At 34.3% G+C, this 288,358-nt stretch overlaps 2 protein-coding genes and 1 pseudogene across 5 annotated transcripts; 1 reads left to right on the top strand and 2 right to left on the bottom strand.

Annotated features, from left to right (window-relative positions):
* Positions 1-598: 598 nt before the first annotated feature.
* On the bottom strand, positions 599-216,271 carry LOC146998825 (uncharacterized). Of its 4 annotated transcripts, none has more exons than XR_015039745.1 (3): positions 215,557-216,271; positions 201,374-201,410; positions 599-5,476 (listed from the first exon to the last, which is right to left on the bottom strand). XR_015039745.1 is itself a non-coding variant. In XM_085811708.1 (2 exons), the coding sequence occupies exon 1, from the start codon at positions 11,152-11,154 to the stop codon at positions 10,195-10,197; it is 960 nt and encodes a 319-aa protein (XP_085667834.1). In that variant the 5' UTR covers positions 11,155-11,448; the 3' UTR covers positions 599-5,476; positions 10,163-10,194. The 4 variants fall into 4 exon arrangements, 1 of the variants encoding a protein (XP_085667834.1); XR_015039744.1 differs by lacking the exon at positions 599-5,476 and adding an exon at positions 188,778-189,218; XM_085811708.1 differs by lacking the exons at positions 201,374-201,410; positions 215,557-216,271 and adding an exon at positions 10,163-11,448.
* A 28,639-nt stretch (positions 216,272-244,910) lies between these two features.
* LOC146998826 (U2 spliceosomal RNA) lies at positions 244,911-245,090 on the bottom strand (annotated as a pseudogene).
* A 20,856-nt stretch (positions 245,091-265,946) lies between these two features.
* LOC146998827 (uncharacterized) lies at positions 265,947-281,333 on the top strand. Its single transcript, XM_085811709.1, has 2 exons — positions 265,947-270,369; positions 280,684-281,333. Exon 1 carries the CDS (start codon positions 266,956-266,958, stop codon positions 269,416-269,418), a length of 2,463 nt encoding a protein of 820 aa, XP_085667835.1. The 5' UTR covers positions 265,947-266,955; the 3' UTR covers positions 269,419-270,369; positions 280,684-281,333.
* Positions 281,334-288,358: the final 7,025 nt, after the last annotated feature.

Below are 288,358 nucleotides of genomic sequence, written 5' to 3' on the forward strand. Positions count from 1 at the left end.
GCTATATGTACTTTAACGTACAAAGAACGTTATAGAATAATACGTTATAGAAAGAACGTTATAGAATAATACGTTATAGAACGTTGTAGAAAGAACGTTATAGAATAGTGTTATCAATGGTTATTTAAACCAAACTGCTGTGCGTTTTTAAGGCCGAGCGGTAGCTTTCTAATTAACACGCTGAGTTCGGCGCCGAATTTGCTGTCCTTTCCGTTCAGCCGGCAGCGAGCTAAGCCTTAAAGCTAAGCCGTGTTTTTGTTTAGAATGTTTCAATACATTTCATTAATGCTAAATTTGATCACATTTCATTGAGACTATATTTATTTTTTAACTTATACTGTCGGTTCCGTGGAACGACGCCAGGCAAACGAAAATTCCAGTGCCGGTTCCCAGGGACCGACGCCGGCCACACGGAAAGTTCACTGTCAATCCCCAGAGACCGGCGCCGCGCTCAACGTGTTAAGAAAGTTTCGGGCCGGTAAGTAAATATGTATTTAATTCAAATATATGAATTGATATGTAATCTATATATATGATTGATTGTATTTGAGTTCCATTTCGAATACTCAAAACTTAAACACAAAGAACTAGAGGCAGCAGATACATAAATCAGTTTATTGAACGCAATTTAACAGAATCGTTACAGGTGATGAGATGTGGGTAGCTCACTTCACCACAGAAAACAGCAACTCACAATTGATTGGCGTCACAGGGATCCACGCGCCGGACGATCCTCAGTCTATGCACGGAAATTGAAGTCCACGGTATTCTGGGATAGTAAAGGCATTCTGCTCATTGACGAATTGGCGAGTGGTGCTCCGGTGAAAGCTGATCTTTATTGCGCTTTACTAGAGAACATCTGAAGAGCCATTCAGAACAAATGGTTTGGGATGCTCAGTGCTGGTGTTGTGGTGTCCTACGACAACATCGGACGCATACGGGGAATTCCACAAAATATATGTTGCAGACGTTTCGCTGGGAGATGTCTGACCATCCATTCTATGGCTTCGATCTTGCTGTTAAGTACTTCCACGTGTTATTGCACCTGAAGACGTTCTTGTCTGGGCACACTTTCCTACAGGTGAAATGTTGCAGACAAATGTGACGGGCTGCCTTTCTTCCCAGGCGACAGACTTCTATGACACTCTAATGGAAATAGGTAACCGACGCTATGACAATTGGTATAGTTCCGATGTTTCTTATGCTGAGAAGTAGCAGAAATATAGCTGTATCTTTTGCAATAGGTTTTTCCAGGTAATAAGACTTTGTTTTTTATGGTTTACGGCAAAGTAATTTTTCGGACGACCCTCTTATTGTTTAAATAATCATTATCAAATGAATATACCTTCATCTAAATCAATATCTAACTCATTGAAATCATCATATATATAAATTTCCTTCTAAATCCAATCAACTTCATCTGCTAATCTAAGACATCTAACTAAGCATAACTACCCAAAACACATCTTCATGTTAAACCATCATATATATATATATTATCATCATCATCGTCATTGAAAATATCGCCAAATTAAGATAAATCATTATAGCTCAAATCAACTAAATAAAAAGCAGTATCATTTGATCATCGTCTTTATCACCTCAAACTTCTAAATCACCATCAAAATTGTTATCTGAATAACCAAGAAAGAAATTATAAAATTATCACCAGATAATTCAAAACCATCATTTAAATAATCATCATCATCGAAATCATACCTTCAGTTTAAACCGTCGTATATGTCATCATCACCATTATCATCGTCGAGATAGATAAATCATAATCTTCCAGATCATCTAAATAGAAAGCAATATCAACCAAATCATCATCTTCTTCATCCTCATTTAATCATCGTCTTTATTGTCTAACTCCTCTAAAGTATTATATAAATCACTCTCACATCATGTATAAAATCGTCATCAGTCAAAACTATGTCACCATCAAATTCATCTAAATATTTATTATCACTTAATACACATCGTCATTTTAACCATCATGTATATCGCGTCACCATGATCATCGTCAGAATAAGATAAACCATCATCACCCAAATCACAGCAGTCATTCTAAACCATCCTATGTATCATCTTCATCATCATCATTGAAGTCGTCGTCAGAATAAAAAAACTTCACCTAGATACAAAGCCCGATCACCTAAAGTTTTATTATCATCCTACTCAATTATTCATACTCTTCATCACTAAACCATATACTCACGACCACCTAAATAAAAAATCAGCAGCAGTTAATCTAAATTGTCGTCCTCAAAATTCCAGTTAAATTATTCAAATCATCGTCGTTTAAATCATGACTTTTTAGTGTTTCGCTAGTGTGCCGTCAAATAGAGCCAGTTTCATTCAGGTACAGACAGAAGGATATCATTGGAAGTTCACTATCGTTGGTTCAGGTGTAGTAACCAACCGCCCTCAGGAGATGCCAGAGGCTTGGGTACGTAGCCGAAACCTATGCCATCTTAGATAACGTGACACTCGGAAGTGACGTAAGAGTTTGAATAACGTAATGTTTCAAAAAGTTTGGTTTTTGTGACAACGAAAATATTTTTTAAAGTTTCATTTCTTCCGGAAACGACGAATTGTTTTCTTTTTTTTTTAGGCAACGGCCTCTTGAACCCCTTGAAATCTTGTTTGTAATGACATTAAAAATTTCCCTTTTATCATTAAATCTGTATTTGTTTTTAATTGAGCATCTCATTATTTACTGTTTGTTCATTTTGCATAATTTTAATATAATAATAATAAGCCAAATGCAAAATGTTAATCGTTAAAGAGAAATGCGACCAGAGATATAAAATTAAAAATTAAAAGACAAAGAATTAAATTTATATATCAAGTTTTACCAGAATAGAAAAAAAAGAGAAAGGACTTTAAAGAATAGAATAGTTGAAGGGGTGATGAAAGCCAAAACATTTCATAAAATGAGGATTTCTGATATTTGCATTTTCAAATTCTCTACAATTTTAGCTTTCTTAAAACACCGTTCTTTAATCTCTATGAAAATTAGGACTGTACAAAATCTAGCTTTAATTTGTCATTGAATACTTTGATAATTGAGAATTTTTACATAAAATCGCGTTTTCCCCCCGAACGTGATTTTTTATACTCGATGTAGTACCTGTTCTCAAGAACTACTGCTCACAGGTATCTGAAATTTTTATACCTTATTTACTACGCTTCCAAATATTTGCCGAAAAGAGCTTTTGATTATAATCAGTGCTAAATTTTACTATGCGTAACAAAATATACTGTAAAATACTCTAAAATTTAAAATGATAAAAAAGCTCTTTTCAGTATATTCAGCTAGGTATTGTGATGTTACTTCCCTTAGCGAAAGACGTTTCCAGAACATTTTATCCGCGAGGGGCGAAAGACGGTTAAAGGAAGGGACGTAGTTACGCCGGAAAACAGAGTGGAGGCAAGCTGGTGGGAAGAATACGAGACTTGTGACTTTTGCGGTTGGACCGGCAGTCATGCCGTGTGCAAAGAGATAACTTAAGCTAAATGTATAGTAGTGGTATTTGTTTTATTGTGTATTGTTTAATAAATTAGTGGATAAAATTTCAAAGCTGATGGAGATTATTTTCCTATTATGGCGAGTGCATGAGAAATGACCGAACCCGCCTCGGACTTGAAACGGCGCGAGGTGCAAATCGGCGCAGTCGATAGGATAAGATTGTGAAAAAGGAAATCACTAAATAGTGAAAATAATAAATAAATATGGTTGTAAAAAGTTACTGAAAGTTATAAAATGAAATTCGGTGATAGTTCACGAATGGATCTACGATGAGAGAAGATTTTTATGACGAAAGAAAATGGCGCGTTTAGGGCCATGTGTGCGAATAAATTCATCCGATTTGTGAAAGCGTGATGTGCTAAAAAGTTAACAGCCAGTGAGTGGTAAAATGGGATCATCAGTGTTCATCATCCTAGTGAAATCATGAAAAGTTAAATCAGGGATAATGTGAATTACCGTGTTGTAATCATGTCAAGTTACGTGCCACTGCAGTGTGCTCATGATTAAAGTTATCAGCGTCAAGTTGTGCTCTTCGTTCGATATTTTCACTATCGGGATCAAAGGTAAGTCCTTCTTAATTTATATATTAACCATATTAACTTAGAAAATTATAATTGTTTTTATGTCTGTTAATAACATGATTCGAATGTCAGGCGTTAAAACCAGTAGACACCGAGAAAGTATATTTTATATGGAAATGAGAAATTAAGGTTCTTATTTTTATCAAGATATAGGAGATTCTTAGAGCAAGGGAAACGATTATTGAAACATTTGAAAATAATGAAAGGAGTTATGTTTGACCCACCATCGAAAGCTGAGAAATGGCTGTTCTTTTTACATCATGATGAAGTGATTCTTAATCTCTATAAAATATCTGAAGAAGGGAAAATTATTTTGCAGAGTTTAAAAACAAAAGTTAAAAGTTTGATCGCGACTCTCGATGAAATGGATTGATATAACAATATTATGATTAAAGACACCGTATTAAAAGAATTCGAGATTCCTCGGAAAAACCGATCGAGGCAGGCTGGTGGCGTGAATACGAGACTTGGTACTTTAGCGATTGGACCGGCAGCCATGCCGTGTGGAAAGAGATTACTTAAAACATGTTTTGCGCGCCTTATATTATGTATATAGTTGAGATTACTTAAAACATGTTTTGCACGCCTTATATTATGTATATAATTAAATGTATACTATACTAGTGATATTTGTTTTATTGTATATTGTGTACCGTTATGTGTAATAAATTAGAGGATAAAATTTCAAAGATAGAGATTATTTTCCTACTATGGCGAGCGCATAGACGAACCTGCCTCGTGCTTGTAAGAGCGCGAGGTGATAGATGTACTTTAATTACGTAAAAACCTTCAAGCCTGTAAGAACAGCAGATTTTCAGAAAAGGTAATCCAAAAATTGCCAATTCAACATTGTTGCTATAGGGTTTCCAACACCCCTTAATGAAAAGGAGTAAACTATTTTTTGAAAAAATGGCATTTATGGAAATACAAAAAAGAAATATGTTTAGCTTATAAGAGTATATAATATTTCTGTAAAATAAATAAAGTGAGAATTTAAAAGCAATTTTTTAAAATAAAAAACCAAAAGGAAATATTTATAGTTTTTAAAATCAGTATTACTTTTGTAAAATGAAAGAACTTAAAATCTTTTTAAAGTAAAAATAGCGAAAAGAAAAATTTAAATTAAAGTTTCACGTTATTAAACTAAATATTGAAGAAAGAAACATTTTTGACACGAGAAAGGGAAAATAAAAGAATTTAAAAGTCAAAATTGCATTTACACAAGTTGCAACTTTGATAGAGATTCGCGTTCCTTTAAGCCTCGGGCGTCTTCCTATGACGGTCGGTTACTATTAAGCTTGTTATTGTAAACTGGCTATTCAAATTACAGTCGGTATGCGCAAAGGGGGCCTGAATCTTCATCCTGAAAAATAAACAAAATTATTGTTACACATCACATAAAAATATCAGTTAAAATGATATTTCAATTCTGAGTCACAAGCATGAGAATATTTGAGAAGGTTACATGGCATACGCAAATAACCAAAATGAAAGGTACTCGAAACGCATGTCTGTGCACTGTCTGCAAAAGTTCAGACCGGATCTTGGTCGTTTGTGGTAGGCATTGACTTGCAAGTACAAATGTGTTTTGAAAAACGTAAATGTTTGCGCTTTGGTACTTTTAAATTTAAAGTCATTTGTTTTGTAAAAATTACGAAGCCTAGCTCTTCATATGTTTCTCCGACACTCATAATTTTATGAGGAAAAAGTTTGCACTCGTTATGAAATAATTTTGAACATAAGTATCTCCGTCTGATTTCGATTGACATCAGTCAATTGTTTTGTGATTTATTTCTTATAACCAAAAGGAAAGTTTCCGAAATGAAGTCTAGGTATTGGAGGAAAGAATAATTAGTAAAATGTAGAAAACTGATACTTTTATTTTCAGCTTTTTTGAAATGAACTCATTATGCAGCGTGCCAAAAAAATTAAAAAGACTTCTCTCAAAATTTAATTTTCAATGTTCTATTTTGGAAATGAAAATACCAATTAACAATAGACAGAACTCGTCCTTGACTTTGTAAATTATTCTAGAAATCCTTGACTTCCTATAGCTGGTAAAAACCTGAAATCTCTTACTAAATTTGGCATGGAATATGCCAGTAAATTTCAAACGTAAAAATGTGCGCCATTTGTTTTTACATAAAATTTCTCATATAAATAATTCTTGGATTAGACTTTTTTTGAAAAGTATCTTGACCCAAAACGTTTAAACTGTTTTCTTAAAACTTTCGTTTGCTATTGAAAATTTTATAAATATAACTAGACTGAGTTTTGAATAAATGAAATTACAACCCATAAGCACCTTGTTGGAACATTTTGTATAAGAAAACGTAATCGCATATAAATCAAGTTCTTATATCGCTTAATTACAATGCATCAGGTCTTTAGTAAATAAAGAAAGCAATAAAATACACATGGTGGTTTGGCAATACCAAAAACATCATATCTCGCAACAGCTCTTCTTGATTATTTCATACCTTAGGAAACACGAGCAAATATGTCAATTGCGGAAACATTGCAGTTTGGCAAGCGATAAGGTGGTGCGCAGGAGAAATGATTATCGGGGAAAATATTTCTGCAAGGTAGGAGGTGATTTGTATTCATTCTGGATGTGGAAGAGAATGTTATTCTAGGACTTCGAGAAATAAGGAACATCATTTGGATAAGAGTGCACTTTCGACCAAAGTGAATTTGCGGAATTAGGAGTCATGTTTCTTCTTTCTGTAGTCATTTGAAGCCGTGGTTCTGATGTCAACATCAAAGACTTAACGATATCACATTTGCTTTTAGTGAAGTGTAGTTCATCCAGTGCTTTCTTCACCAGTAGTTATGGCTTTCGCCGAACGAAACAAACACTATGCAAGTTTCAAATGTTAAGTCATTCAGTTTGCGAAAGAAAATGGAAATCATGCAGGATGGTTTTCGTGAATGCTTCGTACACGAGTGGAAGAGGCATGAAATTTTACAATGATTATTGCGCCAAAGAATAAATGTGTATTGCATAAAGAAGTAATGAAATAGCTTACCGTCGGCGAAAGTGTTGGAAACTGCATTGTAGAAAATCCCCATCATCACTAGAATGGATTAATTGTAACAAGAAACAGCGTACGTTTCTTTGCCTTAAAAATAGAAAAAACGAGTGCAAATGGAAGTGAAAACTCTAAAGCAAACTGAGGTTGTGTATTCGATTTACTTCACGGAATAATTCAGTTCTCCGAGAAAAAGAGATAAAATTTTTTCAAAGGCTTCGAAAATATAGAGATAAAACTTTGATGAGTTTTTAAAAATATGTTAAACTTTATTTACTATCACGTGTTGCAAATATCGATGTCATTCCTGAAGTTTTGATATAGTAGGAGATAAAGAAACAATGATATGAAAGAAAAATAACGGTTAACATAAAATCAATAGGCCAACGAGAAATCTCACCTCACCGTACTGATCTCCTGCTTAGCCGACCGTACGAAATTAAAAGCTCATCGATATCTTGAAAAGAAAGACTTTGCTGAAGTGCAGTTTCCCGAAAGTGTTTTCATCCGTATTCACGAGAAATGATCGGCGGAGAAAAATGTTGTGAAACTGTGGATAAGAAATATTTGGCAAAAGCTTCCTTTTGCCTCAGATAATCAAGAAAGTCTAATACTTTGGGACATGTTCATCCTCCATCTAACGGATAGCACAAATATGTTGTTGAAAGAGTGTTACACAGATATGACAGTTTATCCAAGCGGATTATTGCCATTAGTTCATATATTAGACATATATGTCAATAAATCATCGATAGAATATTTTAAACGTTAGTGGAATACTCGAACAAAAGTGAAGGTGAAAAAACTAATTACAAATGGAGACCAAATACGTCATGTCAGTGCATAAATAGTGTGTCAGTAGATAATAAAATCACGGAATAAAATTAAACCCGTTTAATTTATGTGGTATATCTGACGGTCTAGATGCAACGAAAGATGATTATTTATGTGTGGATCAGAGTAAAAGTTACGGCAAAACTGAAACAGAATTCGATGATGTGCTTGAAGTTATAGATTGAGACGTATATGAGGAACTTGGATCTGTCTATGCAAGTATGGATCAGAGGTGAAGGTGAAAATGAAACAGAATCCGATAACGAAAATTTTTAAGTACATAAACTATGTTATTTCTCTTAAATAAAAAGCATTTAATTACACGCAGAAATCTAATTTTATCTAATTCTAATCACTTTTTCCATATTTCTAAACATAACATTTTTATAGCTGGCGTACAGCGCGTACCCATAAATTTCAATCTTGCATTTTCTTTTAAAAGTGCGCCTTATACGCCTGAATATACTATAGCAAACATAGCTGAAACTTAAGTGATAGAGATATTTACATGCTTGCTGAAGCATTATATTCTGTTTTTTTTCCCTTCTATTAGTGTATAAATGTTTTCAAAATTTCGATGTTACGTTTTTCAATCTTTGTGTTTAGAAAAGGGATAAAGAATTCAAACTTTTATCTCCGAAAACAAAATTCTAAATCAGATTTCTAATGAAGAAGTGAAATTCTCTATAGCTTTACTTTCCGGACTAATTAAAATTAAGAAAAAGAAGAGAGAAAAAAAATAACTGATTTGGGTAAGCAGAATATTTAGCCATTCAGTATCTATTGATGGGAATGTATATAACTCTAATGAATAGTACAGAAATAAGATAAATTTACGTTTCAGTTTGTAGGCCTTACATTTCAAAATGGTTTTAATACAGCTTAAAGAGCATAGCCAAAGATTATGCTCTCAGCCGCTTTTTCAGTAATAACGTCAGAGAATAATTCTTACAGTTACAATGTTTTCAAATAATCCATTCCTTCAAAAGTAATCTATTGTACTAAGATAATGTGTTTTCGAGGGCAGAAAATGAAACAGAACGGCGAGATCCATCAGAGTATGATCCTGTAATGCTTTAACAAATCTTTCGCAGTCTTAAGTAATAGAGAAATGTGGTAGAGCATCATCTTACACTATATTCTTGTATTCATATTATTTGTATTATGTGACTATGTGTCTCTATTCGATGTGTGGGAAAAAAACGTCTCCAACAGGTTTATATATACGATACCATTCAGATAAACGCAAAGGAAACCAACATTTCCATCTAATAATATTCATTTTATTTTAATTATACCATTTTCTAGTTAGATAACCAATTTGTGAGCAAGAATTTGCATCGTAACAGTGAATCATATTGCTGCCAAATTCCAAATATAAAAAACTAAAGCTCACGAATCACAAACCGAGAGTTTCTGTGAGATTTGTGAGGTGCGAAGGAATTTCTATTTTGAAAGAAATCGAAATTGATATAAATTCGCTTTATAACATATTATTCAGTTTATTTATCTAATTATATTATGATTCTGATGTAATGTATACACACATTTTAAAAGTTATTTCTTTCGCTCATTTCAATTTGTAATCTTGAATTTTTACACTGAAAAAATCCTGAGTAGAGACGGAAACTGTGGTATGTCAAACTGAATTTAAACAAGGTGAAAGCAAATGAAAAGCTAATGTACATACTACAATAGCTTTTAATTTGTTTAGAATTACAATCTTAGTAATGCAAATCATGCTGATTAACACATAATTAAAAGTGGATAAACATTCCTTTTTGAACGTTTCTTTGAACCTTGATATAAAGTTCTATGAATATCTGCAGTTGGATAAGACAGCTCAGGGTCAAACAAATTTTAAAATGAAATTTGTATAAATTAATTTCATGAGTTCAATTATGAAAGATATGCCGTGCAATATTTATTTGCACAATTTAAAGCCAGTAGCACAACATAAATTTATTGTTGAAAAATATTGTCATGTGTAAAGCTATGTGTTAAAAAAGTCAATAAACTGTGACTTTCCAGGTAAAACCGGAAGACCTCGCAGCCATGAAAGGCACTGAAAACATAGATCTGAACTACGAAAGAGTGTACTTAGTTGCTGCTAAAATAATACTGGTATCTTAAAGTTAGCATGACTAATTACTAGCTTATAATATATCAGTAGTTACACTTACCGAGCAAAATATTATCAAATGCCGTCCATATACTAAGAACACCATAAAGTTCTTGATAATAAAAATGTTGTTGATAATAAATTTTGGTAAAATGAAGCAGGTATATGATTTATTTGTTCTATTTTTCTTTTCCGGGTCTTGCTTCGTTTGGTTATTAAATCAATCGTTCTACAGTCGGTATCCAGTTCTGGCTCTTTTCGCAGTTCAACCGGTTTCCTTTTCGGGTTTGACAGTTCTTTTCCGGCCGGTTCCAGCTTGTCTTTCAGATTTGGAATCTTTTCCGTTTTTTGCTTCTTTTCCAGGTATTGCGTCTTTTCAGACTCCTCTATATTTTCCATTTCTGGCATCTTTTCCGGCTCTTGCTTCTTTTCCAGTTTTTGCATTTTTTCCAGTTCCTTCTTCATTTTCAGGTCTCTCTTTTTTGGTTTTTGCAATTTTTCCCTCAACTTTTGCCTTTCCAGTTCACTTTTGTGTGCTTGTTTTAGCATCTCTTCAATATGTTTCTCCATTTTCAGTTCTTCTTTCTTTTCTAGTTTTTGTATTCCTTCCCGTATTTTCTTCTTTTTCAGTTCTTCTTTCTTTTCTAGTTTTTGAATCCATTCCAGTAATTGCTTCTTTTCCAGTTCTTTCTTCTTTTCTAGTTTCTGTTGCTTTTCCAGTTTTTGTTTGTTTTTCAGTTCTTCCTTCTTTTCCAGTTTTTGCTTCTTTTTCTGCTCTTGTTTCATTTTCATTTCTTGCTTCTTTTCCAATTTTTGCTTCTTTTTCAGTTCTTGCTTCTGTTCTAATTCTTGTATCTTTTCCTGTTCCTGCTTCTTTTCTAGTTTTTGTATCTCTTCCAGCTTTTGTTTCTTTTTCAGTTCTTGCTTCTTTTCTAGTTTTTGTGTCATTTCCAGTTTTCTCTTGTTTTCGAGTTCTTGCTTCTTTTCCAGTTTCTCCTTCTTTTCCTGTTCTTCCTTTTTATTCAGTTTTTGATTCTTTTCCAGTTTTTGCATATTTTCCGGTTCTCGCTTCTTTTCCAGTTCCTTCTCGTTTTCCAGTTCTTTCTCGTTTTCCAGTTTTTGCTCCTTTTCATGATCACAAGGAGGATTTTCCAATCTACAAAAAAATCGGTATATCTTTATTTCATTAGTAAAATAGTGAAAGTAATGCAATGACGATCACGTTTAACATGTACAACACTTCCATATTTAGATACTATATAACACTTTTGGCTCAGTTTCATAGGGAAAAAACTCCCCGTAGATTATTGCCTGGCAGAATTGTTTTCTACAAAGGGTGAATTTGTTGTTTTCGTTGTTCTGACCTAAAGCCAAGCAGATAAGTTAAAGTATTTTGCGTTATTTGTATGCAATAAGCGGCCTCCATGAATCTCACGTAGAGCGTAATAATTTGCAAAGTTTCAGTGCCTTACTTTTCCTTACTTAATTTTTACATAAGTTGCAATAATAATAACAGAAATAATAAACAGGTGGCTTAAAAACAGAGGGAAACAATGACGAAAATTGCAAAATAGGAGGAAAAAAGGAAACTGAAATGAAAAGGGAAACAACTACAAACAAAGGATGGAAAAAGCATTTTAGAAGATATACACGTAACGTTCTTTCTGAATCAGCCAAACCTGTATTTTAACGAGTCTCTTTGCATCGCTGGCTGCACAGATTTCAAATTTTCTCTCGTTATTCAAAATTCGGATCATATTGCTGGTCTTTTTCGTAGTCCATCAGAGCCGCACTAGGATTTTTGCCACCATTTGTTTCAATTGAAACTTTTATTCTCATTCTTCAGTTGCATTCTTAAAGTTTATTTATTTATACAGGAAGAAAGAAAGAAATCAATCAAATCAAAGTAAATTAGGAAAAGATATACCTGTTTTCTCCTATATTTATTGTTCCCTGTAATTTCTTTTGCCTGTTGCATTAAATTTATTGAAGGAAAATTTACAAAATCATTCAAAATGTATTTCCTAAATCCTTATGCGAATTTAGCCCTTCTGATCATTTCGGCCACACTTTAATGGCTTTTACAATTTGATGTTTGAATATTGACAGCTGCCTATACTGAAATATGCTCTCCATTGTCCTCGAAAAAAGGAAAATTAAAGTTCCAGGTAATTTTGCAATGAAGGACACATATATCTTATTTGAAGGGCAAGAGGAAAAGAAAAATATATTTTCGGATGGGAATATGTAGCATTTTAAACACCGTGTTTGTAAATGTCATCATATAGTAGCAACACTTGAGTCATATGTAATTATACACATATATGAGAGAGACGACGATGACGAAAAATTAAATGGCAAAACATGGCCGAAAACACTTTCCTGGCCGGTGCAAACAACACAAAACACAAGAAAGATCGGACACCAGTTACGCTTAGCACAAGAGAAATTAAAAAGTAGGAACAAAATTAGACACTTATGGACCTCAAAAAAGGTGTTCGAAATTACGACCTGCACCCTGTTACGGGTATCCCATCTCTCGTACATCCAACATGACATGCTCTGGAAAATACCGTGCATCCCCAGGACTTTACCAGCACCTGCCACAATATGTGCCACAAGTTCCTGTTGGACTTCTAACTGGGGTTTCGTGCACTTATGTGTTGAAGTACCCCGAGACGAACTGATAATGCAAGTTAGTTCTCGTGATCTTGCTGAACAATGCACTGGACTATCTCTACCAAACCCATGTTTAGGATACGTTCCGAAGGAACTTTCGAATACTTTCTTTGATGGCGATCCCCTGCTTTTGTTCTTATTTCTTGGTTTCCGCTGCGCTAAGGAAAATAAAAAAATATCTTTACAATGTTCGTACCATATTTTTCTTGTGTTGTCTCTCGTCACTATGGGCCAGGAAAGCGTTTCCGACAATACATTGCAATAAACGATTATATATATATATATATAAACAATATATATACACGAGATATATATATATATATATAATCTTATAAACATATGTTACCGTGAAAGACCGAAATTGGAGAATATCGACATTCACCGGAGCATGTCAACATTCACCAAATACGTCGGTGAAAGATCAAATATTGCATTACATTCTTCTACATTCGGACCCTCACCGGTGTACTTCGATAATCACAGATATGCTCTGGTGTAGATTGAAAAGAGCGGAGTATATGTACACATTGTTATTGCAAAAGGAAGTGTTCCACAAATAAATGCAGTTGTAAAAGCAAGGGCCTCTTGTGCAATTTAAAGTGTTATATATATTATATATATATATATATATATATATGTATATAATCGTATAAAAATATGTTACCTCGAAAGACCGAAATTAAAGAATGTCGACTTTCACCGGAGAATGTTAACATTCACCAAATACGTCGGTGAAAGATCGAATATTGCATTACATTCTTCTACATTCGGACCCTCACCGGTGTATGTCGACAATCACAGATATGCTCTGGTGTAGATTGAAAAGAGAGGAGTATATGTACACACTGTTATTGCAAAAGGAAGTGTTCCGCAAATAAATGCAGTTGTAAAAGCAAGGGCCTCTTGTGCAATTGAAAGTGTCATAACAGTTTAAGTTGTTGCAATAAATAAGATTTGAATCACGTAATTTAGTAAACATAGCTTGAGTAAGCTCCCTGTTCCGAGTCAGGATAGTTCATGTTTCCAAAGCAAGTAAAGAGGAATACAAGTCCTGATAGTGGCGCCCGACGAAGAAGAATAACCATGGCCGAGTTTCAAGAAGAACCTGTGGTGCCTGCAGAAGCGACTCAGAATCCAGAAATGCCAGCTGCCGCCCTGGAAGGATTTGGGTACATCGTACAGACCATGCGCGCATCGATGAAACCAGAAGCAACATTTAATGGAAACTCACCGGTAACCAGTTTTTTGGAAAAATTGGATGACCACTTCATGCTGTATCCAGTCCATGAGTTCCATAAAGTCACCTTAGCTACCAGCGCTTTGAGGGGCCAAGCGCTTAATTGGTTCAAATGTATAGGCAGAAGCCTCTTGGGTCAAGCGGGAAGTCCCACCTATACTTACGAAAATTTTAAGACTGCCTTAGTAAAACCCTTCCCTGTCGTAAGAGATCGTGCAAGTTTAGAAACGGAACTCTTCAGCATATACCAGCAACGAATCGAAAATCTTTCCACCTTTATTTTAAGAAAAATTCACGTCTTTAAACTCTTGTATGGAAACCGTCCGGATCCTGAGATAATTCAAGTGATTTTGCCGAGTTTAGTTCCCCAAGTACAAGACTTTTTTTAATTAAGGAATCCGACTACACTGGAAAAGTTATTTGAGCTAACAATCCAGTTTGAAAATAGAAGAACGGCGGACATCGAATGAAGACGCCAGTTTGAGCAACGAAGCCAATTTGGTGCGCCAAGACCACAGCAAAGGCAAGAACACGGCTACGGAAGCAAATCGAATCAGAGGGCAAGGAAACCTGAGTATCCAAAAACAACCGGCGAACGTCGACAGTTCAATAGTAAGCCAGAAAAAAAGTCTGAAGGCCAGCGGAAAAACAAGGAAGGCATGGAAAGGAAGAAAGAAAATTAAACTAAAACGGATTTCTGCTGACGGGAGGGTGCGGAAATCCGAAGGCCAAGAAAAGCCCTCTTTCTTCAAGTTAAATACAGTTATTGTGAAAATTTTGACTCTTCCAAAGATTGAAGTTAGAGTTTTATAAAAGATTTTGCAGCTATTGTTGAACCATTGTTAAAATTAAAAAGGAAAAAGGCAATTTTCTCGTCCACGGCCGAAGCCAATAGTGCTTTCGAGAAATTAAAGCAAGCATTAACGCAAGCCCCTGTTTTGAAATTTCCTGAAAACGATGAGAATTTAGAAATTTCAGTGGATGCTTCGGATTATGCGCTAGGAGCGGTACTTTCGCAAAATCAGCAGCCCGTGGCATTTTTTAGTAGAACTTTAAATCAAACACAAAAAAATTATTCCGCGACTGAGAGAGAGGCACTTGCAGTTCTGTTAGCAGTGCAAAAGTTCCGAGTCTATTTTCGAAAGGTCCAATAACAGTGTATTCTGATCATGCGGCGGGAACTAGATTGTACTCAGGGAAAAACTTATCCACAAGGTTAATAAAATGGGCACTAAAGTTACAAGAGTATAATCTGGTAATTAAGCACACGCCCCGGAAAGGAAAATATCGTAGCAGATGCCCTATCCAGAATAAAAATAGATGAAGAAGTTAATACTGTAAAGGTGGCAATGCTCACAGCATGTAAGTTACATTCCCGAGAAACTGTGATAACCGAACTGAGTAAGGATCCTGAATTTAAAAATATTTATGATTATTTAAAGGATCCTGAAAATTTTAGCCACCAATATATTGTGGCGATAAGAAATAGGGCGGCCCATTACGAACTAATAGATGGTCTATTATTTTATACAAAAACTACGAATTCCAACAACGAATTTCGACCTGTTATCCCAGCTAGTCTTAGATTAAACGTACTGCAGGAGTTACGACTCCGCTTTAGCTTCTCATGCTGGTATTCGAGAAACCATCCAACGCGTACGCGAAGCAGTTTATTTTCCTGAGCTGCAAAAGTTAACAAGGGCGTATGTCCAGTCCTGCCCAACATGTCAAGCAGTTAATTATATTAATTTCCGCCCGGCCGGGTTTCTAAATAGTATTAAATCGGAATTTCCAAAGGAAATAATTGGCATCGATTTATTGGGCCCTTTCCCAAAAAGTCAGTTAAATAAAAGTGGCTATCACCTTGTTATGGTTGATTATTTTAGTAAGTGGATCGAAATTGTTTCCTTAAAACGAGCCTCCTCGAAATTAGTTACTGATTCTATTTTAAATAAATATATTTTAAAATACGGGGCGCCCCTAAAAGTAATATCGGATAATGGTCCTCAATTTGTAAGTAATATATTTGAAGACATGTGCCAAAAACTGGGCATACGTCATTTAAAAATGGTTCCGTATCGGCCGCAATCAAATATAGCGGAACGGGTCAATAGAAATATAATGAAAATTGTCCGTAGTTATGTTAAAAATTTTCATAAAAGCTGGGTTAACTATGTCAATGAATTAGGTTTCTCCCTTAGGACCGCAAAACATGATACGACGGGCAAAACTCCTGCTGAGTTATTTTTAGGCAGAAAGATTATAACGCCGTCAGATAAATTATTTTATGTTCAACAAAGAGCCCCAGAATTTAAAATGGGCAATATAGAAAAATAAATTAAAAAAGCAAAAAAGAACACTGAAGTAGCACAGAGAAAACAGAAGCTTTATTATGATATGAAACGACGGGGAGTAACTTATAAAGTAGGACATGAAGTGTTAAAAATTAAGCATTCACTTTCTTCAGCACCAGAAGATAAAACTGCTAAATTTTATCCACGATTTGAAGGACCATATGTCATAGAAAAAGTAACTCATGCTTAGTGGTGTTAAAAGCCAGGAATGGTGAAACCTGCACCGCAAACGTAGACCAGATAAAACCATTTTATAATCGTAATAAAATGCCAATATTTCAAGATCTTTTGCAGGATCCGGCACGGCAGGCACAAGCTCCAGAGGTGGAACAACGACAATCCCAAGGGCAAGCCATTAGTAGACAGGAGCAATTGAAAAGAAAGTTCCCCCGTTGGAAAACTGAAGGTAACAAGAAAAAGAAGTCGTTCCACCGACCAGAGAAGAGAGAGCACGACCACCCCCAGAATGAAGAAGGGAGAAGTACGACTAATGCAAAGAAAGCCAGGAGAAATGACAGCAACTATAACACGGCTCCAAAACAGAAGATCTACCCATCGGATAGGAGTCTACGCAGCAAATGTCGACGAATTGATGAAGGAAGACCAGCTGCAGATGCAAAGACGCAAGAAAAATTTGAACAGCCAGCAACGAGATCCAGGCAACAACGAGAGACAGTTGTCCCGGTTCCGCCAAGACCAGCTGCCATCAAACGGCCGTGACCACAGGCAGATGCTAAAGGAAGGGACCGAAGGGCGAACCCGCACAAGAAGGAAGATCAACCAGACCGTAGTCTTCGCTACCTTCCAGGACTGGGCAGAAAAAAGGATGTCTGAATATCACAAAGATAAGTAAAACTTTATGTTACTTTGAAACCGTAAGTTAATTTTTCAATCTTACTGCAAGTGGCAGAATTCAAGAATTTTTACCTCATGTGAGGCCTACCTTTATCGCCAAAAAGGCGAGAAAGGAGTTGTTACCTATTTTGGTATTGTTTTTCAGTTACTCGCGAGTAAAACTAAAATTAATGTATAATAGGAATGTGTAAATACTTGAATATTGAAAAAGCATTGATAATCTTTGAGAAAGGTACCTTAAGAAAATTGTAAAAATTATTGTATAAAATTTTATTTAAAAGATTCTGGCAAGAAAGAAGTTTTAATCTGAAAGACTTTTGAAATGTAGAATTTCAATGCAGAAGAACTGGCACTTGCTTGGAAAAGAATAGAAGTTAACAATGTACTACTAATGTATGTTTTAAAATGCGTAAAATTAACGGCATGTTAATATGTCCTTATATACAATGTGAACTGTTATCTTAAAAGTTAAGAAATATTGTGATATGTTAAAAGTAAAAATATTAGAGTAATGCCAAAAATTTTAACTTATTCGTGTGACTGTAAAAAGAGCAAATTATTGTGAATATGTGATAAAGGTTGAATGAATGTAGTTAGGCTCTCTGACACTACACTTCAGAGTTAGCCACTTTTCAGAATTGTAGCTCAGGGTTTAGAGATGAATATAAGGTGTGTTCTGAGGTTTTGTTATGTTGAATTTTAAGACGTTAGTGCTTTGATTGCAGGCGGTAGTGTTGAACACTTGTACATAGACACGCTCGTGTTTGGTGTTTTTCTTTACAACACAAGTCAGAGAGCACGGGGAGATAATTAAATAACGTCATGAATGAAATAAGAATTTTAAAGGAGAAATATAAATATTCATGTTACTTGCCATTTGATTGTGTAACATTTCATTAAACTAGTTTTCCTTCCATAAGGAACCAGATTTCAACTAAGAAACTCCTGTTTATAGATGCAGTACAGATGAAAATACTTGTCCATAGAGATGATAATGTAAAAACGACTTTTTAATATCTAGTTTCTAGAGAGAAATGTTTGTAAAAGATTGGCCTCGCGTTAGATTCTAGAGCTAAAAGTTTTCAACAAGGTCGTTTTAGACCTCAGTTTCAAACTAATTAACTCTGGCGGATAGTATGTAAGGATCCTAAGTTTTACTAACGTTTTTGATGTCATTTAAAACGCTTAATTACAGGGCCGTAGTATAATACACAACCCCCCAAACCCAGAAGTATAGCGATATACAATAGTGACGTGATCGAAGATTCTTTGGAAATAATCGTTGTCATCGAATGACATGCATATTCTATTTAAGTAATCGTAGTCATCGGCTTTAATATTCTTTGCAAATGATCTTTGTCATCAAATAATCATTGTAAAGAATCATTCTCATCGGATAATCATTGAAAATAATCCTTGTCGTTACATAAAGGGGCATAGTAGCTGATGTATAAAGAATTGTACTCAAATTCTAATCAAAAGAATCGCATATGTATGCAATTTATCATATGATCATTATTTACAGCAATGATTCTTATATGTTTTCGACCTACGGCTCCTAATGACGCCGCGGAAAACTTGCGCAACAGTGACAAAAAGAATATTTAAAAGTACAATAAAAGCTTGAAAGCTAGGGAAAATGTGTGAATTTATTTTCCTTTTATTTAAATGAAGCTTAATGTTTTTAAAGGAAATTGAATATTGTAAACAGGAGTCAGCAGTTTAAATATATGTGGGATTTTGCCTCTTTGTTTTTTTTTTTTTTTTTCTTCGTAACATCATATCCTCCGGAACGGGGGGGGGGGAGATTTGAGTTTAGAAGGAGGTACCCTCGGATTTGAAAAATTCTTGGTAAAACTTTTCGACTATTGTTATCTTCCTACGACTATCACTCGAGATGTTATATAAAATTTCGGAAAGCGCTGGAGATCAAATTGCTTTATTTAGAAAAATGATGGCTCTTCTCACTCTCAAATCGTATTGTTTAAGAGAAATTTTTAAGTTAAAAAAATATGAAATAAATAGTATTGCCAAACTCGAAACTTATTGTTATTATTTACGGTTATATTCTGAGTTGAAGAAAGCACGTGATTCCATATAACGTCACTGTATGTCGAAAAATATTTCGTTAATTTCAGTATTTTAAATGAATAGCTGCTTTTGGCAACTTTTATGTTTCACCTTTAGATACGTGACACGATATGCTATCGCTACGTTAATTCTTTTATTGAGATTTTGCAAATTTGTTATATTAAAATAAATTTAAATCATAACTTCAAATGTATTACCCCAAGTGTCAAAGTTCTTTGTTTCCTGACTTGGCAAGAAAAATTTATTTACGAATAGCTGGTTGCTTGGAAAGAATGAATACATTTTCTTCATAATGAAATGTTTCTATGCATTTTATGCTATTCTAATTTTATTTATAAAAATTTAATTTCTTTTATTGTATAGTTCCTTTCTGAGTAGAAGTTTAAACTTCTGTAGGTATTTAACATATTTTAGATGAATGTTACTTTACTACAGTTACATAATTTTTTTTTCAATTTACTAAAATGTCTGAACGCAAGAAGACAGCACAAATGTTACAGCGAGCTACATAAAAAATGAAGTAAAAAGCACTAGGAGACTCAGCAGGCAAGTAGAAGAAAACTTGCATGCTTCAAAAATGAATGAAGATACAACTAGAAACTCAGCAGGCAAGCATAGTGACAAGAAAGGTTACGCATTCAAGAAACTGAAGAAGAAACGAATAGGAGTTCCAGCAGACAAGCAACAACTCAAGAAACTTCGCTGGCTCAAACTGTATCAGAAACTAGTAGCAGACGCAAAAGACCTTCAGAAAACCAAGAATCACTGCGTGCTCCGGAAAGGTAAGCAGAAGCGAAACGGAGGCCCATTAGGAAAGCGGAACGTCAAAAGAATATGCGCGATGACGGGAAGAAGTCGCAAGTAAACGAAGGATGCAAGACTGTCCGCGTCATCGTCAGATTCGACAGGAAATACCAGAACAGCTCAAGAAGCTGCATAAACAACTCAAGACGCTGCAGATTACGGACAATTTCGGTTCGAAGAGGCAGAGCTCATACGAGGAAACAAGCTTCGCATGAACACATCACGACATACACGTAGTACTCTTCACAATGCAGGAAGTTTACTTTGAGCAACACACTGTATACGTAGAGCTCGTAGACATATATAGTAAAGATTTTGCTTTGTCAACAGCCCCCTAGTAAAATGTATGAAGTTTATATTGACATCTCACAATACCTGAAAGAAATTTTTCTATTTACTTCTTCATTTACTATTTTCTTAAATTTCTTATCAGTAATCCTGTCTATATATTATAGATATCAAAATCAGAAAAAAATTAATTAATTATCTTTAAATGTATCTAAGTAATGAATACTTCGCCCCTGTTCGTACCGAAACAACACGATGTAATTGTAGATACCTAGAAAGTAAAATGTATTCAGCAGGCTGTACAGCAAGCGACACCTATAAATGGTGATAACACAAGAATGTTATATAATGTTATATACTGGCAGAATTTAAAAAAAAGAACATATACATCAGTGTTTTAAAAATACGAATTTTGCATCAAATTGCAAAACAAATATCTTAACTTCTGTCTTTTCATGCATAAGAGTTCAGCATTCGGAAAATTATATTTTCGTAAATGGTTTAGCAAAAATAACGAAAATTATTGCCCTGAGAAATGGATAAGCTTGGTATGAATCCGAATTACGCCAAGACTACCCGTCAATGGTTGTTTTGAACACGCCCTTAATGAATATATATAACCCTTAACAAACGTAAAGTCAGTGAATCTACTATCCGAGTGTGTCTTTATATCTTGAGTATTTAAGAAATGCATTTATCTATCTGGATAAAGCTAACGCTATTGCCTGAATAACAACGTTTATTTAACATTTGATATAACCAACTTCATATATATCTTGAAATAAAACATAAATTTCTTAATAAGATACTAAAAATTGCAGAAAAAATACAAAAATAATGGAATTTCTAATAACACTACAAGTAACATACCGAGGAATAAATTGCGCTGCAAAACTGATGCAATCTACAATATGTAAACCACAAAATGTATGTACCGCTATAGAAATGCAATAGAATGAGAAATGAAACTGTGATGAGATTTATAATGAAAATTTACCATAAACTATTAGTATATGATATAAGTAAATATATACTTTTAATACTATTCATTTAAATATGTTCAAACGTTCATAATATTCATTACTTACAAACGCTTCTTCATCCATCGAAGCATAGCACAAGCCATTCTCAATTCTGTGCTGGTGCACGTCAATAAAATAAGGATAAATCCAAATTTTTACAAAAAATCAATCGCCTTGACTCGTTTCTCAGAAAACGTATGTCTACAAATGCAGTATTAATATATCACATCAATATAATTCGGGATCATAAAATCACCAAACAACGCATTAAACGCAAAAACTCGCATTAAGGCAGAATGAAGAATTTTCACTCTTACAATGACTTTTACAACAATATATAATAGAATCGAATTTCTAAACTAAGTGTTCATTGTTACACCATATTTCATTCTTGGGGAACCTTTCAAGGTTGTTCAGTAATTCTAACTGTTAACTGGTATAAAAAGAATTATGATTTCATATATATGCACAGACTTATATATGTATTATATTAACACGTATCTGTAGTAACATACATCATCTTATATTATATGTATTCGCATAATTCTAAATTAATTATACTAGTCAACATAATTTGTATATTGATAGCAGCACAGTTTTAAAATTATTTATTACTATCTGCTTGCTAACGATTATATAATTAAGTACAGTGGTTCCTCGACAAACGAGTTTAATATGTTTCGTAACCTTGCTCGTATCTCAAAGCAATTTTCCGCATTGAAAGTAATCGAAATGCCATTAATCCGTTCCAGCTCCCAAAACACGACCTCAGCTGTTTTTTTAAGTGTTTTTGAATAAGAAAAATGTAGTTTCTTATTCAAAAACAAGAAGAAACCTTTATTTATAAATAACAAATACATATTCTATAAAAACATAATTAAAAGAAAAAGTGCCTACGGAAGCGCTTAATTTTTGTCACTGGTCTTCGCTCTTTTTGTCATGATCTGCTCATTTTCACCCGCAGATCGTTTAAAAAAACTGTCCAAGGAGGTTTGTTTCTTCCTACCTGTCAAGGTATTGCGTAATCGAGTTAGGCAAGTTTCGTTGAACAACTCCGATTTAGGACTAGTTGCAACTTTTTCGCGGTGATTTTTATCCACGAACTCTACAACTTTATCCCACATTCTCAAGATCTGTTTTATATTTCTTGCAGGGATAACCTCCTCCATCTCTGGCTCCTCTTCAAAACTAATTTTTCGTTGAACCACCGTATGCTGCTGCAAATGCAGATCGTGTAACTCCTCGGTTGTCAGCTCCTGAGACTGTTCCTCTACGAGTTCGTTCACATCTCTCTCCTCCACCTCCAGACTCATGGATTTTCCCAGAGAAACAAGCTCCTCTACCACTGACACTTTCGGTTCCAATCCTTCGAATTCTCTTTCAGCTACAGCCTCAGGCCACAGCTTCTTCCATGCAGACGTTGTAACACCCAGCCAGGCCTGAACAATAATTCTTAGGCACATCACGATGTTAAAGTGGTTTTTCCAGAACTCTCGAATGGTAAGGTTTGTGTTCTCTGTCACCTCAAAGCAGCGGCGAAAAATGTCCTTGGTGTACAAATTCTTAAAATTAGAAATCTCCTGCTGATCCATGGGCTGCAGGATAGGAGTGGTGTTGGGTGGTAGGTAGGGAAATTTTATATACTTGAACTCTTCGAGTAAATCATCTTCGAGATTTGATGGGTGAGTAGGGGCATTGTCGAGGCCAACACCAGAACAGAACACCAGAATTATCCACTCCACAAAGAAGTTCATTCTGTCCCACGCCTTCGGATTTGCCCTCCACATATCTTCTTAAAATTATAACTGGCAGGTTTTCTTTTAAAATATTATATGACTTAAAGCCTCTGGGGTTTTCCGAATGGTATACTAACGGAGGCTTGATTTTACAGTCGCCATTCGCATTGACGCAAATTGCTAGATTTAATCTATCCTTAATGGGTTTGTGACCTGGCATCTTCTCCTCTGCCGTTATGTAAGTTCTATTCGGCATCCTTTTCCAGAAATGCCCTGTCTCGTCACAGTTGAGGACTTGCTGGGGGGATGTATCCTTTGGCTACTATCTGTTCGGAAAACATTTTGATGTAAACATCAGCTGCCTTTACATCCGGATTTGCTGCCTCACCATGCCTGACGACGGAGTGAAGGTCGGTCCTTTCCCTAAAGTTGTCAAACCAGCCCCGACTGGCTTTAAACGGGTCTTCCGATTCCACGTTTGTAGAAGTGTGTGGGATCTTCTTTAGAAAATAACCGTAAATCGCTCGTAAATAACTCGTAATAGTGCCTTCTCACAAAAGATGCTTTGTGTTAAGGTTCCTCCTTGAAGCTGCTTCTCTCTCACTCACACCATCAGTAGTTTCTCCATGTCTTGACGGAGAGAGGTCGGAGCTTAAAAATTATTGTAACGCCCTTAGTTGGCGTTATACTTTAGAACTCCTTTTTTTAATGTGACAATCATTATAAGCCATGTAGATTTTTCCTTGTGGCTTCATTTGTTTTCTCTTCCAAAATTTCGAACGTCCAACAGTTTTGTCAGTTTCGGGCTTTTGGTATGGAGAGTGAGAAAATGAGATAAGACCAGAATGAACTTCAGTTCTGAACTCTGCAGTTCAGCATAGAGTAAGGAGTATTGACAGATTTATGTTCGCTCTTTACCTGCGCTTTTCATCGTATTTTCTTCATCATTCTCAGCACTTTAAAGTGATAACTACTAGCAGTGTTCCTTTATATTTCGTATATTTTTGGAATTATATTTTTTACTCGTACTTTTCGAAAAACTCCAGAATTGTTTAGTGTTTTTTCGGGACAAATAAATTCTAACAAACTACCAGCTCTTCCGCATGCTTTACGAACCTTTATGCCAGGAACAATTTTGGGTGTTAGAAGTAGGACAGAATGCTAGTGACAAGAACAATTGAGGAGCATCTGAGGCAGCTTGTGACAGTCTTTGCTGCATTCCAGGAAGATATAAAAGGAGAGGTTGATTCCTTTACAGAAGAGATAAATGCGTCCAACAAAAGAGAGAAAGGGGAAATAATACCAGTTCAAGGAAAGATGGAATCTATCCAAAATTGATACTTAAGCCTGTCAAGAAAAAATAAAAGACAACAGTAGAAGATTTTCGAGGATTTTGAAAGCAGAAATAACATGGTCGAAAGGAGAGTTAGAGAAACTGGAGAACTTGTTTCTGCTGTCAAACAGCAAATCAAAGAAAGAGTTAATGCTGTCAAACTACAAATCAAAGGAAGAGTTTCTGATGTCGAACAACAAATCGATGACAAAGTCTCTGCTGTTGTCGCCAAAGAATCTGACAGCTTTAACACATTCATAATGACAACTGGAGACGATTGTGATACCTTTAAATAGGTACCTATGTTTTCCGACCCATTTTGTCATGCTTTCCACGTGTGATGGAAAAAACATGTGACATATGTACAAGGCTCAGTTCTGTATAGCTCCAAATGGAAATGGGTAGGATTCCGAAGACAAACCTGTAATTTCGCAGCTTCTCTGAGAATAGAAGAAGACGATATCGGTCCCACTCTTCTAGAAACCCAGAGGCTAGATTTTGATGCTGTACCCGGTACGCGAAAGCTCTACTAAGAAGTGTTTAAAAGACTACAGAAGGCTGCAGTTAATATCTCGACAGCAGAAGCTCAACAAAATAATCCAGAAGCTCGCCATTGTTATGGAAATGCTCTCCCATCTCTCCTTTTTTGACTGCTCAACAGAAATACGTGAAGTACAATCCATGAAATACTTCCTCGGTGGCATACGGGAACCTGAGGTATAGAAACAATTGCGAATAGTGGATCTCAAGGATTTAAAAAATGCCTAGAGTGTACGCCATGAAAAACGTGGCAGTCCTTTCAGAAACTTGCACACACCATTGCCCAATCGGAACTACTCCAACCCAGAAGCTAGTGGACAAGTGACAGCTCGTCCAGGCAGTCTACCCACTTAAGTAAGTGTCTTAAGGCGGAACAGACGTCAGACGAAAGCGACCTTAGTATGCTAGAACTGCAGTGGTGATGAACACTTACGAAAGAACTGCAGAACACATTAGGACACAGAAGATAATGCTGCTAATCAGCAAGAAGTCACGAAAACAAATCGTGGATGTTGAGCGGAATTTGCCAGAGATTGCCAGATATTGAGAAGTCCCACATAAAATCCTTTCAGATTTCGGTTATGGTTGGTGGCAATATTGGACTTCTCAATCATGAGGCATAAAAATAGAGTTCCCTTAGTATAACAATCGATACATGAGTAATTTACCATCATCCAAAACCTCAAGTCGAGATGATAGAACCAGCATGAACAGAACTTTTCCTTCCAGGATTATAGCTGAAAACAGAAATTTCCGGTAAGGCATTATGAAATATGCTAAGAACGTTAAGAGCACGAAATGAGTACTAATAATATGTTCTTTCGTTGAATTATCAAGGCCGTCATTCCTGTGACGGTTGAAACGTAAGTGCCAAAGCTAAAGTCATTGGGGAATGAGAAGTGGTTGCATCACGTTCTCCATTGAACTACGTTAAGGGGTCTCGTACACCTTAAAACCCTCAAAATCTCTGAATATGATCCTGTTGTAAGAATTGGGATAGCATATTTATTTTTAAAGCTATTACTTCCAGTTTTTTACAGCTGACTACATAGCGCAGCTGAATTAGTAAGCAAATAGTTTGTGTTGCCACAAATGTTTTTATAATTTAATCTTCTTTGTGAGGTAATTTTTTATATGTTCACGTAATACTCCCACTTTGCGTGCACAATTTAAAACATTCTGTTATATATTTTAACTTCATAGTTAATATACAGCTTGTATAGCATCTAAAGACTACTGTGAACCAAAAATCTTAAGAAATTTATACAATGCATTTTAATAAAAAATTTTTAATATTTCCATGCGTAAAATTTTTGACTATTAAAATATTCAATATATTTTTTGGTTCAGTTCGATGATAATACTCATATAAAGAAGTCCATTAAATTTAAAGTGTGTACCAAGAACCGTTTTTAAAATATCATGCGCGCAACAGTGAAAATTTATGTTTTGAGATAATCAAGTTTTAATGTAAATATTTATTTTAAATACTTCTCTTGTTATAAAATATATAAAATGCTTATTTTGTGAGAGATATTGTAATATTATATAATTTCCAATAGTTGGTATAAGCATAATTAATGTAAAATAAGCTGCCATCATCAAAGTATAACATATCAACTAAAAATGATTTGAAACTTCTACGCTATCAATAATACAACTAAATTTTTCTTACAAATTGGAACTTACTTATAGGAAAATGTTTCAGGTAAAGTTCTCTGTAATGTATTATTGTATATCAAACATATAAATCATTTAATAGTTCTTCCACAGAGTAACTTTAGCATACTCTAAATGCTATGTATACAACTGGGAAAAAATGCATTTTAAGAAAATCGAGTTTTGATGCAAATATTTCAGTATACAACTTTCTAATAATAAAGTGCATAGTATATTTATTTTCAAAATGATATATTTAAAATGTATAAATCCTAATAAATTGCATAAGCTTTTGTCAATATGAAACACATTAAAATTACCATACTATATAAAATACCATGACAGAATGATAGCCGTGTATTAAAATACGTGTAGCATATTTGAACAAATAATTTATTTTTACATAACCACATCAGTTAAGTACTTTCAAGCATTTAAGCATATGATATGTATCATATTATGCAACATTATTTAAACATAGGTGGGAAAAAAACCTTTAAGACTTATTTGAAATTGTATGCTAAACTGCTACATTCATCGAAGTATAACATATCGACTAAGAATGATAAAACTAAAACTTCCTTACAAATAAGAATTTACTTATAGACAAATGTCTTAGCCAAATGTCTTAGCTCAAGTTCTCTGTAATATATTACTGTATATCAAACATATAAAACATTTAATAGTTCTTCCACAATGTAACTTTAGCATGCTTTAAATGCTATGTATACAACTGCGAAAAACCGTATTTTAAGAAATTTGAGTTTTAATGCCAATACTTCAGTATATAACTTTCTAATAATAAAGTGCATAGTATATTTATTTTCAAAATACATTTAAAAAGTATAAATCCTAATAAATTGCAGAAGCTTTTGTTAGTATGAAACACGTTAAATTTACTTTGCTATATACATTACCATGACAGAGTGATAGCCGTATATTAAAATACATGTAGCATATTTGCACAAAAATTTATTTTTACATAACCACTTTAGTTAAATAAACTCAAGCATTTAAGCATATGATATGTATTATATTGTATAATATACATATTATTTAACATGTGTGAAAAAATCTTTTACGACTTACTTCAAATTGTATGCTAAACTGCTAAAATTTTATTTACAAATTAAAACGCACCAGCACAATAAACATCCCCATCATTTTTATGGAGGCCTGCACTTCTGACATTTTTTGCTGCCTTTCAAGTTTACGCTGTTGTTTTGTTTCTGACAAGCCTTTCTTTTCTGCGTTATCTATTCTCTTGTTATCGATTTGTAAAAATCCTTCAATAGAAAACTTACTTCTAAAAAGCTGTAGCTCATTCATTACAGAATGTCTACCAACAGACCTTTCGTTAAAAGCAATCACTGCTTCATTTCCAGCAATTTGAACTATCCTACTACCAGCACGACATGTCTTTGTACAAAATTTCGAAATTCAGGAATTAAATGATTCATTATTATTTTGTGTTTTGCCGCCAAGGCAACGTCTCAATAACGAAGGTTGTGACAAATCTATAAAAACTGGCTTTATTGCCTCCATTACAGCGACTGGTTCAGAATTTATATGCTTATAATCAGCTTTATTTTGCTTAGCTATATTGTATTTGCACCATGTGGTTTCATTTGTAGGACAAACGTCATGAATCGGCTTTTCATCACTCGATATTTTCTGGTAGTAAATTGCCCAAATGGCTTTTCTGATATCACTAACAGACTCATTATATTCTCTAATCGCATTACCATAATACGAAGTTATTTCATTTATTAACTTATCTGTTAGTCTCCCTTTCCCAGACAGATTTTACCGTCATTTAATTTTACTTTTTTTCTTTCAAGTTTTAATTTGCGTAGCCATATTCCCATTCGTTTTTGAATATGTCCAACACACTCAAATTTTTCTATATTTAATGAACCATATGGTTTGGCGTCAGTTATACCTGCAAATGGTTTTGCATCACCTATGTAAGGATCTTAAGTTTTACTAACGTTTATTTTATTTTAAATCTTTACTATCACTTCTTATTTTCTACTTCCGGCCAGAATTAAAAGCGTTAACTTATTTATGCAAAATTTGTGTAGCGAACGCCGTTACTTAAGATGTGGCTTTTTGCCAAGCGAGAGAGAGGAAGGAGTTAGTCGAAGCAGGCCGCTTACCTTAGAAGTTTTACTCAGTTGCTGGTTGCCTTCCAGGCCAGAGGTTTAATCCTCGTGATAATTTTTAAACGTATATGTAGTGTTAACAGTTCTCTGTACTACATACGGCTTCCTGTTAATATAAGGCTAATCTTCCACGTTTATTATTCCAAAGTTAAGTTAGAGTTTAGTTAAATATTTTTATATTCTTACGTTTAGACCACAAGTAGTGGGTCTTTGTATTCCGAAGTACGGAAATTATTGTAAAGAGAGAAAAATAAAGTGTTTTGTATACCTTTCTTGTGTATCCTGTCTACTTCCCACAGTTATTGAACATAGCTTTAGTAAGCTCTCTGTTCCGAGTCAGGTCCTTGCATATACCCGAAGAAAGTAAGACGGAACATTGAACCTGAGAGTGGCGCCCAACGAAGAAGAATAACCATGGCCGAGTTTCAAGAAGAACCTGTGCTGCCTGCAGAAGCGGCTCAGAATCCAGAAATGCCAGCTGCCGCCCTGGAAAGATTTGGTTACATCGTCCAGACTATGTGCGCTTCGATGAAACCAGAAGCAACATTTAATGGAAACTCACCGGTAACCAGTTTTTTGGAAAAATTGGATGACCACTTCATGCTCTACCCCGTGCACGAATTTCAAAAAGTTACCTTAGCTACCAGCGCTTTGAGGGGCCAAGCGCTTAATTGGTTCAAATGTATAGGCAGAAGTCTCTTGGGTCAAGCAGGAAGTCCCACCTATACTTACGAGAATTTCAAGACTGCCCTAGTAAAAGCCTTCCCTGTCGTAAGGGATCGTGCGAAACTAGAAACGGAACTTTTCAGCATATATCAGCAAAGAATCGAAAATCTCTCAAGCTGTATTTTAAGAAAAATTCACGTCTTCAAAATCTTGTTAGGAAACCGTCCGGATCCTGAGATAATTCAAGTGATTTTGCCGAGGTTACTGCCCCAAGTGCAAGACTTTATTCAATTAAGAAATCCGACTACACTGGAAAAGTTATTTTATGCTAGCAATCCAGTTTGAAAGTAGAAGAACGGCGGACATTGAAAGAAGACGCCATTATCAACAGCGAAACCAATTTGGTGCGCCAAGACTACAGCAAACTGAAGCACACGGCTACGGAAGCAAAGCGAATCAGTGGGCAAGGAAACCCGAGCATTCAAAAACAGCCGGCGAACGTCCACAGTTCAATAGCAATCCAGGAAAAAAGTCTCAAGGCCAGTGGAAAAAGAAGAAAAGCACGGAAATGAAAAATAATTTAAACTAAAACGAATTTCTGCTGACGGGAGGGTGCGGAAATCCGAAGGCCACGAAAACCCCTCTTCCTTCAAGTTAAATACAGTAATGGTGAAAAATTTGACTCTTCCGAAGATTGAAGTGTTGGTGAATAATATCCCAGCCACCGCACTCCTGGATACAGGCGCGCAGTGTTCCTGTGTGGCAGAAGATTTTTTTAGGAAGTATTTTCGTAAATATCGTATATATAATTCGGATAATACGACAGTGTTAGCTGCGCAAGGAGAAAGATGTAAGTGTATAGGTAAATTACCGCTGTATGTCCGTATCAAGGACGAACAAGTAAAGGTTATGTTTTTCATAGTAAAGAATCTGCAAGCACATATTATCTTAGGAATAGATTTTCTTTCAGAGGCACAAGCAACGCTAGATTTTTAAGAAGCGTCCCTTAAGCTGACAATGAAACCAGTTCGTGAAGAAAAGGCTGAACCGCCGATTTTAAACCTTGACCACCTGCCTAATGAAGAGCAACGAAGAATCCGACAAGTGGTAAGTGAATTTGCTTCGTTATTTAGTGATATTCCAGGATTTACTCAGGTTACTAACCATAGTATTGACACCGGAGATTCAATGCCAGTTCGCCACAAAGCATACCGGTATGATAAGAATAAGGAAAAAATTATAGAATGGCATATCACCGATAAGCTACGTAAAAAGATCATAACGCCCATCTCAAGTAGTTATGCTAGCCCGGTGGTTTTATGTAAGAAAAATAATGACTATCCATTGACACATCCAAAAATGTGGAGATTCGCAATTGACTACCGTAAATTAAACTCCATAACTAAATATCCGGTATATCCGTTACCTATTATTGAAGAAATTCTAAGGAACATAACATCCACCAAATATATGACGACTTTAGACTTAACGACTGGTTATTTTCAAATAGGGGTTAGGCCTGAGGACGTGCCTAAGACTGCTTTTATAACCACGTCTGGCACTTATGCATTTCTGCGTATGCCATTTGGCCTTTCAGGGGCACCGGCAACATTTCAGCGATATATGGACATTGTGTTAAGGCCTGTTCATGGAAAGTCCACATTTATCTATTTAGAGGATATCATTATTACTAGTGATAATCTCGACCAACATGTACAGGATTTAAGACAGGTGTTTTCTTTATTAAATGAAGCCGGTCTAAAAGTTAATGTCGAAAAGTGCAAATTTGCAGCCCCTCAATTAAAATATTTAGGTTACAAAATATCTCAGAAAGGAATAGAGACAGACGAATCAAAAATAATCGCTGTACAAAAGTATCCGACTCCAAACACGGCGAAGAAGCTCTCTTCTTTTCTAGGACTTTGTTCATATTATAGGTCCTTTATAAAAGATTTTGCAGCTATTGCTGAACCATTGTTAAAATTAAAAAGGAAAAAGGCGAGATTCTAGTGGACGGCCGAAGCCAATAGTTCTTTCGAAAAATTAAAACAAGCATTAACGCAAGCCCCTCTGTTGAAATTTCCTGAAAAGGATGAGAATTTAGAAATTTCAGCGGATGCTTCGGATTATGCGGTAGGAGCGCTACTTTCGCAAAATCAGCAGCCCGTGGCATTTTTTAGCCGAACTTTAAATCAAACACAAAGAAATTATTCCGCAACCGAGAGAGAGGCACTTGCAGTTCTGTTAGTAGTGCAAAAGTTCCGAGTCTATTTTGGGAAGGCGCCAATAACAGTGTACACTGATCATGCGGCGGTAACTAGATTGTACTCAGGGAAAAACTTATCCCCAAGGTTAATAAGATGGGCACTCAAGCTACAAGAATATAATCTGGTAATCAAGCATACCCCCGGAAAGGAAAATATCGTAGCAGATGCCCTATCCAGAATTAAAATAGATGAAGAAGGTAATACTGTAAAGGTGGCAATGCTCACAACATGTACAATAAATTCCCGAGAAACTGTAATAACCGAACTGGGTAAGGATCCTGAGTTTGGAAGCATTTATGAGTATTTAAAGGATCCTGAAAATTTTAGCCACCAAGATATTGTGGCGATAAGAAGTAGGGCGGCCCATTACGAACTAATAGATGGTCTATTAATTTATACAAAAACTACGAATTCCAACAACGAATTTCGACCTGTTATCCCAGCTAGTCTTAGATTAAATATCCTGTAGGAGCTCCATGACAGCCCTTTAGCTTCTCATGCTGGTATTCGAAAACCTATCCAACGCGTACGCGAGGCAGTCTATTTTCCTGAACTGCAAAAGTTAACAAGGGCGTATGTCCAGTCCTGCCCAACATGTCAAGCAGTTAATTATATTAATTTCCGCCCGGCCGGGTTTCTAAATAGTATTAAATCCGAATTTCCAAATGAAATAATTGGCATCGATTTATTGGGCCCTTTCACAAAAAGTCAGTTAAATAAAAGTCGCTATCTCCTTGTTATGGTTGATCATTTTAGTAAGTGGACCGAAATTGTTCCCTTAAAACGAGCCTCCGCGAAATTAGTTACTGATTCTATTTTAAATAAATATATTTTAAAATACGGAGCGCCCCTAAAAGTTATATAATGGTCCTCAATTTGTAAGTAATGTATTTGAAGACATGTGCCCAAAACTGGTCATATGTCATTTAAAAATGGTCCCGTATCGGCCGCAATCAAATATAGCGGAACGGCTGAATAGAAATATAGTGAAAATTATCCGTAGTTATGTTAACAATTTTCATAAAAGCTGGGATAACTATGTCAATGAATTTGCTTTCGCCCTTAGGACCGCAAAACATGATACAACGGGCAAAACTCCTGCTGAGTTATTTTTAGGCAGAAAGATTATAACGCCGTTAGATAAATTATTTTATGTGCAACAAAGAGCCCCAGAATTTAAAATGGGTGATATAGAAAAACTAATTAAAGAAGCAAAAAAGAATACTGAAGTAGCACAGAGAAAACAAAAGCTGCATTATGACTTGAAACGACGGGGAGTAACTTATAAAGTAGGGGATGAAGTGTTAAAAATTAAGCATTCACTATCTTCAGCACCAGAAGATAAAACTGCCAAAATTTTTCCACGATTTGAAGGACCATATGTCATAGAAAATATAACTCACGCTGTAGTAGTGTTAAAAGCCAGGAATTGTGAAACCTGCTCCGCAAACATTGATCAAATCAAACCCTACTATGATCGTAATAAAATGCAAATAATTACAGATCTTTTGCAGGATCCGGCACGACAGACACGGCGGGCACAAGCTCCAGAGGTGGAACAACGACAAGTACAAGGGCAAGCCATTAAGAGGCAGGAGCAAGTGAAAAGAAAGTTTCCCCGCGGGAAAATTAAAGGTTACAAGAAAAAGAAACCGTTCCACCGTCCAGAAAAGAGAGCTCACGAACACCCCCAGAATGAAGAAGGGAGAAGGACGACGTATGCAAAGAGAGCCAGGAGAAATGACGGCAACTATAATCCGGCTCTAAAACGGAAGATCTACTCATCCGACAGGACTCTCCGCAGCAAATGTCGCCGAACTGCGGAAGGGCCACCAGCGGCGGAGGAAAAGTTACAAGGAAAATTTGAACGGCCAGCAACGAGGTCCAAGCAGGAACGCGAAAGGATTCTCCCGGTTCCGCCAAGACCAGCTGCCATCAAACGGCCAAGACCACAGGCAGCGGCGAAAAGGAAGGTATTCAAGGGTGACCGAACTGGAGAAAAAAGAAAGCTTCTAGAGGAAGGCCCTGAAGGGCGAGCCCGCACAAGAAGGAGGATAAATCAAACGAGAATCTGCGCTACCTTCCAGGACTGGGCTCAGAAAAGAATGTCCGAATATAACAAAGATAAGTAAAATTTTATGTTACTTTGCAAACTTAAGTTAATCTTTCATTCTTACTGCAAGTGGCAGATTTCAAGAAGTTTTACGTCATGCGAGGTCTACCTTTATCGCCAAAAAGGCGAGAAATGAGTTGTTACCGATTTTGGTATTATGTTTTTCAATTACTCGCGCGTAAAACAAAAGTTGATGTATAATAGGAATATGTAAAGACTTAAATATTGTAAAAGTTATTGTATAAATTTTATTTAAAACATCCTGGCAAGAAAGAAGTTTTAGTCTGAAAGACTTTTTGAAATGTAGTATTTCAATGTAGAAGAATTAGCACTTGATTTGAAAAGAATAGAAGTTAACAATGTACTACTAATGTATGTTTTCAAATGCGTAAAATTAACGGCATGTTCATATGTTCTTATATACAATGTGAACTGTTATTTTAAATGTTAAGAAATACCGTGATATGGTAAAAGTGAAAGTAATGTTAAAATGTTTTTTTATTCGTGTGACTGTAAAAAGACCAAATCATGGTGAATATGTGTTAAAGGTTGAATGAATGTAGTTAGGCTCTCTGATGCTACACTTCAGAGTTAGCCACTTTCAGAATAGTACCTCAGGGTTTAGAGTTGAAGTTAGGGTGTGTTATGAGGGCTTGGTATGTTGAATTTTTAACACGTTAGTGTTTTGATTGTAGGAGGAAGTGTTGAACACGTATACATAAACACATTCGTGTTTGGTGTTCTTTTACAACACATGTCAGAGAGCACGGGGAGAGATAATTAAAATAGTCATGAATGAAATAAGAATGTTAAGAGAAATATAAATATGCATGTTACTTGCCATTTCATTGTGTAACATTTCATTAAACTAGTTTTCCTTCCACATCTCTGGAAGGAAACAGATTTGAATAAAAGCTCCTGTTTAGATGCAGTACAGATGAAAAATTGCGTGTCCTTGGAGCTGCTATTGTAAAAACAAATTTCTTTTTTTTTTTTTTTTTTTTTTTTTTTTTTTAATTTCTAGTTTCTAGTGAGAAATGTTTGTAAAAGATTAGCCTCGCGTTAGATTCTAGAGCTAAATGTTTTCAACAAGGTCGTTTTAGACCTCAGTTTAAAACTAATTAACTCTGGCGGGAAGTATGTAAGGATCTTAAGTTTTACTAACGTTTATTTTATTTTAAATCTTTACTATCACTTCTTATTTTCTACTTCCGGCCAGAATTAAAAGCGTTAACTTATTTATGCAAAATTTGTCTGGTGAACGCCAAGTACTTAAGTTGTGGCTTTTTGCCAAGCGAGATAGAGGATGGAGTTAGTTGAAGCAGGCCGCTTACCTTAGAAGTTTTACTCAGTTGCTGGTTGCCTTCCAGGCCAGAGGTTTAATCCTCGTGATAATTTTTAAACGTATTGTAGTGTTAACAGTTCTCTGTACTACATACGGCTTCCTGTTAATATAAGGCCAATCTTCCACGTTTATTATTCCAAAGTTAAGTTAGAGTTTAGTTAAATATTTTTATATTCTTACGTTTAGACCACAAGTAGTGGGTCTTTGCATTCCGAAGTACGGAAATTATTGTAAAGAGAGGAAAACAAAGGGTTTTGTATACCCTTCTTGTGTATCCTGTCTACTTCCCACAGTTATTGAACATAGCTTTAGTAAGCTCTCTGTTCCGAGTCAGGTCCTTGCATGTTCCCGAAAAAAGTAAGACAGAACATTGAACCTGATACCGTCACCAATATAAGAAGTATATTTTACACCTCTTTTTTCCATGGAACATGAAAAATTGTTTATCTTTCCATTCATTTCCATTTTCCCTGAAGAACCAGCATTATTCTCCAAACAGGCCTTGTGTTCACTTACGCCATTTCCTAGAAATGACTCGCAACCTTTGCAATATAAGACAGTATTTCTGTATCGATTACTGTGTTGCTTTCTGACCCTATTATGGAACAGACTCCAACCAAAGACGTATGTCCTCGAGTCTTCCATGTACCGTCTCCACTTACAGTCACATTTAACGACGAATTTGAAAGAACGATGTGCAATCACAGGAGGGAGATCCATAATGCAGCAGAATTTCTCCATAGCAGCTTTCCCTTGACCAAGAGTTCGCATTGCATACGTAAATCTTCTGTTTAGCTCTGATATATTTTTTCGGACACCTATCATATTAGAGTTTCTGAAAGTTCTTTTACATGAACACTTTGAGCATAGTAACTCAAATTTTGAGCTTAAACCATGATGAAATAGTTCACTTAAATGAACATTACAAATTTTACAACATAAATTATTTTCAATAAATTGAAATAGGATATCCAAATGAAATAGTCTATAACCACTAAAATTAGGCTCTAAAGTTATCTTTATCTCTTGGTGGCAAATCAGTGTCACTATTTAATTTTTTAAACGAAGAACTGACACCACACTTCTTATTCATTGTATCGTTATGCTGATTTCCCTGGAACTTTTTTTCTTTGGTCGATGAATATAAGATCTTTTATATTTTACATCTTCCTCACAATTTTCCATAATTATCAGGTGATAAAAATACTAAACAAAAACTGCAATGTTATAATAAAAACACCTTCAAAAAAGTCAAAAGAAATTTAGAAATCGCAAAAGAGCTTGTAAACAATCACGTTTCACGCTAATCCAAAGCTGGAGTAAGATTTCAACACATGCCTATGTTAGATGCCTATGTTAGAATAGTGCTATGTATAAATCTAATATATTCCTAAGTCGCGCTTTCGAGACATGAAAAACGCAGTTTGAATTTTGTCAATCGGGCCAGTAGAACGGGAGATAAAGCACAGTCCTCCCTTTTGTTTTTAGCTTGATAACACATCAGCACTGTTTTTCCACCATCTCAAAATAAATTATGAAGATTTGTGCTTATGCAACTAGTTGAATTTCAACAGAAATACACGTTCATATGAAAACGTTGAAGCTCTTTTAACCCTCTGAGCGTTATGACCGGGTTTAGGCGGTCAAGACGGCCTACCTCGAAAGCGTTACGGACGCTTCTAGGCGGTCACTGGAAAAGTGTTCGAAAGCGTTACTGACGGTTCTAGGCGGTCAGTGATGAAGACCTCGAAAGCGTTATGACCGCTTTAAAGCGGCCGTGCAGATGTCTCCTGCCCTCCTTATTTCTGAAACCCTGGAGATCTCTAAATGACAGTTCTCAGTAGAAGGCAAAGAGGGTTGTCTTTTTCGTTTTAGACCGCTATGTTTAATCGCCAAGAAAACGCTTGAACATGTAATGGTTTATAAACAACAAACAAACGTGGGCATTCTTCGCGAAATGAAAAAGTATCATGTAAGCATGTTTTTTCAATAGTCTCTTTAAACAGATAACATTTTCATAAAATATCCTTTAGTTTTTAAATTGATTGTTCAGAAATATGCGAAATGCTCGTGAATTCAATTAAAAAATAGCATTAGGAAATATTTAAACAAATTTACTTATGGATATATAGATACATAATTAAAACCGACAAGTTATAAGTTTTAATTATTCGAGCGAACGAATAGCGCATTTAATTACTGCATTTAATTTAATACTGCATTTAATATGAGTTATATATAATTACATGTAAAGAATAACATAATTAAGCAATAATTCAAATAAAAATTAGCCATCAACAGTAATTTATAATAAGCGTATTTTGAACGGGTTTATGAAGCATAATCTAATTTTATAGTAAAAATAATAATGGCGAATTATTTATTCATTTTGGAACAATATTCGTCGCTTATACTGGTTTGATGAAGTTCTGTTCAAATTCATTTCAAATATTCCAAATCTTTATATGTACATTGATTTCAATGCGATTTTTATTAGAAAAAAATTCAATTAGTTTGATTTTCTTACATAATTGTAATTACATTGTTCAACGCAAAATAACTACAAGCAGAAAGGCAAAGGTGTGTTAAAATTTCTGTATTTTGCTATATAAATTATTAAAATAACCAACCTACAGCCTAACAACTGAATGTCCGAAATATAACCCGCAACTTTTCTAAAAGTAACAAATTTCAGTTAAAAAAAACCGCAGTTAATAAATAAAACGAAATACTATTAAGAAAAGAAGCACGAAAATTTACTTTTTAGTCCAAAGAGATTTCAGTCCCGAAGGACTATTGCTTTCGTTTTGGCATTTTGCGTCGGACTCATAAACGTCGGTTCACTTTTCAAACTGTTGCCACAAAATGTTAGAGTCCTGCATTATATTTGAAGAAATTAAATAGTGAAAAATCTGCATAAATGATTGTCTATTTCTCGCATTGTGATAAAACAATGGTACATAGAGCCATCGAATTTTGAATGACGAAATCCTACTGCGAATATGAGCATCTGAAATCCCAAATTTGGAATTTGTTTTATTATAGATTTTATATTTTGTAAAACTTTAACGAATTTTTGATTTACAAACTCAATGCTTTAAAAGCGAGAAATGGCAACGTTATATAGAAAAAAAAATACTTTTATCTCCAGCTCGCGAGACTGTGTATATCGGAAATTCTAAAGATATGCTTAATTTAACATTATTTTGCGATATTGCTCTTGAACTGAATTTTATGGTTTAAGTGCAAAGAACACGATATTTAATAAATAAAGGTAACACTCAAAACGTTAAAAAAACGCCCCTTTGGACATAATTTAAAATCTGAAAAATTTCAGATTTTTTTTTTTATTTATTTATGTTTGCTTACTTTATTTTTAGTTGAAAGGGGCAATTTGCCCTGAAGAACTTTTAATTTCGCTTTGGCATTTTTCATTGGAAACTATAAACGGCGGATCACTTTTCCAATTGTTGCCACTAAATTTTATCGCTCTGTATTATACTTAAAGAAATTAAATAATGAAGAATCTGCATGAATGTACGTATGTTTCTCGCATTGTAATAAAACAACGGTACCTAGAGCTATCAAAATTTCAAAAATGGAAGCCCTAATTTGAATTTGAAATTTGTTTTATTATCGATTTCATATTTTATAACACTTCAACGAATTTTTGATTAAAAAACTAAACGATTTCAAAGCAAGTTCCAAAGCGATTTTATCTCCAGCGCGAGAGACTCTAAGATACGCTCATTTTAAAATAATTTTGAGATATTGCTGTTGAACTGAACTTTGTGGTTTGAGTACGTAGAACATGATATTTAATGAGGTAACACACAAAACGTTAAAAACACTCCTTTGGACGCAGTTTAAAATCTGAAACCTTTCATATTTTTATTTATTAGTTCAAAGGGGCTTATTAGTATTTAAAACAATAGTCCTTGAGAGACTATTGTTTTAAATACTAATACTGTTTTCGTTTTTGCGATTTTGCGTTGAATCACTATAAACGGCGAATCACTTTTCAGACTGTTGCCACCAAATGTTAGAGTCCCGCATTACATTTGAAGTAAGTAAATAATGAAAATCTGCGTAAATGTGTGTATATTTCTGGCATTGTGATAAAAAAAAGGTTTGAAAAAAGGCCATCCAAGTTTGAATGCCGTAATCCTCCTACGAATATGGGCATGTGGAAGATCAAATTTTATATTATCTATTTCATATTTTGTGAAACTTTAACGAATTTTTGAGTAACAAACTCAACGATTTCAAAGCAAGCAATAGCAACACTCTACGGGGGTGGAAACCTTTTTATCTCCAGCGCGCGGAATTGTGTACCGGAAATTCTAAATATATGCTCATTTTAAAATTAATTATCGACATTGCTATTGAACTGAATTTTATGGCGTAAGTGCAAAGAACATGATATTTGATAAATAAAGGTACCACACAAAACGTTAAAGAAATGTCTTTTTGGACGTAATTTAAAATCTGAGACCTGTAAGATTTTTTTTTAAAAAATTTTTATTGTTTTTTGAATGCATGTTGTTTGCGAATGACGCAGTAGTCGTGTATAATTTGAATATATAATAATTATTTGTGCTATTTTTTATTTGAAATGCATAGAATTCTCTAAAATAGTAGCATTCTTAGATTGAATATTGTCTAAGCAGGTTCAATGATATTTTAACTTCATTACCATATCAAATACAGTTTCTTTTTAATTTAAAAACTTCGCCAGCGGTCTGAAGCAACTTTTTGAATCATAGGATGAGTTTTACTAAAATTTGTAGTAGTCCGAATTTTTATAAGTATTCAGAGTTACTGAAATAAAAAAAGCTAAACTTTTTAGAATTTTTTTATCAAAGTATTACATCTTAGGCCAGCAAGACCTGATTAGTAAATCTGGGAAAGGATCTATGATTGTTTAGTAAGAAGTAAAAAAAAGTACTCTAGGTCTAAGCAGTAAAAGAAAGCCTGTCCCTCTATCGAAAATTGTCACGTATGTTAGAAAGATTTTGCAAGACATTAATATTTTAGCTCAAACATGATTTTTTCAAAATTTAGTCTCTTGTTTTGGAGATGGTGTTCAAGCATCATAATTTTATTTTCACATGTGCAGAATTTTTATATTTTTTATTGATCGCTGTACTTTTAACTTCCATAGCATAAATTAAAGAAATACACATAGCAACTTCAGCCATAAACAGATGACTTAAGAGAAATTTGTTTTGACATATTATGTGAAAGATTAATAAGTACTATAACACAACAATATTACATGACAGTAATATTAAATGCTTTTGCATTTATGTTACATGACAGTAATTAGAAAACAATAACTGTAGATGCGAAAAAAACCTGTACTTATAAACTTCTGCATTTTTAAAGAAAGTACAAAATAGTTCAGAATAGCAGATGGTTTTCAGATCATTCAGTAAGGTCATCGTAAGTATATTCTCTTCACGTTTCGGAAGAACTGTAGTAGTTCAGATTTGTTGTAAAAGACTAATTACACCCCTGGGGATTGGCGTACTTACGGAACGGAAAAACAAGCTTTGAAACATACTCATACAAAAGTCCTACCTTTTGTTCGACAGATAAATGACAGATGTGATAATTTGAACACATGCTTTCAATCAGTTGTTTCCTTCTAACAAAGCGTCTTGGGCGGCTAGCAGGATCCTAGCAAAGTCTTGTAATAGTCTCTTGTTTTAAATATGCTGTATTCGAACTCAAATTCAAAGACGGGCATTTAAAGATTTTATTAATGCTTTTTTTTTTTTTTTTTTTTTTTTTTTTTTTTTTTTTTTTTACATTCGACGATTCAATATTTGTTTAAAAAATAAACACATAAATAAACTTGCATAGCAGATCAAAATTATGTTGCTGTGGAAATGTTTCATCAACAGTTATTAGTAGTTATAACAGCATAACTAAATAAGCCCATTTTGAAATATGGATGATATTGCATTCATTATTTTTAATCTGAAACAATATCAAGTTGTTATTACTAGGTAAAATGGCTTAAAATAAGCTCACACATTATAAGAAAATTTTTTAAAATGAAAATTGGATTCACTTTCTTTCACATAATTTCTGACCAGTTCTTCCAAAATATTTTAAAGCTTACTTTACTACATAATAGAAATGTCTCCACGTTCGTTGTTTTTAGTTAGTAATTTTAATTGAGGCTGTTATATAAGAAGGCTATTTATCGTTGTTGTGTTATAGTACTTATTTTATTGTATAATGCAAATTTTTATCAATTGGTTAATTTTATAATGTATAGAGGAATTTAAAACAGAACAAAAGTAATTTCCACCGTTATAATATGTCCTTAAATGGTTCCCAATAAAAACATAGTTAACTGAGTAGTATACTACATTATATTAATTAATTTACTAACCAAATAGCAAAAACATTTCAAATTCGAAATCCATCTTTTATCTAAGTACTTTTTGCAAAGTAACAAAAATTCTAATCCCTTTGTAGTTTAAATTAAAGATAAACAAAAAATGTTGTTTTTTCCCCATGAAATGCTAATTTTATATTATTTGATAAAAACTGGGAAGTGCAAAATCAAAATCCTGGCGAAATACATATACTTATGAATGAACACAGCACACAAACATTTCTTCACCCTAAGCACGAACACAAATCATATTTTAAACAGCTTAAAATGAATCTACTTTCAAAGTATTTAATTTGTGATAGATAATGACAGCTGAAAATATTTTCCAATATTACAAGATAAAATGAGGTTATTTCTCAAATAGTTTCACAAATAAACTCACAAAATAAAGAACGCTTTTATAAATTTTTAATTTGCAATACGTTAGATGCTTTATTGAAGAATTTGCAATAATATCGTTCTGATTTTCATTTTATACAAGATTGTCATCATGTTTCACTGATGAGCAACTTGCTAATTATTAGTCCAATGTAGAGTCCTCCTTCTGTTTTCTCATAAAATCGCCTTTGTAAATTTAGAGTTTAATTTAGCAAAACGTTTTCCACCTAAGTGGTAAAATGTCTTCGTAAAGAATTCCCTAAAGAAATCTGCCGTGTATTTATGTTGCATTTAGGGATATTTTCAAAAACACACGCTGCTGATTGTTATTTTTAATAGGTGAACAAAAGAAATATTTTTTTAAGAAAGAATATAACTTAACTGCAAGCTATGTCTTATTCCTAGATAGCGAAACTTGATTACAAACTCAATTTTTAAAATACATTTAATTATCTTTATGCTTTAAAAAATGTCTTGTCTGGTATTTGGCCACCCACTTAACTTACACGTTGACCATTTAAATAGAGCACTACCAAATGGCACATTGAAAATGATCATATTCATCTCAGTGAGATGGATATGATTCTCATATCTTTTCTGTTTCGCATCTCTTTCTCGGAAACAAATCTACCTATGTAGTATATTAATGTATAGGTAGCAGACATTCTGTCACTGTCAGCCGAACGGTAAAGTCGCTGAATAGTCGCAGAATACCGAGTTCTGACTTAAGTTCGATTCTAAGAGACCGGGCTGGCTGCATGGGAGTTTTCATAGTTTTCCGTATATATAACATATATACGAGCAGTTTCTTTAAAAAGTCCTGGGGCCCACCAGCGGCCGAGCGATAAAGTCGCTGAACACTGGTAGTTCGGTCCGAGGTTCGAATCCCGCGAACGGGCTGGCTGCATGGGTGTTTTCGTGGTTTTCATCATGTGTAACGTGTATACGAGCCAGTTTCCCTTAGAAAGTCCTCCACGACGCCATCCCTCCCCTTAGGCAGATAGCCCTCGAGGCTTTGCCGTAATTAAATAACCTAACCTTTAAAAAGTCCTCCACGAAGAGACCCTCCTCTTAGGCAGACAGCTCTAGTATGCTTTGATGTAGTCAAATAAGCCAAAACATTCTGTTGGCAAAAAAGCAAGATTGCATTTATCATGAATAATTTCTAATGCAAAAGTTATACTTGTCACTAAGGAAAGAATTTATTTTTGTGTAAAATTCAGATTGCTTGAATTTTAATAATTCTCAGAAACGAAACACAAATAACAAAAAGCTAAAAAAAATATTCATAATTAATTAGGATATATAAACGATGTAATCATTAAGCATATTTTTAGTAAGAAAGAATATTTTGTAATAAATAATTGAAAAATATATTTAATACTAAAGAATCCTCTATATATCTCTACAAAGTATAAAAATTACAAATATTTTTCAAGGTGCATGTGTATATGTACCTGATAAAAATATTTACATTGTTTATTATTCTAGAGATATTTTTAACCAGGTGCATATTTTCCGTGAGGCATTTTCCGGAGAATTTTTTTTCCCGATATACATTTTCAGGATATTTTCTTGGCATTCGTTTTACTCAAGTGGTTAGATTAAAGTGTTATTTTGTATGCTGTGAAACCTAACTAGAATTTATTTTCATTCCATAGTTGCTTCACATAAATTTTCGATTTTATGTAATATTCAGTTTCATAATTGCACTATCATTTTGAGATTTACTATACTTTTCAGTTTTTTCTATTAAATGTTGTCTACAACTACTTTCAATAAAATACTGATATGATATATAATAGGGAAATATAACATACACGCGCACACATGCTCACAAACTTACATCACCATATGTATACACAGTGTTTTGTATTGTGTGTTTACATATATATATATATATATAGTTTACATATAACAGTTTTAATAATTTTAACAGCAAAACAGTTTTAATAATTCCTACGAAAAGTGTGATAAATTTTCACGAAATAAACTGCTTAAATTTATATATATATATCAAGCAAGGTAGTAATTACAATTTTGAAAAACTAATTTTGGTCTAGAAAACATCTTGTGCAATTTTTGGAGCAACAGCTCTTGGTAACTTTTATGCGAGCTTACTAGATTTATATATATATATATATATATATATATATATATATATATATATATATATATTGCGCTTTCCATAGATTAACATAAATGAAGTTTTTAAAGTCTGAATTTAAATAATGATATTGTGTTTATATGTACTGTAATTACTGATGAAAGGATGTTTCTGAATTTAAGGCCTTAAATTACTAACAGACGGCAAATACACAACTTGAAATCAGAGTCTTTGGAAGAAGCAATAAATTTAGAATTTTCGGCAGCTCCATTTCTCGTCATAGTTAACAAAATGAAAGAACTGAGAAAAATAGATAGCGGATGCTTTTTTGTCCTTGCACAAAGGTAATGGTCTCCCATATAAAGTAGAAAATGTACAAAGGTGGTAAGCTTTTAGTTCAGTAAACTAAAATATACCCCTGGAGGTATATTTACGTTGAAGTCAACTTGGAGATTCCGCTATTAGGTGTTTTCTTTGAAAAGGGTAATATCTTTTTCAGCACATAACCAGAAATAAGAGTTTATGTTTTCATTACTTAATCTTCAAAGCTGTATAATTTGGAGCATCTGCTCGAAAAACTGTTAACTTATTTTTCATCCTTCATGAAAAGAATACACATCTGCGTAAATGTCTTGGAGAAATAATATCGTTAACAATTTTGCTACAAAGAATTTTTTTTTTTTTTTTTTTTGGTTTCTATTAACATCTCGATAATGCACGTAGTATATAAATACTTGCATTGTAACTCATATATAGCTAATTACAAGGAAATTGCATTGTAACTCGAAAATACATTTATTTTCTCAAGAAGCTCCTTTGTCCAAGCTGTTTACTTGTTTTCTACCCCCAAAGTGATTTTATTCTATGAAAGCCGAACTGCCTGATCTCATTCATCAGCCACTTCATCTATTCTGCTGTTGAGTTATGCGATATACATGCATACATACGTCGCGCTAAAACTAGTCATAAGTCCCAAATATAAAATTTCAACATTTTATGTTAAGTTATGCGACATACGTACGTTTAAACGTCATGATGGAACTATTCAAAATGGAAATTTCCTTTGAAATATGAAAATCGAAATGTTTCGCGATTACAATACTTTATTTATTTCTCACAAGTCAAAACGGTGTCATAAATAACTAACTACTAATAAATTTATGGTGCAATCTAAAGAATTATTTAAATCTAACATTTTAAACTGGAATAAACTTATAATATTTGAAAATTAAATACAAACATAATACTAAAATAAGTTGCGAATAATTTGTATTCGAAAAATTGGAACACGAGAGAAAAAAATTCTCACAAAATCCCTTTGTATATTAAAAAATATTTCCTCAGAAAATAAGGATAAAAAAATGCAAGATTAATTTTTCACCATTATCGAAGCAATTCCTTAAAGAAACTGGAAATTTAAAGCATTTTACGTAGTTTCTCTTACTGATGTATATTGACTAACTTTCTGTATTCGGCACATATCTTGATTTTAAGGTACGAGTAATATACAGTAATATGTGTTAGTGTGCAAATTATATAAAGTAGCCAAATAGGAGATAAAATACTATTTTAGCAACCAGTCTCGTGACGAAGATACCATAGGGAGAAAAAATAATTTCACTCGCTAAATTCAACGGAGGGGAGAATTAGCTTAATTATATCCACATGGTAAGGGGGTCCGCTTTTGAAGCAGTTTGAGTAAAAATGCTTGCCGCTTTTGCGACAGACATGGTAACAAAACACGATTATTTTTACGTCGTTTCCTGAAAAAACCCGTAACGCTCGGGGTGTTAAACTTCCGCGGTTAAACATTCCGAGTTTCAATGGTAAATATACTGATTGGCTTAATTTTAAAGATCTGTACATGGCGACAGTTCATACCAATCAGTCATTAGCGAAAATTCAGAAATTCCAATATTTGATAGGACTTTTAAAAGACGAACCAGCTGCTATTATTAAGCATATTCCGATTTCCGAAACTACATACGATGAGGCTTGGGACAAATTGATGAATCGTTATGATAGAAAAAATCAAATTGTAATGTCGCTTGTCAGAACATTTCTTGAGCAACCAAAAATTACTAGCGCTGATTCTGTTAATCTAAGAAAACTATCTGATACATCTGATGAAGTTATCCGTGGATTAAAATCTCTTGGCGAAAAGGCTTCGTCTAGAGATGTTTGGCTAATTTATTTTTTGTTAGAAAAAGTCGATCCAGAAACGCGCCATTTATGGTCACAAAAAAATGGTGAAGAAGAATTTCCTACCTTAGAATGTTTTTTGGAATTCTTAAACTCAAGATGTGTTTCACTTGAAATGTTAAACACTCATAATAATGAAAAGCGAGTATCGCATAAAAATCAGTGCTCTGTTTCGAAGAATGTTTCACATAATAATAAAAATTCTGTTCTAAAATGTCAGCATTGCAATGGTTCTCATTTTTTATCAAAGTGTTATAAATTTAAAGGTGCAGATATTACGACTAGGAAAAATATCATTCGCAAGAATTTATTATGCTTCAATTGTTTCGGAAATCATCAATTAAAATTTTGTTCATCGCAGAATGTGTGTTCTATTTGCAAAGCAAAACACCATACTTTACTGCATGAAGATATTAAAAGTGTTAACGTAGTTGTGTCAAATTCATCTCCATCTGATGAACAAATTTCTAATTCAGACGAACAAAATAATATTTCGAGTTTTTCTATTCAGGGTCAGAGTACTTCATTTTTACCAACGGCGGCAGTAATAATTTACGATTCTGCTGGTCAAGGTCACGAATGTATCATTCTTTTTGACAGTGGAAGTGAAGCTTCTTTTATCAGTGAATCATTTATTCGACAATTAAACATACGCAGACAAAATGCCCGTATTTGCGTAAAGGGACTTGGTGATTCTGAAGCAGCTTTGACTCGTGGTTATGTAAATGTAAAATTGTTTCCCAAATCTGAGTTGAAAAAAAATGGTGTTTTAATACAAGCATATATTCTTAAAAAATTAACTTCGCATTTGCCTTCAGTAAAGATTGATAGCAAGGACCTTGATTATTTGAATTCAATTAATCTTGCAGATCCAAATTTCAGTACGCCCAAACAAATAGACATGATAATTGGAGCTGACTATTTCTTTTCTCTGCTTCAGCCAGGGCAGATTTTTGGCTATAAAAATGTAATTGCGCAAAATACTATTTTTGGTTGGGTTGTATCAGGCAGAATTAAAACAGAAGGCAATACTCCGCATCCCATTAGTGTTAATCGCATTAGTTTACATATTGAGGATAACGTCGATGCAACACTTAAGCGTTTTTGGGAGTTGGAAGAATTAACGTTCCAAAATCAGAAATCAACGATTGAAGAAGAGTTTTGTGAGAAGCATTTTAAAGAAAATTATCGAGTAAACGGAAATGGCAGATTTGTTGTCCGACTGCCCGTTTTCAGTAATGCTGAAGAGTTAGGCGACTCCAAACCTTTGGCTATTTCTCGTCTTCTATCCATGGAAAGAAAATTTGATTTAGATAAAGAACTTGGTAGGCAATAATAGGAGTTCATGCAAGAATACGAAACTTTAAATCATATGGTTCCAGTTGTTGAGAATGAAGAAAATAAGCAAGTATATTATCTACCGCATCATGCTGTTGTTAAACCAAGTAGCTCTACCACTAAACTTCGTGTAGTATTTGACGGTTCATGTAAACCTAAAAATTCAGTTTCTTTGAACTCTGTTTTAGGGGTAGGTGCAACACTACAACGAGATATATTTTCAATATTGCTCAACTTTTGTATACATAAAATAGCTTTTTCTGCTGACATAGAAAAAATGTACCGCCAGATTTTAGTAGATAATGAGGATCAACATTTACAAAGAATTGTTTGGAGAGAATCTATTAATTCAAAAATGCAGACATATAAATTATGTACAGTTAGTTATGGCACTGCATCTGCACCATTTTTAGCAACACGCTGTTTGTGGCAAATTGCTTTGGATGCAGAACAGGATCATCCTCATGTATCCTCCGTTCTTAAAAATGATTTCTATGTAGATGATTGTTTATCTGGAGCAAACAGTTTAGAGGAAGCAGTTGACCTATGCTCTAAGCTTTCACAGCTATTACAGAAACGTGGATTTAATTTAAGGAAATGGAGGTCAAACTGCTCAAAGCTTCTCGAAAATTTATCCATTGATAATCATGAAGAAGATGACCTGGAAGTTCACTCAGATGAATGTGCCAAGGCTTTAGGGCTGTTTTGGAACTCTACAGAAGAAGTATTTTTATTTAACATTTCTATGGATTTTGGGACTGAAATTACTAAAAGAAGGTTCATTTCTCAATCTTCTAAAATCTTTGATCCTCTTGGCTTGCTATCACCATGTACAGTCAAGTTGAAAATGTTTTATCAGCAATTGTGGTTTTTAAAACTTGACTGGGATGCCCCACTGCCTAAAGAATGGGAAGAGAAGTTGCAGCGACTTCAAAAAGATCTTAAGGCTCTCAAAAATGTTAAAATTTCGAGGTGGCTTCAAACTACGTCTAACCACATCTATCTGCATGGTTTTTGTGACGCGTCAGAATCTCCTTACGCTGCTGTTATCTACTGTGTTTAACCAACATCTCACGACAGAAATGAAGTCAATTTGGTGGTTGCTAAAACCAAAGTTGCTCCCATTAAACAAGTGTCCATACCTAGACTGGAACTCCTAGGTGCATTGCTCCTTGCCAGATTAATCAAAGCTGTTCGTAAAGCCTTCTCCACCACTGAAATTTCCTTTCACGCTTGGACTGACTCTAAGGTTGTTCTCTGTTGGTTAGCAGCTCATCCTCTAAAATGGAAGCTTTTTGTGGCAAACAGGACTTCAGAAATATTAGATGCTGTTCCCTATCAACAGTGGAGCTATATTTCGTCGAAACAGAATCCTGCCGATCTTCCTTCTAGAGGAATCGATCCTAAAGTTCTACCGAACATATGCCTATGGTGGCATGGGCCATCATTCTTAGCGTTCGACAGTTCAAAGTGGCCTCTACAATGTTCTGTCAGTAATGAGACTAACAGCGATGCAACTGTCTTAACTGAACAAAGGACAAAATCATTTTTTTGTACAACAGCTTATTTGACTAATGACACTCTGGACAATTTATTTCAGAACTGTTCTTCTTTATCTAAAATAGTTAATGTAATTTCTTTTTGTTTAAGATTTATTTCTAGGTGCAAAGAACGGGTCTTTGGTTCTGAAGATAATAGGTTAAAAAGTCCTGCAGTAGTACCTTCATCTAATGAAAGGCAAGCAGCTATGAAGTTGATCATTAAATGGATCCAGTTTGTGCACTTCCATAAAGATATAAAGGATCTCAAAAATAATTCATCTTTAAGTCCTAAAAGTGTTTTAAGTTCACTTTTTCCTTTTCTAGATGATGATGGTGTTTTACGGGTGGGAGGTAGGCTGCAAAATTCTGACTTGTCATTCAATGCTAAGCATCCCATAATTATACCAGGTCAACACAGGATTGCTTTGTTGCTTGTTAAACAATATCATGTAACTTATATGCATGCAGGGCCCAGTTTACTAGCTAACATTTTAAAGCAAAGCTATTGGATTGTAAATGGTAAGAAACTTATTCAGTCCTTTATCCATAAATGTATTGTTTGTCACAGATATAAATTGTCATCTAATAATCAATTAATGGCAATATTAGAGTTGTTACAGTGAAAACTGTTAATGGTTATTTTAAAATACCCGTAGTAAAACTTTTACCGTTGCCATTGCATCGGGAATGATCTATGTTAATGCAATGGCAAGGGTGGGAGTTAATGTTGGATGCATATTTAATATTTGCTTTTCTTTTTTTTTTTTTTTTTGTATATTTTATTTCCTCACTGCTTAATTTTATGTTATGATTTTTGCAATAATCTTGTTACTGGCAACGTGCTTTATTTTACTATAAAGTTTGTGTGAATTGCAACAGTTGTTCATGTTTATGTTTCAGTAGAATAGCGTTCTTAGCCGCACTGCGCTGCAGGCAATATTTCTCTTAAAGAATTTTATGTTTTAGAATAAGAATAAAGTTTATTATACAAAGCTGATGCTTTTTAGTTCAAGGCAACTAAACGGCAAATCACAATACTACGGGAAAACCCCAGCAGAATTATTTTTAGGACGAAAGTTAATTTCGCCATTAGATAAATTATTCTTTGTACAACAAAGAGAGCAAGAATTTAAACAGAAAGATGTGCAAACACTTATTGACCAGGCGGTTAAAAGATCGGATACGGCAAGAAATAGGCAAAAGTTATACTATGATAGAAAACGCCGTGAAGCAGATTTTAAAGTTGGAGATAAAGTGTTGAAGCGGAAATTTTCTTTATCAAGTGCCCCAGATAATTTTACTGCAAAGTTAGCTCCAAAATTTGAAGGCCCATATGTAATTCAGGAAATCAAGGGAGTCGTATTGTACCTTAAGAACGAGAGAGGGGAAATCTGTAAAGCAAGTCCCGACCAGGTGAAAAATATTATAATCAAAATGATTTTGAAATCCTTAGAAGTTTCTTGCAGGACTCAAGCGTAAATGAAGTAGAAGGTCCAGAAGTAACGTCACCCGTTCCACAACCCAAGAAGCAGAGAACTGAAGAGAAACCTAGCCCTTCTATAAGTCATGCGGCGGTACCGAAAAGAAGAAATGAAAACGTCAGACTCCAGCATTTAAGAAATACAAGAAAGCAAAGCCGCCGCGTAAAGACACTTTGGTAAAGAGGAAAATGCTACTTACAACGTATCGCAGTAGAAATTCTACATCGAGTAGAACGCTTCCAGGGCCAGAGAGTCAGGTGCAAACAAGGCCGCCGTTCCCGAGAACAAAAACACAGCAGGAGGAACGAAAAGACCACCACCAACAGAAGAAATCCAAGCACGATTCCAGACGGGAGGACGCCAAGACCAGCCGTCCAGGGGCAGAACGGAAAAGACAGCAACCCGACGACTACCACTCCAAGAGGCCAGCATGCTCAGGGCAAAAAAGAAGAAGCAACGTGGACGACACTCGAAGGACCCTAAGGAGACGACTGACGTCGATGAAATCTATAACGTGGGAGCAGTTCTGCCAGAAGAGGATGTCGGAGTTACAATCATCGAAAAATCAAAGATAAGTTAAAAATCTTCTATAACATTTTTTTCTTTTGTTATGCGTAAATACAAAGTTCTATGTTTTGACGGAAGTCAATGTGTCTCGGTTGAGATTTAGTTTTCTTTTCTTTATTTAGCTAAGGCAAAAGTATTATTTTCTTTAAGTATAAAATCTAGGAACAAGTAGTTTCTGTTGGTCGAAAGACTAATTCTGTTATTTTAAAGCCAAAATTTGGCCGAAGATAAAAATAACTTCGTATTCTTGTATTAATAACTACTTTAGTTTCAGTGCCTCCAGCTTGGCGAAGAATGAGTAAAGTAAAAATTTATTTTTCTCTTATTCATTTTATGGTAAATTGTAAAAATCATATTTATTAGAATTTTGTAAAAAATACGTAAATGCTTGAAAGTTATGTAAAAGTAGAATTTAGTCTAGAAGCATAAAACTTTAAATGCTAAAAGTAAAGGCTCAATAGCAATGAATTCAAATTTAAGTATTAAACTGTAGATAAAATCATGCTTTAGAGCGAAAGCCTGCATGTCTAAGGATAAATGAGAGGGAAGTTAGAATGAATGTGCTTTGCAGGGTTCTCCACCTAGACTTGAATTTTAAGAATGTTAAAGTAGCTCATCGAGTTGTAGAATGTCGAGTAAGGTGTGTCTATTTGGTCGTTGAATTCTAACAAATCATTGTGGTTAGGAGAAGTGTTGCAATACTAAAACACGAATATTCTCGTTTGACACCACACATGGTGGAGAGCCAGGGTAAAGTTAAATTCATGTTTGAATACTTGAATGTATGTGCATTAAGCAGTAACTAAGGAAAATAAATCGTTCAAAAAATTCTTTTTTTAGTTTCTTATTTTTATTTTACCTCCGGGTCGGCGTAGTTTGCGAGCGTCAAGAGCACGCATTTGTAATTTCTAAAGCTGAATGAAAAGGGATTTAAACCCTTCTCAAGAATTTGTCTACTTTCCAGTTCTTTGCAGTCACCACTATTGTTGCGTGCAGGTAGGAAGCGCGCAACATTACAAGGGATATCATTAATTATACTTTGCATTATCATTAATTATACTTTGCTTTCCAGAATTTTTTTTTTTGTATTCTTTTGTGTTCTTTGTTGCTCATTTCACTGATTTTAAGATACTGAAAAGTTTTGAGTGATTTTTTTGGAAACAAAGTTCTTAACCTCCTTTATACCATTTGAGTTCTTAAGATTTTGCAAAGGGAAGTTGGTTAATTTATTTATTAGGATCATTAATATTTGAATTAAGGGATATTGCTTATTTCATGGTAATTTTGTTATACGTAATAACTTTTTTGATAGTGATTTATAGAATAGTTTAGAGGGTTTCGGCAGTGAAGACGATGGTTATTTATATTTAGATGCAGCGTCTAACAGTTTCTCCCACCTCAGACAAGATCTCAGTCTGTGTGCTTGTTTCCCTCGTTTTGGAAGCATCTTTGATAAGCTGGGTTGGCGCTTTTTGCTTTTTGTACATTTAGAAAACATTATCATATTTATTTTTACAACCATGGGTACAAAGAAGAAGATGATGTCTATTGAATTACAGCGTAAAATCATAGAAAACCATGAGCAAGGAGTGCAAGTAATTGACTTGGCGATGATGTACGGTCGTAGCACATCAATGATATGTACTGTGCTTAAACAAAAGGAGTTGATAAAGGGTATAACGCCATCTAAGGCCGATAAAATAATGTCTAAACTCTGGACCTCTCTCCGTGAATAGATGGAGAAACTACTGATGGGGTGGGTGAGAGAGAAGCAGCTTCAAGGAGGAACCTTAACATAAAGCATCATATGTGAGAAGGCACGAGCAATTTACGGTTATTTGCTAAAGAAGATCCCACACACTTCTAAAAATGAGGAATCGGAAGACTTGTTTAAATCCAGTAGGGCTGGCTTGACATCTTTAGGAAAAGGACCGGCATTCACTCCGTCGTCAGACATGGTGAGGCAGCTGAGGTTTACATCAAAATGTTTTCCGAACTGATACTAGCCAAAGGATACATCCCCCCAGCAAGTCTTCAACTGTGACGAGACAGTGCTTTTCTGGAAAAGGATGGCGAATAGAACTTACATAACGGCAGAGGAGAAGACGATGCCAGGTCTCAAACCCATGAAGGATAGATTAACTCTAGCAATTTGCGCCAATGAGATTGGCGACTGTAAAATCAAGCCTCTGCTAGTATACCATTCGGAAAATCCCAGAGTCTTTAAGTCATATAATATTTCAAAAGAAAATCTGCCAGTTATGTGGAGGACAAATCCGAAGGCGTGGGTCACCAGGAAATTCTTTGCGGAGTGGATAAACCTGGTGTTTGGCCCTTCTGTTAAAAAATACCCACAGAAAAACAACCTACCCATGCAACCCCTTCTCTTCCTCGACAATGCCCCTACTCACCCACCAAATCTCGAAGATGATTTACTCCAAGAGTTCAAGTTTATAAAAGTTCCCTACCTACCACCCAACACCACTCCTATCCTGCAGACCATGGATCAGCAGGTGATTTCTAATTTTAAGAAATTGTACACCAAGCACATTTTTTTGGGCTGCTTTGAGGTGACGGAGAACACAAACCTTACCCTTCGAGAGTTCTGGAAAGGCCACTTTAAGATCGTCATATGCCTAGGAATTATTGATCAGGCCTGGCTGGGTGTTACAACGAGGACCTTAACCTCTGCATGGAAGAAGCTGTGGCCTGAGGCTGTTGCTGAAAGGGCCTTCGAACGATTGGAACCCAAAGTCGCATAGGTAGTGGAGCTTGTTTCTCTGGGAAAATCCATGAGTCTGGAGGTGGATGGGAGAGATATGAACGAACTCGTCGAACAACAGTCTCAGGAGCTGACAACCGATTAGTTACACGATCTGTATTTGCAGCAGCATACGTTGGGTTAACGAAAAATTAGTTTTGAAGAGGAGCTAGAGGTGGACAAGGTTATCCCTACAAGAGATATAAAACAGGTCTTGGGAATGTGGGAGAAAGTTGTAGAGTTCGTGGATAAACATCACCGCGAAAACGTTGCAACTAGTCGTGCATCCTTGACACGGAGGAAGAAACAAACTTCCTTGGAAAGTTTTTTTAAACGATCTGCGGGTGGAAATAAGCAGATCATGACGAAAAAAGCGAAGACCAGTGACAAAAATTAAGCTCTTCCGTAGGCACTTCACTTTTTCTTTTAATTATGTTTTTATAGAATATGTATTTGTTATTTATAAATAAATGTTTCTTCTTGTTTTTGATTCTTATTTAAAAACACTTAAAAAACAACTGAGGTCTTGTTTTGGGATCTGGAACGGATTAATGGCATTTCGATTAATTTCAATGTGGAAAATTGCTTTGAGATACGAGCAATTTGACATACGAGCAAGGTTACGAAACGAATTAAACACGTATGTCGAGGTACCACTGTACGTAATTATCTAATCGTTAGCAAGCAGAGAGTAATAAATAATTTTAAAAGTCTGATGCTATCAATATATAAATTCTGTTGACTAGTATAATTAATTTAGAATTATACGCCTACATATAATAATAGGATGTATGTTACTACAGATACGTATTAATATATACATATATAAGTCTGTGCATATATATGAAATCATAATTCTATTTAAACAAGTAAACAGTTAGAATTACTGAACAACCATGAAAGATTCCCCAAAAAATGAAATATGGTGTAACAATGAACACTTAGTTTAGAAATTAGATTCTATTGTATATTGTTGTAAAAGCCATTGTAAGAGTGAAAATTCTTCATTCTGCCTTAATGCGATTTTTTGCGTTTAATGCGTTGTTTGGAGATTTTATGATCCCGAATTATATTGATGTGATATATTAATACTGCATTTGTAGACATACGTTTTCTGAGAAACGAGTCAAGGCGATTGATTTTTTGTAAAAATTTGGATTTATCCTTATTTTATTGGCGTGCACCAGCACTGAATTGAGAATGGCTTGTGCTATGTTTCGATGGATGAAAAAGCGTTCGTAAGTAATGAATATTATGAAAGTTTCAGCATATTTAAATGAATAGTATTAAAAGCATATATTTATTAACATATATCAATAGTTTATGGTAAATTTTTCATTATAAATCTCATGATAGTTTCATTTCTCATTCTTTTGCATTTCTATTGCGGTACATAAATTTTTTGGTATACATATTGTAGATTGCATCAGTTTTGCTGCGCAATTTATTCCTCGGTATGTTACTTGTAGTGTTATTAGAAATTCCATTATTTTTGTATTTTTTCTGCAATTTTTAGTATCTTATTAAGAAATTTATGTTTTATTTCAAGATATATATGAAGTTGGTTATATCAAATGTTAAATAAACGTTGTTATTCAGGCAATAGCGTTAGCTTTATCCAGATAGATAAATGCATTTCTTAAATACTCAAGATATAAAGACACACTCGGATAGTAGATTCACTGACTTTACGTTTGTTAAGGGTTATATATATTCATTAAGGGCGTGTTCAAAACAACCATTGACGGGTAGTCTTGGCGTAATTCGGATTCATACCAAGCTTATCCATTTCTCAGGGCAATAATTTTCGTTATTTTTGCTAAACCATTTACGAAAATATAATTTTCCGAATGCTGAACTCTTATGCATGAAAAGACAGAAGTTAAGATATTTGTTTTGCAATTTGATGCAAAATTCGTATTTTTAAAACACTGATGTATATGTTCTTTTTTTTAAATTCTGCCAGTATATAACATTATATAACATTCTTGTGTTATCACCATTTATAGGTGTCGCTTGCTGTACAGCCTGCTGAATACATTTTACTTTCTAGGTATCTACAATTACATCGTGTTGTTTCGGTACGAACAGGGGCGAAGTATTCATTACTTAGATACATTTAAAGATAATTAATTAATTTTTTTCTGATTTTGATATCTATAATATATAGACAGGATTACTGATAAGAAATTTAAGAAAATAGTAAATGAAGAAGTAAATAGAAAAATTTCTTTCAGGTATTGTGAGATGTCAATATAAACTTCATACATTTTACTAGGGGGCTGTTGACAAAGCAAAATCTTTACTATATATGTCTACGAGCTCTACGTATACAGTGTGTTGCTCAAAGTAAACTTCCTGCATTGTGAAGAGTACTACGTGTATGTCGTGATGTGTTCATGCGAAGCTTGTTTCCTCGTATGAGCTCTGCCTCTTCGAACCGAAATTGTCCGTAATCTGCAGCGTCTTGAGTTGTTTATGCAGCTTCTTGAGCTGTTCTGGTATTTCCTGTCGAATCTGACGATGACGCGGACAGTCTTGCATCCTTCGTTTACTTGCGACTTCTTCCCGTCATCGCGCATATTCTTTTGACGTTCCGCTTTCCTAATGGGCCTCCGTTTCGCTTCTGCTTACCTTTCCGGAGCACGCAGTGATTCTTGGTTTTCTGAAGGTCTTTTGCGTCTGCTACTAGTTTCTGATACAGTTTGAGCCAGCGAAGTTTCTTGAGTTGTTGCTTGTCTGCTGGAACTCCTATTCGTTTCTTCTTCAGTTTCTTGAATGCGTAACCTTTCTTGTCACTATGCTTGCCTGCTGAGTTTCTAGTTGTATCTTCATTCATTTTTGAAGCATGCAAGTTTTCTTCTACTTGCCTGTTGAGTCTCCTAGTGTTTTTTACTTCATTTTTCTGTAGCTCGCTGTACCATTTGTGCTCTCTTCTTGCGTTCAGACATTTTAGTAAATTGGAAAAAAAAAATTATTTAACTGTAGTAAAGTAACATTGCATCTAAAATACGTTAAATATCTACAGATGTTTAAACTTCTACTCAGAAAGTAAGTATACAATAAAAGAAATTAAATTTTTATAAATAAATTTAGAATAGCATAAAATGCATAGAAACATTTCATTATGAAGAAAATGTATTCATTCTTTCCAAGCAACCAGCGATTCGTAAATACATTTTTCTTGCCAACTCAGGAAACAAAGACCTTTGACACTTCAGGTAATACATTGGAGGTTATGATTTAAATTTATTTCAATATAACAAATTTTCAAAATCTCAATAAAGGAATTAACGTAGCGATAGCATATCGTGTCACGTATCCAAAGGTGAAACATAAAAGTTGCCAAAAGCAGCTATTCATTTAAAATACTGATATTAACGAAAGATTTTCGACATACAATGACGTTATATGGAATCACGTGCTTTCTTCAACTTCAGAATATAACCGTAAATAATAATAACAATAAGTTTCACGTTTGGCAATACTATTTATTTCATATTTTTTTTAACTTAAAAATATCTCTTAAACAAACTCTACGATTTGAAAGTGAGAAGGGCCAACATTTTTCCAAGTAAAGCATTTTGATGTCCAGTGCGCTAGACTTCGGCCACTTGGAAAAATAAATACGAAAAATTACCGTTTTCCGAAATTTTATATAATATCTCGAGTGATAGTCGTAGGAAGATAACAATAGTCGGAAAGTTTAACCAAGAAGTTTTGAAATCCGGGGATACCTCCTTCCAAACTCAAACTCCCCGTTCCGGAGATATGATGTTACGAAGAAAAAAACAAAGAGGCAAAAATCCACAGATATTTATATTGTTGATTCCTGTTTACAATATTCAATTTCCTTTAAAAAAATTAAGCTTCATTTAAATAAAAGGAAATTAAATTCAGGCATTTTTATTACCTTTCAAGCTTTTATTGTATTTTTAAATATTCTTTTTGTCACAGTTGCGCAAGTTTTCCTCGGCATCATTAGGAGCCTTAGGTCGAAGACATTTAAGAATCATTGCTGTAAATAATGATCATATGATAAATTGCAATACATATGAAGGAAAGGAAAGTATACATATGAAGGAATAGGAAGTGTGCCATTTATAAAGCTTAAATGTTGCTAGATTTGCAGGTTTTTCGCGCTCGCATTTTACGTGCTTCTTAAGAATCTCTGGAAATAAAATGGGAACTTTCCATGACTTGTTGCCAATCTAATTGGAGAAAAAATTTATTCTTTATAGGGATACTTGCGGGAGGTAACCGTCGAGCAATCTTCTTGTATCTGCCTCGTCCCATCCTGTTTGTTATTTTATTAAAACGTGTTTGGAAATTATTTCCCTCATTGCAAGGTTTGATTTGAGATGATAGATGTCAATCAGACCTTATAATATAGCATCTTGAGCTGCTGGTCCCAGCAACTTTATTTCCTTTTATACCTGTATATCCTCATAATGGAATTTAGGCTAATAAGAGGAATATTCATTTCCATATTTATTGTTTTTAAAAGATTTTGAATAAGTAAAGATATTTTCTTCGTGGAACATTGAGCGTTTAGAAATCTTTGACAATCTGTAAAAATGTTCGCAAACTGTAACTTACTACTTTTGACAAAAAACGTATAAGTAATCATTTATTAAATTAATTAATTCAAACATATGAACATATATATTTAATAAAATAAAAATATTTCAGCGCAAATAATTATCGACGTATATTTGAAGAAGAAGAAGGAGAAGCAGGAATATACTACAGCGATCAACTACTAGAAGAATTGGATCCCCAATGTTTAAGATTGCAATACGTGTCGGAAACGTAAGTCTTTTCGGAAAAAATAATAAAACAAAACATAATGTTTCAGGTCCAGTTTAATTATACCTTTAATAATTTTTTGACAAAAACGCTGGTCTGGAAAATAATACGTTTTCAGATTTATAATGCTTAATGTTTTTTTCATTCCTTCATTACAAAAATATATTATAAATGTTTAAGATGGAAAATCCTATTGTGAAGAATTCAAATTTATTGTCATACCTTTTGATTATGAGGAAACGTTATTGCATTAACTAATGAAATATCTAAACAGAAAGCTAATATACAAAATACACGTGTTTAAACGGCCAGTTTGTAAAATTTGTGAATGAGAAGTTGTTATGAAGTTAGTTGTTGAATGTCAAATAGTTGATATAATTAGAGTAACAAAGACAAAAAGGACTTTATGTTTATAAATAATAATATATATGTATGTAAAACAAATTACGTAAACACTGAAATCCATCCTATACTCTATTCGGAACAAATCTAATATAAATTGTTCTCTTCATCTGTTTCTGTTAGACTATATATTTCTAGATTTACAGAGATTTAGAATATTATTTAACTCGAGTTTTGAGAATGTACTCATCAAACATAATAAAAATTTCCAGATTCCAACTTTTCATTGTAATTATTTTTTTAATATATAATATTAAATAATTTTGAATTAATAGAAAATTAAAAAATAAAAATTAATTAATTAAAATATATTTATGTAGATATATATATCCCCATCACATGATTTACATAAAGATGATGATCTAGCTAAGTGGGAATTTAAATTTCCTGAATCAAATATTTCTCTTACTAAGCCACAATATTGTCGAACTATGCACATTTTTTTCTATCTCTGTCACCGCTGACACGACGTCGTGCTACTTTCTTCCTATTCCAACAGTATGAGAAATATAAATATTCTAGAAATAGGTAGGTTTAGAATTTCAAATGAATTGGAGCCGCAAATATGAATTGAAATAAATCTGAATATTTTATCTTATTCATCTGCCAAATTTGCTCTGTATTATAGATCAATATGTGCGATCAGAATTCCTAACATTAATTCACACACACACACATTTACATATATATCTATATATATACGTTTATCGTATATATGTTATGGTGAAACGCCGAAATCTGGAGAATGTCGACTTTCACCGGTGAATGTCAACATTCACGTAGTCGCTTGTTGTATGTCCGAAATATTTTCCAAATACTCTTATTTCTGACTTACACCGGTAAATGTCCACATTCACCATCTACTTATGGGGAATGTTGAACACATAAGAATATTATATTTTCTCCGTAATTCGGTCACGAAAAAACGCACTTAAATTAAGAACTTAAGAATATAAGAACTTAAAACACACTGTACATTCAAAATGAGAAAGGAAAATAATAGAAGTTTAAAACTTACTAAATTACGTGATTCAAATCTTATTTATTGCAACAACTTAAACTCTTATGACACTTTCAATTGCACAAGAGGCCCTTGCTTTTACAACAGCATATATTTGTGGAACACTTCCTTTTGCAATGACAGCGTGTACATATACTCCTCTCTTTTCAACCTACACCAGAGCACATCCGTGAGTGTCGACATACACCGGTGAGGGTCCGAATGTACGAGTACAAGAATGTAATGCAATATTCGATCTTTCACCGACGTATTTGGTGAATGTTGACATTCTCCGGTGAAAGTCGACATTCTCCAATTTCGGTCTTTTACGGTAACATATATATATATATATATATATATATATATATATATATATATAAGGATTATATATATATATATATATATATATATATATATATGATATATGACAATGATTACATGTTTTTAATTTTCCTTTTACAATTGAAATTTTATTCTTCATGATGATTTAACTCTAGTCCCCGTTAAAACATTATTAACATTTTGCTTTGAAATTACTTCAAAACATCTTTCGAAATATAACTTACCAGTATGGATTCACTCTTTTAAAATAATTCTACTTTAATTAAACTTAGGAGATAATATAATCAATTAATCAATATTGTTTAGGAAATAAATTATTATTAACTAACTTTGCAGCAATTGCGCAAGTAATAGTAACTTGTTTTCGCACTTAATGAATTTAAGATCATACAACATTTGATATGCTAAATAGCAGCTATTAGCGCTATTTATCTCTTGCCTAATGTACCCACTTTATATATTACCTCCATTCTTCTTTTTTAATATTTCAATTTTTAAAATTTATAAAGTTCTTATACAAAACCTTTACTGTATTGAAGGTTAGCAGCCTCCTTACTTTTATATCTTGCTAGTTTATCTGAAATTGAAATCATTAAATGTCATTCCACGAGATGAAAAACTTGAAAATTTAACGCCATGCCTGCTACAGATAAACCCAAAAAACAATTTTTATAAAAAACATTTAACTGTATTTACATGATTACATGCGGCACTTGACATATAAAATATATAGGACAGACTAAAAACAATCTTAACTTTCGAATCAATAACCATAGAGCTCAAATCAAAAAATTCAACGCACAAAAAATAGCATTAAAATAAGTACACCATCACAACTCAATACAGCAGAATTAGAGCACTTTAAACACCATGACTTCAACTCTATTCAACTTCAGATACTAGATATAATACCCAATCACAAAACACGAATTTTTTAGGAATCTCTCTATATACTAAAACAACGTTCACTTTATCCATATGGACTTAACACTTATATACATAGTCATAGAGATACTTCTAAGAAGTCTATTTTCAGCCAATTTAAGCACTACAGCAACAAAACGCAGAGAGAAATAAGAGGAAGCAAAATAAAAAATAATGCAAGATTTTTATCCACTTTGGATACATTTGCATTGAAAAAACAATTGAAATGTTTTTTTGACTCAGACAACTTTCCCAAGAAACTTTTCAACTGTTACACTCCTGTACTAATAAATTCCTTATCAAACTAAAAAAATTCATTCAAGAAAGCTACGATGATATACAAATCATTAAAGACATGATTCTCCATTTTAGTCTTTTCGGACTCTCTAATAGTCTCACTCAACGCAAAATTTATTTTAAAGTCAATTTTCTACATCCGCAGTTTGACAATATTCATTTCTCAAGAATAATCAGAGATTGTAAAGATTACTTCCCCGCAGTTTACACATTACCTATGGTTGCATTTAAATATCAAAGGACCTTAAGCAACTTGCTGACTAACCACCATGAAATAGATGAAACAGCAGAATGACATTGTAAGACACCAATTTACAGCAATTACGTGAATTCTCATCACCAGCACATAATTACTGGCAACCTGAATATCATATAAAACCATCAACTTAAAACACTAATGAGTTATGGTACAAAATTTAGACCAGTCAGAAACATGACTACAAATTTCTGTTACAAGACTTTCGAAAACACTATCAACAAAGTTATAGTTAAAGCAAGCTATCAACTGAATTTACCCATAGATACCTTCTAAAAATGGAAAGCTAAAATTCTTCAACGCATATCCACCGAAATCAGTCACCTCAAGTTTAAAAGTACACTGAATTGGTCACAAATTCCATCAGATATTAAAACATTAAAACAGCTTTTTACTATTACAAAAATAGATAAAGCAACTAATAACTTATTATATGAAAACAATTCTACGCAGAAATTATTCATAAAGAACTTCTCAACGCAACTACTTATCAATTAGCCAACCTTACAGAAACATCTATAATAAACAGGTTTAAAACTTTTCATAAGAAACTCAATATTACTTTCAATGCAAACTACAACAGATTTACTAATCTTTAGGCGATTCCCAATTTCCATAAAACACAATTAAAATTCAATTAAAATTCAGATTTATTGCTAATGGAACTAATAAATTACAAGAAAAATGTAGACTATTATTTTTTAATTCAACTTAATAAAATCTGTAAATTTATTTTCAATGATTGTAAGACTAATCATAACAATCCTGGATCATTCATAATAACACTCCTGTCATTAATACCATTCAAACCATTAACATCCAAAACATTAATTGCTATGACTTTGAAAACTTATATACCTCACTTCCTCTAGAAGAAATCTATACCAGTCTACTTGATCTAACTAAACTCTTCCCTGATATGCTCAATATCATGACTCTTGACAAATGGGAAACCTACCTAAAATGCACACTTTTTCATAACTACATCAAGTTTCAAAATCAAATTTTTAAACAAGTCAGAGGATTGCCAATGGGCTTACATTCCAGCACCTCGATCTGTAATATCTTTTTATTTGTCAAAGATTTTAACTTCCAAAAAAATCTACAACCACAAGAGTTAAATTACTACAAACACACCTACAGATATATTGATGACCTTATTACAATTAATAATTTTGATAAAATTGAACACTCCGAGATTTATCCGAATTGTCTTACACTTAATAAAACTAATAATTCACAAAATAGCATAGACTTTCTAGATCTTCAAATCATTAACTACAAAAAAATTTTACTTTTTGACAAAACAAGAAACTTCAATTTCAATACTAAGAAATTAATAAATTGGAACTCCAACATATCCAAAAAAGTAATTAACAATAGTATAATTAATCAAATACAACGAATTAAAATTATATGCACAGATACAATAGATTTACAACGCGAAATTTTGCTCATTATTAAAATTCTCAAAAATAATCTAATACCCATTCAATTTATCAACCATTGCCTTAAAAGAGCAGGCGTTAAATACTCACTCTAAATCATGTAACTGATAGGGATATGATAATTTGTTCCTAAACCTGAGAAGGCGGTATAAGTTGTATGACTATCAGTTGAAGGATTTGTATATAATGTAATTACTCAATTGTATATATTGTAAAAAGCTAATTGTCTTCAGACTCATGCTGTTATTATACTGTTACTAAAAAAATGGGCCTATTTCATGACTTTAGCTAAAAAAAATGGGCCTATTTCATGACTGTCTAATAGCTCTCTGACAGTGAAAATTATTTTTTCCTTTCTTAAATTCTTAATCATTGTGACACGACAATTAGCCAAAAATTAATAATTTCCATTCAATAGTATTTTCAAAAAAATCTTAACACACAGTCTCCCTCAAATAAGAACTCCACATAATACATCCCTCAAGAATTCCGAGTCCAACCCACTACCATAAATTACTTCACCCAAGTCTTACCGACTGATATTATTCAAAGCCCCCACTGCCGCTAAGAATTTTCGGACACCCAACACTTATGAGTCAGACATGAAGAGAATACTTTGCCAACTCCCCCACTAGAAAGAATGTAAGTTACTTAATACCTTTTCTGGCCTTTATATCTTCATGTACATTCACTGTTTTTATTATATATTATTTTTTACATTTTTCTATATTACTTTATATTGTCTTTGATTTGTTTTTACAAACTTTGCATTATTTATCTTATTTTGTAATCTTCTATGTTTATTTCAACTTTACTTTGAATTCGATTTCATAATAACAATTTCCAATGTTTAATTTTTACAAATAATATAGAACTCAAATGCATAAACATGAAGGTGTCGGGGACGGTTACTCGGGTTATATCGGATTTCTCTACAGATTTTGCTTTTTACTTCAAATTGAATTGACAAAATTGCTTCATAAGAATAAGTTCTTTGACTATAAGCTTTGGATCATAATCCCTTCTATTCGCGAAGATATTTAGGATATTTGACTAGAATTGCCGGTTTGGCTTTAACTTATAACTCGAGTAAAGACGAAACACCTTCGTATTTACGTATTTTTATCAATTATTGTTCGTTGAACGGGAGTTGGTTTGTTCCCCTTGAAAAGTCAATTAATTTCCGATCAATGACAATGATTACATGTTTTTAATTTTCCTTTTACAATTGAAATTTTATTCTTCATGATGGTTTAACTCTAGTCCCCGTTAAAACATTTTTAACATTTTGCTTTCAAATTACTTCAAAACATCTTTCGAAATATAACTTACCAGTATGGATTCACTCTTTTAAAATAATTCTACTTTAATTAAACTTAGGAGATAATATAATCAATTAATCAATATTGTTTAGGAAATAAATTATATATATATATAATCGTTTATTGCAATGCATGGTCGGAAATGCTTTCCTGGCGCCATAGTGACGAGAGACTACACAAGAAAAATAGGGTACGAACAGTGTAAAGATATTTCTTTATTATTCTTAGCGCAGCGGAAACTATGAAATAAGAACAAAAACATTGGATCGTCATCAAAGAAAGTATTCGAAAGTTCCTTAGGAAAGTATCCTAAACATGGGTTTGGTAGGGGTAGTCCAGTGCATTGTTCAGCAAGATCACGAGAGTTCACTTGCATTATCACTTCCGCTCGGGGTACGTCAACACATTAGTGCACGAAATCCCTGTTAGAAGTCCAACAGGAACTTGTGGCACATATCGTGGCAGCTGCTGGGAAAGTCCTCAGGATGCACAGTATTTTCCAGAACATCTTATGGTCGATGTGCGAGAGATGTGATACCTGCATCAGGGCGCAGGTCGTAATTTCGAACACCTTCTTTGAGGTCCATAAGTGTCTAATTTTGTTCCTATTTTTTAATTTCTCTTGTGCTAAGCATAATTGGTGTCCGTTCTTTCTTGTGTTTTGTGTTGTTTGTAGCGGCCAGGAAAGTTGTTTCGGCCCTGTTTTGCCATTTCATTTTTCCTCGATGTCGTCTCTCTCATATATGTGCATAATTACTTATGACTCAAGTGTCGCTACTATATGATGAAATTTACAAACACGGTGTTTACAATGCTACATATTCCCATCCGAAAATATCTTTTTTTTTCCTCTTGCCCTTCAAATAAGAAATGTGTGTCCTTCATTAAAAAAATCTCCTGGAACTTTAATTCTTCTTTTTTTAAAGACTATGGAGAAAATATTTCAGTATAGGCAGCTGTCAATATTCAAACATTACATTTTAAAAACCATTAAAGTGTAGCCGAAACGCTCCGAAAGGCTTAATTCGCATAAGGATTTAGGAAATACATTTTGAAAAACTTAGCAAATTTTCCTTCAATAAATTTAATGGAACAGGCAAAAGAAATTACAGGGAACAATAAATATAGGAGAAAACAGATATTTCTTTTCCTAATTTGTTTTACTGTGTTTGATTTCTTTCTTTCTTCCTGTATAAATAATTAAAACTTAAAGAATGTAACTGAAGAATGAGAATAAAATTTTCAATTGAAAACAAATGGTGGCAAAACTCCTAGTGCTGCTCTGCTGGACGACGAAATAGACCAGCAATATTTTCCGAATTTGGAATAACAAGAGAAAATTTGAAACCTGTGCAGCCAGCGATGCAAAGAGATTGTTCTGAGAGAAAGATGACTTAAATGATGAAACTCGGAGATAATTTAATGATGTGTAAGGTTACCTCTACTGGGATAATAATAAGAAAAGGTTAAAATACAAAATACGTAAGTAAATTATACAAAAATTGAAGAAATTTAAAATATCTGGCATGCGTAAGAAATAGTAATTGATTCAAAAAATAAATGAATCTAAAGCTCTCAAACTTATACTCGTTTAAATACAGGTTTTGCTGATTCAGAAAGTACGTTAGGTGTATATCTTCTGAAATGCTTTTTCCATCCTTTGTTTGTAGTTGTTTCATTTTTCATTTCAGTTTCATTTTTCCTCCTATTTTGCAATTTTCGCCATTCTTTCCCTCTGTTTTTAAGACACCTGTTTATTATTACTATTATTATTATTACAACATATGTAAAAATTAAGTAAGGAAAAGTAAGGCAGTGAAACTTTGCAAATTATCACGCTCTACGTGAGATTCATGGTGGTAGCTTATTGCATACAAATCACGCCAAATTCTTTAACTTCTCTGCTTGGCTTTAGGTCCTTATAACGAAAACAACCAATTCGCCCTTTGTAGAAAAATATTCTGTCAGGCAATAAATCTACGGGGAGATTTTTCCCTATGAAACTGAGCCCAAAGTGTTATATAGTATCTAAATATTAAAGTGTTGTACATGTTAAACGTGATCGTCGTTGCATTACTTTCACTTTTTTACTACTGAAATAAAGATATACTGATTATTTTGTAGATTGGAAAACCCTCCTTGTGATCATGAAAAGGAGCAAAAACTGGAAAACGAGAAAGAACTAGAAAAGAAGCGAGAACCGGAAAAGATGCAAGAACTGGAAAAGAAACAAGAACTGAATAAAAAGGTAGAACAGGAAAAGAAGGAGAAACTGGAAAAGAAGCAAGAACTGAAAAAGAAGAAAAAACTGGAATTGACACAAAAACTAGAAAAGAAGCAAGAACTGAAAAAGAAGAAAAAGCTGGAAAAGATACAAAAACTAGAAAAGAATCAAGAACCGGAGAAGATACAAGAACTGGAAAAGAAGCAAGAACTGAAAAAGAAGGAAGACCAGGAAGCGAAACAAAAACTGGAAAAGAAGCAAGAACTGAAAATGAAACAAGAGCAGAAAAAGAAGCAAAAACTGGAAAAGAAGGGAGAACTGAAAAACAAACAAAAACTGGAAAAGCAACAGAAACTAGAAAAGAAGCAAGAACTGAAAAAGAAGCAAACACTGGAATGGATTCAAAAATTAGAAAAGAAAGAAGAACTAAAAAACAAGAAAAAACTGGAGGAGATACAAAAACTAGAAAAGAAAGAAGAACTGAAAATGGAGAAACAACTGGAAGAGATACAAAAACAAGTAAACAAAGAAGAACTGAAAAGGCAGAAGAAACTGGAAAAAATGCAAAAACTAAAAAACAAAGAAGAACTCAAAAAGAAGAAGAAACTGGAAAAAATGCAAAAAATAAAAAACAAAGAACTGAAAATGAAGAAGAAACTGGAAAAAATGCAAAAAATGGAAAAGAAGCAAGAGCCGGAAAAGATGCCAGAACTGGAAAATATAGACGAGTCAGAAAAGTCGCAATACCTGGAAAAGAAGCAAAAAACGGAAAAGAATCCAAATCTGAAAAACAAGCTGGAACCGAAAAAGAACTGTCAAACCCGAAAAGGAAACCGGATGAACACCGAAAAGAGCCAGAACTGGATAACGACTGTAGAACGATTGATTTAATGACCAAACGAAGCAAGATCCGGAAAAGAAAAATAGAACAAATAAATCATATACCACTGCAAATAATACCACTGCAAGCATTAAATATCAACGTCAAAAAAATAAACACCCTTCTTCAAGGAAGCCTTGGAATACACTGTCATAACCTAGAAGGTATAGGAAAAATCAGCTATAACCTCATTGCCAAAACAGTTGTAAAAGATATAGTTAACGTAAAATTTCCTGAAGCCAGAATACCAAAATGTACAATTCATAATATTCCAAAAACATTTCAACTCTGACGCCTTGATTCAAATTATAGCCCAAGAAACATAATCAAATATTTCCGAGCTAAGACCTTTATTTAAACTGAATGATCAAAATAATACTGATAAATGGATCATAAAATGTCACGGTCAAACTTTCCAAAATCTTATGAGTAAAAAACAAATATATATTGGATGGCGCACCAATAAAATAACCGAGTTTATCGGTGTACGCAGATGTCAAGTCTGTCAGGATTTCTCTCATAAGACAAACAAACCAAAATGCTCATTCTGCGGCGGAAAATATCATGTTTCTTGCTGTTATTCCCAAACTCCGTACTGCATAATCTGTTGGATTAACAATAAAAAGTATGAAACAAAATTTGACTGTAAACATCCAGCTTTAGCTATTTCCTGGTCCACATATCAAACAAAAGTTAGACGAGTAAAATCCAATACATATTATCAACAATAATGCAAGATCCTGCAGACTATCTATAGACCCTTTCCATCAATAAAAAGAATAACAATGGCATCCGCTTTCTCAAAATAAATCTTCAAAGAGCAAAGACCGCCACCGACCAACTATGTCAGTATCAAGTAGATTATCTGGCAGATTTTATTATAAAACAAGAACATTATTGCATCACTGGCAAATTAGTAAGAAGTCCAAATAACTGGGCAATTATTCAACGTCATGCTTCAACTGCTGTTTTAACTCCTCGTACAGCCATATTCATTCCAAACAATGAATGGAATTCTACAATAATTATTAATACTCGAGATATAATCACAATTTCAATCAATACTAATGCATCTCAGCTTCTTATTACTAGTATCTATATATCTCCGTCAAAAATCCAAATCAAACCTTATCCATACTAAATGAAATCTTACAACAATAATAATAGTCCGCATGTTTTAGTGGAGACTTTAACTCCCATAGTACTTAATGGGGATACTTACAAACCGATCACAGAGGAGAAATACTTGAAGAATTTTTAAATGCAAACAATCTCATTCTACATAATCATTTTACTGACCGACCTACCTTTGATAATACCTACAATAAAGATTGGACTGATCTTCTTATTTCTACAACACATCTTGATAATAAAATTAACAACAGATCAATACTAAATGAACACTGAATCTGATAACAAATATATCTCTTTTGATATAACTGAATATACGTCCTTTACTGCACTTACAAGATTTAAAATCAATAATAACAAAGAAAAGAAAGTTCAATCCAATTTCAAATGACTTTCTAAATTCTATTATTCTGTGCACAACTAAAACAGAACTTAATAATATTACCAAGGAGTTTATCAGAAAGTTTCAAGATACCTAAGAACGTACCTTCTTCAAAAGATCAAGAAAACTCAAATCATCGCAAACTGATGAAGAACGACTCAACCTACTTCAAAAATACAAAAAACGAAAAGCCTCACATAAAAAGCAAATAATATCTGCAAAACGTTAAGCATGGTGCAACTATTGTTCAAACAACCAGGATACGTATGGCTCATTGTACGAAATTGAAACCAACAAAATCTTCCACCCAACGCAACTTACAGTCACTAATACGGGAAATAATGATAAAAATGTTACGAAGATGACTTTAGAAAACATCCTAGATGTTATTCTACCAAACGAAAGCATATATGATGATTCAACTGAACAAAGATTAATTCGTTTTAATCTACTTCCACGAAAATGATATCCCATTTACATCCATGGAACTCAATCGAATTATTAAAAAACTCAATAACAAAAATGCTCCTGGACCAGATAGAATCTGCATCCAAATTATACATAAAACTAATCGTAAGCTAATTCTAATCTGCAATAAATGTCTTCAACTTTGTATTTTTCAAGACTGCTTAAAAACAGGACAAATCACACTCTTCCTCAAAACGAAAAAAGTTCCTGATATTCCTAATTCCTATCGGCCAATTAACCTTCTTCAAGCTCTTGGAGAAATTCTTGAACGTTGTATTATAGGAAGACTTGAATACCATTTTCACCATCATAAATTCATTAATGAAAATCAGTAGGGATTTAGGCAGCAAAAATCTACCATTCATGCAACCAGTGCAGTCCTAAACCAAATCAATGTTAATAAAATCAATAACCTACACTCCGCAATAATCAACTTAGATCTTAAATCAGCCTTTGATTCATTATGGCAGCCCTCAATTAAAGAAGCACTTAGAAATATTGAATGTCCTTATAATATCTATCAAATTATCAATAATTTCCTTGATAATCGGCATAGTCTCATTTTATATAATAATACTTTAATCAGAAGAAAACAAGTTCGTGGATGTTCACAAGGCGCATGTATGAGCGCAGAATTATGGAATATTACATTTAATAAAATTATAAAAAGTGCCTGGCTTCCTTTTGCTAAAATTACTGCTTTCGCCGATGATGTCGCATTTGTTATTAGTGGAAGGTCCCATTTAATCCTTCGAAGAAATTGTCAAGAAATAATAGCCATATTCCAGCAAGAATGCAAGAAAATTAAACTTGATATTTCATCCTCCAAATCTAGAATCATGACAAATAATAAACCTGGACAAAATCTTACTAAGCAACTTTCTCTTAAAATAAATGGCAAAAAAAATCAAGCATACTAAATCAATCAAATACCTAGGAAAGTATAATACATCAAAACAAAATTTTATCGAATATCTCAAAGAACTTAAAATTCGTACACATTCTATAAGTCAAAATCTTCGACATGTGCATGGCACAAACTGGGGTTTAAATCGCCATATCACCAAATTACTATATCGTACAGTAATAACCAAAATTATTACATACGGCTCTGCCATCTGGCCATTCCCTATAACAACAAGAAAAGAAAAAATTCTTACCTCAACACAACGACAATTTACGCTTAATATTACCAGAGGCTTTGGAACTACCTCCAGTACTGCTCTTAATATCTTAGCTGGAACTATTCTACTCCATGTGGAATCCATTCAAGAAGCAATTTATTCTACAATATATCAACTTCGCCATAATATTACTTATAACAAAACCATATACATCACAGAGGATTACGAAATGCGCCCTGCTCCTTACAATAGACATCTCCTGCTGTATCACACCCAAAAATGAAAACATCAATAAAAACTAAAACTAAAAACAATTCAATTGAAGTATTTAATTATAGAATCAAATATTAATACTGACCGTCAATCTGCCATCTATGCTATCTCTAACCCAGAAAATCAGTCTTTTATTGCTCATGACATCAATAACCTCTCTAAGAAACAGATAATTTAAAAATTCATATATCATGGATAAGAGGCCATAGCAGAAATGCCGGTAACGAAACATTCGACAAACTTGCAAAGAAGCTGTTCCTAATCAAGAAAGCAATTTCCTATATACGAAATTTCCCAAATCTTATCTTCGATTCTCCATAAAAGAACAAATTACCCAAATATGCCAAGAACAATGGAATAACGCATCTACAGGTCGACGAAATTACTAGTTCTACCCCTATTGCAATACTGACACCAAGAGTACAAAATCCTTTTTAACATGTAATATTACTGGCCATGGGCCATATCGTGTTTATTTTCGTCAAAGAAACTTAATAAACACTGACTTCTGTATATGCTGCTAGAAAGGAGACAGTGATCACTATCTTTTCTCATCTCCTCTCAAGAAAACGTATCCTGTTCGCGCACCCAGAAATATTGATATATCATTCAAAAGAACGATCAGCAAATTTCAACATGTTCATTCTAATATGAAACAAATTCACCAAAACTTAACACAATTGGATTAAATCCATGCAGAGTAACCCCATCTACAACAGACGAAATATAACAAAATATTTAATTTTCACCCTTGTAGAATTTTAAGATAATTATCGATCTTTGTCACAAATACTTATTTCTACTGATCGTAATAAAAAAAGCCTTGCAAAATCCATAATAAACAGAATGAAATATAAAAATTGAGTCGTGAGAGTAAACTAGAACTGAATAGGTGAGTCATGATACTGATTTGCTGTGTCATGACAAAAATGAGCTATGAATATTGTATGAATCATGTAAAATATATGAACTTAAACGAGGAACTTTTTATGATCTCTCTAATCATGAACACTTTACTGACTTATGAACTCTGCCTAATGAATACTGAAAACTATTTGAGATTATGAATTCTAAAATACAATTTTATTCTCTTCTACATGTTATACTTATATTTTATTAATTTTATTATATGATTCATCATGTATTATCCTATATTTTAGCACTTTATTCAAAATTATAATTTTATTATAATGGCACATTATGTGTTATTGTATACTTGATGTATTATTCTACATATATTTTTCTTCTATTTTAAGAATTATTCCAAATTTGCCATATGATATCTCTACATATAATAAAAGAAAGAGTCTGTCTGTGTGTTCTGTGTGTTTCTTTCCTTTGCACTGCGCGTAAGCTAATAGACACACGGCTACAAAATTTGCTACATAGGTGTATCTAGACAAGGGCCAGTGCACCTCGAAGCGATTGTTTCGAAATTCTAATTCGAATTTTTTTTTAATTTTATGTTTTGTGACGAAATCGCGTCGTTTTGAGACATAATGGCCTATAGGAAAGCGAGATTTTACTCTACACACTCCATTTTCAAATCGTCATGAAACGTAAGCACTTAGATATTTTACGATTTTAAAATATATTTCTTGTTTCAATAAATCGATTAAATACGATTTTATTTAACAAATGGAGCTTAACACATTTTCAAAGGGATATTTTCTAAAAAAGTTTATTTTTAAAAATGTACAGTTTATTTTTCTTTGATTTTTGGACACGTTAAACTTTCATCCTTGCGACTGCTTTTACAAAAGTAATTTTGGAAAACTGATAATATTTTGTACTTTTAAAAATATGTTTAAATGAAGCTTCCGAGTACACTTCACACATCTCACATCTTTAAAAATGTGATTTTGGAAACAATTTTCCTGTCTTATTGTTGTTGATAGATTTTTGATGAAATCGCATCATTTTGAATAGTTTCATTCTTTTAGGGCGCACCAGCGGCCGAGCGGTAAAGTCGCTGAACACTGGTAGTTCGGTCTGAGGTTCGAATCCCGCGAACGGGCTGGCTGCATGGGTGTTTTCGTGGTTTTCCCCACGTGTATACGACCAAGTTTCCCTTAGAAAGTCCTCCACGAAGGCATCCCTCCTCTTAGGCAGATAGCTCTAGTGTGCTTTGCCATAATTAAAATACACACCAATACACCATTGTTTTAGAAATATGGGTTTGGCAACAAGTTTTCATCGTATTTCTTATGTCACTGTTTTTAAGAGATTGGCATATTTCACTGTCATTTATATATATGTAATAATAATATTCCATAATCAAGAATACACTTGAAATTCTATCTGTATGTCTTTTCATTTTTAATGGCGACGTGCTCTTATTTGAAAGTACGCGGAATTAAATCCACAGCCCCGTAGTCAAGTTGTTTTTCCCGCCTTTTCTACATGTACAGTTATAGAATGTTCTCGAAATATTTAAAGCGAACTGGATTGGCTGACGTCATTTTTGGAAGCTCCGCCTTTCCAGAGGCTATAAAAAGACTCGCAAAAGGAATATCGGGGCTTTTTGTTAAATGTTACGATGCAGTAAACTTCATACAAAAAGTTATTAATAATTCTTTTTTATTTACTCCGCATATCTGATTTTTGTAACTGCTATTTCGCCTGAATAATAATAAATGGATCCTGTTTTTTAAACTTATCATCTGATAATTTAAGCTAAGACTACATTTATGATTCTTCAAAAAAAAATAATAATTTCTTAAAATATGTTCTTACTTGGCTGTTGAGTACACTATTTAATCTTGCTCGTTTTTGTGCTGCTAAAAAAAACACAGCATAAATGATTGAAATTCTTCACATATATATATATATAATACATTTTTATTAATTTTTTTTGATAAAGTTGTTCTGTAGAGTAAAATTCTGCGCGGAATTTTATGTTTTTTGAGTTGTTTTCATGTTATTTTTTGCTTATTTCACTTTTTGTAAGATACTGAAAAGTTTTGCATATTTTTTTTTTCTTAAACGGAAAGTTCGTTAATTTTTTATTAGGTTAATAATTATTTGCATTAAGAGATATAGCTTATTTCATTGTAATTTTTTTCTCTTGAAAATATAAGATAAAATATCATTAATTATACTTTGTTTTCAAGAAATTTTTTGTTTCTTGTATTATTTTGTGTTATTTATTGCTCATTTCACTGTTTTTAAGATTTTGAAAAGTTCTGAGTGATTTTTTTAGGAAACAAAGTTCTTAACCTCCTTTATACCATTTGAGTTCTTAAGATTTTGCAAAGAGAAGTTGGTTAATTTATTTATTAGGATAATTAATATTTGTATTAAGGGATATTGCTTATTTCATTGTAGTTTTGTTACACGTAATAACTTTTTTTATGAAGTTGTTCTGCAGAGTAAAATTCTACGCTGTTTTTAAATTTACCGTTTGGTGTTTCTTTCAGCCATTTTTCCGGTACATTTATAGCCAGACGAAGCTGCTAGTGTTCTATACAAGCTTGATGTAAAACCTGTTTTATTAGATTTCCCTCCTTTCCCAACAGCACAAAGTTTCGAGTTCTGGTCTCATCCGATGGGCTAATAATTGATTTACCCACTACAATATTACTACTACCTTCTAATGACCCTTCTTCTAGTTTTTTTCATTTCTTCTATTAACCGTTCTCCCTTTTTGTCCTCCTCACTTAAAAACTAACTTCTAAATCTCTCTTTAAAGAACTATCAGCAGGTTTATTCTTCTTCTGGGCTTCCGTCCGTGCTCTATTCGGTTAGTGATTGGGAGCTATAGATGTGCAATCTTTAATGAAGCTCCAACACTTTTACCTGTACATGTATGTATCTAAATGAAAGTGGCTCGTTTTGATGTTATACTAGCGAAACACCAAAAAAAAAAAATCTTGATTTAAATGATGATGATTTAAATAATTTAGCTGGTATTTTAAGGATGAGGATTTATACTAACTGCTGATGATTTTTTATTTAAGTTATCGTGATTATATGTTATAGTGATGAAGAATGTGATTAAATGAGTATGATGGTAATAAAACTTTAGGTGATAGTACTTTGTATTCAGGTGATTTTATTATTTGACGACTTCAATGATGATGGTGTATATGATATATAGTTTCGTATGATTAGTATGGGAATGATGATGTGATTTGTGTGATTGTGGTTTATTTTATTCTGACGATGGTGATAGTGATCCGATGGTTTAAAATGATGATGTGTTTTGTGTGGTGAGGAATATTTAGATGATTTTGATGATGATATAGATTTGACTGATGAGGATTTTATAGCTGATATGATAGTGATCTATAGAATAGTTTAGAGGGTTTCGGCAGTGGAGACGATGGTTAAATGACGATGAAGAAGAAGATGATTTGGGTTACATTGCTTTCTATTTAGGTGAACTGGAGGATTATAATTTATCTATCTCGACGATGAGGTTAGTGACGATGTTAAACTGATGTTAAACCGACGGTTTAACCTGATGATATGTTTTGGATGATGGGGATAATTTAAATGATTTAGATGATAATTTTGATTTATCTGGTGATAATTTTATAATCTATATTCTGGTGATTTAGATAAAAATTTAGATGATCATTTACATGGTTTAGATGATGAAGATACTGATCAAATGAGAATGGTGTTCTTGATGATGAAGCTTTAGATTATACTGATTTTTTTATTTAATTTGAACGATGATGATTTATCTTAATTTGGCGATGTTTTCAATGATGATGAAATGATATATATATGACGGTTTGAAATGATGATATCTTTTGGATAGTTATGATTATTTAGCTGACTTAGATGCTGATTTAAATTTAGCGGATGAATTTGATTGGATTTTGAAGATTTATATTTAGATGATCATTTCAATGGGTTAGATACTGATTTAGATGATGATTATTTAAACAATACTAGGGTCATCTGAAAAATCAATTTTCCGCACACCATAAAAAAAACAAAGCACTATAACTTTTAAAGACCTACTGCAAAAGATACAGCTATATTTCAGCTGCTTCTCAGCATAACAAGCATCGGAACTGTATCAATTGTTATATCGTCGGTTAAGTATATGCAGTCCAGTCTCATAGAAGTCTGCCGCCTGGGAAGGAAGGCAGCCTGTCATAGTTGCCTGCAACATTTCTCTTGTGGTAAAGTGATGCCCGGACAGGAAAGTCTTCAGATGCAAGAACCAGTGGAAATACTTGAAAGCAACATGGGAGCTATAGGATGGAGGCTCAGACACCTATGGAATTCGCCGTATGCGTCAGATGTTGTCGGGGTACAACACAACACCAGCACTGATCACGTAGTGAAAACATAAAAATTGAGCAATACCGCAGCCGGGACTCGAACCAGGATCTCTCGAATACGCTCCGAGTATGCTATTGTTACATCACGAAGGCATGCAGAAAGTCAAAATCAAGAAAACGCCCTTGCAGCTGGCCCTTTCGTTCGCGTGGATTGGAACTAGTGCCCAGCGACTTTAATTCTCTATTGCTAGTGGGACCCTCACATGCTGAGCGTATAGAAATAGCTTCTAAAATTGTATATAACAGTGTAAACAAAATTTCAGAGCAGTTTAAATCCGTATGTACTGATACTACAATTATTTTCAAATAATTTTCATATTTAATGCAATTTAATAATAGAAAGGAATTTGCCTTAATATATATCTTTACAAATCTATTGCTTTTATTTCTGTGATTGCAAATTTTTATAATTAATGTACTGGTGCGCAATATGGTAATCAAACCCAATATGGTAATCTGAGTAAAGCGTTCATCAACATCTGTAGATTCATACAGAACACATAGCTGGAAACAGCAACAAAGGGAATTCTGGAAACAGGCATCCACATGCCAACGCAATATACACTCATTGCCATAAAAATTTGCACACCAAGAAGTAACTGTGAGATCGTAAGGAGATTTGGCATGAAGATACATGTCGGGTAAATATGGAAATGCTTAGAAATGCAGCGTTAGAAATAGCCAATTGCGTAATGCCACTTGATGGCGTTGAACTTGGTTCTTCTTGGGGTATAAAACAGGTAAGCAGAGATTGTTTGAGTGTCTTCTCAATGATAGAGAAAAATTCCAGAGTGGACCTGAAGAAGAAAAACTTATTTATACTTTAACCTTTAGGCCTATCCTAATTTACGCCTCATCTGCTTGCGCTGTGGTTACGGATAAGAGCATCTGTAAACTGAAAATTTTACAATCTAAATTTCTCCGTCTGGTAATTAATGCACACTATTACGTGCGTAACGACCAGCTGCATAAAGACCTCAAATTGGACGTAAAAATATCTCAATCGAAGAAATGAAGGTTTTTTTACGAAAGCCCTTGAGTGCGATACTCTGAGCTATTTCGCTACCTTCCATTATGAACTGTTAGACGAAAATCGAACACTAAGACCCTTTGTAGCTCATATGATTGATACAAATTTTCCTAACTAATTTGCGAATATTGAAATGCTATCGTGACCTGTATATAGTGTAAATAAATTTATCTTATCCATCTTAAGTTTCATATTGTATTACTGTTTGTAAAAAATGCTGTATAATATCCTCACAACAAATCAGCAGACATTATCAACTCACGAGACACAGGACAGCAAATCAAAACTCCTCCAGACCAATGAGTTGAAATTTCCCCACCCACGTGGCAATGGTCACACTCCTTACCTCACCCTCAGCGCTCCTTCAAACACGACAGCAGTTAGTCAAGAAATGCCACACCCAGGCTTCGAACGGCACTACTTCAGAGAGACGGATCACGTTACGCAGGTTCGCATGATAATTCTAGCATATCAGCAGAACTAGGAATTGTTTGAGTGTACTTAATATTTTACTCAGGAAACGCTGAGGTTGACATGCCGTTACGCTGCCATCGAAGCCAATATCAGCAGCTGTCACAGTTCGAGAGGTGGAGAATCATCCGGATGATGGAAGCTGGGTGGTTAGCTCGGCGAGCAGCTCGTCAGGTTGGCCGTTCTGAGTTTTCTTTGAGGAGGTGTTCGACCCAGTGGACATGCGACATGCGACGGAGGACGTGGGCACCACCCCTCCACCATAGGTTAATTGGTGTAGCATCACGTCCACCTTTATCTAAAACAGCCGTGAAGCCACACAAGGGCCCCACACCTGGCGCCCAAACCCAACGCCTAATTCACCCCGGTGGCGGTCCTACTGTCTAAAACTGCCCCCGGGAGCTCACTCCATCCTACCGCCCGGGCACATTATTTATTTAATCATAGAAATAATATACAGATGGCATTACAATGGCTACTCATATGATTACATGCATTTTCTGGTTTTACATACAGATTTTTCTTTCTGGCACATTATATTGCTTTCTAGTACATTATAATTCTGTTTGTTACATTGTTATTCGATTATTACATATGATTGTCTGTAATTACTGATACATATAGTACAGTCATTGGATTTCTGTTTATTAGTTCGGTTCATTGGTAGTAGTTCATGTGTTATAAGCTTTGAGACATTCATAGTGTCGTCCATCCTCGGGTTCCTGCTAAACTTATTCGCTGCAGTTTATATTCACATCCCTTATTTGCTGCAGTTTTATATTCATATCCTGTTGTGAACGTTTGTTTTTGCACCTGTAATAGTGCTTGCTATCAATAGAAACTTATTTACATATTTACACCATTGCATAACTCTCTTTCCACATTGAGGCAACACTTGTAATGTTGCTTGCTAGACTGAGGAGGCTTAATTACATATTTGCACTATTTATGCTGAAATCAATTTGCGACGCACTCGATTAATACTTTCGCATCAATCATATTTACATATTTACTTACGCGGAGCATATTACATATTACAAGCGATGCTTATGAAATCTATTTACATAGTTACATTCTTGAGTATTCTCTTAAATACTAGATGTATAATCTTTACTGATACCATTGGGCCTTATGATTGCATAAGATTTCTTATATTAAGGATGGCCTATATGCACATTTTCGAGTATACAGTGCACATTTTCGGGTACATATGTGATAATGCTGTGTGCCAGTAAATTGGAGTACACTTGAAAACACACTTGATTAACACGCTTGCTTAATAAACACATTTGCACTGAGCATATTTACGTTGTACTTTGAGGGGGATGCACTGTACATTGCTTGCTTGCACCACTCTACATTTCTGTTTGTATTGCTTGTTGAAGGTATGACTCATGCAAATTTATATAGTATTACTCGCGAGCTTATTATATTTATTTACATATTTACATTCTTAATACTCTCATTGATTCTGGGTCTATAATTTTTACTGCTGAAATTAAATCTTATAGTTGCATAGGGTATTTTATTTTGAGGATAACATACGGTTTATGTGACGGAGCTCAATTTGGCACAAATCCAGATTAAGTTCCGCTAATTTGTCCATTAGCTGCACAATCTTTTTAATTAGGTGCCGTTGCTTAATCAGATATTTACAGAACGGTTGTCTGTTATTATCTGGTAGTCTAATGTGGAGACCCTCAGTCAGCGGGCATGTCTCCAAGTAATGCTCTGGCGAGCCCGGTTCTCCACATGCGCACTGACTTGTATTGCAGAAACCACATTTGTAGAAAATGTCAGGAAAGGGACCATGCCCTGAGATAAACCTTGCGAGCTGCGTGTTTGCTATATTTCTGTCTGTGTCCACATAACCACAGAAGTAATGGGTCCTCCTCTCTGTGTTGCTCTCGTCCCATTCACATTGCCACTTCCCCATGGCTTTCAATCTCAGCGTACGCTTAAAGTAAGAACGCGGCCATGGTATAACTGTCTCTGCTATTGCTGTTTCTGTGGTGGCCTCCTTTGCAAGCTGATCTGCCATTTCATTCCCTTCATGGCCCTCGTGTGCTTTTATCCATTCTAATGTGATCTTAAAATTTGGATTATTTCTAAGGGCCTTCTGTATCTCTTGAATAATTTCAGAGGGATGGTCGGGGTTCCATATCGCATGTAATGTTGACAAGCTGTCAGTTTTTATTGTGGCCTGCCTGCATCTTATGGAATGTACATAGTGGATTGCTTGCAATATGGCCAAGGCTTCACTTTGGAAAACGCTGTTGTTTTGTCTGAGCCGGCCCTTCCATTTTTCTATGATGAACCCTGCCTCATGGCGGCGTAGGCACAGCCCACTTTCTAGTCCAACTTTGACCCGTCCGTGTAAGCTGTCAGGCCAAGTGGCTGGTTATTATCCTTAGGCTTCACCGAGACGTATACCCCTCTTCCTTTAGCCGCTGGGTGTACATCCAACGGGTTGCAGCTTTCCTCATACTCCTCAGGGGAGTAAATTTCTTCATCAAATGTGACCATTTTTTTAGTTGTAAGACTTGCTGTCGTGCCGCCTCCTCCTCAGCACGGATGTGCAGGGGCAGTAAGCCTGCCAGCACATTAATTTCTTCGCTTGAAGTGGTGCGATAGGCCCGGGTAATACCCAATGCAAAGGGTCGTTGAATGGCATTAAGGTGTGTTTAACCTTTCTCCCTTGCATTGGATAGGCCCATACTGCCGCAGCATACGTGACTATTCTTTCTACCACTGTGGAATACAGCACCTTTTGTATGTGGGGGTTCAGTCCCCATTTATATCCATAGAACATCTTCATTTGTCGAGCTATTGCAGTTGTCCTTAGTTTAAGGCTTTGCACGTGGGGGATCCAATTCATTTTTTCGTCAAAAATGACGCCAAGGTATCTGAGTTTCGACACTATCTTAATCCGCTCTCCATTAATTTTTATTGTGGGCCTGCGTGACGTCATTTACAGGGCGACGACCTGGTCAGACCAGTCGTCGAGACGACCGTCACATCATACAACATGCACGCGTAGAGCCAACTGCCTCATTGGCCGCTATCCGGACACAGGCAGCTGCTTCAATACGGAATCCTGTGTCTTCCCGAACCATCGCAAAGCGCCTGGTTTGAGGGACATCCAGTATAGTAGCACCCATTACGTGTGCTGCCAACTACACCCACCCGACGACGCCTCCGTTTCGAGTGATTTCGCGCACAACAAGATTGTACTTTAACGGAATGGAACCAGGTCACCTTCAGCGACGAATCTAGATTCAATTTGACCAGTGATGACAATCCCTTTCGTGTGTGGAGCACTCGTGGTGAACGCCTCAATCCTGGATCCGCTTTACAGCGACAGACCGTTCCCACAGTTGGTGTGACGGTAAGGGGTGCCATTGCTTACGATACACGGTCACGCCTAATATTGATCCATGGCACAATGGCAGGCCAGCGGTACGTCCATGACATCCTTCAGCCACATGTGTTGCCACTCATGGCAGGGCACCCAAAAGCCTGTTTTCAACAAGACAATGCTCGGCCACACACAGCACGGATCTCACAAGACTGCCTTCGGCACATTACCATCCTTATCTGGCCTGCTCGATCCCCAGATTCGTCACCAAGCGGGTCCATCTGGGATCATTTGGGATGGCGAGTTGGTCAGCCGACGAGATTAGCCGAAGCAGAGGCGCATTTACAGCAACTGTGTAACGATATGTCTCAGGACACCGTACGGAACTTGTATGCCACAATGCTCGCTCGTATTGCATCGTGCATTCGCGCTACAGGTGGTTTAACAGAGTACTAAAACTTCCGTTCATGTGTACTTTTTTCTGCAATAAATTATCCTCTTTTCTTTGATTTTCTAATCACTTACTTATATCAAAGTAATAATTATATATGTAAAATTTCGTTTAATTCTGACAACTCTCTCTTTACACAAATTTTTATGGCAATGGTTGTATTTTAATATTAACAAAACGAATCCTGTACTTTCAATTAAAAAATATTGCTCGTTTTTTCCATATCAGTTTTCGAGTATTTTTTATACGGTATAAAACTTTATATACTCTCCTTGATTTCGCATCAAGAAATGTTCTATTTCTCATTTTTGGAATGGAACTGCATTGTCTCTTAGAGATGAAGCGGTGGTTTTCTAATGTTTTCTGTCACAGCTGGAAAATTTTTCTGCATGTTTATTACTTCTATGCGTTGCAGCAACGTAATTCCGAACGTAGATTGGAAACTTCAGTGCCAACAATGCTGCATTTAATGTATAGTGTGCGAATATATAGGAAAATTTCAAAATTATTTTATAGTAATAATTTTCACAGCAGTATGGCAATCCAGACTTGTTTCTTTAAATAAAAGAACTAAGAGGCAAAAGTTAGCAATTTGAACATTTTATTGTGAAAAGTGTTTTCTTGGAATATAGCTCCAGTTTTTATTTTTTCCATTCACGAGGATCTAACGGGCTGAAAATGAGCACCTAACCCAGGGATGTTTCATATAATTTCTTTAAATATAGTACAGCGCGATAATATCGTGTGTGATCAACATGAAAAGTAATACAACGGATATAAGTGCTTCGACAAAAATGCTGTTTCGAGTCTAATGTCCCATCAGGGACAAACGTCCGTTTCTGCTCATTAATAACCAAATGCGAAAGGAATACTAAAAAATAAAAACTATTATAGAGACGTAAAATGATAAAAAGAGGAAAAGATGATACTAAAATAAGTGTAATCTCAGAGGAAGTGAGTAGGCTATGGTCGGGGGAGGAGAATCTTAAGACTTTCATATTTAAAACGGTAAAATACCTTTATTAACCCATTAATCGCCAAAACTACAAGGAATGTTTCTTTTCTCATGAAAATAATAACAAATATCAAATTAAGCATTTATAATATAAATTTACATTGAAAATAAAAAAAAAAAAAAAAAAAAAAAATGCTCTCACCTGTGGAAAACGCGAGTGTTGCGTTCGCGCAACGTCAGCGGAATAAGACTACGGATGTTTAGTGAGTAGGATTGTACTCGTGTGATGTTTCTTTTGAGTGGAGCGCAGGATTACATTTTTGATGTATAACGTTTTATAAATCTACCAAATCACTTTACTTTTAATTAATTTAATATTAAAATATACATTGTATTTCTTTTACAAATACAGATTATTTCAATGGAAAGATTCAAGCATGACAAGCTTGATTACAATCATGATGTAAAGCTACATTACATACTTCGCATCTATAAATAGTCTGGCTATGGTACTCTTTACAACAAAGTCTTTTGTTATCAACGGACTTTACGATAAAATGTCTACCATCTCCATACAATGGTTTTTGAATGCTGAATATACTAGGTCTTGCCATTCCTTTCTTGTTCGCCACCAGATTCTGCAATTTCTGGGGGAACAACAACAATATCAGTTTCATTCTGGTCATTATTAACATTATCATCATCTATTTCTTCATCAAAAAATCTTTGAAGGGTAGGGCTTCTTCTAATGTAAGATACCTCGTTCTAGGCATTTTTAAACAACCAGAACATGAACCAGAACATCGAAAGGAATGAGTGAAAAAGAAGATCGACTACCCTTTTCCTGCTGACGTCAGCGCAACACTTATTTTCCTTTCCTTTCCAAATCAAATTTAAACATCTGAGTGATGTAATGTTCTGATAAACGGTGACCTTGACTAAAAATAGATCACTCATAAAGACGGCGATTCTTTCTTTAAATATTTTCAGCAAAAATACACGGTCGATAATTTTGCTTAAAGTATGAGATTAATTATTATAAACAAAATGAATTGTTGAAGGCAAATATTTTTTACAGATATAATCTTCATAATATTCCCTACACAAAATCATCTGCTGGTATAAAATATTTTAGGTAGTTATATTTATATACGCATTTATTTTGACCGTTGCGTGAACGCAACACCAGCGGTTAATGGGTTAACAAAAATAAATTATTGTATGTTACATATCCAGTATGTAAAAACAGGATTTGTAAACATTGCAAGAATACGATTAATCATTTAAAGTGTCAATTGTTTCAAACAAATAGTAAATGTTTTCTCATAAAGCTAAGCATAAAATTAATTTCGGTAATATAAGAAAACATTTTTGAATGAAAGTGATTCTGAAGGGCATTTGTCAGTTATATTCGAGTATTTCGTAAATTGTATATCTGATATTCGAACTAAAATTGGTTTGGTAATCGCGAATAAATATGTCACTGCGCAGTTAGGGAGGAGCCTTGCAAAAAGTTAGCATCTTTCAGAGATGATATTTTGTCACCATACAGAATCTGAAGTGTAACACAGGATGGCGTCTAAATGAGGTTATCTCTAAATTTTTGAGTTAAATTTTTCCCTGTGATGGTGAAATTGGCTGTTATGTCGAGGGTCATACTGCAAGGAACTCCTTTGATACTGCCCGTTGATGATACGCGTTCTCTGCTTGGCAAAAGAAATCGAATTTACCCATTATCGAAGTAGAACAGTCTTCACATTTGTTAATTTTCTTGAAATTATCACAACGAAATTGTTGCTCACACGCCTGAAGGTCATTGGATTGAGGTAAATTATAGTAATGCAACAGAGAACCGATATTATCCTTAAGAGCGAAAGCGTATGCTTCAATACCGATACGTTTCAAATTTTCGATGAGCAAGTCAACACGTGCACAGCGCGAAGTATCACATTTTGAAACATCCAGAGATAATAATTTATCCAAATAATTATGGTCGAACATCTTATTATTCGGAAATAGCCAAAATGTCTGAAGTGTCACACGAAAAAAATTAGTAGAAGATTACACATCCAGGGACATAGTATCTTTATACGAAGAGCACGAGGTATCGGCTTACGAACTAGGTCTGGTGCCATTTTAGCTCGTAAAATTCGAAGAATGTCCCAGCGGGAAAATTCAATATCTATGGCCGAAATAATATTCATAGTAATCCAAAAATATCGCAGCAATTAAACACAGCAAAACGATCACTCAAAAAATACAAAACAGCAAGGATCGCAACAGGCATAAATACCCAGGGAACGGTGGGGAGCTATATAGCGAAATGCGGCATGAAACTTCGAACGCGCACGTGAAAGAAATCTTGAAACCAAGCGTATGCTCTGACCGTCTTAAAGGGCTACATAAAAAGCGGTCCTCAACTAAACATAATTCAGCTTTTGAAGGCATAAATCAAATTTTTAATCAAAAAATATTAAAATCTTCAACACGCTGCAAATCAAACATAAGCTTTACATTTTTATTATCTTTTGTGATGGGCATAAAACTGTAGAAATAATTTAGGGACAGAACCTAGCATACAAATTAATACAAAAATAGAATTTATTCATAAGCCACCGCTCTGCCTTAAAAAGACAAAGCAGTTTCATTTAAAACAAAATGTTTATTTATTGTTATGTGTTGCAGTCTCCAACTCCAACTCGCTTATTTGCCGCGATTAACCTGCGAAATCGCAGGTTGTGTTCCGGCTATCGAACTTTGGTGCTTCTAGGAGCGCTGCAGGTAAGGAAATGCCGAACGTAGTTCTCGTGGAGACAGGATAGCAGATGCAGGGGGTGAGACCAATGTCACGTGATGAGCGATAAGACATCTGGTTGGCGATGAGGTATCCAGGCATCGTAGCGCTGTAAATCTGAAGTTTTACAATAGTTATACATAAAATAGTACTAAATCAGTTCATAAAAGGTGTGTGTTGCAGTCATAAATGCAGAAAATAAAATACGATTCCAAAAAGTAAAATAGTATATACAGGAAAAATATAAGTAATATCTTGTGGGCATGGCTGTGTGTGTCACATGATCATCCGGCTAAGATTTCTAAACATCATTATTTACAAGTCAAATAAGTTTTTCAGAGTACTACATACTTAAAAACACAAATTATGTTGGAAAATCCTGATTTCCACTGAGTAGAAAAGCGGCATATGGACGGAGGTGCCTGTCCTCGTGTAAAATTTCATAGTGAAATAGGTTGAAAATGTCCATATGTTGGCACTCCTTAGCGGCGTCATAAAATGCCGTGTTAGTTCTTCTTAAATATTGTGTTGTAGTTCGCAATTTTAATAATGTATGTACCTCAAGAATGTACGAAAAAACCACTGAGTAAGAAATTGGTAATAACTTTTCTCATAATAATTTCAAATTTGAAATAAACTTTTAAAAATCCATAGCAATATCGTATCGAAACCTGTTTCCATGTCACATGTATTGCATAAAGAAATGTGAAATTTGAAGAACTAATTTTCCTAAATATTTAATACTCGAATCCGTATAAGTTGCATGCATTTGTTTTAGTAAAGTGTTATGACAGATTTTTTTAAGAGCTGTCGGAGACAAATGATAATATTCCTCGACAGTAATGAACGAGAATACCATGCATTTGTTCAAAAACAGAAACGAAGTATTTGTGAGATTTATTCAACATCCAAGTCTTAATTTTAACAGTTTTATATTATTTTTCTCTACTAGCCAGGTATAGTTTAAGTGTCTCAATTGGGTATCAAAACGCGTGTGTGAAAACACTGATCTGCACTTTGTTACTAGATATTTTTTCCTTAAATTTAGTTTTTTATATATCAAGGTGTCTGTAGTCAATGTGTATATTGTATTAATTCGGGAAGTTCCCTGATTCTTTAAACATGAGTATACAAGCAGCAGTGAAAGTAAAAAATAATTATGAAAACCAAATAGTCTATAACGATTTTAATGCCAAGTCATAAATAATCAAATGAATAACTTCAAATTTCTGAATTTGTTTAATATCACAATTTTCAGTTCCGGTTTTGGTGAGAATCGAAATAATATAAATTTGAATTCAAAATCATGAAAATCCTCAGGATTTTCACGATTTTGTTCTTACAAATCCTTGACATGATAAATAGTATCATAATAATGCTAAATAACTGAAGAAAAATGCATTTGCTGGCTCTCTAAGATTACTTGGATGGCCTCTAGGTTCAGACCAATAGCTTTTAAGATTAGTGTTTTTGAGCAGAATGAAACATTAATTTTTAACAGAGTTTTGGTCTAATAGTTCATGGTATCGATCTATTAGACTTTGCTGTATTTTCAGCACAAAGACCATATTCTATTTGTTAATCTGTCACAGCTCAAACAGCACGGTAACCTAATCTGCAAACTATGTTCGCTTGAGATGAGTAAACCTTGTTAGAAAGCTAAACTATTTGTGAAAACTGCATCTAACGTCTATCATTCAAATTTACTTTAACTTGTTGACGAATTTCTGGCCTTAAAAGCTATGTAACTGGAATCAGAAAACAAGTTTGATGAAAAAACAAATAACCCACATAGCACAAAAACATGCCTGGGATATCCCGAAGATGTTGCTCGCGGGGTATGCGCACATCCTCAGGACATCGCGGAATATCTCTCGAACCTCCTAAACACCTCCTCCAGAGTTCTTAGTGTCACATCCCAGTATATCCTCAGGACATCCTAACTAAGTCCCATCGACAGCGTACGGCATGTTATTAGGATATGAACTCTTACTTATTACATCCTCAGGACATCCCACTCATCTCCTAAACACAACCCATTTTATCCAAAAATCATCCTATCTATGTCCCATCAACAGCGTATGGGATGTTGGTAGGATTTAAAGTCCTACTTACTACATCCTCAGGACATCCCACAATATCCCAATTTCCTCCTAAACTCATCTTCCCGAGTGCTTAATGTCACATCCCAGTATATCCTTTGGACATCCTATCTAGGTTCCACCGACAGTGTATGGGATGTTATCAGGATTTTAAATACTAATTACAATATACCTTTGACCTCTTAAATACATACTGTCAACTGCTTAGTGTCACATCCCAGTATATATACAGAGAAAACTTCCAGTGAAAGTATATGAAGGTGTAGTGATGATCTAAAACCTAATTACTTTACACAGATAGTCTCAAATCCTTCTCCTATGGTTACTATCGAAAAATCAGAAATGTTGAAAATATTTATACAACATATTTATGTATTTATGAATCAAAATACATGAGAAATCGCAGTGAGAAAAAGCACTGCTACCTTAATCTGTGATTATATATAACAAATTCAGTGAATTATAGTTAACAAACAGTGAAAATATTTATATTTCTGAAATATTTTATATATAACATTTTCAGTTTCGCATATGTGGCAGCTTGAGATTTTTTTTAAGTATACCAATTTTTTTAAATGTCTAAAAATTTTTGTATTTTCAAGGAAAGCTTATTCTTTCACCTTTAGTATATAAGTAATGGTAATTTACCAGATAAAATTACGTAATGGGGAATACAGAAAAATATCTAACCACTTACTTTTGACTTCATCTGCAGAGAGACTAAACATGTAGTTCAGCTAAATCTGTTATAATAAATATTTATAATAATGCTAAATCCTGCAATAACTATTAATATGACAAATTTTTGTAAACCTATTTATTTGGATGAAAACTAAACACATTCAGAAATTTATGGCACTATATTATGGTTAACAGAGGAAAAACACTTTTCAAAATTCAAAATAGTTTTTATAAATCCAATTTATCACATTTTCCTTAAATTCCTGAAAAATAATCTTATATCCATGTAAAAGAGGAATATGTATTCATCTGTATATAAAAACTCTAAATACTGGAGTTAAACTGGAGCTTAGCCATTGCCAAAAATAAATAAAATGCAATTACTACATGTGAATATAATTCATAATTAAATTTAAACAAATCACTATTAGAATGCAAATTAAAGGAAGCTTTTAAAATATTTTAACATATAGTACCTATAAACAGAGTAGCCATTATTTGTGTTGTATCATAAATTATAATACGACGTTTAGCTTAAGAGAGCTTCTCCTGACGCATGCGCCGTTCGCGTTTATCCGCGCGGTGTATGATGACGTAACTGTTTATTACGTATGTATGTATATGTATACCATTCTTACTTCTTCGCCCTTTTTTCTCTGCTGTATGCAACTATGTTTAAGTTAATCTCTGTCATTAAAAATGTTCATTGATATTACAATCTATTTAGGCTCATTTATTTCTTCAATTTGACTATTCGATTATAGTAAAATAAACATGGGGTATGCCTTTTAAATTTTTTATGTCAGAAATTAAACTCAACCTACCAGCTGAACCATATGAGCAGTTGTATCAGTCAGCCACTGGTAGGTAACCTAAATAACGAATCAACATATAAAGTTGCCAAAATAAGGAGAGAAACAAAATTATGATAATCACATCTTACCTAATCATAAAATTTAATGTGTAGGCAAGTCTAAAAAGAGTGAGAAGGAATTTATTTTGCAACACAAAGTAAAGCTGTCTTGCAGGAGCAAAAAAACTTGTCTCATGAGATAGTAAAAAATAATTAACTGTATCTGGTAACATTTATCTGACAACACATAAGTAATTGTTAACTACGTGCAGAAAATAAAATCTGGTCATGATAAGCAAAATGCAATTTTAAACTTTTGAGTTTAACTGCAGAAATCTACGAAAGACGTATATTTTATGTTGTAGCAGTAGTAAATCAAGATGCGGCTAATCTTTACTGTATGGTACACCTTGTTTTTTGTCTGAAAAAATCGCCAAGTGGTATTGGTTGTTCGTGAAATCTGGAAGCCCATTGCGACAAATAAGTTTTTCCGTTATTGTAATGTTGATAATGTTGGCGAAAATAGCCTTTGAAAAAAATAAGTTTTTGTCAATATAAAGGGGTTATTTCTGGAAATATTGCCAACGTGTTGTGATAAATTTAGTTTTGGGCTACATTTTGTAATAGTAACCCTTTTGTACGGACCCGTGTTTTTGGTTCTTACCATTCTTTTTAATTGCTATGTTTGGTTGCACGTAAGTGGTATGGTCTTGTATTTTGAACTTGCTATTATTTTGGTGTGGGTACCATCGTTTGAGTATGTCTGAGGTGAATAACAGACGATGAATTTAATTGAATTGCTTATCTGGAGGATGGAGGAAATGGTGGTGGAAAGCCTAAACGTATGCATGTGAAAAAAAAGGTATGTTAAAAAAATGACGCTTCATTTATTTATTCGTCTCTGTGTGTTAATTTTTCTTTTTGTTGTTTAATATTTTTATGTTAGAAAATATGTATTTTTGGTAACTTATTCCTCTCTGTTTTTGTATTTTTGGTTGTCTCTGTGTGTTAAGACAGTGGCGAATATTTTCTTGTAAACATGATATTTTTAACTTTCTGGTTTTCTTAAAGTGAAAATAGATCAATGTGTACATGTGCAAAGTTAAGGCAGTGCACAATACCTAGTTTGTGCAGTTTTCTGTTTTTTTTTAAGTTAAAATAGGTCGATGTGTACATGGACACCAAGTTTGTGTATGTCTTTGACTTCTTATTTTGGTTTTGTGTAACGGCAATCTTGAAATTTGTGCCGATTCTTCCAGGTGACGATCTTGATATAAAATAAGAAACGATTTGCCAAGGGTTACCGTAGAGTAAATTTTTACCAAAGATGTTCTACCATAATCACCATTTCAGTGGTTTAAACACTAGTGAAACAGTATTCAGAGATGAAGATTTCAGTTTTGTTTACACAGCATGATGGTTTAGGCACTCCAGCCGTTACGATGAACAAGATTATAATAAACATAGCCAAAACAATTATCTATAAATATCGACGTATAAAACTGCATGAACTAATATATTTCTTATGCTAGTATGTACAGAATCCTTAATCGAAGTGAAAATGAGAAGACTGTGCCTGACTTACGTGATTACAAACTTACTCTGAGCCGTTTTTCTGTGACTCTTTTACTGTGTAGAGCTGTATAGAGATTTAGAATTAATCAGTAAAGGCTTGCAACGTAATAACGTCACAAGAGGCTTTTTTCTCGACAAAGCTAAGACTTTCGATCGTGTTTGGCTGGGTGCTCTTATTTACAATTTACACATTTCGGGGCTCCAAGAGTACATTAAACACATAATTAAATCCTGCATGACAGGTAGACACTTTGTCTTTCGTGTCACAGGAATTCTCTCTACACCTAAACTTTTCCTTGCAGGCGTCCCCCAGGGAAGTCTTCGCGGACCTATACTTTTTAATATATACGTGAATGACATACCCACTCTGAACAACACAAAACTCGCAATGTATGCTGATGACACTGTGATCCTTACACAAGGCCGGCTATACAACAGCTACAAAACCACATACATGCATTAGAGACTTGACTCATCAGATGGAAAATTAAGGTTAATGTGGAAAAGACTCAGGCAATCCTGTTAACAAAAAAGGAGAAGTTCAATAAAAACCTACATTTCTACGGAGTGTCAATTCCCTGGTACAGGCAAGTCCGACCAGGCCCGGTCGTTACAAAAACATAATACAAAAATTTCACCCTTTGGTGAAATTTATCGAACTTCTTAGTAGCTGAGTTTAAGGTCAGGTACATGTCATTCACAATCATTTCCGGAATTTATCCCTCCATCTTTTCTCAGAAACTGAGTAGCCGGGCTTCCCAGGCCCGAGACCCTCGCTAGCATTGTCATTTAAAAATGTGAAAGATGTCAATCAGTTGCAAAAATGTCACGCTATTTGATTTATGACGATGAAATGAAAAGATTACAGAAACTATTAGCCGAAATGTTGACTGATGAAAATTCAGTTAATGAAGAAGACGAAGAAATAATTGATGAAGAACAGTTTAGTGATCACCAATCGAATTCTGAAGAGACATTAGATTCAAGCGATGAATCTAGTAATGAATTCAGCATTTCTGTTTCCGTGAATTGATATCTTGTCAAAGATAGCCATCAAATTTGAAAGGTAGAGAGCTGCTCGACACAAGAATATTACAGAAATCAGATCATTTATCTGTCTTCTTTGTTTTGGAGAATTTTGTTTTAAAATAGAAGGCTTCTCACGTAAATGTTGCGAAGTTTGGGCGACTGACGGGACAGGGCTTGACATTTTTCATCGAACAGTGTCTCATAAACGTTTTTTTAATCCTAATGAGATGTTTGGGATTTGATGACCTAAGAGATCGTCCTTCTAGAAGAGAAATGGATAAACTGGCTCCGGTAAGAAATGATTTTGAAAAGTTCGTTAAAAATGCTGGCGAATACATCACAACTGACGAAAAATTAGGACCTTTTATAAGAAGATGCTCCTTTCTTCAATATATTCCAAGTAAACCTGCAAAATATGGAATTAAAGTTTTTGCTGTTTTTGATGCAAGGACATTTTGTACTTCAAATCTTGAAATTCATGCAGGAACACAACCCAAACGGTCGTGCAGCTCAGAAAATGGTCTTGATAAAGTAGTCAAGAGGTTTAGAGAGCCTATTTTGAATCCAGGGCGCAACCTTACCGTGTACAACTGGTTTACCAGTTATACCTTGGTAAAGAATCACCTTGAAAAGAAAATTACGCTCGTGGGAACTATCAGAAAAAATAAAAAAGAACTGCCAATATATTTTACTTGTGGCAGAAAAAGAGAAGTTTGATCATCATTATTTGGATTTCAAAGAAATATGACATTAGTTTCCTACACACCAAACAAAAATAAATGCGTTGTTCTATTGTCCACCATGCATAATGACAGAGCCATCGATGTTTTGACTGGAGAAGCAAATAAAAAAAACAGAAATTATGACTTTTAATGATTTAACAAAGGGTGCTATAGATGTAGTAACCATTTATAGTACTGCTAGAATTAGCAACAGATGACCAATGGCAGTATTCTTTAGTATGTTCAACATTGCAGCTATGAATACTAGAATATTATTGTTATCTTCGAGGACGCCAGTAGTGCAATATAGAAAACGAAGTTTATTTATCAAAGAATTTGCATTAGAACTTTTCAAGGATCACATTCAAGAAAGAAGCTCGCAGCAAAATTTCCACGCGAATTGAGTGAAAAATGAAATTGCAGATATAGGGAAAATTGGGAAGGACACTCGCCAAAAAAACAGGAGTGTTCTAGGGAAAGATGCCATATATGTAATAGCGTAAAGGACCGAAAACCACAAATTTGCTGCGCTAAGTGAGAGAAAAATGTTTGCGGTAAACACAGCGCGATTTTTTGCAAAAAAAAATGTGAAATGTAAGTTTTTTTTTGAAAATATTTCTGTAAAAATTTAATATTACATAAATTAGTATTAAATTTCGTTTGCTCACAAAAAGAAATCAGTCTGATTTTTTCTGTTAATGATAAATAATTTCAATCTTAAAAGTGTATTAAAATACAATTTTTTTAGAATTATTAAATTCAAAGTATATTTTTATATTTTATATACTTTTTATTATTTAATTTTTTTCTTCGATTACACAAACAATTTTATTTTTATTTCGTTAAGAAATAACGTTTCGGACCTACGGAGCCCGACGCGCGTCCTCGCGTAGCTAAAAGCAGCGCGCGTCTTCGCGGGTTAACAGCGTGAAATAGCATTCTTTCTATAGACAACAAGTTACTCATTTAACAAGTCCCTTCTACGTCCAATATTGCCTTATGCTTGCTCTGTTTGGGCTTATTCTAGTTGATCCTTAAGGAAGAAATTGAAAACTGCACAAAACAGGGTTTTGAGACAAATTAGTAATGTTTTATGGTAGCTTCGGATTTACAGATTTGCATGCTGAACTGAAAATTGACCACATTTTAACCTTTTACTATCGCCTTGCTAAGAAATTCTATAAAGACATAGAGTTTATTAACAACACTGCAATTAAAATTTATGATTACGACGCAAATGATCAATGTAATATCAAAAGTCCTATGGCCGTTCTTAGTTACACTCTTGATTAAGCTTAACTGCACCATGGCTACCTTATATATAGTATGATTTTGTATTGTATGTAACTGTTTACTTTTAACTTGAGCTCCTTACTTAATTTATTCTATGATTATGATCACATTTTTAATAATGCTGACTGGGTCTTGTATTTACCAAATGTTTGCTTGACAATTTTCATGTGTTCATTTATTATTGTTCCCAATGGCTCGACGGAGTTTGCAGCTTTTCTGGACAGCATTTTCATCACCGAATCATGTATGCGTGTTACAAATATTCATCAAGTCATTTATTAAGGCCATTATAAATAATTATTTGAAAAAAAACCCTTAAGATATCCTGGGCATATTTATATAATACTATAAGTTGTAACTTTGTATTGTACCCGAAGTGGCATATTTTCATTTGTGGATAGGGTCTAAGACCCAGGCACCCCGGTGCTACACCATCACTCGTTGCGTAATCTGTTAAAAGATGCCTAACACTCACAAAGACCTCACAAAAACTGAGTACTATCAGCCCTCTTTTCGATGCGAGCAAAATTTTGAAAAGGTTATCCATGCCAGAATACATCCTTTTTTGACAGATTTCCCGCACAGCAATTTGGCTTTAGAAAAAATCTCTGTGACGAAGCAGTTGGTGCGTCTGACAGAATTTATTAGAGGTGCCTTTAATAATAAACAATGTGTTGTCTTAGTCATGATAAACGTGGCTAAAGTGTTCGATAGCGTCGGCCCGAGGGTTAATTTTCAGGCTTATTTAAGCTCGAGTTCTCTAGGGAATTAACCCTAATTGTGAGTTTATTTATCACTGAGAACATTTCATATCTGCATTTCATATACTTTGAACAGGAAGCAGGTGTGCACTAATGATGGTCAGAGTTCAGTTTGATGTCCCATATTGTGCACTACTACATATTTGAAAAGATAAAATTATTTTATTAACAAAGGCAAATATTGTGTGTAATATATCCAATTTGTACAGAGTAGAATTTGTAAAGTGTAGGACTATGTACAAAGCAGAATGTTTTAAACAGTGTAAGAATACAAGTAATCCTTTAAACTGTCCTGAGTCACAAACCACTAATAAACCTTTTCCCACTAATCTGATAAAATTAATTTCTAAAATATAGGAAAACTCATACGCATGAAAGTGTTTGTGGAGAGAGGAGATTTTTCAATTATATGCTGTCACAGGGGGTGATTAATAGTTATTAAATTCATTTTATCGCTTAGGCTGTGAAGCAGATATTGTTAAAATGTTTGCATGTCAGTTTAAACTTGTGTTCATTTCTCATATTAAGCAGTATCATGAATGAATAACTTTGTTTACCAGTCGACAATGCAAGTTTTTAATTTTCTGCATTCTTTTTTCAACGGTTTTATTGGAACGTTTTTATTATGTAAAAGGCTAAAACACTTGTCTGAAGCCTACACTTCACTGAAGATTAACATTTATTTGCATTCTTTCCTATCGGATTTCACAAACAGAAAATCAGTTACTGTTCTTTTTAATTTCACGGTGGTTTAATTCTTCTACTCCAACTTAACGTTTATCAAAACTACGTGATGATGCAATAAATCGAATCGATGCGATCGAAGCCAACTCTACATCAATGGCATTCCTTTAAAAGAAATTCTCAATTATTAAACCTATGATTCTATGCCCGGATTTACATTAACATGCTCTCGTTTGATATTTTATTACAAATACTTAATTTTCACTTGTAATTAATAATTAAAATTTTGCCTCAATGTATAGCTTAATGCCTTAATGTTTGACTATCATATGGGAGTGTCTACTCTAGATTATGTATCCTGACGGGTTTCCAAATATCAACCACCTGCCTTTTAAACTGGTAGTTTTCATCTATCACATTTATCTCGCATTTAGTTCTCAATTTTTCGCACTACTTATAAAACTCGGAATTAAAGCATGTTTACTTTCATTATCGGAATTCGAACATTCGTCAGTTGTCTCGTACCATCTTTCAAGCTTGTTATTTAAACTACAATTAAATTCCTGTGTTTACTTCCACCAAGCATAATCATCCTATAAGCCACGCCTCTCCGCTATGTTGGGTTACCAGCCCGAACATAACTTTGCATTACGCTGTGTCGGCGAAGCGGTTATCGTTTGTAATTTCAATTTTACACCATCGCTTAAGCTGCAGAGGGCAACACAAAGAACTGTGATATAGCATGACCGACTCATCCGCGACCATGATCGCAAACACGCATGCGCATTTCGGACCGAATTATTCTCAAAATAGGGTGAAAGGATGGGGACTTTCTTTCCCTCCAGCATAGCTTTTCCGGAGATGAGAAGACCTTTCACGTCGCAGCAAGTAATACCACCCCTTTTGGACGAGTCTATGTGTTTTGGCACAATGCCAACCAGGGTTGCGCTTGAGAGGGTGATCGATTCATAACAGGCATCCTAGATTTATTATTATGTTAACGAAACTAGTAGTCTCTACAAAACATTACTACTTGTTTATTACTCACCAGATTTCTCGTACACTTTTACGTTAGAACAATTCAGCTAGTGTTACGATTTTAATATTACGTGGCCGTATCTTCTCTTTTTTTAATCAAATTGCGTTGTCTCTTGAGGCGAAGCGGTGTTTATATAAAGTGTGGCATTACAGCACTCCTGTCTACATCTCGAAACGTCAGTATGTATGTGAGGCGGTTCTATAACTTTCATCCAAGAGGGAAGCTAGAATTCTTGCACATGCGATTTTCCCGTCTATTTTTCCATCGCTAACGTTTAAAAAATTTTCAATGCTACGACAATTTTCCAAAGAATATACACAGACGTCTTTGCCTTTTCAGGGCCAACTCAACAGCTCTTCTCGAAACAATCGGATACACTAGCCCGTATCGGATTGTTTGTGGAAAGAACCAAACAATGTTTACCCAGCGAAAACGTTTGTACTCGTTTTCGTAAAACATACATACACACAAAGACACTACTTGTGTTTTTTTCTTTTCCCTCTGCTGAAGATTTTCCCTTGCTGAAGGTTTACTTGAAACATATGATTTAAAGTTTCCAATAATAAATGCTTTTTATGTTTATAACAACTTTTAGATGTTTAATGTAGATGGGATGTATCTGATTTTAAACTGCTGTAACTGTTAATATAATTTTACGGATGTCAATTTACTAAACTGCTTAGAAAGTTACTTATAACTCCACCGACTTGAAATGTAGCAACTAATTTGGGACAAAATTTTCGACCTAAACGTAACAACTAATTTGGGACGGATGGAGTATAATTCAACATTTTGTTTTAATTCCTTTTAAGAAATTTCGTCATCACGAATTATAAAGCTATCATATTAAAAAATCACTGTTTTCAAAAAGGCTTTTAACGTAATAATATTAAGAATAATAAATAGAAAAACGATTGGGATGACAAGCCAAATCTTCTTTCCAAGAATTTTGAATATAAATATATTAATTTCAATTAAAATACTTTTAATATATTTTAAAAGTGTAAAATGAGGTTAAATATTTTGAAATACTTTAATTTCCTGTAAAATTGCCTTTATTAAAATTCTACTATTAGCTCACACTCTGCCTATATCTTGTTCGAATTTCCAATCGTTCATAAAATACTCAAGTTTATCCACTCGAGTTCAAATACAATTTTTTAAACTTGTAATGTATGACACTTGATATTAATATAAGGTATTTTCTCCCTCCTTCTAGAATGCCTTCATGGTGTAACGGTTAGTACAATTGGCTCGTATTCGAAAGATCCAGGCTCGAGTCTCGAAGAGGGCATTGCTTATTTTTCCTTTCTCCCGCATATATATATATATATATATATATATATATATATATAATTTATTTCCTAAACAGTATTGATTAATTGATTATATTATCTCCTAAGTTTAATTAAAGTAGAATTATTTTAAAAGCGTGCATCCATACTGGTAAGTTATATTTTGAAAGATGTTTTGAAGTAATTTGAAAGCAAAATGTTAATAATGTTTTAACGGGGACTGGAGTTAAATCATCATGAAGAATAAAATTTCAATTGTAAAAGGAAAAATTAAAACATGTAATCATTGTCATTGATCGGAAATTAGTTGACTTTTCAAGGGGAACAAACCAACTCCCGTTCAATGAACAATAATTGATAAAAATACGTAAATACGAAAGTGTTTCGTCTTTACTCGAGTTATAAGTTAAAGGCAAACCGGCAATTCTAGTCAGGCCAAATATTTCCGCGAATAGAAGGAATTATGAACCAATGCTGATATTCAAAGAACTTATTCTTATGAAGCATTTTAGTCAATTCAATTTGGAGTAAAAATCAATTACTGTAGAGAAATCCTATTTAACTCGAGTAATCGTCCCCGACACTTTCATGTTTATGCATTTGAGTACCATATTATTTGTAGAAATTAAACATTGGAAATTGTCATTATGAAATCGAATTCAAAGTAAAGTTGAAATAAACATAGAAGATTATAAAAAAAGATAAATAATGCAAAATTTGTAAAAACAAATCAAAGACAATATAAAAATAATATAAAAAATAATATAGAAAATAATATATAATAAGAACAGTGAATGTACAGGAAGATATAAAGGCCAGAAAAGGTATTAAGTAACTTACATTCTTTCTAGTGGGGGAGTTGGCAAAGTGTTCTCTTCGTGTCTGACTCAGAAGTGTAGGGTGTCCGAAAATTCTTAACGGCAGTAGGGGCTTTGAATAATATCAGTCGGTAAAACTTGAAGCAATTTATGGTAGTGGGTGGGACTTGGAATTCTTGAGGGATGTATTTTGTGGAGTTCTTATCTGAGAGACACCATCTGTTAAGATTTTTTTGAAAATACTAGTGAATGGAAATTAATTAATTTCTGGCTAATTGTCGTGTCGCAATGATTAAGAATTTAAGAAAGGAAAAAAGCATTTTCACTGTCCAAGAGCTAATAGACAGTTACTTAATACCTTTTCTGGCCTTTATATCTTCATGTACATTCACTGATCTTATTTATATTATTTTCTATATTATTTTTTATATTATTTTTATATTGTCTTTGATTTGTTTTTACAAATTTTGCATTATTTATCTTTTTTTATAATCTTCTATGTTTATTTCAACTTTACTTTGAATTCGATTTCATAATGACAATTTCCAATGTTTAATTTCTACAAATAATATAGTACTCAAATGCATAAACATCAAAGTGTCGGGGACGATTACTCGAGTTAAATAGGATTTCTCTACAGTAATTGATTTTTACTCCAAATTGAATTGACTAAAATGCTTCATAAGAATAAGTTCTTTCAATATCAGCATTGGTTCATAATTCCTTCTATTCGCGGAAATATTTGGCCTGACTAGAATTGCCGGTTTGGCTTTAACTTATAACTCGAGTAAAGACGAAACGGTTACAGCCGAAAACATCGCGGCAAAAACATCGCGGACGAAAACATCGCGGAGAAAACAACGCAAGGCGAAAACATCGTGGGAGAAAACATCGCAGTTCTAAAACATCGTGGTACAAAACATCGTCGTCGAAAATAAAGCGGTTCAAAAACTTCGCAGTTTAAAAATATCGCCGTCGAAAATATCGTGGTAAGAAATAAAGTATCTATTAATCATCGCATGACGATAACATCGCAGACATGCTTTTTTCAGGCTTTAATAACTGTAAATGGATATTCCCATAATGATTTGTGAGCGCAAGTGATGTAAGGAAGGATAATTTTTACTTTCACATTTTTTTATTAACTAATAAATTTTTGCTGAAAAAATAAGAAGGAAACTTAAGCATAGAAAATTAAATGCAACTTAATAGATTATACTTTTTATGAAAAATTACCTGTAAAATCTTTATTAAAAATAATTTATTATGGTCTTTGTTAGTTAACTATGTCGATTTAAAATTCTATTAAGTGCTATAAGTTGCATTAATTTTCTATACTTAAGTTTCCTTTTTATTTTCTCAGCAAAAATGTATTAATAAAAAATATGAAAGTAAAAATTATCCTTCTTACCCTCTTGCGCTCACGAATCATTATGGGAATATCCATTTACAGTTATTAAAGCATGTCTGAAAAAAGCATGTCTGTGATGTTATCGTCATGCGATGATTTGTAGATACTTTATTTTTTATCACGATATTTTCGACGACTATGTTTTTAAATTGCGAAGTTTTTGAACCGCTTTATTTTCGACGACGATATTTTGCACCACGATGTTTTAGAACTGCGATGTTTTTCTCTTTGCGATGTGTTCTCCCACGATGTTTTGTAGCACGACGTTTTCGCCTTGCGTTGTTTTCTCCGCGACGTTTTCCTCCGCGATGTTTTTGCCGCGATGTTGTCGGCGGACACCAGACGAAACACTTTCGTATTTACGTATTTTTATCAATTATTGTTCATTGAACGGGAGTTGGTTTGATTCCCTTGAAAAGTCAACTAATTTTCGATCAATGACAATGATTACATGTTTTAATTTTCCTTTTACAATTGAAATTTTATTCTTCGTGATGATTTAACTCCAGTCCCCGTTAAAACATTATTAACATTTTGCTTTCAAATTACTTCAAAACATCTTTCAAAATATAACTTACCAGTATTAACCAGTAACTTACCAGTTATAACTTACCAGTTTTTAGAATTAAAATAAGCAGTGTGGCCAGTATTCCCTTTCACCTCCCTTTGTCACACTGATACAAAGGCACTTCCATTTCTTGCGTAAATATAAAAACAAAGATACACATACATGTATATGTATGTGTATCTTTGTATACCTATATACAGTATAGATTCACACTTTTAAAATAATTCTACTTTAATTAAACTCGGGAGATAATATAATCAATTAATCAATACTGTTTAGGAAATAAATTATTATTAACTAACTTTGCAGCAATTGCGCAAGTAATAATAACTTGTATTCGCACTAAATGGATTTAAGATCATACAACATTATATATATATATATATAAAACCTAATGACTCTACAGTAAGAACTAAAGATTCGTATAAAATTCTATATAGAGTATAAAATTCTAAATTTAAATCAAGTTGGCTCAGTCTAGACCAGTGATTCTCACCAGCTTTTTCCCCATATACCCTTTCCACCATTGCTAAATGATCATTCAACCTCTCCTTCCCAAAACTTGAAAAGTAGATATGTGTTTGTTTAAATACGGATTATTTTTTAAGTAAATTAAACAAGTATCAAACATGTTGGTAAATACCAAAATTTGAATAAATGTTCTTTTTTGTATTCATAAACTAAATCTAAATACTTAATACGTAAAGAAAAGGTGGACTAAATTACTCTCTGAAACTTTGAAATTCCCCTTAGGGCTATTCCTCCTGATTGAGGACCCATAGTCTAGCCAGAATTCGTTTTTAATAGTGACTAAATATACAGATAATTTAATTTGTCCCACTTTTCTTATACTAACTTTTGTCACAGAAACTTCGGATTACGTGCATGTTTTTTGAAAATAAAAGACACAAATTTAAAAAAAAATATATGTTTAAAATTTGATGTTGAATTCAAAAACAGTTATTTGGTAGCCAGACCTAATAAACCTAAGAGATCAAATTTGAAGTACACCTTACTTGTTCTTACTAACTTCTGCTTAATGAATTAGAATTATTCTTAGAAAAGAACCTTAAAAACTGGTGAAACATTTCATGCTAGAAAACAAGATATTAGAAACTTTGAACTCATTCAATAGAAGAAAAAAGTTATTCAAAACGTAACTCCATAACAAAACATTTTTTTTTCTACTTGATCGTCAACACATGAGGCTTTTAAGAAATACCTCCTACAAGATATGTGGCCACTATTTCTGTGCTGTCAGAATATGAAATTCGTATAAGGAAATCAATGCACTTCGAGGAGAAGAAAATGACCTTAATTTGATAGTTTTTCTACCTAATAAATTTTTACATGTTATGAGTTTCTTTTTCTTAATCTAGGCGAAATAATATTCAACACATAATAACAGCATAAAACCCACAAAAGAAATGTTCCAGTGAATTTTCAGTTTCTAAATGCTGTTTAAATTTGCTTCAATCAAAGTTTTTGTATATAAATAATTACGGTAAATTGAAATGAACTGTTTTTTAAGCGTTTACAGTTAATCGAGTAATATAATATTTTTATTGAAATAAAAATTATTTTTAATGTGCAAGATTACTTTTCTTACAACGCTGGGCTCATGGTTCTTAAAAATCCTCTTGTTGCTAAGTTCAGAAACCTGTGTTATTAAAATTATTCGAATAGTTTAACTTTTATTACGGTTTCATATTTTTCATTTTAACTTTCACATGGTTGCGTTTTCAACCATATGAAAGTTAAAATGAAAAATATTACTTGTACGTAAATTTTAATATATGTAATAATTTAATGTTTTTAGAAATAGTTCAGTAGTTTTACTTTTAAACAATGGCTTTGATATAACAAGCATGTTTAATTAGTTCATCAAAAAGTTGTTAGAGACACTATCAAATCAGGAACTAGCATATTTTTCCACTCTGCAGTTTTACTGCAAAAACAGTGAATTATCCCTTTAAAAATGGTTAAAAAATATTTAATTCCTTTCATTTTCCAATTATTGAAATTTTTAAAATAATTGAAATTCTAACTAAATCCTTAGACAAAAGGTTATTCAAGAACTATACTAAAGAAATGTAAGAAAGGGGTTAACTTCAGTTACAAGGGGAATTTCAGATAATGTTATTTTCTAGTAGGTAACTAACAAAAAACATTTAAAATCCTCTTTAATTGTTCTCCTGCCACACCCTCCCTTCTGAGGCCTTCTTTGGCGCCCCAGGTTCCATAGGGAATAAAGCAATTAAGCAAGGCTCTCCTCTCTTTAACTGCTTTTTCACACAGCTGGGGGCAAAAGAAAAGGAAGGCAATGGTTTCCTGCCTGAATAGCCAGCGGCCAGTTAGAAAACTACATGACAAAAGCCCACAAGACGAATGCCCACTTAAAACCAGCACACATTTTCAGGAAATCCAAAATAACTATGACTTCCTGAAAAATTTTACGAGTAATTATTATGATTAAAAAAATTAAATTTCAAGTGGGAATGAAATTAATTTATGTAAAATCCAAGTTGTCAAAATTTAACTGGATTATTTGAAACCATGCTTTTTATTCACCATTAAAACGGTGTTTGCGCTTAATCATAATAGAATACTGTACTTTTATTTTTTTTCGTTAAAATGAAAGTTCGGCTTTAATTCTCCATATTAAATTCATATAATGCAAAATTTTCTGTAGTGTTAAATTATTCATAAATTATTCTCTGTATATGATGAAAATTTACATACATATTATACTCCTTATAATTTTGTAGAATTAAAATAAGCTGTGTGGCCAGTATTCCCTTTCACCTCCCTTTGTCACACTTATACAAAGGCACTTCCATTTCTTGCGTAAATATAAAAACAAAGATACATACATGTATATGTTTTTAATTATATTATTTTGATTGACTCTCTGTACTATATATATATATATACGAATTTAATTCAGCCGGAGACGAAAATGAAATGTGTTCCGCTACTTAAATTTATTGTTCAATTATTTCTTATTCATTTATTTTTTATTTTATCTCTATTCATGACGTATATATCGGTGTGGGTTTTTGTTAGTGTGGACTTTTATCAGCGTGCCCTTCTATCTATGTGGGCTTTTATCTGTGTGGGCTTTCATCAATGTGCGCTTTCATCGGTGTGGGTATTAGTCGCGTGGGCAATTATCCCAGTGGGGTCATTTTTGTGGGCTTTTGTCGTGTGCACTTTCGTCCTTTTGTCTGGTCACCGCATGGACTTTATGTATTTCCTTCACAATGCATTTTGCTGTGAAATGACAAACATTCTACAGTTAATAATTAAAAATAAAAGTATGTTTTGACTAACAAAACTAAAGAAAGGAATATTTATACATGATTAATAAAAATTAATTATTCATGTAATATTATATCTAGAGTAAGGTACCATCCTTATACTCATTATTGGAATTGTCGTATATTGATACTTTGATACCCCCCCTTACTTTGTTTAAAAATTTGAAATTAGATTCCATTTACTCAAAAACCAGTATTATATTTATTTGTTCCATCTGCTTAGTTACACTTAAGTGCTTAAAGTTCTAGTCATTGTACAAGGCATATATAATAAATATGTTTTTCTCCTATCTAAAATATCTATTTGTAAAATATCTTTTGAAGTAAATCTTTTAATTATAATAATGATTAATCTTTTATGTGGTAAGATTATGTAAATTATGTATGGATATTAGATTTAAGTGACTGAAATTTAAAAATTTCAATGGGAAAGTGGTGTTTACTTGGAATATTCCCATGATTCTCGAGTTACCTGGAGTCTTGTTAGACAACAATGCTGCATAAATGTACTAGACCGTTTGGCAGATGAAGCTACTATGTATTTTTCTGCATTGCATGGAAAATAGAGGTGTGTTCTTATACCTGTTACCCATCATCTGGCTTGTAAGTATGAATAAAATATTAAGATACTTATTTATTGATCTATTATTTATTGAAAAATATTTTTATGATATAAATCCAGATGTATTGCATAGTTACAAGAACTATCTATTAGTTTTCATGTTAGTTCTAAGCTTTATTGTAAATTTTATTTTTTTACTTTGAAAAAGAATAATTGTGATGAAATATTATATTCTGGACGATTATATATCTCTAAACCACAGAATTTCTAGCAGCAATTTGCCATCAGTGTCAACATTAAAAAATCATTATACTGAATAATTCACCTTATAGCTGTAAACTGCTAATATTTTGATACAATTGGACATATTATTTTAGGATATGTCTCTTAATCTTCTCTTAACTCGTTCCATACTCAAATCATCCCCTTAGAAGCTAAGATTGAGAATACTCGTCTCCTCAAGCAACAATTGGATGCTGTAAGAGTCGCATCGGACATGGACCAGCATACACCTCTTACGGCAAAAGCAAACTGTGATACATTGAAAGTACTGGAGCCCCTTAAGGGTAAGTGTGTTTTTAAATATCTCAGTATGCTAAAAAAACCCTTAGATAGCCTTGCTAATGCTTTTAATGATAATTTTAAGTTAAATATAAAAAGAAAACAACATGAAATCTCGGATAATTCAAACGCTAATTCTAACCACGAGGATGGTAAGCCTATAAGGCATACATACGTATAGTATATTTTTCAGTTGCAATACCTTATTACCACTGAGAATTTTTTGCGATTCCCAGGACGCCATAATACAGTCAAAAAGTCATTAATTCAGACACCCATACTCCGGAATGATCTATAATCCGGACCTCAAAGCTACAAACTTTCTGCGCATACGTCGCGTTTACGTGTGCTCATAAGACCTTTACGGCTGTGACTTTGCCTGTGCACATGCGCATAATACGTTTACGCATGCGCGTTTAACGTATAACAGACGGTATAAGCTGAGCTAAAATTATCTAATTCAGTTAATGTTGCAGATTGCGTTGTTCCTTAATCTTCGAATTGGATCAGGCTTATTATTTTTTGCAGACTGTTAGAGCAATTTTATAAAAGTAAGCTTGAACTTTCGATTATGTCAAACAGAATTTCCGATATATATTTACTAATATGTACAGGATCTACAAAGCAAAAGTATGTTTCGAAGTCCATTAAACAAAAAGTGGAATTGCTGCAAAAAATGGAAAAAGGCATATCCTTTGTTTCTTAACCATTCCGAAATCTGTTTATCAATTTCATGCTGCTCTGCAGGGGGGACATCGCAGCGCGCAATGAACTGGAAGTTGATTTGTCAGCACTATCCTTATCTTCAGGGCAAATGTTTTTATTTTATTCGGCTTATAATTCCTTACTAAATGTAGTATTTCATCTCGATGTATTCCGTCTTTGATATGATTTAAATCAAATTCCTTGTCATTATAAATACCACAAGTACACATCAAATAGTTTTCTGGTTGCAATTTTCTAATTTCGACTATGCTTAATGTATGCTTTACGCATGTGCTTGTTGAAAGAAATGTTTAATAAAGTAAACAAATAAATATTAAGCTTTTTTTTGTAAATTTTGATACCCTTTAGATCATAATTGTTCTTTATTTCATAAATAACGGTTTCATATTTTTAATTGTATAATTTCTTCATGCCATCTTACCAGATTTAAACTGATGATCTATAATCCGGAATCGCCAAAGTCCCGATGAGTCCGGATTAACTACTTTTGACTGTATTTACAAAAATTCTGTGGAACCCAATAAGTACTGCGCAAATCCGACACATGCGTGAGTGAAACTGTCAATTTTTTCTTTTGTACACTTGCAGTTTTAGGTCACTACATTTAATTTCTAATTTTAAGACATAGAACAATGTGAACATTTTAAATAAGTAACAGATGAAATGACAGCGTCACGTGCAAAGCAAGAAAAATGAACGTTTCTATTATAAAATGAAGGCGTCGAAACGGATTCATTTTTTTTTTCTTTGTCTGTATTGCCATATCTATTTTAAGATGTATTGTATTATGTAAAAATATTTGGTAATTGTAAAAGTATTATAATAAATTAAAGAAATATCAAAACTGCTAAAATTCTAGGCAACCCCCTGCTGCAAGTCCAGCGACTCCAGTTTAAGAAACCCTGGTATAGACAGACAACCCGGCGAAATTACGCCCTAATTGAGATACAGACATAAAACTTATATCAAAATGATGGGGCATGCATTTGCAGTTGAAAGCAGCAAAACGCATCAAAATGGATCATTAACTTTCGAGTCGTGTGATTTTGATGCGGCTTGCTGCTTTCAAAAGCATTTTCCTACAACTTGCATCCTATTTGAGATGCAGATATAAAATTTGTGGAGCATGAAATTGCTATTGAATGCAGGAAACCGCATCAAAATCGGACAATCGGTTCCCGTGTAAAACAGATTTTAAAAAACTGTAATTCTTAGAGATGCATCAAATTTCATTGCCATGAAAAATATATTTCGTCCTCTGGACCCTGAAAACGATACTAATTATGTCCAGAATGCAGTTAACACTGTAAATCAACGAAGCACTTCAAGTCAAAATTTACCTACACCACCACAACCAAAAGTTGTTCCTCCAGTCAAAAATTCTACAATGATATAACCAGGGCAAACAAGTCCACAATACCAATTTTAAATCATATCAAATCCGAAGAACACAGGAAAAGGCCTAAAACCATCCTCAGAGACATACAATAAAGGTTTTTGATAAACGTTTAATTACTGTAAAGGCCCTTATTTTTGCAGGCCGTAATTTTCACAAAAATGAATATATCGGTGATTTCGCGAGTTGAAAATTTCACGAATTTTATATGAACAGAACAGAAAGTTGAAAAATTTTAAAAGTACTTAAGTAAAGTTGGGGGGGAAAAAAAGTATTTCGCAAAGCTTTGATTTTTGCGATTACGACGGGCTCACGAAAATAAGGGCCTTTACACCAGTTTAAAAAAGACCCAAAAAACTAATTAATTATTCTTTAACTAATTATTGTAATATACCTAATTGCCTAGCTTAGCACCAAAAATTGGGAAAATTAAAATTTTTATTCCTATCGCATCACTAATTAATATTGAAGCAGGCTTAATTTAATTTGTCCATCATGTCCTCTAGCCCCTCATTCACTCAGCCATCCCTTTAAATTAGTATGGATTGAAGACAAGAAAGAATTTCAACCAATCACAAAAAATGCTGGTGGAAAAAATTGAAATAAGTGAGAGATGGAGCGCTTAACGAGGATCCTTAAGCGCTCCATCTCTCACTTTGTAATCACAGTTCAACAGCTTTCGGCCATGAAGGCGGTAGCTATCATAATCATACCACACACTCTACAACCAATCACGTTCGTCTCGATCTAGTTACTCAACCGTAAACCACAGAAGGATTTTTCGCCGATTTAATGGCTATATCCAAACTAAACAATAAAATTATCATAGGTAGAGACTTTAACTCACACCACAAAAATCGGAACTGCAGAAATGATAATTCAAATGGTCACATTGTTAATCAATTTGCCTCAACGGCCAACTTTACTGTTGTAGCTCCCTCCTACCCAACATGCTATAGATCTGCAAGCATTATTGAATTTTTCCTGCTAAAAAATATTTATCAACCATCAAGGATAGAAAGATTACGTGAACTATTCTCTGATTATAACCCTGTTTTAATGGAGGTGAATATCAGTAGCTATAGTACATCACACAAAAGAGCCTTTATTATGAACTGGGTAGCTCTAAACAACACTCAGTACCCGTTACCCGCGATACACAGTGAAGACGAGTTAGACGCAGTTATCGAAGATTTTACTAGCACACTTAACCGTGCTCTGAAAAATAGCAAGGCGGTCCCGTTGACTGGTAGGGCCAGAGATCCTGCTATTAGAGAACTTTTAGCTAACAGAAAGAGAGCTAGAAAAATATGGCAGAGGACCAGATGCCCAGAAGTTAAGAGAATTTTAAATCGGCTGAATCAGGAAGTCAGTACACGCACAAAACAAATGGTCTAGATATTTAGAATCACTCTCTACTGATGATCATGTATATGGAAAGCTGCTTCTAGATATAATAGATGCTACACAAATATTCTGCCCCTTAATGGCCCCTCTGGGATCACATACACAGAAACTGAGAAAGCTGAGTCACTAGCTGATCACTACGCTACTCAGTTTTACATTAACATCTCACACCCAGACACAGAACGCACAGTTAGTTACACTAACAATTTATACTTTTCATAACCAAAAACAGACAACATCCGTCTTGCTAAACCTTCGGAAGTTAACACCGCCACCTCCATACCTGTCCCTTTCAATGATGTTCGATCGATTATTGCGGCTTCCCCGCTCTCTCCAGATGAGTATGCGACGAGAATCGCTACTCAGACTGAATCTGCTCTCATCTGTAAAGAGTACTCGTCCCCATTCATTGTCTCTCCAATTCCGGTGTTCCCGGCACCACAGAGAACGCCTTCTCCGATGGGCAGGCGTTAGAGGTACACACCGTACAGGGCGTCGTGCAAACAGACCACCACCCTGCAGTCTTCTGGCCACGGTAAAACGCGATATCTGTCGTCCAGTCGCCTGCGTCGTGTGTCTAGCGATTTCTCCCGCTGTCTGCCGCCTGTTTCTTCTGGCCTGTAAGGCAATATACCGGTCATCTGCAGGTGTGGTTCCTCGTGAACGACCACTACTAAACCCCCGGATAGCTGTTCCTGTAGTTTTAAATTGTCTCCAAAGTCGTGAAACGATGCTGTGAGCAATTCCGATCTCTGCAGCCACACTTGTCACACGGCGGCCTTCCTCCAACTTCCCAATGACCTCGGGTAAAAGCATCCAGATGTCATCTAACAGATTGATTATTCGCCATTTCTCGCCGAGGCAGCAACTCAGTGTGATTTTAACTGCTATACGGTGTGCAATCTCTTTGCCAGAAATACTGATCTTTCACCGAGAACATGCTTTATACAACTCAGACACTCCCCCATTATGTCTACCTGCATATCTGCGCAAGTGCTACCGTAGATCACCTTACTTAATCTCGGGATTGGTCTTTCTGTCCGCTCTGCCTCTTCGTTCAGCTGATATGCTAATTTTTCGACTTCGTCCTTAATTTTTGCACACCAGTGTATTTCACGTGCTATACACAGGATAAGGTACAACCCAGGAACCTGGAAATGATGTGTGTCTTTGTACCCTTCTAAAGGAGTATGGATTGAAAACAGCCTAGGCCTTCCCCGTAGCACACTGTAAATCACACTTCACCCAATAGGATTACTCCTCTGCCAGCCAACAGAAGTTCAACAAGCTCCCGCCTACCACCTGACTACTGAACCATTCAGCCTTGAATACTCGAGGAGAGGGGGAAGAAAAAAGAAGAAAAGGGCTTTTTCTTCTCTCTCCGCCCCCGATTGCCTCTGCTGCTCACACTCCAACTAGCTCTAGGTTTTAACTTCAAAACTCATCATCTTATATTTGCTGCAAACTCTGCCATTACTACTGATTATAATGTCACAATTGCTTTCATTTCATTTCACTGCCATAACTGCTCTTCGAATTTTTATTTTTACGAACTTCAGCAACATTATTTCTTTAACATTCGTAAAAGTATTAACTTACTACACTGGGATAAGGCTATGCCCAGGAACCCACTACAACTGAACATTAGTTCATCGAGGAAGGGCATACTCTAAATGAAGCTGCAGATGTCCAAATAAAAAAGGAAAAGAAAACCTATTCACAATAAATTGTTTCAACAAAGGAAACGATTGTGTGATTTTAGATGACAGTCGGAGAGTATTAGTATCAAATATTTTATTTCATCATACCACCAACAAATATTTTCTTTTGTTTCAGAAGCCCATCAAAAACTTACATGACAGCAAATGCAAATCTAGTATAAATAACGTTTATGTTGCTAAAATAAATTCTGATTTCCAAAGATGGCCTGTTTCTCGCATTGTTGGTAAATCATGGTTGATGGGCATTAAGAATGGTCTTTCCTCTAATTCACTGGACACACACAAATTAGCAGCACGTTGGTGTTAATTCTTTTTAATTCTGTATTAAAATATACAACTTTAAACTTAGTTGACATATGCGGCATTTGAAGTGCAAATAATAAAAATTTTTCTTAAATACTATGCTTTGTTGCTTATCTTCTAGAAATTTAAAGACCTGGAATTCTGCAATTCTGAGTAAAAAATGAAAATAAAAAACAATTAACACCAACAAAAACTTGTGGTAACATGACAGACAAATTATTACAAATACTACAAAAGATCATGCCTTTTCATTTTATTTAACCATATGTTAAAGCAGTATTCTTTATTAGACCTGGAAAAGTTAGAAACAGGAATATATTTTACTACAAAAACTACACGACAATTTTGAAATTAGAAGCTTTTCTGTATGAATTCCACTCTAAAACAATGCAAGTGCAGTCTTGACGATAAGAAAGTCAAATTTATTGAAATTTAAATTTGTATTTCCATTTTAATTTTCATTTTCCTAAAAACATTTGTCAACTTTGCAGGATTTCATCTTCAAGTATATATGTACAGACATTTAAAGTTCTGATGTATTAACATCTCGTGGAAATACACCTATCCCTCGATTTATACAGTACTTACCTGTTTTACATGATTTCAGTTTTACACAGTTTAAAAATTAACAGATTTCAAAAACTTAGTAAAATAGTATTTGCTGCATAAATGCAAATACATACATTTGAAGTCATTTTTTAATCTCATTTCTTTGGTAACACTGGTGGCAACAACAAGGATGGGGATTCCCCGTGTTAGGGGAATCTCAATAGTATGTATATGTATTTCATAACAGTAAAATTTTAAATTATATGGTTCACGCGAACTAATGCAGTATCAGTATTTTAGCAGCAAGGATTACATCATTTTTATCTACATATCTGAATGTTTACTAGCAAGTTTTCAACATTTATAGTTTTTGTGGCATTTTTTATAATTTATGTAAATTTTTTAAAGTATTATAATGCCAAAACGATTTTTAAAAAAAAATCAAAAATGAAATTAGAAGCAAAAATTAAAATATTAGATCATCTATGTAATAGAGAAGGAGTAACAAATGTTGCTAAATTTTACTCCATGAACGAAGCCACAATAAGGACAATTAAAAAAAAAAAAATGAAGACTCTACTAGAAAAAGAATTAGATATGGGTAGAAGACGAAAATTTAAAATGGATTCCAATTGATACTGATGCTATTAGAAACAAGGCTTTAAAAATTTATAAAGCACTTAAGAATCGGTCACTATCGACTTTGTCAGATGAAAAAAAGGTATCTTTTTCCACAAGTCATGGTTGGTTTGAGAGATTTAATAATATTTAAACAAAGGCATTCTTTACATAATCTAAGATTGAAAGGAGAAAGTGCATCTGCTGATTCGAATGTAACAACAATATCCAGCAAAATTTGCTGAAATCAATTGCCACGATCTCCTACATTTCTGATCAGATCTTCAATGCTGACGTGTCTACGTTGTTCTGAAAAAAAAAAAAAAAAATACAGTCAAAAGTCGTTAATCCGGACTCGTCGGGACTTCGGCGATTCCGGATTATCGATTTTTCCGGATTATAGATCATCAGTTTAAATCTCGTAAGATGGCATGCAGAAATTCTAAAATTAAAAATATGAAACCGTAATTTATGAAATAAAGAACAATTATGATCTAAAGGGTATCAAAATTTACAAAAAAAAAAAGCTTAATATTTATTTGTTTACTTTATTAAACATTTCTTTCAATGTAAGTTGTTTAAGTTGCTTCATTTTATGTGATACTAATACTTTCTCTTTAATTCTATAAACAGACATAATTTCTTTTCAGTTAAAGAGTTCTGCTGTTCAAGTCCCGTTAATTGCTGTGCCGAGAATACCGACTAACTGGTCAATGGAAATTTTTTCGTTTTCACTAACCTCTCTGTCACATTCTTCATGTCTTTATCCATTTTTTTCAGCAATTTCACTTTTTGTTTGTTGGACATTGAAACATACTTTCGTTTTGTAGATCCTTTGGAAGTTCCAGCATCGGAAATTCTATTTGACATAATCGAAAGTTCAAGTTTACTTTTATAAAATTGCTCTTACAGTCTGCAAAAAATAATAAGCGGGATCCTATTCGAAGATTAAGGAACAACGCAATCATTAACATTAACTGAAATAGATAATTAGATAATTTTAGCCTACACCGTCCGTTATACATTAAACGCGCAGGCGAAAACGTATTCTGCGCTTGCTCACACGCATATGCGCAGTAGTCAAGTTCTTACGCGCTCGCGTAAAACGCCTGTGCTAACGCGGCACATGCGCAGAAAGTTTTTAGCTTTGAGGTCCGGATTATAGATCATTCCGGATTATAGGTGTCCGAATTAACGACTTTTGACTGTACCTTGCAAATCAGCTAGTGGTCATAAGGTAGTGAAAAGTCATACAATTTTTTTCTGTTGCAATGCTTCAGGCAATTATATAATGAAACCATTGGTTATTAACAAATCAAAAACACCATGTTCATTTAAAGGAACAAATATAAATAACCTTCCCTTTTATTGGATGCCTAACAGGAAAGCACGGGTCACTGCCATAAGGTTCAATGAATGATTTCTTACCATGTTTGTCCCAGATGTCAAAAATTATTTAGGTAAAAAAGGATTGCCTTTTAAGACTCTTCTTTTAATAGATAATGCACCTGGTCATCTTCAAAATTTACAACACAAAAAAGTAGAAATAGTCTTTTTGCCCAAAAAATACAACTTCTTTATTACAGCCATTGAATCAAGTAATATTTTCTGGCTTTTACAACATTGTGTATATCAAACAAACCTTTAGGTATATTTTAGAAAAAATGGAGAATAATGAATCTTACTCTTATGGATGCTTGGAAGAAATTTACAATCTTAGATTGTGTTGGACTGTCATATACTCAGATTAAACAATCAATGCTCAACGCATGCTGGAAAGCAATACGCTGGATGTTGCTAAAGATGAGAATGATAGATTACCATTAGAGTGTGAATATTCTCAGATCACTAAATTGGCTCAAACTGTAGTAGGAGAAGGTTTTGAGGATTTAGCTCAAGCATATATTAAAGGAATAATGGTTGATGAAGAACTAAATGAGGATGAGTTAGTTAACATGATTCATGAAACAAATAAACATGATGAAGACCAATCTGAACCAGCTGCATTCACAGCTAAAGTCATCAGTGTAGGACTTGAATTGGGAAGAAAATTAGGTAATCATTTTTTACAATATGACACAAATGTCGAATGAAATCTCCGATTCCAAGGGGAGCTTAGTAAGTGTTTAAATCTATATACGGATGTTTAAAAAGATTTAGGGGGACAAAAAAACAACAGGCAATTGTTAATTATGGATTTCATCATGAAGTCTAGTCGATGTGAGATCTCCCCTAATTTATCATCTATTGAAGCAGAATTGTATCACGAATACTCAAGTGATGAAAGAGACATCATACCAATCAAGAAGAAAAAACTAATAATTCATGAAAGTGATGTCAGTCCAAAATCAACTCTAAATATGAGAATATTTGTAGAAATTTCCTGTTCTTTCAATTCGAGCCACAATTTTTCATAAATGCTACATACTTTCATTACATTATCAGGTTGCATACTTCTGATGTCTGTGTAATTTATTTAATTGATGATGTAATTTATTTAATTGATAACTAAATATACTCGATTATGTTTTCACAAGGCTTGCTAATGTTTTTTTAAATAACACGAAAATAATCATGCAATGCAATAAAAATAGAACATCATTTTCCTGCCTCAGAATATACTACTAATAACAGGTTGTTTAAAGAGCAAAATATACAAAATTTAAATTAAATAATTATTTCCTTTTACTCAGTTGAATATACATTTAATTCATAAACATGTATATGCAGATAAAATTAGCTATGTCAATAAAGTTCTGCAAAGAATAATGAACGTGATCCTATTAGTTAAGTGTTGCAACTTTATTTCATATGAAATATTTTCTATATAGTCATTCCTTAAAAGTAGTCTCTGAATAATTAAACCAATTAAATTTGTTTCTAAATGTACTTGGGTTAATTGATAAAAGCAAGGCTTTTTTTTAAATGGCAAGCTGATTTTTAATTGATTTCATACTTAGATACATCATTATACATACATTAATAAAATAAATAAAATTCTAATTATGTTAGGGCAGTTTCCATTTTGCTGGTGTTTACTAAAGAAAATTTTACAGATAGCATTTTTAACAAAAACGCTGTTTATGATCATTTAAGATTTAAAAATAAATAAATAAATAAATAAAGAGAGAGAGAGATTATTTTGTAAGTATTCATCAAGAATATTTCTTCCAATTTATGTTTTCGAAGAAACGCCTTTATTACACCAAAGTAAAAAAAAATTATCCCTCTACCAAAACTTAAATCTGTATCGATTAAAAAAGAACAGTAATGCGTATTTAATAAGAACACAGGAATAAATTGTATTAAAACTCAAATCTATTTGTAAATTGTTCTTCTCTAAACTTATGCTTTGAACCTGAAATATTTTGAATGAAATAGTGCTTTTTTATTTATTTTAAGACTTGATCTATTTTAAATTTACCTAAAATACCTAAAATAATTATTTTAGCTTTTCAAGAGTTTCTTTTACATTGCTGAATTTGATGAAGGTGTACAAACGGTGCCAAATTCTTGGTTTTGGGCTGATATGGATAAATGACATATGTAATATGAAAAAATGAATCAAACTGAACAAAATGATTGCATCACATCAAGCCCCAGATTATTGAGAACTTTGGCAATTTCACCGGGTTCTCTAAATTTTTGCATCGACAAGTATGATATTTTCTATAATTATGTGTTCTTGTTGCTCATTTTTCTCACTGTATAATTTAGAAAGCTGAATAGAACATGGAAAATGCTGTTATGAATGACATCAGTACCAAAATATTTTTAAAATATAGTAACATCTCCATTTTTAGTACTTTTATCCATAAATTATTAGTACGAGTTGGTAGTTTGGTTTTTGAATCTTAACATTATTTTAATTACCAGACTAGTTGTTTAAAAATAGGAATGCATGTATTAAAAAATTCAAAAATTAACAATCATATCAGGATATAATATATATTTGCTTTAACATTTAACTGCATTTTTTTTATACAAATTTGATGCTCTCAAAATCTATTCGGTCACCTTAATTTTGCAGTGGAAAAATAATGAAATAGTATAATCCTACAATTCGAAACCATAAAAATTCTATTTGATTTATTTATTGAATAAATTGTTGCAAAATATCTGAAATTTGCAGAATTTTATAAAATAATGTAGCCATGACTGTTAATTTAATTTTACATCAAATATTTCGATAATTATACATGAGCAAATAAATGCTGCTAGAACATTTAGATGTTTAATCTAACATTAAACGATTATTTAATTCATTCTTTTTGCTTTATGTTAAATTATTGTTTATGAGTGATAACGGAAATTTAAAATTTTCAGTGAAAAAGGCATAGAAAAGTTAAAGTTGGCTATGAAGTTTTCAGACATCGAAAAGTGCAGAATTTGGTGCGGAAACAACAACAACAAAAAAAAAAAAAAAAACACCAGCGATTTAAATTCTCCGATTCTTCAGATGAGTAAAAAAAGTAAACAAGTAAAAAACAGTAAAAAAGTACTATAGTAAAAAAGCTAGCAGAGCTGTGCTTGCCATTGCTACCAGAGTGCACACAAGGAAAATATTTTCAACCAGAATTTTCTGCATCTGTTTTAGCTAGTCCTCACTGCAAATCTGAGGACTAATACTCCAAAAGCAGGCTCATCAGAAAGACCCAATAAAGGTTTCGTACTGTTGCATTCCTGTACAGGTTCATGCAATTTGGAGTGATTAACGATGACACTTAATAAACACACAATGTATTTGCCAGTATTATTCAGGACATCTCCAAAAACATGTTTACAGTCGTCCAAAAACTGCGACAAGCACATTGAAACAATCAGCAACAGAGCCTTTAGGCTGTAACAGTGAAGACAGCTTCACAGCAAAGTGCTAGAGTACAGCTCCCGACTAGGTTCAGTCTTCTCAGAACTCGACGTACTGTCGAGATTCTCGACGCTATAACTCGCGATGCACTCCACAATAAGCACTAGAATACAGCTTCTGACTCAGTTCAATCGTTCTTGGAGCTCAACACACTCCAAGATAAGACTCGATGATGCACTAACTCGCGATACATTAAGAGACTCTCTCTACGCACTCCCCAATCAACTCAATACTAGACTGAAAATCAACTCGATAGACTCGAGATACTACTGCTACTCCGCATACAGGCAGGGTTTATATAGCTTTTAGCATGCATTCGAGAACATTCTAAGTCAAACCAGTAAGAACTCGTTCTAAATGGTTCTCCATCCGTCTACGGCATATTGCCAATTTCGCTGAAAGATGTTGCCAAATGGGTGATTTCTCGCCAAATCTAGCAAATCCTAAACCTGCTTTGTGGGAAATCTATCTTACCGCAGCTGGAAATTTTTTAACAGTAACTTTCTGAATTTGCCAATAGTCAATTTTTTAAAAGTGTTCTGTTTTCAGGTTTTTAGAATAATTATGTAATAAAGACACAATAACACGCCGAATAAATACTAATTCAGAAGTCAAACAACAAAAATCAGCGTTATATTTACAAAATTTTCACAGTGACTGTTTACTGTGAAAATTTTGTAAATATAACGCTGATTTTTGTTGTTTGACTTCTGAATTAAATATGTAATACCCTGACCTTTTCTCTTCCGCAGAACTTCAACATCTAATCTTAAAAAATTTAAATTCTTTATCTAGATTACAAATATTGCAAGAAAAGGTGGAGTTGCTGAAAACTCCTAACTGTGCAATCAACCGAAAAATTCAGAATTAAATATATTCCAATTAAAAACTGAATTAGAACTTCAATTTTTAGAGAGAATGTTTCTCAACAACATAGCTCCTGTGGTATTGTAAAATAATATTTTACATTAATCCTAATAGTTTTTTTTTTTTTTTTTTTTTTTATTTTATTTTGTTTACTTTTTGCACACATTTTCATTTTATAAAGTAATTTCTGTTACGTTTTTGCTTAAATGAAATTTTCTATTTCAGTATTATCTTATTTTCTTTATATAAAAACTAACTGCATAAAATGTACTAAAATACAAATATGGAACTCAAAGCAATGAAAACGTTATGATTTTATAAATAAGTTTCCATTACATTTGCATTTTATTTTGAGGAAAGTTAGATTTCTTGAGTGTTCTGTGAAGTTGAAATAATTTTCTTAAATGATAGAATAAGAAATCTTGTTGGTTATGCATTTATAGATTAAAGTCAATTTTTATTTATATATTTATTTATTTAGGTCAATGAATTGAAACATATTAATGTTAAAGGAGACTAACGTAAACATATTAATAGTAATCGTAACAAATATTTTGAAGTGATGTCGGACACGCTAGCCGAAGAGTACAGTTGGGTAAGTGAAAAAAAAAAGGGGGGCATTTAAATCCCTGAAGTTATCATAGGTTATTTTACATAAGTCAACATTTATAAATATATTTTTATGTACATCATCATTTACAAAATATCTTGATAACTTACATTACGTATAATATGAAATCTGCCAAATTAAGTCACACCCAGCACCCGTAGCTCTCAGCCTGAGTCAAATCTTAATTATTCAAAAAATCGAATAAAATAAGACCAGACTTCCATGAATAGTGCATAGTGCTACTAAATGCATATGTGACCATCCCAGAAGAAATAAAGCAGGTAGATATTAGCATCTGGAAAGATATCCCAATGCATGAAGGAAAAGTAATATATTTAGTGTATGAACCTGTTATGTCAAGAAGACTTTAAATGAATTAGAAGACAACATAAAATAGCAGTTTTATCTGATCGCAAATGTTTAAAATGTTATTTAAAATGTCTAACTTTTTTTTATTCTTAAAATGATGTTTAATCCTCATTTGTTCTGCTATTTAATTTTTATGATGTATTGTTACTTAGTTTGTTATCTATCCACTTGTCAGTAATTGAGCTGAATTAAGTAAAGCTTTGTTCTTTTACATTATATTTTACCGCTCGATCAGGCCGACTGCCGTACCAAAGCACTCGGGTTCGAATCTCGGAAAAAGTTCGGGGGTTGTAAATGCATAGTGTCTGTGCATCATGGGGGCACCCAAAATATGCTGCAAGCCGAAAAGTTCTTTCAAGAAGCTGATCGTAGGGAAAGAGAACTTGAAAATCCTTGGACTCGTCCTCCGTGTGATAGTTGCATCGCAAAAATGTTATGGTTTTTAATTAATTGACTTTCTGTTTAAATATGCAGTAATTATAATTAAAAATTCACAAGTAAATTTTCCATTTAATGTATTTTTTAGAGATAGTGCAAACTCATCTCCCTGCAACAATTGAAAAGAAAGGTGCTACTATAACAGTTAATCTCAAAAAGGTTGGTGGGTGGTAAATGTATAGTGTCTGTGCAGCATGGGGGCACCCAAAATATGCTGCAACAAAGTTGCTACTACACTCATGTCCATAAATTAAGGATAATTCGGAGTCACGCGGAAATCGAACTCTAAAATATACTAAAATATCACCTGTAACATCACAACACACATCTTCAAGAATCATATGCAAATTTTAGGAAGTAACCAGATGACACCGATGGTACTTCACAATGACGAGAATGTAAGAAAGTGATATATAACGAATACAGGCAAAGAAGTAAAATTGTTCGCAGGCACTTTATAAGCATTTCAGTGCAATAACCAAATAGTTCGCAGGGGCTTTATAAGCATTTCAGTGCAATAACCGACAAAGGACGCATTTGGATGATTTTTTACGTGGTAGAATTATCGGCCGTCTGGAATGTGGGCATACCCAACTGGAAGTATCAGACAAACTTGGAATTGCCCAGAGTGTCATCTCCAGCCTTTGGCAACGATTCCCAGATGATGGTAATGTGAGTAGACGTTACAGCACAGGTCGCCCCAGAGTTACAGCGCCGAATAAGGACCGGTATTTGGCAGTTACTGCCAAAACAAACAGGTGGAGCACAGCCTGAGACCTGCCTCGTCAGCTCTCTTCAGCCACTGGTACGACAATTTCAAGGCAGACCGTGTACAGACGTTTAGGGCAGATTGGTTTATATGTTCGTAGACCTGTCAGATGCGTTCCACTTACTGCAACTCACTGTCGCCTGCGGTTAGCCTGGAGTAGAGAGCATGCACTGTGGACACCGCAACAGTGGGCTTGTGTGATGTTTTCCGACGAGTCCAGGTTTAGCTTGCAGTCTGATTCTCGCCGGACTTTCATATGGAGAGCTCCAGGTATTCGTTACCACCAAGAAAGCATCATTGAACGACACCGTTACGGTGGTGTAGGAGTGCTCGTTTGGGGTGGAATTATTCTGGGTTCCAGAACTGACCTTCATGTTCAAATTGGAATCATGACAAGCCATATCTATCGGGACGTCATTCTGGAACAACATGTACATTTGTTTCGGGGTGCCATGGGCACACAATTTGTTTATGGATGACAACGCCAGTCCTCACCGTGCAAATATCGTAAGCGAATGCCTTCAATCGGAGGATATCACCCGTACAGACTGGCCAGCATTCTCACCAGACTTGAACCAGTAGAACACGTGTGGGACATGCTTGGCCGACGAGTTGCAGCCCGTCAACCTCCTTCTACATGTCTACCGGAACTTCGGAGTGCATTGCTTTTTGAGTGATGTAATATCCCCCAAGATCAGATCGATAATTTGATACTCAGATGCCTAGGCGTTGTACGGACTGTATTGCATCGTCTGGGAGACATACAATGCATTAACAATCAAACCAACCATGTAATATTGGTTTTTTGTAAATAAGTTTTTTTTTTTTTTTTTTTTTTTTTTTTTTGGTAATTTGCTCCAGGGAGAAAAAAAATCGCTAATTTTTTTAATAATATCAAACATATAGCATCTGTTTTTGCTCTTTACCTTTTGTTTAATAAATAAGCTTTACAAATAAGTCAAATTTGTTTTGCTTCTAACTTTTCCTTTGCCTGATTTTGCATTATCCTTAATTTATGGACATGAGTGTATAACAGCGAGTACTTTTGTGTACAGAAGCTGTCTTGAAAGCTTAGAATCTAAAATTTTAAGTTTGTATTTGTTTTTACTGAATTGTAAGTATTATAAATTCATATGTTTGGAAGCGTCCGAGTTTCAAAAATAATAAAAGTATAAATGATAAATAATAAAGCTTCAAAATAGTAAATCAAACAATCATCAAAATGTTTAGTACCTATTTAAAAATTTGGAGCTTTCTTTCAATTTTAAAGTAATTTAAAATTTAATAAATAGCTTTAAAACTCTTGCCAGTCACTGCTCATCTCAATGCATATAATAGCATTATAATTTTTTATAATAATAATGCATATTTTGTTTAATTTCATGAGGCTGAAGGAGACATTGTAAACTTATATTATGAATACGAGTCATATTTTGTAAAATTCGATGAAAGGCCATTCGAAAAACATGTATACATTGACAGAATTGCCGATATAAATAAAATATGTTATTAACAATATTAACTTCTTATTAATTAAGAAAAGGCTGCATTAAATATATTAAAAGGATCTTTTAAAATTTTTGCAGGAAATGAATTTAAGTTTCTCTTAAGTGAATGGATATTTTTATATCTTTATTACCGTATTTGCAGGCGCATAAGGCACATCCCCCTTTTTTTATACACATTTCATTATAATGAATTTACAGTATTTTAAATATAAATACAAAGTAATACTTTATACCCACAATTCATCTGAGGAAGAGCTTTTAATTTTCTTCATCAAAACCTAAACACTCATCACCATAGCTAAATGAAAAGTCACTTGAAACCTCTCCTAAATCAGCATTCGAGTCCTCATACAACAGATTGTCCTCTGTACCATCCAGTGTATTAATAATGCCACACTTCATACATGATTTAACCTCTGCCTCTGTTTTCACAGCATCCCAAGATGCTTTGACCCATTCACAAACTTTCCAAATGTTAGGCCTTCCCCTTCTTCTTGATGGTGTAACCTCAAAATTTGAAGCCTGCATCCAGCTTGCATGCTTTGTTACAGCAATTTCAACATTGTTTTTGAACCATAATTTGCCAACAAACTTAAGAAACACCAAACAGTTGAAATTTCCCACACTTAAAAGTCGTTCGCAAAAATTGCAGTTTTCATGCCAGATGCACATTTACTAAGCTCTCCGTAACTGTAATATTCCCACACATCGCAAGGAAACAAGAAAAAAATAACATAACTCCAAAAAAAGAGGAAATTTCCAGAAATTAATGCAATCAAAAACTGAGTATCGACATACAAGATGCACCTCCTTTTTTTCCCGACTTATTTTCAAAGAAAAAAAGTGCGTCTTATACACTAGAAAATTTGCTATTTAAAACTTTCTTACATTTATTGGAAAACAAATTGTTTTATATGCTTAATTTCATTCACATAACTATGCTCACTGTAGTTATTGGCTATACTAAATATTTGAATGAAGAAATGTAAGTTTTATTTGCACAAAAACTATTAGCATATGTTTTATAGCAATACACGCAAGTACACAAAAGTGATACACAAAAACTATGAGCATATAGTTTTATAGCAATTTATGAGAGCAAAGTTTTACATAAAAATGTAAATTAATCATAAACGCATCTGTTATATAATTTCAATACAATGAGATATAACAATAATCACTGAGGAAATCTGATATGATTGTGATGACTATATTCAATAATTAAAAAATTCCAAAGATTCCAGTAAGATTTTAATAACTGGAAGAGTAACTTCTTACTGGATCAATAAAACGCTTTTCTGCTGTTATCAGTTTTACTGGAGGAGATGTCTGAAATACTGCTATTGCGACATTATACTGATTAAACTAATGTAACACTGTGCGACACCCACACAGATCTTTAAAGCAGCAATTCTCAACAGGTGGTACACAAGATAAAAAATAGGTGGTAGGCAAAGAAACAAAGTTCAAAAATTCTATGAAGAAAAAAAGAACAATTGTTAGAAAATTCCTGTGATTGCACTTCCACTGAAGATTTCATAAATAACAACTTTTGGCTACACCGAAAAAAAGAATTTAAAGGCATTTCAAATAAAGCTAAATTTTTATTGCCTTTTCGCACAACCTATTTGTGTGAACAAGGATTTTCTTCCATGTTTTATTTGAAAAATAAATACAGAATAAAATTAAAAGTGGATCACACTTAAAGCTAAGTGAAATAAGGCCAGACAAAGAAATTGATCTCTCTTAAACAGGCCCAAATTTTACACTAAATTTAAGTATATAACTTAAATTTTGATAATTAAAATGGTAACCAATTCTTAATTAATATTTTTTATGTGTGCCTATTTAATACAAATAGCCAATAGCTTGTGCAAATGGCAAAACATTTATTTTTTCTATTTATATTGAGAAACTGAATAAGTATTATAAAATGTACAATAATTATACTGGTTGTACTAAGGTTTTTAAATTTTTGTTTAGATGGTATGTGTTAGTCAAAAGGTTGAGAACCGCTGCTTTAAAGCAATTAAATTTATGTCACTTTGTGAAGTTATACAAAAGTCGCAGTGTGACATTAACATCATTATCGCAGCATGACTTTACTACCATACTCAAAGACAAAGAAGCAACAATAACAAAAAAAAGAAGCCAAGAGAAAAAATTGGTATCTTACCTCTCAGCCTCCACATCCACAGGGCCTGTTTGCTCACATCCTCTTCTTGGGCGCTTCGCATTCCTATAATAAACAAAAATAGGTACAATTTTATTACCGAGACCATAATAAACCACAGTGACAGTACATGCATAAAAGCACCAAACTTGGCACACACATCCATTTAAATCATAAATTGACATCACATAAATTTAGATACTTCTAAATGCAAGTGAATTATGACTGCACATAAATTTAGATAGCTCTAAATTTTAATTTACCACTGAAATACTGGTATACTTTTTAAACTTTTTAAAAGTGCATCGAATCTATCTATTTAGAAATTGCCAGAGATGAAAAATTTGCAATAAAATTTTGACAAAGAAAAGGCATCATTCATGATTGTGTGTGATTATGACAAAGCCTCAAGGGCTATCTGCCTGTGCCTTTGTGGAGCACTTTCTAAGGGAAACTGGCTTGTATACACGTTACACATGGGGAAAACCACGAAAACGCCCAGCCCGTTCCTGGGATTCGAACCTCGGACCGACTACCAGCGTTCGGTGACTCCACCGCTCGGCCGCTGGTGGGCCTCATTCGTGATAGAAAATTAGGCTTAAACTATAGTCCAAGAACCATGAAATGAAACCATTTCATCGATAACTCAACAACTAAATGGCACCTTTAATCTTCTAGGTGTATCTACGGATTATTTCGTATTGAAAGATGGCTTTCCAAATCACGACACGCAGAATATTCTTGTCAGATTTTGATAAATACGAAATGGTTTCGAATGAATGCGGCAACTGGCAGTAGGGAAATAGCAATCAATAGAGAAAGATGTTACAGCGCGAGGTTCATAAATAAAAACCTCGTATCCAGCCACACTATCTGCCGACCTGTAGGCGATTTTCGTGCCGAAACCGAAAAATACTAAGAAGCCTTCGACCGAAAGCTTTGTGTATGCAAAAAGTTTGTGAAACAAAATTTCTTCTATAAAATAAAATGCAATTTGCACTGAACCCATGAATTACTTTTAAAGAAATTAATATCACCTAATTTACAAATAATTTCTTTTAGCATGGAATAAATACTTAAACAGGTATCTTACAATTACATGAAATAACGTAATCTTTAAAGGCATTGATGTATACAATATAAATATTTGCTTGTTATTTTATGAAATAACAGTGTCTGGGAAGCCCACTCAAATATCCTGTAGAATTTTAACAAATTATTTTATAGGATACAAATATGCATCTGTTTTTTTATGAAATATGTGAAATTCATGCAAATAAAATTAAGGATTATGAAATTTATTTTAATATAAATAACTCTGCAAAAAGAAATATTCAGGAGACTTTATTCCCCTTATTTTCCTATTATTGTCATCATAAAAAAATAATAGCATTTATCTTAAAGATAATTAGCTTATTTAAAAAATGCAATCTGTAAGCACTTTCTTTAACTCGATATAAGATCCATTTATTTTAAATACTTTTCTAAAACTTTTTATAAAAAATAAGAAAATAATGTAAGCACAAACCTTGTGGTTGAAAAGTTATGCAAACCTTGGGTTCAGTACCCCTCAAATAAATAATGAAAACAATCTCAGATTTTATAGGATAAAAATTAGGTCCAAACGGGCAATTTTTTTCATTTACAGACAATCATTAGATGTTTGGGCTAATGCTACTTTGGACTAAAAGTATTTAAAAGCTACAATTTCAGACAGACTGTCTTGTACACTTAAAATACAAATGTTTTATTAATTACACTGCTTGCCTTAAAAATATGTTTCTTAATCAAAAATTTGCTAAATTTTTATAAAACATAAACTAATACTTATAAAAGAGCCTGAGGCAATTTGTTACAATTAATTAAATTGTTCAACGTTGTTTAATTAATTGTTTAGGCGGTCAGAGCCGGAACAGCTAATGAAGTTTACGAGACTGTGATATTACTTTCGGTTTTGTGAAATGAAGAATTACATAGGATACTTTCAGATTGAAGTTCTGTAGAAACAAAAAAGTAAGTACCATCCCTCTTTCTGAAGCTCTTTATTTGTTTATTGACTTTTGGTAATTAAAAGGTCACTAAAGGAGATATCAGCGAAAAAACATACATTGAAAACAAAGTTAAAACAAAACGTTGCCGACAAAAATATCCAAAGAAGTGATTTGGAAGTGCTGAAGAATAAGTTTAAAGTGTTCGAGACAAAGATAAATTCCAATTTCGATTCTTTGTTCGGGTTATGTATTGAAGAAAGTGCAGTCAAAAGTCTTTAATCCGGACATCCATAATCCGGAATGATCTATAATCCGGACCTCAAAGCTACAAATTTTCCGTGCATGCGTTTACGCATATGCATAATACGTTTACGCATGCGCGTTTAATGTATAACGGACGGTATAAGCTAAGCTAAAATAATCTATTTCAGTTAATGTTGCAGATTGTGTTGTTCCTTAATCTTCTAATTGGATACGGCTTATTATTTTCTTTTAGACTATTAGAGCAATTTAATAAAAGTAAGTTGGAACTTTCGATTATGTCAAACACAATTTCCGATACTGGAGATGATGGTAATGTGAGTAGACGTTACAGCACAGGTCGCCCCAGAGTTACAGCGCCGAATAAGGACCGGTATTTGGCAGTTACTGCCAAAACAAACAGGTGGAGCACAGCCTGAGACCTGCCTCGTCAGCTCTCTTCAGCCACTGGTACGACAATTTCAAGGCAGACCGTGTACAGACGCTTAGGGCAGATTGGTTTATATGTTCGTAGACCTGTCAGATGCGTTCCACTTACTGCAACTCACTGTCGCCTGCGGTTAGCCTGGAGTAGAGAGCATGCACTGTGGACACCGCAACAGTGGGCTTGTGTGATGTTTTCCGACGAGTCCAGGTTTAGCTTGCAGTCTGATTCTCGCCGGACTTTCATATGGAGAGCTCCAGGTATTCGTTACCACCAAGAAAGCATCATTGAACGACACCGTCACGGTGGTGTAGGAGTGCTCGTTTGGGGTGGAATTATTCTGGGTTCCAGAACTGACCTTCATGTTCAAATTGGAATCATGACAAGCCATATCTATCGGGACGTCATTCTGGAACAACATGTACATTTGTTTCGGGGTGCCATGGGCACACAATTTGTTTATGGATGACAACGCCAGTCCTCACCGTGCAAATATCGTAAGCGAATGCCTTCAATCGGAGGATATCACCCGTACAGACTGGCCAGCATTCTCACCAGACTTGAACCAGTAGAACACGTGTGGGACATGCTTGGCCGACGAGTTGCAGCCCGTCAACCTCCTTCTACATGTCTAGCGGAACTTCGGAGTGCATTGCTTTTTGAGTGATGTAATATCCCCCAAGATCAGATCGATAATTTGATACTCAGATGCCTAGGCGTTGTACGGACTGTATTGCATCGTCTGGGAGACATACAATGTATTAACAATCAAACCAACCATGTAATATTGGTTTTTTGTAAATAAGTTTTTTTTTTTTTTTTGGTAATTTGCTCCAGGGAGAAAAAAAAAATCGCTAATTTTTTTAATAATATCAAACATATAGCATCTGTTTTTGCTCTTTACCTTTTGTTTAATAAATAAGCTTTACAAATAAGTCAAATTTGTTTTGCTTCTAACTTTTCCTTTGCCTGATTTTGCATTATCCTTAATTTATGGACATGAGTGTATAACAGCGAGTACTTTTGTGTACAGAAGCTGTCTTGAAAGCTTAGAATCTAAAATTTTAAGTTTGTATTTGTTTTTACTGAATTGTAAGTATTATAAATTCATATGTTTGGAAGCGTCCGAGTTTCAAAAATAATAAAAGTATAAATGATAAATAATAAAGCTTCAAAATAGTAAATCAAACAATCATCAAAATGTTTAGTACCTATTTAAAAATTTGGAGCTTTCTTTCAATTTTAAAGTAATTTAAAATTTAATAAATAGCTTTAAAACTCTTGCCAGTCACTGCTCATCTCAATGCATATAATAGCATTATAATTTTTTATAATAATAATGCATATTTTGTTTAATTTCATGAGGCTGAAGGAGACATTGTAAACTTATATTATGAATACGAGTCATATTTTGTAAAATTCGATGAAAGGCCATTCGAAAAACATGTATACATTGACAGAATTGCCGATATAAATAAAATATGTTATTAACAATATTAACTTCTTATTAATTAAGAAAAGGCTGCATTAAATATATTAAAAGGATCTTTTAAAATTTTTGCAGGAAATGAATTTAAGTTTCTCTTAAGTGAATGGATATTTTTATATCTTTATTACCGTATTTGCAGGCGCATAAGGCACATCCCCCTTTTTTTATACACATTTCATTATAATGAATTTACAGTATTTTAAATATAAATACAAAGTAATACTTTATACCCACAATTCATCTGAGGAAGAGCTTTTAATTTTCTTCATCAAAACCTAAACACTCATCACCATAGCTAAATGAAAAGTCACTTGAAACCTCTCCTAAATCAGCATTCGAGTCCTCATACAACAGATTGTCCTCTGTACCATCCAGTGTATTAATAATGCCACACTTCATACATGATTTAACCTCTGCCTCTGTTTTCACAGCATCCCAAGATGCTTTGACCCATTCACAAACTTTCCAAATGTTAGGCCTTCCCCTTCTTCTTGATGGTGTAACCTCAAAATTTGAAGCCTGCATCCAGCTTGCATGCTTTGTTACAGCAATTTCAACATTGTTTTTGAACCATAATTTGCCAACAAACTTAAGAAACACCAAACAGTTGAAATTTCCCACACTTAAAAGTCGTTCGCAAAAATTGCAGTTTTCATGCCAGATGCACATTTACTAAGCTCTCCGTAACTGTAATATTCCCACACATCGCAAGGAAACAAGAAAAAAATAACATAACTCCAAAAAAAGAGGAAATTTCCAGAAATTAATGCAATCAAAAACTGAGTATCGACATACAAGATGCACCTCCTTTTTTTCCCGACTTATTTTCAAAGAAAAAAAGTGCGTCTTATACACTAGAAAATTTGCTATTTAAAACTTTCTTACATTTATTGGAAAACAAATTGTTTTATATGCTTAATTTCATTCACATAACTATGCTCACTGTAGTTATTGGCTATACTAAATATTTGAATGAAGAAATGTAAGTTTTATTTGCACAAAAACTATTAGCATATGTTTTATAGCAATACACGCAAGTACACAAAAGTGATACACAAAAACTATGAGCATATAGTTTTATAGCAATTTATGAGAGCAAAGTTTTACATAAAAATGTAAATTAATCATAAACGCATCTGTTATATAATTTCAATACAATGAGATATAACAATAATCACTGAGGAAATCTGATATGATTGTGATGACTATATTCAATAATTAAAAAATTCCAAAGATTCCAGTAAGATTTTAATAACTGGAAGAGTAACTTCTTACTGGATCAATAAAACGCTTTTCTGCTGTTATCAGTTTTACTGGAGGAGATGTCTGAAATACTGCTATTGCGACATTATACTGATTAAACTAATGTAACACTGTGCGACACCCACACAGATCTTTAAAGCAGCAATTCTCAACAGGTGGTACACAAGATAAAAAATAGGTGGTAGGCAAAGAAACAAAGTTCAAAAATTCTATGAAGAAAAAAAGAACAATTGTTAGAAAATTCCTGTGATTGCACTTCCACTGAAGATTTCATAAATAACAACTTTTGGCTACACCGAAAAAAAGAATTTAAAGGCATTTCAAATAAAGCTAAATTTTTATTGCCTTTTCGCACAACCTATTTGTGTGAACAAGGATTTTCTTCCATGTTTTATTTGAAAAATAAATACAGAATAAAATTAAAAGTGGATCACACTTAAAGCTAAGTGAAATAAGGCCAGACAAAGAAATTGATCTCTCTTAAACAGGCCCAAATTTTACACTAAATTTAAGTATATAACTTAAATTTTGATAATTAAAATGGTAACCAATTCTTAATTAATATTTTTTATGTGTGCCTATTTAATACAAATAGCCAATAGCTTGTGCAAATGGCAAAACATTTATTTTTTCTATTTATATTGAGAAACTGAATAAGTATTATAAAATGTACAATAATTATACTGGTTGTACTAAGGTTTTTAAATTTTTGTTTAGATGGTATGTGTTAGTCAAAAGGTTGAGAACCGCTGCTTTAAAGCAATTAAATTTATGTCACTTTGTGAAGTTATACAAAAGTCGCAGTGTGACATTAACATCATTATCGCAGCATGACTTTATTACCATACTCAAAGACAAAGAAGCAACAATAACAAAAAAAAGAAGCCAAGAGAAAAAATTGGTATCTTACCTCTCAGCCTCCACATCCACAGGGCCTGTTTGCTCACATCCTCTTCTTGGGCGCTTCGCATTCCTATAATAAACAAAAATAGGTACAATTTTATTACCGAGACCATAATAAACCACAGTGACAGTACATGCATAAAAGCACCAAACTTGGCACACACATCCATTTAAATCATAAATTGACATCACATAAATTTAGATACTTCTAAATGCAAGTGAATTATGACTGCACATAAATTTAGATAGCTCTAAATTTTAATTTACCACTGAAATACTGGTATACTTTTTAAACTTTTTAAAAGTGCATCGAATCTATCTATTTAGAAATTGCCAGAGATGAAAAATTTGCAATAAAATTTTGACAAAGAAAAGGCATCATTCATGATTGTGTGTGATTATGACAAAGCCTCAAGGGCTATCTGCCTGTGCCTTTGTGGAGCACTTTCTAAAGGAAACTGGCTTGTATACACGTTACACATGGGGAAAACCACGAAAACGCCCAGCCCGTTCCTGGGATTCGAACCTCGGACCGACTACCAGCGTTCGGTGACTCCACCGCTCGGCCACTGGTGGGCCTCATTCGTGATAGAAAATTAGGCTTAAACTATAGTCCAAGAACCATGAAATGAAACCATTTCATCGATAACTCAACAACTAAATGGCACCTTTAATCTTCTAGGTGTATCTACGGATTATTTCGTATTGAAAGATGGCTTTCCAAATCACGACACGCAGAATATTCTTGTCAGATTTTGATAAATACGAAATGGTTTCGAATGAATGCGGCAACTGGCAGTAGGGAAATAGCAATCAATAGAGAAAGATGTTACAGCGTGAGGTTCATAAATAAAAACCTTGTATCCAGCCACACTATCTGCCGACCTGTAGGCGATTTTCGTGCCGAAACCGAAAAATACTAAGAAGCCTTCGACCGAAAGCTTTGTGTATGCAAAAAGTTTGTGAAACAAAATTTCTTCTATAAAATAAAATGCAATTTGCACTGAACCCATGAATTACTTTTAAAGAAATTAATATCACCTAATTTACAAATAATTTCTTTTAGCATGGAATAAATACTTAAACAGGTATCTTACAATTACATGAAATAACGTAATCTTTAAAGGCATTGATGTATACAATATAAATATTTGCTTGTTATTTTATGAAATAACAGTGTCTGGGAAGCCCACTCAAATATCCTGTAGAATTTTAACAAATTATTTTATAGGATACAAATATGCATCTGTTTTTTTATGAAATATGTGAAATTCATGCAAATAAAATTAAGGATTATGAAATTTATTTTAATATAAATAACTCTGCAAAAAGAAATATTCAGGAGACTTTATTCCCCTTATTTTCCTATTATTGTCATCATAAAAAAATAATAGCATTTATCTTAAAGATAATTAGCTTATTTAAAAAATACAATCTGTAAGCACTTTCTTTAACTCGATATAAGATCCATTTATTTTAAATACTTTTCTAAAACTTTTTATAAAAAATAAGAAAATAATGTAAGCACAAACCTTGTGGTTGAAAAGTTATGCAAACCTTGGGTTCAGTACCCCTCAAATAAATAATGAAAACAATCTCAGATTTTATAGGATAAAAATTAGGTCCAAACGGGCAATTTTTTTCATTTACAGACAATCATTAGATGTTTGGGCTAATGCTACTTTGGACTAAAAGTATTTAAAAGCTACAATTTCAGACAGACTGTCTTGTACACTTAAAATACAAATGTTTTATTAATTACACTGCTTGCCTTAAAAATATGTTTCTTAATCAAAAATTTGCTAAATTTTTATAAAACATAAACTAATACTTATAAAAGAGCCTGAGGCAATTTGTTACAATTAATTAAATTGTTCAACGTTGTTTAATTAATTGTTTAGGCGGTCAGAGCCGGAACAGCTAATGAAGTTTATGAGACTGTGATATTACTTTCGGTTTTGTGAAATGAAGAATTACATAGGATACTTTCAGATTGAAGTTCTGTAGAAACAAAAAAGTAAGTACCATCCCTCTTTCTGAAGCTCTTTATTTGTTTATTGACTTTTGGTAATTAAAAGGTCACTAAAGGAGATATCAGCGAAAAAACATACATTGAAAACAAAGTTAAAACAAAACGTTGCCGACAAAAATATCCAAAGAAGTGATTTGGAAGTGCTGAAGAATAAGTTTAAAGTGTTCGAGACAAAGATAAATTCCAATTTCGATTCTTTGTTCGGGTTATGTATTGAAAAAAGTGCAGTCAAAAGTCTTTAATCCGGACATCCATAATCCGGAATGATCTATAATCCGGACCTCAAAGCTACAAATTTTCCGTGCATGCGTTTACGCATATGCATAATACGTTTACGCATGCGCGTTTAATGTATAACGGACGGTATAAGCTAAGCTAAAATAATCTATTTCAGTTAATGTTGCAGATTGTGTTGTTCCTTAATCTTCTAATTGGATACGGCTTATTATTTTCTTTTAGACTATTAGAGCAATTTAATAAAAGTAAGTTGGAACTTTCGATTATGTCAAACACAATTTCCGATACTGGAGATGATGGTAATGTGAGTAGACGTTACAGCACAGGTCGCCCCAGAGTTACAGCGCCGAATAAGGACCGGTATTTGGCAGTTACTGCCAAAACAAACAGGTGGAGCACAGCCTGAGACCTGCCTCGTCAGCTCTCTTCAGCCACTGGTACGACAATTTCAAGGCAGACCGTGTACAGACGCTTAGGGCAGATTGGTTTATATGTTCGTAGACCTGTCAGATGCGTTCCACTTACTGCAACTCACTGTCGCCTGCGGTTAGCCTGGAGTAGAGAGCATGCACTGTGGACACCGCAACAGTGGGCTTGTGTGATGTTTTCCGACGAGTCCAGGTTTAGCTTGCAGTCTGATTCTCGCCGGACTTTCATATGGAGAGCTCCAGGTATTCGTTACCACCAAGAAAGCATCATTGAACGACACCGTTACGGTGGTGTAGGAGTGCTCGTTTGGGGTGGAATTATTCTGGGTTCCAGAACTGACCTTCATGTTCAAATTGGAATCATGACAAGCCATATCTATCGGGACGTCATTCTGGAACAACATGTACATTTGTTTCGGGGTGCCATGGGCACACAATTTGTTTATGGATGACAACGCCAGTCCTCACCGTGCAAATATCGTAAGCGAATGCCTTCAATCGGAGGATATCACCCGTACAGACTGGCCAGCATTCTCACCAGACTTGAACCAGTAGAACACGTGTGGGACATGCTTGGCCGACGAGTTGCAGCCCGTCAACCTCCTTCTACATGTCTAGCGGAACTTCGGAGTGCATTGCTTTTTGAGTGATGTAATATCCCCCAAGATCAGATCGATAATTTGATACTCAGATGCCTAGGCGTTGTACGGACTGTATTGCATCGTCTGGGAGACATACAATGTATTAACAATCAAACCAACCATGTAATATTGGTTTTTTGTAAATAAGTTTTTTTTTTTTTTTTTGGTAATTTGCTCCAGGGAGAAAAAAAAATCGCTAATTTTTTTAATAATATCAAACATATAGCATCTGTTTTTGCTCTTTACCTTTTGTTTAATAAATAAGCTTTACAAATAAGTCAAATTTGTTTTGCTTCTAACTTTTCCTTTGCCTGATTTTGCATTATCCTTAATTTATGGACATGAGTGTATAACAGCGAGTACTTTTGTGTACAGAAGCTGTCTTGAAAGCTTAGAATCTAAAATTTTAAGTTTGTATTTGTTTTTACTGAATTGTAAGTATTATAAATTCATATGTTTGGAAGCGTCCGAGTTTCAAAAATAATAAAAGTATAAATGATAAATAATAAAGCTTCAAAATAGTAAATCAAACAATCATCAAAATGTTTAGTACCTATTTAAAAATTTGGAGCTTTCTTTCAATTTTAAAGTAATTTAAAATTTAATAAATAGCTTTAAAACTCTTGCCAGTCACTGCTCATCTCAATGCATATAATAGCATTATAATTTTTTATAATAATAATGCATATTTTGTTTAATTTCATGAGGCTGAAGGAGACATTGTAAACTTATATTATGAATACGAGTCATATTTTGTAAAATTCGATGAAAGGCCATTCGAAAAACATGTATACATTGACAGAATTGCCGATATAAATAAAATATGTTATTAACAATATTAACTTCTTATTAATTAAGAAAAGGCTGCATTAAATATATTAAAAGGATCTTTTAAAATTTTTGCAGGAAATGAATTTAAGTTTCTCTTAAGTGAATGGATATTTTTATATCTTTATTACCGTATTTGCAGGCGCATAAGGCACATCCCCCTTTTTTTATACACATTTCATTATAATGAATTTACAGTATTTTAAATATAAATACAAAGTAATACTTTATACCCACAATTCATCTGGGGAAGAGCTTTTAATTTTCTTCATCAAAACCTAAACACTCATCACCATAGCTAAATGAAAAGTCACTTGAAACCTCTCCTAAATCAGCATTCGAGTCCTCATACAACAGATTGTCCTCTGTACCATCCAGTGTATTAATAATGCCACACTTCATACATGATTTAACCTCTGCCTCTGTTTTCACAGCATCCCAAGATGCTTTGACCCATTCACAAACTTTCCAAATGTTAGGCCTTCCCCTTCTTCTTGATGGTGTAACCTCAAAATTTGAAGCCTGCATCCAGCTTGCATGCTTTGTTACAGCAATTTCAACATTGTTTTTGAACCATAATTTGCCAACAAACTTAAGAAACACCAAACAGTTGAAATTTCCCACACTTAAAAGTCGTTCGCAAAAATTGCAGTTTTCATGCCAGATGCACATTTACTAAGCTCTCCGTAACTGTAATATTCCCACACATCGCAAGGAAACAAGAAAAAAATCACATAACTCCAAAAAAAGAGGAAATTTCCAGAAATTAATGCAATCAAAAACTGAGTATCGACATACAAGATGCACCTCCTTTTTTTCCCGACTTATTTTCAAAGAAAAAAAGTGCGTCTTATACACTAGAAAATTTGCTATTTAAAACTTTCTTACATTTATTGGAAAACAAATTGTTTTATATGCTTAATTTCATTCACATAACTATGCTCACTGTAGTTATTTGGCTATACTAAATATTTGAATGAAGAAATGTAAGTTTTATTTGCACAAAAACTATTAGCATATGTTTTATAGCAATACACGCAAGTACACAAAAGTGATACACAAAAACTATGAGCATATAGTTTTATAGCAATTTATGAGAGCAAAGTTTTACATAAAAATGTAAATGAATCATAAACGCATCTGTTATATAATTTCAATACAATGAGATATAACAATAATCACTGAGGAAATCTGATATGATTGTGATGACTATATTCAATAATTAAAAAATTCCAAAGATTCCAGTAAGATTTTAATAACTGGAAGAGTAACTTCTTACTGGATCAATAAAACGCTTTTCTGCTGTTATCAGTTTTACTGGAGGAGATGTCTGAAATACTGCTATTGCGACATTATACTGATTAAACTAATGTAACACTGTGCGACACCCACACAGATCTTTAAAGCAGCAATTCTCAACAGGTGGTACACAAGATAAAAAATAGGTGGAAGGCAAAGAAACAAAGTTCAAAAATTCTATGAAGAAAAAAAGAACAATTGTTAGAAAATTCCTGTGATTGCACTTCCACTGAAGATTTCATAAATAACAACTTTTGGCTACACCGAAAAAAAGAATTTAAAGGCATTTCAAATAAAGCTAAATTTTTATTGCCTTTTCGCACAACCTATTTGTGTGAACAAGGATTTTCTTCCATGTTTTATTTGAAAAATAAATACAGAATAAAATTAAAAGTGGATCACACTTAAAGCTAAGTGAAATAAGGCCAGACAAAGAAATTGATCTCTCTTAAACAGGCCCAAATTTTACACTAAATTTAAGTATATAACTTAAATTTTGATAATTAAAATGGTAACCAATTCTTAATTAATATTTTTTATGTGTGCCTATTTAATACAAATAGCCAATAGCTTGTGCAAATGGCAAAACATTTATTTTTTCTATTTATATTGAGAAACTGAATAAGTATTATAAAATGTACAATAATTATACTGGTTGTACTAAGGTTTTTAAATTTTTGTTTAGATGGTATGTGTTAGTCAAAAGGTTGAGAACCGCTGCTTTAAAGCAATTAAATTTATGTCACTTTGTGAAGTTATACAAAAGTCGCAGTGTGACATTAACATCATTATCGCAGCATGACTTTATTACCATACTCAAAGACAAAGAAGCAACAATAACAAAAAAAAGAAGCCAAGAGAAAAAATTGGTATCTTACCTCTCAGCCTCCACATCCACAGGGCCTGTTTGCTCACATCCTCTTCTTGGGCGCTTCGCATTCCTATAATAAACAAAAATAGGTACAATTTTATTACCGAGACCATAATAAACCACAGTGACAGTACATGCATAAAAGCACCAAACTTGGCACACACATCCATTTAAATCATAAATTGACATCACATAAATTTAGATACTTCTAAATGCAAGTGAATTATGACTGCACATAAATTTAGATAGCTCTAAATTTTAATTTACCACTGAAATACTGGTATACTTTTTAAACTTTTTAAAAGTGCATCGAATCTATCTATTTAGAAATTGCCAGAGATGAAAAATTTGCAATAAAATTTTGACAAAGAAAAGGCATCATTCATGATTGTGTGTGATTATGACAAAGCCTCAAGGGCTATCTGCCTGTGCCTTTGTGGAGCACTTTCTAAGGGAAACTGGCTTGTATACACGTTACACATGGGGAAAACCACGAAAACGCCCAGCCCGTTCCTGGGATTCGAACCTCGGACCGACTACCAGCGTTCGGTGACTCCACCGCTCGGCCGCTGGTGGGCCTCATTCGTGATAGAAAATTAGGCTTAAACTATAGTCCAAGAACCATGAAATGAAACCATTTCATCGATAACTCAACAACTAAATGGCACCTTTAATCTTCTAGGTGTATCTACGGATTATTTCGTATTGAAAGATGGCTTTCCAAATCACGACACGCAGAATATTCTTGTCAGATTTTGATAAATACGAAATGGTTTCGAATGAATGCGGCAACTGGCAGTAGGGAAATAGCAATCAATAGAGAAAGATGTTACAGCGTGAGGTTCATAAATAAAAACCTCGTATCCAGCCACACTATCTGCCGACCTGTAGGCGATTTTCGTGCCGAAACCGAAAAATACTAAGAAGCCTTCGACCGAAAGCTTTGTGTATGCAAAAAGTTTGTGAAACAAAATTTCTTCTATAAAATAAAATGCAATTTGCACTGAACCCATGAATTACTTTTAAAGAAATTAATATCACCTAATTTACAAATAATTTCTTTTAGCATGGAATAAATACTTAAACAGGTATCTTACAATTACATGAAATAACGTAATCTTTAAAGGCATTGATGTATACAATATAAATATTTGCTTGTTATTTTATGAAATAACAGTGTCTGGGAAGCCCACTCAAATATCCTGTAGAATTTTAACAAATTATTTTATAGGATACAAATATGCATCTGTTTTTTTATGAAATATGTGAAATTCATGCAAATAAAATTAAGGATTATGAAATTTATTTTAATATAAATAACTCTGCAAAAAGAAATATTCAGGAGACTTTATTCCCCTTATTTTCCTATTATTGTCATCATAAAAAAATAATAGCATTTATCTTAAAGATAATTAGCTTATTTAAAAAATACAATCTGTAAGCACTTTCTTTAACTCGATATAAGATCCATTTATTTTAAATACTTTTCTAAAACTTTTTATAAAAAATAAGAAAATAATGTAAGCACAAACCTTGTGGTTGAAAAGTTATGCAAACCTTGGGTTCAGTACCCCTCAAATAAATAATGAAAACAATCTCAGATTTTATAGGATAAAAATTAGGTCCAAATGGGCAATTTTTTTCATTTACAGACAATCATTAGATGTTTGGGCTAATGCTACTTTGGACTAAAAGTATTTAAAAGCTACAATTTCAGACAGACTGTCTTGCACACTTAAAATACAAATGTTTTATTAATTACACTGCTTGCCTTAAAAATATGTTTCTTAATCAAAAATTTGCTAAATTTTTATAAAACATAAACTAATACTTATAAAAGAGCCTGAGGCAATTTGTTACAATTAATTAAATTGTTCAACGTTGTTTAATTAATTGTTTAGGCGGTCAGAGCCGGAACAGCTAATGAAGTTTATGAGACTGTGATATTACTTTCGGTTTTGTGAAATGAAGAATTACATAGGATACTTTCAGATTGAAGTTCTGTAGAAACAAAAAAGTAAGTACCATCCCTCTTTCTGAAGCTCTTTATTTGTTTATTGACTTTTGGTAATTAAAAGGTCACTAAAGGAGATATCAGCGAAAAAACATACATTGAAAACAAAGTTAAAACAAAACGTTGCCGACAAAAATATCCAAAGAAGTGATTTGGAAGTGCTGAAGAATAAGTTTAAAGTGTTCGAGACAAAGATAAATTCCAATTTCGATTCTTTGTTCGGGTTATGTATTGAAGAAAGTGCAGTCAAAAGTCTTTAATCCGGACATCCATAATCCGGAATGATCTATAATCCGGACCTCAAAGCTACAAATTTTCCGCGCATGCGTTTACGCATATGCATAATACGTTTACGCATGCGCGTTTAATGTATAACGGACGGTATAAGCTAAGCTAAAATAATCTATTTCAGTTAATGTTGCAGATTGTGTTGTTCCTTAATCTTCTAATTGGATACGGCTTATTATTTTCTTTTAGACTATTAGAGCAATTTAATAAAAGTAAGTTGGAACTTTCGATTATGTCAAACACAATTTCCGATACTGGAGCTGCAAAGAATCTACAAAGGGAAAGCATGTTTCGATGTCCATCAAACAAAAAGTGGAATTGCTGCAAAAAATGGATAAAGGCATATCCTTTGTTTCTCTAACCATTCCAAAATCTGTTTATCAATTTCAAGCTGCTCTGCGGGGGGGAAGACGTCACGGCGTGCAATGAACTGGAAATTGATCTCTCAGCACTATCCTCATCTTCATGGCAGATGTTTTTATTTTAATCGGCTTATAATTCCTTATTAAATGTAGTATTTCATCTCGATTTGCTCCCTCTTTGATATGATTTAAATCAAATTCTTTGTCATTATAAATATCACTAGTACACATCAAATAGTTTTCTGGTTGCAATTTTCTAATTTCGACTATGCTTAATGTATGCTTTACGCATGTGCTTGTTGAAAGAAATGTTTAATAAAGTAAACAAACAAATATTAAGATTTTTTTGTAAATTTTGATACCCTTTAGATCATAATTGCTCTTTATTTCATAAATTACGGTTTTATATTTTTAATTTTATAATTTATGCATGCCATTTTACCAGATTTAAACTGATGATCTATAATCCGGGAAAACCGATAATCTGGAATCGCTGAAGTCCTGACAAGTCCGGATTAAAGACTTTTGATTGTATTGATGCTTATGTAAAAGAGAAAGAAGAGATTGACGATATTGTCTTAGATGTAGAAGTCGAATTAAATCGTAAATTAGCTAAGCTTTCCAAAGAAATTGAATAGGAACCTTTGGTTTTCACGAATGCTTAGGTCAATGTTAAATTATCCAAAATTATTTTGCCAACGTTTTCGGGTAACTTACACGAGTAGCTTTCACTTAAAGATATTTTTTAGCCAGTGTTGATTCAAATCCTAATTTAACAGATGTGGTCAAATTACAGTACTTAAAATCTGAGCTAAGAGGAGATGCTAATCGTATTGTTCAGTCAATATCCATAGTTGACTCTAATTATAAATTAGCCTTTTCATTACTAGAAGAAAGGTTCTCTAATCACCACGAACAAGTGTATGTTCATCTGAAACGATTTATGAATATGCATCCTACGCAAAATGAGTCTGCGTCAGCAACATTAAATGTAATTGACATTTAGAGACTCTTTCACTGAACTGTGTTATCTTCAGTACAGTGGCTTTGTTTTGTATTAGCTGAGAAATACTTGGCGACAGAGCAGAATCTTGTCTAATAGCGCATGCGCCACTAGAATCGCCGCTGAAATATATTTTCGATAAACTTGATTCTTGTTGTACACATTCGGAGTTGCGAATCATATGTTACTCTGTAAGAAAGAAAGCTAGCGCTAGACTGTCGCCATGGAAAATAAATGTATTGAAAGTAAAAGTGTTATTTTCTGTAATGTGTGTGTGGTGTTATTTTATTGCGATATATAGCTATTGACGAGAAATAGAATAATTCAATTCACCAAACACACTTGAATTGAATTATTCTATTTCTCATGAATAGCTATATATCACAATAAAATAACACCACACACATTACAGAAAATAACACTTTTACTTTCAATACATTTATTTACCATAGTGACACTCTGGCACTACGTTTCTTTCTTACAGCGTAACATACGAATCGCAACTCCGAATGTACGTTTTTCTGCTCATATCTCCTTTAGTGACATTTTAATAAGCAAAAGTCAATAAACAAATAAAGAGCTTCAGAAAGGGGGAGGGTACTTAAACTTTTGTTTCTACAGAACTTCAATCTGAAAGTATCCTAGTAATCCTTCGTTTCACAAAACCAAAAGTAATATCACAGTCTCATAACCTTCATTAGCTGTTCCGGCTCTGACTTACTGAGTTGGATCTTTTAATTTCTTATTTAACTACTTTTATTAAATTCAGTTTACAATATAAAATTAGTTAAATTTTTACAAAATGTAAAATAATTACACTGCTCACTTTAAAACTATGATTTTTAATCAAAAATTTGTTAAATTTCTACAAAGTATAAAATAGATAATAAAAATATGTTAATTCCAAATTCAGGCTTCCAAGTGCCTATATGTTCGGGTGGAGGACTACGTTATCCAAAATTTAATGACTATAGGCAACATTGTTTTTCAACAATGCGTAAACATACATATGTTCATGCAAATTATCATTATTTAATTTCATGAAATATGATACAGGGTGATAATATTTGGTGACAACAATTAGAAAAGTGCTTCGGACATTTAAAGTGATTTGACACAAAATGCCATTTTGAAACTAATAGCCCTTCTGGGGTAATTCACATTTGTGCTTTAGAAAAAAATATAAAATTAAAAATATTAAAATAAAAGCTGAAAGATTTCAAATTTTATATTACACCCAAAGGGAATTCTTTTAATGTTTTGTGTGTTACCTTTAATTCTCAAATAGCCTGTTCTTCGTACATAAATCACATAAAATTCAAGTAAACAGCTATATAAAAAAAATATTTAAAAAAGGCCTATCTTCAAAATTTCCAATAGCCTTGCGTGCTAGAGGTAACAAAATTTTTTTCTCATACAGCAATACCATTGCTCACTTTTATTCCATTATAACTGATGAAGTCACTTCAAATAATAAGGAAACTTTATGATGGTGTACAAGATGATTTGTGAACAGTCAAAAAATATTAGATAAGAAAGACATCCTACATTTTCTCAGACTAGCTAAGATTACAGGTCCACTCAATAATAATTCTATAATCTCAATAATTTCAAAATCCGGGTTAGATGGTAGCAACATTAGCTATGAGTTATGATGGAGCAGGTAACGTGATAAAAAAGGGAATTGGAGCTCAGATTAAAGCTTTTGCTCCAAAAGCAATCCATATGCACTGCACTTCTCATTACATGAATCTTGTGTTCATATACTCATGCAACATTTCTGAAATTCACAATATGCTGAACAAACTTTAAAAAATATATTCAAATCGGCAAAAAATATTAGACCTTTTCCGGACAAGATAGATAGCCTATACGGCATTGAGGCGTACCGCCACTTCTATCACAGCTTTTCCGATATCACCGAATTTAAAGGATCCGAAATTCGATCGAAAGCAAGTCTATCGAAATACTGTTCATTGTGATTCTGTGTTTTGTTAATACAAAGCTGCATTTTAGCAGTACCTTAACTTGTCTAGCTCATTTTCCAACTAAAATCTCAGTTTTTCAAATTTAGAAAAGATTGTATATCACCGTTTTGCATCAGTTTGCGCTGATCATGTAAATGAAATTTGTGACATATAAAGATGATTTACCCTATCCGGTAACACATCGACGTATTTTCACTTAAAAAAACATCAGAGAATTGCACAATATCGGCAATGTGCATCTTCCTTTGTTCAAGTACACATTGATGTAAAAAAGTCAAAGGAAATTGACAAAAATCCAGTTTTTCTTACTCTTGTAAAAAGCGCCAAATAAGTGGGCGATTCTGCACTTCACACCCTAATTTTATATTTGCTGCGTTGTTTCAAACAGAGGATTAAACCAATTGTTTCCTTTTCCTAATATACTGTGAAAGCATCGATTTATCCGTTTATAGTTATATTTATAGTAAATTAATTGAATTCTGCTGCTATGCTCAACGATATATATAGTTAACAAAATAGCTCTAGACAAACGTTACGCAAATCAAACGACGCCAACTGTAATTTTAAATACGATGAAAATAAAATTAATAATCATGTACATACTAATGAGTGGATGAACTTTCGTTAAGTAACAATTACTGATGTAAAAAATTAAACACAAATATTAACACTTAATTAAATAGATAACCAATAGAATAGACTGATGCAATACATTAAAAGAATTTAACTACAGTTTATTATGAAAAACTTAATGCAGATAATTTAATTTTCATCAACAAAGATTTAACCGGGACATTGGTAGTACCGACAAACCGAGTGAAGTGCTAAAAAATAAATAAAACAATATAAATACGCAAATATACATTACCTGGAGCTGAAAGGCTCGGACTCCATTTCAGAAATTTTTATTTTTATTACACAAGTAAATTACAATATATATACTACAATACAAAAATTTTAATGGCAAGAAAAAAAGTATTTATTACAAAGATTATTTACAAAAATATTATATACAAATGTTAATAGTTAGTAAGAAAAATTAGTATTTATATACAAATGTTAGTAAGGTTAGTTATGTACGAAGATATTAAAGCTTAAATATCTGAAAAAGAATTAGAAAATTATATAAAAAAATATATCAAATACAAAGATAAAATATCTGAAAAAGGAATTAGAAAATTTATAAAAAATATATCAAATACAAAAATATTAAAGATTCTTAAAAAGAATTAGAAAATTATATTAAAAAAAATCAAAAATACAAAGATATTTAAGATTAAATATCTTAAAAAGAATTAGAAAATTATACAAAAAATATATCAAACAGAAAGCTATTAAAGATCTTAAAAAGAATTAGAAAATTATACAAAAAATATATCAAACAGAAAGCTATTAAAGATCTTAAAAAGAATTAGAAAATTAGATCAAATTAGACAATGAAAAATATATAGAGAATTTATAATCGCAAGAATAGCACCTAGATCCAACAAAGTTAAAGTCTAGTATGAGCTAAGGCTCCTCTAAACCTTAGTATAGCCTTAGTATCATCCATGAACCGGCAGGTTCCTTTCAACGGGCGCCTGGACTGAAGTGTCCTATCCCGATCGACGACTTCGTTGCTTTTCGATTCTTATTCTGGACGTGTTTGTATGGCATAATTTTTGTATGACATATCTTTTCGGCTGGGATACGCATGTAGATGTTTCGATGAGATGTCATAATCGAAAAGTAGGATGACAGAAAGCGACTGCAATTAGAAGCCGGAGGGTAAGTCCGCGGAGGCAGCTTTTCACGGTCGGCATACAGTAAGGCAGAGCTTCCTTCCTCGGTGAAGTCTTGTCTGGAACTGGAGTAGTCGCGCTGGCGTGTTGGAGGAGCTGGTGGCTGTCACGTGCATGCGGCCATCCACTGCCGTCTCTTCGATGCGAAAGCTTAAGGGTTTGCTGAGGGGTATCACATGCAAAGTGTTTGGATTAGTGGGAGTGAATGTAAGAGTTGTTACTGTATGTTGAGTAGTGTAATGTGCCTTAGTCGCATGAACCAAAAGGAGTTCCCCTTTTTTTTTTTTTTTTTTTTTTTTTTTTGTTTAATTTTTCTAGTTCATTATATTTTTCCATTTTTTCCATATTTTTTGATAGATTTTCTTAGATATACATATAAGTACGTATGATCTATGTATATACATTTTCTTTTTTTTTTTTTTTTTTTTTTTTTTTTTTTATTACCATGTACATGACTAAGGCACAGTTCTTAAAATGGCTCTTGGTCGTCTTCGATTAGCGGGAAGGTTGATGTCATATGTGAGTGCTGGTATGCTAGGATTATTGGATTTATGTAACTTTGTGTAGAATTTAGTGGATACGTGTTTCATGAATTCGTGTATTTGGGTAATGTTTAGTTCTCTATGAATGGCTTCGTTCCTAACATACCAGTGTGCTTTTGAGATGATGCGTAGTGTGTATAGCCTTAGTATGAGCCGTAAAGCTTTTGCACTTCGTCGCGAAGTCAGTGGCGAACGGTCATGTGCCCTTTCTAGCCAATCAGAAAAATCAGTTAAAAATTACACTAAAATTTCATTGGATGGATTTGCACCGTTTGCTAATTGTAAATTTCGGCCCCCTCCCAGACCCGAAGCACTTGGCGACATAAAGTTCGAGCGTTTTCACTCTGCTCTTGTTAACAACCACTGATCAAGGAAACGTCGATGCTTGTCAAAATTCATGATGTAACCCCTCACAAAATTGATTCTGGCCCTTTTTTGACACAAAAAAATTTACTAAATTAAGTCCTTCAGTGTTTTTACCTTTTTTTCACTGTAGAAGGCAGTTACTCTTGTTAAATTTAACATTTGGCACTAAATTTTACCTCTTTAAGGAACCCTCTTTTTGGCGATAAAAATAATTCTTTGATGATGTGGGGATAAAGGCATTGGTCATTGCAAATTCGAATCCTTTGTTACCATTTCAATTAATGCTGGTGATTTTTTTAGTCTAAAACAAACACTTCGCTTCCGAAAACTGTCAGATTTAAATTGAAATGAGTTTCACTTCAGTTTTAGACAAACGAAATAATTTGACTAGCTACTCGGGAGAGGCGGAATATCTTATTGTAGCAAGTACGGTTATATAAATGGCAGGGAAAACTTTCTACTACCACCTTGCAATAAACTTTCATTTAAACCTCAGGACCCCGTAATATTTACACAAATTTTGTGGGACTCCATAAGTATTGCGCAAATAAGACACACGCGTGAGTGAAACTCTCAATTTTTTTCACTTGTACTGTAATATACTATTGCAGTTTCAGGTCATTCCCTTTAATTTCTAATTTTAAGACATAGAACGATGTGAAATTTTTAAATATGTAACAAACGAAATGACAGCTTCACGTGCAAAGCAAGGAAAATGAACGTTTATATTATAAAAAGAATGCGTCGAAACGTTTTCGTTTTTCCCTTTGTCTGTATTGTCTAGCTTTTTTTATTTTCAGATACATTGTGTAAAAATATTTGATAACTGTAAAATTATTATATTAAGTTAAAGAAATATCAAAACTGCTAAAATTTTGGCAACATCCTACTGCAGGTCCCGCGACCAACACGGGAGTCGTGACCTACAGTTTAAGAAACCCTGTTCTAGGTAAAATCCTAGTATACGGAACAGCATTTGACGCGACTTTAAAAATCGTCGCCAACACCAAAATGACACATAATGCCGCCGAATCCCGTATGTACTGCAAACTAGAATTAAAACGTGTTCTCTCTCTCACACACACACATACCATATCCATATATATATATATATATATATATATATATATATATATAATTTATTTACTAAATAATATTGATTATATTTATCTTCTAAGATTAATTATAGTAGATTTATCTGAAAAGAGTGAATCCATACTTAGTAAGTTCTATTTCGAAAGATGTTTTTAAGCAACTTGAATGAAAATTGTTAAAAATGTTTAACGGGGACTGGAATTAAATCATGAATAACAAAATTTCAATTGTAAAAGGAATAAATTAAAAGCAAGAATTAAATTAGATACAAATATACATATAAATTATATGCGTTGCTCTAGTTATTTCGTGCACTATTTAGGAATTTTTTACTTGTTGTAGAAGGGTTAAGGCGACTGTGCCTGGGCACCTTGTTGTGTCCAAACACCGTTCCATCGTGATACACCAAGACTCCATTAAATGTGATCACATTTTTCCAACCGGGATAGTGATTAGTGACTCTGAGTACCGTACCGAAAGACTCGCGCTCGAATCCCGGAGACTGCATGGATGTTTGTAAATGTATAGTGTCTGTGCGGTATGGGGGGCACTCTAAATACGCGGCGGGCCGAAAGTCTTTTTTCGTTTTGGAATATATGAAAGATGTTATATTATATGTTAGTCTAAACGCATATTCATCTAATATCCTGTAGAATGTGTCGCTATTCCACTTGACCCATGTCCATCCATAAACTCTATTGATATACCATATTAAAATTTAAAAGAAACCTTGTTTAAAAAAATGTATTTGTAATATTTGGATCGTATTAACCGAACTGTTGATCACAATAAGCGATGCATTTTCCATGTTTTCGTATACAAACTGAAGGGCGTTCTGCAATTCGATAACAATATCCAAATGATAACATTATTTTTCACATTGGACAGCTGATGTTTATCCATTTTCACAGTCGCACTTTCCCGTAATTCTGATAATACTCTGTTACATGCAGTTGAAAACAAGTCTGAAATCATTTTTTCCAAATGCAATTGAAAAATAGATCACTTGTACTGTTTCTGACAGAATTTAAACCACTTCAGAATTAATCAGGTTTACATGAATACAAAGCGTTATTATGGCAATGGTACGCAAGTCGCGAAGAAATTTTGGGGGGTCGCTAAATTCAAAAAAAATTTATTTGACAACAAAAAATATAACGGCATTTGAAAAGAATTTTGGATGTTTAACATTTACTAGGAATTTTAAATTAATCATTTCCATATATTAATTTTGATTGTATTGTTTTCCCCTTGATTCAGGCGTTATGCTTGAACAATTCGAGAATCGAATTTCAAAGCGCGCAGCGATAATTGTAATATGCATAGTTTACACACTTGTGTTCCCTATTTCTAACCAAATTTGTTGTCAAGCAAGCATATAACATTTTCGAAGTATTGGAAAATTCGATTGCGTGCTTGAAGGATGATAAAAAAAAAAAAAAAAAAAAAAAAAAAAAAAAAAAAACAGTTTTGTTTGATGGATAAATGGCTACACAAGAGGGTACAATCCTAGAACGCGGTATGGTCTTGGCGCGAGTTTGAAAATTTTCGCCAACACCAAAATGACCCGTTTACTGCTTATAATAATGTCGCAAAATTCACCCAATCCCGTGTGTAACGTATACTGGGATTAAATCGGCAAGAGTGAAAATGGGAATGATGGCCAGACATCTAATAAACATTTTTCTTTCTACTTCTAATAAAAAATCAAGTAAATATCAAGAAGAGTTTATTAGATACTGTTTTACATGTTGCATTATCAGTGGAAAATGAATATCCGTTGTGTGTTAAATGCAATGAAAAATGAATGCATGAAACCTGTTAAATTAAAACTATATTTGGAAACTAAACATAACGATTTAGTAAATAAATCTGATTAATTTTTAAGAAATTAACTAACAGCGTGAAATATCAAAATGTATTTTTGAGAAAATATACAACAGTTCCTGAGGTTTCATCGGCATCCTTACAAATTTCATATTTAATTACGAAAAATCTAAAACCTCATACAATTGGAGAATCGCTCAATCTTCCTTTTCGGCAATAAAAATGACATCAATTATCCATGGAGAAAAATACAATAACGACTTAAATGATACGAAACAGTCACGATTTTATTTGAATTCGAAAAGGGGGTGGGATAGAATTCGGAAATATGCAACCGGGAAAAACCGGCAACTATGAAAAAACGAAATAAATAGGCGTAAAATGGACGAAATACGTTAGTCTAAACGCATAATTCATCTAATATCCTGTAAAATGTGTCGCTATTCCACTTGAGCCATGTTTATACATAAACTCAAACTGATAAACCATATTAAACTTTAAAAGAAACCTTTGTTTAAAAAATGTATTTGTAATATTTGGATCGTATTAACCGAACTGTTAATCGCAATGAGTGATGTATTTTTCATGTTTTCATATACAAATTAGAGGAATTTCTGCAGTTCGATAACAATATCCAAATGATAACATTAAGGGGCATTTACTGTATTTTACAATTTCTGATTAACAGGGGGGGGGGGATTCAAACTCTTGGTTGACAGAATGACAGTTTGCATGATTTTCCTTTCAAGAAAATATGATTTTTTTTTTCATCTGGAATTGGATCATTATCCATTTTTTTTGGCGCATGGCTGTAATATTCTGTCACTAAATTCCAAATTCTTTAGAAGCAAATCTGGCTCCACTGTACCCGAGTAGTTAAAACTGTTGACTACTGCGTTGGCTTTTGTGATTTTTACTATGCAATCAGTTTTCCTTAGAAATTACTCCACGAAATCAAACCTACGTTATTTGGCCAATGTGCTTGGCCAAATAACCTAACCTAACATTTGAAGGAAATCAGCGTGAAACCAATTTTGAAAAATACATAAACAAATAAGTAAGTAAAATTTTAAAAAAATTCTGAAAGTTTTCAGATTTTATATGACATTCAAAACTGCGTCTTTTAACGTTTTGTGTGTTCACACTCAGGCCACATAATATTCAATTCAACAGCAATATCGCAAAATGTTTAAAAACAGAACATCTGTAGACAGTGTCGCGCGCAGGAGATAAAAACACTTTTCTTCTGTACGGTGTTGCCACTACTGGCTTTAAAATCGTTGAGTTTGTTAATCAAAAATTCCTTAAAATTTTCCAAAATATGGAAAAAATTCGAAATTCAAAATTCGGGGGTCCAGGTGCTCATGTTCGGGTGGAGGATTACGTTATTAAAAATTGGATGACTGTAGGTACCGTACTTTCTTCACAGTGCTAGAAACATGCATACATTCATGCAGCTTCTTCATTATTTAATTTCTTTAAATATAATACAGGTCGGTAATATTTGGTGGCAACAATTTAAAGAGTGATTCGCCGTTTATAGTGAAACGCCATAAAATGCCGTTTTGAGACTAATAGCCCTTCTGGCTCACCGCCCGCTCGGGTTAAAAAATTAGGTTATGTTAACTGAATACACACAGTACTGTAGGGGTATCACCTTCAGGGATGGGACGCCTTTGTGGAGGTCTTTCTCAGGAAACTAGATTATACTCATGTTACAGACAAGTGAAAAACCAAGAGAAGTACTCATGTAGCCCACTAGTTCGAAGAGGTTTGCAATTTTAGTCGAACTACCGGTATTGAGTGGTCACTCGTGGGGTTTTGGAAAAGCTAAGATTGATTTTTTAAAAAAAAATATTTTTATTTATTTATTTAACCAAGATTAAACTAAATGTGTTCCACATTTTCAAAGCAACTGAATATGATTCTTACTTCGTTACTTGTTTACAGATCGTTACAGCTAGCTCAAGACAGGGATAAAAACTAAAGATAACTAAAGACAGCTTTAGTTTAGAAACTAAAGATAACTTCAGTAACTAATTAAAATAGAGATTTCTAAACTAAACTTTAGTTTAGAAAAATTAACCTTGATCGAAACTTAGTCTAGAGAAAATTGTTTGGCGCGTGTTGTCTTGCCTCTGTCGCCCCCCCCCCCGCTTGAAACAAGATTTTTCGTTGTTTCACTTTTCATGCGAGTCAGTTGCCTTTCGGAAAAACGGAAGATATAATTCTTTCGTTTGTCCAGTATTAACAACTAAGCTATTTAAAAGAAATAGATGCAATTCTAAAGAATATTATCTATTTACATTTTAATATGTTTAAGTAAAAATGCACTTAATTCATGATACATCTAATTATATAGAATTGCATTTTATATTTCCTTCAGTTTTTAAGTACACAAGAGATACAGAACATTCCTGTGTTACCCTAAATGTATTATGTACCTGTATTATCCTTTAAAATATTCCGTTATTCCACCTGGGACGTCTCTGCCCATAATCTCCACTTTCAAAGGGAAAAAAAGGCCCTTCTGGACGATCGGTAAAATCAACCCTTTCAGATTTTTCATTATTATTTTTTAAATTGGCGATATTGGCGACATAAACAATTTCGAAAAAAATTAAAAACTGAAGACCATTTTGACACTAAATCCAGGTAGTCGTAAATTCTAATAAAAACTACCTGAAGTGGACTGAAGTTTAGCTTTCCTATTTTTTTTAGCCCAAAGGGCGTTGGCTCAGCAGGGCTATTAATTTCGTTTTGGCATTTTGCGTGGATTCACTATAAACAGCGAATCACTTTTTAAATTGTTGCCCCCAAATATTAGAGCCTGTATTATATTTAAAGAAATTAAATAATGCAGAATCTGCATGAATGCATGTATGGTTCTCGCATCGTGCGGGAAAAAAAAAGGGGGGGTTACTTAGAGACGTTAAACTCTGAATATCGTAGTTCTCTACCCGAATATGGATACCCGGAAACCCGAATTTAGAATTTCTTTTATTGTCTATTTCATATTTTGTAAAACTTGTCAAAACGAATTTTTGATTAGCAAACTCAACGATTTCAAATCAAGTAACGGTAACATTGTATTGAAAAAACACTTTTATCTCCAGCGCGCAAGACTATCTGTCGGAAATTCTAAAGATATGCTGTTTTTAAATATTTTTAGCCCAAATGCTCTCGAAATGTGTATGTGTAACGTAATGTAATATATACGAGTGTACTGCAACCCTCCTGGCCGATAATAATAGGCCTCATGGTTAACGCAGCACAACCAACACAAACGTGTATATGTACGTAATTAAAAAAAAAAAAAAAAAAAAAAAAAAAAAAAAAAAAGGCCCCTTTGAGAGTAATATAACACGTGAAAGCCTTTCTATTTTATTTTATTTATTTATTTATTTTTTAAATTATGGCGGGCACTAACCGATTATAGGCGTTGCCCCCTACTAAGGTCAGAAAAGGAGGTCGTTTTATTATGGGGCCGGCGGCCACCGTTACGTCCTATGAAGGCACAGACAATTTACATACATGCCTTCTCCGGGATTCGAAATCAGGCTCTTCGGTTACGGTTACGTTCCCGTCTGGACGGCAGGTTTCCTAAATTAATGTTTTGTTAAATTACTGCAAAGTACACGAGGACTATCTGCCTGAGAGAAGGGATGCCTTCGTGGAGGAGTTCCTAAGCCTAAGTGAAATTGGCTCAAACTGGGGAAAACTAAGAAAACACCCATGCCAGCCCGTTAGCCAGGACTCGAACTACCAGTGTTCAGCGACTTTAGCGCTCGGCAGCTGGTGGACCTCCTACGTTAAAATTTAACTGCTATGAATAGGAATGGCATAACTGTTAAGCATTGATAGGGGATGTTTACAGGCTACATTTAAAATGGTTTATTTTACTCTGACAAAAAATGAATAAAGTTTTTGGAACCTAAACAATGAGTAATAAAAAAGATGTAAAACCAATCCTTTTTATGCCAGTCATATTTTATGTTGATTTTACTTTCTTACTTATATCATTTTCTTCTTTCACATAATTTCAAAATTGAGCGTGAGTCATTGTAATGACAAATCAGAATTGCTTCAACTGCCTCCACTGCAAACTTGTTACTTTTATCCGATTCCTGAGGACCATTAATGAAAATATTCTCTGGAAATTTGCATCGTGGGCTAGAATGACAATTAGCTTAGCTTTCTTGGATATGATTTCCGATCAGTATGCTTTGTATCTGTAAGAAATTTAGCCATTTTCAAAGTAATCACACAGTTTTAAATAGTATTCTTTTTTTTTTTCCTAATTAATCTTAGTTACCTTATGGCAACCCTAGCTACTATACGAAAACGTTGGAAACGAAAAGGTAGATGTAAGGAAATTCATGAATCACAAAGTTAGTTCACTTCAACTGCAGTGTTTTAAAAGGCAGATGCAAAGCTCATAAACAGTATCTATTTTTCCGCTTTGGCGCGTATCGAAAGATGCAAAGTCAACAGAATTTTATTCGTATTTTCTGTTATTATATTCAGACATGTCCTTTAGTTACTCGCTGGGAATTTAACTTTGCTCTTGCTGTTGCCTTTCACCCTAAAGAACTCGGATATATCTCTAACGAAATGAAAGAACTTTGTTTCTTTCTTCTTTTTTCCGGTTGGCTAGGTACAGTGGCTCCCAAAAGTGTTCGAACACTTATGATTTTCATTGAAATAGGGCTCTATCCATTAATCAAAAGTAAACTTTTTCAATGAGATTTTAATAATAAGATCTATAACATATTCATAACAAAATTACATGATTTTTAAAATATAGCGAAACTTTATTTTTAAGAAATTAACAATAAAAAAATGACAAACATTTTATCTCACAAAAGTCTTTGTACACTGAAATATTTTTAGATAAAATCAAAATTAGAATTACAGTTCGCCGCTTTTTTTTAACTTTTGCAATGTGGTGACATTTAAAAAATCGCTTGCTTTAATTTTTTATTGTTTACTTCATAATATTCTATTTATTATTGAAAAATGGGTTGCAGTCGTAAAGAAATTACAAACAGCATTCGAATATTGATAATTTGTCACCACAGTAGAGTTAAATCAATTCGAAATATCGCTAAATTAGTTAACGTATCACATTCTACAGTGCAGTATGTGATAAAACGCTTTAAAGAAGAAAATCGGATTGAAAACAAGGTAAAAAAAGGTCGACCGAGAAAGTTAACTAAACGTGATGAGACTATTTAAACGTGATATACGAACTATTTAAACGTGATGAGAGATTTATTATTAGAAAATTTGTGAAAAACCCACATTTGAGTGCTGTAAAAGTTTCTGCAGAAATTAATGCAAAATTTTCTACTTCAATTTCACCTTAAACTGTTCGACAAGTTCTCAGAGAAGCTGGATTACATGGGCGTTCACCCCGTAAAAAAATTTTGTTAGTGAGAAAAACAGAAAGCTTAGGCATTCATTCGCAAAATCAGAGATAAATACACCCGAAACGTACTGGAATAATGTCCTATTCGCTGAGGAAAGCAAATTTAACATTTTTGGTTCCGATGGTCGAATAACTGTATGGAGAAGAAAAAATGAGGAACTTTATTCTAAGAACTTAGTTGGAACAGTTAAGCAAAGCGGTGGAGGTGTACTTGTGTGGGGGAAGGGCATAACAGCATCAGGACTAAGTAATTTGGTATTAATTGATGCATAATGAATCATTCTCTTTATTTAAATATTTTAAGAGACAATTTAAAATTATCAGCCCAAAATTTGGGTATTGGAAACAACTTTATTTTTATTCATGATAACGATTCTAAGTTCTCTCAACGTTCGCCTGTAGTGTCTCTACAATTGTCCACAGGTTTTGAAAACACCAACTCAGTCGCCAGATTTAAACCTCATAGAACACATTTGGAAAGAGCTAGAGGTTAAAGTACAAAAACACGACATCAAAACGAAAAGCGAACTCAAAACAGCCATGATGGAAGAATGGATGAACATTGATACAGAAATTACAAAAAAAATTAAAATCTGTTCCCAGACATTTAAAAGCTGTTGTGGATGCTAAAGGATATCCTACTAATATTAATTGAACGAAAAATGAAAATATTTAATAATATGTCAAGATTTTTTTGAAGTGTACGAAGACTTTTGTGAGATAAAATGTTTGTCATTTTTTGATTATTATTTCCTTAAAAATAAAGTTTCGCTTATTTTAAATATATTACATGTCATTTTGTTACGAATAGATTATAGTTTCTTATTATTAAAATCTGATTCAGAAAGTTTACTTTTAATTAATGGATAGAGCCCTATTTCAATGAAAATCATAAGTGTAAGAACACTTTTGGGAGCCACTTTTGGGATCAAGAGAAACAAAGTATTTTTAAATATTAAATTCAAAAATCTCGTTGTGATAGCCCTCGAGGCTTTGCCATAATCACACACACACACACACAAAAATCTCGTGAAGAAAACTGGCTAACTAGCGGCTCAACCGTGGAAAAAAATTAAAGGCATTTCAAATAAAGTTATTAAAATTTTATTGCCTTTTTGCAAAACCTATTTGTGTGAATAAGGATTTTCTTCCATGCTGTATTTTAAAAATAAATACAGAACTAAATTAAAAGTGGATCCTAATTTACGGTTAAAACTAAGTGAAATAAAACCAGAAATAATGAAAATTATCTCTCTTAAATGGGCCCCAATTTCGCACTCAATTTTAGAATTTAATTATTATAACTTAAATTTTGATAATTAAAATGGAAACCCATTTTTAATCGAATATTTTTTATGCGTGCATATTTAATGCAAATAGCCAACAGGTTGTGCAAATGGCAAACTTTTTTTTCCTCCATTTGAGAAATTGAAAAATAATCAATGTAAAATGTAGTGGTGGAACTAAAGTTTTTCAATTTTTGTTTAGGGCCTACCAGCGGCCGAGCGGTAAAGACGCTGAACACTGGTAGTTCGGTCCGAGATTCGAATCCCACGAACGGGCTGGCTGCATAGGCGTTTTCGTGGTTTTCCCCATGTGTAACGTGTATACGAGCCAGTTTCCCTTAAGTCCTCCACAAAGGCATCCCTACCTTTAGGCAGATAGCCCTCGTGTGCTTTGTCATAATTAAATAATCCAATCCAATCAATTTTTGTTTAGATGGTACGCGTTAGACAAAAGGTTGAAAACTGCTGTTCTAACGTTTCACACAGGGCTTAATTTCTAAGATTAGGAGAGCCGAAGCCCTACCGTAGACCCTCAGGAAAGAGGAACAAGAATAAATAAATAAATAAAATAATTAATAAAATTGTTAATCATTAAAATAATTAATGATCAAAGTGATAAATAATAAAAGAAATATATTAAAATTTATTTCTTTGGTGATTTTAAATATAACTTAATCTAATAACTTTATTATTAGATAATAATTTAATCGAATAATTTATTATTCGATTAAATATACGAGGGCTATCCAGAAAGTAGATTACGTTTTGGAATAAAAAAATAAACAAAGTATAGGAAACAAATTTTATTATATACAGATGAAAGCCACACTCAAATACTACTTTTCTACATAGTCACCATACAAATTAAGGCATTTATCGTAGCGATGTACGAGCTTGGAAATTCCTTCGTCGAAAAATTCGGCCGCCTGCGCCTTCAACCACTTCGTTACCTCTTCTTGCAGCTGTGCGTCGTCATCAAAACGCTGCATAGCCAGCCACTTCTTCATTGCTGGGAATAGGTGGAAGTCGCTCGGTGCCAGGTCGGGACTGTACGGCGGATGAGGAAACAACTCCCACTTAAAAGATTCAAGAACTTTACGAGTGACATTTGCCGTGTGGGGCCGGGCGTTGTCGTGAATCAACAAGATCTTAGAGCTCAACATTCCTCTGAGCTTGTTTTGAATTGCTCTTCTGAGTTTTTGGAGAGTTTGGCAATACCTTTGAGAGTTTATTGTAGTGCCTCTTTCCAGGAAGTCCACCAAAATTACACCTTTTCTGTCCCAAAAAACAGTCGCCATCATCTTCCTTGCCGACATTGTTTGCATGCATTTCTTGGGTTTTTGGGGAGAACTTGTGTGCCCCCACTGCATTGATTGCAATTTCGTTTCACAGTTCACATGTTTCACCCATGTTTCGTCACCAGTAACGATGCGATCGAGTAAAGAGTCACCATCCTTATGGTAAGCGTCCAAAAAGTTCAACGCTGCAGCCATTCGCTGATTTTTGTGGTCCTCTGTCAAGATTTTTGGAATCCATCTTGCACAAAACTTGTGGTAACCAAGCTTTTCGCTGATGATTTCGTGCAACAAACTTCGCGAAATTTGTGGAAAACTCAAAGAAAGTTCCATTATTGTGAAATTTCGATTTTCACGGACTTTAGCATCGACTTTTTCGAGAAGTTCGGCGGTCACTATGCTGGGTCTCCCACTTCGATCTTCGTCGTGAACATTGGTTCGGCCATTTTCAAATCTTATGACCCACTGACGCACTCCACCTTCAGTGATAATGTTGTCCCCATACACTTCACGAAGCTGCCGATAGATTTCTATCGGTTTACAGTTTTTTGCAGTCAGAAACCTTATTACTGAGCGCACCTCGCGGGATTTTCAATTAACGCAGACATTTCAAACCGTCACAGTATCTGAACGGAGCACAGCACGAACCTCTCACTAGCACGGCTAGATGCAGACTGAGCTGCGCAACGCTCTGACCCCAAGATGGCCGCGCTAGCCCCGCCCCTAGCGGACACAGACGGAAACGTAATCTACTTCCTGGATGGCCCTCGTACTATATATTAGATTATTAGTCCAAAGGGGCTTTGTCTCTGAAAGACTATTGTTTTCGTTTGCGATTTTGTGTCGAATCACTCTGAATGCCCGCTTCACTTTTCAAACTGTAGTCACCTAATATTATCGCCCTGTATTATATTTGAAGAAATTAAATAATGAAGAATCTGCATAAATGTAAGTATGTGTTTCGCATTGTGATAAAAGAACGATACCTAGAGCCATCCAATTTTGAATGACGTAATCCTACTGCGAATATGGGCATCTGAAAGCACAGATTTGAAATTTGTTTCATTATCGATTTCATATTTTGTAAAACTTTAACGAATTTTTGATTTACAAACTCTACGATTTCAAAGCGAGCTATGGCAACGTTGTACAGAAAAAACATTTTTATCTCCAGCGCGTGAGACTGTGTCTCGGAAACAAAGATATGTTCAATTTAAAATTATTTTGCGATATTTATCTTGAACTGAATTTTATGGTTTAAGTGCAAAGAACAGGATATTAAATAAGTAAAGGTAACACACAAAATGTTTAAAAAAACGCCTCTTTGGACGTACTTTAGAATCTGAAACCTTTCAGATTTTCTTTTTTGTCTTTTTTTTTAAATTTATCTCTAATTTTAATAAATCTAATAAGTAATTTTTAATATAATTTTATTGCTTAAAATAAAATTTTCGATATCAAATTTCCACTGAAATTGTTGTTCAGTTCCATAGAAGAAGTACCGAAGCCTTCTTTTTTAGGGCTCCGGGTAGCATTATTATTTATCCTAAAAACTAAGAAGTACCGGAACCCGGTACTTAATAGCCGAGTTCCGGTAATTAAGTACCAGAACCCGTGCAATTTAAGCTCTGATTTCGCAACAATATAAAGGTATGTGAGACAGCGGCCAGCCGCTACCCGACTTTTTTCGTATCCTCTAAAGAAGCGGCCTACCAGCGGCCGAGCGGTAAAGTCGCTGACACTGGTAGTTCGGTCCGAGGTTCGAATCCCGCGAACGGGCTGGCTGCATGGGTGTTTTCGTGGTTTTTACCCATGTGTAACGTGTATACGAGCCAGTTTTCCTTAGAACGTCCTCCACGAAGGTATCCCTGCCCTTAGGCAGATAGCCCTAGTGTGCTTTGCCATAATTAATTACACCACCACCACCTCTAAAGAAGCAAACAGCGTTGCCATGTATTACAACATACCTTGAAATTTGTTAGACAGTTCCAAGAATTAATGGCAAAATGCAAAAACGGCAAAAATTACGGAAAAAGAACACTCAAATCCTTGAAGAGAACAGGAAAGATAAACAATAATTATATGTACTGTACGTAATATTTGCTCTGTTTGGCCTAGAAATATCTTAAAAAGGTTGTCGAGTTATACGGAATGTCTGGATATGGGGAGTCATGTTTGCGGGATTTAATTTTAATTAGATTTATACGCAATCCATTTTGTTATCACACATTTAGAACATGGGTGTCTAAAGTACGCAAATTGTGAAAGTATTTAAATTTTTATTAAAAAAATAAATGTTTGAACTCGATTCGTTGGCATTTATTTTAAAATAAAAATTTAAATAAAAACATCTTAGTATGTCATGTTGATATGCAAAGTGACATTCAACTGAAAGAAAAATTTGAAATTTTTTTTTTACTGGAGTTTTATAAAGATTACCTACCCCGCGATAAATATCCTAATTTTAACAATCATGCTTTATTAATGTCTTCACTTATATTCGTGAACAATTATTTTCAAGAATGAAGTATACAAATATAGAACAAAGATCACTGACAAACATCCTGAAAATGCATTAAGAATTGCTATCTCGTCTATTGAACCCGATATCGATTTGCTTGTTCAACAAAAGCAAATTCAACCATCTTCATTAATTCGAACTTTTTCCATTTGTATGAAATCCGAACTAAATGAAATGAAACTTTTACTAATTAATAATAACATAAATATCTAATTCAAATATTAATAAATTAATAATAAAAAGAAATTAATTTATTTTAATAAAACAACATAGAGCTAATTTTTATTTCAATTTGTTAAAAATATTGTACGTGTGGCCCAGCAAATTTTTCTTTCTTTGCAATGCGGCCTCGCAAATTTTTATCCTTTACAAAGTGGCCCTCAAACGGTCCTAGTTTAGATACCCATGATTTAGAACAAGGAAGAGAAATTGAGCCATGTGGATTTATGTGTCGTCGACATCGTACCAAAAATCAAGAATATTTAAAAATGTTTGCTTCAAGAGACTGAAAACCGAACAAGTTATCGTTCCTAGAAAAAATATCTCTTCTAATACTATCACAAAATATGCGTGTTCCCTTCTGATACAATGCGAAGCATTGAAAATAATACAAGAAATGCGTTTAAGTGAAAATAGTAAAAGTACAGATTAGGCGACTTTGGCGTGATGTTGGCGAAGTACACTGCGCAAAAACACAAAATGGGACACTTCCCGTATCTGCCGTTCTACTGAGCCGATTAACAAAATTCAAATTGCGTTTTTCATGTCTCGAAAGCGCGACTTAGGATACGTACAGTGGGTACAAAAAGTATTTGCACACATACATTTTTGTTCACAATTTATAAGAAAATGCATTAAGAAATACAAAAATTGGCATTTAAAAATAGAATAAGCTTATTTATATAAATTAATTAAAAAATACAATAATATTAATAAAAAAAAACATTTTTTGCAACAATATTAAAATAGCTTATGTCAAAAAAGTATTTGCACACTCAACTCAACTTTAGCAAATTTGCATTTTTATGCTATTATTTGACAGTCATCCCGCAGTAAATAACGTACGTAAGACGACTAGGTGTTGTCGAAACGTTATCAGTTGATTGTCGATTCAAATTGTAATGGCACCTAAGAAATCTGAATTGCCGATTTCGTTGCGAGAAAAAATTGTGTCTCTACGTGAAAATGGCCTAAGTTATCGAGAAATAGGTAAAAAAGTAAATGTTTGCTTCTCTACTGTTCGGTATATTATAAAACGTTATAAAGAAAGAGGATCTACATCAAATAACTTGCGCTCTGGACGCCCAAAGAAACTTTCACTGCGAATGAAGCGAAAATTCATAAGAGAAGCATCAAAAAGTCCATTTGTTAGTGCAATTACTTTAGCCAATGATGTCGCTTCAACATCTGGAGTTCAAACCTGTGCCCAAAGTGTTCGAAATGTCCTGCATGAAGCACACATTTATGGGAGATCACCAAGGAAAAAAAACCTCTCATAACTGAACGAAATAGTCTGAAGAGACTTGAATTCGCTAAGGAATATAACAATAAGCCAATTCATTTCTGGAAAAATGTCATATTCTCCGACGAGAGTAAGTTCAATATCTTTAAATCAGATGGCAGGAAAATAATTTGGAGAAAACCTTGTACTGCTTTTCATACCCAAAATGTGTTACCTACAGTTAAACATGGAGGAGGTTATGTTATGATTTGGGGGTGCATGGCTAGCAAAGGAGTTGGTGATTTGTGTTTTATTGATGGGAATATGATAGCTCGAACCTATATTGATGTGTTGCGAGATAATTTGCCACAAAGTGCAATAAAATTGGTATCAGTAATTCGTACTATTTTCAGCAAGACAATGATCCCAAAAACACTGCCGGTATAACACGTATGTGGTTGCTTTATAATGTACCCAGAAAACTTGCCACTTCACCACAATCACCAGACTTAAATCCTTTGGAAAATTTGTGGAATTCTTTGGATTTAAAAATAAGAAAAAGGAAGATTTCAAGCAAATCTGCTCTTAAGCCCTTATTGAAGAGTGGTCGAATACTGACCCTACTGTTACAGAAAATTTAATTAAATCAATGCCAGCAAGATTACAAGCAGTAATAGATGCTAAAGGAATGCATACTAAATATTAGTTATTTGAAATTTGCTTATATATTTTATTTCTTTTGTATTCATGCAGGTGTGCAAATATTTTTTGATATGAGATATTTTAATTTTGTTACAAAAAAGCATTGTTATTTATATTATTGTAATTTTTCTGTTTGTTTCGGATGATTAAACTTATTCTGATTTGGAAATACCAATTTTTTTATTTCTTAATGCTTCTGTTTATGAATTGCAAACAAAAATGTAGGTGTGCAAATACTTTTTTTTACCCACAGTATGTTACTTCTTTCCATATTTCGATTCTACGACTCAAATGATGCCAGATTGCCAAGTTTTGTAAAAACTCGCACGGGAATTTTTAAAAAATTCGCTCTCAAAATTTTAGCTCCTCCATGTTAATTGAATTTAATATATATATTTATTAATATCTCTTTTTTATTAAACTTTTTGTATTTTTCCTTCCACATTTCGAAATTTAAGTTCATTCCAAATCAAATTCACCCATTTTTTATGATTTATTTGTTAATTTGTATTTTTAAACAAATTTTATCACTTTTTCGAAACAAATTTTGAATTCTGACCTATAAAATTTTTACCATCATCTTAAAGTAGTTGTATTTCTAAGCATATCTACGAAAATTCGAGTTTTTTTTATCCAGAATTTCCTAAGATATACGTGAATTTACACATTGGGGCGTTTTGAAATTTGGCATATTTGCTATAAGCGATAATAACGCCAAATCTCATTTACGCACTTTGTTAAAATTAGTTGAAAGTAAGAACGATGACTTTTTCCCGCTCCTGTATAATTAAAAAAAAAAGGAACGGAAAATAGATTGCAATAAATTAAGAGGTACTTACGTATTATCGCAACCAGGCCAAAATTCGCATAAATTGCCAAATTTGGCTACCCTACTTACGGCACCCCTACGTGTTATACGTAGTTTTGTAAAAAGAGCATGTGGAAATTCACAAAATTTTCCTGCATTTTCGTGCAAATTTTTGTAATTTATGAGAAAATAGCAGTGTACATGGATAAAGTCAACAGTGTGCGCAGTGCCATTTTTGTGCAATTCTGGGATGTTTTTTTAAGTAAAAATAAGTCGACGTGTACATGGTTATGGCGAATACGGTTTTCAATCAGTGCTAAAAGCAATAGCCAAAAGATTTCCGCCGAAAAAATAATTCTGCAACTTATTCAAATTGGAAACCGGAAGGGTTTAATTGCTATTTTATATTTTAAAACAAAATAATATAAAAAACTGTATTAAAAATTATCTGTAATTAATAAATGTACATTTTCTTTCTATTCATACTTTTTTACTCAAACTTACAAATAGCGCCAACCTGGTTGCGATAATACGTAAGTACCAATTAAGAAGTTCGCTGAGTGAATTAATCTTGGCTCAAACTGGGAAACAAAAAAAAAAAAAAAAAAAAATGCTCCAAGGTGGATTTTTGAAATTTCTCCATAAATTTTTCACCAAAAATTAGAAAATTTAATATTAACTCGTAGAATAAATTAGAAAATTTAATATTAACTCGTAGAATCGAAATATAGAGGGGAAAAAAAATGGTACGTTATTTCAGAAAAAGTCCGATTTTGTGTCAAAATGCCTATGTTAGAGCAATGCTATATATAACTCTAATACATATCCTAAGTCGCGCTTTCGAGACATGAAAAACGCAAGTTGAATTTTGTCAATCGGCCCAGTAGAACAAGGTATAAAGAACTCCCCCCCCCCGCTTTTCGCGCAGTGTAAAAACGTATGCATGTCTGTGTATACACGCACACATACAGGCACCTACATACAGTTAGTCACGAAAGTCTGCATACAGACTAAATTTTAAATTAAAAAAACACTTAAAGCATAGAAAAATGTATTTTAATCATTGCATTTTTTTTCTTCTGTTATCTAAAATTGTAAGCTTAAATAAAAAGTAAATAATATCAGTGTAATACTTTTTACATTTTTTCAAAAATATATTTTGTCAAAAAAACTCAGAAATTCCCTCCAGTTAAGTCTGCGTACACTTTAAAAAAAAAGCAAAATATAAGTTTTTTACATTACTTCAATACTTTGTACGATATCCTTTATTCTTCAAAACAGCTTGCAGACGTCTGGGCATTGACTGAACTAGTTTTTCAGTGTCATCCGACGTAAATTTCGCCCATTCTTCCTGCAATTTACTAATTAGCTTATTTCGCGACGTAACATTGTGTTTTCGAATTCATTTCTCCAATTTTGCCCACAAATATTCGATTGGATTGAGGTCTGGTGACTGTGGTGGAGTACGCAACTGTTTTGGAGTGTGATAGAGGAGATATTCCTTCACAATTTTAGCTGTATGTTTCGGGTCGTTGTCTTGTTGGAAAATAAAGGTATTAGAAAGGTTTAAATTTCGGGCACTGTCTCGTAGATTTTTCTTCAGAATATCCAGATAAACATACTTATCCATGACTTCATCAATAATGTGAAAATTTCCTACTCCTTTCGACGACATACACCACCATACTACCACACCGCCAACTCCATGTTTGACAGTTGGATTTAAATTTCTCAGATTCAGTTCTGTTCCTGGTTTTCTCCATACAATAGGGTGGTCATTAACTTTAAATATTGTACATTTACTTTCATCTGACCAAATTACATTGTTCCAGAAGTCCTGCGAAGAGTTTAAATATGTTTTGGCAAAAGCAATTCTTTTCTTTCTATTTGTCTCGGAAATGTATGGCTTAGACCTAGGTTTGCGTCTATGATATTTGGACTTTCGCAGCACTTTTCGTACAGTTTCAGTAGAAATTTCCTTGTTGCTAGTTAAAAAAATGTCTTTTGCAATGCTTGCAGAAGAAAGTTTAGGATTTTGTTTAATTCGTAAAAGAATTTTTCTTTCTTCTCTCTGCGTTAGCTTCTTCGGTCTCCCACATCTTGGTTTTACAGCAAGACTACCAGTGTCAAGATAGTTTTGAATAACTCTTTGCACACTAGAAAATGGTTTTCTAATGGTTTTACCAATATAACGAAGAGGTTTACCTTCATCTCTCAATTTGATAATTAGTTGTCTCGTAACTAAAGGAATTTCTTTATTGGTTGTCATTTTCGTCAAAGAAAATAGAAATAGCAACTTCCAATCAACGTGAAATTTGCTTCGGAAGTCAATGACCTTCAAAGTGTAACCTTCTTTGCATTCTCAAGTTTGAAGTTTAAAAGTTAGATAAGAAATCCCCTGCCTCCTTCGCGTTGTACGCAAACTTTATAGGCTTTAATTTCTGGCCACTTATCTTTTAAAAATTAGTGTGCATAAATTATTAGATATGAAAATATTACAGTTAAATAATTTCAAAGTCCCTTATTGAAACTAAATATTTAAAAAATAAAACTTTAAGAAACTACCCTTTTCGCACCTTAAAATTTGGATTTGATACTACTTTTCTTGATGTACGCAGACTTTATTGACTAACTGTAAGTCCGCACATACATATACACATATAAGCACATACATAGTATGTATGCCTCTTAAAGAGGAGAATGAAATTCCGACTTTTCCAGATTTTCCAGGTGTGTTTTGAGAAAACTCCAGTCTATTCGCATAGTGCGTGTTGGCTGCGCTGAGAAGTAAATTAATTATAGTACCATTTGTAAACACAAAAGTTTGTCAATTGCATCAGAGGCATTATATAATAAAATCCTGAAAGAATTACTATTATAGCTATAATAGGAGCTGTTTTCTCCACTGAAGATTGAGATTAGAATCTGCCCGATCTGGATTAAAAAACGAGTTTTTTTGCAGACATTTTGCAGCTAAACGAAATAAATAAATCTATTTAATGATATTTTAAAATAAATTCAGGTATTTTATATTTATTTAGCAGCATACATAAACAAAAATATGTGCATTAAATTTCGTGATAGTATGTCATCATACTGCTAGATTTAGTTTCAGAATTATGCCAGAGAAATTTGCCTAAATTTGAAAGTATTGTTAACTAATAATAAATAAATTTAGAGGATTTAAACATTAAATGCTATAAATAACATTAAAATGAAGTTAATTACTTAAAAATTGAATTACCATAATCAATGATATTTTGGCGAATATAGTCAGATTAAACGATTACTATTTTTACTGACTGATTACGATTTTTTATTTTACTGCAAAATGAAAAATAAGGCATTTATTAAAATGAAAAAAAAAAAAAGTTTAAAAGATTTTGCGATAAAATCCTAGTCTTTGCTACGGCCTTGGTAGAATTTTGAAAACTGCCGCCAACACCAAAATGACCGGTTTACTGCCCAACATCTTCTTAAACAGAGACTAAGAGACAGGAAAAGGTAACTGTTGTTACTGCTCATCATAATATCACCAAATCCTGTGTGTACCGTACATGGAGGTTAGAATAAACTAAATATGTATTGTTAAGATAAAAAAAACTTCTCTGCAACAGAAATGGCTCCGTCTCAACGTTGAGGGAAACAGCTCCGTATGCGCGAAATATCTGTCGCCGGAGCTCGCGAAATTCAAAGGTCAAGTTTATCAAGAGTACATAAAACGAATATCGTTTTAAATTTCCTTTAAAGGAAAAGAAAATAATTTTTGTGCGAGTAAATTAATTAATAGATTAGCTATTTTGAGCAAAAAAAAGTACGAAAATCCGAGTATAAATTATCACGAAAGTCTAAGAACATCGCGGAAAGGGAAATTCTGGCCGTCAGGTTCCGTCGCCAAATCCCCTTGGCATTCTTTTCCCTTGGCGAGTTTTTCCCTCCGCTTTCTACCGACACTCTAGCAAACTGATTTACATTACGTCTATGGAACCTTTCTTTCTTTACATAGACATTCTTACATTAGATCAGAGTCCATGGTACCGTATATTAGGATTAAACCGATTTTGTTGCATACGAGAATGGAAAAGTATTTTCTTCAGTTTTAACATAATCTGCACAAGCGAGTCTTTAGGATTCTCGCGGTTCGAAAACTTGCTTTGCCTTTCTAAAAGACAATGCGAAAATTGGCTCTACGCCAGCTGGCCGAATGACACTCATCCGATACATAAGTCGCCAACAAAGTGATCGTTTCCAACATTGGCGCAAAACTCGCTTTTTGGAGGATCACCGTATGACATAGCAAGCCCCGGCACTGCGACCTGCATCACAGCCAGCACCACCGGCCCAGGCTCTAGCCCCAACTCCTGAGGACTGCAGCTGTACCGACACTCTCCGTTGAGTATTCCAGATCTCATCTGAGTTCGGAATCGACCACAAAACCTTACTACAAGCCTTCAGAAATGCCCTGCCTCAGCTAAGGACAGTCTCCACCGGACCTGAGCGAGCATTTTTTATCTACGAGGCCTACGTTGGACTCCTCAACTAAACCAGCACGTTCAACGATCCAAATAGAGATGAAGAGCTACTGATTTCGTTCTGGAATGCCAACGGAATAAAGAACAAGATCCACGAAGTCCGGGATTTTATTAATAAGCACCACATGGACCTCTTCCTCGTACAGGATTGTACATCTGGTTGAGGGACTTAGCGCGAACATCGCGAATTATGTTATGCTACCGAAATGATAGAGAGGTATGCATCAGTGACACTGTTCGTGCTAGTGGCGGTACTAGCATATATGTAAAACGCTCATTAAAGCATTCTAGAATACCCACGCCACCACTGGAGGCCCTAGAAGCGACAATTATTCAAATTCATATTCAAAATTCCCCCCCCCAATAGCAGTAGCGTCCTGCTATATGCCTCCGAGACAGGGACCTGCCTTTCTCTCTGATCTCAGAAAATTAAGTGGTGTAGCAAATAACCTGATTATCGCAGGAGACTTAAATGCCCGTCATAGAAGTTGGGATTGTGTCAATGCCAACAACTATGGCGATAAACTCAAAATTTGGGCTCAGGACGCCCGTACCCAAATTATAGCGCCGAACTCACCTACCCATTACCAGTTTCCTGGGGGGTTAGGTGCTCCTTCCATTATTGATTTGGCTTTATTTAAAAATATTCCATTAGATTATTCGATCAAAGTGATTCCGGAATTGTCCTCTGACCATTATCCGGTTCACCTCACCCTTAAAACTACCAAAATCAATCAAAATTTACCGGCGCAAGTCTCGACTAACTGGGACAACTTTCGGTATGTTTTGGAAAACAGTATTCTCCCCCCTATCAAAATTAACGATAATCAGGAGGTTCACTTAACCATTGACAGGCTCAACCAAACCCTGGGAAGTGCGTTCACGGCTGCTTCCAAACCCAAATTCAGGCCTAATCACTATAAATTACCTGACTTCATTAAGGATAAAATCAAAATTAAAAACCGTCTTCGCAGAGATTGGCAAAACACACTTTTAGAATCCTTTCGAGTACAACTGCGAAGAATCCAGAATGAGATCAAGTCTGACATTAAAAAGTACGCAGATGATAAATACTCAAATTATCTTAAGTCCTTAAAGACTTCTGACAATAGCCTTTGGGTTGCTAGCGCACGGCTTCGCAAACCTAAACATGACATTCCCCCCCTAATGAGCACGGTCAATGACCGGATGGCATTAACAGATACTGAGAAGGCTGAACGCATAGCGGACAGTCTTCAAACACAATTCTCATTAAACACTGGACTCATGTTCGATACCTGTGCAACGCACACGCATGAAGTCCAACACCAAGTTGAAGAATTTCTCTCCTCAGATACACATTCTGAGGAACCCATTACCACAACCATGACTGAGATTTCTGCAATTGTCAAAAATCTCACCCCTGCAAAAGCACCTGGCCTTGATAGGATTTCTAATCGCATGATTAAAAATTTGCCTATTAAATTCATATTTTACCTAGCAGTTTTGATTAACTCAATGCTAAGGTTAAAATATTATCCTAATAGCTGGAAGAATGCTTTAGTCATTCCTATTCTAAAACCTGGTATGGACCCAAAGTCCCTCAAAATTACAGACCGATCAGCCTCCTGTCTTCACTTAGTAAAATCTACGAAGCTATACTGCTTAGATACCTGAATGATTTCTGCCGAAACCGAAATATTATTATTCCTCAACAATTCGGTTTTCGCGCAAAACACTCAACTCAGACCCAGCTACTGAGGGTAGTAGAAATCATTCACACAGGATCTCGCAGTGGAAAGCCTACAACTATAGTCTATTTAGACGTAGCAAAGGCTTTCGACAGGTGTTGGCATATCGGAATTTTATTCAAGCTCATGCGACTTGAAATTTCGGCTAATTTCGTGCACATAATGCACTCTTACCTCAATAATCGTACCTTTTCTGTCAAAGTTAAATATTCTGTTTCTTCTCCTCGGCCTATCCTAGCGGGGGTGCCTCAGGGAGGAATTCTTAGCGCTACGCTCTTCAACTTGTATGTAAATGACATACCACAATCACCAAGTGTCGATCTAGCCCTTTGTGCGGACGACACAGCCATCATTTCTCAGCAGCCAACACTTAACGCCACTCTCAATCACCTTCAACTTTATTTAACAGACTTGGAGTCCTGGCTCATTACCTGGAAAATCAAAATTAACGTCGCAAAAAGTGCCGCCACCGTTTTCTTTTCCAGAAAGAGGAACGTCCATAGTCAACTCCAACCACTCAGGTTATTTGAAGAGGAGATACCCTGGGTGGATTCCTATAAATATCTGGGAGTTTATCTAGATGCGAAGCTGCTCTGGAGTACCCATATCAACTATACAATAGCCAAAGCAAGAACTGTCAGAACCCAACTAATGTCACTTATCAACCGAACCAGCAACCTCTCTCTCAGCAACAAGATCCTCCTTTATCGCAGTACAATCCTTCCCATCCTCACCTATGCAGCTATCATCTGGTCAACCGCAGCCAACAGCCACCTAAAGAAACTCCAAGTATTCCAGAGCGTCACGCTTCGCATACTCACCAATGCTCATTATTTCGTCCGGAATGAAGTGCTCCATAACGATCTCAAAATTTTACCCCTAGATGCCTTTTTTCGGCAAAATTCGGCCAAGTTTTTCAATAGACTTTCTCAGATTGAAAACCCAGTCTTGCATTCACTTCCTGCCTATAATCCAGCAGAGCCCAGCTCTGCTAAGCGACCTAAGAGCGTTCTTGATAGAACATTTAACATCTTTCCTAGGAAGCCAAAGCGGAGGTGCTTGCTTGACTAGGAATTCTTTCTAATCTTAAAACTTTAAACTTTAACCAGCACTTCACGGGCCTAACCCGGCGACCCTTAACTAACTCTCCTTTTTACATCACTGCCCGCCGGATCTAATCTGGCCTCGTTCATCGCGACCTACACCTGTACCACTAAACATGACCTCCCCCCATTTATCAGGACCTCACCTTTTCATTTTTCACGGACCAGACTTATAGCATTAAAGTTAACTTTAAAAATAAGCAATATTAAACATCAACTTATTAAACTAATTTAACTTCTAGTAAAATTTCGTTAAATTTGAGACTTAAATAATCCTGCAATAAATTATCTTTAATTTAATCATTCCTGCAGACCACCTTTTACTTAAATTTAAGTTCCAATTCCTTATTTTTTCACAGGTATTACAAGCTTGCATTTCATCACTTCACGACCCTTTTCCATAATTAAATTTAATATAATTTCTCTTTTTAATCCTTCCTTTATTTTCCCTGCTTTCCTTCTTTTGCTCAATACCAGTCCCTTTAAATCCTCTTCTAAAAATTTCTCCGTCTTTTTCGCAGTTAACTTTCTTCACGGTTCTCTTCCGCTCGAAAAGTTGCTCCCATTCTCTACTCGCCACGGGCGGTCGGAGAACTTTTCGCCTTCCTGAATAGGCTATCCCCTCCCTCCTCTTCGCATGGAGGTAGGAAGTTCCTTTCCTACCTCCATGCCTCTTCGCTCCTTCTTCCCTGGATTCCAGTTTAGTCGCAAGACTCTTCCCCCCCCCGTTCATCCCCAAGGCATCAGCCATTACTGCGGCTGTCCGTATTACCTAATATTACCTTTCCCAAGCCCTGGAACAACATGTTTCCCGGCTGTTCTCTTCCAACCTTTCCGATTCCATTAATGCAATGCGTTCTGGAATTCGCCTCAATCAACACCTCTCTCTCTTTCAATCTTGGATTACAAGTTGAAAGCAGAGAGAATTACTCGTCCCTTGCGCGGACTCCTTATTCATTTCTTTCATAGTAAACCCTTAACGGTTTGTTCATTTTTCTTTAGCCATTGCTTTTTCTTATTCAACTCAGTTTTCCTTATCGAAGTTGTGGAGGTAATTGCATTAAGTTGCGAAGGTACTCCGGAAGTCAAACGCCTTGGGCCTTGGGCCGTATGACATTCCCTGACTTTTCCCGATTTTGACTAAAATATTTAAATTCCCTGACTTTTCCCCGACTTTTTTGGTCAATTTTCGAATGCCCTGACTTTTTCCGGTTTTCCCGATTTTGCAGGTAGCGTGGCAACTCTAACATATATACGTCCATACATACATACATACATAGTATGTATGGACGTATATATGTTACATACACACACATACATTTCTGAATACATACATTTCTTACATGCATACATACACACACATACATACATTTCTGAATCCAGTCCCGATAACAGAAGAGTGCCGTTATTGTTTGATATTTTAACACTTTTATCAGTATTTTTAATTAATATTCCTGTACACCTGAAAAAAAAAAATTCTCAGAATTTAAAATTTGAGTTTCCCTTGAAGATTTACTACGCTGGAAGAGCATAATCTGCAGAAAACTCTGGTCAGTGATGGTATCAGCGGAAAACTAGTGATGCACCTCCTTTTACGTCAGAAGCAGCGAATCTTCTGTAAAAACTAACTACGTCGGGAAAAACAAAGCTTATGTGGGTCCAAGCTTTGTGTTTCCCAACCTCGGAAGTGAATAATTTATGAGGTGGGGTGAATTTCTCTTTCGGTCAAGAAGAGCAATTTTAACTAAGGATAAGAAACAACTGCAGGATAAAAAATACAGTAAGACCCCGCTTAACGCGGGGGATACGTTCCATCAAAGTAGAGCGTAATGCGAAACAACGCTAAACGAGGCTATCTTTACATGTAAATATTGGGGTTAGGGGAAGATGGCTAGGAAATTGGTTAGGTATTAAATTTAAAAAGTATGTTTTTTTTAATAAAAATAAAACCAAACATTTATTTCTTAAAGCCCAAATTAATACCACATTATTATTTCTTGCAAAAATAAAAACAAAATATAAATAACAAAACGAATATTCTTAAAAAAAAACAAATAAAATTCTCAGTCAGTCATATTTAGTTAGCCTTCCGCGTTTTCAGTGTTCTGCCTTTTTGTGACAAAAGCATCTAATGTTGTTTGCTTTTTTCTTTTGCGTTGTTCTCTTAAAAGTTCTTCATAAACGGATAGAGCATCTCTAACACCACGCCTTACTTTTGAGCTCCTGTCAAAATTCGGATCATTTTCAATGAATTGATCCATTATTTCAGTTATGGTAGACAAACTCCTTTTTACAAACGCCATCGAAAGTTCTTTTTGCTCTTCTTCTGAATCACTGCTGTCAACATTTTTGTTTTCTTCTTGTTCAGTTAATTCCTTGAGCTCATCATTAGAAAGACTAGCCGCTGCTTCTTGAATTATTTCTACGACATCTTCCACATTTACCCCTTCAAAACCGGTTTGCTTCGTTAATTTCACTATCTCTTCCACTATTTCATCCACATCGACAGAGTGTCCAACGTCATCGCTCTTACTTAAATCCGGCCAAATATTCTTCCATACTCCTTTCAAAGATCTTTCTGTTACCTCATTCCAAGAAAGGCCTATGTTTTCTACAGCATCCACGATGTTGTAGTTTTTCCAAAATTCTCTTATGGACTGGTTCTCTTCTCCGTCTGTTTTTTCAAACATTTGCTTAAAGGTTCGCCGCAAGTAATAAGCCTTAAAATTTGATATAACGCCTTGGTCCATTGGTTGAATTAAGGCAGTTGTGTTAGGCGGCAAGAAAACCACTTCGACTGGAATGCATGTTGTTAAGTCTGATAAATTTGTTGGGTGGCTTGGAGCATTATCAATTAACAGAAGTGCTTTTTGTTCAAGTTTTTTAATTTTGCAATAACGTTTAACAGACGGGCAGAAATGTTCAGTGAACCAATCCTGGAAAATTTTCGCAGTTATCCATGATTTTTTATTAGACTCCCAAATTACAAGTAAAGTTGATTTAGATATGCCTTTCATCGCTCTTGGGTTTTTGGAATGGTAAATTAGTAATGGTTTTAATTTAAAATCTCCGCTTGCGTTACCACCTAGTAGAAGGGTTAAGCGATCTTTTGCAGCTTTAAATCCTGGTGCCCGTTTCTCTTCACGGGATAGAAATGTTCGTTTCGGCATTCTTTTCCAAAACAAGCCTGTTTCATCAACATTAAAAACCAATTCTGGAGGATAGTTTCCTTCTTCAATTATTATTTATTTTTTTTTAATATCGCTGGAAATTCAGCCGCCGCTTTTGTATCACCACTTGCTGCTTCTCCTGTAATCTTTATGTTGTGAAGGTTATTTCGATGTTTAAATCTATTAAACCATCTTCGACTAGCAACGAAAGTTTCACTTTTGTCAATTGTCTCAGCCTGAATGTAATAAAAAATTCTTCTAGCTTTTTCCATTATGATAGATTGGCTTAATGGCATATTGCGGTCAATTTCGTCGTCAATCCATATAGACAGTCGTTTTTCCATTTCCTCTATGATATTATTTCTAGAACGGGTAATTTTAGTTGCAGAGCTTGACGTAGTTGCAGTTGCCGATGACAGTATTTTTTCTTTATTCTTCATGATGGTCCTTATTGTTGAAGTTGGCAAATTCAATGAAGCACTAATTAGAGTTAAACGTTCACCAGAATCTAATCTTCTAATCACTTCCATTTTAGTTTTGAGTGAAATGCTTTTTCTGGTTGCTTTCTTTTCTTTTTCATTATCACCCATAGTAAAAAACTAAAGATCAAAATATTTGACACTGTAATATAGTATTAAATATGTAAATTAATACTTACAATAATGTCAACAAATGTTTTCAATAATAAAAATATGTCTGTACAATACCGCACCAAACAAGAAATACAAGTACACTCTTTCGGATATGTATTTGAAACCTATCGCTGCATAATATTTCGGGGAATCCCCTTATGCTGCGAGCGATTTCGTGGAATCCCCGGGTTGAAATAAAAGAGCGCTAAACCGAAACAGCGCTAAACGAAACAGCGTTAAGCGGGGTCTTACTGTGTGTGTATATATATATATATATATATATATATATATATATTTTTTTTTTTTTTTTTTTTTTTTCTTTCCCTGTACAACGTTGCCATTGCTCGCTTTCAAATCGTAGAGTTTGTTAATCAAATTCGTAAAAGTTTTACAAAATATGAAATCGATAATGAAACAAATTTCAAATCTGGGCTTTCAGATGTCCATATTCGCAGTAGGATTACGTCATTCAAAACTGGATGGCCCTAGGTCTCGTTGTTTTATCACAATGCGAAAAACATACTTATATTTATGCAGATTCTTCATTATTTAATTTCTTCAAATATAATGCAGGTCTCTAACATTTGGTGGCAACAGTTTGAAAAGTGAAACGGACATTTATAGTGATCCAACGCAAAATCGCAAAGCGAAAACAACAGTTCTTCAGGGACAAAGCCCCTATGGGCTAATTGTCTCCAGCGCGCGAGACTGTATATCGGAAATTCTAAAGATAGGCTCATTTTAAAAATTATTTTGCGATAGTGCCGTTGAATTGAATTTTATGGTTAAGTGCGAAGAATATGATATTTAATAAATAAAGGTAACACACAAAACGTTAAAAAAAAACGGCTGTGTGGCCGTAATGTAAAATCTGAATTTTTTATTACAGTCTCTCTTTCTTACGGAATTAAAAATCTGATGTGTACACCATGACTTCCTTGTATTGGAATATTAAATTATACGCATTTTTTCTTGCATTTCATTTAAACTTATTGGATTGAATTAAATCTACTTCGCCGACAGCGCATAAACCACAATAGAATAAATGCATTCTTTAAAATTAACTCTAGTATTTGTTTACCATAGCGACACTCTGGCGCTAGGTTCACTTAACAGTATTAATAATTATATAACAGTTAACTTATATAATAATTTTATAACGGAAACTAAGTTAACTGTTATATAATCCAATAATTACATAACAGTTAACTCATATATTTCGTTCATATTATAACTCATAATGCACAAAATTTATATCATTTAAAGAATAGAATTATCTAATCGTTGCCACATGTTCTATTCAAATACTATAATAAAGCTAGAATGATGTATAAAAGAAATTAAGCAAAAAAAAAAAAAAAAAAAGAAATAGTTTTTCACAGACGATTGAGTGTTTCTCATTTAATTAATTCAGTTCTCACTTCGCGAGAAGGCAAAAATACATAAAAACTCAAAATATCTATATTAAAAATTACGAAGTAAATTTTAAACGCTTATTTCCTCGAAAAAATTCCAGAAAGGATTAAGCATGATTTAAATAATAAATGAAGGCGTTATCTTTGTTGTTGCGAAGCTAAGTTTCTCTAGATTGGCAACAAATCCACTAGTCTCCTGTTTCAAATGTAAACATCAAATGGCCGCCATTAAAAAAAGCTTAGCGGCAATTAAATAACTTTAAAATTGCTGATAATTCTAAAAATATTGCACACAGATTTACTAAAGGCATAAAATCCTTAACCGGAAGATAAAAACAACATAATTCAATTATTTTTAAAGCAAAAAATGTACAATTTACAAACATATAAGAGTAAAGAAACTGAGATTACTGAGCCGGGTAACATAGTGGATATATATATAAATATACGTTTGGTGCGGCCGATTGCACCAAAATACGAGGTGCACATCTAAATGTTATAGCAGTCCTATATACAAGATTTCAACGTTCTGAGGCTACTCGTTTTTGAGTTATGCGAGATACGTACGTACGCATGCACGTACGTACATACGTTCGTACAGACGCGACGAAAAATTCTCTTCAGAATTAATTTTAAAGCAGTTTTATAATTTTTTTGAAGGAAAAGAGTATTTTATTCTGTCCTCACGTACAGATATCGCGCAAAAACATCGTTAAATTGCATTCGATAGCGGTCAAAATGGATATTTTCGTTGAAATATGCTGCCTGAAACTTTTCGCGATTACAATACTTCCTTTTTACTTCGTACAAGGAAGTAAAAAGGGCTTGCAAAAAATTCTTACACAGTATTTTATTATTAATACTCTAACATGTTTTACTTCATCAGAAGCATTTAAGCCTTATACATTGACGAGAGAATATAGCCTCTGAACATAAACAACGTGTTCCAAAATTGTATTTCTAGAACTTTTTTTTTGTTTTTCACTCCAGTCTGATTTGGCAATTTGTTATCATTATATTCCTAAAATATTTTCTAAATTTATTAGTTCTTGAGAATAAATAACGCTAAGTGCGGTGATTTTAATGAACTAAACAATTACATTCTGCTTGACATCATCCTTTTTAACGGAGCTTTTACCTTATAAAACTATTTGAAAATCTGTAGCATCAATAACGTTTAACTTTTTAAATTACAATTTATTGTTTTTAGATAAGATAAATGTAAACGATTTCGTAAAAGGAAAACAGAATTTCCAAGTAAGAGTGATTATTACTCCTGATTTTATTTCTAGGAATCAGGCAAACAAAAATATTTATGGGAAAAAAGATGTTTTTTTTAATTACAAATCTGAAAGCTTTTAGATTTTACATTACGCCCTAAGGTGCGCTTTTTTAAAGTTTTGTGTGTCACCGTTATTTATTAAATAAATTTTCTTCGCACTTAAACCATAAATTCAACAACAATAACGCAAAATAATTTTAAAATGAGCATATCTTTAGAATTTCCGATACACAGTCTCGCGCGCTGGAGATGAAAGTGCTCCCCCCTCTCTCTCCCTATAGTGTTGCCATTGCTCGCTTTGAAATCGTTCAGTTATTAATCAAAAATTCGTTAAAGTGTTGTAAAATATGAAATCGATAATAAAATGAATTTTAAATCCCAAATTAGGGCTTCTAGATGCCCATATTCGAGGGAGGATTACGTTATTCAAAATTAGATGGCTCTAGGTACCGTTGTTTGAAGACAGAGCGAGAAACATACACACATTTATGTAAATTCTTTATTATATAATTTATTTAAATGTAACGCAGGGTGATAATATTTGGTGCCAAAAATTTGAAAAGTCAAACGAACATTTAAAGTTTTCGACGCAAAATGCCAAACGAAATTAATAGCCCTTCTGGGCTAACGCCATTTGGGCTCAAAAAAAAAAAAAAAAAAAAAAAAAAAACAGATTTTTATATTACGTCCAGAGGGGCGTTTTTTAACGTTTTGTGTGTTACCTTTATTCTTTATTAAATATCATGTTCTTACTTAAACCATAAAAATCTGTTCAATAGCAGTATCACAAAATGTTTTAAAGAGCATATTGTTGGAATTTCCGATAGACAGTCTCGTGCGCTGGAATTTTTTTTTTTTTTTTGTAATAGTTTTCAGTTATGTGATTATAGTTTAGATTTCTATCATAAATTATTTGAGATAGACCGAGTTCTTCTCTTAAAAAATTAACTTTTCTAAAATGCGAATTAAATGAAAAAAAAAATCATCTGAATTGTAAAGAGCGATTAACGATTTTCAAGAAGTAAAGCTGGGATATTACAGCCACAAACACTTGTATGAATATAATAAACATGATCTTAATGCAAATTTTTGCAGAAAATTTCGCTGAATAAAATTTGTTTAAAGACATATACCATTAATTTCATGTTCAATAGACTAGCCTGTTCAAATTCATCGAATTTCTAAACCTAATTTACGTAGAAGGAAAGATTTATTTGCAGAAGTAAAAAGATAATAAAAATAATATCTATCTGTAGTTTAGAACAGTGTTTCTCTACTAGATTTACTCCAAAGACCGGTAAAATATTTCGGTACGTTCTAGCGGACCGGTAAGTTTAATAATTTGACCCATTGGCTCAATTTTTGGACACATAGCTGGATATTTCGCGGACGGCAAATATTTTTTTGCGGACCGGCGGTTGAGAAACATTGGTTTAGAACACATTTTGTGTCTTGTGCTAATTAACATACGATGTCATTTTTTTTTTTCCTTTTGTAGTATGAAGTATATTAGCAACTGGGTGCGTAATCTAGAGGTCCAGGTTCGAGTCCCGGCGACGGCAGTGGCGGGAGACATCTGTCACCGGGCGCAGCAACGAGGGAGCGCCAAATTGATGTTACCGAATTTTAAAATGAAATGTTTTCCATTCTTGCACACAGAAATGGGCGCAAAATCTTCAGTTGTCCCCGAGCGCTCAAAACCTTAGCTACGTCTCCGGGAGAGGGCACTGCTCATTTTTCATGTCTCCTTCAAAAATCCCAAGAACTCTACACCGTTATGCAGCGAATATACCTAAAAATTAAAAAATGCAATTTGAAATTAAAGGTGCCTGTTATGCGCGGGAATATGGTATGTATTCCTGGTAAAAAGGGAGTAAAATAAATATGTACACTGGGAAAAAAAAAAGAGACAGTTCTAAAGCTCCCATTTCTATCTAATATATATCATAAGTCGCACTTTCGAGACATGAAAAATACAGTTTGAATTTCGTCAATAGGCCCAGTAGAATGGGAGATTTAGAATTGTCCTTGTATTTTTATTTATTTATTTATTTGCGCAGTGTACAAAGGGACCAAAATAAGCAAATTTTATAATAGAATACGCTCGCGGAAATCGCGCGCTAAGGTGGTACAGGACTCTTTTTAATCGGTAGATAGAGCATTTTGCTGGCGTAAATCCTGAACTCCATGCGCATATCGAGCCAGTTTACCTTACAATATCCTCAATGAAGGCATCTCTCCCCTTGGACAAGTGCGCTTTACCATATTTATAACCTAACCTGTAGAGACATTAGGTATTTCTTGGAAGCCGGAGAGATAAAAAATGAGCAATCGCCTTCGCCGGGAATCAAACCAGGACCTCTGGAATACCGGCCCAGCGTGCAGAACCACTACACCACGAAGGCAAGCTAGGAAGCTGGGAGAAATACCTTATACACTCCCTTTTTAAGGGCGACTGGGGTTTTTGGAGGGCCCAATCGCCAAATCCTGGGTGTGGAGAATCCTCATCCAACACCCTTTTAGTTCCGGCGCCACTGTAGAAACATTAGGCATTTTTGGAAGCAGGCAAGATGAAAAATGAGCAATGCCTTCGCCGGGAATCGAACCACAGACGTCTGGAATACCGGCCCAGCGTGCAGAACCACTACACCACGAAGGCACGCTAGGAAGGCGGGAGAAATACCTTATAAATGTAAAATTTTCATTTGAAGTTCAATATGGGGTTTTTTTTCCATACCTCACACCATTCGATTTCTATCACTCCCAAAAATGCTGACTTCATTTTTACCTACAAATATCATAGGGTTTTACTTACATTGAAGCTTATGTTAACTCAATGTGAAAAGCTTCACTTGTAAGACAATAACAAACTTGTAAGACCTATCCCAGATCCTATTATAATGACAATAAGTTATCGCTCCAGCTTGAATTCAAATGACAGAAATTTTTTTAAGGTTTCTTAAAAAGGTCTTTTTTAAAGTTTTTTTTTTTTTTTTTTTTTTTTTTAAGGCAATAACATTTTTATTGAACTGTTGAAATTAACAGGAGGCACTGCTTGTGTACAGATGAAACTCTACCACCTCCGGTACTTAAAATAACATAGAACTGAGCGTTTAAATTCAAGTAAAGAAGGCTGATACTACACACAAAATAGTTTACTTAAGTAAATAACGGCGCGCTTTTTCAAAAGTCGGCTAGCAAAATATCTAAAGCCGGATTAAATTCTGGCAGAGCTGGCGATAATATGTAACTGTAAGCGAGCTCTAATTCTGAAACATTCAAAACATCAACTTAAATAATCATCAAGTTTCATTTTGATAAAGATTAATAGTAAAATTTCAAATCATAACCGGTTAATTTTACCATAAAATCCTACAATTTGACTGAATACGAAGAACCTTGAAGGTTTTCAAAACATCTTAACGAAGTGTAAATTTGCCTTTCAATTCGCTTCAACGAGAAATGGTTATTTCAAGTTATTTGGTCATGAAAATTATTTTTTCTTAAAATAGGCCCAACGGTTTCTTAATTAGCAGATTTTCTAAATATTCGTTCAGTTTAACTGCTATCGTTTTAAAAGATTACTAATATTATTTTTAATGATCCAGCTTCCACGGCTATTGAAATGCCTTAGACGCTTTGTTCGCAATTTATTTTTTTAAAAAAAATTTCTGCTGTATTTCGAAGTAAATATTTTGAATTAATAGATTTCATGCACGTTTACTTTACACTTATTTTTCTCTTCAATTTTCCACGATTATAAAAAGCAAGTTGTATATTTTCTCTCGTCAAAAAAATATCTCAGAATTTTTTCGACGCATTTTAACAAAGAAAAACTAGAACCTTATATTTTCAAAAGTTTAAAATTCTTCCAGCTGTTTTACAAGAAAAGCCTATCAGAACTGGTTCTTTCTCATACCTATTACCGCAATGTTCCAAGACATTTTTAACTTTAATTTTCCAACGATAAAATAAATAAAATAAACAAAATACTTAAATACACAAAATAACTAATTCCTTTATTAGTTTTATTTAATTTCATCCTTTATTAGTTTTATCAATTTCATCGTAAAAGATTTAATACAGTATTACCTACAAAAAACATTTTTTTAATAATAGTTGAATTTTTAATTACTAAATGTCCTGTACCCAGTTACCTTTCTCTTTTTTTACTTAAAAGGGCTATTGGTCTCGAAAAGAGATTTTGCGTCGTTTCTATTTATTTCGAGTCTGTTCCCGTTCGCAAACGTGACATTCTTATTTCATATTTAATCTATCTATTATTCATGAACAAACTAAACTGTTTAAGAGAAATATTATTTTCCTCCCTTTTTAATCCGACTTATTTAAAAAAATAAGCATATTTCGTTCATGATATATATAATAAAAAACATTCAGTACTTTTATAGAATTACTTTCCACACCTTGTCATTTTTTAAATATAGAGAAGATACATAACGTCCCCATGTTATCCATGGACATCTCGATCGATAATTCCTACTGTTAAAAAATATTAACTTTAAAATAGTTCATCTGGGCAATCATTAAAATCTGAACTTTTTTTTTATTTTTTTTTTTTACTTACTCTATTCAAACGCGCTTATTCCTACAGATAAACACATTTTTAGCCCAAAGGGCGTTAGCCAAGAAGGGTTGTTAGTTTCGTTTTTATATTTTGCGTTTATTCACTATAAACGGCGAATCACTTTTTATATTGTTCCCACCAAATATTAGAGCCCTGTATTATATTTAAAGAAATTAAATAGTGAAGAATCTGCATAAATGTATGCTTGTTTCTCGCATTGTGATAAAACAACGGTACGTAGTGCCATCCAATTTTGAATAACGCACGTCTCCATCCGAATATAGGCAACTGGAAGCCCAAATTGGGAATCTGGAATTTGCTTTATTATCTGTTTCATATTTTGTAAAACATTTATGAGTTTTTTGATTAAGAAACTCAACGATTTCAAAGCGAGAATTGGCAACAACAACAAAACAAAAAAAAAAAAGAAAAAGAAAAAAGAAACACTCCAGCACACGAGACTGTGTTTTGGAAATTCTAAAAATATGCTGATTTTAAAATTATTTTGGATATTGCTGTTGAACTGAATTTTATGGTTTAAGTGCGAAGAACACGATATTTAATAAATAAAGGCAACACACAAAATGTTAAAAAAACGCCCCTTAAATTACTTAAAAGTTGCATCTGCATGTGTGGAAGAGTGAATCATGAGAAAAGAAGTGAAATATTTGTTTATATTTGGTGAAAAATCGTCCACTGCAGCAACTATGCTTTAAATCAGAAGAGTGAAAACGCGAAAAATTATCACTATGATTGTATCGTTGACAGTTGTACCGCTGGGTAGGCCCAGGTTTAGATTTGTATTTAATAATGCGGACCCATAGTCCTCGAAAAAATCATAAGACTATGGGTCCGCATTATTAAATACAAATCTAAACCTGGGCCTACCCAGTGTTATAACTGTCAACGATACAATCATACACAGCGAGCGTGTCATAATACACCTCGCTGTGTTCAGGCGCGGCAGGAATCATATGGTACTATAGTGTCTGTTCTTGGTAAGATGTGCTGAAAATCACAGATCCCATCTCTGCTCTTTTAAGGGCACCCAAAATTATAATGCAAAGTGTATCCTATGCCTGGGACCGCACCTAGCATCCTCTATCTCTTGCCCACGCAGACCAGGAAATCTAAATAGTAACGATAACCACAATGAAGAAATAAAAAAAATATTAAATATTCTGAAATGGAAAATATTCAAAGCAATGCTACCTCAGAAAACTCTCAAAAAAGTTATGACAGGTCACGTGATACTGCTAACCAATCTGAAAACACTAACTCATATGCAACTGAAGTTTAAAATAAAATAAATCCCATCAAAAATTCCAATTCTAATGCCAAAAAGGAACAATCCCGAGAAAAAATATAAATAACAGGCATGAACGTACAGGGGAAAACCTAGACAAATTCATAGCTTTCATGGCTTCAATATATGATCTTTATGATGACTTCTGTAATGCTAAATTTGTCACTGACAAAATGACTGTAGGATTTGAAGCACTCAGGATCTACAAAAATATCAATAATGACTAATACAAACAATTTCCAAAATTATTCAAATTTTAATAGACTAAACTACACCAAGATAATTTTCTACAATTGTGATGGTTTACTAAGGCAGCATTTACAAAATACTAAATTTTTGTTTGAAAACAACCTAGATATGATGTTACTCAATGAAACATCTCAAGCCCAATAAAAAATTCAAAGTTGCAAATTATGGAGTCTATAGAAATGATAAAATGCACAAAAGTGGAGGAGGTACAGCTATCATTGTAAAAAATTCAGTCAAACATACTGAATATCTTCTGCCAAATTTTTCTACAATAGAAGCTTGTGCCTGCCTAATCTAAAGCAATAATTATACTCCATATCTAATTGTTTCAGTGCACAAACCACCTCAAAAAATTATCAATACTGCCGAAATTGACTATATCTCCAACTTGGGATACCCTATCATCATTGCAGGTGATCTAAATTGCAAACACCCAGCATGGCACTCCAGACTTACTAACAGTAATGGAGTTAGATTGTATAATTATATGCAAAACTCTCCTATCAATATTCTAGCTACCACAGAGCCAACACACATTTCGGCTAATAATAACCACATCTCTTATGTTATAGACATACTTATTACCTGCAATATCCCTCAAATTCCAGACCTTATCAATATCACAGACCTGGACTCTGATCATAATCCCATTATGTTCATTTTGAATAATATTAAGCATTATATGCCCCCACAGCCTACTCAAGTAAACTCGACTGACTTTAAATATACTAGTTTAATATCTTATACAACAATATCTCTGCTGCAGCTAAAATGACTACTCCAGACTTAATAGAAGAAGCAACTACTAAATTTAACAATAAAATTCTGGATGCCATCAATAAAGCAACTAGAAATTCATCCAAAAAAGACTACTCCCTTCCTATCAATATTGTAGAAGAAATTAGAAACAAGAACAGATTAAGGAAGATCTGGCAGAGAACTAGAGACCAGAGAGATCATAATAATTATAAAAGATGTGACTACACAGTCAAAAAATTATGCTTTGAATTTAAAAAAGACAGCTGGAACGACTCTGTAGAAAACTTATCTCATACAGATCATTCTATCTTTGAATTTAAAAAAGACAGCTGGAACGACTCTGTAGAAAACTTATCTCATACAGATCATTCTGTTTGAAAATTAGCCAGAAAACTAAGAAATACCAACCAGAAAATTGGACCTATTGAGAACAACAACACAGTTATTTATCATCCTGTAGATATTGCCAATGAATTTGCAGATGTCTATGAAGAACAATTCAAAAATAACTTTTCGCATCCGGAAGACAACAACATTAAAGAACAAGTTCATAACTTTATTAATTCCAATAGGAGCACAGCTAATCCTCCTAACACTCCCTCTGAAGTATTCTATCTGATTAAGCATTTAAATCCTAAAAAAGCCAGCGGTTATGACAAAATTTCAAATACTGCCATACAGAATCTTCCTAAAAAAGCTATGATCTTTCTTGTCAACTTATTCAATGACAGCCTGAGGAATAATTACATCCCTAATGTCTGGAAAATTGCTACTATTATTGTCATTAAAAAACCTGGAAAGGACAAAAAATTAACCACAAGTTACACCATTTTCTCTTTTACCTACTATTTCCAAATTATTTGAAAAAATCATTCAAAAAAGATTGCAACAATATGCTCAAGATAATAGCATAATTTCTCCTTATCAGTTTGGCTTCAGGAAAAATTACTCCACCACTCACCAAGTCTCCCGCATCGTTGAAAAGATCGGTGAAGCCTTTAATAAAAAGGAAACAGTAGCTGCTCTTTTCCTCGATGTGGAAAAAGCATTTGACAAAGTTTGGCATACTGGCCTTATATTCAAACTTATTACCTACAATTTCCCTCCTGCTCTAATCATCATTATCTTCAATTATCTGCAAAACAGATACTTCCAAGTTAGAATCAACTCTGACTACTCAAACAAAAGAAAAATTAATGCTGGCGTCCCTCAGGGAGCAAATTTGGCTCCTTATCTTTACATTATTTATATAAATGATTTCCCAAATTATCCAGGTACTGAGTTAGCTCAGTATGCTGATAGTACTGCTATCTTTTCTACATCCATCAACCTTACCTATGCTCAACACAAATTGCAAAATGCTGTTAATAATATCCAAGATTGACTCCAAAAATGGAAGATTAAAATTAATTCACAGGAAAGTACTAATATCATCTTCAAACGCACTAATAGAAGACCTGTATGCGATCATCTGTACATTAATAATCAACCGGTCAATACAGATAACTTAGTCAAATATCTTGGCATTAACCTAGATTCCAAACTTAATTTTAAAATTCATCCACAAGCTACCAAAGCCAAAACTATGCAAGCTTTTATGAGTGTATATTCAATAATCAATAGACACTCGAAACTGAGCATAAATACAAAAAAAAATATCTATTTACAACTCATAAGTCCTGTAATGCTTTACGGTTCGCCAGTGGGCAGCAGCAGCACGCACGAACAGAAAGCCTCTGCAAACATTGCAAAATGAAATCATAAGAACCATGCTGGGTGCTCCGTGGTTCGTAAGAAATGAAGTCCTACATAGACATATGAAAATTAACACAACTAACGAAGAAATACTAAAGACCGTCTATAAATTCTACAATAAAATCGAAAATCATCCCTCAAATCTCGTCAAAAACATGGGCAATTACGATTACATTATAGAACAGCCGTACAAAAGACCAAGGACAATTCATCACAATGTTCGTTGGTAACATATGTATATACTCATCATCGTATTTTATTATTTTATTATTCAGTATTTACTCAAGATTTTTGCTATACTTCAATTCTTTTGAACCTTGAATGAATTTTTATTGAAGGAATTACCTTATTTATCTGCAACTGTATTGGCCGATTAGCAGCTACACCTCTATACTCAAGTTATATTTTTCTTTAATCATCATGCATCAGCATCATCATACTGATATTTTTCTAAGTTTACTGATAATGTTAGAATACAATTCTATTCATCAGATTTGTAAATAGTCTATTATTTATTTTAATATAGAGCAAAATATGTCATCTTGAGCATCTCTCGACTCTGCCAATCAACATCACGGAAATAGCACACGTGACCAGCACCTCTGACTTACGTTAGTAAATTGAAATTACATCCCTGGCATAGATGTCACTTTTGTAATCAACATCTCGAATTAACACTGTGATTCAGGAATCTATTTTACTACTTACATGCATCCCTATGAGACAAGCACCAATACATTTCTAAGGCCTTTAATGGATAATATAACAGGTCAAGTAATGTACTTTTATTAGTACAAAACTTGAAGTATAACGTTATGACCTGACCTGACCTGAAAGGTCAGATCCCACTCCAACATTCAGAATAATCAATTCGGCTTTCGTCAAGGACATTCAACAACTAATTCTCAATTTTAGCAGAAAAAAATTGCAGAAGCTTTTAATAATAAATCTTGTTTCGTTGCCTGCTTCCTGGACATCGCATTTGACAAAATTTGGCCTAATGGTTTACTCTACAAAATCATCTAAATTAAAAGCGACATTAATAAAGCATGTAGAATCATTAGGATTTTTTGGAAGCCAGAGAGATGAAAAATTAACAACCGCCTTCGCCGGGAATCGAACCACGGACCTCTGGAATACCGGCCCAACGTGCAGAACCACTACACCCGAAGAACGCTAGGAAAGTGGGAGAAATACATTATATACTCCCCTTTTTGAAAGGGTGACTAGGGTTTTAGGGGACCTAGTCGCCAAATCCTGGGTGTGGAGAATCTTCATCCACAACCCTTTTAATTTGGGTGTCACTTGTAGAGTCATTAGGTTAATTAGAAGCAGAAAAGATGAAAAATATGCAACCGCCTTCACTTGGAATCGAACCACGGACCTCTGGAATACCGGCCCAGCGTACTACCATTACACCACGAAGGCACGCTAGGGAAGTGGGAGAAATACCTTATAAGCATTTCTGAATAAATTAATGTCCCAATATTCCGCTTTTCGTTCCCATCATTGTAATAAATTGCATTTTTATTTTTCCAAAGAGGCGATTTGCCCAGAAGGACTATTAATTTCGTTTCAGCATTCTACGTTGGCTCACTATAAATGTCGGTTCACTTTTTAAATTGTTGCCGCCGAATATTAGAGCCCCGTTGTGTTATATTTAATGAAGAGTCTGCATGAATGTTATGTACAGTGGATGGACAAAAATATGGAAACACCTTGTGAAATGCACGTTTGAAAAGAAAGATTGATTTTAATGAAATATGTAGGTGGCGCTGGCATTTTTGACTACTGACGCCACCTATACAACTTCGTAAATGTGGTAAACAGTTCAGTTGTTGTCGGAGTACAGTTATGTGAGGTTGTCATTGCATTATGTCAGAGTTAAGAGACTTCGAACGTGGGCAAAGTGTTGGAGCACGTATGGTAGGTGCTTCCGTAAGCAAGGTAGCCGAGGTGTTTAGTGTTTCAAGAGGTACTGTATCAAAGATTTATTCCGCATATTTGAAAAGCGGAAAAACATCATCTGCTAAATCACAGCGCGGACGAAAGTGTGTCCTGAGTGATCGTGACAGACGATCATTAAGGGCAATTGTGACGAAAAATAAGAAGACCACAGCTGCAAAAGTTACTGCCTGAATGAATGTTGTGTTATTAAACCCTGTGAGTACCAAAACAATTAGAAGGGAGCTTCATAAACAGGGAATTGCTGACCGTGCTGCAATTGAGAAGCCACTCATCAGTGATGCTAATGCCCGTAACAGGAAAAGGTGGTGTTTAAGTCATAAAGCCTGGACTACAGAGCAGTGGAAGCGAGTAATATGGTCTGACGAGTCTTCTTTCACATTGTTTCCCACTTCTGGCCGAGTTTACGTCTGAAGAACGCCATCTCAAGCCTATAATACAGACTGCTTGTTGCCAAGAGTGAAACATGGCAGGGGTTCTGTTATGGTTTGGGCAGCCATATCGTGGTTCTCTGCTAGCCCCATGATAACTGTGTCAGAGCACATGACTGCCAAGACTTATGTGAACATTTTGGCCGATCAAGTTCATCCCATGGTACAAACTTTGTTCCCCGATGGTGATGGTGTCTTCCAAGATGACAAAGCCCCTGTTCACACAGCTCACATTGTCCAGGACTGGTTTTCTGAGCACGAGGATGAGTTGTCCCATCTCCCCTGGCCACCACAGTCACCAGACCTGAATATTATCGAACCTTTGTGGTCTACATTGGAACGGAAAGTGCGTTCTCGTTATCCACCGCCAACATCGTTATCTGAACTTGCCACCGTTTTGCAGGAAGAATGGTATAATATTCCCTTGGCAAACAAACAGGAACTGTATTTATCCATTCCGAGAAGACTGCAAGCTGTTTTGGATGCCAACGGGTTTCCTACCTCATATTAAGCAAAGAAACATGTTTTTTTAAAGGTGTTTCCATATTTTTGTCCAACCCCTGTATGTTTCTCGCATTGTGATAAAACAACAATACCTAGAGTCATCAAACTTTGAATACTGAACATTTCCACCCAAATATGGGCATTTGGAAGCCGAAATTTAGAATTTGTTTAATTCTCGATTTTATATTTTGTAAAACTTTAACAAATTTTTTATTAACAAACTCCACGATTTCAAAGCGAACAACGGCAAGACTGTAAGGAAAAATCATTTTTATCTCCAGAGCGCGAGACTGTGTATTGGAAATTCTAAAGCTATGCCCCGTTTAACATTATTTTGCAATATTGCTGACGAACTGAATTTTATGGTTTAAATGCGAAGAACATGATATTTAATAAGTAAAGGTAACATACAAAATGTTAAAAAAGCGCCCCTTTGGGCGTAATGTAAAATCTGAATGCTTTCAAAAATTTTTTTATTTATATTTATTTGATTTTTTCCCTCACAATTATTATTTGAAAATAATGCTACTACTTAGTAATTTTCTTTCAAATAATAAACAAAAGCAAAAGATCAGATTTTCACTTTGAAGGTAGGCAGTTAAAAATACGACACAAATTTTGCAATCGACTTTTTTTACAACTTGCTAGAAAGAAACCTTCCTTATGGGTGATACTCGTAGGATAAAATAACACTCACTGTAAAAGTTAAATGATACTACCAGATAAAATGAATTTTAAACCATCAATTTACACTGTATTAAGACACACACTTCTTTAATAGCATATATAAGTAAAAGATATTTTTTTGCCCTTATAACACAGAAAAGAGACTTTTCTTCGCGACTTTTTAACCTTTTTCCAATTTGATTCTTTATAGTGAAAGCATATAAACCGTATCCCAAATGATCTAGTTTTCGAAATATTTCTGTTAATTCCCAACAAAAAGTGAATGGTTAATTAAGTGTAATCGCCTTGAATGAGAAGAAATTAATACATTCCAATCAAACATTTTTTTAATGCAGTATTTTATCTGGTCTTTAAAAAATTCTGTATTAAAATGCTGCACAATTAGCTTTCTCTCACACAGAATTTCCCTTTGTTCGCTCTAAGCTTGATCTTTCGACCTGCGAGGAGAGGCCCACTAGCGGCCGAGCGGTAAAAGTTGCTGAACACTGGCAGTTCGGGCGAGGTTCGAATCCTCTAGCTGCATGCACATTCTCGTGGTTTTCCGCACGTGTAATGTGTATACGAGCCAGTTTCCCTTAGAAAGACCTCCACAAAGGCATCCCTTTCCTTAGACAGATAGCTCTAGTGTGCTTTACCGTAATCTCAATACATCAATCAAAATCAACACCCTGCGGGAAGAAAGACTTCTGTCTGTCTTAGGTTGAAGCATAAACAGAAAACTTGCTGCTTAATATGTTGTGCGACTTTTAAAAAGTTCATACATGGACGATTAAATAATTATAATTTCTGTCTAATCACTTATTTAAGTAAATTACTAATCGAACGTAATCAACTTTTAGCTAACAGTTTATAATTTAATATTTCAAAGACCTTAGCGGGGACAAAGAGCTCTTTACGTTCAAACATAAAGAAAAGGTTTGCTTGTTACGACATGAACCTTTAAAAAGTCTAAACGTAATTTAGTTCTTAATTCTACAAACTGGAAAGGAACTAGATCGAAAGAAAACGCAGCCGATTTTTGTTTTATTCAGGGAGAATTGTTTATTTTTATTGCTTACAAATCTTGAGATATATCATATAAAGTCAAATAATTTCTTACATGGCTTTACCGCTTCTATCATGTTTAGCAACATTCAGTCATATAATCTTAAAAGTCTTCAATTCTGCCAGTTCCTTAATACAATTCATTTCAAATTGTATTTAGCTCACCAGAGGCAAAGCGGAAAAATAGGTGAAAACAGGTAGTTCGAACAGGGTTCATATCCTAGCTGCATCGCAGTTTCGTCGTTTTCTTCACATTTTTGGCTTGGTTTATTTGATTACGGCATAGCACACTACCTCAGTAAGGGCAGTGATACTTTCCTGGAGAAATGTCTAAGGAAAACTGACTCATACCCACGTTATGTATGGGGGAAAAGACGATAACGCCGATGCAGCCAGCCCGTTCGCCCAAAATTGAGTCCAGGTCAAACTACCAGCGTTCAGCGACTTTACTGCTGTACTGCTATGACCCGTTTTTCTCAACTATAAAGTGGCCGGGAGCCAGGAAAGGGGTATTGTCGTGACTTGCGATGTGGCGAATTTTGGTACTTAGTTATTACTTTTGTAACAGACAGCGCCACCACTTTTTCAAGTCATTTCATCACACAGTTGCCATTCGCCAATGTAACAGCCAATTAAAAAATATTCAGAACTACCTTTCAAATTTGCATAATAAGATTTATTCTTATTAAATATTAATATATATATATATATATATATATATATATATTGTCTGTTTTGCAAAATATTTATTTCTTGTGCTGTGTTTTATATTACGGATAAGAAAATTTTCAGTGTACGAAAATACAAGTGTGAATTTTTTTTATTAAATTAGCTGGTTTAAGTATTTCACTGAATTATTTGGTATTAATATAACTGAAAGTGAGCTCCTAAATGTGATGGATATAGATAATATCAAGAACTTTACGCATATAGTGAATGAAACACACCCAATTTTGTACTGCTATATTTACTTGTCAAAATCTATTTCACTTCTTGTTGTAAGCACAGCATTAAAAAGTCTGATATGTAGACCACGACTTCCCTTGCGCGGAATATTAAATTATACGCACATTTTTTTTCTGCATTTCATTGAAACTTATTTCCTCTCTCATTAGAGATAGTTTTCTCTTTCAATTAATTCAATTCTCACTTTGCGACAAGACAAAAATACATAAAACCTCAAAATAGCTTTATTAAAAATTGCAAAATATAGAGACTTGAAACACCAAATACAATTAAAACAATTAAAAAAAAACAATTTTTACAATTAAAATTATTGTTTCTACGCAAAAACAAGTAGTTATGCCAGCGACAAGAAGGCAGATTTTTCGGTGCACAAAACTTTTACTTTGGGTCCCACTTGGCAAAAAGACACTAAAAGTGCAGAAACTGAATTCACTATTTCGCTAAGTTTCAAATGCAAACAAATATGGCAGCTATAGTAAAAAAAAATTAGGCTTAGCCGCACTTAAAAAACTTTTAAATAGCTAATAATTCTACAACTATTGCATGCAGATTAACTAAAGGCATAAGAACTTTAACTGGGAGATAAGAACAACATAATTCAATCATTTTTAAAGCAAAACATGCACAATTTACCAATATATAAAAATTATTTTTAAAAAAAACTGAGCTCACGCAGCTGAGTTACAAAGTGGGTATATTTGCTTATTTATACACTTTTGGTGCAGCCGAATCCAACCAAAAAGGTAGGTGCACAACTACATGTTATATCATATACAAAATTTCAACGTTTTGAGTCTACTCGTTTTTGATTTATGCGAGCTACATACTTACATACGTACATCTAGACATCACAAAAAAATCTGTCCTGAATCCATTTTAAATCCTTTTTGCAAACCGTTTTGGGAAAAAGAGTCCTTTATTCTGTTCTTACCTACAGATGTCATGCAAAAACATCGTTCATTGTATCTGATAGCAGTTAATATATGGGTATTTTCATTGAAATATGATACCCGAAAATTTTCATGGCTGCGACACTTCTTACAAAAGTACAACTTACTTCGTTTGATTTACTTACAACTTACTTCGTTCACTGTCTGTCTCATTATTTACAACTTACTTCGTACAAGGAAGTAAAAAAGTGAGTTCTCAAATATCAGTAAATAATTAATTTTATTCCTTTTGTTCTTTCATATTATAATAGTTTATCATTTATCAGTACAAAAACTGAGGTAATTAAAAAATTAACTTTTTAGATATTTTTAGTATTTTTTCATTAACGTTATAAGGTATTTTCTCCCTCCTTTCTGCATGCCTTCGTGGTGTAACCGTAGCACACTCGGCGCGTATTCGAGAGGTGCAGGTTCAAGTTCCGGCGACTCCTTTGCACATTTTTCACAGCTCCTTTAAAATAACCTAATGACTCTACAGTGGCGCTCGAACTAAAATGTTGTGAACGATGATTCTTCACAACCAGGATTTAACGATCGGGTTTCCTAATTTCCATTTGCCCTTTAAAAGGGATAATGTATTTTCTCTCTCCTTCCAGTATGCCTTTGTGGTGTGACGGTTAGCACACTAGGCGCGTATTCGAGAGGTTCAGGTTCGAGTCCTGGCAAAAGGCATTGCTCATTTTCAAAAATACCTCTCGGCGTATTATAAAAAAATGACCTAATAGATTCCAAAACGTAATTAATGAAAATCATTTCAACCCAAAATAGGATTTGCGTTAGTGAATTTTAGTTAAGAATAGTGGCTCCCCACTATTCTGAATATTATTGGAATAATTTAAAGATTAAATCCGATAGTATCTTAAGATGGTTTTGCAATCAGAAAACAAACTCATATTGATTCATCCTTATTTTCTTTACAAATGCCGAATATCTGTTTGCAAGTCTAATCTGTTTTCAAATCAAATGCCGAATATCTGTTTTCTATTTGAACTTGATCAAATAGTGTGTTAGTGTTTAATTCAAAAGATAATATTATGCATTGATTAACATTTCCTCTAACTTCTTTTTAACTAAGGTTGCCTATGAGCAACCCCTTTAATTCTGACTCGCAGCTTTTATTTTTAGGTCAGGATATGAATGTAATGTTAAGGCCAGGATATGAACGTCGGAAGGTTAAGGATATGAACCTTTAAACAATAGGATTTCTTTTGAAGCACAGCGGCATGACAATGATCAATAATCTTAGCATCACTAAGAATAATTTTCTGGGTTCTCATACTGAAATTTTCCCAGAGTATTAAAAGTTGTAAATGAAAACGTAAGCATATTATAAAGGAAAATGTAGCCGAAAAATGCTGTGACTGCTATTTAACTCTAAAGAGGGGTTATCAAAGAGAAAATGAGAATTAATATTGATTAAAATTGCATTTTAGGTAATTATTACTGATTATAATAGACTGCAATGTTTGAATATGAATTCTTTGAATATTTTTTTAAAAAATTATGATTGCGAAAATAGAAAAATAGTTTCTTGGATTGATTCCTTTCTCACAGAAGCCAGATGAATTCTGTTTTACTTAATGAAAACTAAAATTTATTTGCATATTAATCTGTCCTCTATGAGCACTTTATTTCAGTGATCTCTATTAATCTGCCATTTGTTTTTCTTAATTTAAATGCTTCAAGAATAATTAGAAAAGGACCTAATTCTCTTCTTGCCTTTAAATTCTTCATTTGTAAAACTGCATTTTCAGCTATAATCATGTGAAATAATTCTCTAAATATAATTCAGTGCAGAAAAAATAAGATATATAAACAGCTTGCAAATGGGATCACCACTTAGATTCTGTTTTAGAAATATGATGAAGCTTACGAAAAATCTAGGAAGCGAAGTAATTCCGTACAATATTTTATAATTTTTTATCAATGATCAACCTGTAAATATAATTTATCGACATGCAAATATAATTTAATAATTTAATGTGTACGTATATGTTACCGTGAAACACCGAAATTGGAGGATATCGACTTTCACCGGAGAATGACAACATTTACCACATACATCGGTGAAAGATCGAATATTGCATTACATTCTTGTACATTCGGACCCTCACCGATGTTATGTCGACAATCACAGATATGCTCTGGTGTAGGTCGAAAAGAGAGTTCATAAGAAGTCATAATAGTTTAAGTTGTTGCAATAAATAAGATTTGAGTCACATAATTTAGTAAGCTTTTTATTACTATTATTTTATTTTCTCATTTAGAACGCACTGTATAATTAAGTAAGTTTTTAACTTCTATTATTTTCCTTTCTCATTTTCAATGTACTGTGTGTTTTAAGTTCTTATTTTAAGTCTCAAGTGCTTTTTTTCGTGACTGAATTACGGAGAAGAAATATATTCTTATATGTTCAACATTCACCGGTGAAAGTCGACATTCTCCAGATTTCGGTATTTCACCATAACATATGTTCTACATGTAAATATTATAATATATATATGCATGTATATGTGAGGAGAAGGTTCATTAGCGTCTGAGTGGTAAAGCCGCTAAACAGTGATAGTTCGGTCCGGAGTTCGCATTCCAGTGAACGGAATGGCTGTATGGGCGTTTACGCTCCCCGGGGAAAGCGATTAGAAATACGATTTGTATGCGATTGAAATGCGATATTAATGTGCAAAATTGATATAATTTTGAATATTTGTTTCACCTGTTCATTCGTGCTTTCCCAGTGCTCGGGTACCTTGGCAAGGTCAGGGGGCTCCCTCTCCAAGGAGGGTCGAAAGCCTGAGCAAAAGTGCCTACTACTTACTGACTTGGTGTGAACCCCAGGGTACCAGGTCGGTCTACAGACCCAGTGCATCTTATTTAGTTAAGCGTTGAATAACTCTACCTACATCAAAATGAGTTCTAAAGACATTCTCAAAGAAGGACAGGCATATATTGCCACCTTAGAGACAATATTGACAAATTCTGGCATATTCTGGCATAAACAAGGCAGTAGCCGCTGATATTCGACATCAATTTCAATTGATGTTCAACCTTCTAACTGAACAGTGTGTCGAGATGGCACACATGGAAGGACAAATTCATCAAACGCCAAACATTAAAGACTCTTATGCGGACGTACTTAAACGTCCAGCTCGTGACCGATCCAAAACATGGAGAAAACCAGATAAACAACATGTCACTATTTTATACCCCACAAATGAAGGGGATAAACCAGACAACATCAGAAAGAAGCTCTTAAAAACTATTGATCCCACAAAGCTCCACATTGGAGTGAAAAGACTTAAAAATGAGGCAAAAGGTGGTCTCTTAATAGAGACCAATAAAGCGGAAGACATAGAGACGCTAGAAAATGAAATAAATACTGTACCAGAACTTAAAAAGGACCTACAAATTGTTCGTCCTACACGTAGGCTTCCTAAAATTATAATATATGATATTCCAAGGGACTTGACTAAGGAAGAACTTAAGGAAGCCATTTTAGCCCAAAACGAAGGCATCGATGGTGATGGCCTACAGGTTAAATTTCCTATCAAGCATAAGAACAGAAATCATTGGGTTTGTGAAACCTCACCGGAGGTTTTCAAACACTTACTAAGTTACGCAAACTGTGCGTTAATTGGGAACGTTTCAATTTAAGAGAATACATCAGACCAACGCAGTGTTTTAAATGCTGCCAATACCGACATATTTCTAAACAATGCCAAACAGAAGAGGCATGTGGACATTGTGGAGAAGTGGGACATTCCCACAAAAATTGTGACAATAACTACCAAAGATGTATTCATTGTGCAGAAAGAAATGCGAATAGTGATAAGCACCTTGACGAGCAGCACTCAAGTTTCTCAAAAGACTGTCCTAGCAGACAGCTAGAAATTGAAGATCTTCGAAGAAAAATCAATTATGGCTAGAGAACTTATTCAAAATATAAAAGCGTTGCAAATTAATTTAGCGAGATCACATGTCGCAACAGCACAACTAAAGACTTGTATCTTTGAATACGACTTGATTTTTATTCAAGAACCATACTGTATCAATGACAAGCCGTCTGGCTTTCCGACTCAAACATTTTTTCTCCAAATGACCACCCCAAAACAGCCACAGTGGTGGTTAACCCACGACTTACGGTTCTGAATACTTACGCTTCTTCTACTTTAAATGTTATTACATTAAAGATTGAACATAGGACAATAACCATTTTTAACTGTTATACTCAACCTATAACGGACTTAACAGATTTAACTACTCTGTTAAACTTAGCTGAACGTTACTTTGACGATCAACATGATCTTCTTCTCCTTGGCGACTTAAACGCGAAAAGTGTGCTCTGGGGCTCCCCCTTCAAGGATCCCAGAAAACGCACACTTAGAGAATTCTTAACAATGCATAGACTGGCTGTTGAAAACGATCCGGGTGGTCCCCCTACCTACAACTGCACAAGGGGAAAGAGCTGGGTTGATATTACAGCTTCCAGATCAATCTCTTCCACGTCTTTCATTCATAATTGGAAAGTTATGGACTGTATCACTTTAAGTGATCATTGTTATATCTCTTTTGAAATTACGTATCAACATTCTAGCTCAACTCAAAGAGTCAAATATAAACTTACACAAATGGATTGGCTCTTACTGAAGGCAAAAATTGGTCACTTTTTTGGTTCAATGGAATCTTACTTGCCTAAAGATACAGTTGATCTTAATCAACTTATAATTAAGTGGACTCAGAAAATAAAGGAATACTGTGACTTGGCAACCCCCGCCAAGGGAAAATATGTTAAAACTCAACACAAAGGTGTCCCTTGGTGGACCCCGGAACTCTCAATATTACGAAAAAGAATCCTCGCTTTGAGAAAGCGTTATCACAAATGTATTCATGATGACGAACTAAGGGCACACTATAAGCAAGTCTATGAAAAAGACCTTGCTCTCTATAAAAGAAAGCTTATGCAAGCCAAAAGAACAACCTGGAAAAGATATCTGGAGCGTCTAAGTCCTAGTTCACCCTTCGGGGTACACTATGACATTGCTAAGGGGACTATGCAATCCCCTCTACAATTAAAAGCGTTACTCAAACCAGATAAAACCAAGACTTCCACAATAGAAGAAACTATACGTTTCCTAATGGATTACCACTTTCCTAAAGATATAATCAGCGAAGACACGGAGTTTCATACGACAATTCGTAACAACTTAAGGAATCCATATAATTCAATAAATGATGTTCCGTTTACGATTCCAGAAGTGGAAAATGCTATCAAATCCCTCAATCCAGGCAAAGCACCTGGAATGGACAATATATCTAAAGAAATTATAGCTGAAGTTTTCTATGCTAACCCACAATTACAAGTAGCGTTACTTAATGAACTCTTCCGTCGAGGAATATTTCCTAACTGCTGGAAGACAGCGAAATTAGTATTATTCTCAAAAGAAGGAAAAAATGGTGAGCTTCCTGATGCTTACCGCCCTATTTGCTTGCTTAACGCATGGAGTAAAGTCTATGATAAATTAATCACTAACAGATTGACTTATTTCTTAGTATCGAATTCCAAATTAAGTGAACAACAATATGGCTTCACGGCGGGAAAATGCTCAGCAGATGCCATCAAGGACAACATAGTCTCACAAATAGAAGCAAACCGACGTAATAATAATTACACCAACGTTATCTCTTTGGATATCAAGAGTGCATTCAACAATATTTGGTGGCCGTTCCTACTACAGGAACTCCGCAATCTGGGATGTCCTCTAAATATTTATAAAGTTATTGAAAGTTTATTGGATAATAGACATATAATCTATGAAATAAATAATGTTCAATACTCCATAAAACAAGAAAAAGGATGTGTACAAGGATCCAACTGTGGACCACTATTCTGGAATATAGTAATGAATATAGCTTTAAAACTCGAATTTGAAGATGGAATCCACATCCAAGCTTATGCGGACGACGTTTCACTCCTAGTAACAGGATCTATGCATATGCAAATTCAAACCAAGGCAAAGTTGGCACTTCAAAAACTATCAGAATGGGCACTCAAGTGCAAACTTCAATTCTCTCCCGAAAAGTCAAAGTCTATGTTTATAGCAATCAAAAAGCGTGGTGCAGCCTATTCAGCACCGACAATAAAGATGAACGATCATACCATTAAGCAACAAAAATCCATTCAATATCTTGGAATAGTCATAGATGAATGCCTTACCTGGCTACCTCATCTAGATTATATTAAATCTAAAGTTTGTAAAATAATGAACAATCTTCTTAGATTACTTGGGATGCCCAAACCAGTTCTGAAAGAACTTTATAAACGTGCAATAGAGCGTACCATAGTATACACATGTCCTGCCTGGTGGTACCCACCTACGGTAAAAATGCGAAACAAAACAAACTCTATACAACGCATAGCACTTCTTGCAATGACCAAAAGCTATAAGACTGCCCCTACTGCAGCTCTTCAAGTGATTGCTGAAATTATGCCGCTTGATCTTAAATTGGACATGGAAAGCATCATCCAACGTACCAAACGAGGATGGACTGACTTTAAATATGAGGACTTAGAACTTTCACGGGATCAGATTGAATTCCCAGTACCTAAATGGCATTCTCATCCAGCTCATATTCAAGTCTTCGGATGGGACAACAAGCCTCCAATCGATAAAGGTTTAGAAATTTATACGGACGGTTCAAAAAGTGAAGACGGCACTGGAGCTGGCTTCTGTTCCTTCATGAATGGAGTTTGTCACGATCAATTTATGTTTAAACTGGATAAGACTAGTACAGTATATCAAGCTGAAACTTTAGCATTAAAGTCGGCATTACTATGGTTAAAATCACACCCCAGTCCTGCGCATATATATTCGGATAGCCAGGCTGTTTTAAAGTCTATCCATAAATACAATATCTATAATCAGAACATTATCGCCATAAAGAAATTACTGGCTTTTACAAAAGCAAAGCTTCATTGGATAAGAGGACACCAAGGCACTGCCGGCAATGAAAAAGCCGACGAGCTAGCCAAACAAGGGATTTACTCGAACACGTACCTAGACTGCAAGATCCCTATGAGTAATAGCATCAGGACGACAAACGTTCACACTTCTACCGAATGTTTCGGAGAAACGGCATTTCAGTGATTTTTTTTAAATCAAGTTATCACTAATCACGGAGCCTTTCCGATTTATATTAACAGATTCAAACTAAAGGAATCTACATGCAAGTGTCAATGTGGTAGTGAATCCGCAGATGCACTTCATATGATTATAGACTGTTCCAGTGTATCAACAAAACGTAGAGAAATTTTCAAACAAAATATAACTTTAGAAACTCTAAAACAACTAATTAAGAACGACAAGGGACGATCTTTGTTATCAAGTTTTATGGAATACATATACCATAATGAATCAGATCTGTACTTATAAATTGATTGTATTATATAATATTATTGTACTTATATTGGAATACTCATATCACAATGAATTAGATCTGTACTTGTAAATTCAATCGTATCATGTAATATCTTTGTACTTTTATTTGCCATGTTATTAATCATTTAATTATTGTAATACTTAATATTGATTCTTTACTTTGTTCTTCCTATCATTCTATGTTGCATTGTATAACTCAATTTATGTTCAAAAAATAATTTGTTTTGTAAATATAAAAACATGCTATGTAATGTATTTTTTCAATAAAGACGTTGGCGAGGCCAACACATCTCCTAGTCAGAAGACCTCAAAATTCTAACTAGGTCTTTCAAAAATTCTAATTGGCATTATTTGATCTTTGAGCTCTTGCTCCAAAATTGAAAATTTCCTTAGCCTATTGGCTCTGGTGATACTTCTGCTTAAGAAGTGCGGACCAGACAATCCATTTTCATGTTGTATGGGCGTTTACGTGGTTTTCCCCATGTATAACGCATATACGATCCAGTTTTGCTTAGAAAGTCCTCTACAGAGGCATCCTTACCCTTAGGCAGATAGCCGTCGAGTGCTTTGCTATATTTAAATAAACCACAACAAACCATATAAGTAATTTAAAAATCGCTTTATTTTATATATGCTTATAAAATGTATATATATATGTGTGTGTATGCGTAATTAAAAATTTTCTAATTGCTTCAGAACCTAACATTTATATTGATATTATATACATATACATACATTAATGAACATTGTATATTTAAGATTTTTTTCTTTCATATTTTATACCTGGTAGAGACATTAGGTATTTTTTTCCGGAATCAGGCAAAATGAAAATTAACAGAGCCTTCGCCGGGAATCGAACCACGGACCTCTGACAATACCGGCTCAGCGTGCAGAACCACTACACCATGAAGGGATGCTAGGAAGGCACGAGAAATACCTTACATACTCCCCTTTTGAAAGGGCGACTGAGGTTTTTAGGGGACCCAATCGCCAAATCCTGGGCGCAGAGAATCCTTATGAAACACCCTTTTAGTTCGGGCGCCACTTTAGAGACATTAGGTATTTTTTTCTGGAAGCAGGCAAGATGAAAAATTAACAACGCCTTTGCTGGGAATCGAACCACGGACCTCTGACAATACCGGCTCAGCATGCAGAACCACTATACCACGAAGGGATGCTAGGAAGGCGGGAGAAATACCTTATAACCTTGTTCTTTATTTTGTTGCATTTATTTATGCCTATATACATACATATAAAAAAAAACATAATAATAGGCTAAAAATTAAAAGCAAAATTTTTAAACCCGTCCTGCACTATAGATATGTGTGTATTGGACGGCAGAATTTAGGGAAGTTGAAATTTTTGGAATTTGGGAAAGCACCGAGTGTCAAAATTAAGGGATGAGAAGTATTTATGATTTAGGGAAAGCACTGGGATCCAAAGTTTAGGCATGGTTAAAATTTAGAACTTACAAAAGCGCTTTGCAGCAGAATTTAGGACCTGTAGAGGCGATACCAGGCGGTTTCAAGCGCCAGCCCTAGATAAAGCCTTAAGTATATATGTGGGAGTTTATTTATTCAGGACTCATATTAGTTTGAAGCATGTGCAAGAAATAAACGTAGGTATAGTAAAAAACTAAACTATTACAATTCAGGCTTAATTCAGAACGCTATAGGAGCAAGACAAAATTTAGCGAAACCACTTGGGTTTCATTGCCAATCTTGTGATACATAGCCAATAACGTATAACACACGCTATTAAGTTAGGCTAAAATTATCATTACTGATTCTAAGGCATTTTAAATTAATGTAGCAGACTGCGCTGCTCCCTGACCTTCTAATTTGACCCAGTTTATTAATTTTCGCAGACTGTTATTATTACAGAAATTTTATAAAAACTAAGCTTGAACTTTCGATTATGTCGAAAAGAGTTTCCAATTCTGGAGTTACAAAAGGGATCTACAAAGCGAAACCATGTTTAGAAGTCCATTAAACAAAATGTGGAATTGCTGCAAAAAATGCATACAGGCATATTCGTCTTAAAATTATGTGAGGAGTATGGCATTGGAAAGTCCACTGTATATGACACAAGAAAAAAGAAAAAGGAACTTTTTGAATTTTTTGTGGGAGCATCTTAAACAACTTGCATTGAACGAAATGTTTAATAAAGTAAACAAATATTAAGCTTTCTTTTGTAAATTTTGATACCCTTTAGATCATAATTGTTCTTTATTTCATAAATTACAATTTCATAATTTTAATTGTATAATTTCTGCATGCCATCTTACCAGATTTAAATTGATGATCTATTATTAGGGGGACCAAAAAGTAATGTCGTTTCTACGCATGTCGACAACAACGATAGACAACAACATGCTAAGGGCAGAAGTGGACGCAAATCAATGTCAAACAATCGAGGAACTGTCAAACACTCTTAACCAACCTTGGTCGACCAAAAACATTTAAAGCAGAATGGAAAAATAAGCAAAGCAGGTGTTTGAGTCCCCCATAATCTGTCCGAAGAGAACAAGGCCAACCTATCCATCACACGCAATGTATTGCTTCAACGGCACCATACAGAACCATTTTTTGATCGCTTGATTAGTGGAGACAGAAAAATAAGTCCTATATGATAATCCAAAACTCAAAAGGCAGTTTTAATAGGGGTTACAAAGGGTTTACATCCCGAAAAGGCACTTCTGGGTATTTGGTGGAGTATTCGTGGAATTGTTCATTTTGAATTGCTGAAATCTGGAAAAACTGTTAATGTAGACCTTTATTCTGAACAATTGGATCTAGTGAACCAATCTTTAATTGGAAAATATCCGGCGATTGTCAACGGAAAAGGCGTCATTCTGCAACACGACTGTGCAAGACGAACACTGGAAAAACATAATGAATTGGGGTGGGAGGTACTGCCTCACCCACCATATTCGCCCGATATCGCACCCTCGGATTTCCATTTATTCCAATCCCTACAACATTTTCTTAGTAACAAAAAATTTCAAAATTTTGATGATGTCCAAAATGCCATCTTGAGATATTTTACTCAAAAACCAATTGATTTTTATTGATCTGGGATTGAAATCTGCATACTAGATGGCAAAAGGTTGCTGATAACGAGGGTGATTATATTATTGCTTAAAAATAAAAACTTGTTACAAATTTATTTGTTTGAATTTAATGTAAGAAAGCAACATTACTTTACAGCCCCCCACAGGATTTGGAAATATCCCAAATCCGGAATCGGCTAGTGTGGATTTCGAACTTTGTACTGTATTTATTAATACTATATGAAGAGATACTTTTTTAAATTATAAAAAATATTGCTTAAATTTTTAATGCATTTTATTCTCACTTTTTTGAAGTGTTTGTAAGAGTAAATTTTTAATTTTGCAATGTTATTGTCTGTTATTTTACTTCAATATTTATAATTAAATTTTATATACAACAAAATTTATTTTGTAGATTTCAAAATTGTGCATCATATACATATTTAATACTTCTAAATATGTCAAACAATACATAAAAAGTATTATAAATTAAACATGCTTATCTTCTACTACAGAAATGTTTAACAGCAACAAAATTTAATTATAAGATTTTTCTTTTCTTTCATGTTTGCAGCAAATGCAAGAAATAAAAATAATTCTGAAGATGTTTTTTATGTTGAAAGGTATCTAGTGGCATTAACTGCATAAGATACTTTTAAGCAAGTTGTAGCTTATATTTAAAAGAGTCGCTGATATTATCATCCAAGCCTCATATTTTCAAACTACAGTAAATTTTTTTATAAACATGAGGTTTAGAATAATCACTTTCCTAAAAATCAAATAATGACACAAACATCAAGTTCTTAGGAGCCTGAATTAATCAGAATCACAGAAATTCAGTGGTTATGTAGAAATTATCCACAGCAGGACAACTCAGAAAGTTCTGGGGACAAGTAAAACATGCACCAAAAATTTTGGAATCATTTGCCATGATCTTTATTAAATAAATTTAAGATGATTTCTGAAAATAAAAATTCAACTTTTTTTAAAATTAAATACTGGAAAGCACTTTCCTGTTTTCTCACATGTGCTTAAAATTCTAATTTAGAATGCAGTTGTCAAGAACTGAATTTATTGCCTATGAAAAAATATTTCATTTTCAGATTAGATATAAAAGAATTTTTTTACCTCAGTAGTACATAGAGACTTCAAACTGCAAAATGTCCTGCAAAAAAGAAATAAAAATGCATTTCAATAGTCAGTACATAACAGAATATGCTATACAATATTTACATATAAGTTGCTTCAAAGGACTAAACTGGGAAGTAAATTTCTTCTGAAATTTAAGATGAATATGAAGAAGGTATACAATAAATAATTATGAAACTAAATTGAAGACCTTTAACTAAGAATTTAAACATGCTGCTAATTAATGTATACAGAATCATAGCCTTTAGTGCAGTAATAAGGAATAGCAAATGTAATAAACAGTAACTCTTTAATCAACACTAAGAAAACTGCTGAAACTGAACATAAAACACTAAGTTAATAATTTCAGAAACAGTTACAAAAAAATAATTGTTTAAAATCTTTACATATAACAACATAACACTGTTGGGCATAATAACAATTCAGCCTTTTAGGGCATAGTACATGCAGCAGAAAAGGTTTGAGATGGCACACAATTTGCTCTCAGTTCAGTTTTATATCCCTTTGGCCAGTGAAGGCAAACTCATTAGTCAACAGAGTCAATTATCAACAGTTCAGCACTGTATTTATTAATACTTGTATTCTCTTTTCAAGTATCTTCTTCCATTCATTCTCTGCATATGTCCAAACCATCTTATACCTTTCTCAACACTACATCTTTTTTCGCTCCACAACACTCCCTAAAATTAACTCAATATTTCAGTTTTTAAGTCTTAGTTAAACTATATATATATGTCGAATAAAACTTGATATTATACTTAATAACGATACTATTTTATTGATAAAAGAGAATTGCAATATATTGAAAAACTTGAATCGCAATAATGACTAACAAAACACTAATGTAAACAATGGCCTTGCATCTTCTTGAAAAGTTTGCATTTTGTATGTTGTTTTTCATTTTAAGCCTTATTACAAGTTTTCATGAATAAGATGACTTCTCTATTTACTCTTGACAAAAAGTTCATGCTTGAAAATTATTGATCGTATGAATATGTAGACTCGAATAAGAAAAACATCAAACGTTAGTTTTTTAAGCTGATTACATGAGTCGGGAATAATATTATTCCACATGTTTTCCTTCTCCAGATTACTTGTGCTGTGAACTAAGCACACATTTATTTTTCTCCAATGTTTCTACATCAGCACTTAAAATGTTCAAATTTCAAGTTTCATAATTTTTTTTTTTTTTTTTAAATTCAGCAATTGATTTCAGAGTTGCCAATGTGAATATTAAACAGAGAAATGCAATTCCGTTGCACTAGTATTAAGAGGTTTTTTAACAAAGGCTAATGTTGCTTTGCTGATTCAGAATTCCTGAAACCTGCTGAGAAAAACTTCTGTCATAAAACTGTTGTTTTGAAATGGCAAATGTCAATATTAGATCTATTTTCTTGAGAATGTTTCAACAGGCTTGGAAAGTGAACCAAAGTTTCTGTTTCAAAAATCTTGAGCAGAAAGAGATAATTTGCTTTCAAATGAAATAACTTCTTCCAACATCAGAAAAATTGTGTTTCCTCTTCCCTATAGGAGGTTCGAATCCCGCGAACGGGCTGGCTGCATGGGCGTTTTCGTGGTTTTCCCCATGTGTAACGTGTTAAAAATGAGCCAGTTTCCCTTAGAAAGTCCTCCACGAAGGCATCCCTCCTCTTAGGCAGATAGCCCTCGAGGCTTTGCCATAATCACACACACACACACACACCTCTTCCCTATAGTTTTTTGATTAAGCTGATTTAGATGAGATGTAACGTCTACCATAAAATAAAATTTTTGGATCTACTGATCATTCATTAGTTCTGGATTATAAACACTCATTTCAAGGAGTAATGCTTTAACTTCTGTTAATAAGGATGCAAAACATTTCAAAACATTTCCTCTTGATAACCAACGCACTTTATTATTCAGCAGAAGATCTGAGTACTCGCTCTCCATTTCAACTAAAAATTCTTTAAACTGGCGATGATTAAAAGCTGTAGTAATAATGAGGTTAACAATAATATAATTATGAATTCCATAACTTTGCAAATTTCTTCTGGAAATGTCGAGCACAAAGCGCTTCTTGATGAATGATACAATGGTAAGTAAGATCTTGTCACTGATTTTTCCTTTCAAAATAATAACAAAAACGTTTCTTACCCCGGTCATTCTTTTCGCCCTGTTTGTTGCAACTGAGACAAGTTTATCGAGATTTGGTGATCTACCAGGAGACCAGAAGAAAAAGCAGAGTTGGCAGCTGTGGTTTATAAATATAAAAAACTATTTTTATTCGAATCCTGGTATATACCAACATTTTCTGTACTTTTTTTGGTTTAATTTATAAAGTAAGTTCAAAAGCAATCTAAATAAATATATATATGCATTTTTCAAGTACTGAAAAGGAAGGGCATGATGGGAATGATCTTCTAGCAATGGTGAAAGGGGTGGAATAGGGCAAAATAGGTTGAGAACCACAATGTTAGATCTTTTAAGTATTAGTTAAAAAAAAAATAAGTTTGAAGCTTTACACGGCATTTAATTATTATTAAATGAAATTTGTTTACATCTAATTAGAATTTCGGAACACTTCCGCAAAGAACCCGGCAAATGTAAACATCGCCAACTCTGGCGATAATAGTTCAAACCTGGTAATCCGGCAGATTCAACCTATTCGCTTGTAAGAAGGTTGCAACCATTCCTCTAACGTTCATTTTGTTGAATTATCACCGTCATTGTTCGCATTTGCCAATTTAAATTATTCTTCACTTATTTATTATTATTTTTTTTTTGTATTTTCACGTTATTATTTATGAACTTTTAACAAATAGATAGAAATATTTTCATATAATAAAGGAAGTTTTCGGTGACAGATGCTAGTTTGTGGAAGAAAATATGGCGGGAGAGGGGTTAATGATAATTGGTAACATGGCTGTTAACGTAGCGTTAAGCACACAGAATCATGAGGTTTCCAACCGATAAAATATTTTGACTTCATCACCTGCCAAAATATGCATTTTAAATAATTAATTAAGTAATGTTTTTATTATTGGTATGGTCATCTAAAATTATGAGAAAAACAATATTTATGGCTTAAAACTTTAACCAGATAATATATTGTTAATGCTTTTCCAACAATAACATTTGAGAAGATTTCAGGTGTGACACACAAAGAGATGATTAAACTGAAATAAAAAGTATTATTGATTCTCTAAAATGACAGAATAGTTTTATGGATACTCAAAGTCATCAAAATTAGCAAACCACTACTTGTGTAATGAATCCAAGTGCAAATGACTCTTCAAAAGTTTTATTAACAATGCTACTGAATAGAATTTCAATACTGAAAATTATTGGCACTGTCAAATATACTATGAAAGACAGGCAGTTGTTTCAACATAAAATGCTTTAAACTGTTTACAAGTAAATTGATAAAAATAACATTGAAAAACTGTTTATGTAAAATGGATGTATTAAAAGTCATGCATTCATTAATTTATTACAGGCACATGGCTCTTATTGAACTAAGACTGTCACTGAATGATTGTTTGGAATCGACATTTCTTGCTGTCTGAAACCTACTTCACCTATGATGTAAATATGCAGTTGTGGTTCTCACTTACATAAAGTTTAGCCACTCCTGATCGATTATATATGTCTACTGTATTTATACCTATTATACTAATTATCAGATACAATTTTGAGAATATCAACAAGCAAAACACTTAAAAATTTAAAAAAGACACTTGTAGTAGAAATATTAATATTCTATATGAATTATGGAAAGTACATGTAATGAATAATACCATGACCAAACACTTAAAAAAAAGAATAGATTAAGTATTTCCTACCTCGATACTTGAGAAAGCAATCCTGTTACACAACACATAGTTAACTTTTGATTACATGATATTACATATTACATATTTAGTCCTACGAGTGGTTAAGAAGGCTGAATAGTGGTAGTTCAATCTCGGCTCAAATCCTGAAAAACGAGCTGGTTGTGCAGGTTATTTTTTTCGTATGTGTTTTGTGAATTTTGTGACATTTTCGTGGTTTTCCATGAGCCTATTTACCCTAGAAAATATTCACAAAAGCATGCCTTTTTCAGCTAGCTCTCACATGCTTTGTATATTGAATTAAGTACACACAAACCCTTCTTAATTTTAAAATGATAAAGTTATTAAGTTCACATTACATGCAACGAAGCTTTTTACAAGCCAGGATACTTTCTTTAACAATTACAGTGCTAATTAGTGCTGTACTTCTCAGTTATATGTGAAATAACATCTCAGTGTCACTGCTTGTGACACATTTGTTTCACTTAAGTCTTCTTATGCAGTCATAAGCATGAAATAAACAAAACAATAACATTTGAGAAGATTTCAGGTGTGACACACAAAGAGATGATTAAACTGAAATAAAAAGTATTATTGATTCTCTAAAATGACAGAATAGTTTTATGGATACTCAAAAACTCATGGTTATGCATGAAAAACCTAATCCATACATCCTTGGTGACTGATATTAACATAGTTTTTATGCTGCATTTGTGAACTACGCGGTTAAATTGAGTGAAATTGTGACTAAATTTCAGAAGACTTATAAAATTATGGTGTGAAAATTTAAATGTGAAATTAAAATCAAGGATACATTGGACAGAACAATCAAAAAAGAAATGTTGTCCATAAATATATTAATAATAATTAATGATAAAATGGACATTTAAAATATTCATATAATAAATATATACAATTAGTGTAATTAAAATAAATATATGCATTTAAAAATGATCTAACTTGGACCATATTTGCAATTTTTGTAATGTTATTAAATATGGACTTTAAATAAAATTTTTAGCAGCATACATCATTTGAGTTTGTTTAAATTATGGAAAAGCATGGGAGAGATATCTGCCTAAAAGAAAAGATGCCTTCAAGGAGGTCTTTCTGAAGGACACTGGTTTGAATCCACGTTACATATTGGGAATACCATGAAAACAATCATACAACTTGCCCATTAGCTTGGCTAACTAAACTACCAGAGTTCAGTCACTTTACTGTTTAGCTGCTGATGAGCTGTATATCAGTTGCAAAGCAGTGCACAAAAAATGATATATTCCTTGGTTCTCGTTATGAGTTACACAGGGTTCATAGCCACATTTTAGTTAAAAAAATAAGCACTTTTCAAGCACATTTTAAGAAAAAAAATAAGCACCTGTCTAATGACATTATACACAACTGCATAACCTTAATTAGACTTGTAATTTAAAATATGAGAAATGCAGTATTTATTAAGAGAGAATAAGCATTACCTCAACCATGGAAAATAATTACTTTTTTTTTTCCCTTTAAATTTTAAATAACAGTTCAATTTACAGAACTAGTTTACAATGAGAGGAAAAAAAAAAAAAAAAAAACTATGCAGAACTAAACTATATTACAAGATTTAATGATGAAATTTCAGTTCAAAATAGAGAAAATAAATAATAATAAGGCATATTTATTGTATTTGCTTGGAACCTAATAATAAATACAATTTATTTTTCCACTCATATTAATATTTAAATAATTTAAATCTAAATTCTGAATATTTTCTAAATTTTCATTGTATATCAGTTTTCTCTTAACAGATATTGCAAGCAAAGTAATTTAAGTAAAAAAGAGGAACATTTCTGAAATCAGAAGACAGAAATTTGCTTCATGCAGTCATCCTTTAACAGTAAAAGCTTAACTAAGCCGCATACTTGGAAACTGGCGAATATTCGGACAGTTGAGCGTAACTTGAAAAAGAGGAGCGGAGGGGGGGGGGTTGACTGTAGCCACTTTTTAGATATTTCCGCTAAATAAATGCTTTTGACATTTTGATATCTGAATCATATAAAAATAAACCAATGGAACTGAAAAATATTCTGCTTAGCAAGCACAGTAAAACTCTTTTAAGTGTTCATAAACAAATCTCAAACAGAACATCAAAATTAATTAATTAATTATCTCTGCGAAATATCGCAAACGTTATTGCACAATACGTGTGCCATAATTCTTCCCTACGTGATATTACGCAATCGGAATCAACAGCTGCTGAAATTGGGAGAATAAAGAACTAAATATGAGTAACTGGGGTGTTTTTCATTCTAATTTTCAACAGACGGCGTTAAATTTCCGCAATAGAATCATTCTTCGCTTGGGTTGGTAGACCACAGAACTTTTAGTCCTATTCAATCCAGATTGGAAAGTGACAAAAAAAAAAAAAAAAAAGTCCGTTGCTTGTTTTGCAGCGAACTTGTAACAGTTTCAATATTTGAGATTTTGCGGAGAAAGGGGAGAACCTCCCAATCTTCGCACTATATAATGTATTGGCCAAAAAAATTTAAATTATTTTGACTATTCGATTACTTTCCCTTTATTTAAGCCATTCCGAGTATTATTCCTAAAACGCTGTGTTAAAATACAACCATTTTTGGAAGTTTACTATACTTCAGCAGTTACTGCAACTGTTATTATAAACATTCATACATATACTCATAATATAAGCATAATGATCATAATAAACACAAATATGAACTGACCAAGCGGAACGAGAATGCAAATTATTAAGATCTGGATAGAAATTTAAACGTGTATAGTATTTGGGTGAGAGGAAAAGAATGCCGAATGTACCGAAATTTTCTACTGCTTTCGCAATTCTTTGACCAATATAACGACGGGCACCTGTCTGTACTCTTTGTGCGCACCAAAGGTTATGTTAATGCAGAGAAAGGGGGAAAAGCTATTTCCGGGAGTATGATTCACCACCTGACATTCAATATTAAGAAAAGTTGTTTATTTAGTTTCGGCTTTGGTAGGGGGAAAATAGCGCGTTCATTAAAAAAAAAGCACTAAAAGCAAAAAATAAGCACTAAAAACAAAAAAATAAGGGCTTTAAAGAAAAAGTAAGCACCTATAAGGGCCTTTATATTTTATTTTCAAATATAAGGACTTATAAGCACTTATAAGGACCGCTATGAACCTTGGTTACATGCAAAAAAGCAAGTCTTAATAAAAATCGATATGCCAAATGTAAAGTTAATATGTTGGTTTTTTCGTGCAATACATGAACATATACATAAAATTTAAAAAAATAAGTCAGAGCAGAATATAATTTATTACTAAAAAAACTTTTATGTAATCAGTTGCAATTAAGTTTCTATTTAAATGAGAATATCTATTCATTTCATTTATGCGATCATAATGGATTTTCAATCGTAGTTTTGGAAGTACTTTAAAATTATGCAATGAAGATATTAATCGTAAATTCACAATTTCTTTAGAAACTGCACTGTTAAAAACATAAATATTTTGGAATTTTATAATACTGAAAGATATTCAAAGACAGATCTCAATTTTCCCAAGAAATTGCCAAGAAAAAGGGTCATTATTACAAAGCTCAATATTACATGATTTTTCTACTTCCATTAAGCTTTACATATTGTTTTCTGTGCTAACTTGAATTAAATACAAATTTATTTTCGTGCATCGTGTTTAACCAGTTAATTTTGAATTTTCACTTTCGTATGCTTAATATATTGTTTTCTCTGCTAACGTGAATTTATGTTACTTATTCTTTAATTACTTTGATTATATTCTTTAAATATCATGTTTACGCGGCTTACTTCCATGTGTTTTAATATCTCATAACCAACGCCCATCAACCATAGGTGAACTTGGCGAGTAAAACAGCAACGGCGCCAACGGGTTCTCTGTGGATGAAAATTCAGAATTTCTAAATCAATCAAACACATTCATGAAAACAAGCAATTTCAAAAGTCATTATAATAACAGTAGTCAAGAAAGCATAAAGTTACCAGCAAGAAATCTCTAACAAAGTTAAAGATCATCCATATAATCCAATTGCTATATTAATCAAAATAAATAAGAAATTCAGTACAAAGTCTGAAATCCAGACGTCCATTATCCGAAATGATCTAAAATCCGGACCTCAAAACCACCAACAACATTTTTCTCCTAAGTTTTACGCATGCACATTTGATTCCACCCCCCTCCGAGCATAATAAAACATCTGGAGTGTGCCAATTCTTAATTTCACTTTGACACTAAATGAAATACATTGTTATTGAAGAAACAAAACTTTTAGCATAAATATGTACGATCAGGATCAGTAACTTGGTTTCATTCCTGCGTATCCGCTTTATGGTACACATCTCAAACTGAAACATTCCACATAGATACATCATTGATCTGACGCCAACCTTGGGAATCATTATTTATTATACTTTCCTTTCATCACCGCATGTTTATCAAAACATGACAACTTCAGTAATGACTCATGTAGCGATGCCTAAACAATTTTTGGTACTTTTCCGTTTTGCCGGCGCAAGCGATAAAGTCGCCAATAATGGTACAATCGATGCCAAAAGGAATATTCTCGCTGGTAACCTTTTACGCCTCATTTTCAAAACAAGTCGCAGCTTTTTCTTATCAGATTGATTGGTTTTTTCAATACTGGCATATAATTACATAGAATTTTTATCAGATAGTTCAGTTTTATGTCTAAGGCCATTTTCAGTAGTTAAGTCAATTAGGATGCAATCACAGCTCTTACCCGAAGCCGAAAATATAGAAAAGGTAAAGTCAAGGGTTAAATTCATCAATTCTAATAAGGATACATTAGCGAAGTAAAGCACTGCAGTTTTACATAATTTCTAAGTAAGCTATTCGTACGAATTGAAATATTTCTTGCATTTAAACTTGTGTTCCAAATTAAGATTTAACTTGAAATTAATGTAGATAATTACTGAGAGCATTAGATTTTTGTAGAGTAGTTTACGTGAGATGAGATAGCTTGGGGTCACGTGATATAAACCGGCGAATTAGGATTTTGAACCATGAAAGCATAGTAAATTCTTAAATTAATGTCTTTTTACAAATTTATTGTCTTTATTTATCGGCTTTTTATAAAGTTTTAAGTGATATTAAAATGTTTATGCCTTCAAAAAATGAATTCTTAGAACTAAGATTTTTTTAATATTTTTTATGTGTATACTGTCTGTTGTCGCCAATAAAGTCTGCTTGGCGAGATTTGCGCCGGCGAAACGGAAAAGTACCCAATTTTTCTTGTTAGTAATTGAATAATAAAGGTGTATGGTAACCTTATATGTTGACATTACGCTTGGCGATGATTACAGATTTAAGTTAAATGTGCTAAAAAAATGTTTACGAGGAAACATTTACCAAACATTTCTTTCCATGTGATAAAAATAGATTTTGTTGATGATACTCATAGACTCAAAGATTAAATTTATGGCTATTTGAATTAAGAATAATTGATTTGTTATTCACATAAACCCAGAACCAGCACCAGGGCTCGTATGGCTGCAGAGACTCGGAGAATTTAGGACCCACAGAGACTGCATCAGGCGGTAAGATATCTAGCGCCGGCCTTCAATAAGGCTGAAATATATGTGGGAATTTATTTATTCAGAACTCTAATAAGCCTTAAGCACGTGAAAGAAATAGACATAAGTATGATAAATAACAAAACTAATATAATTCAGGCATAATTGTCTCAGTGCGTGATAGAAGCAAGATAAAATTTAACAGAACAACTTGTCGTTAGTCGCCAAGCTCATGATGCATAGCCAAATATGTACAGTGAAGGATAGCTAAATTTGATGATGATAGCCACTAATTTTAAAGGTTTTCGGATATAGCAAAACAAAGGCGAAATTTTCCAATTAACGGATTTTGTAAAGAAATGTGGACAAGCTGTAATAAATGAGGATGATATAAAAGAAGTTTTCATTGTGATGACAATCCTTCTCAATCATCAATCAATTAATGAATGGCGAAATCTGTAGTATAGTTCTAGATCCAGAAAATACGCTACTGATAGTGAAGAAAGTGACAGAGAAGTTACTGACAACGAGAAAATTTTGATTGACAAATTAATCGGAATTCTCGAAACAGCAGTTACAGGACTTCAACAATGTAACTAAGCAAAGGATTATGCCTGTCTACAGAATTAAAGAGAATGTATTAGCGCAACAAACGGAGCAACTTAAACAACTTGCATTGAGAGAAATGTTTAATAAGGCAAACAAATCAATATTAAGCTTCTTTTTTTTTTTTTTTTTTTTTTTTTTTTTTTTGTAAATTTTGATACCCTTTAGGTCATAAATACTTCATTATTTCACGAACTTTATCCATGTACACGTCGATCTATTTTCACTTAAAAAAAAAAAATCCCCGAATTTCACAAAAATAGCATTGTGCACTCTTTTAACTTTATCCATGTACACGTCGACCTATTTTCACTTAAAAAAAATCCCAGAATTGCACAAACTTGCATTGCACACTCCCTTTACTTTGTCCATGTACACATTGATATATTTACACTTAAAAAGTCAAAGGAGCACCAAATTCTACAATATAGGGGAAAAAAATGCAAAATCTCAATAAAATACATTTTAAACCAAAAAATAAAATAACATAGAAAAGAAAAAACATGTTATATATTTAAGCACTACCAAAAGCAAATATTCACTTACCATGATTTTCGAGTTCGCTTCGTACACCCCGAGCCACGTAAAAATCAAAATATCAATCATACTCAAATGACTTTTTTCAAACCAGGTACTCTTTCTGATCGAACACTTCACATAGTGACCATCTGAACTTTTCTTCCTACAAACCCATTCAAATCCATCTAAACGATTTTTACGTTCGACTAGACGCATATCCTTCCTACATACAAAACACTTATAATGGCTACTAAGTAAACCTACATTTACACACCAGTCAATTAAAGCTCTTTTCCCCTTTTGCTCCAAATTGTACAGAAACTTCAAATTAATCTTACTACATTCGGCCATTCTACTGTCTAAAGAATCAAACCAACACACACCACAAAACGCTTACAAAACATCCCATGATTCAAAATTTCCCAGAATCATGCACCTGATTATGTCACAATAGGATTTCCATAACATTCAACTACTCAGGCTACCATAAATGAAACAACAACTTGGTGATAAATCAAACAACAACTTCACCATAATACAAGGGGTACCTTAAAGTCTACTCTACCCCAATTTTTTTACTTGCTATTTTCAAGTTGGCAATTTTGAGAAACGTGCGGAGCAGTGGGTGATTCTGCACTCTCCCAGTTTGTCGCAAGGGCTCTTATAGGATTTTACCCAAATTTTAATTAACATAATCTAATATTTTAAAGTTGCAATTGCATAACATTATGGGAAGAAACGTATTCATGGAAAGGTTGTTTTACATTACGGAAAGCTTCTATCAATCTACAACTTTTATTTATTTTTAATTAAAACAAATTTTAAGACTATTTAACAGGAAGAAAGAAATAAAATAGAATGGAAATATCCCCATTATAAATAATCAATAAAGATCCTGAATTATTAAAAAAAAGTGTGGAAATCTTTCTCTTCCTAAATATTTAACATTACTGGATAAATAGTAGCATTTAGGCTGATTAGCATATTTCAGCTAAATATCCACTGTATCCTTAATTCTTACTCATCTATTACAATATAAATATACCTAAGTTTGAAAAATAATATTAGGTACTTTTCCGTTTTGCCGGCACAAACGATAAAGTCGCCAATAATGGTACAACTGATGCCAAACGGAATATCTTCGCAGGCAAACTTTTACCCTTCATTTTCAAAACAAGTCGCAGCCATTTCTTATCAGATTGATTGTTTCTTTCAATACTGACATACAATTACATAGAATTTTTACAAGATAGTTAAATTTTTTGCCCTAAGACCATTCGCGGTAATTAATTACGATGCAATCACACCACTCACCTGAACGCAAAGATATAGAAAAGGAAAATCAAGGGTTAAATTCATCAAATCTAATGAGAATGCACTAGCGAAGTAAAGCACTGCGGTTTTACATAATTTCTGAGTAAGCTATTCGTACGAATTAAAATAATTCTTGCATTTGAACTTGTATTCCATAAGATTTAACTTGAAATTAATGTAGATAATTACTGAGAGAATTATATTTTTGTAGCGTAGTTTACATGAGATAAGATCACTTGGGGTCACGTGATATGAACCGGCGAATCAGGATGAAAGCAAAGTAAATTCTTAAATTAATGTCTTTTTACAAATTTATTGTCTTTATTTATTGGTTTTTTACAAAATTTTAAACCATACTAAAATGCTTATGCCTTCAAAATAAAAAATTCTTAAAACTAACATTGGTTAAATTTTTTATGTGTATACTGTATGTTGCTGCCAATAAAGTCTGCTTGGCGAGATTTGCGCCGGCGAAATGGAAAAGTACCCAATATTATAATTAAATTGTCTTGGACTAAATATCTCACAAGATTAGTAAAGTTCTGCTTCAAGTAAGAGAAAAGCAGTTATGTAATTAATTGATAATACTGTATTATATTCTACAAGACATCTTTGTGTGTTTTCCAAGAGGTTTCACCTTTCAAATTCTGCCCTGCTTCAGAAAATATGTTATAGTGTCAAAAGCTGTTAAATACATGATTTTAGAAATTTTCAGAAAGATCATTTCAAAAATTTGGTTAATCTTTGGAACATGGTAACAGGTAGTTTGGTGACATTTTGGTAAGGTGATAAAGGTTACTAGCTAGGATTTTAGCAATAATCTGAGAAGTACACAGTTCGAATCACAGATTATTTTGTCTCAGAGAAATGAGAGATCATGAGACATGTCATGTGACATTTTCCGGAAAATTCCAAACAGGATTTTAGCTAATAAGCACTTAGAAACAATTTCGCTGCTAAAGTGCAGAATCGCCCACTTATTTGTTTGGTGCTTTTTACAAGAGTAAGAAGAATTGGATTTTTGTAATTTTTTTTTTTTTTTTTTTTTTTTTAATTTTTATTTTTTAAGTGAAAATAGGTCAATGTGTACATGGATAAAGTCATTTTTGTGTGCGCAATACCAAAGTGTGCACAATGCCATTTTTGTGCAATTCTGGGATTTTTTTTAAGTTATAATAGGTTGATGTGTACATAGATATCGTGTATATGCAATTCTTAAAAACGCAGCAAGCAGTGGGCGATTCTACACTTCCTCCCAATTTCGCACCTAATCTTCGTCATGATTAAGCACTTTTGTTCCATAAAAGTTCTAGCATAAGCGTAATTCGGCTAGCAGATTGTTGGAAAAAATTTTGAGTAAAAAAAAAAAAATAAAATAAAACATGGCTTTACTTCGTGAAAACAAAATGGCATCCAAAAAAAAAAAAACTAGCAGGTTGCTGTAGCAGGGATGGTCGCCAAAGTTTCCCCAAGTTACCATAATCCGAAGATTCACCAAAAATTTTACTAAAAAATTCCCTTTTTCTACTTGCAAACTAATAACAAATTTAAGAGTTTCTAGTTTATTTACAGTGTGAGCTCCATCTAAGGTATTTTGTGCATTATGGCATTTTGTCCCATTTTTAACGAGCATTTTAAGCTAAACATACAGTTCTGAAGAATAATGGTCAACTTAATATAACATGTGACATGACGAAAATATAGTCAGCCTATTTTTGAACTTATACTTAACATCTGGATTTATTGTAAAATGAAGACTAAGAAAACGCATAATTCAAGGAAACTAACATTTTATACTTTTAGTTTCGCACATTTAAATATTCTGGCACTTTTTTAGGAAACTACACATATTCGATTACATTTGGATATCAAACATTTTACTTTAATTGTATATTGAATTCCTACATACAAACAGATCACGAATATAAATATTTTCGCTCTAGCGTAGAACTGAGTGCCCCTTCGCTTCACGACAACTTTTTTAAATTTTGGCGATGAAACCTTACTTCTGGTTACCATGATAGTTTTAACTCTGTTTTAGCTTCCTGATTTTATTTAAATGAAAATAGATTGATGTGTACATGGGCAAATTTAAGGCAGTGCGCAATGCCTAGTTTGTGCAATTCTAGGATTTTTTTTTAAGTGAAAACAGATCAATGTGTTCATGGACACAGAGTCTGTACAATTCTTTGACTTCTTATTTTTGTTTTGTGTAGCGACCATCAAGAAATTGTACCTTCCTGGTGCCGATCTTGGCATCAAAAAAAGAATCGCCAAAAAACAAGGGGCACCCAATTGTAAACTTTTACCAATATTTTGTGTATTTGAAAAAATATATATATAAGTGAATACATACACAGCAAGCCTTTTGAAGCGTTCTTCTTCATCACCCGCATCAATATCCATTGAAGTCTCGGAACTTTTAAAAAGAAAAGCACACGGTAAATAACACATTTGTTCATTGGCGCAAACACAACCAGCGAATCAGCTTTACGTTTCAACGTTGCCAAATCGCGCAATTTTCGACAAAACTATGCTGCCAAAATTCATGTGCTTGCGTTTTTGGGAAATTTTCCCTGCTCTTTTTTCTTAAACGCACATATGTTAAAATAACTTTTCTATTAAAATTAATTTATAATAAAAAGATCTTGCCCCCCAGATGGTATAGTGTTTAGGAGCTACTCTAATTTTTCATTATTTAATTTCTTCAAATATAATGCAAGACTCTAACATTTGGTGGCAACAGTTTGAAAAGTAAAACGAACATTTATAATAGTGATTCAACGGGGAGATCAGAGATCATTATTCGTTAAGTAGTGTTCGACCCGAGGGCCTTTACCACTACATGTTTATCAATCCCCTAAGGACCTGTAAAAGTTCGTTAAATTCCATAAACTGGAAAAGTCGTATGCATTTGTAATAAAAGTGCAAAGTCTTCAGTTGCGAAGAAGTTGATCAGGGGTGACGCTGTAGCCTTGGCTACTAATGTTTAAAATTAATTTATGACTAGTAACAGCATGAATTATAAACAAATAGCTAAGTTATTGCATTTTATTTTCCAGCTATCGAAATGCGACGCTACGAGCAACGTTTTGAAACCAAAACCTAGCAATCATGAATCAGAACTAGAACTAGTTGCCATTCAGCATAAAGAAATTTAAATATAAATATGAATATTAACAAAATATTAAAGTTAATTTTATAAAATAATTAAACACATGAACAAATATATGAAATAAAAAATAATTATTTCTCATGCAATAACTGGGCCACTACACTACTCCCCCACCAGTAACTAAGTTACGTTACGAAGATGGAGAAATAGGTAGTAACTAGTATTGCAGTGTTAACCACTATCAAAATAATTTAGTCAGTCCTTGAATCTAACAGGTAAACGTATAGTTCTGCCTGTGCGAGAAGGTTTTTGATTCACATCCGAATTTGAGTCCGGTCTCTGCAAATTACTGTAGTCAGGTTGTATCAACTGAGAATTTTCCTCAGCTAAAATATATGCTGGTTTCAGGCGATCCAGGGATACATTAACATGTTTTCCTTTTGTGCTAATAGTAAAATATTTGTCCTTGCGATCAATAACAGGAAATGGTCCTTCATAAGGAGGTTCCAAAGGTTTTTTTTATCCGATCTATTCGCTGAAACACATGAGAACAAGTTTTTAAGTCTTTATGGACAAATATCTGTTCAGATGAATTTTTACGAATTAGTCTCGGTCCAACAACTTCCATCTGTTTCTGGAGTTTATTAGCAAAAGTCTCCGATGCTGTCTGGATACTTGGTTCGCTGAAAAACTCGCCAGGAAGTCTGAGACTCTGGCCATAAACTACTTGCGCAATAGAATGATTGGTATCTTCTTGAATAGTGCTGTTGAATAGTTTACAAACCCAAAAGTACTGTTGGTAACGTGTCCGTCCAAGATATGTTGTTGTGGGCTTTTAATGCTGTTTTCAATGTTCGATGAAGGCGCTCAACATTGCCATTACACGAGGGGTGGTAGGCAGTAGTGTGTTGTAAATTGATGCCACAGATTTTGGACAAAGCTCGTAATGTATCACTTTTAAATTGGGATCCACGATCACTAATGAGTTTACTTGGCGTTCCGAAACGCGCAATCCAGTTGCTATAAAAGGTTCTTGCGACGTTCTCAGCAGAAATATTTTCTAAAGGAATTGCTTCCATCCAATTCGAAAATCTATCTATGCAAGTAAGACAATAAATATTCCCTTTAGATGGTGGAAGTGGTCCTATGAGATCGATATGGATGACAGAAAATCTTCCTGGTGATACTTCAAACTCACCTAATTTTGTTTTGGTGTGCCGATTGATTTTAGCTTTTTGGCAATGAATGCAGGTTCTTGTCCACAACTGTACATCTTTTTTTATGTTAGGCCAAATGAATTTTGATGTCATTAATTTCATAGTCGATTTTATTCCTGGATGTGATAAACCATGAATTCTTTGAAAGACGTGTTTTCTGAAAGCCTGAGGAATATACGGCCGAACATGTTTAGTTGATGTATCACACCACAAATATTTCCCCGATGGTAGAGAACATTGCTTGAAATTCAAGGAAGTAGTGGTTTGCAAACTCTTCAGTTCTTCATCTTGAGTTTGTTCATCAGCTATTTTATCATAATCTATCGATGAAATTTCATTAACTCTAGATAACGTATCCGCCACAATATTATTCTCACCTTTTAAATATTTGATATCAGTCGAAACCTGGGAGATGTATTGAAGTTGGCGAGCATGTCTAGGTGTTGCTTTGTCAAGTTTTTGACGAAAGGCGAATATTAAGGGCTTGTGATCTGTATAAATTGTAAATACTCTTCCTTCTAGATAATGCTTAAAGTGTCTAACTGAAAGATATATGCTTAATAGTTCTCTATCATAGGTGCTATATTTTTGCTGAGTATCACTTAATTTTTTTTTCATATTGTTGCAACACTGAGCCAATCGCCGTATCTGAAGCATCTGTAAATAACGCCAGAGGTAATTCAGAATTGGGAAAAGACAACAGTGCCGTGTTCACCAGGTCATTCTTGCACGTTTCAAACTGTTTTTCAGCTTCTTCAGTCCATTCGATTTTACGTTTGTCCCTCTTTTTAGCTCCCTTGAGATACGCATGTAACAATGCTTGATTCTTCGCTGCATCCTTTATATAACGACGATAAAAGTTAAGTATTCCAAGAAAGGTTCTAAGTTCATGAATTGTTTCTGGTCGTTTGTAGTTAGTAATAGCTTGAACTCTTTCTGGCAAAGGACGGGAACCCTTAGGTGTAATTAGGTAGCCTAGAAACTCGATTTGGGGAACAGCAAAGACAGATTTTGAAACATTAATTCTTAACCCAAATGTATGTAATCTTTCGAAAACTAATTTAAGGTGATTTTCGTGTTCTTCATGGGTACTGGATGCAATAAGTATATCGTCTAAATAGGGAAAAACGAATTCTAATCCTCTAAAGACTTCGTGAATAAATCTTTGGAACGTTGCAGGAGCATTTTTTAAACCGAAACTCATTACATTAAATTCGTATAAACCGAAAGGAGTGATGATAGCCGTTTTACATTTGTCTTCTTCTGCAATGGGAATTTGAAAATAAGCTTTGAATAAATCAATTTTAGAAAAAATATTTGTACCTCTTAAAATATGATGAAAATCTTCAATGCGAGGAATTGGGTATCGATCAGGTATCGTCTGCGCATTCAATCGTCGGTAGTCTCCGCAAGGACGATATGAACCATCCTTTTTCGTAACAAGGTGCAAGGGGCTTGACCACTGGGAGTTTGATGGACGAATTATTCCATTGTCAAGCATAAATTTAAATTCCTCTTTAGCTATAGCTAAGCGTTTTGGATCGAGCTGTCGTGCCTTTGAATAAACGGGTTGACCAACAGTCGAAATAAAATGTGTAACACCATGTTTAATTTGTGTAGGAAAAAGGTTAGGTTTAGAAATTTTGGGATATTTCGACAGTAAATCGAAAATTTTTATGGATTTATTTAATGTGGTTACTGAGTAATCACTGGAAATAGCAGCGACATCACACTGGACACAAAGCTGTGTTACGCCATCAATTAATTTTTTCTTATTTATATCGACAAGCAATTTATATTTGTGAAGAAAGTCAGCTCCTAAAATACCTTTTGTGACATCAGCAATTATGAATGGAAACTGAAAATCACGACGTAATCCCAAATCAAGAGTTAGCGTTTTTATGCCATAAGTGGAAATATCTGTGCCATTAGCTGCATACAGTTTATATTCAGTTTTACATTTATTCTGTGAAGTAGCAGGAATTATGCTTACGTCAGCTCCGCTATCAATAAGAAAGTGCAAATTTGATCTTCGGTCACGAACGAATAAACGAAATTTGCGACAATCCTTCATATTTTCTGCAGCAGCGTTTGCCGCTGAACCTACTGCAGATTCGAGTTTTCCTGGTTTTTGAAATCGTTTTTTACCCAAGCACACGGAGGCTTGCATTTCTCTAGAATGAATTTTGCTCCAAAACGAAAGTGATAAAAACAAAATTTGCCAGTAGGGTCATATCGTTTACGAGGTTGGCTTCGAGATCGTGAACGTGAATTACGTAAATCCGAGTCCCTTCGTCTTGAGCGAATGGTTACTTGATCAATTTTTTGTTCAAGAAAGGTAATTCTTTGCAACAAATCATTTGCGGGAACAGAAGGAGCATTAGTACTAAATACTTCTGGTTTCCGATTCATATCACTAATTTTATCTGCCATAGACGCTAACTTGGTTACATCTTCATCACTAACTAATAATATATTTTTATGGAGTCAGGTAGCTTCTCCAGCCATAATGTTTTGATTAGATTTTCAGACACATCTGTAGTAGCAACTGATCTCAACTTCTGCAAACGTTGGCTTGGTTTCATGTCTCCAAGTTCGATACCAGTAATCAAACGTTTAATCCGTACATTTTCACTTTCTTTGAATAAATGTAATAACCTAATTTTAGCATCCGAATATTTTGTGGCACTATCGTTCGTTACAATGTCCCAAATATTTTCGACGAACTTAGGTTCAAGCTGTGAAACTAAATAATTAAATTTCGTTTCTTCTGAAACGATATTTCTAAGTTTGAACTGAGCTTCAACTTGAAAAAACCATATTTCCGGTTTATCAATCCAAAAAGGAGGTATTTTCACACTCACCTTATGAAGCTCCGGTGACTGTATCGTATCTTTCATAGCAGTTTCAGAAGAGTCATTTGTTGACATTTCGAAAATTAATCAGGGTCACCACGATGTAGCCTTGGCTACTAATGTTTAAAATTAATTTATGACTAGTAACAGCATGAATTATAAACAAATAGCTAAGTTATTGCATTTTATTTTCCAGCTATCGAAATGCGACGCTACGAGCAACGTTTTGAAACCAAAACCTAGCAATCATGAATCAGAACTAGAACTAGTTGCCATTCAGCATAAAGAAATTTAAATATAAATATGAATATTAACAAAATATTAAAGTTAATTTTATAAAATAATTAAACACATGAACAAATATATGAAATAAAAAATAATTATTTCTCATGCAATAACTGGGTCACTACAACGCCATATATCGGCCACAGATGAAGTTTTCGTTGGATAAGCTATAATAGCAACTAATAATTTTGGCATATCTTTTACACATTATCGTAGATTTGACACAGTATCGTACAGTAAAAATGGAAAATAATATATACAAGTCCCAGAACTTTTTTTTCTTTCGTCTGAGGCGAAAGTACCTATATCTTAATACTCATAGGGAAGGAGACGCGTATTTCCAAACCCTACCCCACTTTTCAAATTTTTGACGTCACGGAAATATCGACTAGTTTGGCAAGACGCCTACCCCACTTTTGACTACTACGGTGCGCTTTCGAAAGAATTGTGCTCCTGAATAGTGTGTTTAGGTGCTAATTGTGAGATTTTCGCAATTTAAATTATTATGAGTGGAAATTTACGCAAAATCTTTAGTGAATGGTTATTGTTTAACGCCGTAGTGTATTTGAGGAAAGAGGAGAATAATTCACTGCTGATGTATACATTAACAGTATGAAAAGTCTGGAAGGTGATACTCGGCAATAAATGTGCTGCATTTCATCGCAAAATTCAGCGACGCCAGTAAAATAAACGAAAGTGTTTGAAAAACTTATCCACATCTGAAGCCACTATACAAAAATTATATGTGTGCCAATACAGCAATTTAAATAAAAAAAAAAAAAAAAATTGCAGAAAACTTCAGATCAAGGAATAAGAATTGCAGTGCCTCTATGTGCTTAAAAACTACGAAGCATTCTGCAGACTTTCGTGCCAAAATCAAGTTTGACAAATAGATTAATACATTTTATTGTTTCTTTTAGTGTATATATTTCAAAATTATTAAAATAACTTGAACAGTTTATTGCTGTTCAAGTTGCTTAAAACAGCAATAAAGTTCATTTATAAAGATACACAAGGAACTTCATAATTCATTGCTTTGATGAACAACTGAAATTTACTAAATTACCTAACTTTATAACATTAAATATCTTTGTAACTGTGTTATTATGCTCTGTTTTATAAAAGTTTAACTAGTTCTAAAAGCTAACTACTAACTAAAAGCTTAGTTACTTACTATTCATTTGTTATACATTAAAATATTTTCTGATTTATTTACTAAATGTATTAAGAATTTCCATACATGCTTGTGCAGTGTGAATGCATGTTTGTGTAATGAACTTTGATTTTCATGAACGAAAAAGAAATACAATCTCCGAATAAGTACTTTTTGTTTTCCAGTTCCTGTGTTTAGCTGTAAAAGTAAATTCACTTCAAGTATGTGTCTGTGTAATTTTGACGATGTAAATGCTGAAATGTATGTATAGTAAAAACTCGACAAAAAAAATATCCGGAAAGCTCTTGAAATTTTGGATAGCCGAGCATATAAAAAATGAAATATTGTAATAAGTGAATGGAAGAATAAACTTAGTCTAAAATCATAAAAACAGTTCATCTTATTTGTATCAACTTGACTATCAAAAGCCAATATTTAATATTATGCACGATTTTGAAAAAAATGTATGCTGCTGATCTTTGGAATATGATAACGGGTGATTTTTACAATGGTTGTTATGTGGATTAAGACTGCAAGTTGAGACTTTAAATACGAACAATAGTAATCTGAAAATTTGAAGTAGTAATTTCATATCCAACAATCTCTGCCAAATAACTTCTATGTTTTAAGTAATTAAAAAATATATTTTTAACCACTTATTATTAATTTTATAAAGTACATTCTATAATTTAAATTTTATTTACTTTCATCTATTTTTAATGTTTGCCATTATAAATTTCATACTATGTACTTTTTTAAGATTTCATAGTTGCTAATTAAACTTCCTTTACAATTTATTTAGTTATTCTATACATACATTTATATTTTATGTAAGAAAGGGATTTATGTGCAACAGGGTGTGCGGAAAAAATGTCACCCGGAAAAAAGGGAAACGGAAAGAATGTCCTCGGAAAATAAGGAACGGAAAAAATGTCACCCGGAAAATAAGGAACGGAAAAAAAGGAACTCTAAAATCTCGCCAAATAATGCCGCCAATCTTAGTTTTGTAAACCGGCCAAATTCTAATTTAACCGGCAGGGTTATAGCGAATTCTCTTGAGGGAGGTTTTAAGGGTAAGACGTTGAGCTGGCTGCAGCCGAGCAAGGTCATTTCGATGGGAGGTTTTTCCAACTTGCCTGCGGGAAAATGGTATGTTCTCCCCCGCGTTTGCTTCATCCGTTTCATTTAGGAAATCGACTCACATCACCCGGAAGGAAAGAATCCATGGGGAGCAAATGTTTCTTCTCTGTTATATCAATGATTGCCGCCCTTAAAACTAAATTTCATCCATCCCTAACTGGAAGTTAACAGTTTGTGTCACATTAAAGTGTTGATAAATGAGGAATCGTTAGTAAAGACGGCACGCGAAAGCTGCTTGTTTGCAGGACTAAATAGCTTAATAATTTGATAAGCTGTAAACATTTAAACAGAACTATTGGCGTAGTATAGTCTGTTATATTTTATTACGGTTTAGCGAATATAGCAATAATATTATATTACGCATTCCTTTATTATTTAATCTATCCGTAATATGAAATATAATTTTCTAAACACTAAGGATTTATCATCAGTTAATTTATAAAACGATAGATATTTTTTAGTGTCAATTTCTTTTTCACTTTAACGGTTTATCATTAGGTGGGGCTAAAGAGACTTTGCTCCTAGAGGACTATTCGTTTTGCGACTTTACGTTGAATCCCTATAAATGGCGAATCACTTTTCAAACTGTTGCCACCAAATGTTAGAGACCTGAATTATATTTGAAGAAATTAAATAATGAAAAATCTGCATAAATGTATGTGTATTTTTCGCATTGTGATAAAACAACAGTGCATAGAACCATCGAATTATGAATGACGTAATCCTCCTGCGAATATGGGCATCTGGAAGCCCAAATTTGAAATTTGTTTTATTATCAATTTCATATTTTGTAAAACTTTAATAAATTTTTGATTAACAAACTCAACGATTTAAAAGCGAAGAATGGCAACATTATACGAAAAAAAAATTATCTCCAGCGCGCGGAACTGTGTATCGGAAATTCTAAATATATGCTCATTTTAAAATTATTTTGCGACATTGCTATTGAACTGAATTTTATGATTTAAGCGCAAAGAACATGATATTTAATAAATAAAGGTAACACACAAAATTTAAAAAACCGCCCACTTTAGACGTAATTTAAAACCTGAAACCTTTCAGATTTTTTGGTTATTAAGTTTTCTTTTTTTTTTTTTTAATATGAATGATGGGCCTTCAGCCGACTTCGGCCAGAAGTAGTTGTCACTTTATTATGCATGCAGCTAATAAGTGGGCCACCTTTGCCTCCTATGAAGGGACGGGCAATTAGAACTATGCATTTTCTTGGACTCGAACCCAGGCCGTTAGGTATCGCAGCTGGCTCCCCTAACCACTACACCGTCTGTGCGGCATTTATCATTAGTTAGTTGATAGAATACTATATTCTATACAAATTAATATAGTTATTTTAAAATAATTAGCTTTGGCTAGTTTTTTCCCTGTCAAATACTCACATATTCGAGGAAATAACTGCATTATACGTTTTAACGGTAACATATTTTACACTATATTTATTTTATATTATAATTTTTACTATATATAAATATAGATACGGGCATACACGCAATCGAATCGGCTTAATGTATTTTCATTTATAGAATAATGCACTTCTGAATGTGAACAGTATTTTTTCTTCTGGTGATTATCTTCCTACTTTGATTAATATTTCTGAGAACTTGGACATTGGTGCTGAGAGCTATTTCTATAATTCGCAAAAGCCCAAAATCTTATGAACCTGTGCTAGTCATCTTAGAAAGGGTTTACTGTACTTTCGTTCTCTAACTGTAGCAATTTATTGCTATGAAAAAATTTCGTGTAGTAGAATATAATCCATTCATGCAAGCCCTGGTATAAGAATAATTTAATAAAGAAGCAAAATTATCATTGTATTCAAAATTGCATTTTTCGAGCGAGGTAGTAAGGAGTTCTGACTTTCTTATCGGTTAAATGTTGCTATTTCCGATTTTTAACTTGCTAATTTAATATTTATTTATTTATTTATTTTTTAGCCCAAAGGGGCGTTAGACCCAAAGGACTATTAGTCTCAAAACGACATTTTGCGTGGTTTCACTTTCTGCGTTGATTCACTTTTCAAACTGTTGCTACAAAATATTATTGCCATGCATTGTATTTAAAGAAACTAAATAATGAAGATTCTGCATAAACGCATGAATGTTTCCGCATTTTCAAAAAACAACGGTACCTAGAGCCATCCAATTTTGAATAACGTAGTACTCCAACCAAACATGAGCACTTGAAATTCCGAATTTGGAATTTGTTTTATTAGCTATTCCCAATTTTGCAAAACTTTAACGAATTTTTTAATTAACACACTCATCCATTTAAAAGCGTGCAACGGGAACACTGTACGAAAAAAGAAATGTATCTCCAGCGCCCGAAACTGTGTATTGGAAATTCTTAAATTTTGCGCTTTTTAAATATTTTGTGATATTGCTGTGGAATTGAATTTTATGGTAAAGTGCGAAGAACATTATATTTAATAAATAAAGGTAGCACACAAAACGTTAAAAAAAATCCTTTTGGGCGCAATATGAAATATGAAAGCTTTCAGATTTTCCTTTAAATAATGAAAAATCTGCATAAATGTATGTATATTTCTCGCATTGTGATAAAACAATTGTACATAGAGCCATCGAATTTTGAATGACGTAATCCTCCTTCGAATATGGGCATGTGGAAGACCAAATTTTAAATTTGGAATTTGATTTATTATCGATTTTATATTTTGCAAAACGTTAACGAATTTTTGAGTAACAAACTCAGCGATTTAAAAGGGAGCAATGGCAACACTCTACGGATGGGAAAAACCTTTTTGTCTCCAGCGCGCGGAACTGTGTATCGGAAATTCTAAAGATATGCTGCGGCATTGCTATTGAATAACATGATATTTAATAAATAAAGGTAACACACAAAACATTAAAAAAACGCCCTTTGGACGTAATTGAAAATCTGAAAACTCAGATATTTTTTTTTTCCCCAGTGGCGTGGTAAAATGAATCATTAAAAACGAAGCTGAGCTTCTTAATTACATTTTGCAGCTTTAGAATGATACCGCTAATTTGATTATCCAGAACTCGAAATATTGAATAAATTTGAGTTAAATAAAATTCAAAATTAATGCGAAAGAATTTGTTTTAGCAAATTTCGTGAGATAGATTATGTTCTGCTGTTCTGTAATTTTTAATTAGGACCGTAAAAGAAATTTTCTTGAAGAAGAGGTGAAAACTGTTGAAAACAGTCAATTTCCTATTTATGAGAAAACTTTATTATGACTTTTGAGATTAAAAAGTACATATAAATATTATAGTTCTCATTTTTCATATTTAAATAATTAGTAAGAAATATGGATTCTAATGCAGCGAACTAATTATAACATTGTTATCAATGAAGCAACAATCGTATAATTTAAAAAAAAAATGAACGCAAAATTCTATTCTTATTGTTTTGAGCTCAAGTTCTATGTTTCAAGAGCTTTCAAGTCTGAATTACAGAATTTTCAGACTTAAAATTGCAGTATAACTTTTGTATTTAAAATTTTGTTAGCAGTTTCTTAGCAGTTCTAAAAAAAATATCATGTTGAATTTTAGCAGTATTAGAAAAGGACTCAAAAAGACTGACAAGGAAACTTCCTATCTTTTGGCTTTTTTAATTGTTGAAGTGTATGGAGTCAAAATTAAAGCTACTAATAAGAGTTTTTAAGGTTGTTATTAATTAAAACATCTGTAATTTTTAGTAAGCATCATGTTTATGAGGAAATGACAATCCTAGTCATTCCTAGTATCATCAGGGCCGGTGCCAGAGCATATCCAATCGGTGCTGCCGCACCGGGCGGCAGAATTGAGAGAACGCAAAATTTTTAGAACTTTGGAAAGAGCTGGGCGGCAGAATTTTGAAGTTGTAAAGCAGGCACCGTGCGGCAAAACGTCTAGCGCCGGCCTTGAGCATCATTCCAAGTCTTAGTAAATCAGCTTAGAATAATTAGAACTGATTTATAGGAATTTAGCAAAACTGCGCTACAGTAACATATCATTGATGAAAGTATATCCCAGGAGAAAATATTCTTATTATTATACTATAATGTTCCCTTAAAAAGAACGTAATATTTAGCAATCATACTTAGTATTGCCGATTTTTCAAGAAACACAAAATTCACAAGGTTTTGCAAGCGAGTACACCATTCAATACTTTACAAATGAGTCGCACTTGATCAAACAAACCATAGGCTTATACACAACCGTCCAGGAGTAATTTAGTCAGGTATTTTTTTTAATGTTAATATGCAAAATATATAATTAATGCTAAATATGCATAAATTTTAGACTTGAGCCTTATTGACGTGCTTTCGTGGTGTAGTGGTCTGCACGCTGGGCGCGTATTCCAGAGATCCGCGGTTCGATTCCCGGAGAGGGGGTTGCTCATTTTTCAAGTCTCCTGCTTCCATAAAATATCGAATGTCTCTGCAATCTAAGTGAAGAAATATTCGACATAACAGACATTTAACTTTTTCTTATAATATAAATTTTGCTTGGGAACAGTTTTACATTGAGCTGAAAATAAGTTTATGTATTCTGCAGTAAAAATTTACATTCATTCAATTAATTATTTATGTGTACTGAAAATTGTTTTTTCATTTTATGGAAAATTTATCTGGCGAAATTGAATTTAGACATTGTAGAATTAAATGTTTTCCATCCTTGGCAAGCAGTAAGGGGCGCGAAATCTTCAGTTGTCCCTGGGCGCTGAAAACCCTAGCTACGACTCAGGCGGTCGCTTAACACTCATAGTTCGACAGGGGCTCAAATCCCAGCAAACAAGCTGGTTGCAAGATAATTTAGTTATTTCTTCATGTGTAAGGTAAATATAATCAAGTTTCCCTTTCTCGTACTTCGTTAAGTCCTCCACGAATTCATCCCTTCTCTTAGACAGACAGTTCCCGTGCTTTGCCATGATTCAAATAACCACCAAAGAAGAAATGAGAAGAAAATGCAGTAGATACTAGCTATTCAAGGGATAGAACAATTATTAATAGATGTAGAAGAGCATTTTTGAAATCATTTCTTGAGTACCAATTCCAGGGAGTTCCAAATCACCGAGAGTTCTTAAATGTTAAATAACTTCAGTGCCTTTAATTGAGTCTGAAAATTGGATTGATGGAGTTGAATTTTTTGAATTTTAAAATTTGCAATTTGCTAGAAAAGACGAATTTTCTGCTCAAGTGCTTCCAACAATATTGAAAATTCAAAATTTGCGAATCTATGGGTAAATCTATGGGCGACGTGCGTCGTTAATTACATCAAATGCTTTTAATAATTCTTCTAATAACTATTTTAGAGTTTAACATAAAAACTCTAAAATTGCAGGGACTGTAAATAATCTAATATTTAGAAATACAAGATTTGACAGTTGAGGAAAATTGAAAAATACACTAATTATCATAAAAGATGAACTGAAAATAATTATAATGTAAGAAAGAAAAATTTTCTCCTTTCTTTTTGTTTATTTTCACAATTTAAAAAAAATGATATAAATCTAAAATTTGGTTACTTACGGAAATTGCTATAAATTAAGCATAAAACAAATCAGTGCGAGAATGGTTTTGCATACGAACTGCGACTGCAACACATTTCAACTAGTTTTAACCAGCTTCAGATGTTAAAAAGTTCCAGAATTAAGATCTTCTTATTGTAAATGCACAAAGTTTAAATCTTGGCATAAAATTAAATAACTTGGGCATTTAAAGCCCGAATATCGGAAAATATCATAATTAAGAATTTTTAAATTTTTGCAATAGCATAGTACAAAATAATGATCAACAATTGATTCAAGGCTTTCATACGAATACAATAATCCGAATGGAATGTAAAAGATTATTACTATTCTAATTTATATTGAAAGTTGTTAAACGCCCTTGAAAAATCAATAAGGCAGACATGTAACTGAAATTATTAAATGCCACAAAAATGCAAATATAATGAGACTTTTCTAATGCGACCACTAACGGCCGCTTCAAGCGATTTTTAGGCCACTTCTATAGATGCTTGCATACGAGAGGCAAATGTATAAAAGCCTGTTTGTTTATGTTGTAGGAAACACTTTTAGAGTTCACCGTCATGAGATTCTCTGTACTTATATGTAAAACAGTTACAAATAATACGTCTTACTAAAACGATCTGACATATTTAGGCTTCTAAAATGATGTCAAAAATTTCAAGAAGGAAATGTAACAGAAAAAAAAAAAAAAAAAAAAAAAAATCCTGATTTGGTTAATTTAAAGCAGTTAACACAGTTTATGATAAATAAAACATCAATTAAAGCATCACAGGCTTCAGTATGAGAAAAAATTAGCATGATCATCAAATCAGATTATTTAGGTTATGACAAAGTACCATAAGATTATCTGCCGAAGTGAATATGGATGCCTTCATGGAGGACTGTTTATAGCGAGTAGTTGACAAAAATTATTTCATACGTCTGATAGAAACTGACTCGTATTTATGTTACACATGGAGAAAAACACGAAAATTTCCTGGTAAGCAGCACATCCGCCATGGTTTGAACGCCAGTCGAACTACCAATATTCAACGATTTTTACCTCTCGGCTGCTAGTGGTCGAAGGCCATTTAAGTTATTCTCTGAATTTCAAAGTTATCGGTCTATGCTTTATTACACAATTATTCATGCTCAGATTTTTGGAAACAAGAGATAAATTAAAAACTGGAATTCTAGATAACCAAGTTAAATAATTAAATTTATTTAATTTTCCGTTTTGATACGTTTTACGTTATGAATACGAAAAGCTCCCACGTATGACTTATTTGGAGCTCAATTTGGAGAGTAGAAGAAATAAGCTTCTTTAATTTGGTTTGATTTACTTTACTATAACAAAGCGCACGAAAGGTATCTGCCTAAGAGAATGGTTGCCTTCGTGGAGGGCTTCCTAAGGAAAACTAGCTCGTAACCACGTTATATCGGGGAAAAACCACGAAAAGCTGCTTTGATAGGAATCGAACCCAGATCTAACAACCAGGGTATTCAGCAACTTAACCGCTCGGCCGCTTTTAAGTTTCCATAAGCTTTACACGTAATTGTAATTAATATAACTACTATAAGTAAAAATACTTTCTAAGATATCCATCAGCCATCCATCAGATTTCAGCCTATCAGCGGCCGAGCGGTAAAGACGCTGAACATTGGTAGTTCGGTCCGAGATTCCAATACCGCGAATGGGCTGGCTGCATGGGCACTTTCGTGGTTTTCCCCATGTGTAATATGTATACGAGCCAGTTTCCCTTAGAAAGTTCTCCACGAAGGCATCCCTCCCTTTAGGTAGATAGCTCTCGTGCGCTTTGCCATAATTGAATAATCCTAATCCATCCATGTTTCTAGTTGATTTTTGGTATTCTGTGAAGATCACCACCCTAGAAAGATGATATTCAGTGCAAGCGTTTGTTTATACCTATAGAAATGCCTGTCACTTTTGGAAGTGATCGTCTTAAGGAGATGGTCACCAATCGTTTATGAGCTACTGGATAGTCAGGCTCTGAGTAGGTTAGCATTGGTGCATTGTAAAATGCATTAAATCCTCTCTAATACGATCATCCGCGTCTCTAATTATTTTGGCCTTTGGTGGAAGTGGTCGTCTTAAAGAGATAATGCTCGGTACAAGTGTTAATTTCTACTCTGAGAAATTATTTTGGAAGAGGTCGCCATAAGAGGGTTCATTGCATATTAAATGTTTAAATCCAGATCGCGTGGTTATAGGATCCATTTTAATTAGATTTTAAAATTTTAGTAAAATAAAAAATCTGAAAGGTTTCAGATTTTAAATTACGTCCAAATGGGCCTTTTTTTAACATTTTGTGTGTTACCTTTATTTATTAAATATCATATTCTTCGCACTTAAACCATAAAATTCAGTTCAAGAGCAGTATCGCAAAATAATTTTAAATTTAGCACATTTTTAGAATTTCCGATTCACAGTCTCACGCACTGGAGATAAAAATGTTTTTTCTGTACAACGTTGCCATGGCTCGCTTTGAAATTCTTGAGTTTGTTAATCAAAAATTCGTTACAAAATATAAAATCGATAATAAAACAAATTCCAAATTTGGGCTTCCAGTTGCCCATATTCGCAGTAGGATTACGTCATTCGAAACTCGATGGCTCTAGGTACCGTTGTTTTATCACAATATTTGGTGGCAACAGTTTCAAAAGTGAAACGGACATTCAGAGTGATTCGACGCAAAATCACAAAATGAAAACATTAGTCCCTCAGGAACTAATAATTTTGAAATAAACCTCTTAATTTTAATAACTGTGGTATTCTTGTTTTCAAACTTAAATGCAAAATTAAACAATTGTTTCCTGTGCAGAAGCGTTACTTTTAATTAAAATCAAATGAGAAAAAAAAAATTATGCGAAAATTAATTAGGTAAAAAATTTAGTCCTGTTCGTATCGCAAACCGTAACTTGAAATTGCATCTACAACTGTTTCTTATACCAAAGCTCAGGATGAATTAGTTTTCTGTTGTGCGTCAATACATGTTTCACTAAACCGCAGCTTATTCTCCATGGAAGAAACAAGCAGCCAACACATCTGCTTGCTTGCACATGTTTCCGGTCATCCGAGGTTACGGTTGTTGAGATAAAACTTTTATCACCCAGCTTGGCGATCTTTCTAAACATGCCTTATATTTCTCATTGCAAACGAAGGGTGACATTTTTTCCTTTCCTTATTTTCCGGGGACATTCTTTCCGTTTCCCTTTTTTCCGGGTGACATTTTTTCCTACAACCGTTAGAAAATATACATAAACTTTTCATTCAATTACAAGAGAGGCGTTACGAATCACGCCCTTTCCAACTAAGTGACAATTTATTCTGAATTGCATCGGAAGTTTAGCAAAGCAGGAAATTAGTCACGCCCTTTTTTTAAATGAACGGATTCTATTAAATATTAAAAATTTTAAGACTGCTAGAAACGCCGTTATCTTTGATTTTCTTTTGAGTTATTACTAAGAAAAATTAACACTTTCTTACATATATTTTAGAAAATGTACGTAAACTTTTCATTCATTTTCAAAAGAGGCGTTACTAGCCGCGCCCTTTCTAACCACATTAAGGGACAATTTATTCCGAAAAAAAAAAAACGTGGCTTAAATGGTGAAACTGAGGTGAAGGTTGTTTTCCTCCATGCTATTTAGAAATGTTAATACGCACTTATATTGAGCTAGTAACAGAAAAGTCTTAGAGAACGTCTAATTTTTGGTTTCAGTTGAAAATTCATGTTGATGGACAGAAAATTTGCTAGAAATCATTGTTATGTGGCGCCATCTAGAAGTCAAAATAAGAATGAAACTGTAACAGGAGATTATTAGAAGATGAAAATTATAGAAGCTTTAATTAAGTAACTGTACTATTAACTGGATAAGCATATTGTTCCAGCTGAAAGGTGAGTTCTCAAACAACTTAATTTTATCATGTTTCATAAAATTTAATAGCAGTTTCTAACGCCGTCGCTGATGTGTTCAGGTTTTAGATCCTTATCAATGACAGACAATTTGAAGGACTAAATTTTTTTTCTGTAGAATTTGTATTATTTATGAAGGTTCATTTTTGCCGCATGGCTTCAGATCGAAAAGGCGGCCTTAGTACTTATATGTACTTGCTGCTCACTGTTCTAGTCGAGAAGTACAGCGAGCCTGCAACAAAGAATATGTATTGTTCCTTAATAATAGACGTTGGGTGCATGCAGGGTCGCCAACGGACTGTTCACTCACTAGCACTAATCAACGATGTCAATTTTTATTAATAATTATGTGTTTATAAACTAATATTTGGAAAAGAATTAAAATATAAAATTACGTAATGATATAAATTGCATTTAATACAAATATAAGATGTAAAATATCTTTACAATGAAATTAAAACTTATTGCGCATGAAGATGAAACTACAGGAAGAATTTAGGTGTTAAAAATTTTCAACTTTATGTACCAGGCTACACAGAAATTAAATTGGCGAATTTTGTTCACTTTGAAAAATCGAGACATGCCCCATCAGTGTCACGATACGGCATGACCCCCTTTTTTTTTTTTTTTTTTTTACAAACCTTATGTTTTAAATTTTTAAATTAATAATCATTCTACCGCCCAGAAATTTGGCTTCTACGTGCTGTGCATCAACTTTGCCTCCGCTAGGATCGGCTCTGAGTAATCCAGCATTAAAAGGGATAATTAATTCGATAATAATAATTCATAAAACTTTGTTAACAATTTACATTATAAAAAGTCATTCACATTTTGCAATGCAAAGAAAAAGGGTCATTCAGAAGTCTTGAATACTTAGCAATATCATTTTTCAGAACTGTCAACCCTTTGAAACAGTCCACAGGGAGCAGTGGCCTTAGACACCACGGTGCCACGCACAATGCACTACCCCATCTAGAACTATTTTTAAATTCTAAAAACGTAACTTAAAGGTAAGTAAGTTATAACTCTATTTTAACACTAGATTGCACAAGGAAGTCATTTTGACTGCTTTTTAATTTCAATTAAAAAAACAATTATGTATATAATGACACAATTTCTTAGAATTTTGTGGCTTTTTGGACAACATTATAAATGCGTTTATTAATAATTGTAGTTACCCCTTTCTTTCATTTCCTGTATATATACAGTCAAAAGTCTTTAATCCGGACGTCAAAGCTACAAACATTCTGCGCATGCGTAAACGCATAACGCATGCGCGTTTAATGTATAACGGACGGTATAAGCCAAACTAATATTATCTAATTATCTATTTCAGTTAATGTTGCAGATTGCATTGTTCCTTAATCTTCTAATTGGATCCGGCTTATTATTTTTTGCAGACTGTTAGAGCAATTTTATAAAAGTAAGCTTCAACTTTCGATTATGTCAAAAAGAATTTCCGATTCTGGAGCTGCCAAAGGATCTGCAAAGCGAAAGCATGTTTCGATCGATGCCCATCAAACAAAAAGTGGAAATGCTGCAAAAAATGGATAAAGGCATATCCTTTGTTTCCTAACTATGAAATCTGTTTATCAATTTCACGCTGCTCTGCGGGGAAGGGGGGAAACATCGCGGTGCGCAATGAACTGGAAGTTGATCTGTCAGCACTAGCCTTATCTTCAGGGCAGATGTTTTTATTTTATTTATTTATTCCTTACTAAATGTAGTATTTCATCTCGATGTACTCCGTCTCAGATATGATTTAAATCAAATTCCTCGTAGTTATAAATATCACGAATACACATCAAATAGTTTTCTGGTTGCAATTTTCTAATTTCGACTATGCGTAATGTATGCTTTACGCATGCGCGCGTTAAAAGAAAGTTTAATAAAGTAAACAAATAAATATTAAGCTTCTTTTTTTTGTAAATTTTGATACCCTTTAGATCAAAATTGCTCTTTATTTCATAAATTACGATTTCATATTTTTAATTTTATAATTTCTGCATGTCATCTTACCAGATTTAAATTGAGGATCTATAATCCGGTAAAATCGATAATCCGGAATCGCCGAAGTCCCGACGAGTCCGGACTAAAGACTTTTGACTGTATATGTGTTACACCTATATTGCCCAAAAGCAGTCATTTTAACTGTTTGGGAAATTTTAAATAATCAAATGACTCTTCTTATTGAATTGAGTAAATTTCTTATATGACCAGTTTGGCTCTGTATTTAAATAACGGTTTTCATTTTTTTCGATTACCGTCACATGATAACATACAAATACATGATAAATTGTCGATTTCGGCGTATACTTGACAAGGTTCTCAACATGCTAAAGTAGTACTTGTTATTCGAATCTCAAAGAACACGTTCTGAAACTTGTCGAGCGATATACAAGCTGTGGAAGAAATATCACGACCGATAACTTTTCCACTAGCATGTCACTCGCGACATAATTATTGGCCAAAAAAAAAAGACTCTAATTGGTACTATCAAAGGAAACAAAAGAGAACTACCCAAATCAGCCAGACAAACGCAGAATAACATGCCTCGTTTTTCCACTCTGCTATATAAATCAGAGAATTGTGTTCTTACAATATACGACGGTTGGAACTTTAATAGTGGCAACACAGCTGAAAAAACGCTACGCAACAAAACCAAAGAATATCGCGTATACCACACGTAAACTACATAGCTACCTTACCTCTCAGCAAAAAGACTCGTCCTGCCTACGTCACGCGCATGCGGAGTGACGCGAAGAACGAATGCTTGTATTGCTGCTCGCGGTATAAAGTAAGTGTTGTCAGGATGTTTTCAAAACAAGAACAACAATGTTGAATAAAAATTGAATGTGCCAGAGGTCGTACAGCACGACAGTGTCATCAAGGGCTTCAAGAGGCTTGCGGGGAATCTGCATTGCCTTACAGAACCGTAGCAAGATGGGTGAAAGCATTCAATGAAGGACGCCAAAACGTGGCAGACATGCTGCGGCCAGGTCATCCGAGTGTTAGCGATGCAGACGTGCAAGCTGTTGCCGCACTAATGGACAGTGATCGCCGCCAAACGATTCGTCAGCTGGCCGGACAAACAGGATTAGCGCATACGACTGTGCTGCACATTCTGAAGGAACGCCTGTCCATGAGAAAAATTGCTTCATGATGGGTTCCACATCAGTTGACGGAAATGCAGAAATGGCTACGATACGATGCTGTCCGAACCCACCTGGAGCGCTATGAGCGCGAAAGAGATGCTTTTTTATGCCGTATCATTACGCTGGCTGAGACTTGGGCCCAATCATACCAGCCAGAACTGAAACGCCAATCAAACGAATGGCGTCGTCACGGGTCACCACGACGTTCGAAATTTCGTCAGAACCCCAGCAATGTGAAAGTTATGGTGATTCTCGTGTACGACTGTGATGGTGTCATCCTAACGCATACCGTTCCCCCACAGCAGACCGTCACTGCGCAGTATTACTGCTCATCTCCGACCAGCTTTGAGAAAATAACGGCGACACTTTCTGCAGAACGCTCCTCTCATTTTGCATGACAATGCTCGGCTACATGCAGCACAAGCTGTGACTGATTTTTTCAAGCGATGGGGGCTGGGAAGGGCTTTACCATCCACCATACTCCCCAGATCTAAACCCTTGTGACTATGACTTGATTCCTAAGATGAAGGAACCACTTCGTGGCACTCGCTTCCAAACTGTTCCTGAGATTCTTGCAGCAGTAGACCGGTCCATTCAAACTATCAACAAAACAGGCGCTGCTACAGGTATTTTGCAACTTCCACATCATTGGAAACGGGTTGTACACAATGCTGGCGACTATATTGAAGGACTGTAAAACATGGTAACATGAATCACTTTTGTATTCCTTGTAAATAAATAGTTGCCACTATTAAAGTTCCAACCCTCGTATAAAAGCAAACCAAATAAAAGAGTAGCCGTTTTAAATTCTAAGCATAAATTTGTGAAAATTGATACAAAATTTTCAAAAAATGGTACCGGATTTTATTCAATTTTATAACAGCACAAAATTTAGAGTTGATATGACAGATCAAATGGCCAGAAAATGAACATTAAAAGCTAGTTCTCGTAGATGGCCCCTCCAAATATTTTTCAATATTTTAGGATTGGTTGCTATAAATGCTTGGATCCTTTACAAAGAAACGACAGGAATACAAATACAACGGAAAGAGTTCCTGTTTCAATTAGCAGAACAGCTTTCCACCGAATACAGAGCTACAAGACAGAAAAAGTCATCAGAACATAACTCACAAAGATAAAATACTCGATTCAAACTCAAGACTGTAAAAAATCGTTTCTTTTTTAAAATTATAGAACTGTGGGAACGGTTGAGGGCATCACCTGACAGGGAAAACTCATCGCCTTCGACTTGGAGACAAAGCAGAGGACAGACTAGGAGATGATAAACCAAAGAATATGTATTGAATACATAACATGTTCTTTGGACAGACAACGAAAAGGTGGTAACAATGGACTTTGTTCTGATTGCGAGCGCGAGTAGGCACTGAATGACTGTGTTAACATTTAAAGTGATACAAAATTGTGCTTGTGTTCAACTAGCGCGAAAAGGAGCTAAGCCACTTGTTATACCCCAAATTAATCTACACCTTTTTACGTTATTAAATATTCTGTGGTGTGGAGAAAGAATTCCTCATTATTTACTGAGTGATATCTTCAAATTCCCGCACATATATATGTCTTTTAATTTAATAAAGACTGAAAAACTTTTAATTGAATTAATTTAAAATAAAAGCTTTTAAATGAATAAATTGTCTTTAGATTATTTTACGTTTAGAATGCACTATACATAATATAGCATTTAATACCTTTTGTGCCAATGTTTCTATCATATGTATGGCATTCATACTACTAACATCCCAGAAAACTAGTATACTAATTAAACCTCACATTAAAGGATACCTTTGGGACGGAAGTGAGTGTTCCGAAATGACAGATGTTCTTAAATTTGAGATTGTCAACAAATTTGTAATTCACTATCATTGAAAATAAAATTTTTGCTTTAATTTCGCCCTTAACATTTAATATTTTGTCAATATTAAAAAGATTAAAAACGTAATGATAAAAAAATTGTAAATTAACATGAATTAATGATTAAAATATACTTGCATTTTATTTTGGTTTAAAATAAATAGTAATATATTTCTGGTGGCATTTCGCATTTATAATATGATTTTCAACACAAACTTCTAATTCAGGAAATAATCTAAAACTTTCAGTAACATTATTACGAATAAAAAATGCTTTTTAAATGTTTAGTGTACTGCATGTTAAAATTAATTCGGTAACAGACGATTTGAATTAATGCAATATTCATAATTTTCCTCACCTGTTCCTATTCAAAACCACTAAGGTGTTTTGCTAATTTTATTACGTTTGATTCAAGACATTTTACTACTGCCATATCATCAATTAAAATGCATTCAGAACTCAAAATAGTATTTGGGCTATATACATGTAGGATATATTAAAACCAATTATTGTAAAACAATATATGATTACTTCTTGCTTAACTTCTTTCCATGCAGTATTAGACCATTGGATGGCATCAAAAACTGTGACTGCTTTTATAAAATCTGTTGCTGAAGATTCTTTCTCTAAAAAACTTTATAAATGAGTGAATGATGGCTTGATCTAAAGTATTAACAATACATTGGGAAGGAGGATTTATTTCACTATGAACTAACTAACCAATCAATCATTGTCTCTTAAGTCATCTATACTTTGCGATTAATTTTCAAATGATCTGGTATGTTCGATGAGTGAAATTTCTTAAAGATGTGATGTCGAGATACTTTGCCAATGGCAAACGATTTTTCTTTTGCACCAGCCATAATAACACCACACTGCATAGATCGCTAATCCCCCTTTAGAAAATTTGCCTTTACATTTTTGTCTTCTTTTAAGAAAAACTATTTTCCGGAAGTGCATGAACGAATACAAGTGTTTCTTCAGCATTATAACTAACTCTTTCAGAATATCTTTCTGTCAGTTCCAATTTTTTCACGCTTTTCAACATCAGCAGATTCACCAGAAAACACTCTTAATATCTGCTATGACGTGCATGGAAGTTTGCAAATCATATACTAGATTCTTTAAAGTTTCTATACCCTAGCAGTACCAGCTAAATGCAACTGATGCTACACAGCCTCGTAAATTGCATATCGCCTCTAATGCAGAATAGGAACTAGGATATCCTACGAAACAATGATTTCACTTTTAAATTATATAATATCATATGCTCGAAAAGAAGCGTCTTCGTTAAGCTACCCAAAAGGCATTTGCTGTAATTTTGAGTTAAACTGGATGATGCATCAATGTCTCGTTCTCTGATGTCATTTGATTTAGTCTGCAATCAGATGCTACATATCAGTTCATCTATGGCACAGCACACGAGGGAGGCTTTAGGAGGATTTTCTAAAGGAAACAGGATCATGTAAAAATTATGCATGGGTTACCACAAAAATGTCCATGCAGCAAAGCTCGTTTCTCCGCGTTTGAAGCCAATAACAAGCGACCAGTGTTCAGCGACTCTTACTGCTCGGCCGCTGTTTGGCTTGAGCTACAAGTGATAGACTATAATACCCTAACAGACAAACTATACGTAAGGAGGTTGTTGAATGCATTTACATTTGAACCATGGTGCCACTGACGAAGCATTCCTTTTCATGGATGATAATGTGACATTTCATGAAGCCAAAGAAGTGGAGAATGTCTTGGTCGACCGATTGGCCAGTATGCTTTCTGCTTTATAATCCCATTGTGCATGTCAGAAGCACATTATTCGGCTACAAACTGCAATTTGATGTCTCTGGCTGGAAAACAAATGATGCCTAATAAATTCATACTCCAAAGAAGGAACAGAATAAACTGCTTCAAGATTTGGAGTTCTGTTATGCCTACCTTTCCCTGCTTTCATGATTGAGTAACAGGATTATGTTTTGAGATCTGGCCTATCCAGGAACCAAAGCTTGTCAGCGATTTTCTCCACAGCCATGCTTTAATTTATTGTGATGAAAAATAAAGACCAGCAGACACTTATTTTAACATTTCTAAAACAGTAAATTTCCATTCATTTCTTACTATTCGTCTAAGGAATTTATCTTTAAATTTTTTCCATGTTAAGTTATATAACACAAAACACTAATCAAGTGTCACATATCGATTACTGAAAATTTGGACCTTAGGCATTTATAATGATTCTGAATTAGTTTTGCTTCAGATTAAGGTTAAAATCACAGGAGTGCATCACTGCTGCTAATTAAGTTTGACCTTTATTAGCAAAATTCTTTAATAATATACAAACTCCTTGATTTACAGTTTGGTACTTTTTCATTAGTTACTCCTGAAAAGACGACTCGAAAATGTTGCATGAGCTTCTCTTCGTTCAGATCTTTTTTTCAGATTTGGGGGAAAAAAATCTGATGTTCAGAAGTTATCACAATTAACAGTGCTGTAGATTATCGAAATCTGAATTATTTAACTGTCATATAAAGTCCAAGTCTTCATGAGAACATATAGCGATTTTTTCCCTTTCGATTTGCAAATGACATGTGACAACTTTTTGTTATTGCCATAAAGTAATTGATATGAGCAAAATTTTAACATTAATTAACAGGCAAGTTCCTCTAATTTTTATAAGCCATGAGGAAAAAAATACATAGTCAAGCCAAATGAAAAATTTCTCTAACCGTATCTATGAGTCAAGTGATTTATTTTGCACTTTGACGCTTTAAAAGGAAGATTTTCCAAGATTGTGAAGCTGTTTGACTGCTTAATATGTAGATGATATAAGTATCGTCTCCAAATGATATTCTGCAAAAATGTGCTTTCTACAAAAAAACTTCATGAAGTGGAATTTAAAGGGACTGAAACTTGAAATCCATGAGCAACCAGATAATGTACATCAGCCTTCCAAGATTATTACTAAAAGAATTTTAATATAATATTCTGATAAATTTTCAGTACTTATATGTACAAGGTCGGCAATTTTTGGTAAAATATTTATTTAGCAACCATTATCAAAGCGAAAAGTAGTAAAATTGAAAGGAAAAATTTGGTTGCCAATAATGCCCAAAATTATTTCGTATACCCAACTAAATTAACCTTTCCTAACCTTATTTAAATGTTTAATAATTTTACTGTAAAATGCCTAGAAATAACTTGGGTAGACGCATTTTGCCTAAAATAAAATTAATGCAGTTTTCAAAGTGCCATGTCTAATCGTTTACCACTATACATAATTACTAATTACTACTTATGACATCATGCTCATTTGTTAACACATTTCTAACGTTTTCAAGTTAGCATTTGCCTATGCTTAAGATCACATCTATCAAAAGTAAAGTTTTTAAATGCTTATCTTATATTTTAAAAAACATACTGTTCCATAAACTGAATGTTTCGCCTAGATGTGGGGAAAAACACAAAAATATTATATGTGCGTGTGTATGTGTATTTATCCAATATATTTAATACAGTAATACACGAAAAAAATTTAAAATGCAATAATTCTTCCTCATTATACAGAAATATTCTCAAGTTAAAACAAAATAAATTGGGGAAAAATTTCAAAGAATTTGAAGTACAATTTGAACATTAGTGTTTATCACAAAATTGCAACTACTACATTATAAAAATCAGACCCCAATTTTCCCTGTTTGCTTATTAAGCTAAAAAATTACTGGCAACTCTTAATTAATACTCTTGTATTCGCCCTCTATCTCAAACGCAGACTGATAACAAGAGTCAAAAAAAAAAAAAAAAAAAAGAGAGAGAGAGAGAGAGAAGCAAGATAATTCCCTTGGATTTTTCCAATACAGGAAAAAATCTTTCTTGATCAGGATCCCTTTCTTGCTTGACTTCAAGCGGAATTTGTCTCTCCCTAAAGCCCCAATCACATATATTTCCGCTACCAGAGACTGGACGTCGAAAGGGACAATTCTCAGAACCCGCACATTTCTACGAAACCTATGTAGCTAGGTTACCATTTTCAGCTACAAGGACTTAAACGCCAAACCGTTATTGATTATCGCAAAGATTGGGATAACGTGATCTTTCAGAAGCAGAACTTTCGTCTGATTGGTTGATCTCTACAAGGACAGAGCTGCAGCCGAAACATTTTCGACGCGGTTTCAAAAAATCCCGCGTAGCCGGTACATCGTTTCTGTAGCTAGGCGGGATTTCGCTTCCAGCGGAGCTGTTTTTTCTAGGAGTCCTCCCGTTTATACCAGGGTTATCAGAATTTCGTTTCTCAGAAAAGTCCCGTCTAGCAGGCACCGTCGCTAGATGTGATAACGTCTCAAGTTTATGGTGTCTGATTTCGTGATGGAAGAACGCGAGTTCCTAACCTTGCCTTCGACGGATCTACGGTTGCTGCACCATCTCACCTCGTGGAACGTGACAAGATTGCATCCTTCACAAGAATATTGGCCGAGGATTGGAAATTGCTGCTGACCAAGAAGTGATAATCAGGATCCTTGAGTCATTGACTAACCATGACTCAAGGACCCTGATTGACCTGATACCACCATGCTTACCATTACCCATTCTTATGGCTAAAATTCGCTCGATTGGAACCGAATCCAGAGAAACAGTTTTTACATACCTGTGTTTGAACGCCCACGCAGAGCTGCCAATCGGATCTTAAAATTGTCCAAGATAAATGCAATTCATTTACCAAATGAATTGCATTTACCTTGGACAATTTTAAGATCCGATTGGCAGCTCCTTGAAAAAATTGCAATTCCTTGAAAAAAAAAAATTCTGTTGCTGAAACTATTCATGAAAAAAATTGAAAGATTTGGCCGATTGCAACCAAAATACGAGGTGCAAATCTACATGTTATAGTAGTCCTATATACAAAATTTCAACGTTCTGAGGCTACTCGTTTTTGAGTTATGCGAGATGCGTACGTACATAAGTTCGTACAGACGCCACGAAAAATTCTCTTCAGAATTCATTTTAAAGCAGTTTTATAATTTTTTTGGAGGAAAAGTCTTTTATTCTGTCCTTACGTACAGATATCACGCAAAAACATCGTTAAATTGCATTCGAAAGCGGTCAAAATGGATATTTTCGTTGAAATATGCTGCCTGAAACTTTTCGCGATTACAATACTTCCTTTTTACTTCGTACAAGGAAGTAAAAAAGGCTGCCATGGTAGCAGAAGTAATGTACATGATTGGATTTCCAGATTCGGAGTGCCTCCTTAGTTGCAATGCGATCACAGAAGAAATTGTACCCGGGATTAAGAAACTCCGCATTCTACTTGGCATCGACAAAATCTAAACGACACTTTCATATGCCCAGTCAAACGGCATGATAGAGAGATTTAATCAAGCCATCCATGGTGGTTTCCAGAAACTAACAGGACTGGGACCGGAAGTTACCACTATTCCTACTGGCCTATCGCAGAATTGTCCACGAGACTACTGGCTGTTATCTATCTTAGATGCTCTTCGGTCGTGACCTTCGTCTGCTTTATGATCTCTTGTTTGCTCGCAATCCGGATGCGCCTTCATCGCCTGAGTACATTTAAGAACTTAGATACGATTTGAAGTGATGTACAATTTTGCATAACAGCGAGTAACCTAGGCGACGGAGAAGATGAAACCCGATACGACACGAGAGCTACTGGTGCACGAGTGCGAGTTAACTTGGCTACGGAAAAAAGGAGAAACCGATGCGGCAGGAGAGCTACAGGACATGGATTGAACGGTGAGAAGATATGCTTATGGGATCCGATTCGACGGAAATAACTTACTCCTTAATTGTTCCAGACACCTTTTAACAGTCCTAAATAAGCTGAACGACGGATCCGGAAGTCGTCAAATTTTAAGCCTAAAGTCGTTCATTACGACAAAGTCCCTTACTTCCCTTCAGTGTATATAATGTAACGGCACGGAAGAGGAAAATATTCTTATGCCCATAACTGCGAAACAAGAAAGAGTGTTTAAATAATCTCTTGTGGTCTAGTATTATCAGGTTTCGGTAATGAAACATTAGGGACTTTCGGATGTGACGATTTTATCAGACTAGCAGTGTTTTAGTGGGAAACGAAATGATTTATTTGTGTTACGTGTAGTTAGCTGTTTTCGGTTTTGTTCGATTTAGCTGTAGAGTTCCATACCCTTCGACTATGTTTATTCTAAGGTTATTGGAAAGGGGTTTTTCTGTGATGCGTTCTATAAGTTCTCCCATTTTTTTCCCTCTAGTTATGTATATTCTTCGTAAAATACAGCTGAAATGTTTTTTCGAGTGAGTTTGCTATTATTAAGGCATAAATTTTTATCTTTCAGTTATGAAAATATCAACTAAGTTTCAAAAGATTTTTATTATGCTAAGAGACACTGAGAAGATATAAGCCCTTTCTATTATGGGTTCTACTTTTGTTATTACAATTACAATTAACAGAATTTAATATGCTGCCACAGCATATTAAAATTCTAAAATAGGTAGCTTCAGGCAACTTTTTGCAAGGATAGCTTTGCCTTCATATAACTAAAAATATTGACACTGAGTTATTGTGCAAATCTCGAGTGTTGATTCTGTTATTGTTCATTCTGTTAGAATTCAACTTAATCATGAGTCATGCGGCATCCAATCTGGTCATTTGTGCATCTTCATGACTTGGCCCTCCATGTAACTAAGGAGGTGGCCTTGGCGGGAGGCTGAGATGGAGTTGCTGAGGAATTGCTGAATGGAAGGTTAATAGTGTACTAAGTTCTGGTGTTGTTCTCCGTTGACAGTTCCGGTTCGGATGGAGACGCCCTAATCATATGTGCCTGAAGGTTGGTCCAGTCGTTTCAACATCTAGTCCTTCATCTGAGCTCGTAGTAGCTTCCAACTCAGGACAAATTCCTCTATGGGGGTGCGTCTATGTCCTGTACCTTTTCTTGAGGGCTTTAATAGTCGCCCCTTGATAGCCTTAACTGGCACTGCTTGAGTTGATCTTCGCTTTGGACCGGTCAATCCTTACTGTCCGGTTTTTCCTCTGGAATTAGAAGGTTCTACAAGTGAGGAATTGGCACGAGCTTTGTCACAGTAATCAATTATGGTGCCTTGAACTAGACTGACATAAGCTTCACTGCTGGGAACACCTTCTCGTAATCGCTGGACAAATTCTTCTCTTGTCATGGTTATACGAAACAGATCAACCATCTTGGGGACGACAGCAATTTCAGACTTATGAGTTACACCCTGCATTCTCCTTTTTTTTTTCTTGTTGGGTTAGCTGGTCTCCTTGGTATCCTGGGGGGAAAAACGGAGACATTAAAAAACACAGAAATTAACAAACCTCTTCTAATTAGTAATTCTTTCTTTTTGCTACTTACAATATAAAATTATAAATCTTTCCATAGACTGGATTATATTACATTTTTTCTCATAAGTAAAAATACAACCTCATAATTTTTTAACAAGGATAGATGAAGAGTGTGGAAGTAATTTAATCTTCTCTTTGAATTTTGTGGGCCGATCCTGCAAGTAGTGCAATAGCAGGCCAACCCGTGGCAAGGGCGGAATAAATTCCTAACCACAAGCCTCTCTGCAAAAATTAGTTTAATATCTTGACACCCTATGGATGTCGTATCAGATATTAAGCTGATAAGAACAGATTCTTTATTTAAAATATTCCATGCCATTTTACACAGCATTGATCTGATCATGGCGTGTCAGACAATGACGCACGCAGTGCGATTTTCGTTATTAATAAATAATATAAAGAATTTCGACAAAAAGATAAAACAATGAAGACGTAACAATATAATTTCTTTAACGTTATTTACAATAAAATATTTAGCATTATGTACATCACTGGTTGTTTTGATTGTTTTGGCGTGTGCCTGTTAAATGTTCGATATAAATGTCTCTCGATGCCCGGATGGTTTCGCTAACAATAAGTTTGCGCATTAAGTTTGCATACTTATTTGTGCAGAGACGTCTCACAACTCTGTCATTTGCCGGATCCCATGATCCTAGAGCACCAACAACAATGGCCTCGGTACGAACATTTCTAAACTTTCTTCTTAGAAGGTCGGCAACAGGACGATATTTGGTCTCCTTCTCAGTTCTTGCATGTTGAAAAGAGGCGAGTCGATTCTCAAAGGCGACGGTCACATCAATAATGAGGCAAGAGTCGTCTTTGGAAAGGACAAGATCGGGTCTCAGGGAAGATCCTTCAATAGCCAGATTCTCAGAAAGGACGTTCCAGCGACCAGAAGCAGCATCCTTTAACCTCTTGACGATGGAATTGTGCCTGTTCTGGTAGAGCCGCGAATACTTCATGCAATGACAGATTACATGAGGCAGAGTCTCCTCTGGAAAGGGGCAGCGACGACATGCACGGCGAGTGCGATCCCATGGTTTGGAGGCGTTCAGTGGCACGAGGTTGAGGCGGGCGCGGTGGATAAAGCGCCAGTCGGCAAAGCGAATGAACGATCCCTCATGGAAGAAGTGTGAGCTTGCACGTGCAGCCGAAACGCATTCCATGGATTTTCCTTGACTTGGGAGATTCACCAAATCTTGGAGCCTGCAAGATCTTCTAAGGTGACGAAAGGATTTGAAAATAGAGTTCCTGTTGCTAGGAAAGATGGTAGAATTCCCACAGGAGATGGAAGGGCAGCCGTCGTTGTCAAAGCTCCAGGAGATGTTAAGGCGGCGAGAGGCAGCGCGGGCAGCAGACCATAGTGAAGAGGTGGGGTTGCTGGTGGCGGCGAATGGTCCCTCATCCGATGCAGAAAGGAACTGGCTGACGATAGAAGGAGATGGAGACAGCTGGATCCGAGCGCGAATGTATCCACAAAGATCATCCCAAGCAAGCTTGCGAACGAGTGGGTCCCTAGATGTTAGGAGCTTAAACGCACCGTCCACAGCAGCAATGTCGGAGTCTTCGGCGGCAAGAGGGACACCGAAGGAACCTTTCCCGGAGAGGCCGTAGAGATAGTTATTGGAGGCTTCTGGGGGAGGTTCAGGGTCCTTTTAATGGCAGGCTTGAGGAGATCGTCTATCTTTTTCCAGTCAGTTTTGGAGAACTGAGACGTCCTCATGTGAAACAGGAGCGACGGGAAGAAGAAGGTCTTAAGAGCATCAATCCGTTGCCAGGGTGCCAGCTTAGATTCAGAAATACACTTGGCCAGTGACAAGAAGTCGCGGAGTTGGGCACGTGCAGGCGGGAGGTTGAAGCCAATGGGCTTACCAAGAAACTTGAAGAATTCACCCTCTTTAAGTGCAGGAATTGGAACTTCAGAGATGTAGAAGGCAGTCGGAAGAACACGGGAGGAGCGAACAGCAGAGAAGTGGAAGGAGCGGCACTTCTTGGGGTTCAGCAAGAGATTGAGCCTGGAACATGCATCTTGGACCCGGAGGAGGTCATGCTGGAGTGCTTCAGGAGAAGGCGCCAACAGGAGGAGGTCATCAGCATAGGCCAGAATCTTTGGAACCGGAGACATCGATTCAACACAGCGAAGGACGGGGTCGATGACAAGGTTGAATAGGAGTCCGCTAAGTGGGCAGCCTTGGCGAACCCCAGCGTGGATGTCGACAGGACAGGACGTGCCATCACTTGACAAGAAGGAGGTGGTAGAGCCACTGTAGAAGGACCTGATGAGGGAAGAGAAGTCGTCACCAACACCGGAGTCAGAGAGAGCAGCATAGATGGCTGAGTGTGGCACGGATCCAAAGGCATTAGAAATGTCTAAGGATGCTAAGCACAATTCAGACCTGGATCGACGAGCTAATTGGAGTTGACTGTGGAGGATGAAATTGTGTTCAAAGACACCATCATGAGCAAGGAAACCTTTCTGGCAGGGGCTGAGAACGTCGTGTGTAGAAAGCCAGCTGGAGAAACGACGTGCCATGCAACCAGCAAAGAGCCTTGATATGCACGAGCTAAGGGCGATGGGTCGCCAGTTGTCAATAACGGAGGGGTCCCCATCCTTGAAGATAAGAAACGTGCGAGAGGACTTCCAAGAGGCCGGAATGCGTCGCAGCTTCAAGCAGATGTTAAAAATAGCACAAAGTGCCTTGCATTCGGGGTCGACATCTCTCCAGTGTCTGTAAGAAAGCCGATCAGGGCCAGGCGCGGAATTTTCACAAGCCATCAGCTTGGAACGCACTTCAGAAGGGGAGAACGGCGACATGTCAACAGGAGGACGATCAGAAGCATGCTGGCAGAAGATGGAAGTGTCTGCATCCCGTGGAGAGTACTTTTCAGAGAAGTGGGCAGCAAGATCTTCCGCAGGAATCGCACAGAAAGAGGAGTCACGTTGGGTGATGAGTCGGAGGGCTCTCCGACGATTCATCCGGTAGATCCTCTGTATGACACGGGGATTGGAGGCGTCCGGTGTGCGGCGAAACCCAGACTCTTCAGGAGGCACAGGTGGAGGGAGCTTGACAGTATCAGAGGCAGAGGAGATGATGGCATCAAGGCAGGTCTCGAATTCGGACCAGGTGTTATTGTCATCTGGAGCAGAGGAGAGGCGCTGGAGGGTCTCGCTGAACTGCAGCAGTGGGGAATCATCCGGAAGCAGGGTGTCAATGGAGGGAACAGTCGCGGAGTCACGAAGGCTACCGGAAGGAACGGAGAATCCATCATCAAGGAAGCTTGAATTGAGAAAGTCGTCCGCTGGAGCAGAGAGCGAGAGAGCCGGCGAGGAAAGTGCAGGAGAGACTGGAGAAGCAGAAGGAGATGATCTTCTGGCAGGAGAAGCAGGAGTACCAGGTGAAGAAGTAGGAGATGAGTGAGGACGCTCTGGAGAGACTGCAGCAGAAGGAACAGGAGGCGAGGGTGCGGCAGTCGAGGCAAGAGCATCATTCATAGGAACGGCGGGTACAGCAGGCGGAGGAGCAGGCACCGTGGAAGCAGCAGCAGGAGAAACCTGGGTAGGTTGCTGGCGTGGTCTTCTCGGTCTTTGAGGGACAGGAAGAGGGAGAGCAATATTATCAGAGGTAGCATTACGTTCAGCTCGCTGATGGAAGGCAGAGTGGTTGAAGAGACCTTTTCTGGAAGGACAGGAGAAGGGACACACTGAACATTTCCACCGGAACGAAGCACCAGACGAGAGGACAGTAGGAGAAGAACGGAAGCAGGAATGGGAAGACACCTTGTTCACCAAGAGCATGCAACAGTGACTGCACCATTTCATGCAGGAAGAGATGGGAAGCTGATGCTCCTGGAGAAGGTGGCGTGTGAGAGACTTCTTCATCCTTGACCAGGAGTTGGACCTAAATAGAAGGCTGCAGTTTACTTCCGTGCAGGAGAAGACGTCGTTGACAGGAAAGACGAGATGCAGCGTAGAGTCGACCCGACAAGTGGAATCAGGACCCTGAGGGCCGATGTAGGTGGTGTCAAGGCCAGGAGAACTGGGAGGAGGCGAAGTTCTGGGGGCGGCAGTCGGAGAATCAGAAGCAGGAAGCCGGAAATCACGAGGAGAGTCAGAGCTGGGAGAGGATCTGTGACGTCGGTACCAGTGGAAGCGCAGCTGTTTCTTGTTGATACAGGACATTCCACAGTCACCACAGATGATCAAGGCAGGCGGAGGAGGAGAAGGGGAAACGGAGGTGCTGGCATCCGGCAGACAGGAGGACACGGCAGTCGGATCACTGGCGCAAGATGAGGAACCTGGGGCAGACGTCACAGGGCAGACAGGAGGCAAGATGTCGCCGCTAGGTGCAGGGACAACTGTGCAATCAGGAGACATCGTGGAAGGAGATCCAGGAGGAGGCGGTCCAGAGCAGGTATGTTTGACAGCAGCACGCGAACGAGTGTGGTGGCACACTGGCGAGTCAGAGGAAACATCAAAGAGAGAAGAGGCAGGCGAGTCAGACGAAGATCCAGTGGGATGAAGATCCAAGGTGGGAGACTGTGAAGAGCGGGGTCCAGGAGGTGAGCCACAAGAGCGACGGTAAACTGAGTCAGGCGACCTTTCGTAGATCTTTGCTAGGAGTTGCCTGAGATTACCACCTCGTAGCAGTGGAGGACCGGAAGGCGTGGCAGCCGCAGCAACATGTCGGACAGGAGGTCTTGAGCTGGAACGCATAGCAGAAGCATGGTTTTCAACAGGCAGACAGGTGACAGAGCAGGGCTGAGGTGACGACACAGCAAGAGAGGAGCGCATATCCACAGCAGGTATCGTAGAAGCCGTAGGCAACATCCGAGGTAGGCCAGGAGTTGTTGGCGACGGGATTCTGGGCGGACGAACCGGAACTGGAATGTAGTCACTCGAGGAGCCGGCATCATTCGGTGGTCCAGGCATAGCTGAAAAAAAATGGAGAGAAACACAGCAGCACAAAAAGCAAGAACAAAGCACTTTTGGCAAGATCAAACATAAAACAGTCAGAGGGCAAGAGCAACTGTCGAAGCTTTGGGTGGATCTGGTAGGGAAAAAAAAAAAAAAAAAACATAACCAGGGTAGGCGGAGAAACTAGCGCGTGCAACTAGCCGATTTGGATGGAAATTGGTGTCGAGCTAAGGATTCACTCAGCCGAGTGGCCTGTCTGTTAAGACACCAATGGAGGTAAGTCCCTGGACCCACGACGAACTGGGGGTCGAGGCACCTATCGAGACTAAATACTCGAAAGGAAAAACCATTGACAGGAGAGCAAAGACGATGACCAGGACTTGGAAGATTACGCCCCACTAAAGGCCGTACCCAGCCGGGTGTCCTTTTCACATGGATGGGTAATCGGAAGCTTACTCGATCCCTAACCTGTGGCAGAACACAGGCTAAGGGCTCACGGCTACTCCGGGACACTAATCCGAGTAAGCATAAAAACCAACCAGTTAGATCGAAACTAACCTGGACATGGGAAAAATAAATAAAACGAAACAAACGATAGCGGAAGGAGCAAAGAGATAGGGATGAAATAAAGGAAAGACCACGCCCACCATAATAGTGAGTTTGTGCAAAGGAAAAAATAAGGGCTCAACGAAAGCATTTTAACACTAAATAGCGAAAAAATACTAAAGAAGAGCAAGAATAGACAGGAAAGAGGTAGAAAAAGTTAGACCCCACCCATCACATGGATTAACCGAAAACGGCTAGTTCGGTGATAGCGGGAAAAGACACCTGCACGCTCACAGGGAAAGGAAAGGTTCCTACTGACGCAAGTAAAGGTCACCAACCCATCAAGCATCAGTAGGAGAAAAAGAGACAAAATAAAGCAAAACTTACCAAAGATCCACCTTGGCTCCGCCCTCCGGACGAGGCAACTACTCTATCAGCATATCCACCGGTGAACCTATAAAAATAAATCAAACCGGCAAATTAAGCTGATAAGAACAGATGTTTTTTATTGAACAATATTTTTGGCCACTTTACAGAAGAATGATATTTGCGTGGCAGAAATATCATTTTACAATTCTATTATACATTAATTTTCTATTTACAATTATTTACAGAGCGAAGCAGATATGTACAACAACTATTTTCAGAACCAAGCACTTATGTACAACATACTAGGTTTTTCTTTCTACTTACATATTTCGGGGGTTTGTACTTTGTGAACACTTAATCGGATAGTTCAGTGAGTCCATGTTAAATTTACCAGTTCTCCTGTCTGACGTCCGTGAGATGCTCCACATAGATATCCCTTGATTTACTTATTGTTTCACTTACGATGAGCTTTCGCATAAGTGATGCGTACTTCCTGCTGCAGATCCTGCTGAGAACTTTATCGTTGTTTGGATCCCATGATCCTAGTGCTCCGATTACAATTGCTTCTACGCGCACATCGTTGTATGTAGATTTCAGTGCTTCGATTAGCGGACGGTACTTGTTCATCTTCTCTCGGCGAGCAGCATCAAATGAAGACCGACGGTTGTCAAAAGCAACTGTTATGTCTAGGATGAGGCATGCGTTGTCTCTTGTTAGGATGATGTCCGGGCGTAGCGGGAGTCCTCTGACTGGCCGGTTCTCGGAGAGGAGCTGCCACCTTCCACTGGCTGCCTTTTTAATCCTCTCTACCACTGCATTGTGCCTCGCTTGGTAGAGACGGCTGTATCTCATGCAGTGGCAGAGGACATGCGGGAGGGTCTCGAGCTCAAAGTTGCATCTTCTGCAGCCACGGGAGCCATTCACATTGCGACGAACACCGTTCAGGGGGACGAGGTTTAGCCTTGCACGATGTATAAATCGCCAGTCGGCGAATCGTGTAAATGCCCCGTTCCGGAAAAAGTGAGAGCTTGCTTTGGCAGCCGCTGCGCATTCCATCGCCTTGCCCTGGTTGGGATAAGTGATGAGTTTCTCTGCGCGGGATTTCTTGATGGCATTCCGCAGGGTGCGGAATACAAGGCGTCGCTTGCCGGCTGTTATGGTGGTACCGTCATGAGAGATCTCCACAGTGTGGTCGTCAGAAATTGTCCACGTGACTTTTAGGCGACGGGCTGCGCTTCTGGCCGCGGACCAAACTGATGAAATTGGGTTGGAGGTGCTCCTGGGAAAGTCTTCGTCACATCCCGAAAGGAAAGCTGCAATCTCAGAGAAGGAAGGAACCCTTTTCAGTCGTCCACTTACAAGTCGCGTAAGGTCCTCCCAAGCGAGCTGTTGTATCCCAGGGTCCAATGAAGTGAGCAACTTGAAAGCGCTGTCAATCCTTGCTATATCTGAGCTTTCGGCAGCCAGCGGGATACCAAAGCATGCAGATTCCTTCGCGCCGTAAAGATATTCATTTGCCGCCTCGGGAGGTAGGTTGAGAGTCCTCTTTAGTAGCGGGCGCACATGTGAGTCAATCTTTGCCCAGTCGGTTTTCTTCAACCGGGCCGTCCTCATATCAAAATCCATTGATGGAAACACAAAGGATTTGAGCGCGTCAATGCGCTGCCAGGGAGCAAGTGGCGAATTCAGGATCATCTCGCATTTCTGTAGGTAAGTATTGAGTGCCTCGATGTCCGGTGGTTGGTTGAATCCAATTGGTTTCCCCAAAAATTCCTCACCTTCACCCTCACGAAGACACCTGATGGCAGTGCCGTCGATCGAGAACTGAGAGTGGCGGACACCCGTTGGGCGAGCTCCGGAGATATGTAGGGAGAAGCATTTTCTGGGGTTGATGTAGAGGCCAAGCTTTCCAACCAGGTTGTGCGTCAGATTGAGTTGAGTTTGCAGCTCCGCAGGGGAGGGCGCGAGTAGCAGTAGGTCGTCGGCATACGCCAGTATGCGGTGTAGAGGACTTTGCCCTTGGACTGCGACAAGTATCGGGTTGATGGTCAAGTTGAACAACAGCCCACTTAGGGGGCAACCCTGACGTACTCCGATGTCAATTGGAATTGGATCCGTGGGGCCTTCCTCTGTGAAGACGCGTGTGGACGCATCCGTGTACAGCTCCTGTATCAGCTCGGTGAAATGATTCCCAACTCCAGAGGCTCGAAGCGCAGCAAAAATTGCATCGTGGGGCACGGATCCGAAGGCATTGGATAGGTCCAATGACGCCAGGCAGGTGTCAGATTGGCTGGTCCGTGCTAGCTGGATTCTCTGCTGAACAACGAAGTTATTTTCAAACACCCCGTCGAAGGGTAGAAATCCCTTCTGTGACGGGGAGAGGATGCAGTTGTCGATGAGCCAAGAAGTGAACCGTCGTGCCAGGCAACCACAGAACAGCTTGGCAATCGTAACACTCAGCGAGATAGGACGCCAGTTTTTGATGTTATGCGGGTCACCCCCTTTGGGTAACAGGATAGTACGAGAGTCTTTCCAAGCTGCAGGGACTTTCCTAGCTTTCAAGCAGATGTTGAAGATGGCTGCGAGTACTGTACAGTCCGGATCTACTACACTTTGATCTTAGCCAAAAGGCCGAGAAGCGATAACATGCGAAAACAGAAAATTTTTTATTAGAAACTTTTTCTAAAAATTTTAGTCCTGATTATAAGATTTAAATATAATATTTTTACAGTGAACGCTAACACATAAATTAAGACTTCAGTCGCTGCCTCAAAGAGCTCGTGCCCTTTTGGTTTGACCACTCAGGCATAGAGTTAACAAAGATTAGTTCCCCGGTTCGACCCGGTATCGATAAATTTGACATTTCGAATAGAGCAAGAAATTTGTCTCCATAGATGGCGCTACAACCGCAGACCTTAGCTTACATATCTTCAGACTCCAGATATAATAAACAGTAACGCGACATCCCAGCATATCGGATCACTTCCAAGATTTGTCAGCTATATGAGAACATTTATGTAATATCCACATCCAACTTTTTTTTAATAAAGAATAATTTTATACATATTTTTAATGCAAACACATTTTTACACATCCGTACACAGCGGGTGTAGTTAATTATTATTAGTTATCCTTATTAAAGGGGGAAAATACATAAATCACAAGAGGGGATCAAAAGATAAATAAATGCAACTGAACTACCAGAAAATAATTTGCGAAGCTATTCATACGTAACATTTATTAATATCATAAGCTAAAATCATTAAATATAATTTATAGAGGAGGGACGACCAACTCCACCCAAGGTTAACAAATAACGATCAGGCTTTCATTCATATCACGAAAATATCAACGCCAGAATTCAAAACCGACACTGTTTATAATAGCCATCACGTAGAAAGTACATAGTTACTATAATTGAAGTTTTAAAACATTTTCAAAATTCCTCTTTTATAGTCTGTCTTTCTGTTACTTCGGTAGGTGGAGCTATATAGCCACGCCTCTAATGAAGAGTCAGAAAATGGTGCAGAATAGTTCTTAAAAAATGCTGTTGAGTTATAAATTATAAATTACATATCTTCAGCGTCTTCATGAGAATTTTGACTGTGATTGTGATTGTTAACCACGTGAAAAAAATTCTTAAATGCATGAGATTTGATACTTCAATATTTCCTTTCTTTCTAAGAACTCTTTAAAAAAATGACCAGTTATGTTCAATGTAGTAATTTCAAATTCTATATAGAAATTTTAATTTTTTGTAAGATGGAATAAAGTTCCTTTCGCATAAAAACAGTAGAACAAAACCGAATTATAAAATCAAACCCTTGAATTCTGAAATAATACGTAAAAGATGTTTCAATTTTGATTATAAATTAAGGATTTTGATGCGTATTAAGCAAAATAATTTAGGTGACTTTTGTGATATATTTGATGTTTTATTTCGTATTTTTTAAAGATTTATTCATTCATGTTATATATTTTTGTTATTGCTGCTTGAAAAATTGCATTTACATTTTTATATTCTTGACATTTTACAGCGCGCGATAAAAAATTCTGTTTTATCATTTTAAGGCGTTCGAATGTTCTTTATTTTGAAATTTTACGCGGAGTTGAAACTTATTAATGGACATTAAACCGAGCGATGCCGCGTGTAAAGCTAGTTATAAATAATTTGACATCAGTAGAGTTATATTTGATGTACATAAGAGGTCAAGGCTATTGATGAGGCCACAGCCATCCCCAAAATATTCAAAAGGATACAAGCTAAAATGAAAGTAAGACTTCCTTCATCGTTCGTTCTATATGCATTGTGCTTCTCATTCCCTCATTTTGGCAATTTCTGATGCATGCCACATATTCGCAATTTATAGAAATGATAGAAAAATTATATATTCTTTTATGAACACTTCGAAAAAAATTCTAATTTGCAAACAACTCTATTGGAAGAATATCAAATTTGTGCCTGTGTTCAAGAGAAACTCTGAAAAAACTTGGTTCCACTCGTTGGATAGAGAGACATTAATCTGTTATATTTGTGGTTGAATTACTAAGATATTTGGTTCATGCGCTAGAAATAATACAGAATCGGCATGATAGGGAGTTATCTTCCGAAGCCGATACACTTTTGAATTTATTGAAATGCTATTTGTAATTGCATCATTTTTAATAGCAAATATATTCCCATATATGTTGGCATTAAGGAGTTTTCAGTTGAAATAAGAGATTTTGCTGCAGCAATTCAGTTATGTGATGACAGAGAACAAGAAATGAGTGGCAAATCAGAAAAAAAATTCAGTGCGGGTTACTCAAAGTCGATCATAGTTCTGAAGCAAATAAATGAAGAATAACCTGAATTTTATCTTATGCTACTGGGAGGTAAGCAAGCATGCTGTTTTGATATATTATGACTGTATCTAGCGAATTCTATTTCCGAATATCAATATTTAATCACTTCTTGGGAGATATGAACTTTCATTTAAAAAAATATTTTGTAAGGCTATTATTATTTTGCATTAATCAGACATTTCATATTTTGGACTCCCTTCCGTTATTTCTTCATTAGAATGCAAATTAGATTGAGTAGTTAAGTTGAGGTTTTTGGACTTTAAGACACAGCATGTTTCTGTCTTTGACTTCTAGCTATTTAAATTTAAATTTGCTGTTACTTTAAGTTATCTCGCCACAAGTGTCGGCTGAGTGTGTGAACATCAGGTGTGAATTGCGCTCCAATTAAGTCATAAAAAAGGGTTCTTTATTCCCTTCTCATGTCTCTGCTGTTAATTTTAGATTTCCGAGTAATTAATTCACTCTCAGTCTACCTAGAATTTAGTCGCCGTACAGCAAAGAAGATCAAACTCTATAGTTTTATTAACCGTTAACAAATAACCGTTAAATCTTTTAATATTTTTCTTCCCTAAAAGAAAAAATTCCCTTTCCAATCAGAATATGAAGGAAAACTCGATTTTATATATATATATATTTACCTAAAATGGTAAACATGTTAAAACTATTCTACTATTTACTATAAGATTTATTAATATTTATCTAGAAAAGAAAATTAATATAAACTGCACTACAAATTAATATTGGTATCTTCTCTCAAATTCAATATCTGATAGTTGATATGTATGTGAGATGATTTGAGAATGTCGCGCAGACATGACATACTGAAGCATGACGCAGTAACTTGAAGACAAAACATTTAATAAAAAGCCGTTCTGGCAAATTTAAAGAATATTCTTTTAATTATAATTAAACATTTTGCAACCATAAGTAATTTGGCACATTAACCGTGCCCATTCCTTAATTTTTACATTTTTTATATTCAATGCCTGAATATCTTCAGACCACAATCCTGTGTTGGCAGAATTCAGTCCTGTAACTATGGTATAACACACAAAAGAGCCCTTATCACTAAATGGGCAGGTTATGCCAAACCTCTAAGCAAGACCCAATACACATTCCTCACAATACACACAAAGAACGAGTTTAACCAGTAGTCCCAAACTCAAATTGTATGCATGCACGACTCAAAAATAGCTGGCGGGCCACATGCACGACCGAAAAGCACCCGAGAGGCAGATTTTTTTTTTTAACAAAACTTCAAATAATTAAGCAAATTTTAACTTAATATCTTAGTATTTCGAAGTGCACTTTGAACTGAAAAACTGAGAACTCTTCCTCTGAAGGAGCATACACTTTACTCCGGCCGCCAAGAAATCTCTAGAGCCTTCCATTTCTCAAAATCGCTGGAAGGCTTATACGGACAGACAAAAGTAAACGGAGGTTTTGTTTTGCACTTGCTAGGCCTTTCTTCCCGCAGTCTTTCACCTGCTAAGTCTTTCTGCTAGCTTAGGTGTGAAGGAAAGGTATAGAGAGAGAGGCCAATTTCATACTTCAGAAAAAAGTAAAATTTTGAAAGACCAGGAAGAAAAGATGGGACAAAATAAAACTAAATAAAGGGCTCAAAATTAATAAGAAAATAATTAAATAAACGTACAGATGAAAAAATTGAAAAGGACCTATAGAGAGAGAAAGGAAAAAGAAATTGAAAATTTTCTATCAAGGATTGTGCCCATGAGTGTAGTGAAAAGGGAAGGAACTGTGTTCACATACAGTAAATTGTGTCTCCCAGGGTAAGTGTGTTTGATAATGAGAGGAGTGATAATGATGATGAAAAAGATAAAAATGAACAGAGTTGAAAACAGATGCTTCGTTTGAAAGTTATAAAAATGTTATATCTGAACATTTGTTACTTATCAAAAGAGAAACGAGGCTGAAAATCCTAATCAGGAGTATGGCGCTACGGAGAGAATTTGTGTATTTGAGCTAGTTATAAGCGCTGGCAATAACAGAATTTGTGTATTTGAGCTAGTTATAAGCGCTGGCAATGACAAAGATAGAATGCAGTAAGCTACAAAGATAATGTTCCACAAACAAAAACAAAAGCATGCAGGTGACACCTCCAAAATATGCTCCTAGTTACAAAAATGTGGGTGCATGTAGAAGAGGAATAGAGAAATTTAGAACGGCAGATATAGTAGCAGGAAATTTAAATTAGATATAGTAACATTAAATTTAAATTAGAAACTAATAGACGGCAGATACGATAAGCAAGCAGATACACTCAATTACACATATGCACATGTTTACACAAATATATCAAATGCACAAAGGCACACATGTGCGTACATTTGTACATAATATTAAGAATACAAAAACTGTATCATGTAGTTGCACACAAGTACATTAGTAAATAAATTCAGTTTTACTCTAAGTGAGGAACATCAGCAGAATATATTAGATATCTTAAAGCCTACTGGAGGAGTAGAGCATCATGTTGCAGGTAAAAAGAACATGCAATCCATGATAATAAATAAATGGAATAAAAAGGAAAAATCTTATGGTCGTACAAGAGCATCTCAAACCATTCTTTGTGTTCGGATCTTCGTTTATCGCTTGATGTCCTGGACAGCTCCTGAAAGTTTGAGGATGCCAAAGCAGTTCCTCTTTAAACTCACAAAATAATAATAATAATAATTTAAACGTCAGTCTGGATTGGTTAATGCATGGGAAATCAACATTTCCTTCAAAAAAAGGCTGAGATTAAAGGAAGTAAGAAGAAGAGTTCATATAGGAAAGGAGGGGAACATAGAGAGAGAGAAATACCTGATGAGGAGTCCAGTGTCTGTGAGGTGAATACAGGTGCCAAAACATGAGACTGACACAAGTTTACCCAAATTTTTGCATTCTCACAAGACTTTTGTCCATACTTACTCATAAAAAGTGGGGATAAATAAGATCCCCCAAAACAGGGGTAGGATAATGTAAGAACGCAAGTACTCGTATAATAACAGTGCACTGAAGGAAAGTTTCGAAGGAGTAGGATAATGAATCAGATAGTTATAAAAGTGAAGAAAAAATGTGGAAATAATGAAACAGAGGGACCCAGAGTGGGAAGGCGAAGCAGGCAATGACAAGAGAAGTTCAGTAATAAAAATATTATAAAACAGAAAAGCTTAAACAAGATACTTACTTTTTCGGATTTTTTACCTGCCCTGAATGGAAGATATTCACGGTTCCTAGGAGAGGGATACTTCCCAGTTGTAAGGCACTTTTCAAGCAACTTCAATTCTTTTCTAATTATTAAAATGGGTGGTGGACTCATGGCCGTGTAAATACAGGAGAAGAAAAGAAAAGTAGGTAAATTGCAAATGCCCACCAAATGCTGAAAATGAGCAAAAAAAAAAGGGGGTAGACAGAAAGTGAGAGGCTGAGGGACGATGGTGGAAAACAGCCTAGCAGTAGTTTACAGTATGTTTATGAAATCGCAGTCCTTGATGAAGTCTTCTAGGAGTTTGAGAACAGTGAGGTGGAGGAATATAATGCAAGATAGACAGCAAGGAGATATTGAAAGTGCTAGAAGATGATTTTGAAGAGTGTTTCTGGGCAAAGAATAAAGTGAACAGTAAAGCAGGAGTTATTTAAGGGTATCAGGAACACTTGCAGCAGAAGCAAAGCGGGGGAGTCTATTAAACTTAATTAAAATTTCACTAGTTAAGATAGCACTTGTTTTAAGACGACGAAGACAGATGTCTGAATAAGCGAATGAATTTCATAGAGAAGTGAATGAAAAGAAGTGGAATAGGGAAGCCGCTGAAGAGCCAGTAGGCCAGATTGGTTACCAGTGAGAGTGGTTAGAAAAGAAAGCCTCAGGAAAGAAACAGGAAAATGTCACAAGTATGACAGAAATTCCAACTCCATAATGGTGTGTTTTTCTTGCTGTCTAAATATGTTGCTGAAAAGCCCAGAAGGCTACACTATACTTGCCAACCTATAACACTCAAAAATCAGGAGATTTTTCACAATGTTAAAAAGACTTTTTAAATGATGAAAATATAGTTTTTGATAATGAATTAACTTTAAATAGTAACTAATTCTTAAATGCAAGCAACACAGATACATAAAAAACATTTATATTACTTGCATCGTAAAAAAAAAAAAAAAAAAAAAAAACCACTTTAATCAGTTTTTGTACAAATGTTATAAACAGTGGCAGATTTTGCTTTCTTTAAGAAAGAAACTTCATAATTTTGTTCCTAGCAATTGCCACATAGGCCTGCTTTCGCTTAATAAAAGTTTTTCTGATTTGTCATCACTAATATTAGATCTAAATTTAATCCTCATTTTCCAACAACACTGAAAATCCTTTCACACTCTGCATTACTATGGGAAACTGTCAAGATGGCCAACATAATTCTAGACAGTTCACTATATCTTAAAATTCCATCAGCATCTTTCAGTTTTCTAATTAAACTCCACTGGGTGTCAGTCCTAGCTGATTTTATAACTTCATCCAAGTTTTCTAATTGTAAACTGCTGTTATGCAGCTGTTGGAACTGTTTCAATTTTTCCTTCCTTTTAGAACTCCTTTCAAGATAATAATAAATATCAACAATGTGTTCATCCGCATTTATTGGTAAAGAAGCAGCCCCTTTTTCAGCTGCTAAATTTAAGAGGTGACAGGTGCACCTCATAATCTGCAAATCTGAATTTTCCTTTCTCAAGATGCCTGCAACACCAGTCTTCAAGCCTACCAATACTGGTGCATTATCGGCACCAAGTGCTAAGCAATTATCCAGAGGAACCGCATTTTCTTTTAAAGTTTTAATAATTAGCTGTGCTATATTAAAACCTGTCAAATGTCCTTCTAAAGTGGGGACAGAAAGTAAACTGCACTCAATTTCTAAAGACTCTGGATTAAAAAAAGAAACAACAATTGGATATAGTTTTGAATCGGTATTATTGCTTCCGTAGAGAGGCAGAACGGAGCTGTTTTAATGCAATCAATAACTGAAGATTTATTTTTAAAATCCAGTTCTTTAACAATTGCACCTGTTTTAATTCTTGAGTATTTCTTATCGATTTCACTATCGGGAAACATTTTTCTAAATAAAACTGCAGCGTGATCCGATGCATTCAGTGGCAGGTTGTGCTCTAGTAAAAAGGCAGAGAACAGATATTCTGCATTGATAACTTTTTTATCCTTTGTTTCCGAAGAAAAATTTAATTTTTCGTTTTTTTCAAAACAACTCCTGTTGTCCTTGTGTTTTTGTGTACGCACATTTTTTAGAACATCCGCCCTTCCAAAAGCGAAATCGAAAAATCGCAACGAGAGGCGGTACACATCGCAAATTTATTACATTTCCTTGAGAAAATAATGGAAAGAAAGTCAACTGTGTATGATTTTTGAAACGTACACGAGTATTTCACCTTTCTCACAGACATAACAAAAGATGATAATTTCTAAAACTATTTCCTGAAGGCACGTGTACTCACACAACTCAGGACAAAATGAGAAGAAGTAACTAAAGAAGCTACCGAAGAAGTAATTAAAGAACATCCAAATAACAGCTTGCTTTGTCCTCATTGGCTAATATATGCCAGATGACATGCAGGTGGAGCACGATGCCCATTGGAGAACTGGAGAACGAAGTTTCCGGATACGTATATGCTCTCACTCACAAAGCAGAAGTTATCTAATTCGCAAGGTTTTGTTTTAGATATAATCTAGAGAAAATTCAATTGCTTTCAGTTGTCCAAATCCACTTTTTTTGGGGGGGGGGGTTCATATAACAAAGTAATTAAGCCAAGTTCCATAAAAATCGTGAGAAATTTTAAGAATAAGAAAAAGTCGGGAGAAATATATTGTAAATCGGGTTGGCGGGAGAGCGGTCGAAAATCGGGGGTCTCCCGCCTAAATCGGGAGAGTTGGCAACTCTGCTACACCATTGTGAGCTGGAGTGAGTAAGCCGTCGGTAAAGATGGTAATGAAGTCTTGTAGGTTATGGTAGTGCAGGGAAGTTAGCTAGTGTATCTATGGCAATGTGATTGAATGGCCAAATCAGGTAGAGAAGCTTTAGAAGGAAGGGAGGGGCATGTAGTATTGAGAGAGTGTAGGAGAGAATTCCCAGAGGGTGTTCATAGGAGAAGCTGGAGAATTTGCAAAGTAAGAAAAGTCCGGATCTTTAATTTTTCAGAATTCCATAATGTTGCCTGAAGGAGTTGGTGAAAGCAAACTATGGGATGTTCGTGAACCGAGATGTAGACTTTATGAAAAAGATGAAGGAGCTGATGTTCGGGTTCAAAAGGAGTAGAGGTTTAAGTTGGGATTCAATGTAAATTTCCAGAAGAGGAGGCAAAAAATGCTCTCCAAAAGCTCTCTTGATGGCCATTTTGTGGGTAATATCCAAGGGCTTTAGCCTATTAGTAGATAGGTTACAGAGCGAGGGAAGGTTATAAATAGAGATAGGACAGACAGCAGAGATATACAAAACGAACTACGAGGGTAGGTTAGGATCAGCAGAAGTGCCAGTGGTACAAAATAATGTTCATTGCAGATCTATTGGGTCTGAAGCCATACAGGTGGGGACTGTAAATGCAGAAATTTTCGAAAGCCAAAGGAGTCTACATTTTAACAAGTTCTTCAAACAGTTCGCGAAGACAGGAGCTTAGGCAGATGCAATGACAGGAAAAAGGGAAGGAGAGGTCTTTTCCTGGTTTAAGACTGGAAAGATCCAGGAGTGTTTCCAAGAAGGGGGAATTATGAGATGTTCCACAGGAAGTTGAAGGTGGAAAACAGAGAGCTGAGTTTCTTGACAGCAAAAAGTTTAAGGGATTTGTTTGGAATGTCATCTAGCCCTTCGGAAGAGTTTGCACGGAGGGTACGAATTGCAATGCATAGTTTCGATAGGGAGAAAAGGAGAATGAATGGCATGAAGTTTGTGAAGAAAGATGTAGGCCTCAATGACATGGAGAGAAAGCGAGGAGATAGGACTGATAGGGCGGTTAAACTCTCAAGAGGAAAAGGAGCAAACAGAATTGAGGTCTAAATTTCTTTAGTGAGATAGAATGCTAAGCAGGTTTACAGATAGGTGAGGAGAGAGATTAAAGATTTTCCAGATTTTAGAATTGGGGATTTGGGGGTCCAAAGAGAGGCTCGCATGTTACCATTTTTTCTTAGTAAGGATTTTGATTTGACGGTTGATTTTTGTGTTAACCCGACGATAAGCACTTAGGTCTTAAGAGTTTTCAGACCCATAAGCAATTCTTTTAAGATGAGATCTAACGACGCAGTTATTGAGAGGTAATATTTTTCTTGCAGACAGATGGGTTCATTTTGTGGGTACTCTGACTAAGGTCTCACAGTTAGAGAGGGAAGTACAGTTGGAAAATTCAGCTATTTTAGCAACAAATTCAGAATGGCAAAATAGCTTTCTCTTGACAGTCAGAAGGGGAAAAGGAAAATGAAGATAGATGGGAATTAAAAGTAGGGATGTGCATGCCAAGCAGGCGAGACTGGAAGAAATTAGAGAACTGACAAAATTCTAAGTGCCAGAATGATTGAAATATAAGTTGGAGGAGGATAGTTCATGAGAGTTAACATGGATTGAAGAGGGAATTTTTCAAATGAGGCTCCACTAGTGTTGCTGCCAGTGGAACCCTATAAGGCCCATATCACACGGCGTTTGTTTCACACGAACAACTGTTTCGAACAATTTTTCTGCCTGGTTTACTATAGAAAGATAGACGTGCGATTTTTTCCTTCCTTTCCAAAAAAATTGCAAGTTGTTCGTTTTCAACCAATCAGCTTTCGGCTTCGAATGCTATCAGCTTGTTTGTAATGGGGAACCAGTTTCCCCTGTGTTAACCCCAAAGCGATCATTGGTGATTGGCTGACGTGACAAAGCAGAAAAATTGTTCCAAACAGTTATTCTTCCGAAACAAACTGACGTGTGATAGCAGCCTAAGGGTGAATGGGCATTAAAATCACTTTGAATAACGGTGGGCATAGTAGAAATGGAACAAAAGAACTAACACAAATCTTCAGAAAGGGGATGCTGAGGGGGTTGTAGACCTTTACAAGGAAAAGGGACTCTCCTTTAAAGGTGATTTTTACGGCACTAGCTTCCGTACAAGAGTCATGCACAAAGTGGTCGTCTAGGGAGTCTGTGCTGCGAGAGGTCACGATGTACTAGGCTGGCGACTCTGCCTGCGTTGCATTCTCTGTCCCTTAGGTAGAAAAGAAAGTTGTTAAAGCTGAAAAATTTTCTCATTCCCTGCTTAGTTTCAAGAAAAATGGCATTCGCTTTTGTGAAAAAAATGGCTACTACGCACGGCCGCCGAGTCCATCGCAATTGAAGTGAATGGACATCGAAGATGATGGGTGCCATGAAGAAAGGGAGAATGATTGCTTGACAAACAGAGCACAGAAGAGGCTCAGCAAGGTGCGGTACGATGGAAATGGCTGGAAGATGAAGTTAAAGTGAGAAGAGGACGAATATGGGACGAAAACGGTTAAAAACCTGAAAACAGTGAATTCACGTAGTTAGATATAAAGGAGAAAACAGGGTAGGAAGGGAGCAAGGATGTGCCAAGCTACCAGTGATGGATGAGTAAAGGAATAAATAAAGGAGGAAAAGAAATTAACAACAATTAAAGTGTAAAGAAAAGAAATATACAAATAAATACAAGAGAAATTACATAAGATATGATGCATAAAAATATATAATATACATAAGTATGCATAAAATGTCTACAAGCAATAAAATAGAAAAGGGAAAAAAAAAAATCAAGATGAACAAGTATACGCGAGACTGCAGACCGAAGTTATGGTAGATTGCTACACGTTGACAACTATGTAATTCTCAAAATGCAGGAAAAAACATAAAGGTGTGATGAAAAGCTATTCTTATACTTACTCAATTCATGTTGGCTTCCTCTAGTTATTCCTGGACATTAATCCTGAATAGCATACTATTCCGCATAACAATCGTAATAAACGCGAATATGAACGGACCTCGTGGGATTTGGAACGTCTATAGATTCTTTGTCTATAGTCTGTATGTGCGAGGAAAAGTGTATGAAATATACCGGAATTTTCTACCCCTTTCACAACTCTTTGACCAATAGAACGACATGCACCTGTCTCTACTCGCGCGAATCAAAGATTAAAGGTTACGTTAATGCGGAGAAAGCTATTTCCGGAAGTATGATTCACAATCTGACGCTGCAGATAAGAAAGAAAAAGTTGTTTATTTAGTTGCGGCTTTGATGCGGGGGGGACAATAAAAACAAAAGTGCTTTAGAGAAAAAGTAAGCACCTATAAGAGCTTTTATAATTTTGTTTCAAATATAAGGACTTATAAGCACTTGTAAGGACCGCTAAGAACCCTGTTTATAGCATTATAGCTTGTTTATTTTTCTAATTCAAAATATTGCTTAATAAGTGGCCCAAATAGAACTTTACAATAATATGAGAGCGAAAATTAAAAAATTTTTATTTTAATGTTATTTTTTAAATATAATTTCAATATACTACCATTATTTTAATGAAATTAATCAATGTTACAATGTTTTAAAAAAATCCTCGAAAAATTCCAAGACCTCGGAATTTTAAATTTTCTACAAAAACTGGTCTTAAAATCGCCAAAATGTTGATAAGTCGAGAAATTTAGAACCGTTTAGTAACAGAATTCACATCACCAAAAAGCGAAAAGTTGTGTAAGAGCTCCTCATTGGAAAAAATGAAATAATTTCCAAATGCTTATGTTGCACTTCTTTCACTATGAAACTCAAGTATCCCATCATTTATATTAGAAACAGGAATGAATTATGAACCCCTTCAAAAGATAACCATATTTTGCCAGGGAATAGCCAAAAATATTCCTCCAAAATATTAATTCACAGTCAAAATAGCGGTCGTAAAAACAGACCGAAATTTCAGATGATTAAAATTAAGGATCTTCTGCCAATTTCGGCCGAAATTAAGGACTTTTAAGGACCGGACGAACCCTGGTAATCTTATTTTTACGGCACAGCTTCGTCTTTCAGACTTTTCATGTTATATTATACAAAAGATTCTACAATTTCACATATAATATTCACATAAAATTATTTATATATATACAAAATTTGTAATAATATTTTACATTTATAGTAGACCTACATATTTTAAGGATTTTGTTTACATATTACGTGCTCCGCCCTTAGGCACTGCACGAAAAGGAAGGGATGGCCCGTGGGGCTCTTTTTAAGAGAAAGTGGCTCACATCCACGTTGCACATGGGGAAAACCACGAAATAAATAAAATATAATATTATATAAATTATATTTATAAAGAATTTTCGCTGTAGACATGGACATTTAAATGCTTTTAAAGGGCATTTAAATAGCTGACACATTATGCTTTCCAGACGTTTTATTCTCACATACCAGCCACAGAATTTATTTTACTTTTTACTGTAAGAACAGCAACGGGTATATTATTCTTCCCTTGAACGGCAACAGCAGCTGCTTTCAACTTTGTTTATATTTAGCGGTGTGAAGAAGTTTTAAATTGATCTTATATTTATTTCTTTCAGCCCTTAGTAAAATAAGTGGTGCAAGTAAGAAAAAAGTTCGTCACTGTTCGGCGGAATATTTACAATGTGGTTTCATACCCGCTATACACGATGAACTGTGACCTTTTTATCTTTTATGCCAGCAATGCCTGATCAACGAATCAATGAAACGAGGTCGTCTTGAGGCACATTTGAAGGCGAAAAATAATGCTCATATTAATTTGAATTATTTTAAGACATCACAGAAAAATTTTGTATTAAAGAGTAGTATTAAAGTCCATATTTACTGCTCGTAATGCAGTTGTTAATCGTGCTCTTGAAGTTAATTATTATTAGAACTTTTCATAGTATAAAGGGCGCCGTTGCGCCAAAAGAATTCTGTGTTTTTAACATTATGTAACTGTGGTTCGCCATTGCTATGTATGTGTATTGCTGTGATATATTTTGGTGCTTTCATTAAATATATAAAAGATATCGTCATGAATATTTTGTATCCAAATCAAGATCAAATTTACCACTGATGCATATTCGTCAAAACAAAATTAGCGTTCGAACAAGAATCGTCAAGTTATCACTAGCCTTTCGAACTACGCATTAGATATCGTTATTCGCTTCGTAACATGTGGTGCTGTCGCCGGGAATTATCGTAATGGTGGGGTGAGTAAATAGTTTTGTTGAAAATTTGGTTGAATAGAATATTTTGTAATTGTTGAAGTAGTAGGGTTGTTTGATGTCGTTGATCTTGTTTGGTAAAAATTTACAACTTTAGGTTTCGCATTTACTGAATATTTGCAAGTAAGAAAATGTTGTGCTTTCTTAGAATTAGAATTTGTTGTTAATGCTTGAAGTGTGATTTGTTGTTGAAAATTACAGTTTGTTTTCTTAGAATTCTAGAATTAGAATTTATTGTTAAAGTATTTGAGGGGTAAAATTTGTTGCTAGAAACTGTGAAAATGGCTGAATTGTTAAAGCTTCGAACTAAGCGTGACACACATCGTGAACAAACATTAAAGTTAGTAGAAAAAATAAACATATATTTGAATGAATCAGATATTGATATAGATGTATGTGATTCATATTTAGAACAGTTGAATAGTAAAATTGAAATTATTAACATACTAAATAGTGACATTGATGAATTGTTGAAAGAAGAACAAGAAATTAAGGATGAAATTAACACAGTAGATGAATATAACGAAAAAATAATACCAGTTAAAGTAAAGTTGCAAAACAAAATTAAATCAATTGGAAAAGTTCCATATCAGTCAGGTGAACAAACAGTAAATCCAGAAAATGTTCACGTAGAAAATAAAACTTTGCATTTAGGAAACAGAACTAAACTTCCTAAACTTTCGCTTCCTCGATTCTATGGTGAGCCTTCAGAATATTTAGATTTTTGGAATCAGTTTGAGAATTCTGTGCATAATAATTTTAATTTAACTGAGGTTGACAAATTTTGCTATTTAAAGTCGTTATTAGGTGGTAAAGCCCTAGCTAGCATCAAAGGATTCTCAATTACTCCAGAGAATTATAAACAGGCTGTTAAATTAATTTCGGAAACATTTGGCCAAAGAGACATTTTAATAAATGCTCACTTGTCAAATCTGGCACCTGTAAAAAATGCTTCTAACATTCAGGCCCTTCGTAACCTTTATTTTGAAGCCCAAACTCAAATTAGATGTTTAGAGGAATTAAATGTCAAATCGGAAACATACACAACAATACTGACTAACATAATACTAAAAAATCTGCCAGGAGAATTGACTCTTGAATTTTCGAAGCAAAATATAAATAATTGTCATGATTTACAGGAATTGATGAAGTTTTTACACAATGCTATTAGTGCAAGAGAAAAGGCATTCCGTATTAATTCTAATAATGTATCTTCATATAATAATTTTCATTCTAACCAACACAAACAAAACAATTTTCGAAATCAGAAACGAAACTTCCCTCCGAGTCGCAATAATCAACACGCGTCAGTAACAGAATTTATGGCGAAAACTTCCGAAGTTTGTTTATTCTGCGGTCAAGGTCACTGTAAGACTGAATGTGAGAACATGACTGTGCAACAAAAAAGGGATAAATTAATTAAGGAAAGGAGATGTCTGTTATGTTGTAACACAAACTGTTTTGTCAAAAAATGTAATGCTAAACAGTGTTCATTCTGCTTTGGTAGACACGCCAAAGCTATTTGTTTTAAATTTGAAAATTCTAGCAAGTGTAAATCTAATTCAAAACCGGAAGAAGAAAAACCAAAGGAATTGGAAATTCAGCCTACTATTTCTAATTCAGTTGTAAATGATAGGAATGTGATTTTATTGCAGTGTGTTAGGACAGAAATTGTTGGTCGTAAATCGCCAGGTACAGTTATTGCAATGTTTGATAACGGTAGTGAGAAGAGTTTTATTAAAAGAAATGTATCTATGAAGTTGGGATTAAAATGTCTAGGGTCAGAAACATTAAAGATTTATTCATTTGGAGCAAAGGATCCTAGGTTGCAAACATGTCGCAGAGTTGAAGTGAGATTGCGAAATATTTTAGATGGAAATGAAGTCGTAATACAGGCGTTGGAAACAGATGAAATTTCGAGGGCGGCGATTAATTTGCCGAATGAGCGTACAAGAGCTGAAATGGAAGCCAAGGGATTAACTTTAACGTGGGGTTATAATCAAGCGTCAGATGATAATGAAATTTCCTTGTTAATAGGTATAGATTTTTATTGGAAATTGACAAAAGGTTTTGAAAGGTTAAATACGTCTTTGGTAGCTGTAAACACAGAACTTGGATGGTCCTTGCAGGGAAATTGTGGTGATATGAGTAAAACGACTGCTGTGAACTTAGTTTTAGGTGATCAAAGCACTGTATCAGCTGAACTCAGGCGTTTCTGGGAACTGGAAAGTTTAGGTATTGAAAACAAGGAAGCGGAGTGTTTGACTTTAGTGGAACAGGAGATACTTGATGAATTTAATAATTCTGTTGGGTTCGTAGATGGAAGGTATTGTGTAAAGTTGCCGTGGAAACCAGGTATGCAGGAGAAATTAGCAAATAATAGAGAAGTAGCTCGGAAACGTTTCGATGGTCTGGTTAGGAGATTTAAAAATGATACAGCTTTTTATGAGGATTATAAAAAGGTAATTGATGATTATCGTAGGGAAGGTATCATTGAGAATTCGTCGTCAGATACTGAAGTGTCATATTCTGAGCAGTCATTCTACTTACCCCACCACGCTGTCATTCGCGAGGACAAATCTACTAGTCGACTTCGAATCGTGTTTGATGGTTCTTCTCATGAAGGAGGACAACTTTCAATTAATGACTGTTTATTTAAAGGACTAAACTTGTATCCGAATCTATTTGAAATGATTTTAAAGTTTCGACAAAATACAATCACCTTCACAGCGGATATAAAGTAAGCGTATCTACAAATTTTGATCGATCCTAGTGACAGAAAATTTACTAGATTCTTCTGGATTGATGATATCGGTTCTAATTCATATCAAGAAATGAACTTTAGTAGAGTTTTATTTGGACTAAAACCAAGTCCATATTTATTAGCTGCAACTCTGAAATATCATTTTGATAAATGTAAACAAGAATTTCCTGATACTTGCAAATTACTGTCAGAATGGTTTTATGTCGACGATTTGATTGGAGGCGAAGAAGACTTGCAAGCGGCTTTGAAAATTACGACTGAAAGTGTAGAAATTCTCAAAAGATGTGGCATGATATTACGAAAATGGAAAACCAATTCCATGGAACTGCGTAAGCTGTGGAAAGATGCTGAGTTCGAAATCGATGAGGAAAAGAGCTCAAGTACAGGACTTGACTCACCATCCAAGGTGTTGGGTCTAGTTTGGGATCCAGATGCGGACAGTATATCTTTTAACGTGAAAGAATTATCAAAGTTTGTCAAGAACGGAACTGCTTCGAAAAGGTTTATTCTTCGAGTAGTGGGTTGTGTTTATGATCCTATCGGATTTCTTGGGCATTTCATCATAACGCTGAAGTGCATTCTACAGGAACTGTGGAGTCATGACATAGACTGGGATGATAAACTTCCATCGTCACTGGATCACAAGTGACAGTTGTGGTGCAGTGAAATCGAACACTTAGAAGATCTCCAGATTCCTAGATGTTATTTTTCAAATTTGAACTGTAAATTTATTTCATTTGAAATTCATTCTTTTTCAGATTCATCTCTTTTAGCCTATGGAACTGTATTGTATTTAAGAGCTATATCTGAATATGGGAGGATAAGTATCAGTTTTATTTGTTCTAAAAGTCGTGTAGCTCCTCTGAAAGGTCTTACATTACCAAGACTGGAATTAATGGGAGCTTTATTGTCCGCAAGATTAGTCCATCAAGTAAGTAAATGTCTTAAATTTAATACTTCTAGTTATTTTTGGACCGACTCGATGATTACATTATGTTGGATTAAGGGACAAGCTAGTAAATACAAAACTTTCGTAAAAAATAGAATAGAAGAAATTCAATCTTTATCAGATACCAATAATTGGGCTCATTGCCCTGGTAAGGATAACCCTGCAGATATCTTGTCCAGAGGAATTTCTGCAGCAAATTTAGCTACAAACCATCTTTGGTGGCACGGTCCACCGTGGCTAAGCCAATCACCTGAATACTGTCCTACTGAAAGAGACAACTTAAAATCTACAGACGTAGACTTAGAGCTAAAAAAAGAATTTGAAAGTACAGTGAAAAATAACTGTTTGGTAGAAAATTCGAAATTTATTTTAGATTTAAGGAAATATAGTTGTTTGTTAAAAGTACTAAGAGTAACTGCACTAGTTAAACGGTTTGTTAATAAACTTCAAAAACGACAAACGATTGCAGGTCCCCTCACAGCAGAAGAACTTCAAAATGCTGAAATAGACTGGATAAAACATGAGCAAAACATAGAGTTCAACTTAGAATTACAGAACCTTAAAAATGGTAAATCGATTCCTAAAAACTCTCCACTTTCAAATTTAGCCCCATTTCTCGACAGTTGTGGTGTTTTGCGCATAAAAGGAAGGTTAGAACAAGGAGCGTTTACAAAGGAGGAAGCTCATCCTATACTACTTCCTAAGCAGTCTAAATTTACAGAGTTAATTATTATTCGAGAACATAATAAAATTTTTCATGGTGGAGTTACATTGACGCTAGCCAAAATTAGGTCTAGATTTTGGATTCCACGAGGTAGACAAATTATAAAAAGAGTATTAGGTAACTGCCTAATTTGTCGAAAGTATAAGTTGAAACCAGCTAAACAAATAACTAGTCAACTACCTAAATGTAGAATTACTGAAAACCCTCCTTTTACTGTAACTGGCATAGATTTCACTGGCCCAGTTTTAATAAAATCAGGAAAGGATACGCCTCAAAAGGCTTACATAACATTATTTGCATGCAGTGTTACTAGAGCTGTGCACATAGAATTAATCACAAATATGTCAACAAAAAATTTTATTTTGTCATTAAGGAGATTTTTAGCTAGGAGAGGAAATTGTAAAGTTATCATTTCCGACAATGCTAAGAGCTTAAGAGCCACTAATGAAATTCTTAAAGAATTTGCAAAAATTATAATAGATTCAAAATTGAAAGATTTCATATCAATAAACGGCATAACTTGGCAATATATTGCGCCTCACGCGCCTTGGTGGGGTGGTTTTTATGAAAGGCTTATGAAAAGTATCAAAGATCCTTTGAGAAAGGTTCTCGGAAGGGCTCTTCTTAACTTTGAGGAAATGATGACTATTCTATCAGAAATTGAGTTAGTTTTAAATCATAGACCTCTTACTTATGTCCATAATGAAATAAAAGAGCCAGAAGCTCTTATACCTGCCCATTTCTTGTTTCCAGGGCAAGAAAATATTTCTTATCCTGTACATTTCGCCGACCTTTTCAGGAATGAACCATTGAACAGGCAGACTTTGACTAGGAGAAAACTGTATCAAACTAATCTTTTGAAACAAATTTGGAAAAAGTGGAAAGAGAATTATCTCCTCGAATTACGGTCTGCGCATACTTTTCTAAATCCATCTCCTGAAAGGAATCTTAAAATGGGTGAGGTTGTATTGCTGGAGGGGTCGACGAAATCAAAATTTTTATGGCCTATTGGAATTATAGAAGTTTATAAAGGTAGGGATGGGTATGTGCGTTCATGTTTGATTCGTACTTCTCAAGGACTTTATCGAAGACCCGTCCAATTAATCTATCCTTTTGAAGTTTAAAGTTATATATATATGTTTGTTTCGTGTATTGTATTTAATTTGCAATGTAGTTTTCAGTATTAATTTGTGCATATTGATTTTGATTATATCTAAATATATTATTCATATGTAAATTTAATGTGCTCTTAAAAGAGCACAGGTGGGGTGTGTTAGAACTTTTCATAGTATAGAGGGCGCCGTTGCGCCAAAAGAATTCTGTGTTTTTAACATTATGTAACTGTGGTTCGCCATTGCTATGTATGTGTATTGCTGTGATATATTTTGGTGCTTTCATTAAATATATAAAAGATATCATCATGAATATTTTGTATCCAAATCAAGATCAAATTTACCACTGATGCATATTCGTCAAAACAAAATTAGCGTTCGAACAAGAATCGTCAAGTTATCACTAGCCTTTCGAACTACGCATTAGATATCAATATTCGCTTCGTAACAATTATCAAATTTCATTACTCATCGCTAAATCTGGGGAAATGCATACTAAAGGAAGAATTTAATAAAACCATCAAAATCATCATTTCTTAAAATGATTATGGGAAAAGATGACAAAGACATTAAAAGCTATGCCACTAAGTAACAATACTGTTAGCAGAAGAATAGATGAAATGACTGAGTATACTGAAATCCAACTTGTTGGAAAGCTGAAAACAAGAAAATTTTACATGCAAATGGATGAATCAATATTGAGAGACAGTGAGGTCGTACTTATAACCTACGTAAAATATACTGATAAGGGTGATTTTGCCGTAGAAATGTTGTTCTGTAAATCATTGGAAAGCACCACTAACTCCAAAGATATTTACAGTAAGCTAAAAAATTGCTTAAATGTAAAAAATAAACCAACAAAAATGTAATATCTTGAGCTGCAGATGGTGCTTCTAATAGGATTTGGAAGAAAAAGGTTTGCTCAAAACTGATGAAAGATGAGAATCCAGAATGTTTCTGGTGCATTATGTTATTCATAGGGAAAACATGGTAGCTAAAAACATTTGGCCTGTTCTTAGCGAAGTACTAAATTCAGTTATAAAGTGTATCTATGGTATTAAAGCTAGTGCCAAATGCGAACGTCTCTTCAAGTTACTTTGTGAAGAGCAAAATGAAAACTATATGAGACTTATTACTTCATATTGAAGTACGATGTCTGTCGAAGGCATTTCTGAGTTATTTAGCCAATATTTTTGAAAAATTAAATATATTAAATAAACAACTTAAAGGAGCAAATAAAATTCTTGTCGATGTAAAAGCGAAGATATTTGGTTTCATTACCTTTAATTATGTCAGGTATATCTTTACAACAAAAATTTTGAAAAGTTTCATTGGATCCAAAAATGTGAAGTGACTGATACCGCTATACATGTTACTGTCGATCATCTGGCAATTTTATGGGCAATTTTATGAGTTTATTTAAAAGAAAGATTGATTTGAAACAAATTCACTTCCCAACCTGGATGATGCAGCCAATGTTAGTCGATTTGGCTGATATTTCAAATATGCAGTATCAAGAAGAACTCGCAGAAATGCATAATGATAAGTCAATTAAAACTTTATCTCTACATATAATAAAAGGAAGTCTGTGTGTTATGTCTTTCGTTCGTGCTGCGCGTAAGCTAATCGACCCAGGGCTCCGAAATTTAGTACATGGGTATCTAGACAAGGGCCAGTGCACCTTGAAGCGATTTTTTCAAAATTCAAATGAGGTCAAATCCATAATTCTCTCTTATTATATCAGAAACAATGGCACGCAGCCACTGATGCTGATATATCCACTGTTGCTATTGTTGCTGATATCAGCACTGTTGCCACTCGGAAAAATGAGGGCGATAATTCTCTGCAGTTTTTAAATTTAATACATTGGATATTCGACGTTTGTCGAGAGGTGCTTGGATACGACGTTTGTTACCTTTTCGGGTACGTTTAAAAGCCAGACGAAAGCTGGCCGAATATCGGCTCGTTTAATCTAAAAGGAGCAATGGCATGGTTTGTAAGCAATCCGAAATCAAATATCCAAATGCAACAAAATGTGCAAGACAACTATTGTTACCGTTTCCATCTTCCTACTTAGCTGAATGCGGATTTAGTGCCATAAATGATTTGCTGCTAAAAAAAAGAGAAAAAAAAAGGAGAGAGAGAGAGAAATCGGCTGGATATAATAAAATGGGGAGACTTGAGACCGATGCTAACTAAATTGGAACCTGACATAAAATTTCTTTGCAGAAAACATCAAGTACAAGGGATCTCCCCAAATTTAAATAATAAATAATTACTAATACTTAAAATAATACAGAAAAAACGTTCCTTAAAATTATTTTGTGCTTGAATTTCAATTCTCCATTATTTTGAAAGTTTACTTATTGGGTTTTCTCACAAAATTTCCTAGAAATTTCTTCCTAAAACCTATCATTCAAGTCCTTCTCCTATTTTCTTCTTTCTATGTATTTCTTTCTCCTGATGAGGAGGGACCTTTAGCTGCCCTCGAAATTGATTGAGTGTTTTATTATACCTACGCTAAATACAAGGTTGTTTTTTACGATTTTGACTGGTAGTTCGGTTCGAGGTTCGAATCCCGCGAACGGGCTGGCTGCAAGGTTGGTTTCGTGGTTTTCCCCATGTGTAACGTGTATACGAGCCAGTTTCCCTCAGAAAGTCCTCCACGAAGGCATCTCTCCCCTTAGGCAGATAGCCCTAGTGTGCTTTGCCATAATTAAATGCACAATACACTAACCGGAGCACACCGGAACCCTTAAATAAGAAGGTCATGGGACTTCTTTTATATACCTAAAGCAAAATTTCAGCAGAAAATTCTTTGAATTTTATTTAATAATACGCCAGTATTAAAAACTGGTTGTAACTGAATGTATGCCCGTCTATCTGTGGAAAACTAGCCCTTTGATGGTTAAGAATAGAAAAAACCACACCCCATGTCAAAGGGTTTTTTTTTTTTTTTTTTCCTTCCCTTTCCCTCCAGGAAGTGCAATGAATTTATTAGAGCAGGTTTTTAGTTCCCGAAAATATTAGAAGTGGAACTTTTGGAAGGATGTAATTAAATGAGGGGGACGAAAATTGTCACTTGCAAAGAACCTTACTTTTGTTTGTCACTATTAGTTTACAACTCGGATTTCGGAGGGTAATTCGGCCCAAGGCCCAAGGTGTTTGTCTTCCGGAGTACCTTTGCAACTTAATGCAATTACCTCCACAACTTCGATAAGGAAACTGAGTTAAATAAGAAAAAGCATTGGTTAAAGGAAAAATGAACAAACCGTTAAGGGTTTACTGTGAAAGAAATGAATAAGGAGTCCACGTAAGGGACGAGAAATTCTTTCTGCTTTCAACTTGTGCTTGGGTATTTCCTCTCTTTCAATCTTGGAGCACAAGTTGAAAGCAGAAAGAATTTCTGAAATACCCTTATATGGGGTCAGGTCCTAAATTTAGAACCCCTGTTTTCACCATGGAGGTAGGAAAGGAGTTTTCACCATGTTTCACCATGGAGGCTTACTTCCTACCTCCATGGTTTTCACAGGGGGGGCTGAAAAGTAGGGAATAATCTTGCTTGTGGTCTTGGGGGTCGTTTAAACATCTAACTTCTCTACATTCAGTTTTATACAGAGGAAAATACAAATTGAATTCTTCGAATGAATGCAATTTTGTACAATGAAAATGTATTACTTAACGATAAACTGTAAGATAAATAACATCTTTTTTTAAAGCGATAGGTGTAGAAAGACAGATATTTGTTACACGAATGAATTTGTAGTAAATATTGAGTTTTTCATTTCGAATGCTATGTTCCATGTATGCGAAGTAGCTGAGTATCTGAGATAATAGTCATAACCGAATAGCTTTCAACCTTTTCACGGCTAAGGACTGTTTCTCAATTACATTGTGGTCGCTGCTTTTTGGTTAATTTTCTAATGACATATAAACAATAGTTGTTTTTATTTGAGACTTATGAATAAAATAACGCAAACTAGACTGCAGAAAATTCTTAAGAAGGAAGTTAAATAATACTGAAAAATACATTATTGATGCACTTTTGTGTTTTATATGTAGTAGTATTAACTACTACTATAATCCTTAAATGGAATCCTTAAATTATATATATCTATGTGTAGGTATATATAAATGGAACCAAATATAGAACAAGGTATAAAATATCTTTATTATACAATGTTCATTACCATACGTATATTTACGTAATATCAATATAAATAGTTAGTTAGGTTTCGTACATATATAATTTATTTTTATATTTTGTATTTGTTGTATTAGATTCAGTATTGTATACGTATCTGAAGTTTAATTTGTTCTCTTTTTGGGTTACGACTTTAAGTGAGAAAGAATTGTTAGGGCCTTCATAGGGATTACATTATTATACAATCAGTTAGGATCCTACTTTTCCTTTCTTTTAATCATTATGTATATTGAAATACTACTTGATAAGTATACTTAAAATATAGCAGTTTTTAAGCTACTTATTTATATATCTATTGTTTGGTCTGGTTTGTTTGATTATAGCAAAGCATTCGACGGTTATTTGCCTAAGGGTAAGGGTGCCTCGTGGAGAACTTTCTAAGCAAAACTGACTCTTATGCACGTTACACGTGGGAAAAACCTCGAAAACGCCAATACAGCCATCCCCGTCGATCCAGATTCGAACCCCGGATCGACCTGCCAGAGTTCAATGGTTTTACAGCTCAGCCGCTAGTGAGCCACACACACACACATCCACACATATACATTAAATAGTATTTGCATGTCGTTTATAAAGTATAATTGAGTGCAATTATATCATAAAGAGAAAATATTCTATGGAATTACTTCACTTCGTAGACTTTTTGCTAAGCTTCACCATATTTCTTAAAGAGAATCGCAACGCTGATTCCATTTCCTAGACCTTTATGTATCTTATTTTTTTCTACACTGCATTATATTTAGAAAATTATTTCACTTGGTTATAGCTGAAAATGCAGTTTTTTTATTGAAGAATTTAAGGGTAAGAAGAGAATTATGCCCTTTTCTAATTATTCTTGAAGCATTTAATTAAAAAAAAAGCGCACATTAATACGGATCACTGAACTAAAGTGCTCGATACAGGACAGATTAATTAGCTACTAAATTTTGATTTTCTTTGAGTAAAAATGAATTCATCTGCATTCTATAAGAAAGCAAATATTCAAGAAAATCCCCCCCCGATTCTCGCAGTCATAATATTTTTCTTAAGTATTCAGCTAATTCATATTCAAATATTCCAATCCATTACAATAAGTAATAAATTGATACAGTAAATAAATAATTAAAATCAATTAAATGGAATTTTAATTGATTTTAATTGCCATTTTCCCTCTGATAAACCCCTCTTTAGAGTTCAATAGCAGTCGATCAGCTTTTGTTTGGGGTTCATTTTGCTTTATGGTATGCTTACATTATATATGTATGTATTATGCATTGCTCATACTCATCAATTGCAGCTTTTAATATTTTTTGGAAAAAAATCAATATGAGAATCCAGAAAATGATTCTTAGCGACGCTAAAACTATTATTACTAGGCACTCTCATGCCACATTGTTTAAAAAAAAAATCGCATTGTTTAAAGGTAGATTCTATGCACATATTTTAGTCTAAAATTAAAAGCTGAAAGTCAAAATTAAGGGGGTTGCTCTTAGAAAGCCTCAATTAGAAGTAGTTATAGGAAATGTTAATCAATACTTATAATCTTACGGATTAAACACTTATTCCCTATTTGATCACGTGTATGGCAAACAGATATTCGTCATTCATAAAGAAAAGAAAGGTGAATCAAAATGAGTTATATTCTTGTTTTTTCAATTGCAAAAACATCTTAAGATACTATCGGATTTAATCTTTAAATTATTCCAGTAATAATCAGAACAATGGAGGCCATTATTCTTAATTATAATTTACTAATGCAAATCCTATTTTGGTTTCAAATGGGTTTCATTAATTACGTTAATGATATACTGATACTGAATGAGACCTAAAAACACTTTTTTTTTAAATATATCTCCCCTTATGATCCCGGACACAGCCGTTTACTTTTCCCTTCCGTAATTAACGTCAGTCTCCTGCTGTTGACCGCATTTGCCAAGCCACCGAAACGAAAGAGAGAGAGGTGTTGATTGAGGCGAATTCCGGAACGCATTCGGAGGGCAATTCGGAGAACGCTTTTTATCCCTGTCAGATTCTGCTTGACAGGATGAGGCAGAGTTTGTGAACTGTTGCATTCTTCTTTCTTTCTTTGCGGTAGCCACACTCTTTCGCTCAAAAATTTCTTCCCCCTTCGCCGGTCAGTCATTGCCGGCAGGACTTTGAAAAGCACTGCGTGTGTTCCATTGCACAGCCTCTTTCTGTGATTTCTCTCTCCCTCCAGCACTCCTTCGCCCCTCGAAGGTCACGATAATACCCACTTCCTCTCTAGTTCTTGAATTCAAGCGCATTTGCTTGGCTTCCTTACAACTTCTTTGAATAAAATACACTATATAACAATACAGTGTAAATAACAGTATATCGCATTATTATATATTGATATGATTATGGCTGAACTTCGTGTACATATGTAATATTCTAAACTTTTAAGTTGATAACTACCTGCCTACATAAAGCATTTTTACGACTTTGCGAAATAAAGCAGGATTAGACTATGTTTGTTTAACTCATTTATTAGCAGTTTACGCGTTACATTAATAATGACGAATGCTTTGAAAATATCAAAAATCAAACTTCCTACTGAGGTTGAATTGTTTCTGATAAAACTTGCTATGAAACAATAGTTCTTCAAATCAGTTCTGTATAGTTCCCGGTACAACAGAATAGTTTCAAACATTTTAAAGCTACAGCGTTATTAATCACGTATCTCGCGAATGATTTGACTTTATTATACAGCCATGTATTTATTATACTGATTTTTAATATTAATTTAAAATTAAGTTATTTTTACATGAGCTACCAAAAACGTTGCAGTGACTCACTGATAGCTAACTTGTTGTATATATTACCTATCATAGTCTGAACAGAAAAAGTGTCATTACACACATTTCAGGGAACTTCGATGGTATTCAGAGTTAATTAAACTTCGATAATTAAAAAAAAATAATAAATAACCAAAAAATAGCGCCACTGAAATCGGCGAAAGCTCTGAGCTGTTTGAGCTAGGACAGAAAAGAAATAAATTCGACAATAATTGAAGACAAATGTGAATGTGATTTGATGTTTAATATAAATCTGAATTTTAATCGCATTGTCATATTTTTGTTTGGGCTAGGTTCTGATTAATTGCAGGGCACAAGTATAAACCTAGTAGAAGCGAACGATTTTTTTTTTTTTTTACCAGATATTGACTCGTCTTCATGTTACACATTTACATTATAGAAAATTCCGAGTAGCGAGTTAAGTTAAGAAGTTACTTTGTATGAAAATCTGCTAATTTTTCAAAAGTAAGGAGTTTAAAGATATTATTTATTGCTTTAAACTCAGACAGACGGAAAGATAATACTTAGCATCTTAATTGATTATTAAGAGTTTTAAACAGTATGACAGTATTGTTTAGCTAATTTTTTTTTTTTTTTTTTTTTTTTTTCTCCTTTGCGTGATTAAATTGCAAAATTCAAAAAATTTTACATTACTCTATTCATGCTCCTCTCACCTTCAGTAAGTTTCTAAAATAACCATTCTCGAAATGTTACTCTTCACTAATCATGTTGACATTAAAAAGAGAGAAGACATAAATGAAAAATAAATGGAAGGGTCTGTCTGTGTGTGTCTTTCGTTCGTGCTGCGCGTAAGCTAGACCCGGGGCTACGAAATTTGGTACATAGGTGCATCTAGACAAAAGCCAGTGCACCTCGAAGCGAATTTTTTTAAAACTCGAATCAGATTTTCTTTTACTTTATCTTTTTTGATGAAATCGCATGATTTTGAATAGTTTCATTCTTTGGCAAGTTTTTCATTCAATGCTTTGTATACTAGACTGCTGACTGTTGAAAATATGAGATAAAATATTACTAATTATACACGCATATCGCAATCTTTTTATTCTGACGCGCATGTGTTTCGCGAGGCACAACAGAAGGAATTTCCCTTCCCCTCCCTCTCTCTTTATTAGCTAATATTTGTATATTTTTAATTATCTCATCCACAGAGCACAATTTTGATTGGTTACAATTATATAAAAAGTTTTGCATGCTTTTTTTAGGAAACTAAATTCTTAACTTCCTATATACCATTTGAATTCTTAAGATTTGCAACAGAAAGTTGGTTAATTTTTTTATTAGGATAATTAATATTTGTGTTAAGAGATATTGCTTTTTACATTTATTACACAAGTATTGCATTATACACAAGTAGATTGCATTAGTACATTGCATTATACACAAGTAATTTTTGTATATATAATAAATTTTTATTTATTTATTTATTTATTTTCCCTGTAGGATATCTGTATCATGAAATTGGAAAAGGCATGGTAAAATTTCAAAAGTTAAAGCAACATTAGAAGCTGTTTTGAAATTAGTTTGTTTTCGGATGGTTAGTTTTCTAAGGCATAATGTAGCCATAAAACGGGAACAAGGGGAGAAGAAGTAGATGGTCAAATGCTGCAACACCTGTTTTACTGTGTCTGAAAAAAGATTTGCTTAACGGTTTTACTGGATTTCTAGAACAGATGTAATTAAAAACGGGAAGAAGAAAACAATAAAATTCAGAAGCTGAAATAGTACTGAACCTGCATTCGAAAATTATTTGTTTTCTAGAACATGAGTTATCATTAAACGGGAAGAAATGGCAACAAAATGTAAAAAATTGCAACATTTCTGAAAATGGACTAATGGACTATCTGTGTCCGGAAAGGTTTTACTTACCAATCTTGTCTTATTCCTGTGGGTGTAAAATGGGAAGGAAAAGTAACAAATTTGGGAAGGTTAAACATCTTTGCAGCATATGTTCAAAAATGTTTTAGCTGTCGATTTTGTTATTTTTTCTAGGATACGTGTAACGATGGAAAGAGAAAGAAAATAAATGTTGAAAAATTATTTTAGTTTTCTAAGACATGTGCAAAATATAATAAAGGCTGTAATCTGAACAACTTTTGAATGTGTGTTGGAAAATGATTTATTCTTCAGTTCTGTTAGTTTTTCAGCACATACTTAATCGTCAGAATGGAAGGAAAAAAACCATTACAAAATTTTGGAGGAAAACTTTTCTTTTCTTTTCTTTTTTTTTTTTTTTTTTTTGTATATAATGTATTTATTATTAAACTTAAAAAATATTTTAATTGTTTTCCAGCAATACATACTTTAATTCGTGTAATTCATTTGTTTAGCATAAAGTGCATGTGTATATCCATTATGAAGTTATTTTTAAATTTTTTACTTTTCATACATTTTGATACCGCACCAAGAGAAATACTACGTTTTTAGTTTCATAGGTAGCACCGTTAAACATACGAAGTTAAAAAAAAAGTATAAAAATAATTTTGTTCTTTGATACGTATAATATTCTATTTTTTAATATTTTACTCACGCTTTAATACCTCATTACTACATTCGGCTACTACCTTAGGATGTCTACTAAATTACGTATAGATAGGTATACATATTTTGTACCTAAGGTAGTTTAGTTGTACAGTAAAATATACAATGTTGAAATACTAATGTATTCTTTCAATTATATATGTATTTCAATTAGTGTCTTCATATCGCAGTGTCTTGAAACGTTGCCGTTGTGAGTGCACAGTGTGTTCTGAATGAATACCATCATCTATGCTTCAAAATATTATACTGAAATGTCACATCAACGATTAACATCACTGGAGAGACGATTTCAGTGAGTGAGCAATAATTCCCTTTACATAAAAGAATTTTGCAAACATTATTTTTGATATACTCTTTGATTTCCTTTTTTAGTCTAGGAAGAGCGTATTCCACAAGTCAGTTTCTTTTACTGAAGTTATTAAGTGTGAACTAAACTTTTGTCTCCTGTGACGACCGTATAAATGATATTACAAACATTTGATGAGTGCTTTCATGATTTAAATTCTAAAAATTCTATTAAATTTTTATGTTATAAAGAATAATGTGGAAACAAATAGTAGAATCAATAAAACTAAGCAACTTTGTCTAAATTTATACTATGCAAGTTTATTAAAATTAATAGTTGCTTGGGAAGAAACAGGAAAGAAATCTCTTAGATATTCTTTACACATTCTTGTGATGTGTAATTCTATTTCTCTATTTTTCTCTTCTCGGCTACTATTGGCTTCGGAAAGTAAAATTGTAACCCTCAGCTTTTAGAAAGTATGAAGCTCCTGTAATGTTTAAAAAAAAAACTTCTTTCGATGTACAAAGTCGTTAAATTCCCCGAGCAGGCGAAGGGGGAGGTTGAGCCGAAAAGGAAAATTGTGGATTTTTCGCGGAAAATTCTACTCCGCTTAAGGAAACACGTGCAAGTAACTGGACACCTGTCAGCGTTGGCCTGAAAGATGAGTTTTCTTCTCTATGATACCCATACGCGCAATTGTCCCCCCAGCTAAACTCGTGTTAATGAACAGCACTTCTTTCTTCGATAAAACAATCGAACAACGATGAAATACAATTTATATGAATTCGATCATGGTTAAAATTAATTCTAATTTATAATTAAAACGAAAGAAAACGGTCTTTAGTTTTGCTTTACTATTTCAAGCGCGAAATAACCCAACAATGGTAAAATACAATTCACATTAATTTGAGACTGATCAACAGTAAACGGTTATTAAAACTTAAATTGAAAACAAAAAATCTTTCTCACATATTCATTTCAAACTGAGATGCAGCAGTACCTTGCATAGCCTGGCTAACCATTTCCGCAATTATCTCACACTATTTGAAATTGGACTAAATGAAAAACTAAATGTATGCAAAATAATCTGATGTGCACACCACATGACTTTCTTATACGGAATATTAAATTATACCTATTTTTTGCTGCATTTCATTTAAACTTGTTTCTTCAAATTTCATTAGAGATATAGTTAATTCAGTTTTCACTTCGCGGCAAGCCAAAAATACATAAAACCTCAAAATACCTTTGTCAAAAATTGAAAAATATAAAACACAAAATACAGTTAAAACAATTAAAATTAGAGTTTAACGTAACAACAAGCAAATCGGCCAGCAGGCAAGAAGGCAGATTTTTAGATGCACAAAACTCAAAGTTTACTTTTTGTCCCACTCGGCAAAAAGACATAGAAGGTGCAGAAGCTGACTTAATTCACTATTCTGCTACGCTTCAAATGTTAACAAAAATGGCAGCTATGGTAAGAAAATCAGGTTTAGCCACACTTAAACAACTTTTAAATTGTTGATAATTCTACAACCAGATTAACTCAAGGCGTAAAAACTTTAACCGGAAGATAAAAACTTAAACCGGATAACAACATACTTCAATAATTTTTAAAGCAAATAATGCATAATTTACCAACATATAAGAATAAAAAAAAAAAAAAAACTGAGCTCACTGAGCAGAGTAACAGAATGGGAAACAAAACTTCGACGTTCTGAGGCTACCCGTTTTTGAGTTAGGCGAGATGGATTTAGTACATACGTGCGCACGTACGTACAGACATCACGAAAAAATCTCTTCTGAATCCATTTTAAACGCTTTGGGGAAAAAAAGTCCTTTATTTTGGCCTTACGTACAGATGTCATGCAAATACATCGTCAAACTGTATTCGATAGCGGTAAAAATGGATATTTTCGTTGAAAACTGATACCCGAAAGTTTTCGAGATTACAATACTTTCTTTACTTCGTACAAGAAAGTAAAAATAATAATACGTTCCTCCGAAAAAATCTTTCTTTCCCTTACGGTTTTTCAACAAATAAAATTTAAAAATTCAAATTTCTTTATTATGAATAATTTTTAAAATGCATATTTATTGTAATTTCATCGCATTGTCTAAAAATTTCAATATCGATGTCTGCAGGTGTTTCTTTGGCCTTTTCACTTCAGTCATTTCTCTGTAATAACGAACTATATCGTTTATCGTTCGGCAAAATGTAAAGCTATGTTCAGCTTTGGAATCCATTCCCATTATATACTCAAAGTTTCAAGCATTCTTTATACTATATTCGACTGTTGTCCAGAGAGAGCTGTTGGGAGTTCAAGAATGAAAGTCTTGAAAGTATAGGTATATATATATACATAAACAACGGAGAACCCCCCCCCAAAAAAAATGAAATATGCACCGTATCGTATATTTTAAAATCTTACAAAGAGTCTTGATGATAGAAAAAAAATCGATCACTTATGCATTAAAATTAATTTTGCCTACTATTTTATTAGAATTTATTTTATTTTATTATATTTTTTTATTTATTTTATTTTATTAGATTTAGTTTGTTTTGAGATTTTTAATTCGGACTACAGTGAATACGGACTAATCGAAGCCGGACTATGCGAGGTATTCCTGTAGATAGTTTTGGGTAGCTCTCCTTTTCTGTAATCTTATTCAGTAATCTTATCTACTCGGTCATTAGTTAGCACTGAAAATGTCAAGATAATCAAATTTTTGCCGTTTTGTATACACACTTATTAATTACTAATATTTGGTTCTCTTATCACATTATGATTAACTTCTAGTTAACCGACCCTGTTTTAATAAAGATGATTTTTTTTTTTTTTTTTTTTTTTTTTCCGTAACGATGGCAGAATTACTACCACAGAGCATCAGCGTAAAACTAAATTGTATACGGGAAATACGAAAAAGAAAAATGTACTGAATGACTGCAATAATAAAAAACAATGTTATGGTATTTCGGAGATTTTTTAGTCCAAAGGGGCTTTGTCCCTGAAGGACTATTGTTTTCGTTTTGCGATTTTGCGTCGGACGGATAAATGTCGGTTCACTTTTCAAACTGTTGCCACAAAATGTTAAGAGTCCTGCATTATATTTGAAGAAATTAAATAATGAAAAATCTGCATAAATGATTGTCTATTTCTCGCATTGTGATAAAACAATGGTACCTAGAGCCATCCAATTTTGAATGACGAAATCCTACTGCGAATATGGGCATCTGAAATCCCAAATTTGGAATTTGTTTTATTATAGATTTTATATTTTGTAAAACTTTAACGAATTTTTGATTTACAAACTCAATGCTTTAAAAGCGAGAAATGGCAACGTTATATAGAAAAAAAATACTTTTATCTCCAGCTCGCGAGACTGTGTATATCGGAAATTCTAAAGATATGCTTAATTTAACATTATTTTGCGATATTGCTCTTGAACTGAACTTTATGGTTTAAGTGCAAAGAACATGATATTTAATAAATAAAGGTAACACTCTAAACGTTAAAAAAACGCCCCTTTGGACGTAATTTAAAATCTGAAACATTTCAGATTTTTTTTTTTTTTTTTTTTCAGTCGTAACATTTAATTGGGCGTAATCCGGATATAAGCCTTGTACAGTAAAAAAACAGAAAGTTGTAATAATTTTTTTTGGAAATATTGTTCTTTAGGACCATTTATTTAATGATGTTTAATCTTCTGTTATTTACACTTTTGTTTTTAGCCAAAAACAGCTTTTATTTCCGAAAAGCGATTTTGCGTTATTTCACATTTCATTCGAGTCTTGCCATACAGAAAAACAAACGGAAGCTATTATTCTTTCATATTTAATCTGTCCGTTATTAATTAGCTAACTAACTACTTAAAAGCAATAGATGCAGTTTTTTAAAACATTATTTTTTTACTTTTTAATCTAATTGATTTAAATAAGAATGCGTTAATTCGTGATATATAATTAAAAAACATTAAATATTTTTTATAGAATTACATTATATATTTTTTCACTTTTTGAATATACAGAAAATAAATAATTTTCCCAGCTTAGTCTCAATGCATATTCATTTAATATCCTATACCATGATTCGATATTCTACTTATTCATAAAGATAATCTCAACTGATTAACTATAAAAAGAGGCCCTTTCAGGGATCGTTAACATCCAAAGCTTACCACCCCCCCCCCCCAAATTGTCTGTAATTTTTTTCTTTACTTTTTTCACAAAACAATAATTAAATTAAAAACTTTTCTAGATACTTTTTAAAACATACATAACAAGTCATAATAATAATGCAGGAGCATAAAATTCCAATTTATATTTTATTTTCTGTTTGAAATCCAAAAGACTGGTATCTGTAAGAAATTTCATGTTGGTAACACTTTAGCAACTAAATTTTATTCACTTTAGCAACTCAATTATTTTCACGCCTACTTATTCTAATAATTCTAAAATGCTGAATTAACTAATAAATAACTTAATTAAAATTAAAATAAACAAATTACCAAAACTTTTCAGGTCAGACCAGTAATAATGGTTCCAGCCCAGTTCCAGGTAAATAACGGTAATTTATTCCTATAGCGTCTTAATTTACATAAATCAAATGAATTTATTCTCCAGAATGAATTGCTTGAAAACTCAGACAAATCCTTAATACCATTTTTATATTAGTTACAACACGGGTTTTTAGGCTTTCCTTTGTTTTAACTGCCCTTGATTAAACGTGAAGCTAAGTAACCGGTGACTCTGTCCCCAATAAATTGAAAATTGATTGTACTGTTAAATTACCATTTTAAATTAAAAATTTAATTTGAATTTTTGTATTAAAATATGAAAATATAAATCTAAATAAAAATGCTCTTAATGAACTCACAATGGAATATGACTGAGTTATGGGAAACTGCACAATATCTGTGATGAGGGATGGTTCTATAATAAAGATATAAAGTAAGATAAACTGGAATATATATACAGGAAAAATACTATGAATGTGTCATGCAGCTAGCTTGCTTGATACATTCATAGTTTTCTTTTATTAAAGTGAGCCCGGTAGAACTATCAGTGAACTATTAGAAAGTGAGCGCGGTAGAACTATCAGTGAACTACTAGAAAGTGAGTCCGGTAGAACTATCAGTGAACTATTAGAAAGTGAGCGCGGTAGAACTATCAGTGAACTATTAGAAAGTGAGCCCGGTAGAACTATCAGTGTTTAGTGACTTTAGCCATTTGCCCACCAGCCGGCTGTAGTGTGTTCAGAACTTTTACTAATATATACAACTTAAAAAGTTATCTATCTGAATTATAAGCTCCTTTGAGATTTTCTGAACTAGTTTCAGAGATTTGGATTCATTTCGATTCTAATCCCAAAACGCCAAGGTCTTACATACACATATGATATATATGCATACTTATACATTCACCTTTTGAAATATTAGTTACATCAAATGCAGTGTCGAGAATCTGGTTTATACAAGGGCAATCGAGGAATCTGCTTTAGACCTCTGCTTTAAAAAGGGCCGCCAAATCATTTTATTTTATCATTTTTAAATTATGTTAAATTTTTAATAAATGCTTAGTTCTAGATTTTTAAAATATGTAATTACAAGCAGGAATAGAATTTTAAATTTCGCATTTTAATTTATTTAAGACTTTTTTCAAAAACCAGGTACTATGCTGCGGTATCCTTTCTTTGATGAAACCTCGCTTTGTTAACTGTCATTTAATCTAATATTATTTACCGGGGCTTCGATTTACATACTTGCATAACAAATCTCTACTTCTGCATGGCACCCATATTTGAAACTCATGAGGTCATGTAAATATGAGTGAACGTCTTTTGATAACCTTATGCGTGATGATATAATTAATTATTAAATTGATGAACAATTTAATTACATTATTTCAATTTTTTAGTTTAATTAATTAAATCAGTAAGAATCCTTCAGGATCTTTTCCTTATCAAGCAGCGGGGGGGGGGGGTTAAGGTACACAGGACGCTAATTTTAAATGTATAAGCTTACACTTTACGAAACACATGATAAACTGAAACCATGAAAATAAGGATTATGGAAAGCTGAAGTGCATTTTTTGGTTAAAAAACTTAAATATATTAACGTTCTATGTTGTTTACAGTTTTGTTGCCGCTCTCAAAAACAAGACAAAAAATTTCATCTATTTTCTTCGTCAGTTTCCTTATTAGGAATTGACGTTTTCCACATGTAACGTGCCTCTAACGCTCCCATTTACTACAGAGATAGATACATCGCAAATCTTGCAATATCGTGGCA

The sequence above is a fragment of the Stegodyphus dumicola genome, chromosome 2 (assembly GCF_044657685.1).
Source record: "Stegodyphus dumicola isolate Sdum_Otavi_A_Nest chromosome 2, ASM4465768v1".
NCBI lineage: Eukaryota > Metazoa > Arthropoda > Arachnida > Araneae > Eresidae > Stegodyphus > Stegodyphus dumicola.

Bases quoted from the DNA above. Each gene is read 5' to 3' on its own strand.
- LOC146998825 (XM_085811708.1), bottom strand. From the start codon at position 11,154: ATGCAAAAACTGGAAAAGAATCAAAAACTGAATAAAAAGGAAGAACAG.
- LOC146998827 (XM_085811709.1), top strand. From the start codon at position 266,956: ATGGCTGAATTGTTAAAGCTTCGAACTAAGCGTGACACACATCGTGAA.